This window comes from Lithobates pipiens, unplaced genomic scaffold, assembly GCF_037356315.1.
Source record: "Lithobates pipiens isolate NorthernLeopardFrog02 unplaced genomic scaffold, aLitPip1_a1.2 Scaffold_8, whole genome shotgun sequence".
Lineage (NCBI taxonomy): Eukaryota > Metazoa > Chordata > Amphibia > Anura > Ranidae > Lithobates > Lithobates pipiens.
In genome coordinates this window covers 251817501-252105858 of record NW_027507903.1, presented here as the reverse complement: position 1 = coordinate 252105858, position 288358 = coordinate 251817501, and the positions used below count along the sequence as shown (strand labels likewise).

Here is a 288358-nt window from a genome sequence, read left to right as displayed (position 1 = left end):
CAAGACCTACAGCTGTGTTCATAAGTTTACATACCCTGGCAGAATCTATGATTTCTTGGCCATTTTTCAGAGAATATGAATCATGCATGGTTAGTGTGTGGCTGAAGCCATTAATTGTCAATCAACTGCGTTTACTCTTTTTAAGTCAGAATTACAACAGAAACTACCCAAATGACCCTGATCAAAAGTTTACATACCCCAGTACTAAATACCGTGTTTTGCTCCCTTTAACATCAATGACAGCTTAAAGTCTTTTGTGGTATTTGTGGATGAGGCTTTCCTCTTGGCAAAAAGCCTCCAGTTCCTGTAAATTCTTGAGCTGTATAAACTGCACTTTTGCGATCTCCCCAGAGTGGCTCAATGATATTGAGTTCAGGAGACCGAGATGGCCACTCCAGAACCTTCACTTTATTCTGCTGTAGCCAATGACAGGTCAACTTGGCCTTGTGTTTTGGATCATTGTCATGTTAGAATGTCCAAGTACGTCCCATGCACAGCTTCCTGGCTGATGAATGCAAATGTTCCTCCAGTATTTTTTGATAACATACTGCATTCAACTTGCCAACAATTTTGACCAAATTTCCTGTGCCTTTGTAGCTCACACATCCCCAAAACCTCAGCGATCCACCTCCGTAACTTTCATCGTAGGCCTTGTTGACTCCTCTCCAAATGTAGGGTTTATGGTTGTGGCCAAAAAGCTAAATTTTGGTCTCATCACTCCAAATGCTTTGTGCCAGAAGGTTTGAGGCTTGTCGCTGTGCTGTTTGGTGTATTGTAAGAGGGATACTTTGTGGCATTTGCGTAGCAATGGCTTTCTTCTGGCGACTCGACCATGCAGCCCTTTCTTCAAGCGCCTCCTTATTGTGCATCTTGAAACAGCCCCTCCTCATTTTCAGAGAGTTCTGTATTTCACCTGAAGTTATTTGTGGGTTTTTCTTTGCATTACCCAACAATTTTCCTGGCAGTTGTGGCTGAAATTTTAGTTGGTCTACCTGACAGTGGTTTGGTTTCAACAGAACCCCTTAATTTTCCACTTCTTGATAAGAGTTTGAACACTGCTGATTGGCAGTCTCAAGTCCTTGGATATCTTTTTATATCCCTTTCCTGTTTTATACAATTCAAATACCTTTTCCTCCAGATCCTTTGATAATTCTTTTGCTTTGCCCATGACTCAGAATCCAGAACCATCAATGCAGCACCGGATGAAAGATGCAAGGGTCAGTCATGAGTCCAGAAATTCATTGACCTTTTATACACACACACACACACGACAATCAAGAGGCCAAAGAGTCCAAACCTGGAAGGAAGACCAAGAGTAGATGGAAGTGACTGTGACCAATGGGAGTGCTGACAGTGCAGCGCTGGAGGGGATCGCTTCCAAAGTAAATTTGTGGTAATACGTTGTGCATACTAGCATATTATCGCTAAAAGCTCCTAGAGACATTTCACATCAGCCCCTGCCCTCAAGCAGCTTACAATCTAAAAGTCCCTATCTCGCATTCCTAAGGTAAGGGCAAATGTATTCCAGGAAGTAAATGATACATGAATCATCTGTCCTTACTCAAGATGTCTGTGAGGAAAAATGCTAGGTGGGTGTTTTTCAACAAAATAAAAGCATGGAGACATGGTGGATTGGATTAAAAATGAATTAATTAGCGTTTTCAGTTTGTGGTGCTCCGATACAGTTCAGTTCTGCTTTAAAGTATAACTAAAAGGCAAACATTTTTTGTTATAGTTCTGGATAGAGAGGAGAGGGATTAGGACACGTCAGTTTTTATTGCTGTCTGTGCCCCCGTTAAGGAGATGCTCTCTCTCTATTTGTCCTGTTTACCATTAATATTGAAAGTGAAATTAAAGAAAATCACAAATTTTGGGTTGTCCCCAGAAAAGTAATAGAGGGGAAATCTTCCAATGAGGACACTAGTTCTGGTGATCTGGGGGTCCACAAGGAATTTCCTTAATTTGCAGGGATCTCCTCTCACTTCCTGTTTGGCTATGGAACAGGAAGTGAAGGGAAATCTCCGCAATGGGACACAGATAGCGAAAGAAAATCTGACAGGAGTATATAACCCTATAGTTCTACTTTAAGGTCTGGAAAATGATCCCTGGTATATCAGTTAAAAGAGGGAAACCTGCATCATTTCAGTTTGTAAAAAACAAGGTTCAGGGCTGGTTCACACTTGTGCGATGGCAGACATTGCATGTAATGCACAGTGCATGGCTGTTCACATTACATGCGATGTCAGCTTTACAGATAGTATGGCTGATATCGCACCGCATTCAGTGCAAACACGCACAGGACCCTTTTTTCAGTTCAGACCAGAATCGGATCACATGTGTGTTCACACATATGCGATCTGATTCATGTCCGGACTGTCAGTTCGCAGTGCGATATGCAAGCTGAAATGGGGGTGTCTTTAACATATAATGAGACCCCCCAGCAGTTCGCATATGGCAGTGTAGACTGCTGTGTGTGCCAGGTGCAATGCAGGAACCCGCAGTTGATTCGCAGGGTTCTCGCATCGCACAAGTGTGAACTGGCCCTAAGTCAACTTTACATCACCCACACAGATGCAGATCTTCTAGTCATTTCTTTACACACCATCAGTCTCAAAGAAAAAATAAAAATAAAAATCACCTACACCTGCATTTTTTGTGTGATTTTTGTCTAATTTGAAAACAACCCGTATTCTTAACAGACCAGCCTTTTTAATGATGGTAGACGATTGTGCAATAATTCATTAACCACTTGCCAACCGCTGCACACCGATATACGTCGGCACAATGGCAGCGGTGGGCAAATGGGTGTACCTGTAAGTATCCTTTAATTGCGGGGGTTATCGGACGCGCCGCATACAGCGTGACGATGCCCGCAGGACCGGCAGACTCAATGTCTGCTGGTCTCCCAGCGATCGTGTCATGGAGCCACAGAATGGGAAAGTGCCTATGTAAGCAAGGCATTTCCCCGTTCTGCCTTGTGACAGGACAGTAATCAGTGCATTTTTATAGTACTGATCGCTGTTTAAATGACAATTGTCAAGTGTCCCATGTAACCACCATAATGTCGCAGTCACGATAAAAAAGTTAAAAAAAATAAATAAAAATAATCGCAGATCGCCGCCATTACTACTAAAAATGCCATAAAACTATCCCCTATTTTGTAGACACTAACTCTTGCGCAAACCAATCAATATACGCTTATTGCAAAAAAAAATTACCAAAAATATGTAAAAGAAAACATATTGGCCTAAACTGAGGAAAATAATTGTTTTTATATATATATATTTTTTGGGGGGTATTTACTATAACAAAAAGTAAAAAAGTGTTTTTTTTTCAAAATTGTTGCTTTTTTTGTTTATAGCGCAAAAAATAAAAAGCGCAGAGGTGATCGAATACCACCTAAAGAACGCTCTATTTGTGGGAAAAAAGGAACGTTAATTTTGTTTGGGTACAATGACGCACAACCACGCAATTGTCAGTTAAAGCGGCGCAGTGCCGAAATCGCAAAAAGTGCTCTGGTCAGGAAGGGGGTAAAATCTCCTGGGGCTGAAGCGGTGAAAAAACAATTAAGTACAAAGCAAACATACGAGGACACCAAAGACTGAACCTTTTTACTTGTTCCATACATAACCCATATACATTGCTTTAGAAAAATGCGGTGCGAGAAACGCGGTGATCCATGCGAGTTACTCGCACCGCTTGAAAATTGCACTGCCCTTGGGATCTGCTGCGGGTGTCAATACAAAGTTAATGACACCCCAAACGCAGGTCGCAAACACAGTGCGTTTGCCTGCACTGGATCACATCGTACAAAAGGACCATGCAATCTGGTTGCGATGCAGCTCACAAAAAGCTGCATGCACTTCTTTGGTGAGATGCGCGTTGAGCCCATTCAAAGTGAATGGGCTCAAATTTCACCACGCTAAATCGCATGTAAATTGCACATGAATGCAGTGCGGTTCATAGTGTGAACAGAGCCCGAATGACAGCAATATTGGAGCCTACATTTCCCAGCATCAGAATTTGGTAGATCAGCCATCTGTTACACTGATGTAAAGTCAGGGCATGCTTCCACGATGTTTTGCACAAACATGTGGAAATGACTTGTAAGTAGAAAACTACAGCCTGGAATATGGAAAATAAACATCCTGTTGCTGAAGCAGAAGTTTGGCTACAAAGGGAAACACTTCACCTTCTCAAAATATGACCCCTTCATCCAGAACAGTAATCATTTCCTTCCTTTAGACGACACAACGAATGCTCATCTTCACAATCATGTATCACTAAAGAATCTGTACTGCAGAAATGTTAGCACACTGAGTGTAGGTTCACACTGACAGCGGGAATGAAATTGTGCAAGTTCAGCTGAATTCACACAATTTAATTCCCGCATGTCAGTCTCGACTTTGTGGGGCAATTTAGGAGGCATCTGTGCGGGTTTCTGCACAGATGTCTATGGAAATCGCACCCTGAAGTTGCAAAAAGTAGTACAGAAACTACTTTTGGGAATTGGTGCGCTGTCGCACCGATTCAGAAGGTGCCATTGCTGGCAATTGCCCCCGATTTGGCATGTCAAATCGCTCCAACATGAACCAGGGCTGAAGGTGACTTTTGTACATTAGTATTAGAGCTGGGCGATTTTCTCTCAAAAAAAAAAAAAAAAACTATTTCTTGTCTTGATGGATACCACGTCGGTCCTGAGGAGCTGTGGACAGGAAAGTTTAGGCGAGGCCGCGGCTTCGGCCTAGTCCGCGGCATCCGGCCTAGCGGACTAGGCCGAAGCCAAGGCCTCACCTAAAAACTCCTGCCCGCAGCACCTCAGGACCAGCGCGGTGTCAGCACTAGTCCCGGTGAAAAAAAAATTGATTTGCTGAAATTTTGAATCGATTTGGCCTCTCAACTAGGTTCAAGATTTAAATCGATTTTTTTCCCCAGCCCCAATTAGTATATATTCATCCAGTCCCACTCTTGGCCATTCAATGAGCCTGCTATCTGCATACCATATGTAATAAGCTTGAAGGCCTTTTCCACAATTTTTTTTTTTGTTTTTTTACACACACACACACACACACACACACACACACACACACACACACTAGTTCAGGTCTTTCCTGAACCCTCTCCAGCTTGGCACTGGCATGCAGAATATGGCACCCATATGCACAAGCCAGTTTGTACAAACATAGTAAGGCCAATTTAGACAGGAGCCAATTAACCTACCAGTATGTAGAGTACCTGGAGAACACCAACCTGAACACATGTAAACTCCATGCAGATATTGTCCTGTCCCATTACTGCAAAGCAGAAGCACTAACCACTAAGCCACTGTGCCACCACATTAGCTATAGCTGGCCTTATACACCGCAGTACAGTTAACAGTGTGGGGACAGGCTTCCTCAACACCAAGGGCAAAGATGCAGAACTGTATCCCCCTCTCTTGCTGCTAACACCTGATGTAAATGGGCATACCACCATATTATTAATACTATACAGAATTTAAAATAGTGCAGACAGTTTACACGGCGCATTACAACTTGATGGTAAACAGTACAACTACAATACACTTTAAAACAGTAGGAATCGGAGAGCCCTGCTCATTAGAGATTGCGATCTAAGGAGGGAGGGTGAATAGATACGAGAGGTAATAACTGTGTGGGGGGTGCTGATAGAGAAAATAAATGTACAATTGTTAGGTGGGGGCTAGATAGGCTTCTCTGAAGAGATTTGTTTTCAGGAATTGTCTAAAAGTGGACAAAGTAGGAGATAGTCGGACAGATTGGGGTAGATTATTTCAGAGGATGGGAGAGGCCTGTCCTGGAGGCAAGCATGGGATGAGATGACAAGGGAGCTAAAGAGCAGGAGGTCCTGGGAGGAACGAAGAGAACGATTTGGTTTGTATTTTAAGGCCAGGTTAGTGATGAAGCTGGGGGCCAAGTTATGCATGGCTTTGTAAGTTATTTTTAGTATCTTAAATTTTAATTTTGTTGGTTGAGTGGAAGCCCATGGAGGGATTGGCAAAAAGAGGTAGCAGATGCCGAGTGGTTTGTAAGGTGGATGAGCCTGGCAGCAGCGTTCACAATGGTCTGAAGGGGGGAAAGCCTATTTAAAGGTAAGCCAATGAGGGGGGAGTTGCAGTAATCAAGACGAATACCAGGGATTTGACTAGAAGCTTTGTAGTGTGAGGTTAGGAAGGGGCGTATCTTGGAGATGTTGTGGAGGTTGAGGCGGCAAGCTTTGGACAGCGACTGGATGTGGGGCTAAAAGGATAGTTGAGAGTCCAGGATTACACCTAGGACCTTGGCATGGGGGGGGGGGGGGGACAGATTGATGGTTGAGCTGTTGATTTTGACAGAGAAATTAGGAGAAGAGGAATGTGGGGGAGGAAATGTCATGAGCTCAGTTTTGGATAGTTTGCGGAAGTCATGTGACAGGCTGATATGTCTGTTAGTAAGTTGGTGATGCGTGAGGAGACTGAGCTGAGGGTTGGAGAGATAGATTTGGGTGTCATCAGCATAGAGATGATATTGAAAGCCATGGGAGGCAATCAACTGACCCAGGAAGGAAGTGTAGAGTGAGAAAAGGAGGAGAGGTCCAAGAACAGAATCTTGGGGGACCCCAACGGACAAAGGAAGAGGAAAGAAGATAGCAGAGTTGTAAGTGGCACTTAAGGTGCGTTGGGATAGGTAGGATGAGAACCAGTGAAGAGTACAGTCACAGACACCAAGGGAGTGAGGTTTTTTGAGGAGGCAGGGGGTGGTCCACTGTGTCAAAGGCAGCAATAAGGTCCAGGAGGAGTAGAACAGCATAGTGTTTGTTGGTTTTAACCATTAGTAGGTTGTTTGTGAGTCTAAAGCCCAGTAAACACGAGAGGACTTATGTCCGACAGACATCCGAAGGAGTTCTGCCGGAGTTCCGACAGAGTTCTGACTGACTTTTCGACTGAGCGGACTTGGCCACACACAATCACACCAAACTCCGACGGATTCGAACGGGATGACGTACGACTGGACTCGAATAAGGAAGTTCATAGCCAGTAGCCAATAGCTGTCCTAGCGTCGGTTTTAGTCCGTCGGAATATCATACACACGAGCGAATTTTTCGGAGGAACTGGGTCTGGCGGAGTTCCGTCTGAAAAATTTGAAGCATGTTCCATTTTCTAAAGTCCGTCAGACTTTTGCGAATCAAAAGTCCGTTGCAGCCCACACACGATCGAATAGTCTGACAGAATCATTCCGTCGGACTTTGGATGTTGAAAAGTCCGCTCGTGTGTACGGGGCTTAAGAAGAGCAGTTTCTGATGGGGGCGAAATCGAGACTGAAGGGGATCAAGAAGTTTGTTCTTAGTCAGATGCTCACTCAGTTGGTTGTAGACCAGTCGTGCAAGGAGTTTGAAGGAGTAGGGGAGTAAGGAGATGGGGCGAAAGTTGTGAAGTTTGGTGGGGTCCAGTGAGGACTTTTTAAGGATAGGGATGACTAGCACATCTTTTAGAGAGTTGGGAAAGATGTTAGAAGAAAGGGAGAGATTGAAGATGTGAGTTAGAGAGTGTAGAATAGAGTCAGAGGGTGATCGTAGCATTTGCAAGGGAGCAGGATCCAGGGGGCAGGTGGTTGGATGGGTGTTAGAAAATACTTCAGCAACCTCGTTAATACTAGCAGGGTTGAACGAGGGAAGTAACGATTGTGCCTGTGGACATGGGGTGTTGAGTGGAGGAGGTTTCTGCACGTTGGAGAGCTCCACCTGATTTGTGTCAATCTTATTTTTTTAAGTGATTGGTGATCTCCTGGGCAGTGACTGAGTTAATGGGTGGAGACAGTGGAGGACAGAGTAGAGAGTTAAAGGTAGAAAAGAGTTGAGGGGGACCACATGAGAATGGGTTAATGAGAGTGACAAAATAGATCTGCTTGGCAGTGAGGACAGGAATAGTATTTTAGGAGGGCATATTTATATTGGTTGAAGTCTTCCTGGGACTTAGTGTTACACCACAGGCACTCTAGAGGCTACGTTTTCTGAGACTTCTGGTGTGGTCTGTTTGTCAGGGTTGTAGTGGTCGGGGCCTGATTCTGCGTGCAGTGAGGGGGGCGAGTTTGTCTAGGGAGGATGGCAGTGAGCTGTTATAGATGAAAGTGGCTAGGTTGGGGCAGGACAGGGGTGAGATTTTGTCATAAAGATAATCGGCAGCAGAGTAGAGAAGGATTGAGGTGGTGAAGGTTTGTAGGGGTAACTTTTAGGCGATTTGAGAGAAAGGAGGTGGAAGACAAGGAAAGAGCAAAACTGGTGATGATCAAAGAGTGCTCTACATGCTCTAGTGTGCATGCTCCCCTTCCTCCATGCTGGGTGCCCATAGGTGTCATGGAGTGTGAACTGCGCATGCATGGCCATTTTTTTGCTTTGTGATCAGTACTAGTAGTACACATTCTATCCTGCAGTACAGACTAGGTGATCAGCGGTAGTAGATCGCATTCTATTATCCTGCAGTCCAGACTGGGTGATCATTGGTAGTAAATCGCATTCTATCCTGCAGTCCAAACTAATGAATCAGTAGTAGTACACTTTATATCCTATATTTATATAACAATCAGTAAAAGTAGATCACATTATATGCTGTAGTCCAGTGATCAGTAGTCATAGATGACACATTATATACTGTAGTCCGGTGATCAGTAGTAGTAGTAGTAGATCACACATTATATACTGTAGTCCAGTGATCAGTAGTAGTAGATCACATTATATACTGTAGTCCAGTGATCAGTAGTAGTAGATCACATTATATACTGTAGTCCAGTGATCAGTAGTAGTAGTAGATCACACATATACTGTAGTCCAGTGATCAGTAGTAGTAGATCACATTATATACTGTAGTCCAGTGATCAGTAGTAGATCACACATATACTGTAGTCCAGTGATCAGTAGTAGTAGATCACACATTATATACTGTAGTCCAGACTTAGTGATCAGTAGTAGATCACATTATACCCTGAGGTCAGAATATATGTAATCAGTGTTAGTAGTGTAGTCCAGTGATCAGTAGTAGTAGATCACATGATTATATACTGTAGTACTGTGATCAGTAGTAGTAGATCGCATTGTATACTGTAGCCCTGTGATCAGTAGTAGTATATCATATTGTATACTGTAGTCCAGTGATCAGTAGTAGTAGTAGTAGTAGATCACATGATTATATACTGTAGTACTGTGATCAGTAATAGTAAATCACATTGTATACTGTAGTCCTGTGATCAGTAGTAGTAGATCACATTGTAAACCGTAGTCCTGTGATCAGTAGTAGTAGATCGCATTGTAAACCGTAGTCCTGTGATCAGTAGTAGTAGATCGCATTGTAAACCGTAGTCCTGTGATCAGTAGTAGTAGATCGCATTGTATACTGTAGCCCTGTGATCAGTAGTAGTATATCATATTGTATACTGTAGTCCAGTGATCAGTAGTAGATCACATTATATACTGTAGTCCAGTGATCAGTAGTAGTAGTAGATCACATTATATACTGTAGTCCAGTGATCAGTAGTAGTAGTAGATCACATTATATACTGTAGTCCAGTGATCAGTAGTAGTAGTAGATCACATTATATACTGTAGTCCAGTGATCAGTAGTAGTAGATCACATTACATGCTATAGTCCAGTGATCAGTAGTAGTAGATCACACTGTGGTGTAGTGGTTATCACTCTCACCTAGGAGTACGAAGGGTCGCTGGTTCAAATCCCAACCACGACACTACCTACCTAGAGTTTGCATGTTCTCCCTGTGCCTGCGTGGGTTTCCTCTGGGTACTCCGGTTTCCTCCCACAATCCAAAGACTTGCAGGTAGGTTAATTGGCTTCTGTCCAAAATTGGCCCTAGTATATGAATGGGGACCTTGGATTGTGGGCTCCTTGAGGGTGGGGACTGATGTGAGTGTGCAATGTACAGGGATAGGGACAATTGTAGACACTCACTCAGGATGGACTAGATGTATGCTATAGTCCAGTGATCAGTAGCAGTAGATCACACTGTATACTATAGTCCAGTAATCAGTAGTAGTAGATCACACATTATATACTGTAGTCCAGTGATCAGTAGTAGATCACATTATATGCTATAGTCCAGTGATCAGTAGTAGTAGATCACACATTATATACTATAACCCAGTGATCAGTAGTACTAGATGACACATTATATACTGTAGTCCAGTGATCAGTAGTAGTAGATCACACTGTATACTATAGTCCAGTAATCAGTAGTAGTAGATCACACATTATATACTATAATCCAGTGATCAGTAGTACTAGATGACACATTATATACTGTAGTCCAGTGATGAGTAGTAGTAGATCACATTATACCCTGAGGTCAGACTATATGAAATGAGTGTTAGTAGTGTAGATTGTATTTCCCGTGCAGAGTACACAGTGGAGAAGTTAGAAGGTAGAAGCAGTGTGTCTCCAGCACAGCAGACTGCCGCCCCCCTTTCTTCCCATAGCGCTGCCCAGGAAGCCTCTCGCACATCCTTAGTCCAGACTGATGAGCAGAGAGTGGAAAATCCCCATCCCGGATCCCGCACACAGCACTCACCAGAACTCATGTTCCTTCTTCCATCAAAGTTGCCGTTTAATCCATTGTAGTGATCCGGGCTGTATACACGAGAGGAGCGGGCAGGATGAGTCCCAGCACTGTCCGTACAAGAAGCTGCCTGCCGGAGTCTCAAGACACTTCCCACTATGGGAAACGGGGAGGAATGGGGGCGTGCCCGAGGAGTGACGACACTGACGGCACATGCTAGCTATCTGTATCTGGGTGTTCTGCTGTTAGTAAAGTTTTATGACTGCACACAGAATCCCGAATTCATCACACACAGAGAATCACACACAGAGAATCACACAGAATCCCGACCGAATTCATCACACACAGAATCCCGAATTCATCACACAGAATCCCGAATTCATCACACACAGAATCCCAAATTCATCACACACAGGATCCCGAATTCATCACACACAGAGAATCCCGAATTCATCACACAGAATCCCGAATTCATCACACACAGAATCCCGAATTCATCACACACAGAGAATCCCGAATTCATCACACAGAATCCCGAATTCATCACACACAGAATCCCGAATTCATCACACACAGAATCCCGAATTCATCACACAGAATCCCGAATTCATCACACACAGAATCCCGAATTCATCACACAGAATCCCGAATTCATCACACAGAATCCCGAATTCATCACACACAGAATCCCGAATTCATCACAAAGAATCCTGAATTCATCACACAGAATCCCGACCGAATTCATCACACACAGAATCCCGAATTCATCACACAGAATCCCGAATTCATCACACACAGAATCCCGAATTCATCACACACAGGATCCCGAATTCATCACACACAGAATCCCGAATTCATCACACAGAATCCCGAATTCATCACACAAAGAATCCTGAATTCATCACACAGAATCCCGAATTCATCACACACAGAATCCCGAATTCATCACACAGAATCCCGAATTCATCACACACAGAATCCCGAATTCATCACACAGAATCCCGAATTCATCACACACAGAATCCTGAATTCATCACACAGAATCCCGAATTCATCACACACAGAATCCCGAATTCATCACACAGGATCCCGAATTCATCACACACAGAATCCCGAATTCATCACACAGAATCCCAAATTCATCACACACAGAATCCCGAATTCATCACACAGAATCCCGAATTCATCACACACAGAATCCTGAATTCATCACACAGAATCCCGAATTCATCACACACAGAATCCCAAATTCATCACACACAGGATCCCGAATTCATCACACACAGAATCCCGAATTCATCACACAGAATCCCGAATTCATCACACAAAGAATCCTGAATTCATCACACAGAATCCCGAATTCATCACACACAGAATCCCAAATTCATCACACACAGAATCCCAAATTCATCACACACAGAATCCCAAATTCATCACACACAGAATCCCAAATTCATCACACACAGGATCCCGAATTCATCACACAGGATCCCGAATTCATCACACACAGAATCCCGAATTCATCACACAGAATCCCAAATTCATCACACACAGAATCCCAAATTCATCACACACAGAATCCCAAATTCATCACACAGAATCCCAAATTCATCACACACAGGATCCCGAATTCATCACACAGAATCCCAAATTCATCACACAGGATCCCGAATTCATCACACACAGAATCCCGAATTCATCACACAGAATCCCAAATTCATCACACACAGAATCCCGAATTCATCACACACAGAATCCCGAATTCATCACACCGAATCCCGAATTCATCACACAGAATCCCAAATTCATCACACACAGAATCCCAAATTCATCACACACAGAATCCTGAATTCATCACACAGAATCCCGAATCCCGAATTCATCACACACAGAATCCCGAATTCATCACACAGAATCCTGAATTCATCACACAGAATCCAGAATCCTGAAATCATCACACAGAATCCCAAATTCATCACACACAGAATCCCAAATTCATCACACACAGAATCCCAAATTCATCACACACAGAATCCCAAATTCATCACACACAGAATCCTGAATTCATCACACAGAATCCTGAATTCATCACACAGAATCCCGAATTCATCACACACAGAATCCCGAATTCATCACACAGAATCCTGAATTCATCACACAGAATCCAGAATCCTGAAATCATCACACAGAATCCCGAATCCCGAATTCATCACACACAGAATCCCGAATTCATTACACAGAATCCTGAATTCATCACACACAGAATCCCGAATTCATCACACACAGAATCCCGAATTCATCACACAGAATCCCGAATTCATCACACACAGAATCCCGAATTCATCACAAAGAATCCTGAATTCATCACACAGAATCCCGACCGAATTCATCACACACAGAATCCCGAATTCATCACACAGAATCCCGAATTCATCACACACAGAATCCCAAATTCATCACACACAGGATCCCGAATTCATCACACACAGAGAATCCCGAATTCATCACACAGAATCCCGAATTCATCACACACAGAATCCCGAATTCATCACACACAGAGAATCCCGAATTCATCACACAGAATCCCGAATTCATCACACACAGAATCCCGAATTCATCACACACAGAATCCCGAATTCATCACACAGAATCCCGAATTCATCACACACAGAATCCCGAATTCATCACAAAGAATCCTGAATTCATCACACAGAATCCCGACCGAATTCATCACACACAGAATCCCGAATTCATCACACAGAATCCCGAATTCATCACACACAGAATCCCAAATTCATCACACACAGGATCCCGAATTCATCACACACAGAATCCCGAATTCATCACACAGAATCCCGAATTCATCACACAAAGAATCCTGAATTCATCACACAGAATCCCGAATTCATCACACACAGAATCCCGAATTCATCACACAGAATCCCGAATTCATCACACACAGAATCCCGAATTCATCACACAGAATCCCGAATTCATCACACACAGAATCCTGAATTCATCACACAGAATCCCGAATTCATCACACACAGAATCCCGAATTCATCACACAGGATCCCGAATTCATCACACACAGAATCCCGAATTCATCACACAGAATCCCAAATTCATCACACACAGAATCCCGAATTCATCACACAGAATCCCGAATTCATCACACACAGAATCCTGAATTCATCACACAGAATCCCGAATTCATCACACACAGAATCCCAAATTCATCACACACAGGATCCCGAATTCATCACACACAGAATCCCGAATTCATCACACAGAATCCCGAATTCATCACACAAAGAATCCTGAATTCATCACACAGAATCCCGAATTCATCACACACAGAATCCCAAATTCATCACACACAGAATCCCAAATTCATCACACACAGAATCCCAAATTCATCACACACAGAATCCCAAATTCATCACACACAGGATCCCGAATTCATCACACAGGATCCCGAATTCATCACACACAGAATCCCGAATTCATCACACAGAATCCCAAATTCATCACACACAGAATCCCAAATTCATCACACACAGAATCCCAAATTCATCACACAGAATCCCAAATTCATCACACACAGGATCCCGAATTCATCACACAGAATCCCAAATTCATCACACAGGATCCCGAATTCATCACACACAGAATCCCGAATTCATCACACAGAATCCCAAATTCATCACACACAGAATCCCGAATTCATCACACACAGAATCCCGAATTCATCACACCGAATCCCGAATTCATCACACAGAATCCCAAATTCATCACACACAGAATCCCAAATTCATCACACACAGAATCCTGAATTCATCACACAGAATCCTGAATTCATCACACAGAATCCCGAATCCCGAATTCATCACACACAGAATCCCGAATTCATCACACAGAATCCTGAATTCATCACACAGAATCCAGAATCCTGAAATCATCACACAGAATCCCAAATTCATCACACACAGAATCCCAAATTCATCACACACAGAATCCCAAATTCATCACACACAGAATCCCAAATTCATCACACACAGAATCCTGAATTCATCACACAGAATCCTGAATTCATCACACAGAATCCCGAATTCATCACACACAGAATCCCGAATTCATCACACAGAATCCTGAATTCATCACACAGAATCCAGAATCCTGAAATCATCACACAGAATCCCGAATCCCGAATTCATCACACACAGAATCCCGAATTCATTACACAGAATCCTGAATTCATCACACACAGAATCCCGAATTCATCACACACAGAATCCTGAATTCATCACACAGAATCCCGAATCCTGAATTCATCACACAGAATCCCAAACAGTGCCCATTAACACAACCTCACCAGTGCCCATTAATGCAACCTCCCCAGTGCCCATTAATGCAGCCTGATCAGTGTCTGCCCATCAATGTTGCTTGCCCCCCAGTACCTGGTCTGCAAAGCTTTTTCTACCTAGACCCCGGGTGCAGTACTTGTCCTGCAGGTGGTCCTTTTGGAGCTAGGATCCCGGGACCAGCTGAGCACCGCTGGTATATCTCCTCCTCTCCCTTCCTCCTGGACACCACAGGGCTGGAGAAAACTGGGGGGAGGGGGCGAGATGAGCCAGCAGGGACCAATCGCCTAATCTCCCGACTCCCGCTGTGGAGCTGTTTCGAAAAAAAGCTTCTCTGGGTCTCCCTTGTGTTCACTGGGGTCTGGGGGACAGAAAGCGAACTATTTCATCCCTTTTGGCTTTAGGCGGATTAATCCACAGCAGTGCTGCTCGGCCGGCTCCAGCGTACTCAGGGCTGGTGCAAGGATTTTTGACACCCTAGGCAAAACCTAATTTTGCCACCCCCCTTGGCTCCACCCACTTTGTCCTGCCTATGTAAACCTTTACCTTTTTAACGAAGCGCCCATCAAATGCAGCCTCACCAGTGCCCATCAGATCCGCCCATCAAATGTAGCCTCACCAGTGCCCATCAGATCCGCCCATCAAATGCAGCATCACCAGCGCCCATCAGATCCGCCCATCAAATGTAGCCTCACCAGTGCCCATCAGATCCGCCCATCAAATGCAGCATCACCAGCGCCGATCAATGCAGCCTACCAATGCCCATCAATGAATGTTTGATTGCTTCCATTCATTCGGGAGCTGGAACACAGACACAGTCCTCCGCTGCCGCTGCGACTCTGACACTATGTGCGAACAGAGGGCCGGCTGCTTGCTGATTTTGAGACTTAGTTACTTGCTGCAGAGAGAAGAGAGTAGGAACACCAGTGGCCGGGCGCTCTAGGCAGCATTGCACCATAGGCGGCTGCCTAGTTTGCCTAGTGGTAGCACCGGCCCTGAGTGTACTAATATAGCACAGACCAGCCTTCAACTGTGTAGTGCGCTGCTGCGGATGAATCCCCCCAAAGCCAATAGTAATGAAATAGCCCGCTTTCTCTCCCCCGGCCCCCACTGAACACAGGGGGCCCAGAGAAGTTTTTTTCTAAACAGCTACACAGCGGAAGATTAGCTTATTGATGGTCAGGGTTTGGGAGTGCACACCGCTCCACCTCCTCTGTCACTGAAACGGCCCACTGAGCCATACCCACTGGGAAACTCTTGGTAGTCTCAATGGTCAGTACATGCCTGCATCTTAGGCATCTCTTGATACATTATTGCAAAGGTCTAGAAAATGCTAAATTTCATAAAAAGTATACTAAAGTGAATTTTAGGGCAATAAGCTACCCACATTTTTGGTAAAATATAAAAGCTAAGGTTGCACCAAGTAAATAGATACCCAACATGGCAAACCTTAAATGTATGTATGCCCCTGAAATGGTGACAAACTTCAGTACCCTATATTCTCTATAGAGGGGGGGGGGGGGGGGTGGTATGTGCTTTAGTGTCATTTTTTTTTTTTTTTTGTAAAAACTCTTTTTTTTGCAAAAAAAAAATATTTTTTGCTTAACTTTATCATCACATGGGGACAAAAAGTCTTTTGGTCACAGGTTCTCTTTATTGCGACATCCAGTGTCTTTTAGACCTTGCATGTCTCCTCTGGGCTCCACTGAATGTATTGCAATACATCCCTTCCTGGCTATGCTAGCCGGGGACACCGAGAGCTTGACCCTGAAGTGACATCATGTCAGAAAACATGAATCAGATTGAGACAGAAGTACAGTTAAATCACACTTGTTTAATAATAAATGTAAATAGAACAAACGTAGTCAAAAACATAGCCAAAGTTCGGTAACCGGAAACGGATAGTCAGCCAAGTCAGGGAACAGTGTAGCGGAATAGCAAGCAAAAATCTGGAGCCAGAAGGGATGTCAGCCAAGCAAGTCTTTAACATGAACGCAGGAGATAGTCTCTGTGATGTTGACCAAGGCGAAGGCAGAGATCCTCTGGGCTGGATGGCTTAAGTAGGCAGGACTGACAAGCATTATATCATAAAAAGCTGAGTAACTATGGAGAGATAGGAGCTGGCAATTAGCCGACAGCTGAGCGGCCAGCTCAGAGAAGGAAGGGCTGAGCCCAGCCCTGACACATCATACACGCCTCTTTCCGGGTCACCAACACAAAGGGGACGTGTGTCCGCTGTTCTCCATCCCCTCCATCCGCCATGTTGGTCCCTGGCCTGCAGATTGGCAGTCGGAACCCGGAATACATGCCGGGGGTGTGCACATGGGGGGGGGGGGGGAGTACTGGGGGAGTGTGGAAGCAATCAGGTTTCAAGCAGCTGCCCGAATGTTTCCATCTGACAGGCAGGAGTCAACCTTTCAGTTTCACCCACAATCCCACTAGCTGCAGCCACTCCACTGGATTGTGTGTGAAACCCCCCGCTGTCAGGTTCATACGAGGTACAGACCTGGCAGCAAAAGGGTTAAAAAAAAAACAAAAGGAGAAAGAAAACCTCATACTGACAGGCACCCCTCTAGGAAGGGCGCCTGTAGGCACATGCCTAATGTGCCTAGTGGGAAATCTGCATAGAGGACTCTACTCACCACTGGGATTTATTGAACACTGATGTCAGTATTAAATCTAGTAAACACTAAGAAAATGGAGCAAATTATTTTCCACAAAGGTGCGTATTATGAAGTAACAGAAAATGACATTATTTTGTATGAAAATTCTCAAATGACAAAAGTAAACGTAGCTATGTACAAGCATACTAGCAGAGGAAGTGTTATAGTGTATGGGACCCTTCCAGCCACGTCCACCAAATCCATTTGATTATTTCCATACAATTACTGTACACATTGGACAAGAATTGAAACATCGTGCTAACTTCAGATAAAAAAATTCTAGCTTGCGCCTTCATTTTTTTTTTTCATATGAACTGTTACAATAAGCTGTCAAAAGCACTATATTAATGAACAGATAATCAACCAATTTTCATCTGAACAGTCCATATCGGCTCTTCTTACGGACATTTTCGACCGATTTTCTCATTGTGTGTATTGGCCATTAGGCCTAGTACTGTACACATTATTAGAAAATTATTTTCTATTTGGATTGATCTTTTGAGAGCTGATATGGACTGTTCAGACGAAAATTTCCAAAGGGACATATTGGACATTTTTTCTCGTTAGTTATAACTTATAACCACTTGATCTCCGCAAGATTTACCCCCCCACCCTTCATGACCAGGCCATTTTTTGCAATACAGCACTGCGTTATTTTAACTGACAATTGCGTGGTTGTGCAATACTGTACCCAAACAAAATGTATGTCCTTTTTTTCTCACAAATAGAGCTTTCTTTTGGTAGTATTTGATCACCTCTGCATTTTTTATTTTTCGTGCTATGAACAAAAGAAGACCGACAATTTTGGAAAACTCTGCTCTAAAACACATCCAATAAAAAAAATGTAAAAAGCTAATTTCTTCATCAATTTAGGCCAATATGTATTCTGCTACATATTTTTGGTAAAATATAAAAGCTAAGGTTGCACCAAGTAAATAGATACCCAACATGGCAAACCTTAAATGTATGTATGCCCCTGAAATGGTGACAAACTTCAGTACCCTATATTCTCTATAGAGGGGGGGGGGGGGGGGTGGTATGTGCTTTAGTGTCATTTTTTTTTTTTTTTTTGTAAAAACTCTTTTTTTTGCAAAAAAAAAATATTTTTTGCTTAACTTTATCATCACATGGGGACAAAAAGTCTTTTGGTCACAGGTTCTCTTTATTGCGACATCCAGTGTCTTTTAGACCTTGCATGTCTCCTCTGGGCTCCACTGAATGTATTGCAATACATCCCTTCCTGGCTATGCTAGCCGGGGACACCGAGAGCTTGACCCTGAAGTGACATCATGTCAGAAAACATGAATCAGATTGAGACAGAAGTACAGTTAAATCACACTTGTTTAATAATAAATGTAAATAGAACAAACGTAGTCAAAAACATAGCCAAAGTTCGGTAACCGGAAACGGATAGTCAGCCAAGTCAGGGAACAGTGTAGCGGAATAGCAAGCAAAAATCTGGAGCCAGAAGGGATGTCAGCCAAGCAAGTCTTTAACATGAACGCAGGAGATAGTCTCTGTGATGTTGACCAAGGCGAAGGCAGAGATCCTCTGGGCTGGATGGCTTAAGTAGGCAGGACTGACAAGCATTATATCATAAAAAGCTGAGTAACTATGGAGAGATAGGAGCTGGCAATTAGCCGACAGCTGAGCGGCCAGCTCAGAGAAGGAAGGGCTGAGCCCAGCCCTGACACATCATACACGCCTCTTTCCGGGTCACCAACACAAAGGGGACGTGTGTCCGCTGTTCTCCATCCCCTCCATCCGCCATGTTGGTCCCTGGCCTGCAGATTGGCAGTCGGAACCCGGAATACATGCCGGGGGTGTGCACATGGGGGGGGGGGGGAGTACTGGGGGAGTGTGGAAGCAATCAGGTTTCAAGCAGCTGCCCGAATGTTTCCATCTGACAGGCAGGAGTCAACCTTTCAGTTTCACCCACAATCCCACTAGCTGCAGCCACTCCACTGGATTGTGTGTGAAACCCCCCGCTGTCAGGTTCATACGAGGTACAGACCTGGCAGCAAAAGGGTTAAAAAAAAAACAAAAGGAGAAAGAAAACCTCATACTGACAGGCACCCCTCTAGGAAGGGCGCCTGTAGGCACATGCCTAATGTGCCTAGTGGGAAATCTGCATAGAGGACTCTACTCACCACTGGGATTTATTGAACACTGATGTCAGTATTAAATTTAGTAAACACTAAGAAAATGGAGCAAATTATTTTCCACAAAGGTGCGTATTATGAAGTAACAGAAAATGACATTATTTTGTATGAAAATTCTCAAATGACAAAAGTAAACGTAGCTATGTACAAGCATACTAGCAGAGGAAGTGTTATAGTGTATGGGACCCTTCCAGCCACGTCCACCAAATCCATTTGATTATTTCCATACAATTACTGTACACATTGGACAAGAATTGAAACATCGTGCTAACTTCAGATAAAAAAATTCTAGCTTGCGCCTTCATTTTTTTTTTTCATATGAACTGTTACAATAAGCTGTCAAAAGCACTATATTAATGAACAGATAATCAACCAATTTTCATCTGAACAGTCCATATCGGCTCTTCTTACGGACATTTTCGACCGATTTTCTCATTGTGTGTATTGGCCATTAGGCCTAGTACTGTACACATTATTAGAAAATTATTTTCTATTTGGATTGATCTTTTGAGAGCTGATATGGACTGTTCAGACGAAAATTTCCAAAGGGACATATTGGACATTTTTTCTCGTTAGTTATAACTTATAACCACTTGATCTCCGCAAGATTTACCCCCCCACCCTTCATGACCAGGCCATTTTTTGCAATACAGCACTGCGTTATTTTAACTGACAATTGCGTGGTTGTGCAATACTGTACCCAAACAAAATGTATGTCCTTTTTTTCTCACAAATAGAGCTTTCTTTTGGTAGTATTTGATCACCTCTGCATTTTTTATTTTTCGTGCTATGAACAAAAGAAGACCGACAATTTTGGAAAACTCTGCTCTAAAACACATCCAATAAAAAAAATGTAAAAAGCTAATTTCTTCATCAATTTAGGCCAATATGTATTCTGCTACATATTTTTGGTAAAAAACCAAAACAAAAAAAAAACCAATAACCATATATTGATTGGTTTGCACAAAAGTAATAGCGTCTGCAAACTATTGGATATTTATTTATTTATTTTATTTTTTTGCTAGTAATGGCAGCGATCAGCGACTTATAGTGGGACTGAGATATTGCGGTGGACAAATCAGACACCTAACTGACACTTTTTTTTTTTTTTTTACAATTGAAAATTTACTAACTGACACTTTTTATACTTTTGGACACCAGTGACATTATTACAGGGATCAGTGCTAAAAATACGCACTGTCACTGTACTAATGACACTGGCAGGGAAGGGGTTAAACATCAGGGGCAATCAAAAGGGGTGTAACTGTGTGCCTAGCTAATGTTTCAGTGTATGCTTTTACTAGTGAAAGGCATGGATTGGTGTTTGTGCTTTACAGAAACAAAGGATCCATGCCTTCTGTACTGACAGAACTCAGTTTGCCTTGTTTACATAGGTAGAGTTCCATGCTGTCAGTGTACGGAACAACCAGTGGGTGCCGGCGGACATTGAGTCCACAGGAGCCGCTAATCAGCTCCTACTAAGTAAAATCACAGTGGCAGTGAGCGCGATCCTGCGCATCGCGGTCGACCCTGTAGCAGTAAATCTGCTATGGGGTGGTCAGCAAGTGGGTAATTAGTACAGTATTTGTCCTTGAAAAATCAAAAGAGCAAGTCTGTCCAAGCAGACAGTCCAAAGTATTTAGTAAGAGGCATGGCGAATTTTTTTTTTCACATTTTTCTTTTTTTACATACTGTCACCAGTGCAGTACAGCGTCATCATATAACTGGTGTGGTGGTGATCAGGAACACTGACCTAACATTATGTAAAAAAAAAAAAATATTTTTTATTACTTTTTTTTTCCTTTTTCAATAATTTTTTAACACATTTTGACCAGACAAACACAGTGTTACTATACTGTACTGTAGTAACGCTATACTAATCTGGGGAAGTGATCAAAACTTTTTTTGTTTTTACACATTATGATTGCTTATACCAGTGAATTTCACTAGTATAAGCAACCATATTTTACTGAATGAAACTGTTTACAGCCAGGGAAAACCACAGCCCATCTGTACCATGTGATTAGCTGTGGCCGATCAGCAGGCCGTTACACTGATCAGTCATCGGCTGTGTCCGGTGGATCGCACGCTAGCAAGGCCCGTGGGGGACACGCAAAGATGTTTCTGGGAGGACCTCATATGGCGTTCACCCAGAACGACAAATGTCCCATGCTGCCATCATTTGACAATAGACTGGGCGTGAATTGGTAAAGTATTATTGAAGGCAACCCTTTTTTTGTTTTGGATGCAGTGGAGAGGGATTAGAAAACCTTCTGTCTGTGTCCCCTTTAGGCTACATGCACATCTGAGCATTCTGTGAATGCATGCAAAAGCACGATTTTTCACATGCATTCATGGAACACATACAAAAAAAACGCATATCACACCTGCAGTGCCATTCATTGTTAATGGTACTCAAAATGCAGCAAACAGGGCTGGTACTAGGGGTGGGGGCAGGAGGGGCAGCTGCCCTGGGCAGCGTGATTTGGTGTGGGAGGAGGGTGCAGTACAGAATGTGCTGCCGAATGTTACACAGAAGACAGAGAGTGGCTTTGTCCCTGCATCATAGCACTACACCCGCCCCCTGCCTGCACAGGACACTGTATTATTCTCTGAGAAACCGGAGAGTGGAGCAGGCAGGCATATCAGGTTGGGAAGGCATCAGTTGTCAGTGCTTTTCGGATTGATTCTAGATGCACAACTTTCCTGCTCCTCTCCTTGCCCAAACACTTGCCCGAACAGCAACTTCTCTCCCCCCTCTCCAGTCATCTCTATCTTTCCTGCTTTATCTTTCACAGTGTCCCATGTCAGTGACATGTCATGACATGTCTCATGACCCCACCTAGGCTCCTGTTTTTATCTGTCCTCTATGTAGTGCCCCCTTCTGTGCCCTTCCCCTCAGGTCTCCTCCTCTATGTAGTGCCCCCTCCTGTGCCCTTCCCCTCAGGTCTCCTCCTCTATGTAGTGCCCCCTCCTGCGCCCTTCCCCTCAGGTCTCCTCCTCTATGTAGTGCCCCCTCCTGTGCCCTTCCCCTCAGGTCTCCTCCTCTATGTAGAGCCCCCTCCTGTGCCCTTTCCCTCAGATCTCCTCCTCTATGTAGTGCCCCCCCCTGCCCTTCCCCTCAGGTCTCCTCCTCTATGTAGTGCCTCCTCCTGTGCCCTTCCCCTCGGGTCTCCCCTTCTATGTAGTGCCCCCCCTGTGCCCTTACCCTCAGGTCTCCTTCTCTATGTAGTGCCCCCTCCTGTGCCCTTGGCCAAACTGAGTGTTCTCTGTCTCTCAGGTGACAGGTAACTTTCAGGCTTTATATCACTGTTAATTGCTGCGGAGACAACTGTTCTTTTTAGTAAGGGTCCATTCACATGAGGTGCAAACATGTGTCTCTGATGCAAGGCTGACTGTTATCAGCACTAGGGGTACATAGGTGTTGTGCACATCCCCATGCCAGTACCCCAGTTATATCTACTGGGACATGAGGCTGCATGGACACAGCCTCTGTATCCTAACATGACATGCAGGTGCGGGTCCCAATAGAAGTGAATAGGACACTGGCACAGGGATATGCACACAATGCCCGTACATCCCTGTCCTCATAAAAAAAGAGCCCTGCACAGGACACACAAGTCTGCACCACATGTGAATGTGCCCTAAACAACTCATACATGGAGACTTATTGAGCTCCCCAACATCCCAGGTATAAGAAAACACGGATTTTACACAAGAGCTAATAAAGCTGGCCATAGGTGTATGGAAATTTGACTGGTCCGGCAATGACCGTATGGATACGTTCCAATCCATCTATGGCCATTCCTGCTAAAGGTGAAGTACATTTTTAATGATCAACTTCTCTTAAACCAGCAAAAATATTTTCTTTGATCTGCAGGGCTGACATAGATGTCTCAATGGAAAGGATTCCCTCATGCCCCCTGTGCTCCTTCATCCAGAGTGGGTACTGTAATAGAGGAGGTATGTTACTGGCTGGATCACCAGGTGCAAACATTGGGAAAAAAGCCTAGAAAAAAAAAAAAAGAAAACAAATGCAGCCACCACATCTAATGATTGGTAAGTTGCAATATATAAAATTCTTGGTTTTGGGCCACATCATGCTTTTATAAAAATCCTTTCACAAAAAAAAAACATATGATATTGATATTTTCTTCAATAACACATATCTGTATACTGTAGAATCCCCGTGAACTAAAAAAAATAAAAAATAACATAATATCAAGCATATCCGTTGAATGTAGTATAAATGAAAATGTTGCTGCTCCTCTATAGTGATAACATTTCACATTGTCTTTAGAATAAAGCTGACCATACACCAATAGAATTGTGTTCACTTAAGAAGTTTGTTCGATTTTCTAATTATCACTAGGGTAAAATGGACATTTGTTTTCAACCGCTGATCCAAGTAATTCAAAGGATCAGGATGGGAATTTTTTCTTGAATGAATTGATTTCTAACAGTGTATGTGGTTTTCATTTGGGAAAGTCCATTCATTTTAAAATTGAATGGTAAATGCAAACCACATTTTGAGGTAGGTTTGAGTGACATTCGTCAAATCATCAGATGTACTGAGAATTTTCATACAAAGTTTCATACGAATGTCCCTTCGAACATCCACTTAAAATGGAAGTAAACCCTTCCAAACAACTTTGACCTACAGGTAAGCCTAGATTAAGGCTTACCTGTAGGTCCAAGTAATATCTCCTAAACCTATATGGTTTAGGAGATATTTGCCCGAAAATGGGCACCGCTGTCTACGGCGCATGCGCCGTAGACAGCGGCGCGCAGGCGCACTAAATGCGGCAAGTCCAAGAATGGATTTGCCAAATTTGTCTACTCCCGTGCGCATGCGCGGGAGTGACGTCATCGCGGCTCCGGCGAATGGCAGCGTCGGAGCTCCGAGACGCGACTCCCGTGCGCATGCGCGGGAGTGACGTCATCGCGGCTTCTCCGCTGTCATTCGTCGGAGCTGCGAGAGACGCCACAACCAAGATGGATGCGGCGGACTACAGGTGACAGCGGCGACTTCGCTGGCTCCTGTGTCAGGTAAGTGACACATAATGAGCTACTATGCGATGCATAGTAGTCCATTATGCTTTACCTTTGCAGGGAAAAAAAGAGGAAGTAAACCCATCAGGGTTTACTTCCTCTTTAAAGTAATACTAAAGCTAAAACTTTTTTTTTTTTTACCTTAAAGCGGGAGTTCCGCCATTTTTTGTTCTTAAAAGTCAGCAGCTAAAAATACTGCTGACTTTTAAAATATGGACACTTACCCGCCCAGCGCGCCCGTGATGTCGGCACTCGAAGCCGATCTCCAGTATGGGAATCAGGAAGTGAAAAGCCGCAAGGCTTCACTTCCTGGTACCCTACTGCACCTGCGCGAATCACGCTGCGCAATAAGGATGGTCCCTGCTGTCTCTGGGATCCGTGTGTTTCCCAGCAGACAGCGGGGGCCCCGCAGGAAGCGGCGTAAATACCCGTAGAATCTGCGGCTATCTATGCCCAGAAGTGGGTGCAGATACCTGTATTATACAGGTATCTGCACCCCCCTCCCCCTGAAAGGTGGCAATTGTGGCACCGGATGGGGGGGGAGGGTTCCAATGAGCGGAAGTTCCACTTTAGGGTTGACCTCCGTTTTAACACACTCCTTGCATTAAAGTAGAACTATAGGCAAAACTTTTTTTTTTCATTTTGGATAGAGTAAGGGAGAGTTATAACTGTCAGATTTTTTTTTTTGTTGTCATCTGTGTTCCAATGCGGAGATTTTCCTTCACTTCCTGTCCCATAGCCGAACAGGAAGTGAGAGGAAATCCCTGAAAATAAAAGGGGACCTCCAAGTTCTCAGAACTAGTGTCCCCATTGGAAGATTTCCCCTCTGTTACTTTTCTGGGGACAACCCAAAATTTGGGATTTTCTTTTACTTTCACTTTCAATCATAATGGTAAACAGGGCAAAGAGAGAGTGAATCTCCCTAACAGTGGCACAGACAGCAATAAAAACTGACAAGTGTTCTATTCCATTACTACCCTATCCAAAACTGAAAAAAAAAGTTTTGCCTTTAGCTATACTTTAAGGTAAAATATGTTGACTGGACCTGGCCGCTCAGGATACAGTTGCAATAATGCATTTTCTATGTTAATTGACTTTTTTGTATTTGTTTAATTCATTTGTTTAATTATATCTATTTCATTTTGTTTCCTCTTTCACTTTTTGTTAGCCACAAAAATGTAAGCTTCAGAATAACGTTGTTTGAATAACATAATTTTACCGCAATTCTGTTTTCCTACCATATTCTTGGATCTTGACTATGCTATGGAATGTCTACAATATATCTTCCTAGTCTCCATTTGAATCATGGTTTTGTTACAGTGGCGGCAACGTTTGTATATGGTTATAACAAATTTTTGTGGGTTTTTAAAGATTTGCAAAAAGTTTTTTATGTTTACATTAATAAAATATTACTTGATATTAAAATTCTTTTGTTATTGTGCCTAAAAAGTCCATAGTCCCTTCTCCTCTCAAAGTCCTTCACTGAGTGGCTTACCTGGCACCACGCAGCTTCTATCCAAAATTCTGCAGAGCAGTGGTCTCAGTTGGCTTCAATGGAAAGTGTCTGCACCCTAACATGCTGACAGAAGAGCCATCAATTGAAGTGAATGGAGACCATGGCATATGAGCAGGTAGCACTCAGATTTGAGAGGTTTAGGGAAACGCCAAGGGATGTTCTGTCATGCAAATAACATCTAGCTACCTGCTCTTTGTAAAAATGCCAGACAACTCCTTCTGTTCTCCACCTTGAGTGGTAGCTATAAGATCAAAGTACGCAAGGTTTATATAAAAGAAATACAGAACAGACAGCCAGCACCATCCATCAGCAAAAAGTCATGCACGCTTTGTTGTACTAAAATTTTTTTGAATTTTTCAGCTAGTACTACAAACTTATAAAGTTATGATAGTAGACAAAAAAGTGCAAAATGGTGGAATGTACAAGTTGTGACAATCAAAAGAAGTAAAAAAACAGAACAAGTAGTACCATCGAGTAAATCAGTCCATTAATGGACCAATAAAACCAATAATTGATCGAAACCAACCAATAATTGATCGAAATTAGCTGATTAATCGATAAAAAAAAAAAAAACGCTTAATCGAACACGAACATTTTAACCAGTAACAGCCCTAGTATATATGGATGTTAACTAGGGACCTTAGATTGATGTGGCTGCACAATTTATATGTGTAAAGTGTTCCGTAAATTGACAGCAATATATATGTACCTGAAATAAATAAATAATCTCAGTAAATAATCTCAAGTATCTCAGTGTTGCCAGTTGATGCAACATTATTGATAATTTTGCTCCCTGGTTTATTTATTTAGTTATTTTTCATTTTTTATGGGTACTTATATAGCGCCGTCAATTGATGCATCGCTTTACATAGTATAGTACATTCACTTTAGCCTCTGCCCTTAAGGAGCTTACAATCTAAGGCAGGGGTGTCCAAACTTTTTTCAAAGAGGGCCGGATTTCATGAAGTGAACATGCATGAGGGCCGACCATTTTGCCTGACTTTTTTTGAACCGTTAAAATGAAATGCAAATTAAATTTTTAACCAAAGTTTATTGCAAACGGCATACTTTTCATTTCGTCACATGGATGACAAATCTACACAGGTGTTAAATCACGCTGCCTTTCATATATGACACCCCCAGATCCGTCCGCATATCGCAGTGCGATCTGCACACTCACACAGGAATCGGATCGCATGGTGTGAACACCCATGCGATCCGATTCTGCTGCGGACCAAAAAAAGGGTCCCGTGCGAGTTTGCTGCAGGAGCGATGCGAATTCAGCCATACTATCTGTATGGCTGAACTCGCATCGCTACGGAGATCGGATGTGATTTGCACTGCAGTGCGAATCACATCCGGATCTCCCCCCGCAGCAGTGTGAACCCAGCCTTATTCTCTCTCTCTCTCTCTCTTTAATTCTCTCTCTCTTTATTTCTCTCTCTCTTTATTTCTCTCTCTCTTTCTCTCTCTCTTTATTTCTCTCTCTAATTCTCTTTAATTCTCTTTATTCCTCTCTCTTTAATATTCTCCCTCTTTAATATTCTCCCTCTTTAATATTCTCTCTCTTTAATATTCTCTCTCTTTAATATTCTCCCTCTTTAATTCTCTTTATCGGTAATTATCTTTACCTTTTTTCTCCTCTGTTCTGGCTTTCAGGCAGCTGACAGCGCGCGGCGCCGCAAACAATCCGCGCCGCCAATCACAGGCACTGAGAGATCTGCAGCTGCTGCAGGGACAGCTCAGTGTCTGCTATTGGCGGCGTGTGCTGTCAGCTTCCCGGAGGCCTTGGACCGCCCCCAGCATCTGACCGTCAGTGGGAGGCGGGGATGAGAGGCGGGGCGAGAGGCACTAGCAGCCAATCACCGCCACCAATCCCCGCCGGAATCACAGGCTCCGGACCTGCCGCACACGCCTCAGCTTGTTAGAGAGGCGCTTGGGGTGTGCGGAGCCAGGCGGGCCATAATGCAGGAGAGGCTGGGGGCAATGTGGGGGCCATACAAAACCGGACCGCGGGCCGCAAATGGCCCGCGGGCCGGACTTTGGACATAACTGATCTAAGGTCTCTAGTTCACATTCATACACATACTAGGGCCGATTTAGACAGGAGCCAGTTAACCTATGGGAGTAGACTGGAGTACCTGGAAGAAATCCAGGCAGGCACAGGGACAACATGCACCAACATGATCTACATCAAATGGAAATTGGTTGGAATGAAAGTTATGCCTGTTTGATTGTTTGCCAGTTTGATAGTTTTAATTGAATTTTGCATCTTTGTCTACTATTATTTCTTTTTTTTCTCTTTCCCCTTTTCCTCCCATGGGAAGATTTCCCTCTCTATTCTTCTATTTCTATTCAGGTCCTGACTTTATTCCAGAAGTCAAGTAAAGCTGATGATATATTATAATAGCTTCCACTAGCTAGATAATGCTGTTTTCTACATTGCTACTTTATTATTTTCAGTGAGATTTATTATACCAAAAAAAAAATTCTAAGCCATTTCTTTCATATTCATTGTGGAATTCGACATTATGGATTTCTTTTACATTTAGTCTCACATTTGCTCTACATGATACATTTTATTATGAATTTTGATACGCTTGTTGCTTCACAAGATGCATTGTTTTGTATACTTTACATACAATGTTACTTTGTATTTCATTGAAAAATTGCAATAAAATGTCAGTTATTAAAAACAAATAAAAAATATTTTTACATAACATTACAAAGAGGAAGATATGTAATAAATGGTGTGATATCTAGTTCAGGGCTAAAAAATTTAAGTGCTGAGCTACTGGCCAGGCCTTAAAGTGATTCTAAAGGCAGAAGGTTTTTTCTTTATCTTAATGTATTCTATACAATAAGATAAATAGCCTTCTGTGTGCAGCAGCCTCCCTCCGCCCCCCCCTAATACTTACCTGAGCCTGATCTTCCTCCAGAGATGTGCACGAGTGCCTCAGCCATCTGGAACCCTCCCTGCTGAATGGCTGAGAGACAGCAGCGGCGCTATTAGCTCATGCTGTTGTCAATCAAAGTCAGTTAGCCAATCAGAATAGGGGAGGCAGGGTCGACCCATGGCTCCGTGTCTGAATGGACATACAGTGCTGCGGCTCAGCTCGGGTGCCCCTATAGCAAGCTGCATGTGGTAGGGGCACTTGGCAGGAGGGAGGGGCCAGGAGCACCGAAGAGAGCCCTGAGAAGAAAAAATCTGGGCTGCTTTGTGCAAAACCATTTCACAGAGTAGGTAAGTATAACATGTTTGTTATTTTCATATTTAAAAAAAATAGACTTTACAATCACTTTAAGCCCTTGTACACACAGTCAGACATTCCAACAACAAAATCCATTGGATTTTGGCTGAAATTTGTGTTGCATACACACGGTCGGACAAAGTTGTCAGAAAATCCGATCGTTCAGAACGTGGTGACGTTATTTCATTACGATGGGACTACGTTCAGGCTAATAGCCAATAGCTTTGGTCTAGGAATTTGATCTGAGCATGCGTGGCACTTTGTCCGATCGCTATTCTCTACAAACGATAGGACAAAGTACCATCGGACCATGTTGTCGGAAAATTTTATATCCCAGCTCTAAAACTTTGTCGGTCGGATATTCCGACGGAAACAGTCCAATGGAGCCCACACACGGTTGGATTATCCGACAACATGGTCCGATCTGACATTTTCCGCCGGAATGTCTGACCGTGTGTGCAAGGGCTAAGAGTTACTCGCCAACAGTTGCCCCACCCAACCCCTACCCTGCCCTGCCCCTAATCCCACCCCTAAACACGCCCTCGTAAACTATCTCATGAAATTACACTGTTAACTGTTTTATGCAGAAGTTACAAAAATAAATATTAACAACAAAAACTTTAACAATATTAACATGAAGCATATGCTTGACCTTTGGAATAGACATGTGGATACTGCAAGTTTGTGTATAACCTATGGTTGTTCATATGAGACTAAAACAACACTGATCAGATCCCATCACTAAATCAAAATATCTGTTCAGTCAGATAGCTAGCAACTTTTTCTAGAACTGTAGCATTAGCTTTGATAAAAAGATGGAATCACACTGAGATCTTTATCTGTCTTTAAAATAATAATAATCAAACCTCTCTACTAGTTTTTGGAAGAATCTCATTATCATAAGCTTCATTAACAGTGTATAGGAGGGGCTGGACCCCAGAACCTGGAGGAGAAGGTTGTGTTGGGATGCAATGTGCTTGCTTAATAGTCATGGCAGCAGAAATCTCCAGATTTTGTAGGTTTTATTTTAACCAGATCTCCAGGAAGAGTTCTGTATTATTCCCCCTTAGCACTTTCTGTAAATCCTATAAAATGCAAAATATTACATCTGCATCAATTATCAAGATCTTCTATTATTTGCTTACAAGCCACCAGTTCTCTCTTAGTGGCATGAGATTCTATAGCAAAAGGGAAAGTGTATCTTCAATGGTACTGATTCATCTGCAGTTGTTTGCTATTAGGCCGCGTACACACGCGCGGACTGTTCGCCCAACTTTGTCCGTCCAACAGTTTCGGCAAACAGTCCGCTCAAACTTAGCATGGACGGACATGCCCACACACGACGAACGAACAGTTTGCTGAAACCGTGCACGATGACGTGAACGGCACGTACGACGGGACGAAAAATACGACGTCCTATACACTGCATTATAGCTTTCGGCGTGAAAATCCTTTCTGAGCATGCGCGCAACTTTGTTTGACGAACAAGCCTACACACGGGCGGACTGTTCGCTCAAACAAGGTTTCAGCGGACAGTTTTTCGGAATTTCCGAAAAACCTTGTCCGTCCAACTGTCCGCTGAAACTGTCCGCTGAAAGCCCACACACGAGCGGACTGTCCGCCCAAACACTGTTCAGCAGACAAAGTTGGGCGAACAGTCCGCCCGTGTGTACGCGGCCTCAGTGTCCTGTGCAGATGTAGCTGTAGGTAACTGATCCAGGCTAGCTGGAGTGAAAACCAAGTGCAGGGTAGAGTCCCATTCTGGAAAGGCATGTTTGCAATATGGCTCCCAGCCACACAACAAAGGATTGTTCAAGCCAAGTGGACCTGCCCTCTGCCTGAGCTGAGCTGGCTGGCCAACTTCCCTGCCCAAGCAGAAAGGACCCACCCAAGCCGAGCTGAGCTGGCCTGTCCGAGCACCCAACCAAGCCAGGCCAGAACACTCACCCTCAGCTTATTTCCACTTGCCAAATGCGAGCAGGTGAATGGAAAATTTGAGGGCTAATCTAGTTAATCATTGAGCCCACAGACTGTCTTGGGGCTCATTAAACCAAGAGTTATCAATGTCAAAAAAGATGACATGTTAATTTATCAGCAATAGATAACAATAACATTGTTGCAATAGTGTGATGATCAGAGGGAGCTTCTTGATGCTTCTCTTGGTATAGGATGAATAAGCACTCATTCACGCATTGGGGAACATGAGCTACCTTTGAAGCCGGGGTAGAATTTTTTTGGGCCCCATTGACTTCCATGAGAGCGCAGTTCCATGGCTGGCCCAAGGCCATTTTTTTAAGGGCGGCCGCTGTCTGTAACAAACATTTATGGGCAGCTTGTATGTGGCCAAGCACTGGCTATATTGCTTTTGCCTTCATAGGACACCCTTTACTGAAGATTACATTGAGCTTTGTTTCCTCTAGTGCCCAGCACCTGGATTATGGCATAATTTCCTGACTGCAGAGAGAGAGAGAGAGAAGAGAGAGACCACTACTGAAAGCAGGGGATCATGGAACATTTAGTCTGGAAAGCCAGGATTCCAATGGATCTAATGCTTCTGCAAACTACAAGCACCAGCTGGCTAAAGCGAGAAAGAATTCTGGGTGAGCAAATAAATAAAGAGGGAGGGGCTTGCTCTCTTTGGACACAGATTTACAGCTACAGGAGCGAGAGGCCAGGCGCCGTGGCTATTTGGAGACACTTTCACCTGTGCCCACGGAGACATCACTGAACCCCTGGGTTGTCTACCAATTGGGCGATCTTCATCTGACTGCAGGTCCTTCAAGAGTCTGTTCTGGAACATCCTTTCCCCATGACAAAGGCGTATCTACCATGAGGCAAACAAGCGTTTGCCTTGGGCGGTATTTTACAGGGGGTGGCCCTTCCCCACCAGGCAGAAGGACACTAGCAAGAACTGCAGAGAACAGGGGAAGACTGGGCCACCGATCTGATACCCCAAAAGAGGCTGACGCAGGCTGCTTTTCTAAATGACAGTATTAATCCTGGCCGCCGAGACCCGCAGCTTGCTCCATCTGCACCACTGGCTCTACTGCCCACTAGTTGCTAGGGCCATGACGACTGGCAGCTAGCAACCAGTGACGTCATGTCCTTGCCCTAATGCAGAGAGAAGCTGAGGCCCTAGCATTGAAATTGGAGGAGGATTAAACTTCCTCCTCTGCTGCTCTGTGCCTAGTGCTTTAGCTCCACCCACCTCCTCCATCTTCTCTGGCAGCACAGCATGCTCAGAGGGAAGCAAAGGGAACTGCCAGTACTCTGTTGGGAGCAATTCTTAAAATTCTGAGGGGAGGCTGGGCGCCAGGGATGGATTGAACCGTGTGCCATTAGGGAGCTGGGCACTGCAGAGACCCCCACAAAGAGGTGGAGTTCATACTGGGATTTGTAGTCCTTCACTTTTGGGGGTGTGATGACCCAAAAGTGAAGAAATACAGGTCCTAGCATGAGCCCTTTAGAGCTGAGGATGTGACAACCACCCCCTCCCCCCCGAACTTGTGAAGGACTACAGGTCCCAGGATGAACCTGTGAGATCTAAGGGGTCACATCCTTAGATCTCGGGGGTTCATGCTGGGACTTGTAGTCCCTCAACTCTCATCCTCTCAGATTCAACAAGTTGCATTTACGTTTAAAATATTTATATATTTGTTTACTTAGAATAAAGTAAAAATGGTTGAATTTACACTTTTCATTATTTTATATAAATATCTCCTAAAATAATATATACAACATTTGTAATGGTACATAAAACAGCAAAATATACTGTATGCACTTATTATCCGCTTTTTATTTACAGAAAGGAAGAGCCTTGGTATCTCAAGGATTGGTGGCAGAAGACCATACTTAATTTTACATACAGAGACACTGCATGCAGATACCTTTACCCCACCCTTTCCTTCATCAAAAGGCCTTTTGCTGGGAAACACCTTGCTCATCCATCCTATCTACATTTGCTGGTCACCATTGCACAGCAACATCTTTGGGACCCTTCATAGCTAGCTGAAGATTTCGGACACTCTTAAGGCCCATACACACGATCAGACTTTTTGACAACAAACATGCAAATTAGCTGTTTTGGAGCAACATCCGACTGTGTGTACGCTCCATCGGACAAACTTTTTTGGTTTTCATCGGACTTTTGTTGGCTGTGCGAACGGACAAACTTTCTGGCAACAAAAGTCTGATGGAGCAAAGTCTGATCGTGTGTACAGAAAACCATAGGACTTTTGTACAAAGTACAAACGGGCATGCTCAGAACCAATGCAAAAGATCAGACAACAATACAGAAGTTGACCAAAGGTGGCGGTAAAGAGCAGAAAAACCACGTGGTTTGGTGAAAGTTGGCTGAAAAAGTCCTGCTGTGTGTATGCAATACAAGTTCAGGGCCGACGCCCTTTGTACAAAAATCCAAGGGAAAGTTTGTACAAAGTCTTATCGTGTGTATGAGGCTTTACTTCAAGGACTTCTTCACACAAAGGAATCAGCCTACAACACCTGTTTATAATTAAGGGGAACTCTCCCTCTGGTTTTATATATTGTGTGAAAGTATAAAAAACTGCGCCAACATACAAAAAATATTGTATACACCAACTTCCCAAAATAAAAAAATTTGTAATAAATTAATATATAATTAGTATACTTCAAAACATATAACAAAATAGTGACAGTCAATATGAATCCATAATTAATGAGTTCATGGAAAAAAGTCCATAGATGGTCGACCCTTGCGATCCTATATAAAAACACCAAGGTGGTTGCACACACTTGAAACTGCGCACACGTGCCCGTCACCTTATAGTGAGTGCGCTTACCAGATTAAAGCTTAATGAGAGCGTGGTAAGTATATCCTTAGTCGCCACAGGGTACTCCTCCTCTTAATGGATCAGCATACCATAGTCATGAGCAGTATTCATATGCACACATCCTATTCAATGGTCCCACAGATTGCTATCAATGGCTCAAAGGAAAAAGGGAACCGACATAGTGTAATACTGATAAAAAGTTTAATAAGAGCAAAAAAAGGTAGCACACTTACAAGAACATCGAGTCAATACAGCGTGTACGGTAAAGCATAGAAAAAGCCGGCCGGCATTCGGGAGCCCGTCCTCCCCTTCTGCTCCCGAATGCCGGCCGGCTTTTTCTATGCTTTACCGTACACGCTGTATTGACTCGATGTTCTTGTAAGTGTGCTACCTTTTTTTGCTCTTATTAAACTTTTTATCAGTTTATCGGTATTTCACTATTTGGAGTATTTTTCCGTTTTATGGTCAACTTCCTATCAATCTATTGGAATACCTTTGAACTGGCACTTGGTGCCACGTGGTTCGGTTCGATCTGTTAAAGTGTGATCTACCAGGACATCCGAGCATCAATAAAGCTGGGGAATCAGACACCCATGGTGGTCGGTTGGATTTGTCAAAGTGTGATTTACCAGGATATCTGGTAAGAAGCCATCTTATCCCTTTGGTGGTGGTGCACTATAGCTTTTTCCATAAGTTGGAGCAGTAACCAGAATTCTGAGGCTATTTGACACACGTGGTGTTCCTTTTTAGTTTTATTTATGGACTATAATTTATGATTATTTGCTGATCAATTTTGTTTCACGTTTTGCATTTCACTACAGAGTATTATTTTTACTAAGGTCACTTGTTCACACATATGATTCTTGTAACTTTTGCCTGTTTATGTAAATGTATATTATGTATATTTAATAGAACTTTTGTTGTCTATTAAGTTCAGTATACACAGTGTTTTCACGAACACATATTGGCCCCTGCACTAGGGGATATTATATTTGTCCACCAGTCTGTTTTTTAAGTTTTGTCCCCCAATTGGAGGGACTAGTCACCCTATTCTAAACTTTAGGGAGTGCGCGGTTCTCTTTGTCTTCTTCCTTATAGATTAATTCTATAATAATTTCTGTTTGTTTTTTGGCTAGCGCAATTTATTTTTTCCCTTTATATATTGTGTGTTTGCTATTTATTTTCGCCTGTGGCATCAGGGCATAGAGGGAGCTGTCTCTTTCCCTTCTTGTAGCCTTGGGTTAACCCAAGGCTCTGTCCTTGGGCCCTTCCTTTTCTCTCAATACCTCTGTCCAGCGCATCCCCTCTCCTTACATTAGATGTCAAGAGCCACCCCACCATCAGAAGTCGAGTCCCCTACTTTGCCCAACATCACAGTGCACCCCCTTTCCTTATATTGCTGCTGTGAAGAAACTGGATGCATTGCTCGAAAGCAGAAAGTAGGGATCTGTAGGAGGACCAGAGGAGGGCTGGAGTTCTCCTGCAAGGGCCACATGAAATGGCCTGGAGAGCCGAATTTGACCCGCAGGCCTTGTGTTTGACACCTGTGCATTAGGGTGTGCACCCAAAAATCTAAAACACACATGTGCCTTTCTCTGCAGCCTCAGCTGGACTGCACAGTGAATGAATAGGAAGTGCTCTGTGCTGAGCGGCTTCCCGTTCATTCACAAACAGAAGCATAATATACACAGCTTACTATGCTTCAGTTATAGTGTGTTCACTGTATTAATTTAGAAAAGGAAGGGGCCGGTAAATGACATATTGATTAGCCCCTTCCCCCACTCTTCAGCCTGAAACATCCCCTGCAGCAGACAGGGGAGAGTGAAGAAGAAAGGAGGGAAGCAAGCAGCACTGTGGTGGGGGCAGCTGCACAATACGAGTGGAAGCCCAAGCAATAGGGGCAATTGGCACCGCATAGAGTGAATAAGGTGTGCCCAGGCACATCCGGCACACCTCATGCACACACCTATGATTACTGAAATGCTGATTGCATGTCAGTAATGAACATCCATGGACATATGCAAAAATTATGGATTCTACAAACTGTAAATTTACTGACAGTTGGCAACCTTGGTAGGTGGTCAGAGAAGTAAGATTCCCACTAAACCGGGAGAGAGCAACACAAGGGACACTTCACACTTATTGTTAGTATATATAGTTACTTTTGCTTATTTTTTTGTAATTCCTAAACTTAGGTTTTAACATCAGGAAGAGCTGTCATCTACATTGATAAATGCTCTTGTTTCCCTAGAGCCAGTGCTCAGTACACCCAGCCGTGCACTCCTGTCCTGATCCCAGCACTGCCCTCATCACAGAGCACTCTCCCACTGTTCTCGGCCTGAACGCAGCGGCCGCGGGGAACTTTGGGAGATGTAGTCCTGTCCTCCTGTCGCCCTCAGAGGCACTGCCGGTGACGTCACGAGCTGCAGACTCCATTTCCCAGTGTGCCGCTGAGGGTGGCATGGCGGACAGCAATGACTGCGGAGTTTGATGAAGAAGTGGTGTTTGAGGTTGGTGACAATAGCTGGCTTCCTCCGCTGAGTTCCCCTATGAGCATGCTATGTGCCTGGCAGTGCCTGGGCAGTCGGCTGAGCTCGTGTCATGGTGACAGGCTGCTGGTGGCATTGTTCTCTGATCCCTGGATAGTGTGTGTGTCTGTGCTGCTCTGCTGTCATAGGGATTCCATGGGATCCTCCAGCAGATTCATTCATTAGTAGGTGTCAGTGCAGATCTGTGTATCACATGTGGATGTAGTTGCTACTAATATCTATGTGGATGTGTATACTGACCTGCTTGCATGGGAAGCCTGCATGGGATAGATTTTGCTTTTGTATTTCTGATAAACACAGTAATCAGGGGGGCTTACTAAGACTGAACAACCAATCAGCTTCTAGCTTTCATTTTAAAAGTTGAACAGAACAAGCTAAGGCTAGAAGCTGATTGGTTACTCCACACAGCTGCTCCATTCTTAGTAATTTCACCCTGAGTATGAGGCTGATTTACTTTAGAGCTGATAATCCTTAGACAATACAGTGGATGAATATTCTGTATCCGCACTAGCCTGCATGCTAAAATACTTGCACACTAATGTACAATGAATAGGGGCGGTGCCATGCGTTGTTACAATGCATCACAATGTTTTTTTTTTTTTGTTTTTTTTTACATTATTGAGATGTTCCAACATGACATTTCATCCTCCTATGCACTGTAGCGTGTTGCAACAACATGGGGGCACTTTCGGTTGCACTGCATAAAAATGCACACCTCCTCATGCGTTTGATGTGAACAGAGCAGAGAGATTTTTTTTTTCTCTGTGCCCTTGCATTAGGCGTGCTTGATCTATGCAGCTTAGTGGAGATGTCAATTACCCAGTCATGTGTAAAGCAATCTCTGTTTACCACCAAAAAATAGTTTAAAATTGTTAAAAAATAAATAATCGGGGGAAAAAAAAAATTACTCACCTCTAAATGCCTGTTGCTAGGGGGTCCCTCGTAGCCCGCCTTCTTCATTGTACGGGCTGGTGACATCACTTCCCCTCACGCCGCGCAGTCATCTGGGACCTGTCACGTGTCCCAGATGACTGTGCGGCGTATCACAGTGCCCTGCGCATGCACAGTGGGTGCGCGGCTGTGAAGCCACAGCCGGGTGCCCACACTAAGAATGACTGCGCCATGAGCGGGGAACGAGGAGGGGCTTCGTTCCCCCGCATCGCTGGACCCTGGGACAGGTAAGTGTGCGATTATTAAAAGACAGCAGCTGCAGTATTTGTAGCTGCTGACTTTAAATTTTATTTTTTTAATTTTTTTAGGGGGCACCCCACTTTAAGTCATATTTTTTCCATCTATTAAATCTTCTGCCCTTGTTGTTTTAACCTTGGATAGTAAAACATTTTTTTTTTATCTGCTGGTAAATAACTTATATAGCCCACTTCCTGTTTCTTGTCTGGTCATTAGCCTAGGCCAGTGATGGTGAACCTTGGCACTCCAGATGTTTTGGAACTACATTTCCCATGATGCTCCTGCACTCTTCAGTGTAGATGAGCATCATGGGAAATGTAGTTTCAAAATGTATGAGGTGCCAAGGTTCACCATCACTGGCCTAGACTTAAGACATCATGCACAGCTCTCACTCTGGTGAGAGTTTGCCAGGAAGGGGGGGTGTCATAATAGGGCCAATGAGAGCTGCAGAGCTGGAGGTGTGCCTCTGTGTAAATCCAGGAAGTAAACAGGCAGCAGCTTCAGGTGCCCACAGTTAAAATGGTTGGAGCCAGACTCAGTGGAGGGAGATTTCTGCAGCATATTTGGCAGGTACAAAATCACAATATATAAAAATTATTATGCAAAGTGGTTCGAGGAAAGCTTCAGAATGGCAAAGATGTTTGTTAGCACAAATTATGTGAGTAGACTGCAGTTCGTCTTTAACCACTTGCCAACCAGCTCATGTACATTTACTATGACAGGTTGGCTCTCCTGCACGAACCGACGTACCTGTACGTCCATCCGTGCAAGGAGGATAGCGGGCAGGAGCGTGCCCCCGGACTCAATGTCTGCCGGCGACCTGCAATTGCTGTGTACAGATGCATAACGCAGAACTACCTAATGTAAACAAGGCGATTCCCCATTCTGCCTAATGACATGTCAGAGATCTCCTGTTCCCAGTGATCGAGAGTAGTGATCTGTCATATAAGCCCCCCCCCCCTTACAGTTAGAACACACTTAACCCCTTGATCGCCCCCTAGTGTTAACCCCTTCCATGCCAGTGTCACTTTTACATTGATCAGTGCATTTTTATAGCACCGATTAATGTAATAATGTCACTGGTCCCCAAAAAGTGTCACTTGGGTTCAGATTTGTCCGCCGTAATGTCGCAGTCCTGCTAAAAATCGCAGATCGCGGCCATTACTAGTAAAAACAATGGAAAAAAAAGAAAAGTTCCTAAATCTATCTCGTAGTTTGTAGATGCAATAACTTTTGCACAAACCAATCAATATACGCCTATTACGCTTTTTTTTTATTTTTTTTTTTACCAAAAATATGTAGAATAATACGGTCTAAACTGATGAATACAATTAAATATATATCAACTTTTTAATTTTTTTTGGGGTCTTTATTATAGCAGAAAGTAAAAAAAATTTTTTTTTTTTTCAAAATTGTCAGCCTTTTTTTTGTTTATAGCGCAAAAAAATAAAACTCGCAGAGGTGATCAAATGCCACCAAAAGAAAGCTCAATTTTGTTTGGGTACATCATCGCAGGACCGCGCAATTGTCAGTTAAAGGTCGTATCGCGAAAAATGGCCTGGCCATTAAGGGGGCAAATTCGGGGCTGAAGTGGTTAAAGTGTTACTAACCCAGGAGCCTGCATTCACTATATGTGGCCTCCCACAGTACACAGAACATGGAAATGCAATTATTTTAGTAAATATAAACTGCTAAATATCTTTTCTCATCGGTGGTATATAGCAGTCTTGTGACTTCGATCAGTCTGGCCGAGCACTGAATAAAGTTTGTAGGAGTTTTCTTTCTCCTCTGACTGTCCTATAAGGCTGCATGACTCCTGACCCTCTGCCTGGACAGTGCTGATTGGCCTGTGCTGATTATATGTACCCTCCCAAGAAAAAATAAATAAAAATAAGATCTCTAGCAATACGTACCAAACTGAGCATGTGCAGCTTGCCCCCAAGGCTCTGTTCTATCAGCAGATGGATTGGGGACAGTGGAAGAAGTGGAGGATCAGAGAAGACAAGATAAAGCAGCCTTTTTTAGGTTCCACAGTGAGTATAACAAGCATGCTTTACTGCATATACAGACTGATTTTACTGTTGTGGGTTTACTAACATTTCAATTTATTTGTACATGACTGGATACTTAACCACTTCAATACAGGGCACTTATACACCCTTCCTGCCCAGACCAGTTTTCAACTTTCAGTGCTCTCGCACTTTGAATGCCAGTTACTCAGTCATGCAACACTGCACCCAAACAAAATTTTTGTAATTTTTGTTTTGCACAAATAGAGCTTTCTTTTGGTGGTATTTAATCACCACTGGGTTTTTATATTTTTGTTACATAAGTGAAAAAAGTGCGAAAATTTTAGGTTTCTATAATAACATTTTGCAAATAAGTCATTTTTATTCATAAATTTGGGCCAAAATGTATGCTGCTACATATCTGGTAAAAAATAACCCAAATAAGTGTATGTTATTTGGTCTGTGTGAAAGTTATAGAGTCTACACAAGCTATGGTGTAAATTATTGATAATTGATCACACCTGATGCACTGAAGGCCTATCTCATCTCTTGAGGCCCTGAAATTACAGGAAAGTACAAATACTTCCCAAATGACCTCTTTTTGGAAAGTACACAGTCCAAGGTAAGAGGCATGCTGAGTTTTTTTGAAGTTGTAATTTTTCCCACAATTCTTGGAAAAATAAAGAAATTATAATTTTTTTTAAATTTACTTTTTTACACAATTTTCATAACAAGTTATTTCTCACACACAGCATATGCATGTTTTCAATTACTCCCCCAAAATACATTCAGCTACTCCTCCCAAGTATGGCGATACCACATGTGTGGGACTTTTTGGCAGCCTGGCCACATAGAGAGGCCCAACATGCAGGGAGCACCATCAGGCGTTCTAGGAACATAAATTGCACCTACAATTTCGACTTACCACAGTTTTGAAGACCCTGGAGCACCAATACAATGGAATTACCCACAAAATGACCCAATTTTGGAAAGAAAATTCCCCAATGTATAGTCTATGGGACATAATGAGTCTTTTGAACAGTTAATTTTTTTACCACAAGTCTTTGGAAAACATGGAAAGAAATGAAAACGTATTATTATTATTTTTTTTTTTTTTTTTACAGAAAGTGGTCAATTTATAAGATATTTCTAAGACACAGCATGTGCATAGCAAAAATAACACCCCAAAATACATTCTGCTACTGCGATGCCACATGTTTGAGACTTTTACACAGCCTGCCACGTAGAGAGGTCCAACATTGAAGTAGTACCTTCAGGCGTTCTAGGACCATAAATTACAAATCTAATTTCATTCCTTCCTATCACACTTTTGAAGGTCCTGGAGCACCAGGACAGTGGAATTGCCCACAAAATGACCCCATTGTTGAACAAACGCCCGATGCATATTCTATGAGGCATAGGCTGCCCATAGGTACTCTGATGGGCTGGTGACAGGTACCCATGTAATCTGATGGGCTGGTGACAGGACCTCTTTATGGAGGGGGGTCCCCATCAGTGTGTTTGGTGTATACTGTAGGCAGTAACGAGCTGTTACTGCAATCTCCTCCTCATACACGATTCATGTGTGAGGAGGAGAAGGAGAGCTCGGAAAGGCCTAATTCATACCAGTGCATTTTTAGTGATTTTTGCAGATTTGCACTACAGTCCATATAAAATGGTTTCCTATGGAACACGTTCTGTGGTGCAAAATGCAAAGAGCACTAAAAATGCATAGGTGTGATTAAAGCGGAGGTCCACCCTAAAGTGGACCTTCCGCTCATCGGAACCCTTCCCCCCACCGGTGCCACAATCGGCACCTTTCAGGGGGGAGGGGGGTGCAGTTACCTGGATAATCCAGGTAACTGCACCCACTTCCGGGATAGCTCTCTGCGGAAAGGGGCGTAACGTACGCCCCTTTCCGCAAGTGCCCGCCCCTTCCCGCAAGTGCCCCGCTGCCTGCTGGGAAACACACAGATCCCAGAGGCAGCGGGGAGCGTCCTTATTGCGCAGCGCGATTCGCGCATGCGCAGTAGGGAACCGGGAAATGAACCTGAAAGGCTCCACTTCCTGATTCCCATACCCAAGATGGCGGGGGCAGCATCCGAGAGCCGAACGAGAGATCGGCTTCGGGTGCCGACATCGCAGGCGCGCTGGGCGGGTAAGTGTCACTATTTTAAAAGTCAGCAGTTGCAGTATTTGTAGCTGCTGGCTTTTAAAAAAATAAAATAAACGGCGGAACTCCCGGCGGACTCCCGCTTTAACCTCCCCTTCTTCCACTGTCCCCAATCTAGCTCCTGATGGAACAGAGCACTCTGCACATGCTCAGTTTGGTGCGTATTTCTAGAGGGTTTTTTTTTTTCCTTGGGAGAGTGTATATGATCAGCACAGGACCGATCAACACTGTCCAGACAGAGGGTCAGGGGTTCTGCAGCCTCATAGGACAGTCAGAGAATGAAAACTCCTCCTACACGTTTTAACCAATGCTCTGCTGGGCACTAATAGAAGTCACAAGACTGCTATATACCACCGATGAAAAAAGGTATTTAGCAGTTTATATTTACTAAAATAATTGCATTTCCATTTTCTGTGGGAGACCAGATATAGTGAATGCAGGGCCTGGGTTTGGTAACACTTTAACTGTTTTGCTATAATGATAAAAAGCTGTCCATTTTTTTTTTTTTTTTTTTTTAAAAGCTCTGTAAGTCTATAGAATGAAATAATTACTAGCAGACGATGTTTCATCTGTCTTGTGAATGTGTGTGTGTGTGTGTGTGTGTGTGTGTGTGTGTGTGTGTGTGTGTATATATATATATATATATATATATATATATATATAATTTTTTTTTTTTTTTTTTTTTTTTTTTTTTCTCACTCCGTAGTAACATGGCTAAGGGCCGGTTCACACTGCGAGCCGCGGCGAGGCGTCTCCGACTTCCTCGCCGCGACTTGCAGGGGGGGTCAGGGGCGACTTGCAGAGGACTTCTGCATAGAAGTCAATGCAAGTCGCCCCCGAAGTCGCCCCGAAGTAGTACAGGAACCTTTTTTCTGAGTCGGAGCGACTCGAGTCGCTCCTCTCAGAACGGTTCCATTGTACTCAATGGGGACGACTTGCGGGAGCGAGGCGAGGCGAGCCGTGTCGCCTCGCCTCGCGCCGCAGTGTGAACCGGCCCTTAATGAAAATAAGCATGTGACACAAAGCAGTGAGTAAATATTGCCTGCAGAGCTAGACGAGTAGGCCAGATTTCAGACAAGTAGAGATTTGAATGTGCATAGTAGTAGTAAAGTGTAAAGGTAGATATTTAGACAGCTGCTCAGAGGTCTGGGGAAGTCGGCATCAGCAAAGCATTCCATTTCCTCCTGGATTTTATAAACAGGATTCAGCACTATGAGCCGGGCAGATGATTGCTGCACCTTTCTGTAGTCAGGCCAAAGAACTCGGCACAGATTTCTTCATTTCTTGTTTCTGCTGTATCTTGACTTTATATGCAAGAAGTGTAATATCAATACACTGAGTTGTTTGAGGGGTGTAAAGGGGAAATCCACCTAGTAACATTTATGACAGGGAACTTTTGATCTTTTTATCCTGACAAGAAAAAATTTGCATTTATAACCTCTTGGCGCCAGCCGCATATTTGTGTGCATTAGTGCAAATTCACGTACGCTCCCGCCACAGTTAACGGAAAGCTCCTGAATGCTACTTTCCGATCATGTGTCCACCGTGATTGGCTGTCACATGGCCAATCACAGTGGTCATATGATCATAAACCCAGCCTCCCGGCATCCTAAACCCCTTAAAGCAGGCACCACTAAGTGGCAGTTTGCATCAAGCCCGAGCTATTGCTCTTTTTGGACCGCAGCGATCTTGCCATTTAGCTGCCACTTTTGTCCCCAGCCTCCACCGCTGTCATTAGCAGAGTGGACAGCGGGAAGTGGGATAATTCTAGGCTGGGGGTGGGACCAGCGCTGCATGGAGAGAGTCAGCTGCCTCTAACCAGGTGGTGATTGGCTGCTAGGAGGTGGTCCTAGCAACCAATCGCCAGCTTGCTAATGCCCCATGCCCCAGCCAGTGCTGCTGTGCCTCCGCCTTCAGTTCAGGATTGTCCCGCTACCTGCTCTCCACTTTGTGAAAGGGAGGAAAGGACATGGCTGTGAACTTGTGAAGGATGGGGGTGCGGCCGTGGGGGGGGGTCATGTAATGTGTGTGTGTGTGTGTGTGGGGGGGGGGGGGTCATGTACAGGGAAGGGATGTGGGGGGATGTGAAATGGGCAATGCTGTGGAGGTGATATTTGAAGGGGGGCCAGTGCTTTGGGAGTGATGTATGAAGGGGGACAGTGCTGTAGGGGGGAGTGTGAAGGGATCCAGTGCTCTAGGGGGATGTGGACAGTGCTGGGGAGGGATGTTAAGGGGGACAGTGCTCTGGGGGGATGTGGACAGTGCTGAGGAGGGATGTGAAGGGGGACAGTGCTCTGGGGGAGGGGATGTGAAGGGCGACAGTGCTCTAGGGGGATGTGGAAAGTGCTTGGGGGGGGGGAATGTGAAGGGGGACAGTGCTCTGGGGGGATGTGGACAGTGCTTGAGGGGGGGGGGGGAATGTGAAGGGGGACAGTGCTCGTGGGGGATGTGGACAGTGCTTGAGGGGGGGGGAATGTGAAGGGGGACAGTGCTCGAGGGGGATGTGGACAGTGCTTGAGGGGGGGGGAATGTGAAGGGGGACAGTGCTCGGGGGGGATGTGGACAGTGCTTGGGGGGAGGGGATGTGAAGTTGGACAGTGCTCGGGGGGGATGTGGACAGTGCTGGGGGGGAGAATGTGAAAGGGGACAGTGCTCGGGGGGGGGGGGGATGTGGACAGTGCTGGGGGGGGGATGTGGAGGGGGACAGTGCTCTGGGGGGAGATGTGGACAGTGCTTGAGGGGGGGGGGGAATGTGAAGGGGGACAGTGCTGGGGGGGGATGTGGACAGTGCTGGGGGGGAGAATGTGAAAGGGGACAGTGCTCGGGGGGGGGGGGGGATGTGGACAGTGCTGGGGGGGGGATGTGGAGGGGGACAGTGCTCTGGGGGGGGATGTGGACAGTGCTGCGGGGGGGATGTGAAGGGGGACAGTACTGGGGGGGGTGTGAAGGGGGACAGTGCTCTGGGGGGATTTGTCAAGGGGCAGTGCTCCCCCCTCTTTTTTCTGAAAGAAACTCCTGTAGTGGGTTTGCTTGGCCCCTCCCATAGTTGTGCTCTCTACCCAGTATATACAATACTGTCATGATGTCCCCACTACTTTTACAAGGTATTATTCGGGTGGTTTGTAAAGGTATTAGGTGCTCACAAAGCAGATTAATATCCCTTGTGATTTTAGAGGAATACATTTAAATGTAGAGTTTTGTGCCCATGGTTCAGCTTTAAATGAAGTTATTGTGTACATATTGCGGTATATTGTTGTGTAACAGGAAAGTGAGTGATTTTTCTGTTTTAGTTGATTCATAATGTGGTGTTTTTAGCCAGGTGACTTTCTTCTGTAGGAAATTCCAGTATGAAGAAGTACCTTTTTATATCCGCAGATGTGTCATGTAGATTCCTGGTGACACCTTCCGGCACAGGTAGATCATTCAGGTAATAAATTGCACTCCGACAACAAGACTCCAGCTGCTGAGTAAACTAAGGCTTAGACAAGTAAGGAGGCAGTCGGTAGATTTGTCCCGGAGCAGTGAAGATATGTTCAAGGAAATTGAAATGAGTCATGCCACTTCAAGTGACTATGACCTGTCTGACCTGCCGGGGTAAACCTGGTCACACGTAGGCAGATTATTTTCAGTATTTTGCCTGGTGGTTTGTTAGGTGGCACCCTAATGCCTCGTACACACATTCTGATTATCGGATGATAAAAATCGCTTTTGGATTGCTCTTTCAGTAATCTGATCATTAGTACACAGCTTTCGACAGCCAATCACGACAGTCCGTCCAACAAAATCCAAAGGGACAAACACGAAAACTTTGCTCGGACGACAGCCCATCGTACGACAATCGTTTAATCAGTAGAGTATGCGTCCGCTAAAAAGAGACAAACACCACGCATGATTGGAAACAAGAATATAAACAAGAACACATGGGTCACATGTATTTGACATCATTTCAAATATGTAGCTACTCGCAGCAGAAGGTTTTTCCAGAATTGTATGACAAAAATCTTTTCGTAGATCACATTTTGCACTGTTGTATTCAATATTAGTTTTATGCAACAAAATGTGAACGATACATCGTACGTGAACGTGTGTACGAGGCATAAGACCAGTACAGACAGTAGTGATGTAACTGTAGAGGAACCCTGGCATATACATGGGTTGGACAAAAATATGTAAACGCTACATGATTTGCAGGTGAGAAAGTGACGATATGTTTCACATTGAAAGTGGAACTGATGTAACACTGCAGAGTGCACGAGCATCATGGGAAATGTAGTTCCAAAACATCTGGGGTGCCAAGGTTCGCCATCACTGCCCTAGGGATATAAAATAGTGGTCATTCCTACTTTTTATGTCACACGGTATTTGCGCAGTGATTTTTCAAACGCGTTTAAAAAAACAACAACTTTTTCATGAATTTAAAAAGGAAAAAAAAAAAAAAACAGTAAAGTTGACCCATTTTATATGTATAATGTGATAGGTAATGTTATTCTGAGTAAATAGATAACACACATGTCATGTAAACATACTTTGTAATAGGAATGGTGAGTGACAGGACCTCCTTATGGAGAGACGAGGGGTCTGTAAGACCCCACATCTCTCCTCCAGGCTGGAAAGCATCAGATCAAAAAAAACAAAACATTTATGAAGCTTTTCTAGCCAAGATCTTTGCTTTGTTTACTTGTGCAGCCTGGACTTCTGAGGATCATAGAGATTGTCGAGGACCATCTGTCCCTCAGAAATCTCTATGCCTCTCTTCCGGTGCTGGGCGATTTTGTTCTCCGGGTCCCCGATCGCACAAGAGAGCCAGGAGATGCACCAGCGGGGGGGGGGTGGGATGTCCCCTTCTGTCACCGCTAAGAACAATCTAGCGCAGGGGTCTCAAACTGGCGGCCCTCCAGCTGTTGCAAAACTACAAGTACCATGAGGCATTGCAAGGCTGACAGTTACAAGCATGACTCCCACAGGCAGAGGCATGATGGGACTTGTAGTTTTGCAACAGCTGGAGGGCCGCCAGTTTGAGACCCCTGATCTAGCGGCTGAACAGCCACTATGATCATTCTTATTGTGCTCTGAATTGCCGGCTCTTAAAAAAAAAAACAAAAAAAAAAAAACATCTGGATGATGCCTGTAGCTGGAGGCATCATTCAGATATCTCCACTGAAAGCTGAGGACGTTGCAACGGCCTGTGGTATGGAAGTGGTTAAAACTGTAAACAAAATCAGTGGGACGCTCTTCAAATATCCCTCTGGCGACTGGCAGGGACCCCACTCAGCCTCCTGCTTAAATAGGGGTTCTGAGAATTTCTAGAATGTTCTGGGGGTCAGGTTACCTTAAATGATCTATCATAGAGGACCCCCCAGAACTTCCAGAACATTCCCAATAAGATGACCTTTTTTCACCTACCAAGAAACCCCTACCGGCTTGAAACTCCTACCGCAACCATCCCATGAGGGAACGGGGGGGGGCTTAAAACGGATTTCCCCCCCCCCCCCCCCTTTCCTCCCATTCTTCGGCTTTTGTTGTGTGATGAGAAACCTAGCTAACAGGTGGAAAGCCTTACTTTCATCATTGTATGTGCTGCTAGTAATATGGAGTAGTGTATGACTGATATTCATGTTTAAAAGATGAGAGAGTAGTGAAACACCCATAAATCATGGACTATCAATCAATGGAAGACTGTAATATTGTCAGATGAATCAAGCTTCACATTGTTCCCAACCACCAGACGTGTTGGCATGTGGCGAACACTGTCCCAAGCTTACAACCAGGACTGTCTTGTGCCAACAGTAAAGCATGGTGGAGGTGCAAGCATGGTTTAGGCAGCCATGTCTTGATATTCTACAGGCCCCGTCAACAACCTTGAAAGATAGAGTCACTGCCAGCGATTTTTGTACAAATGTTGGCCAACCTCAAGGTGGTGACATTGTTTCCTGAACACGACGTCATTTACCAAGACGATAATAGTGATTCACACAGCTGGCGTTGTCAAATCATGGTCATGCAGACAAAGTCTCGCACCTACCCTGAGTGCTACATTCGCCTCAATATCATAAAGCCACTTTGGTCAATTTTGGAGAAGTTTTGGGCTCCTTTTCCGCATTTCTGCAAGAACTGGAACTATTTTTTTGCATGAAGAGTAGTATCGGATTCCATTATCCACCATCCAAGACTTATATTTGTCAATTCCCAGGAGAATTCAGGCCGTCTTGTATGTATGGCAGTCCAACACTAGATTGGGTTAAAATTTTGTTTTTACCTGGTGATTCCATTTTTTTTATCTAACCCCTGTACATGTGCCTTGTGTAAAAGATTGCAGGTGCATAAATGGACATACAGTATGTATAGAAACATAAGAGTGACAGCAGAAAAAAAGTCTATTTTATGTGCCCATTTTTTCCTAAATAGAAATCATTGTAGAATGGTTCTTTTGTTGTTTTAATCTACTGTATATTCAGAATCTCAAAGGTGTTTTTTATATGTAAAGTATGCAAATTTATTAAAATGTAACTTGTGTACAGCTAAAACTGTGCAATGATGAAGTATTTGCACTTCCTTTTAGGCTGGGTTCACACCGGAGCGATGCGGGAACGCCGCAAATCCGCTGCGTTTTCCCGCATCGCATGCCTGCTGGGAGTGTCAGTGAAATGTTAATGACACCCCCAGATCAGTTTGCATATCGCAGTGTGATCTGCAAACTCGGACAGGAATCGGATCGCATGGTGTGAACACCCATGCGATCCGATTCTGCTGCGGACCAAAAAAAGGGTCCCGTGCGAGTTTGCGGCGGGTGCGATGCGAATTCAGCGATACTATCTGTATGGCTGAACTCGCATCGCACAGAGATCGGATGTGATTTGCATTGCAGTGCGGTGCGAATCACATCCGGTTCTCCGAGCCGCAGCGGTGTGAACCCAGCCTTAAAGTGATTGTAAATCCTTAAGCCAGCCATAGTTCGAATCTCAGCTGGTTCAGCAGGAAGCGGCCGAGATTTGAACCATGTATGGGCAAGTTGATTATACCCAAGTTGATTGAACAGCTTTGGTACATGAAAAAGCCTGTCAGATTTTTCATGCGATTATTGCCAACGGCCATTTCCGCTAGCAATAATTACTGTATTTTCTCCCGAGCACAATAGCTTTGTAGAAAGGAACCCCCCCCCCATCAACACTGACTGCGTTGATGGGGGAATCTAGTGATTTCTTTTCTGCAGCCATTGCAGGAAAGCGAATCGCTCCATCTATGGGTGGCTTTAGGGCCAGTTCACACCAGATGCACTCCAGTGTGTTTTTTGTTTTTCGTCATCAGAAATGCATGGACAGTAGGTTATATGGTTTGCAGTGGTATAGTTCACATAAGTGCAGTCTGTTACAGTGCAGTCAAAAATAATGAACATACTACATTTTTTACTGTACTGGAAAGCATCAAAAACCCACCAAAAACGCATTACAGCAAAGAAAAAAAAAAAAGTTAAAATGAGGGGAAAAACGCATCAAAAACACACATGCAGAGTGTGAGAGCTAAATATAAATAAATCTTTTATATTAAAGTAGTAATAAAGGTGAGACTTTTTGAATGTATATAATCATTTTAAATATACTGCACAATACTGGTAAACTTTTACTTTAAATGTAATAACAATGCCTTCTATTACTTCTAGCCTATCAGCCTCCACCTTCTCTGAGTTCAAATACTGATTTTCCCTGCACAGAACCCAGGTTCACACTGGAGCGTTTTGACATGCGATTTGACATGTCAAATCGGCATCAATGGCACTGTCCTAATCGGTGCGATGCCACATCTGCGACACTGCACCGATTTCAAAAAGTAGTTTCTGTACACTTTTTGCGATTTCAGGCCACGATTTTCATTGGCATCTGTGCAGAAACCCGCACAGATGTCTCTGAATCAGGACTGACATGCGGGAGTGAAATCGTGCGAGTTCAGCTGCTTCATTCCCGCAGCTCGGTGTGCACCTGGGCTTCAAGTGCTTTGTAAATGTTAACTTAAAAAAAGTCAACCATTACACCTGCTCTGTGTAATGGTTTTGCACAGAGCAGCCCATAGCTTCCTCTTCTGGCTCTTCCTGGCTTCATAGTGCTCCTATAACAATACACAAAGTATAGTATAGAATGCCCCTGTAGTGAGGTAAAAACCTTCTGCCTTTTAGAATCAATGCCTTCTCCTGTCCAGGACTACATGTCCCATGAGGCATTGCACCTCAAACATTCACAAGTACTGTATGTGTTTGCGCTGTGTATACTGACATGTATTGATGATATACTGAGCTAGCTGTATGTGTGCTGAACTGTATTGATCCTGATATGCAGGACAACTAATCTACATGTGTCAAACACAAAGCCCGCAGGCTGAATCCGGCACCCTAGGCCTTTTAATGTGGCCCCTTCACTCATGGCTTTTTTATAGCCAGCTTGTGGTGGAACTCTGTTTCACCACCTCAGGCTCTCACCCTCTGCTCCCCACATACCACTTTCACTTGTAAACGTAGAAGATTTCTGTGTTTTTACAAGGACAGCTTTCTTCTTGCTGTCTGCCCTGCCCTTATAGCAGGGACAAGGGAGATAGAGGTGCAGTGTGGAATAGGGCATTATGTGTTAAGCTGCACTGTGATCCCCATCTGTGCCCGGACGCACAGATGCCGACCATTGATCTCCCTACAAGGGAGAGAGGCAGAGCCACATATATTTATTGCTGGTAGGTACTAGAGCTGGGCAGCATAGGTGAGATATGAGGAAGATTTTGGGGAGGGGAAGAAGGCTGTGGAGGGAGATGTGTGAAGAGGTGGGGGAGAGTTGTCAGAGCTGAGGAGAGGTTGAAGTGAGATGTAGACAGCCTGTGAAAGAGACCTGAACCCTGCACACTGTGCAAAGCACATCCCTAAAGCTTGTGCTCTGTATGTAGCACACTCCTTAACCCTGCTCTCTGTGCATAGGGCACCCCTGCGCTCTGTGCATGTGGCAGACCTGAACTCTGCACTCTGTACGTAGAACACCCCTGAACTCTGGACATAACGTACTCCTGGTATTTATTGCCCACTGTTTGATGCGGTTCGGAGGTGGGCGGGATGGGGGTTTGGGTTGGCATTTATATAGTCTCTGCGATACAACCAGCCATTTGAGAGCAACCAAAAAGCTAATGCTGACTGCTGTGAAATTGAGTTTGACACCCCAGAACTAATTGATTATAAAAATAGCCGTCAACAATTTCCATTATCAGTTAGAATCGATTGTTTATTAGTTGTTTCAGCCCATTAAGGTAAAGAAATACCTTCAGCCTTTAAAACCACTTTAAGTCTTTTGTAGTTGCCAGGAAGTTGGACAGGAAATGTAAAGCTATCAGGGTGGACATAGACAGCAATTATTGCCTGGCAGAGGTTCCAACCCTCACTGTGTTTTTTTTTTTTTTTTATAAAAATATATATATATATTTATTCTAAGGTGCAGCACAGATATAGCAGCTGTGGCATGGATACACATTTCCAAAAACTGTTCCTGTCTTTCCTCTGTTGGGGGGATTTCCACTGTAATGTTCTTGTGTTATTTTTGTCCCAAAGAATGTCATTCACTAAAATGTATTCTAAAAACAGTTCAGGTTTAGAGTGCCAAGTGGCATACTATTTGGCAGTCTGAAACCTTTGTGACATCTGGTGCAGTGAAATATTTTAATAACATTTTAACACTTCATTAACTTAATCAGAAGTTCTAAGTAGCCAGCTCAAGGCAAGATGAAAGCAATAGATTATGCATTTTGATTTGTAATTCCGTGGTATATAGCGGACCCTAAAAATGCTTGGCACAGACAAGACATTCTTTTTTTTTTTTTTCATTTTTTTTTTTTTTTAATACGGAGGGGCCAACGATTAAATAATGTCTGCATTTTTACAGCAGATAGAAAAGTATGCATTTGTATGTGTTGGCCTAATCCAGGAAAGTTCAAGGATTGTTGGCTGGTAAAGGAATAATGTTTTCTTTATGCCTTTATTTCTATACTGTAATTTCACCAGGATGCGGGTTTTCTGCTGCATATTGAACTGTCACTTGCCAATCAACTTGTTTATTTCAGAATTCACCACTGTACCAGTATCTGCAAGATTTGGGACACACAGATTTTGAAATATGTCCAGCGGTGACGCCAGAGGAGCGTCTTTCCGAGAATGGGAGTCGAGGACAGGGCAACACAACTGCAGAGGTGTGCTTGATACCATTTTAATTTTCCATGTCTGGAGATGTTATGTAAGATTGCACAGTTCACATGTATGTTTTTTTTTTTTTTTGTGTGTGTGTTTATTATACACAGATACCTACTTTAAAACCAGGCAAACAACTAAATACAACGTTACAATATAGGGTATAGGATTTGCTTTCCATATGAGATTTATAGCGCTACCACACTGCCAGGTGGCAATTCTGGCTTTTCTCTACTGAGATCACCCCTCTGCCACAGCCTGTGATTGGACAATGATTGAGCCAGAGCAGACTGGCATCTTTCTGCTCTCTCCTGCTGTTAGCATGTTCCTTTTTCAAATGCATGTGTGCACAGCACACTTTATTGTCTTCTAGTGCCGCCCTTTCTGTCTTAGTACTGTACAGGACATTGCAATACACTAGTTGCATTTATCAATACACATTTATATAACTATTGATGGCCTATTTTTTTTTTTTTTTCTGCCTGCCTGGAGGCTTCAAGTTTTTATTTTAATGTAGGGCTGAAACAACTAATCTACATAATCGATTATGAAAATAGTTGTCAACTATTTTCATAATTGATTAGTTGGTCAGCCGATTAGTTGACCTGCATGCAGAATGCGTTATTTGTTTACAGATTAGGAAATCTAGTGCAACACTCATACAGCTCAGTACACCATTCATACATGTCAGTGAATGTGTGAGAAGCAATGCCTCATGGGACATGTAGTCCTGGGCAGGAGAAGGAAGTGATTGAACGTGATTCCAAAGGCAAACCCTTTTTCTTTTAACTTGTTATAAGGGCACTTTGAAGGCAGGCGTGTGTCTGTTCACGCACACAGTGTGGCTCAGCCCCTCTCCTGCTCTCTCCTCATTGGCTCACTGTCTGTGGTTGACAGTAGTGAGAGCCAATGGCTTCTGCTGCTTTCCCAATAGGGAGGGAGAGACCCGGGAGAGCAGACGCTCTCATGCACATCGTTAGATCGAGCTCCGATAAGTTTGGGTGGGGGCTGAAGGGGACTGCTGCACACAGGTTTTTTATCTTCATGCATAGAATGCATGAAGGTAAAAACCCCGGAGCCTTTAGGACCACTTTAACTGCATCATTGCCTGGCTATAGTAATATGACGTCCGCAGGAGGGATCTCCCATCCTGGGCGGGCATCATATGACGTCCTGGGCTTCCTGGCTGTCTAGGGGGCGTGCATGCCTGCTGCTTGCTCGGGACCCGCGATGTCCGCCGGGCACCCGCGATTGCCTGTGAACACAGAAGGACTGTGTGTGTGTGTGTGTGTGTGTGTGTGTAAACACACAGATCCATGTCCTGTCAGAGGGAAGAGACCGATGGTGTGTTCCCAATACAGATGAACACTGATCGGCCTCCTCCCCTTGTGAGTCCCTGCCCCTTACAGTTAGAATTACTCCCTAGGAAACATAATTAACCCCTCGATCACCGCCTAGTGTTAACCCCTTCTCTGCCAGTCACATTTACACAATAATCAGTTCATTTTTTATAGCACTGATCGCTGTATAAATGTGGTCTCAAAAATGTGTCAAGTGTCCGATATGTCCGTCGCAATGTCACAGTCACGAAAATAAACACAGATCGCCGCCATTACTAGTGAAAAAAAAGAACTACCCTAAATCTATCCTGTATTTTGTAGACGTTATAACTTTTGCGCAAACCAATTAATATACGCTTATTGCGATTGCTTATTTATTTATTTTTACCATAAATATGTAGAAGAACACATATCGGCCTAAACTGAAGAAAAACTTTTTAAAATTGGGATATTTATTATCGCAAAAAATATATAAATTGTTTTTTTTTTCTTTTCAAAATTGGCGCTCTTCTTTTGTTTATAGTGCAAAAAATAAAAACCGCAGAGGTGATCAAATACCACCAAAAGAAAGCTCCATTTGTGGGGGAGGAAAAAAAAAACTTTATTTGGGTACATTGTTGCATGACCACGCAATTGTCATTCAAGGTGCGACAGATCTGAAAACTAAAAATTTATCTGGGCAGTAAAGGGGTGAAATGCCCTGCATTGAAGCGGTTAAAGGGATTGTAAACCCTAGTTTTCGTTGTGTTGTTTTTTTGTTTTTTTTAAATAACAAACATATCGTATTTGCCTCCTCTGTGCAGTTCGTTTTGCACAGAGTGGCCCCAGTCTTCTTCTTCTGGAGTCCCTTAGCGGCGCTGGTGGCTCCTCCCTTCATCGAGTGCCCACGTTGGAGAAGGCTCTCCTATGGTGGAGTGCGGGGGCACTCACAAGTACTGCATCTGTGTCCATTCACACAGAATGCAGGACTCGTCCCTGCCCCCTGGCTCTGCGTCATTGGATTTGATTGACAGCAGTACACGCTGCTATCAATATATCCAATTGGGACATGAGACACCAGCTAGAGCTGGTGTGCTCATTCCCAGATGGAAGATATGACAGCGTTCAGGTAAGTAAAATGGGGGGGGCTGGGGGGGCTGCAGCACTACAGAAGGTTTTTCACCTTAATGCATAGAATGAAATTAAGGTGAAAAACCAGGAGGGTTTAAAACCCCTTTTAAGTACACATTCTTGGATAGATTTTTTTTTTTTTTTTTTTTTTTTCTTAACCAGAGTTTTTCACTTTAATTCACAACATTTTTTAAGCAAGGTAATTGAACTGTGACCATGGAGTTGTGAGCCTGTGTTTTGTTGGTGGGAAGGACTAATGTTTTCAGGGTTAGTGTTGTAAAATAATAGTACGGTAATATTTACCAGAAATTTTCCAAGGAAAATATATAATTGTGTTATGTTACATAATAAACACAATAAAGATTTTCCTCTTCTTTTTTTTTTTCCTGTCTTTAGCCAGGCATATACAAGAAAGTGCTTGGTTGTTTGCAAAGCTGGAACCCTTTTATTTCACAAAAGAAAAAAGATGAAAGGGTCCATTTGTTGGTAAGTTGAATATTTGCTATTACCTCTATTTTAGAACTTTAATTTTAGTTCTGTGTATTTTATTTTACATGGCTTGTTTTAACTTAAAGTGTACAGTGCCTTGCAAAAGTATTCACCCCCCCCCCCCCCTTGGCATTTTTCATGTTTTGTTGCCTCACAACCTGGAATTATCATGGATTATTTGAGGATTTGCATTATTTAATTTACAGAGCATGCCCACAACGCTGAAGAGGTTTTGTTTTTTATTTTTATTGTGAAACATACAACAAATAGGACAAAATAACAGAATGTCCATACTTTGTAGAGCCACCTTTTGTGGCTATCACAGCTCCAAGTCGCTTTGGATAAATCTCTGAGCTTGCCACCACTGGGATTTTTGCCCATTTCTCCTTGCAAAACTGCTCCGGCTCCTTCAATTTGGATGGTTTGCTCTTGTGACCAGCAATCTTTAAGTCTGACCACGGATTTTCTATTGGATTGAGGTCTGGGCTTTGACTAGGCCACTCCAACACATTTACACTTCACTTAAACCACTTAAGTGTTGCTTTAGCAGTGTGTTTGGGGTCATTGAGCTACTGGAAGGTGAACTTCCGTCCTAGCCTGAAATCACACACAGAGTGGTACAGGTTTTGCTTAGCACCATCCATCTTTCTCTCAACTCCGACCAGTTTCTCAGTCCCGACTGCTGAAAAACATCCCCACAGCATGATGCTGCCACCACCATGTTTCCCTGTGGGGATGGTGTTCTTTGGGTGATGTGATGTGTTGGGTTTGCGCCAGACATAGCGTTTTCTTTGGCCAAAAAGTTCAATTTTAGACCAGAGCACCTTCCTCCATACATTTTGGGAGTCTCCCACATGCCTTTTTGCAAACTCAAAACGTGCCATTTTGTTTTTTGTTGAAAGTAATGGCTTTCTTCTGGCCACTCTGCCATAAAGCCCAACTCTATGGAGCGTACGGCTTATTGTCCTCCTATGTGCAGATACTCCAGTCTGTGGAACTCTGCAACTCCTCCCGGGTTACCTTAGGTCACTGTGTTGCCTCTCTGATTAATGCCCTCCTTGCCCAGTCCGTGAGTTTTGGTGTGCGGCCATCTCTTGGCAGGTTTGCTGTTATGCCATGTTCTTTCCATTTGGTTATGATAGATTTGATGGTGCTCCTAAGGATCATCAAAGATTTGGATATTTTTTTTTTTTTATAACCTAACCCTGACTTGTACTTCTCAACAACATTGTTCCTTACGTGTTTGGAGAGTTCTTTGGTCTTCATGGCAGTGTTTGGTTAGTGGTGCCTCTTGCTTAGGTGTTGCAGCCTCTGGGGCCTTTCAAAAAGGTGTGTATATGTAATGACAGATCATGTGACACTTAGATTGCACACAGTTGGACATCATTTCACTAATTATGTGATTTGTGAAGGTAATTGGTTGCACCAGAGCTTTTTATTGGCTTCATAACAAAGGGGTGAATACATACGCACATGCCAATTATCATTTCTTTTTATTTCTGAAAAATAGTTTTAGGTCTATATTTCTAATTTTACTTCACCAACTTAGACTATTGTGTTCTGATCCATCACATATAATTCAGATTAAAAAAACATTGAACTAAAGGCTGTCATGTGAATACTTTTGCACGGCACTGTAACCAAAACAAGAAAGAATATATTCTGTATTGCAGTTTACTAGTCCTTAGATGTGGTGGCTGTACAGGACATTCTCTTGCTGTGTAAACTACTAATTGCATCATACCCTATGTAATGGAGATGGAAAAAAGTAGACATGTTTGAAGTCCAGCACAGTGGCTAAGTGGTTAGATCTTCTGCCTAGCAGCACTAGGGTTTGATTCCCAACCATGGCACTACCTGCGCGGTTGTGCGTCTTCCCCCTGTACCTGCGTGGGTTTCCTCCGGGTTCTCTGGTTTCCTCTCACACTCCAAAGACATACTAGTAGGTTAATTGGCTCCTGTCTAAATTGGCCATAGTATGTGTATGTATGAATGTGAGTTTAGGGACCTTATATTGTAAGCTTCTTGATGGCAGGGACTGTTGTGAATAGTTAATATATTTAAGGCGCTGCATAAATTGACGGCGCTCTAGAAGTACCTGTGTTAAATAAATACATGCATAAGCCAGGAAATTGTCATTTGCAGGATGACCAGATAAAAATTAAAAATAAGACAAATGCAGCCACTACATAAGAACTGCAATATATTACAGTTTTGTTTTTGAGTTTAGATTTTCTTTAAAAACATGCTGTGTACATTGTAGGTTACCATTCAAAGTCTTACTAATCATTAGATGTAGTGGCTGCATTGTTTGTTTTTCCTTTCTAAGTCTTTATTCCCCTCTGTTTTCACCTGGTGATCTGGCCAGTATCACACCTCCTGTATTATTATAGTGCCTCTACTCTGGATGAAGGAGCACAGGGGTACCTTTGGTCCGCAGCATTGTTAATCTGGAGGGGACGGAAGTGTTAGATGCACTAGCAGATTTAGATACACTAACAAATTTAAGCTGAACTCCAGCAGTTACAACAAACCATTTTTTTTTCCTTTTGAAATAAAGGTTTTACATAAATAAAAGCTAATGGTTGTAAGCACCCCCTGTCAGTAGTAAATGGTTTGTCTCTTCCCCCAACTGCTACATCTGCAAGAAAACTTTTTTTTTTTTTGAAAAATAAACTTACTAGATGAAACGCCAGTTAAAAACAAAGGAAAGAGAGCCTAAAAAAAGAAAACTAATACAGCCACCACATGTAAAAATTGGTAAGCTGAGATATATTAAATATTTGCTTTTGGGTTTAATATTGTTTTAATTCATGTTGCATCTACTGTTGTGGTAAGGCTTCCCTCTTTTTATAGTATGTGAAGCTTGCCCCGATAAAAAAAAACCTATGTCTTACATGTTCATGTTCATGTACTTGTACTTGTAAGTGTGAAAGACAGTCTTCAAAGACTGACATAGCTCATTTTACTCAAGAATAATCTCAGGTGTGACTCTGTTTATTTGACATGGAATTTTATAGATGGGCAACTCCTATCCTCATATTGATTAGTGGTTCCAAATGAATAACTACTGCAGTAGGGAACAGACACAAAAGATACACTCCACATCTTTCAAAATAACTCTTCTGCCTTATGATGCAATTGAAGGTTTATATACACATGATTACGTAGGTATCAATTAATATTACAATTGTATGTTTATAGTAACAAGGGGTGTAACATAGGCAGGTTAATTCTAATCACGACTCGAAAGAATGCAAACATGCACTGAAAATATTATTAGTGCCGTGTGTACAGTGCAATACAAACAAAGTAGAATACAATTATATACAGAACTTACAAATTTCCTTTACATGTTCATCCATTGTTTGTTAATCCCAGTCTGTGTGAATCAGCCTGTCTAACATCTCCGTTCAAGAAAGAATGCTTGTCTTAGACCCCTTTCACATTGTGCCACCCCTCCTAGTGGCCGAAAAAGGTTAAATCCACCGCCAAAATGCCCCCTGCAGCGGCGTTTTGCCGGCGGTATGACAGCACTGCCCCATTGATTTCAATAGGAAGGAACGGTGAGTTCACCGCTCCAAAGAAGCTGCTGGCAGGACTTTCTGACGCCCTGCCAGCTCAACGCTCCAGTGTGAAAGCCCTTGGGCTTTCACGCTGGAATGAATGGAGCAGCTGTTTTAGGGTGGATTGAAGGTGCTGTTTTTAATGCTATAGCGCCTGCAAAACTCCCCAATGTGAAAGGGGTCTTAGGAGCAGTAAACCATAACTACCACAGTCAGGACTAGGCACAGTGTCAACAGGCTTTGGTCTGCAAAGGCCATTGCTTTTAACATCAGGTGCATTTGATCTGCAGTTGTCCTCCTGAACATTCAGGTGGTGTATAACCCAAGTGGTTATAATTACCGGCTCCGATAAGCATGACAAAAAAATCCCCCCCCCCTTACATTTTATTTATTTAATTTTTTCTGATCACGTTTATTCCTATTACAAAGGATGTAAACATGATAGGAATAGGATATGACAGGTCCTCTTTATGGAGAGATCTGCATAACCGGGATGATGCCTGCACCTATAGACATCAACCCGATATTGTTCTTTTCAACCAGCCATTTCCCGCACCATAAGAACAATCAAGCAGCTGAACTGCCGCTATTGTTACGGTGCAGGGAATCACCTGCTGAAAAGAACAATACCGGGTTAATGTCTGTAGGTGCAGGCATCATCCCAGTATAAGCACTGAAACGGGAGGGTTTCCATGTATGCCCTCCCGGTGGGAAGTGGTTAAAAGCGCCTATAAATGCAGTTTTCCCGTAGTTAGACAAGACTACACGCGGTTACAAGCATTTGGCGTTTCAAGTGCCGGTAAACTTCAGTTCTCAGCGCAATTTTTCTGCTTTCAAAAAAATGCCTGTAACCTCAACCTCTTCTAAACTACTATAAACGACTAAGTGTACAAGTACACATAAGATAACATAGAGGAGAGTTCAGAGGCTGCTAAAACAAAAATGGCCAACTGCTTCTAAACTTCAGTTTATCAGCTGCAGTGTACATGAAGCCTTAGGAGAGAACTACAGATCAGTATTAGGCTGGGTTCACACCGCTGCGGGGGGAGAACCGGATGTGATTCGCACAGCAAATCACATCCGATCTCCGTAGCGCTGCGAGTTCAGCCATACAGATAGTATGGCTGAACTCACAGCGGTCCCGCAGCAAACTCGCACGGGACCCTTTTTTGGGTCCGCAACGGAATCGGATCGCATGGGGGTTCACACCATGCGATCCGATTCCTGTGCGAGTCGGCAGATCGCACTGCGATATGCCGACGGATCTGGGGGTGTCATTAACATAACATTGACACCCCCAGCCGTCCGCATAGGGCAGTGTGAACTGCCGGCGGGAGTAATGCGATGCGGGAAAACGCCGCGGATTCGCGGCGTTCCCGCATCGCAGCAATGTGAACCTGGCCTTAAAGGCAGAAAGTCCGCATAATAGCCACAAATCAGCATTTTCCTCAGAGGCCAGTTATGGCAGTTCTTATAGTTCTATGTGGATAGGAGTACTTTAACTGCTTTTTTATAATACAGATTTTGATCATACTATTAGAATTTAAAGCCCATCTTCAGGCAAAAAAACGTTTTCCCAAGCTGTGGGGTTTGTGCCTGCACTAAACGGGTTAAAAGCCACTCCAGGGGTCTTGAATTGTGGCCTGTTCCTGATGTCATCATGCAAAGAGCGGGCTCCATACACCAGGAACAGTCCACTGATGGACCAGGGGGGGGGGGATGCGTTGTTTTCCAGTGGATTGATAGATCGGGTGAGTACAGGCTTTCTTCTCATCCCTAGAAAAGAAAGCAGTTGACCGATGCAGTGCCAGCACAGCCCCACTGCATGGGACCACTATTTTTTTTTTTTTTTTTTTGTGTGTTTTTTGTTTTTTTTTTCTGCCAAGAGTTTGGACTTTAATATCTCAGTCTATCTTTAGTATACTTTAGCCTCCTTAGTTCCTCACACATCATTCAGACTGGGAAAGGAAGAGCTAGGACTGCAAACTAGTCAGTTTACACAGCAGAGGGTACAGGGAGTTAATTGATAGGAGAACAAAAAGCACAGTTTTGTTCACCAGCATGTTGGACTTTCTGAAGTTATCTGTATTGGTTTACCTGCAGTAGAAAAAAAAAGACAGTTCAGAGCCTGGTAATGCCATATGACAGGGATTGCTGGTCTATAATCAGTAGGCGAACAAAATAATAATAATTAAAAAAAAAAAAAAAAAAAAAAAAAAAAAAAATATATATATATATATATATATATTATACTAAAAAAAAAATATATATATATATTTTTTATGTATATGTGTGTTGTCTGTTTACCTTTACTTTGATATTAAGAAAAAGAGGAAATATCCCTGGATAATATTGAGGCTGGTTATATACACTGAAATCTGACAAACCTTCCTCCTGCCATGCACATTCAAATAAAGCTTGTACAAATTTATCACACCCAACAGTGTCCTGATATGACTGTTCATATGCCATGCAATGTCCATTTGTACAGTCTGATTGTATGTGTACTTCACTCTTGACCACAGTGCAGTTTCCATCAGTGCCAGTATTCCACTCACCACCCTCTTATCCTGCTTTTTGCTCTGTTATGGAAACGGCAGAAGAAGCTGCAACCTTTTATCTCTTTCTAAACCAAACTGATGAGCGTAGATGGGATCTTTTGTGAGAGTTGGTTAACTTGTAGCACTTTCTGATGAAGCCAGGTTATATTGTTAAGATATACTGATATGTACATTTTAACACGTCTTCCAAGCAGACACACAAGTTTGAATATTTTTTTTTTTTCCCTTCTGTGATTTATTTTTTTTTTATTTTTTTTTTCTCGCCATGTTGGATAGAGTATCAAGATTTAGCATTTTATTTTATGAATGCCACCATTCAAAAACCAAACTGCACCCTCACAGTTGGATGACTGCTTATCCTTGGCACAAGCTGTAATTGCTAAACTTCTGGCTGATGTTGGTGATGGTGGCTTAGGTTTGTGAGATGAAAATGACTGAGAGTACTGTTACTGGAACTGAGCATTCCTCTGCCCTAGAAAGCCTCTTGGCCTCCACTAGTACTGTTTTAATATGTGTAGGTAAACAGAAATTGCATTTTTGGCTCATGTAGATGTCTCTTTCTAGAAGCCCACCTACCTTTTGATACTGACCACTGAGAAGCCACAGTTAGTTCATGTCATTGCTTATATGCATAGTCTTATTTACCAAGTATATGTTTTATTATAACTTGGTTTTTATATTGTTTCAAATGAGTTAACTAAAGAATGAAATATTCCTAAATGTAAGTTTCATCCTGACTTTTATATACACCTGTAGGCCTCACTCACATGAGTGCTGAAGCTCATAGACAATTAGTGGGCCAGGTGATTATATGGTTTAAGCAGCTAGGTGCTGTATGCAGGTAGTCCATGTAAGACTATGGGGATGCAGCAGTAGTATTGACATATCACGTATTGAGCTGCTTGACCAAATTTTGACGGGGGGTGCGGTAAGTGGCCTTGAACGCAGATAGTGTGCATTTGAAGGTACCTACCTGCACAGCTGTCAGATAAGGATGGGCAAATGTATCCATGCAGCTGCTACATCCCCCTACACTTAAGCTGCCTGCATGCAGCACCTGGTGGCTCAAGTCACATAACTGATTCATGAACTACATACAGGCCTCAGCCCATTTTTTTCCATTAATCTTTACCCTTCATGTATGTTTAATGTCCAAGTAAATAGTTTACATTTCTCCATTTGTATGCCTCATTTAAAGAGTTCCATATTTAACAAAATATATTTGTAGAAGAGTAGCTATTGACTTGGCTATGTTTCTTGATTTTGCTAGTCAAACTCCCAATTTTTATGTGTTAAGCCCCTTACACACTATACAATTTTCTGCAGATTTTTGTCTTCAGAATTACCAAAGCCGTATTATATGGGGTCAAACCTTAAGAGTTTCAATTTGTATGCAATCAGGCAGACCCTTTCACTACATGGTTTTGGTAAATCTGAAGACAAAAATCTGCAGAAAATCTAATAGTGTGTATGGGGCCTTACAGTGTTATGAGAAAGATTAGGCCTTCTGTCAGATTTTTATTACTATTCTTGTCCACTCAGGGAAATTTTCCTTCTCTAACTGCCCTGGACATGGGTGTTCATTTACTATGTTAGACTCAGTTTTACCAAGTGTTTGAATTGTTCAGGGAAAGCTGTGAATCAAATACATCATCCAGCACTTACTGGCTCCTCCTGTCGACCTCCATGTTACTACTGCATATAGCAGTGACATGGAGCTCAGCAGGAGGACCAGGAGATTGACACTCCTGGAAGTGTCAGTTCCTGCAAAAGACTTCAGCCAGAGATTTTTTTTCTAATGGAGTGGCTTTCAGTGGGGCTGTTTCTTATAAAAAGAGTAAGAAGCTATTGTCAACAATAGCAAAATGTTTTTATTTCTGTATTTCCCTTTGTGCATTTATTTGTGTCCATGCGGAATTGTAGTGAAATGATTGCACCTGTGCCTCTGTTATTATGCTCACAATAAAGGGTTAAGAGCCATCTGTTTTTCTTTCCTCCACCCTGTTAGGATATTGGATTCCGACTCGATAGCCTGCGAGCAATCTTGTTGCAGGAAGTCCTGATACAGGAGGATGTGGAACTGATTGAGTTGCTTGACCCTGGGATCCTGTCTGCTGGTCAGACCCAGAATCAACAAAAAGGGCATCTTCCAACACTGCGCTCCCTAGCAACTCCTAATATTTGGTACAGTCAAGCAAGTGAAACCACTTATTTAAAAAGTTTATTTTTTAAATACCGTATGTGTGTGTGTATATGTATGTATGTGTGTGTATATGTGTGTATATATATAAAAACATTTATTAAACCATTCTCTACATATAAAACACCAAGATGAAACAGATTTAGGTCCTATACTTTGCTGTATTCCTATGAAAAATTATTTTCAAGTACCTCATTTTATACAGAGTGATAAAAGGTGCTCACAAAATTCACAGAACACTGTGAATGGATGACCTGGGGGGGCAGGGTGTGATGGGTAAACGGAAGGTGGAGAGGGGGCTGGTGCATCTGTACCATATTACATATTACACCCTAAATATAGGTGCAACGTGTAACTTGTTGCCAATGGTGAACTGTTCCTTTTTAAACCTGCTTCCATCCCTATGCTAAGCCTTATACTAACTACCCTGTGGAAGGAAGATGCATATACTTAACAATTCTGAGGGTTCTCTGATCCAGTCACTTGATCTCCCCAGTGGCCAGCTTCAGTGAAGTGGAGAGATTTCTCACTATGGCTGCAGCGATGACGTTACCCATAGGCTTACTATGGGCTGTTGTTCGCTGTCCCTCCTCTACACTGAAACTGACGCTGGGAGCCAATCTCATGACTTTACCGGAGCGCCCTGAGAATAGGCAAGTATAGACCTCTTTCCTTTTTACAGGGTAGTTAGTATAGGGCTTAGAATAGGGGTGAGTGGAAGCAGGTTTAAGTTTAGATTTGACTGATCTGACCTCTACTTTCAGTTTTGACATTTTATCACGTTGGCAATATGACCATCTGGTGTATTCCCAACTTTTATCATTAGATTACATATTAGAATTTTGTTTTGCAGAGTAGGTAGTTCTGATCTGAACACTAATGGACTATTTTCCATTCCTTGTACAGGGAGATGTCTGTATTGTTTGCTTTCCTCAGTGCATTGGCTGCACTGAAATCTTGGCACTTTTCTTCCTTATTCATCTGGGGGCCCAGCCTTCTCCTCTTTGCCATTTTTGCCGTCCTGAGAATGCTGAGAACATGGAGCGCAGCCAGGCTACAGGTCAAACTGAAAAAATACTGCGGCCAGTTGGAAATGACCGTAGCAAACAGCCGAGCCTTCACCAACCTTGTGAGAAAATCTCTGCGCCTGATCCAAGAAACTGAAGTTATTTCTCGGGGATTCACCCTGTAAGTGTTTTGCTTTTTTCATGTATTGTACAATGTTTTGCATTTCATGTATGGTCAGGTTGTTTAACCATATTTACTATACGTCAAGAGACCACCCAGCTTAAAAACCAGCAGGTATGTTTAATGAGCCTGGGAACTTTCCCTGCTTTTAAACATAATAGAAAAGACCCACAGAGGGTAGGTGCCACCATACTAGCCATCTTGGCCCAATGTCTGCCTTTCCCCTGCCATTCATTTTTAAGCCTTGCCAGTGGAGGACATGATATAGGCACATTGAGCTAGTAAAGCCATCATTTTTTGCTTCTGCTGTAGATTAAAGGCTAGATCCATCTCTTGCAACATGTTGCACTCAGATTTGGGGTGTAATATGTTGCTAAGAAACCCCCCCCCCCCCCCTCCATTTTTTTTTATTTTTTATTTAAAGCTGAACTTTGCCTTTAAGATTTGCTAGGACCTGAATTGCTTAATGTAAACTGTTTATCCTCCATCTTTGCAAGATTCTTGGATATGCTGTTTAACTGTTTGCTAATGCAAAAAGACAAGCATAACTTCTTCAAACAGCAATAAGCTGATACATATATATTATTTATATGCCATGCCTGCTTCATTTCATGGCCAACTTCCATGTTGGGCTTCAAGCAAACAACAAGATATATTGTCCTCGTAGGCAAATTCAGCAGATGTTGAAGGCAATGAATATTCTTACGTGAGCATTTTGAGGTCAACGAGTCTTCAGTTTACAACACCTGCTTTAGTGTGTCAGATTCCACGTAAAGCTGAATTTATAGTGTGAAATTAATCCCTCTTCTATAGGTTCAGTCCATATTTAAAAAAAAAGCAAGTCACAATAGGTCTTATGTGCTGCAGAAGCTTATCTGTCCTTAGATATGGTGACTACCATATCTTTTTCTGGCTTTTTTCCTTTATTTTCACCTGAAGATGCTGTCAGTAACACAGTTCCTTTTCTAGGATGCCAATGCTCACTCACTGTACTGCATCTGTGAAAAAGCAGTGTTTTTACCCTAGGCTTTTTTGATTGGATTTTGATCAGGGAGTCTGGTAAGGTAACACAATTGGTCTGGTAACGCAATTGGATTTTAATCGGGGAGTCTGGTAAGGATGCGACCGGCGGAATCCAGCTCTGGGCGCACAGTGAGAGAAACGGATGTTGTTCCTCCCACTGTGTGACATCAGCAACAGGAAGCAATGAGGATTTTGTCACTTCCTGTTTCTCTTCTTTGTTTACCTGGCTGTTAATAGCCAGTAAAAAAGCTGATCAGATCGATCTGTATCTGATCGGTTGCATTGAAAACCAGAGGAGAGATCTAGGGTCTAATACAGACATGCCAAGTCTCCAGCGAAGTACGGGAGTCTCCCGTATTTTGGCTGCGGCTCCCAGACACCCGCAAGTGCCGTGTGATATCCCGGCTGCAGGGCTGATGCACCCTGTCACACACTGCCAGAGGAGAGGCGGCATATGAAGGAACAAATGTGTTAAATTCTCTCCTGCTGCCGCTGAATGCCTACTTCTCCTTCTCCCTCCTGCAGGCATCCAGCGGTGGCAGGAGAGAAATTATCACATTGGTTCCTTCATATGCTGCCCCTCCTACCCACTGGAGGACCTTGCCCATGCTGCAGGGGATCTGTACGGGCACCTGTATGAATATCTATGCAACCAGGGCTGCCGTTGCTTTCCCCTGGGAGCAGTGCAGTGCAGTTTTTTTTTTCGCCTATGTGTAGCCTCCTGTGGCTGGCAGACCCGATTTGGTTTCTCCACAGGCTGACCGAGCTGGTGGGCAGGGGTTTGGCCATCGTCACGTACATGCACAAGTGGTTGCACGATAGAGGACTGGGAGGAAGAACATACATGGCGACAGCGGGAGGCTTCACCTCCATCAATATTGTGACTATTCTCTCCATCTGCAATACTTCAGCTCCCTAATGTGGTCAGTACACTTCATGCTGCTCACTGCTCCTCCCATACTGTGCCCACCCTATACTGCCAGTGCTCACTGCTCCCCCTAAATTACTTACTGCTCTCCCCCTACTCTCTACTGCCCACTGCCATTCTCATACACTGCTGCCCCCCCCACTGCCCCATATACTTCTCCCCCCACTCTATACTGCCCACTGCCATTCCCATTTACTGCCCCCCCCCCCCCCACTGTATACTGCCCACAGCCATCCCCATATACTGCTCACTGTTGCACGGAGCGTCACCTCCCTGAAATAAATTTGCCACCCCCCTTAAATTTTTTTTTTTTCAGGTTGGGATGTCTGCTATTATACCATTAATGCTCTCCATAAAGAGGACCTGTCACATCCCTTGTAATAGCAATAAAGTTGATCAAAAAAAGTTAAAGGTACAGTGTTAGAAAAAAATTAAATAAATGTTATTATAAAAGTTTCCCCATTCCTCCGTGCTCATGCACAAATGCTGCACACATATGTAAGCAGTGATTGCACCACACGTGTGATCTATGTACAAGCGTGAGAGCAAATACAATAAGTTTAGCACCAGAACTACCCTGTAACTCTAAACAGATAACTTGTAAGGCCCCTTTCACAATTTTGCCGCGACTTGAAGCAATGCCTGTGTAATGTTGAGGTCTATGGACATCAAGTCGCATCAATGGTGGATCAAAGTAGTGCAGGGATTACTTTGAAGTCGCACAGATATGAATGGTACTCATTAGAGCCACACGATAAATTGTTAAAAAACCGCAATCTCGATTCACACCCCCCCACGATCTCTTCCCTGAGAGTAGGCAACAAGTGGAGAGATTATCTGCTCACTCAGCTGTCAAAAGAAAGCATCCCGGCTATCTGCCAAGTTTAGAACTTGAAACAGTGTAACTAAGGCTTACTTCTTAGATCAAAGGGATAGAACTTCTTGTGTAAACAAATAATCTGGGCAGTCTGCCAAGCTTTTAGCCACCCCTAAATGCAGGAAGTTTACCACTTAAAATCTAAATCTTTTTCTGACACTTCTTTCTTAAGTTAAAATCAATATTTTTTGCTAGAAAATTACTTGGAACCCCCCCCCGAAAAAAAAAAAAAAAAAAAAAATATATATATATATATATATATATATATATATATATATATATATATAATATATATATATATATATATAAATATATAATATAAATTTTAGCAGAGACCCTAGGGAATAAAATGGCAATTGCTGCAATATTTTATGTCACACTGTATTTGCCCAGCAGTCTTTCAAATGCAATTTTTTAGGAAAAAATACACTTCAATAAAAAACAAAAAAAACAAACAGTAAAGTTAGCACAATTTTTTTTTTTTTATGTGAAAGATGATATTACGCTGTGAGAATCGTGATCTATCTTCTAAGCAAAAAAATCGTGATTCTCATTTTAGCAAGAATCGTGCAGCTCTAGTACTCATTGAAAATCATGGGGTATGACTTGTCATGCAAATTTGCAGTCCCAAGTCGCACACGTGTGGAAGGGGCCTAAAGGCTTTTAAAGAATTTAGGTACCATAATTTGGCGCTGTTCCATGGGTGGATGCAATTTAAAAGCATGACATCTTCTATTTACTTGGTGTAACATCATCTTTTTTTCCATTTTACCAAACATTGTGTATTGTATTGTGTTTTTGTGCATTAAAATTCATTTAAATTGTGCTTCCAAAAATTGCATTTAAAAAACCTGCTGTGCAAATATCATGTGACATAAAAATATGCAGGGCCCACCATTTTATTGTCTAGGACATGTGCTTAAAATTTTTTTTATGTTTTGGAGGTTCTTTTCCAAGTCGTTTTTCTAGCAACAAAAAAAATAGTATTTTACATGTAGGAGAGGAATGTCAGAATTGGCCTTGACTGGAAGTGGTTAAACACCTCCTCATCCTTGCCTCTTCTCCATTACATAGCAAGAAGGTAGTTTGTAGTTCACAGAAGACAGCTGGAAAACGAATAAGATTGTTTGTTTGAGATATCCGTTCAGTGTATAGGAAGTTGCAAGAAAGCTGGATTTCCAGCAGGTGGCCTGAAAAAACTGAAAACCAAAGCGGGCACCACAAGGACTGATGAGCTACATTATATTTTTATTCTTGGGTTTAGATCTCCTTAAAAGTTTTATTAATGTGCAGGCTTAACTTTTATAGTCACACCACAACCTATGTGTTGGAACTGTTACTGAAAATGTCACAAGACTTCCATAAATTTGGCGCAGGATATTTTAAAGGATTGATGCAGCCAGAAAGTGCTGTAAATTCTTTTTTGAATTTCCTACTTTGATTCTATATCCAGTCTTCATATCTGTATTGCAAAACTTGTAGTAGAGAAATATAAATGACTTAATAGTTACTTAAGACATGGAAGACATGAGCTTTCAGTGGCAGTTTAAGGGGCAGCAAATGTCAAATATTAGTGGGCCCATCACTTAGTATTTACTGTTAGCGCCATTGTAAGACAAACTACTAAAAGATAAGGCGCCTTTCACATGATTGGCCCGCTCGGGTCCACCTGTCCGTTTTTTCAGGCTGATCCGAGCAAGCTACCCATTGACTTCTATGGGCAGGCAGATGTCAACAGAGATGTGTCCGCTGACACCCGCTTGCCATCCGATCCGTCAAGATCCGCTCAAAACAGACGGATGGCGATACATTCGCCACCCGTCCATCAGATCGGATGAAAATGGACAAAGCCTGTCCATTTCCATCTGATCTCCCCATAGAGGACAGCAGAGCTCTGACAGGTCCCACCCTGCATAGTGAGCATAGACGGACCTGTCATCCGCCTGCTCAACGGGGATCAACACAGCGATCCCCTGCTGAGCAAAGCGGAGTCCGTCCAACGGATCTGCTCCATGTAAAAGGGATCTAAGGGACAATTGTAAATCTTTCATAGGTAAGCCTGCACAGTTATAATAATTTTAAAACAAAATATTCAGATTTAGAAATAAGCCAAGTCATGACTGGGTACTCTGATCCAGCATGGGAGTTGTGTACTGCTAGAGAAGTGTAATGTGTATCTTTCCCACTGCAGTCTTCTCCAAGTGCTTACAAGGAAGATCTTGCTAAAGGAAACCTTTACCAAGCACAAACGCAGTTTGTGTAAATGCCTCTCAGTAATAAACAACCTGAATACAAGTGAACTTATGGAAATAAATTGTTAGAATTGTTTGCATATGCATTTTATGGGGAAAAAAAAAATCAATACAAAGAGCATGGTCAGTGGCCTAGATGGAGTGTTGTACTAACCATTTTTTATCTAATTTTGCCACCATTCCATTGAAATCTTATTATAAGGGCACTTTCACAGGGATGATCCAATGAGGCCCACGTGTCAGTTTTTCAGGCAGACCTGATCTAAAGGTCCATGCATTCCTGTAGATCGGCGGGTGTAAATGGACTTGTGTCTGTTAAGCTTATCACCTGCCTATCTCTAGGTCCGATCAGGCCCACAAAAAAAATGGAGGAGCCATTCAGTTTGAGTGCATCAGATTGGAGGTAGCTTTGTGTAAACGGACAATGGAGTCTGTTTACTCCTCTGTATAACCTGAGCAGACACGGACCTGTCATCTGCTCCGATATCCCCTGCTGATTGGAATGGAAGGCGTCCTAAGTCTCCTTTTAAAGCAAAACTCAAGGTCAACAGCAAAATGCAACTTTTAAATGTGTATATATATTTACTGTTTTACCTACCAAAGAATTTGTAATTCTTTTTTTAACAAATTTCCACACTTCACACCCGGACAGGCAACACGTTTAGTCCCTAATTCAGCAATTCCTCCTCCTGCTTCAGTATTGTGGCTTCCTATTTTTCCACCCTCCTCTTTGAATTATTATTATTATACAGGATTTATATAGCGCCAACAATTTGCTCAGCGCTTAACAAAATAAAGGCAGACATTACAGTTACATTACAATTTGGTACAAGAGGAATCAGAGGGCCCTGCTCATTAGAACTTGGATAGTGGAATAGCATCATCACATCTGTCTAGTGTGCATAAACTGATTTAGGAAGTAGTAATGCTAATCCAGGGAGTAGCAGAGTAATGTTCATAAATAGCAGGGGTGTTTTATATCTGAATGGCTGGACAAACTTACAAATCCTTTGACAGGTAAAACAGTAGACATAAGTTTTCCAATCAGGTATTTATCAGTTTGCCTGGGGTTACACTTTAATATTTTTTTAAATCCCACATGAAGATACAGTATGTGCAAAAATAACCCAATAAGTCAAATGATCTGTGTATCATGTAGTATGTGTTAACTGTTTAGTGAAACATACAAAAGAATAAAAATGTTGTCTCCTCGTTAAACTGACCACAAACATGAGCTTAGTACACTCTACGTGCAGTACATAGTTAAGCTAAAGTTAATTTATTATTATCATTATCACTCCATTATCACTCCATCTCATCCCTCCCACTCCATGTTCACCCTGCACCTCACCTAGAGAAATGAAGAGCATAGTAACTTGTTTCTTCCCTTTGTATTTTACTATGTGCTAGATAGACTATAAAGGGGCTAAAAGCAGGCATTCTGGAATATGTACTATAGCATGGTCAACACGAGGTTTAAAAGCACAGAGACCTCTGTTTGTGAAGAGACTGTATGGTCAGTTAGGGATTATTTCTGTAATCTTACTCTATGATGCCCATACAATGTTTATAGAATGTATGTAGAGAAATCATTGAATACCATTTATGGACAGAATTTACTATGACAGTATATAACGCTTTGGTTTCCTTTAACCTGCCTCAACTCAACCTCAGTGGTTTTTCTAATAACGTTCCTGCAAACCCAATGACCTGTTCTGCTAACACCGTTAGTGAGTTCTAAGATATGTGCAAGATATATATTAGTATGTTGTGATGCATTTCTGGTAAAGTCAAGCTACTCTAGATAAGTGGTTTGTCAAAGGATAAATATAAGCATTCGACCTTTTATTCAGACACTGTCTACAGATAAAGGGAAAATACTATTGTAGAAAACCACAAGAAATATTAGCATTTTTGTCTTTTCACTTATTTGTATAATGAAATTACAGATGCAGTGGTGTTCTGTGGAAGAAATGATTACACCCTTGGGATCAAAGGCTGGTATTGCCCCTTTTAGCAGAAGTTACTTTTTGGAGATTGGTGGTCAGTTTTACAAATAATCTGTAACATTGACTTGGTGACATTTTTGACCACCTCTCCAAGCAAAATTCTGCAAAACGTTTGTGGGTTTCCCTATATGAACTGCTCTTTTTAAAATGGGAATTTTGAATCTGGGATTTGACTAGTCCAGACCTTGAGCCTCCATTGTCTTTCTTTTTGAGCTATTTCTAGTGTGTTGGATAATTATGTTGAAATACCCATTTGTGGTTCAAGCTGCCTGACAGAAAAACCACATGGCAACCCCGAACTAAAACATTTCCACCACCATGCTTCGTAGTTGTTACAAGGTTTCTCTGAAATACTGGGGGTGTATTTACTAAAGCTGGAGAGTGCAAAATCAGGCTCACTTCTGCATAGCAACCAGTCAACTTCCAGGTTTTATTGCCAAAGTGTAATTGAACAAGATGAGGTTAGAAGCTAGTTTCTATGCAGAAGTGAGCCTGATTTTGCACTCTTGCTTTAGTAAATAAACCCCACTGTCTTCATTTTGCGACAAACACGTCTACAGTAACTGAGACCAAACAACTCATTCCTGCTTCAGCCCCAGAAAGGTTTAACCCCCCCCCCCCCCCTTAATGACCAGGCCATTTTTTGTGCTACGGCACTGCGTCACTTTAACAATTGCCCGGTCGTGCGATGCTGTACCCAAATAAAATTGATAGATTGATATCCCCCCCCCCCCCACAAATAGACCTTTCTTTTAGTGGTATTTAATCACATCTGCGACTTTTTTATTTTTTTGTGCTATAAACAATATGTATTCTTCTACATATTTTTGGTAAAAAAAAAAACTCCCAATAAGCAGATATTGATTGATTTGCGCAAAAGTTATAGCGTCTACAAACTATGGGATAGATTTATGGACTTTTACTTTTTTTTTTGTTTTGTTTTTACTGGGAATAATCAGCGTTTTTTTTTGTTTTGTTTTGTTTTTTTGCGGGACTGCAACATTGCGGTGGACAAATCTGAGATTAAGTGACACTTTTTGGGGACCAGGGACACCAATACAGTGATCAGTGCTAAATAAAATGCACTGTTACTGTATAAATGACACTAGCAGGGATGGACTGACAGGAACAATGCAGAGATCAGTGTTCCTGCTTACAAGGAACAGAAGATCTCTGTGTACTTCCGTGTCAGAACGGGCATCTACCTTGTTTGCATAGGCAGATTCCCATTCTGCCTCTCTGTGGAGTGGTCGCGGGTGGCTGGCGGACATCGGGTCCGCCGGACCCACTGACTGGCTCCCCCTCCATGCAGTGGGTCACAGTATGTATTCTCTAAAATGACGTACGGGTACGTTGTTTCGCGCAATAGAGCCACCCTGCCACAGTATGTATGCGGTGGGTGGATTTTACGTGGTCAAATTGAGAACAAGGTTACATTTTTGCCTACATGTTGGTAAAATATTCAATTAAAAACTGTAATCTTGATCTAATGTTCTTTTTTTGACAGTGAAAGACTTTCTCTTTTTTGTTTTTATAGTGCAAATATTTTTTCCTGATTTGTAGATGCATACGCTTTGACTCCAACTGTTATAAGAGTTGCAGCTCTTCAGTTGAATTTGCAAGGCCAACCAATCCTAGACAAATTGTTGTTATTGTTGTTTAGGACTTGTGTAGCAGCATCAGTTTGCAAATCACTTTACGATGTGAGGGTAGACAATACAGTTACAATACAATCCAATTTAATACAGGAAGAATCAAATGGTCCAGCTCATTAGAGCCTACAGTCTGAAAATTAACAGTCTTGTAAAAATGTATGTCAAATTTGATTTTTGTTTTCTTTACAGTGGAATAATTATTTTCAAATCATTCAGCAATCATTTTAAATCCCTTGCCAGACTCCTAGTCAACTCCAATTTTATTTGAGGGCCTTAAGCCTCGTAAACACTACTAGTTTTTGGTTAAATAAAAACAACCTCACAGATCAGGTCAAAGACTCTGTACTAACTGTACTAACACTCCGATGTTGGTACAACGATCCCCCCGGAACACTCCGGGCAGTGCTGTCAGCCATTGGCTGAGAGTAGAGTGCTGATAGGGGGCTGGTCAGCAGACTGTTTTTGGCCAAACAGCCAGCTTCAAATGGATTAGCTGGCATACACATGGGCAGAATGTTTGGCGACATCGCCTGGTTCAATAGAAACCGCCCGATGACGCCCAACATTCAGCCCCATGCGTACTAGGCTTTAGGGAGCTTTAGTGAACTTGGCATGATGATACCACACACGTCAATAGCAAAGACAACACCAGATTGTAGATGACTCAGGTATAGATAAGATGCATACTCCTTAGGAGGTTCTAGACATTGGCACCTAATCTGGAAGACCCAATTCTTATTTCAAGGATATGAAGTGGTGGTAAATGTAGAGGTGTACCAACTTTTTCTATATGACAGATTTGCATTTTTATTAATGTAGATCATATAAATTTATACACAATGTCAATGTTATGTGTTGTGTGATCAAGTGTATCACCTTTTATCTGTTGCCGTTATTTAAATCTATATTGAATGTTTGTGTGTGTGTGTGTGTCACAACTCCTTGGCTATGTGTGCTGCTTCTCCCTCTCAAAGTCTGAGCTCTGCTCTAAATGGATTGCCAATACCAAATCCAAGTTCAGATTTTTAGACTGCTGCAAAGCTGCATTAACTTGTGTGTTCTATATTTGCCTGGAGTTCAGTTTTAAGTTAAGACTTTCTTTCCCACCTCAACATTATTGATCGTTCGGTATGCACATAAAGTACAATTTCATGATTTTGGCGTGAACATTTACAGTATGCGTTATTGAAATATTCACTCCTATAGTGGACATTTGGTATTGTATCTGCATGGCTACTGTCATCCAATGAAAATCTTTGGTGTTCATGAAGCTTGCAGTAAAGTGAAGGTATACAGCTGGTTTCCATATTACTTCACTCATTCTTTTAACATGTTTTATAGATTTCAAACACCATGCTAAAAACGGGGCTCCGTGCTGTATCCTTGGACCATACTGTATTTTCTTTTATTGGGGAATTTCTTGCACTTTACTGGATTAGTAACAAGCTGTAAAGGATGCAGTAAACTTGATGCAAAATGTTTAATCGCATGGCATTTCCCCCACACGATAAGGAGCTAAATATTTCATATAAAGCAGTTGGCACATGCAGTTGCTTCTTTGATCACGCTAGCGCTGTGAATTGGAAGCATATAGTACTTTCTCAATGTACTCCAATAGCAGAGGATTGACACAAGCCAATGAATATTGTTACTGAAAAAAATGGAAAGTGGCAGACTTCTAACAATGAGTACAAAGCAACACAGATCAAGGGATTATGATAAGGATACATAATAGGGAACAGTAAATTATTAGACCTGGCGTTAAGACTGGAACTGATTTTTGTCAGTCTACATGTATTAATCTCCTGATATATGTGAGCATCTCTGCAAATTGCACAAGTGTTCTCTGCATGATTTGTATGCAGGTAGATAACTGCAAGCAGCAGTTTTCCCCCCCCCCCCCAAAGATATTATATATATATATATATATATATATATATATATATATATATATATATATATATATATATATATATATATATATATATATATATATATATATATATATATATATATAAAATTTATTTTTCTCCTTCCTCCTTCCTTTTTTTTTTTTTTTTGGTATGTGCCATTTTTGACATTTTCCTCTTTTGTTTTTGCATGCTCTAATTAGGCCACTCAGTGTCATTTGTGATCCTTTAATGAGATATTGATCTTCCCTGCTTTGAATTCTGGCATTTTAATTATTACAACTCTGTGTTTATACACATCCGCATACTGTTACGTGCTTGGATTATATCTATTGCCTACTGAAACTACACAGTTGTTCACTGTATTATTTCATCAAGGTCATAGACTGCTAATAGCTCTTAAGGGTTTTTAATGCATGACCGCATAACTTCAGACATTGGAGGGAGCAATCAAAATAAATGGCATTACAGCCACGGAAGAAAAGACCTCTTGGCAGGTGTAAAGAAAAGTCTACTGCCAATGCAATACTCCCAACGCACACGTTCCTGCACAAACGGCTGTATCTTAGATTGGGTGCTGAAATGACCAACAGCTAGAGTTTTTAAAGGCTTTTTTTGGAAAGCAAAAAAGAGTTCAGACGCTGAGTTTAGAGGCATTTCAAGTGCTAAACGTTTACAGGCATTTTTGGCTATTTTGGGGGAAAAAAATATAATTTTTTTTTTTTCAAACGCGGCAAAATGGACGTTTTAAACGCGGGTTACTATCTAAGTTAAATCTTTCAGGAGAGATTGGAAAAAACGTCCCGTGTACATTGGCCTAAGTGTATATTTCCACATGCTAACTAAAGCACAACAGTTTTCTGGTATCTCATTGTATGATTTACTATACATTTCACTTTTATATTGTGCATGTGTTGTTTTAATGTCTGTATATATGAAGTATAAAATATGATAACCGTATGCCAATATTTAAACTAATAGCAGAACAAATGCATTTCTTACATACCTGTTTGTATGATAACAGCATTTTTTAAATACTAGTAAAATTGTCCAGCTTTGTAAAACTGAATTGACATTACATAGAAATATAGAACATCAGATGTATTTGCCATTAGTACAGTGAATAGTAGTATGTTGAAAACATTATATATGTGGTGTAAGTGGTTTGGGACATCTGTACAGATGTATCACATTTTACTTTTCAAGTTTGCTTGACAGGGTCAGTGCTGCTTGCCCATATGATAAGGTTGGACAACATAGTAGCCAGCATCTCCTTGGGTTGCGTAAAGCTGTCTACAGGACCCTCAGGACCAACTTCCGAGTTTCCCGACTGGCAACACTGTACATGCTTAAGAAATATCCTTTCCAATAATGGATGTTAAGAGTGATTGGATTGATTGCTAACATATCTTGTAAAGTGGACTTTAGGTGTTTCAATAGGACAATATATGTACATTGGAAAATAATGCCAGAATACTGTGCCTTATGCCACGAACACTCTGGCAAACATATCTGCTAATATGTTCACACCCAAAAAAGTATTGATCTTATGGGTGAACTTTAAGTTAGTTTACTAACTTAAAGTTTACTGTTAGTGATCGCACAAGAGACCAAGTCTATATGAATAAAGTACAATACCAGCTCTAGCAGTCATTTCCTGGAATGCTGACATGCTCTCTTTTAAGTTAAAAAAAGAATAACATTTACCTCCCCTTCTCCCCAGGATTCTCCATAATAACATTTCCATCCCCTTCTCCCCCGGATTCTCCATAATAACATGTCCCTCCCCTTCTCGCCAGGATTCTCCATAATAACATTTCTATCCCCTTCTCCCCCGGATTCTCCATAATAACATGTCCCTCCCCTTCTCGCCAGGATTCTCCATAATAACATTTCTATCCCCTTCTCCCCCGGATTCTCCATAATAACATTTCCATCCCCTTCTCGCCAGGATTCTCCATAATAACATTTCCCTCCCCTTCTCCCCAGGATTCTCTATAATAACATTTCCATCCCCTTCTCCCCCGGATTCTCCATAATAACATGTCCCTCCCCTTCTCCCCCGGATTCTCCATAATAACATATCCCTCCCCTTCTCCCCAGGATTCTACATAATAACATTTCCCTCCCCTTCTCCCCAGGATTCTTCATAATAACATGTCCCTCCCCTTCTCCCCCGGATTCTCCATAATAACATTTCCCTCCCCTTCTCCCTAGGATTCTCTATAATAACATTTCCATCCCCTTCTCCCCCGGATTCTCCATAAAATGTCCCTCCCCTTCTCCCCAGGATTCTACATAATAACATTTCCATCCCCTTCTTCCCCAGATTCTCCATAATATTTCCATCCCCTTCTCCCCCGGATTCTCCATAACATGTCCCTCCCCTTCTCCCCAGGATTCTACATAATAACATTTCCATCCCCTTCTCCATATAACATTTCCATCCCCTTCTCCCCAGATTCTCCATAATATTTCCATCCCCTTCTCCCCCGGATTCTCCATAACATGTCCCTCCCCTTCTCCCCAGGATTCTCCATATAACATTTCCATCCCCTTCTCCCCAGATTCTCCATAATATTTCCATCCCCTTCTCCCCCGGATTCTCCATAACATGTCCCTCCCCTTCTCCCCAGGATTCTACATAATAACATTTCCATCCCTTTCTCCCCCGGATTCTCCATAATAACATTTCCATCCCCTTCTCCCCAGGATTTTCCATAAAGTCCCATGGGAAGTTGGCCTTTGCATTTAGGAATGGCCACCAGAAAAACTCCAGACTATAAACTTGATTTACTAAAGACAAATATACCATTTGCTTTGCTTAGTAAATGAGGTGAAGCTCTGCTGACTTTATGTGCAAGTCAAAATGCTGTTTTTTTTTTCCATGCTCCAGATTGGGTATTTTTTGAAAATTCATCACATTCACAAGTCTATTTGCATTTACATCTCATTTTTGAGTTCACCAAAAAATCGCAAAACCACTGGACAGAGCAGGTAAGTATACCATGTTTGTTATTTTTTAAAACAAAGAATAGTTGCTTTAATATCACTTTTTAAAGTAAGAATAATTACAAAAGAGACTTTTCTCACTTCTGCTGTGTATACAGGATACGATATAAAGGGAAAACGCATAAATGGCAAGAAAAACAAACCCTTCCCTCTTGTATCAAAAAAAGATTTACTAGTACTACGAAGCTGCTGCAGAAAAAAGGCCAACACATTTACTGGTATTCAGAAATTGTTCAACGTTGTTCCAAGAATTTGCTAGAGTATTGTTGTTAATATTTAATTTTCTAATTGTCATATCTCTTATACGATATCTTTTAGGTATATTATCATTTTGAAATCTGAATCTGAGCCAAAGAAAGCATTTCTGGCAATTTCAGGGATGCTTGCAAATACTTGATTAACATTATGTTTTCTGAGTAGGCACATAAAGATTGAAAACAAATGACGCCTAGCATGGGTTTCCAAATGTACTGAATGTATTTAATGTTTTAAAAGTGTTTGCAATTTTTTTTCATGCTTTTTGGGCCTTCTGCCAGCTCTTAGCCCTTGTACACACGGTCGGAGATTCCGACGGAATGTGTCCGATCGGACCGTTTTGTCGGATATTCCGACTGTGTGGTCTACATCTTACTGTTTCCGTTGGAGTATCCGACGGACCAAGTTTTCCAACTTGCTGGTAAAATTTTCCGACAAAATGCTCCGATCGGACATACTCCGATCATGTGTAGAGAATTCCGATTGGACAAAGTGCCACGCATGCTCAGATCAAATTCCTACACCAAAGCTATTGGCTACTAGCCTGAACGTAGTCCCGTCGTAACGAAATAACGTCATCACGTCGGATTTTCCGACAACTTTGTCCGACCGTGTGTATGCAACAGTTTCGGACAAAATCCAACGGATTTGGTTGTCAGAATCTCCGACCATGTGTACAAGGACTTATATCTGGAAGTTGCTCAAGTCCTGATGCAGGTTGGTAAACTCTAGTCTTGATGTCCTTTTTAAAATAATTTCTGGTAACACTTTTGCTTTTGTTTTTCATCACACACTGTACAAATGTCTTATCTATGTTAAAAGCAGACAATCTGTTAAGAAAATTGTGTATGATCCTCAACCTGTGCATGTGTGGCATTTTCAAACTAGTTCTTAGTTTTCTTAACTGTAATCAAACTTATCCCTTAAATTCTGAGATAGACAACGTGACTAACTACATCTGCGTCGTTCCTTCGAAAGACCTGGGCATGGGTTTAAGCGAAGAGCAGGTGTCTGAGGAGGAGGCCCACAATCTCACAGATGGCTTTAGCCTCCCTGTTTTGAAGGTAGGCATCGTAACTGCTGTATATTAAAGCCCATTTGAAGTCACAGATATTTAATTGGATAATGATACTAACTGCCTCTGTTTTCATAGTTGAATCTCTATTTTCTTGTTGCAGAAGTTGTATAACTATGCTGCCCGAAAGTCACCAAAGTTTGACCTACTAAACTCCATGAGCTAAGAGACCAGGTCTGCTAAACCCCACTCTCTCTTTTCCTCCACACTGCAAGGGTGTGTGAGGACACTTTTGGTGAGGGGTGTGACCCCTATTTATCTATTTTGGCATAGAGAACTGGGGTGGGAGGGCAGGAAGCACATTTCCACTGAGAGAAAGGAAATGTTTGGGACCTTAAAGCAATAGCCTGTTGACAACCATATGCAGCGATATAAGACTTTAAAAAAGGCTTGAGACTTCAGCTGAGCTTTAAAATAGTTGTAAAACTCAGACATGAATTATGAACAAAGCATATTCCTCTATAGTGTGTACTTGTCTCAATAAAGAGAACTAAAGCCCCATACACACTAGCAGTTTTTCTGCTGAGTTTTTTCTTCAGATTTACCAAAACCATGTAATGCAAGGGTCTGCCTGATTGCATACAAATTGAGACCCCTAAGGTTTCATTATGAGGACCTCGTTTATATGGCTTTGGTAAAGCTGAAGGAAAAACTCATCAGAAAAACTGATAGTGTGTATGGGGCTTAAGTGTCACTTTCGCCTGCTGCTTAGTTCCTCTGCTGTCAGCAGGAATCTCTTCTGTGGTTTTCCTGAAACCAAAAAAAAAAGGTGTCAGGAGAGAGACCTCCAGCTGATTTACTGCCTCAGTTCTGTTCCTGTTTGCTGTGTGAAGTCAAAGTAGTGTATCTTACCTCCAATCGGCTCTTAGAGCTCTCCTCATTAAGCGCTACAGAGTGTAAATTCAGCTCTCTAACCCCTTTTTTCTGAACTCTCAGACAAGCTTTAAAATTCACCACTTTAGGATCTAGAGACAAAAGGGCTACAAATAGACAACTTGTGCAGGAGGATTGTTTCATCTCTGTGTATCACCTGAGGCCAGTCACTTCACTGGGTATATGTAAGGGTTTACAATCACTTTATAAACATACTTGCCTTTTGGCATTCTAAATGTATGGTAGTGCAGCATTCTCTTTCCAGAGTTTCATGCATAGTAGATGTTAGTATACCTTCACCCAACTATAGTTGCATAGTATAGTAAAGGGTTATTAAAAAATAAATAAAAAAAGAAAGATAAATTACCAACACCCCCTCCCTACTTATATCTGCAGAGCCAAGCACCATTCACCCTTATTGGTCAGAGCTGTCACATGGCCATGCTGACAATGACTGCCAACCTTTGCCAACATTATACTACATATCTGCCAGGGACTGTGTGCAGAGTTTAACCCTTTTGTTGACAGCTAAGATTAACCTTGGTTGCAGTGGGGGAGTTTTGCACACATCTTGAGCTGCTGAAGCAGCCAGGAGTTTGTATACCTTGCACAAGCCAACTGTTGGCTTTCTGGTGAAAGCGATCTGCATTTCAGTTGTGCGTTTTTTTTACCTGTTTATCCTATAATTCAGCTTTATTAAATTACATCAACTATGCTATTTTGAATTATTAACATGTCTTCCTTTTTTTGCATTAAGTAAGATACCAATAATGGTGTCTGCTGTGATACAGTATATTGTATATGACCATAAAAGTATAATTGTATTTCCTTTGTTGGCAGACAACTATTGTATTCACTGAAGATATTGTGATAGATATTGCATTAAAAGACATCCTGCAGCCTAACTTAAATAGACTGGTAGTTTTGTGTAATGTATTTTCTTTAAAGTGAGAGTAAGCTCCCATGCATAATTTGTACCTATAGATAAGCCTATATTAATGTTTACCTTTAGGTACTGTATCTGCTAAACGTGCACCATTTAGGAGGTTTTTTAATGTACATGCTGCCGGTTACGTCACCCGCGCATGTGCTCTGAAGGAACGGTCACCCATGCCTTCAGAGTCCTGTGCCATAAATGGCAGCTCCCGCGCCCATGCGCAGGAGTGACGTCACCATGCCTTCCCCCTTCTCACACAACCGGAGTCCTTGCACCTGAAAGGGTGAAGATGGAAGCCTTGTCAGCGGTGACAGCTCACCGCTGGAAGGGCTTTGTTCTTTCTTGCACATTATGGAGTTACCTTTTTTTTTAGGTTCCAGAAAAAAAAACGCACAGTGGTTTACTACCGCTTTAAAAAAGAACCCGAGTTTGAAAAAGTAAGCAGAAGCTACAAGCTACAAAAGTAAGGCAGCAGCTACAAGTACTATAGCTTGTGACTTGTTAAAAAACACCTCCTGACCAGTCGAAGCAGTACATCGCTATCGCCCTACAATCCGAAGTCTTCACCACCCTCATTGTTTCTATGCCTCCATCTTGGATTCGAGAGCCAGCTGTCACGTTCCTATCAGTCAAACCTGTGAGAATTTTTTTTAAAAACCACAAACATGTCATACTTACCTGCTCAGATCCTCCTCTTCTCGGATCCCCTGCCAGCACTCCTGGCCCCTTCCTCCTGCCTTACAGCTTGCAATGCGGGCACCCGAGCAGGCTTGCTCCTTAGTAAGGATGAGCTCCGGTGTGTTCGCACAGCCCACGTGCAGAGCCCGCCAGGAATTTGGCACTGTGCTGCGCTAATCACAGGCAGTGAGACATTGTCCCGATGCTCGGCTGCAGAGATCGGGAAATGTCCAACACGCCAGAGATCATCCTTACTCCTCAGTTGCTGCTCTGTGTGTCCATTCACACATGGAGCGTGGCTCAGCCCCATCCTATTATTCTCTCACTGGCTGTAATTAACTGGCTCATGCTGCTGCCAATGAGGAGGAAGAGACCTGGGAGTGGCGCTGCTCTCGTGCAAATCGCTGGATCGAGATGAGGCTCAGGTAGGTATTTCAGGGGGGCTGCTGCACATACAGATTTATTTTAATTTTTTTACCTTTATGAACAGAATGCGTTAAAGTTAAAAACCTTGAGTCTTTACAACCACTTTAAGACCCCTTTCACACTGGGGCCGATCGTGCTTTGGTGGTAAAGCACTGCTCGTTTTAGCGGCGCTTTACCCCTGCTTAAGCCACTCTTTTGGCCCGCTGGCGGGGTGCTTTTAACCCCAAAAAAGTGGTTAAAAACTCCCATGTTGCAGCGTTTTTCAGGCGCTTCGGAAGTGCTGTCTGTTTGTTGCAATGGGCAGGAGCGTTTTGGGAGCACTGTATACAGCGCTCCCAAACCGCCCCAAAGATGCTGCTTGCGGGACTTTTTCTAATGTCCCGCAAGCACATCACCCCAGTGTGAAAACACTCTTTGCAATGAATGGGAGGCAGTTTTCAGGTGCTAAAATGACTGAAAACTGCCTCCGTGTGAAAGGGGTCTTCTTAAACAGACAGATTACCTGAATATATATATGTGTATGTATATAATTTTTTTTTTTATTTCAGGATTTAATGAAAACATAATTTCACCACATCTTTTGTTTAGTGTAATGATTGTCTGTTCCTTAAATATTCTGAAATTGTGCTGTGATGAATTTTCAGAAGTGGATTCATTTTTGTTTTGGCAGGTTCTGTTTCAGCTCTGGATAGGACAAAGTTCAGAGTTCTTTCGACGCCTAGCCCTACTGCTGTCTCCTGAAAATGCATACCAAGGCCCAATCACCAACCCAGAGCTGCTTCCACACTACATTTGGTGTGATGTGGTTCAGGATCTACCTCACACGCAGTCTACCTGCTTGACCGAACTGAAACGTAGCTATGAGTTTTATCGTTACTTTGAAACGCAACATCAGTCCAGCGCAGAGCGCACAAACAGGAGAAAAAGGGAGACCGGGGAGCTAAACAGTCTTCATGGGGCTGTACGCAGTCTGCAACTACATCTGAAAGCATTACTCAATGAGTAAGTGTATATGAAAGTAAAAGCATGTTTTGTATAGGGTATTTGTGTTCGCTCATCCATGTCTTTAGGGACCTTGCTTTGTGCACTAGTCCAGATCATTTGGTGGATAGGGGATTATGGTGCGGGGTTGTTTTTCAGGGGTTCGGGATTGGCCCCTTAGTTGCAGTGAAGGGAACTCCTAAGGGGTCAGCATACCAAGACATTTTGGACAATTTCATACTCCCAACTTTGTGGGAACAGTTTGGGGATGGCCCCTTGCTGTTCCAACATGACTGCGCACCAGCAAGGTCCATAAAGACATGGATGAGGGAGTTTGGGGTGGAGGAATTTGACTGGCCTGCACAGAGTCCTGACAGCCGATAGAACACCTTTGAGATGAATTAGAGCGGAGACTACAAGCCAGGCCTTCTTATCCAACATCAGTGCCTCACAAATGCACTTCTGGAAGAATGGTCAAACATTCCCATAGGCACACTCCTAAACCTTGTGGACAGCCTTCCCAGAAGAGATATATATATATATATATATATATATATATATATATATATATATATTTATATTCCAATGGGCAGGGTGTTTTGGGAGTGCTGTATACAGTGCTCCCAACCCACCCCAAAGATGCTGCTTGCAGGACTTTTCATAACGTCCCGCAAGCGCACTGACCGAATGCGACAAGTTGCACTGGAATGAATAGGAGGCGGTTTTCAGCGCCTGAAAACCTCCCCAGTGTGAAAGGGGTCTTGGTGTCAGTGCAAAGGTTTGTTGTCTTTTTGTTTCTGCATGTAATTCCAGACTAGCTCAATGATATTGAGATCTGTGCTTTGTGGAATCGTGCCGTCTTTTCTATGATTCTGTGTTCTTTAAGTACTTTGATTATTACCTGACAGCCACAGCTGCGGCCAGCTAACGCCACATACCCTGTGCCAGTAAACAAAAGGATGAAACAATGAAAGTCCTTAATGTAAACCTTTACTGAGGAAAACATGAGAGCTGCCATTGCTAATTGCTTACTCATTCTCATTTTGAATATGCTGGTTATTAGCTATTGCACTTAACCACTGGCTTCAGTAATGCGTGTTCCTGACCTGCAACAAGCATGCCAGTCAGTAAAGTCAGCCATCCTTACCAGCATAGTTGTAACACAATGTATGGATGCTATAGGGTCAGCTCAACTACCAGACAATTAGCATTTGCAGAATTGGATGCAGCAATTTTTTTTTTTTTTTTTTTTTTTTTTTTTCAGGATAGGTTTCCTCTAAGTATGCAAAAGGAAAAGAGGGCATCTGTGTCAGGATAGAAATCAAAATCACAACAAAATGTAGCAAAGACAATGAGTAATGTTCTCTACATACATTGACCTGTTTCTACTGTGCCTAGCCATTAAATGGCTGGTCTGCATCTGTTTAAGGCATGGGTAAGCTGATTATGGCAATAGTTGTGATTTGGGAACGACTAATATATACTATATATAATATATAAATAGTGTCAGTAAGACTCTTGGAGATTACAAAACACACACGAAACTGCATAATTGTAGAGTGGCATAGAATAACATGAACAAAAAATTACTATAAACATACTGGGGGTGTTTTGTATCTTTCTTGTCCAGAGTGATCATACTCGAGGATGAACTAGAAAAGCTTGCATCTTCTAAGGAAACCCAAAGTATGACAACTGAAGCTTCATGCATCCTGGAAGAAAAACTAAGGCTGATACAGCCCCATGTGCAGGCCAGTAATACATGCTGGGAGGAGGCATTGTGTCAGGTGGAAAGGATGGTTCGGAGACCCCCAGCTATAAAAGGTATAATACACCTTTGTTGTATTGGTTTCATTATTTTCTTTGACAATTGCTACCTATTAAATTACACACATGGAATTTTCAGCCACATGCTGACCATGTGTTTGACTTAAAATAGTGGAAATAGAATTTAATTGTCAGTCTCATTACATCAGTTATTCATTTTATAGAGGACCTTAACCACTTTCAGACCGGACCAATTTGCTGGTCAAAGACCAGACCACTTTTTGCGATTCGGCACTGCGTCGCTTTAACTGACAATTACGCGGTCGTGCGACGTGGCTCCCAAACAAAATTGACGTCCTTTTTTTCCCACAAATAGAGCTTTCTTTAGGTGGTATTTGATCACCCCTGCGGTTTTTATTTTTTGCGCTATAAACAAAAATAGAGCGACAATTTTGAAAATAACGCATTATTTTTTACTTTTTGTTATAATAAATATCCCCCAAAAATATATAAAAAAAATTTTTTCCCTCAGTTTAGGCCGATACGTATTCTTCTACATATTTTTGGTAAAAAAAATCGCAATAAGCGATTATTGATTGGTTTGCGCAAAAGTTATAGCGTTTACAAAATAGGGATAGTTTTATAGCATTTTTATTAATAATTTTTTATTATTTTTTTTTTTTACTAGTAATGGCGGCGATCAGCGATTTTTATTGTGACTGCGACATTGTGGGGGACCCATCGGACATTTTTGACACATTTTTGGGACGATTGTCATTTATACAGTAATCACTGCTATACAAATGCAGTGATTCCTGTGTAAATGACACTGGCAGTGAAGGGGTTAACCAGTGGGTGGCAGTGTAGGGGTTAAGTGTTCCTAGGGGTGTGTTACTAACTGTGGGGGGGTTGGGCTTTCATTTAGTGAACACTGATCTCTGCTCCAGTCACATGGAGCAGAGATCAGCGTCACTAGTTGCTAGGGAGAATGAAGAAATGCTGTTTACAAAGGCATTTCTTCATTTGGCCGCTCCGTGAGACGATCGCGGGGATGCCCGCGGCGATCGGGTCCCGCGACCGGACTCACGGGGGTCCCGACCAGCGCGGGAGCGCGCCGCCGGCGGCGCGCTCCCGATGGCAGGGCAGCAAATTTAAAGGGACGTACATGTACGCCCATTTGCCTTCCCGTGCCATTCTGTCGACGTACATCGTCGTGCGCTGGTCGGCAAGTGGTTAACCATGAAAAAATATTTTTTTTTTTTATGCCTGCCCAGTGCCACATAAATTATTGTTTGATTCTTCTGCATTGCATTCATAGCCTGTGAAGTCGGATAAAATAATGAGAATAACATTTTCATCCAGACTTATCGATTGTTGTTACTATACAGGATTTATATAGCGCCGACAGTTTCTGTAGAGCTTTACAGCATGAGAGCAGACAGTACAGTTGTAATATAATTCATGGAGGAAGCAGAGGGCCCTGCCTGTTAGCGCTTACAATCTAAAAATTGTAAATAAATGCCCATTATTTTATATTTTTTAAATGGCACAGGGAAAAGTGTGCATCTGTGTGTGTGATGCAAAGTGCATTTTTCACCTATAGTTTTTAATACAGTTTTCTGGTTCAGCGGTTTTATTCCTTAAGCCTCGTACACACGATAAGAATATCAGACAAATGATCATCCGTTTGTTTTGTTTGTTTGTTTGTTTTTTTGCATGCTAGTCTCATATGGACATCCAATAGGTTGCTAAAGTTACAAAAATTCTCGTACAACAGAATACAACTTTCAAAGTGATGTATTGTAATGTATTCTTTCATTTCCGAAATGCGCATGCGTGGTCTTGGTCACACAATTTTTTTTTCTTGTACCAAATACCATACTAATTTAAACAAAAATCATGCCTTCTGTTATGGTAAGAGAAAAATCTTTGTGCTTATATTTTTGCATAACCTGTCGTGATCGGCTTTTGAAAGCTGTGTGCTAATGATCAGATTAATAGAAGATCGCTCCTGAAAGCAGTATATTTTATCTGATTTTGTTATTGTGTGTACTAGGCTTAACTTTAGCTTCTGCCACACATGTCAGATCATTGATATATTTATCATTGTGTCTTAGAAACTGCAAACAACTCTTGTGAAAATTCACATTGCCTTATGGTGCCCAATGTGCCTCCCCCCTTACGTATTGAAGACCGAGATCCGGTGCCAGAAGAACAGGTAATCCAGGAACTAGTCTATTCTCTTACTATCAACCGCCATGTTTTGCTGCTTTCGTTTTTATTAGACATAATGCTCTGGATCCCCACTAACTGAAATTGCTGCTAAAATGTCTCAGTATTCTGCTAACGTATCGCTGTTTTCTTTTTTTCAGGAATTAGAAGCCTATGTGGAAAACATTGCTGTAGACAATGAACTTAGCAGGGAGGACATCTACCTATTTACACCAGAAGAAAGGGAAAGACAGAAGCGAGAAAGAGAGGAGTCTAAGAGAGTTCTTCAAGAGCTAAAGGCTGTTTTAGGCTTAAAGGCATCAGAAGAAGAAAGACAAAAATGGAAGCAACTGCTTTTTAGTGATCATGGTGTGTATTCTAGACCCCCTTCTTAAATCCAGCTTCCAAAGTGTTGACAATACCTCATACACAAGTGTACATTATAGTCTCCATCCAGTTGAATATTTTTATTTTTTTATATATAAGTTTTGGACATTCTGTGGAAGGGTTAGATCTTCAAGCTTTTATTGCGTTCTGTGTCCCTACTGGTGGTGGACTTTCCTTCACCGAGACAGGAAGTGGAGAGAATCTCTCCAGAGAAAACGCATACAGAAACATAATATTTTTTAATGCAGTGGGAATTGCACAGGACCCTTTTCATTTGTACAGCTGTCTGTGCCCCAGCTTGAGAAGTTTTATTAATTTTGTGGAGAAGGAAGTAAGATGAGAATTCAAAGTGATTGTAAAGTTGTTATTTAACATGTTATACTTACCTGCTCTATGCGATGGTTTTGCACAGAACAGCCCCAATTCTCTTCCTCTGGGGTCACCTGCTGGCGCTCTGGGCTCCTCCTCTTTCCTGCGTGCCACCATAGGAAGACACGCTCCCTATGGTGACCCAATATGCTGTCTTGATAGACCCACACAGTGCTGCTCAACCCCCCCCGCGCTTTCTCGTCATTGGATTTGCACTCGCTGAGTCCATTGAGGAGGGAGAAAGAGAGCAGCGCCATTATCGACATCAGGCTAAGATAAGTATTTGGGGGGGAAGCTGAGACTAGAAAGTTTTGTGCCTTAATGCAGAGAATGCATTAAGGTAAAAAAAACCTTCAGCCTTCACCACTTTAGAGGCACAGTTCTACGCTATTCTTCTTAGATATTTAAATTTAGTTTATAGTTTTGGCTGGAGTTGTGCTCTTAATGACACATCATCAGTTATTTTACTGAAAAAGCATCATCCATAAAGTGGGCTGAGGGCCTTGCACTGCCTGAACTGTGGACCAGGCCATTAGAATGTTTTTTTCTCCTTTGTTGAGGGACACGGGATACATAGACTACTGAGTTACACTGTCGCCTACAAGAGGATTGGCATATAAAAAACAGTGAACTGTCTATGAAAACCCCTCCCAGCATTCTAGAATAGCCCCATACTCATCCTGCAGGGCCAGCGTATGGCCTCCAAGCTATTGCTGAGTGGGCCATGTAGGCTTTCGTTTTTATCTCTGTTTTATGATGGTTTACAGTGGAAAGGGTTAATTCTGAGAAATTGAGCACTGATATAATCTCTTAGGTGGTGTGTCACAAGCACGCTCTGATTCAGTGTGAGGTAACACATCCCTGGCGCATGCTCCTTATCACAAGCAAATTTGGGTACCCTCCTCAGAAGGTCTTTACAGTGGCTAGGTCACCTTTTATCTGTTGAAGTCTCTCGTGATACAAGCTGCCTGTTTATCAGTAATCGAGGACCTGCCTATTTACTTGAGCTTAATTGTCCCGTCTTTACAAGGCAACATGTTGGACCCCAGGCCCACAGGGAGCAATTTCATTGTAATGGGTCCTTCTTCAGCTCACGGTCCACTAACGGCTCCAGTACTGTCTGCAGTGCACCCGCACAAGGACCTTACGCGAACAGCCTGGTGAAAGGTTGTCTTCTGCTTGAATCCTCAGTTGGCCTTCGCTCCATCAGACGTGGTCCCCTCCTCATTTCTATCACAGCAGGATTTCACCAAAGTTGTGCTGGACCCCAGCAAAAAAACAAAACTAACCCAAAGTGCCCAGTTCAGCTGCATGCCTTAGGCTACTTTAACACTGGGGCTGCCCAAGCATTAAAGCAGCGCTTTTTGGCTGCTAGCAGGACGCTTTTAACCCCCGCTAGCAGCCCACCTGTCGGAAGCGCCGCCCATTCATTTTTAATGGGCAGGGGATTTTGGGAGTGCTGTATACAGTGCTTCCAATCCGCACCAAAGATGCTGCTTGCAGGACTTTTTATAACGTACTCGGGCTTTTACATTCAGGCAGCATGGGAGACAGTTTTCAGGCGCATTACAGGCGATATTTTTAGCTCTAAAACGCCTGAAAACTGCCTCACTGGGAAAGGGGTCTTAGACTTCCAAATCCCCTAACTCAGACCAATCTTCTGGAATGAAGGAGTGCCTCCAATTTCCAAAGTGGAGGATATATGTTAGCCTTTGCAAAAACTTTGACAGGCAACACCTCAGACGTCTGGGTACAGAAGGTGGTTTCCAGAGCCTACAAGCTAGAGTTTTGCTCTTTCCTTCCCGATACAACTTGGTTATTCGAGATTAGTAGATCTTCATATAGCCCTTGCAAAGCCTTCTGGATCAGGGGGCTATTGTCCCAGTTTCTCCAACCTTTTCACAGTTCCCAAACCAAAAGAGGACATCCGCCACAATTGGTATCTCAAGGACAAAGATGTCTTCAATCGGGTGGAAAATATTCTGAATGCAATCTACCAATCACCTCTGGACGAAAGACGCATACTTGTATGTCCCTGGTATGACAATGTGACCTGGACAATCCAGAAACCTTAAAGTTTGAAAGTCTTTTCCCGGACACAACTCAAGTCAAAGTTTTTTTTTTTTGTTTTTTTTTTGTGTTTTTTTTCCTCAAGATAAATAACTTTTTAGCCCAGGAGTTTCTGGCTCTTTGGTTCTGCTTGAGACTCCGGGGGTTGATAGTTGCCTCATGGTTGCAGTCCTGTTTTACCTAATTCCAGAATGCTTACATTCAGCATCCTGTCATCATGGGAGCTGTTCAGACTTCTGGCATGCTCTGTGAGTTCTTTAGATCTTTGGGACCTTCATTCTCTAGTCTCTTGTTTATGATCCTTTTTCACAGTTGCTGGCTTCAATTGCATGACTGAAGGAGGAACTGAGGTATCTTTTTGCAAGTTCTAGATCAATAGTTGGCCCTTAGTAGTACCATCAAGGGCCAGAAATTTGCTCTTATGAACTTGTTCCAGAGACGGATAGCCTCCCATTGTTTGATTAGGACTTTTGTTTTTCTTTTTAGTGAGCTCTCACTGTACTTCACTCATGACTCATTGATATCTGAACTTGGTTCTCTCAGAACTTGGGTTCAAATAAGTGTTTTTTTTTTATATTTGGGATATTCTCTTTCCACTCTTAGGAGGTTGCTTTCCACATCGTCATCACAACTGCACGGCATGTGTCTAGATATTGCCTTTGTCCTGGAAAGAACAATTTTTGGCCTTGGCATAAAAACAAGGTGGTGTTGAGGTCTAGAACTTCCTTCCTAAAGTGATTTTTGCTTTTCACGACAGCCATATCCTCAACCAAACTTGTGGTCTTTAGGATTGGGTTCCATTCTTCTCTGTCAATGTGCACTCTACTAGGTCTGTTGGGTGCTTCTTGGCCTTTTCGGGATCAAGTAACTTTACCAAATTTGTAAGGTTTTCACCCGGTTTGCTGTAAAAAAACATACAAACGCTGAGTTCATCGAGGAACATAAGTCCAATCCCGCTGTGTCTATTATCCTACTTTTAGTATTGCATTTCTTCAAAACTGAAACCTGCTAGAAGTGGGGGGGGGGTCCCTGTTGTGTGTTTTTTTTTTTTTTTTTTTTACAGTGTCTGAATCCCCCTGTAAGCAGCAGTATAACTCAGTTGTGTACGAATCCTGTGTTTCTCAGTAAACTCCATGAAATAGGTTTTATATTAAGTGCAAAAATCCACTTTTACTTTGATGTAATTGCTCAACCAAATAGATTTTGATAAAGCAATCGATTTGCTCAGTCATGTATGTAATGGCAAGTGAAGATTGCAGTTTTTTTTTTTTTGTTTTTTTTTTTTTGTTTTTTTTTTAAATGGCAGTCATTACACATTTGAAGAGCAAAATAATGTTTGATATAAAATGTGTTAATACCTTAGTGTTGAGTGCATTAGTGCTCATTTTCACTGGATGTTAGGAACTACACTGACATTTTTTTTTTTTTTATGAACAGAAACCACTCCATTAATAATCTTGACTATTTCCTTACACTTTCCACCAGTAGTTACACTTTTCATACAGAAACTAGAATTGCCAGATACTGAAGACCAACGGGCTCTTTAAATACACCATCTCCTTATGGGCCAAATTATGCCACTTGGGTATCACCAGAAATACATATGTGCTGCACGAACAAGAAACACTTGGAACTAGGAAAGAAAATTGATCTGTAATGCAGCAAACCTGACACTCTCTAAAGCTAACCTTTTTAAGGCCCATATCCCCCAATACAGATATTGAAATTTTGTTTATTTTAAATCACTTGCTATGGACACCCATCAGTTAAGAGTAGATTTATTGTATGGGTACCCTATCACTTATGAGGGTAGTTGGCTCTGTAGGTACAACCCAACATCCCTACAGCATCTTTCTTACACAGTGCTGGCAGAAATATGAATGGAAAATTCCACTAGGATGTTTTATCACATGAGGTTTTCTCAACTTTGACCCAAGCCCCCAACACCTTTCCCCCAACATGAGTGTTTTGCTGTAAATTGTTGGTTGAGCCACTCTTCTATATCTTTTGGCAGCTTGATTCTTGAAACTTCCTTGGACACACTAATTAAATAATAATGCCCAAGTCCTGAAAATATTGGAATCCCAAATTTGGTGTCGCAATACTTATGACACCTATTGGTGTCCGGCTATGAGAAGAGACACATTTTGTTATAGTCTTATGTGGTTGGCAACAGCAATTACACTAAAGCTCACCCAACAAAAGATATAATAGGCTATGAACTTAATAGAATAGTTTTGAGTAAAGTTGGCCTTTAATTCCTTTTGTCCCAGCATACCATCCTTTTTATTATCCCTTTACACAGCCAACGGCTTATGCACAACCCTTTCATGTTTCTGATTCCCAAAACTGACATTGTGGTACCTAAGGAGGCATATCAGCAGCCACTTGGCGCATGGAATCATAGTCATCACAACTTAGATTAAGTTAATATTTAGCATTTCTAATACTAAGACATAAATTAAATTCTGTAATCTAATTTAAGCAATATTTTTATATTATTTTTAAGCTGCTGTGAAACCTTTGACAAATGAGCAGACTTTGAATCTTTCCATGTCAACTGAAGAACCAGAATATGCCGCCCAGTATGATGGCAAGACACAGACATTTTATGAAGATGTAACACAATTTAATGGGACTGAACCTGTTCACAAAGAAGCCACCACTCATGAGACACTAGACTTGCCTGTTAATGACCACATAAATGAGATGGACTCATTTCGTCTGCTTGAAAAGCCTGTATTAGTCAGTAGTAAGGAGAATGTAGAGCCTCGTCCTGAACCTAGGACCGTGCTGCCTGCCTCCATTAAAGAGAGGCTGACTCGAATCCATCAGTCCTCAGATTTACACTTTGCTTCTGGGGTAGCAGCACAAGTGGCTGCACGATCACTAACCTTCACTTTTTTTCAAGAGCAGACTTTTGGGGACGAGTATGATGATGATGATGATGATAATGGCACTGAGTGCGGGGATACTCAAGTTCAAGATGAAAGAAGTGGCGATGACAGATGTTCGGAACACGAAGAATAACCCACTTGGTTCTAGGCATGATAGGCCTTTCAATTCCTGTCTGAGAGAAAGCTAGAATGATAAACATCCTCTGTGCCTGGAGAGCCTGCAGCGTCTCAGTAAGCCTACCACAGGTTGCTTTATCATGTTATCAACAGTTTAGTGTTTTTACAGTTACTACTCTTCAGTCTGGCCTCTAAACTTGTGGAGTTTGTTCCTCTAGTTCACTGGCAGCTGTCTACAGTATGTAATAATTGTACAAACCAATGCAACTGCCTAATATTTATTTGGTTATTTTCTTATTTAATGTTATTTATTCAATTTTTTTTCTTTTTGTTCCAGAACAATAATACTGTGTCCTCCTCTTCTGCTGTCTTGCTTTCTAGACAATATGATGGTTTGTTTTAGAAATCCAGACAAATGTTAGTCATTGCCACCTTGGTTCTATCTTTCCAGTATGTACTGGCTAATGATGTTGTTCCTTTGTGACTATATTTCTTAAAATGTTCTAATTACCTGAGCTTAGAATGTCTTTTTTTAAATAAAAAGTAAAATTGTAATGTTTGCTGGATTATTTATTTTTGTCTTGCACATATATATGATTCCTGCCTGTTAGTTATAGACTTCCCATTCCTTTACCTTACTAATTACTTTTAGTATAACTGCAGAATACAACCATACTGATACAGAGCATAAAACCAGACTTCATCATCCATTCCTGCTATGTGTGTCATGGGTAATCAGAACTTTATTATAAAGTGACGTTTCCATTTGAGAAAAGCATTGACCACGCTGTGGGTTAGAATTGGGTTTAGAGGCATGTACGCTCCTCAACCACTTTATTAGGTGCACCTTACTAGTACAGGGTTGGACCCCCTTTTGCTTTCAGAACTGCCTTCATGCTTCATGGAATAGATTCAACAAGGTGTTGGAAACATTCCTAAGAAATGTTGGTCCACATTGACATGATAGCATCACACAGTTGCTGCATATTTGTCGGCTGCACATCCATGATGCAAATCTCACATTCCACCACATCCCAAAGGTGCTCTTTTGGATTGAGATCTGGTGACTGTGGAGGCCATTGGAGTACAGTGAACTCATTGTCATGTTCAAGAAACCAGTGGTGAGATGATTTAAGCTTTGTGACATGGTGCATTATCCTGCTGGAAGTAGCCTTTAGAACTGCCCCCCCCCCCCCAAATCACTATGCTTACCTAGATCTCGGAGGCCTGCTGCATTCTTTACACCCCTCTTCTGGCTTCTTGATCTGATTGTCCACACCTGTGCAGTTTGGCTCTATATGTTTTTATATGGGATTGGTAGATGGGCGCCATTTCGCCTACTAGTCCCATAGAAGTCTATGGAACCACAGTACGCATGGACATTGGATCAAGATGCTGACAGAGGGATATAAATAATGCAGCTGGTTTGGGAATAGGCTCCAGGTACAGCGCCATGAAAAAGTATTCATACCCAGGAAATTTTCCACAATATGTCATGTTGCAACCAAAAAAGCAAATGTGTTTTTTTGTTTTTTTTTTGTAACAGACTAACATGAAGTGGTACATAATTGTGAAGTGGAAGGAAAATGATAAATGGTTTTAAGTTTTTTTTTTTTTTTTTTTTTTTTTTTTTTTTACAAATATCTGGTGTGCATTTGTATTCAGCCCCCTTTACTCTGATACCCCTAACTAAAATTTATTGGAACCAATTGTCTTCAGAAGTCACCTAATTAGTAAATAGAGTCCACCTGCATGTAATTTAATCTCAGTATAAATACAGCTGTTCTGTGAAGCTCTCAGAGGTTTGTTAGAGAACCTTGTATACCATGGAATATACCAGACAAAACAGGGGTAAAGTTGTGGAGAAGTTTAAAACGGGGTTAAGTTGGGGCGTGGCCAAGAGTGGCATGTAAGCAGACGTGCCTTACAGCTCTCCCTTACCAGATCCTGTATTGATCCTGTTCCCAGCCTGAGAATCTGCCCAATTTAGGCCACAAACCTATTCCTCCTACATCCGGAGTACCCTCGACATAGGTGTGTGCCCGCATGAGCTGCATGCTGACCCGCAAACAGAAGGGGGGCAGAGTGATGCCTATAGCTCAACAGGGCGCAGCAGCAACTTCATCACAGTGCCAGCATGGAAACAAGGAGAAGGAAGTGAATTAGCCTCCTAAAACTCCCAAAGCCCCTGGGAAAGACCCCCGTGGGACATGTTATATTATGCCCAAAAGCTCTCTGAGGCAGCTGAAAACCTCCCGGAGGAGGGCCTGGTTAACACCCCTGCTCTCTTCCGTACTGACAGGGAAGGAGAGTAGTCCACACAGGGCCCTTCTGATCAGCTTGTCAGTGATGTGGAAGAGGGGGAGGATGAGACTGATCAACCCATGCTGACTGAAATACTGAGAGCTGTGCACAAGTACACAGCCTTTGTGGACACTCAAGGAACATTTGGGGGCATGAAAGAAGAAATAGGGATGATCTGCCATGATCTACAAAAAATGAGAGAGTCGCGGCAGAGGGCCACATCAGCAATGTGGAAGATAAGCTGGCGCCACTTATGTGACAACCAAGCCACTGCCAGAATTGCCAGAGCTAATGAACTTAAAAATGATGATATTAAAAACCGCCTTAGGCGTAATAACGTCCAGATTGTGGGGCTCCCGAGAATACGGATGGTAGGGACACCACGTAATTCGTTGAAAATTGGCTGCCAGAGGTGTTTGGGAAGGATGCATTTACCACCCTATACTCTGTTGAATGGGCACACAAGTTTCCACCTCAGCCCCTCCCATCAGGTCACCCACCATGCACTCTCCTGGCCAGGTGCCTCAATTTTATAGATAAGGAGATTCTGCTGCATTTAGCCAGGAAATGCTACAATATCCAATTCATTGGTGCCCACATCTCCTAGCCTAATTATTTGGCCAAGCTGCAACGCAGCAGGAGTTAATTCTCAGAGGTCAAGAAACGGCTTCAAAGTCTTCAGGCAATTGGTGGGGGATACTATATCTTGTATGCAATTTTCGTGTGTGGGATGAGTGTATCATTCCACTCACACTACCTACTTAAGGGGTGTGAGTGTTCTGATACACCGGTCAGTTGATTTTCAGCTATTTTGAAAAACGGATTCAGAGGGGAGATATGTGCAGATTTTACCAAGTCAAATGTATTCTTGCAGTAGTCTATGTACCTCCTCCCTTTAATACAGCGGTGCTTAGGGCTCTCCTGACCTACCAGCTGGACAACCCTGAAATTCCATTGAACCTAGTGGGGGACCCTAATTGTGTTTTAGACCCTGTCTTGAAACCACATCTCCCCCACCAATGGTGGGCCTTAGGCCTCCCCGCACTATGCTCCAAACGTTTATAGAGGAGGTGGGGTGGATAGACCCGTGGCGCTGCCAAAACTTACAGCAGAAACAATTTTCTTCTTTCTCTAAATTGCAGTCTTCCCTGTCCAGGATTGATTTGTGTCTGTGTACCCCAGCTGCCTCAAGACCTGGTCAGAAGCATCTCAGATCATCCCCCCCCCCTCCCCCCCAATAGTACACCTGAATGTCAGGCCATCCTCGACCCTACCGAGGGCACAGTGGAAACTAAATGCCTTTTGGTTGAACCTCATTACTTCCCATGATAGGATTGCAGCCAAGATCTCTGCATATTGGCAGACCCATAATGAATACCCTGATCCACTTGGTACCTTGGAGGTCTTAAAAGTATTTTTGAAAGGCATATTTATAGCTGAGTTCATTGCAGATTCATCAGATGCCAAAAGGGATGCCTGGATGGTGGCTCAGGCTGTAGTGGATAGATTAGCTACTTCCACTGCAGACAGAAAACGCTTTGTCAACAAACTAGCCTTTTTATGAGGCGGGGGAGCAGACTGGCAGGCTCCTTGCAAAGATAGTACATGCTCACCCGGCTTCCCCGTTTATTGGGGCATTATGCACCTGGACGGGAAGGATGGTAAATTCTCCAACTGATATTATGCAGGAACTGGGGAAGTTTTTCTCAGATTTGTATAGATCTAGGCAGGCATAATTGCCGGTTGAACTGCAGAAATTTCTGCATGGGGTTGATCTACCATGCCTGTCAGATTCCTAGTGGCGGCTCCTAAATTCCCCCATAACCATAGAGGAGGAGTTCCTCACTGTTAACTCCACAGGATGATGGGCTCCCGATTGAGGTGTATAAACAATACGGGGAAGTGATATTACCACAGCTACTTAAGGTATTTAATGCAGCTAGAGAACATTGGAGTCTACCAGTCTCGAGGACCAAGGCCAACATTGTCCTGTTGCTTAAGCCCCGCAAAGACATGCTGGACGCTGGTTCCTATAGACATATTTCCCCTCTTACAGGTGGATATTAGGATCCTAGCCAAAGTTCTGGCACTAAGGGCATTCCATATTATTGGAGAGGCTTTGGAAAAGTCCTGGAGGCGAGCATGGGAGGAGGTGACAACAGAGCTAGAGAGCAAGAGGTCTTGAGAGGGAGGAAGAGAAACGAGTAGGTTGGTATTTAGAGACTGGGCTAGTGATGTAGCTGGGGGCGACATTGGATGGCTTTGTGCATGTAGTTGTTAGTATTTTTAAAATTAATTCTTTGGCTGAGTGGAAGCCAGTGGAGGGATTGACAGGAATGGCAGACACAGAGTGATTGGTAAGGTGGATGAGTCTGGCAGCAGCATTCATGCTGGATTGAAGAGGTGATAGACTATGTAGAGCCTGTAAGCCAATGAGAAGGGAGTTGCAGTAGTCAACGCGAGAGATGACCAGCAAGTGAATTAAGAGCTTTGTTGTGTCATTGGTTAGAAAGGGATGTATTTTGGAGATGTTGAGGTGGCAGGATTTGGACAGTGATTGGATGTGTTGCTTGATAGAGAGTTCAGAGTCCAGGGGGGACCCCAACAGAGAAAGGAAGAGGAGAGGAGGAAGTAGAGTTGCAAGAAACATTAAAGGTGCAGTTTGGATAAGTAGGAAGAGAACCAGCGAAGAGTACAGTCACGGAGACCAAAGGCGTGGAGTTTTTTGAGGAGTAAGGGGTGGTCAACCATATCAAAGGCAGCAGAGAGGTCTAGGAGTACAGAATAGTGTCGATTGGTTTTGGCCGTTAGTAAATACTTTTGTTCGTTTTAGAAGAGCAGTTTCTGTGGAGTGTTGAGGATGAAATCCAGACTGAAGGGGATCAAGAAGGCTATTATCAGTGAGGTGGACGCTCAGTTGGTTGTAGACCAGACATTCAAGAGTTTGGATAAGAAGGCGAGTAAGGAGATGCATGGGACCAGTGAGGGCTTCTTAAGTATGGGTCTGACAAGTGCATGTTTTAGAGAGTTGGGGAAAGATGCAAGAAGAGAGGGAGAGATTGAATATGTGGGTTAGAGAGTGTAGCATAGAGCCAGAGGGTGAACATAGCATTTGTAAGGGAACAGGATCCAGAGGGCAGGTGGTAAGGTGAACAATACCAAGTAGTTTAGCAACCTTGTCTATAGTGGTGGGGTTGAGAGAGGGAAGTAATGATTGTGCCTGTGAGCATGAAGTGTAAAGCGTGGAGGGTATCGGAACAGTAGAGATCTCCGCGCGAATTGTATCAATCTTCTGTTTGAAGTGATTGGCGATCTCCTGGGCAGAGAGTGAGTTGGCAAGTGGAGGATGAAGTATATCCGGTCTAACCCCTCAATTCAGGGCTTCACATATGGTAAGATCCATGAAAAACTCATGCTCTATGCCAGTGATGGTGAACCTTGGCACCCCAGATGTTTTGAAACTACATTTCCCATGATGCTCCTCAACTCTGAAATGTAGTTGAGCATCATGGGAAATGTAGTTCCAAAACATCTAGGGTGCCAACGTTTGCAATCACTGCTCTATGCCGACGACACTATGTTGTTTCTGGGGGATACTTTGGGTTCGCTGCGGGAAGCCATGTCGGTTATTACTAGAGTTCGGAGTATTCTCCGGCTTAGTGATTAAATGGAGTAAATCCTCCATTATGCTGTTAGACTCCCCTTCAGGCAGCCAGGGACCCACCCTGTATAATATTCCAATGGCCTCCTCCCTCAAATATTGGGGGGTGTATGTTTCCCCTCTGCCCCGTGATTATGTCTCTCTCAATCTATCGCCCCTGTTGGGTCGAATTACAGATAAAACCAAAGTATGCTCAGAATTAAAGCTGTCGCTGGTGGGTAGGGTAAACCTCCTAAAAAATATTTTTATGCCACAACTACTTTACATCCTACATAACACTCCAATGGTAGTCCCACTAACAAACCTCTGAGGGTTAAGTTGGAGCAACTACAAAAACCTAAGGAGGCGGGTCGTTTGGCTCTGCCTAACCTGTGACTCTATTACTTGACAACCCAGTTGCAACATATCACCAGGGCTTTGCCCCTGGAGGCCGCCAGTGGGGAGGGGATTAACGAACCAATTATGGCTCTTCTGCATCATGTCACAGGAGTACACAATGTGACCACGGGACTGGAAGCCCTGGTCTATACTAAATCTAATAAACCCTTTCCCACATACAATGTCTTGATGCAGAAAATCTGGACGAAACCTAGACAATTACAGGAAGTAGAGGGCTTTACTGGCTACAGTCCCATATGGGACAACGGATACTATAAGGAACTACAATCTGCCATGTCAAGCACGATGGCAATTATATGGAGTCACACGATTAACACACATCTTTTCCAATAGTAAATTGCGTTCCTTTATGAATTTGCCGAACAAATTTAACATTTCTCAGGCAATATATTTTCCCTATATGCAGTTACATCATGCAGTTAGATCACCGTTCGGAAGAAATATTGTGGATGCAGTCCCCGACACCCATCTTTCACTATATGACTGACGTCTCTCAATATAAGGGATTCATATCTCAACATTATGCTATGCTTTTGTCTATGTATTTAAAAGGTTTCCCCTCGAAGGCAGCTGCCAATTGGGAGAGGTATGTGGGCACATTTGTATTGAGGGTGTATCTCACCTCTGCAAGGCTTTATAGAGTGAGGGTTAGGGAGAGCTCTGAGTGTACTCTGTGCTCCAGGGCCTATGGAGACCTTATTCACATTCTGTGGCGTTGCATCGGTACTGAACGGGAGTTGTTACTACCATAAACAAGGTATTTCAGGACAAAATTAAAATGGACCCTGTCTATTATGTGTCTTAGATGCCCTCGCTATTGAGGATGTCCCCAAGCAGGCAATGGGTAGAGCTCTTTTCCAGGCACGGAAGCTTATTCTCAGGCACTGGAAAGTGTTGGAGCCTGCTGTCCTACAAGGATGGATTGCTCAAATGGGGGGCACACCTTGAGGTTGGAGAAATACATAATCCAGCATAGGGCTCATCCTGGAAAATTTGATGCTTAATGGTCTCCTTGGCTAGATACTCTTGGTCTTGCCCCTGTCGACCTAGTTCTTGACAGACTACTCCTGTAACATGGGAATTGCTTTCAATTAGGTTATAAATGTGTTGGGTTTTGGGGGAGAATACTACATCTATTTGAAGATGCTTTGAGAGGGTTGGGGGGGCAGAATCAGAATTTACTAATTATCTCAATAGTGGTTGGTACTCTTTTGTCTGATTGCGAATGACTATGTTGTGACTTGAAACGACAATGTTGAAGTGTATGTTATTGTTTATTTCATTCATCCTTTTGAGAGAAAAAAAAAAGCAGAGATAAGTTATAAAAAAATATCCCAAGCTTTAAACCTCTCACGGAGCACTGTTCAATCATCATTCAAAAATGCAAAGTGTATGGCACAACTGCATCCCTACCAAGACATGGCCGTCCACCTAAACTGACAGGCCAGGCAAGGAGAGCATTAATCAGAGAAGTAGCCAAGAGGCCCATAAGAGGTAGCTCTGCAGGAGCTGCAGAGTTCCACAGTTTAGGTGGGAGAATCTGTCCACAGGACAACTATTAGTCATGCACTCCACAAATCTGGCCTTTATGGAAGAATTGCAGGAAGAAAGTCATATGAAGTCCCGTTTGCAGTTTGCAAAAAGCCATGTGAGGGACACAGCAAACGTGGAAGAAGGTGCTCTGGTCAGCTGAGACCAAAATTTTACTTTTTGACCTAAAAGCAAAACGTTCTGTGTGTCGGAAAACTAACACTGCACATCATCCTGAACACACCATGCTCACCACGAAACATGGTGGGGGCAGCATCATGTTGTGGGGGTGCTTTTCTTCAGCAGGGACAGGTAAGCTGGTCAGAGTTGATGGGAAGATGAATGAGGCCAAACACAGGGCAATCTTAGAAGAAAATGTGTTAGAGTCTGCAAAAGACTTGAGCCTGGGGTAGAGGTTCACCTTCCAGTGGGACAATGACCCTAAACATACAGCCAGAGCTACAATGGAATGATTTAGATCAAAGCATATTCATGTGTTAGAATGGCCCAGTCAAAATCCAGACCTAAATCCAATTGAGAATCTGTGGCAAGGCTTGAAAATTGCTATTCACACACGCTCTCCATCCAGTCTGACAGAGCTTGAGTTATTTTGCAAAGGAGAATGGGCAAACATTTCGCTTTCTAGATGTGCAAAGCTGGTAGAGACATACCCAAAAAGACTTGCAGCTGTAATTGCAGTGGTTCTACAAAGTATTGACTCTGGGGGCTGAATATAAATGCACACCACACTTTTCACATATTTATTTGTAGAAAAAAAATTGAAAACCGTTTATTATTTTCCTTTTACCGTATATACTTGAGTATAAGCCGAGTTTTTTCAGCACATTTTATATGCTAAAAAAAAAACCCTCGGCTTATACTCTACTCAGGGCGGGGATACCAGGCATTAGGCTGCTTGTCCTGGGGCTGCATTGCACTGTGGCTGGAGCACTCCCCTCTCTCCCTCTCTTACACAGCGGGAGACTGCTGTGTCTCGGCACTGACTCTGACATTTTCGGCCGCGATGTGACAAAAGTCCCTCTCTTTCCCTCCCTTACACAGCGGGAAACCGCTGTGTCTCAGAGCTAACGCTGACATTTTTGGCCACACTGTGACAAAGGTCCTGCCCTTATCCTGGACCAGCTTGTGTGATAGACAGAACACTGCATCTATCACACGACGTGGTCTAGGAGAAGGGCGGGACTTTTGTCACAGAGCGGCCGAACATTTCAGACTGACTCCGAGACACAGCGGGAGATCCCCGCTGTGCAATACAGGTACTGACACACAGTCACTACTAGTGAGGCTGCAATGATGGGCACGATGAGGCGGCAATGATGGGCGTGAGACTACAATGATGGGCATGGTGAGGCTGCGGTGATGGGGACAGTGAGGCTACGATGATAGGCATGGTAAGTCTGCAATGATGGGCATGGTGAGGCTGCGGTGATGGGCACAATGAGGCTACAATGATGGGCATCGTGAGGCTACAATGATGGGCACGGCAAGGCTGAAATGTTGGGCATGGTGAGGCTGCGGTGATGGGCACAGTGAGGCTACAATGATGGGCACAGTAAGGCTGCAATGATGGGCAGTCAGGCTGCATTGAAGGGCACAGTGACGCCAACAGCCTCTGTGTTGTCCGTGCCACACCGCATCCTAAATTTACCAGTAGCTGCTGCATTTCCCGCCCTAGTCTTATACTCGAGTCGATATACTATACTACTATGATAATACATTTACATTTTTGGTTGGAACATGACAAAATGTGGAAAATTTCAAGGGATATGAATGAATATTCTTTTATGTGATGTGGCTCCTCTTCGTCAGTGAGTAGCAACTGCAGGGGAGAGGAGGAAGCACCGACAAGGGCTGCACCAACAAGGGCTGGGCCAAGGGAGCCAATGGGTGACATCACTGCTCCCAGAATTCCCAGCCATTGTCAAGTGCTCCTTCCTCTGCTGCATCTCACTGACACAAGGCATATACATGACTCAACTGGAGCAGGCAGAAAATAGATGTGTACAATTTTTTTATTTATTTTTTACACAGGTTGGCATAGGTAGTAGGAGGGAGGAGCGGACATTTTTAAACATAGTGTTAAGTAGCAATTTCATTTTTAAAGATAACTTGTCCATGGCTCTGGAAGTCACTGTAGATACTTCATCTGAGCCATTATGCAGTCTTATTTAGAGTTCAGATGTTCCAGTGAACAAACGTTCAATTCTTTATTTGTTCTTCACTGAACGTAAAATGATAAGAGGCATGCAAAGAGCTCAGGATAGATTAGGATTAGAGGAACTGAATTTATTCTCTCTTGAGAAGAGATTAAGGTGAATATGATCAATATGTACAAATACATAAGGGGCCCCTATAGTGAACTTGGTGTTGAGTTATTCACTTTAAAGTGTTTGTAACCTTAAAAAAAATGCATATTACACAGCACAGTACACCTTTTGATTTTATTACAACACTCAGTCTGTTTGGGTATGAGTCTATTGGCATGGCACATCTTAAAGCGGGAGTCCGCCGGGAGTTCCACCGTTTTTTTTTTTTTAAAAGCCAGCAGCTACAAATACAGCAGCTGCTGACCTTTAAAATAAGGACACTTACCCGCCCAGCGCGCCCGCGATGTCGGCACCCAAAGCCGATCTCTCGATCGTCTCTCGGGTGCTGCCGCCACCATCTTGGGTATGGGAATCAGGAAGTGGAGCCTTTCGGCTTCATTTCCCAGTTCCCTACTGCGCATGCGCGAGTCACGCTGCGCAATAAGGATGGACCCTCTGCCTCTGGGATCTGTGTGTTTCCCAGCAGGCAGCGGGGGACTTTCGGAAAGGGGCGTAGATCTACGCCCCTTTCCGCAGAGAGCTATCCCGGAAGTGGGTGCAGATACCTGTACTGTACGGGTACCTGCACCCCCCTCCCCCCTGAAAGGTGCCAATTGTGGCGCCAGAGGGGGGGAGGATTCCAATGAGCGGAAGGTCCACTTTAGGGTGGACCTCCGCTTTAAATTGTCAATATTTGCCCACTCTTTTTTGCAAAATCACTCCAAATCTGTCAGATTGTGAGGGCATCTCCTGTGCACAGCCCTCTTCAGATCACCCCACAGATTTTCAATCGGATTCAGGTCTGGGCTCTAGCTGGGCCATTCCAAAACTTTAATACTCTTCTGGTGATGCCATTCCTTTGTTGATTTGGATGTATACTTTGGGTTGTTGTCATGCTGAAAGATGAAGTTCCTCTTCATGTTCAGCTTTCTAGCAGAAGCCTGAAGGTTTTGTGCCAATATTGACTGATATTTGGAACTGTTCATAATTCCCTCTACCTTGACTAATGCCCCTGTTGCAGAAGAAAAACAGCCCCAAAGCATGATGCTGCCACCACCATGCTTTACTGTGGGTATGGTATTCTTTTGGTGATGTGCTAAACATATGTTTTGGAATTATGGCCAAAAAGTTCAATCTTTGGTTTCATTAGACCATAGCACATTTTCCCACATGCCTTTGGGAGACCGCAGATGTGTTTTTTCTAAACTCAGACATGCTTAGATGTTTTTCTTCGTCAGAAAAGGCTTCCGTGTTGCCACTCTACCCAATAATCCAGACATATGAAGTATATGGGAGATTGTTGTCACATGTACCACACAGCCAGTACTTGCCAGATACAGCTCCTTCAGGCCCCATTCACACCTATGCAAATTAGATGCAGCTTACACTGCATCTAATTCACAGGACATTTGAAAATTCATTAATTTGAATGAATCTGGTTCACATATGTGCATTGCATTCGCGCACTGTGCATTGCCCAAAAAAGTGTGCGTTTTCTGGACATTGTGGTGCGAATTACAAGCACATTATCTTCTATGGGAATGCATCTGATTTGCAGATGCATTCCATTCTGAACACGAATTCTCCCCCTCTCCCCCCTCTCCCTGCTCACTGATCCACAGCTACAACGGAGAGGAAAATCGTTTTTTCTCTTCGCAGAGAAAACGGAGTTGGAATTCGTACCACACATGTGTGAACCCAGCCTTAATGTTGCTGTAGGCCCCTTGGCAGCCTCCCTGACCAGCTTTCTTCTCATCTTTTGATCGATTTTGGAGGGGCGTCCAGTTCTGGAGGGATTTTGGAGGGATGTCTCTGTTGTGCTGTATTTTCTCCACTTGATCATGACTGTCTTCACTGTATTCCATGGTATATCTAATGCTTTGGAAAAAAAAAAATTGTACCCTTCTCCTGACTGATCCCTTTTAACAATGAGATCCCTCTGATGCTGTGGAAGCTCTCTGCGGACCATGGCTTTTGCGACTAAGAAAATGTTAGGAAAAACCTACTAGAACAGCTGATCTTTATTTGGGATTAATCAGAGGTAATTTAAATGATGGCAGGTGTGTACTGACTCCTATTTAACATGAGTTTGAATTGCTTGCTTAACCAGTTCCCGACGCACGCCGATGTACATCGGCAGAATGGCACGGGCAGGCATATTGGCGTACAGGTACATCCATTTTTAAATGCCACCCTGCCATCGCGTGCCGGTCGGGACCCCCGTGAGTCCGGTTGTGGGTCCCGCGAACTCGATCGCCGTGGGGATACCCGTGATCGTCTTACGGGGCGGCCGTTGTAAACAGCATCTCCCCGTTCTGCCTAGTAACAAGTGACTCTGATCTCTGCTCCATGTGATTGGAGCAGAGATCAGTGTTCACTAACACAAAGCCCAGCCCCCCACAGTTAGTAACACACCCCTAGGAACACTTAACCCCTACACTGCCACCCCCTGATTAACCCCTTCACTGCCAGTGTCCTTTACACAGGAATCAATGCATTTGTATAGCATTGATTGCTGTATAAATGACAATGGTCCCAAAAATGTGTCAAAAATGTCCGATGTGTCAGCCACAATGTCGCAGTCACAATAAAAATCGCTGATCGCCGACATTACTAGTAAAAAAAAATTATTAATAAAAATGCCATAAAACTATCCCCTATTTTGTAAACACTATAACTTTTGCGCAAACCAATCAATAATCGCTTATTGTGATTTTTTTTTTACCAAAAATATGTAGAAGAATATGTATCGGCCTAAACTGAGGGAAAAAAAATGTTGTTTGGGAGCCATGTCGCATGACCGCGCAATTGTCAGTTAAAGTGACGCAGTGCCGAATCGCAAAAAGTGGTCTGGTCTTAAGCCAGCAAAATGGTCCGGTCTGAAAGTGGTTAATTCTGAACACAGCTACATCCTCAGTTAGAGGGTGTGCACACTTATGCAACCACATTATTTTATTTTTTTATTTTTACTCCCCCCCCCCCCCCAAAAAAAAAAGATTTCAGTTTGTTTCTCAATTGCGTTGTACAGTTTATAGGTCACATTAAAGGTGGAAAAACTTCTGAAATTATTTAGCTTTGTCTCATTTTTTTACATCACAGAAACCTGACATTTTTAACAGGGGTGTGTAGAATTTTTATATACACTGTAACTAGAAAATAACATTTATAAATAACGTTGATCCTGGGAAAATCTGATTGTCCCTCTGGGAATTGGGAAGGATTTTTTTCCCCTGCTGTCGCAAATTGGATCATGTTTTACTGGGGGTTTTTGCCTTCCTCTGGATCAACTGAGGGTATAGGATTGTGTATATGGGATTGTATGATTTTTTTATTTTTTTATTGGTTGAACTAGATGGACTTGTGTCTTTTTTTCAACCTAACTATTTAAGTGTTCTAAGTGAAATTCTGGCTAGTTAATCCTTTAATAATCCAATTTGGTTTAGACACCACCACCCTTCTCAAAACATGTGAAAGATCCAACGTGAAACATCTAATTCGCAATAGCGGAAGATTTTGACCAGCTCTCTATGGAGCTGGTTCACGTATCTCCGCTGCGGCTCCAGTGCAAATTTGCACAGGAGTCCTGTGTATCTTTTGGTCTGTTGCAGGTCCGAATTCAGCAAAAAAATTGGTCTGAAATGGTGTACTAGGATGCACCCTACTCCATGCAGCGATGGTGTGAACCCAGCCTTAAACTAATATAATTACCAACAAACCTCGGTGCTAGGTGAAAATTGCAAAGTTTGGCAGCTTTGTATCCCCAAAATATATATAAACCAGTACTAATGAACAAAACACACACCAGGTAGCACAGAACATCATTTCATTCAACCATTAAAAAGGAAAAAATATTGTGCTTACCAGCAGCTCACTTATGTACCAGCATACCACAATATCATGACAGGTACAGCAAAAAATGTTAGCAGAAGCATTCTACTTCTTGTTATTGATGTGAGGGTAGTGCTATGGCATCGATACAGTGCCATACAATATATGATCTGCAAACAGAACCTGCTTGTGGGATTGTTCTGGTGATTTGGGGACACCCTCACAAGCAGGTTCTGTTCACAGATCGTTCAGTGTACTGAACTGTATCCATACCATAAAATTCCCCTAAGACCTGCCAGAAGGGGCAGAGAGCTCCTGAAAAAATAGATACTATACTGAAGTCCCGTCATGATAGTGCCTGTACGCAAGTGGGCTGTTTGTAAGTGCAATACTTATTTTGTTTTTAAATGAAATGATGTTTTCTCTATCTGGTCTGTACCAAGGTTTGTGTTTTTCTTTTTAAGCATTTGGACAGATTTATTCCTGCATATTAGCAAGAGGGTTATGCCAGCTCAAAGCTCCTTGCAAGGTTATGTATTTTCCGAAGACCGGTATGGTTTGTTTACAGTGAGCCTAGCACTTAATGTTTCTGTCTCTGTAGATTGTGCTATGCAGGGGGTAAGTGTGCTGCTTTATTTTAATTACTGGGATGCATTTCACAGAAAGAAAATAGTTATCCTAAACTGCTGTATATAATTTCAATTGTTTTTTAATTGTTTTTTTTTTGTTTGTTTTTTACCTCCTGTGGAAGAAAACTGAAGCACCCAGAATATACACTTACAATGGCGCTAACCACAAAACCACTGCGCCATTTGAACCATTTTCTTCAGAATGATGTATCATTTTCCACATCATATTTCATATATAGCTTACAACAATTTTCACCAGAGAAATGATAGGTTGTAAGACTGAATAATTACTTTTATTGAAGCTTTAAATCTTAAAACATACATCATGCTGGGGCTTTATTCCCGTTTCTCTGAAACCGTTCGGAAGGTTATTTTATCCTCACATGCTGCAGGGGTTCACATGATCTCACTATATAAATGAGGCATTTCCTGGTCTTTTTATGTCTTAACAATAGTACTAGTGTTTAGGGCCATGTTTATTGGGAACCCTAGAGAATAAACCAATAGCTATACATTTAACATATAGCAGTCTCTTCAGCAGTGCTAAAAGCTGTTTTGTAGACGTAAATTCTTTTCTTCAAGTGCACTGTTCCTATTGTGTTAATTGCACATAATGGTTTCTCTTTCAAAGACTTGATGCTGGCTTCAGTTTATCAAATGATATATGGTAAATTTGCAACTGTGCTAATAAAACTGTATAATGTTTAAAGCAATATTAAAACACAAAACAACATTTTAATATGTTGCAGCTTGGTGGCTGTGATTACTTTTACATATATTTTTTTCTGTGTTGATCCTGCAAGTGATTCTATTGTTTTTCCAACTTCCTTTAAAAGACCAATCTGCCCAGCAAAAGTGGTCTTTAGAGAACTGAGAAAACCATTTAACACTGGTAGGGGTGCTTATAATGTTCCACTTTTATTAATTTATGTAAAACCTTTATCCCGAAAAGGAAAAAAATGCAGCTTTAACTATTTTAACAGTGTTATATGGAGTGCGGCTTTAATTTGACAGTCAAGTCCAAATCTGCTAGTGCAGCTTATACCGCGTACACACGTCGGGACTTTCCGGCAGACTAGGTCTAGGAATCAGTCCGTCGGACAATCCGATCTTGTATGGGCTAATCCGATCGTTTTTCAAATAAAAAATCAGACGGATCAAGAAATAGAACATGTTTCAAATCTGTCCGACGGACTCAATCCCTATCGGGAAAACCGTTCATCTGTATGCTGGTCCGATGGACCAAATACGACGCAAGGGAAGCTATTGGCTACTGGCTATTGAACTTCCTTTTTTAGTCCCGTCTTACGTCATCATGTTCAAAACAAACAGACTTTCGAACTGACCTAGTCTGTTCATGTGTGTGCAAGTCCGTCTGTTCGGAAGGTCCGTCGGAACTCCACTGCAAGTCCGTCGGGAAGACCGTCGGACCTAGTCTGCTGGAAAGTCCAGTCGTTTGTAAGCAGCATCACAAGAACTTCTATCCAGATTGACAGTACTGCTGCCCCTGGGTTTCCTATCTCAACTTAATACAGCTGTACACAATTTTATATGTTGTGGTAAGAAACTTAAGTAACGTCAAGGCATTGTGTTTAACCCTAAGAGTTGGTGAGGAGTGGCCCTACCAAATATGACAAAGTATTTACATGACTTTTCCTTGATTAGACTTATAGATTGATATCATGGTCTGGAGTGAAAAGATCAAACATCATTGCCTTGGGCACTACCCCCTTGTGAACCTCCCCATGAATCTGTACCCTTTCTAGTAGATGCAACTCTTAAGATTTGATACACCTATGCAAAAAAAGGGCCTTGACTTAGTCCTTTTAAGTCCACTTTTTGGTAATAATGAATTTGTTTTTGCTCTATCATGCTCCCATTTTTTCTCCAGGAAAAGGGAAGATGGGGCCCTTTTGTGCCACTTGATTTCTGGGGGTAAAACCCATCTTTACCAAGGATTATCCTAGCCAGTCATAGCCCTTCTAGGGCCTGGTTTGAATACTTGCAGTTGAAACATTATCTAGAGACCCTGCCCTCCCTAGTCAAACTCAATAAGCCCCACGCATACTTTGAATCCTTTCTCTTGTAAACTAATAGGCCTGATCACTCTGTATCTAATATACCAACTTTTAGTGAGAGAATAATTTCACCAAACTCTGGGTTTTAAATCAAAATGGGAGAAGGAATTGAAAGTCTCTGCTGACGTGTTGGACTGAGATTTTTATGCTCACATACCAGACCTCTGTATCCTCTAGTGCGCAGAAGCGCAATTATAAAATCATGTGTAGCTTGTACCGATGCCCTATGGTCTTACATAATATTGAATGTTCTATGTCCAATACATGCTGGAGGTGCCTCCAAGCCTTGGGTACTATGATGCGTATTTGGAGTGCATGCCCTCTGATCTGTAATTTCTGGGATAAAATACTGGTAATCTACTTCAAACCAGTTGGTGACTCCTATACTTGTTCTGTCTCTCTGTTCTGGTCCCTCTCCCTTTCTCTCTGACCCCCCTTCCACTTGTCCACCCTTGTAGTCCTCTTTTTTCAACAACCCCTTCCCCTCTATTTCTCCACCTATTCAGTCCTTTTTCTTTCACAGTTAGATTTTGCCGGCTAATCTATGTAGGACGAGGTGGGTTGTGGGCCTCTCCGGAAATGACTAGTTCTTAATAGTGTAAGCTCTGCCCGCCTGGGGCCCGGCCCATCGCCCATCTCCCTCCTCTTCCCTTTCTTTATAAAATAATAAAAAATTTGTGCATCTCACTGTACTGCATGGTCATGCGATGATTACAGCTCACCTGGGTGGGTTCATATTGCCTATTGGTGTCAGAGATCATAGAGGGGAATTTAGCCCCCTGTCCGGGAATGCTTTCAGGTTATGTTTAAGCCAAAGTCTGGGATGGTCTCTATATCTCCCACCCAGGTGTTATTAGGATGTTTATGTTTTGGAACTATGTTTGTTATATCACTGTTGTCCATGCGCCTGTTTTTTCTTCTTGCATTCAATAAAGGAATTACAAAAAGAAAAAAACAGTCGGTGACAAAATTCCTAATACTCCCTTGATGATTTTATTAACCATTTTACCTGGGTCATACAAAAAAATTAAACAGGGCTTACTCCGACATTTCTTAACCTCTGCACATACTATAATCGCCAGATGTTGGTGTAAACCGTATACCTCATCTATGATGGACTGGGCTTGTGAACTGGATTCACATGGAAAGACTGGTCTCTTGGGACACTGGTAAGCATGTTCTTTTAAGAACAAAAGATGGACTATATGGGAACACAGTTAATTGTGTATTAATACTTATCATTAATGGATCTATATATGCTTTCAACTGAGAGTATTGCAGCCATTTATTATTATATTCATGTCCCATTTCCGGAAACCTTGGCATTCTCCCATCTATCAGGATTTGTATTATTCGCTCATGCTCCTCCATATTCCATTTAAGTGCTGGTCTAAATTCGGGGTTGGCAAATAATGGCGTCATAGGGCCACTCATTGAGGAGAGATTTCCTTTTTTTATTATATCATCCCAAATTTTTAATGTTGTTTTTACAAAAATGGGTAACTCCTTTTCTTCTGGTCTTAAATTAGATTTTATCCATGGTTGATGTTTTATTCTAGCCCCTATTATATCTTCTTCTAACTTTACCCATTGTTTATTTTTTGCATTATGCTGCCAATCTATAATTCTCATTATTGACGCTGCTTGGAGGTATTTGGAGAAGTCAGGCATTGCCAGTCCTCCATTTTTTTTTGTTCTTATTAATACTTCTCTTCCTATTCTAGGAACCTTATGCGACCATATAAAACTTTCTGCAGCTTCTCTTAAATCCTTCATAATCTTTCCTGATGGTATAATAGGGACAGTTTGAAAAATATATAGCATAATTGGTAGTATCACCATCTTTAGAATATTTATTTTCCCTAACCAGGAATAAGTTATTTTATCATATTTTCCTAAAAGTTTTTTTACCTTATAAGTTGCTTTATTATAGTTCATGTCCTGTAGAAGTTTTAAGTCTATATATTCCAAGATACTTAATCGCGTCTTGTTTCCATTTAAATGGGAAATCATTTAGTATTATCTTTTGCATTCCTTCTTCCAATGAGATGTTCATTACTTCAGATTTATCATAATTACCGTATATACTCGAGTATAAGCCGAGATTTTCAGCCTCTTTTTTGAGGCTGAAAGTGCCCCCCTCGGCTTATACTCGAGTCATCGCTGTCTGCCTGCTCGATCAGCGTGTCGAGCAGACAGACAGCGGCCATTCTATAATTCAAAAGCCGCGCCTCCGGCTCCGCCTTCGCCTGTGATAGGCGGAACACTGAATTTCCCAGCAGCCTGTGTTCCGCCTATCACGGACATCGTCTCATCCTCGTACTACACACACACACACACACACACACACACACAGGGATGGATGGATGGATGGACACACACACAGGGATGGATGGATGGATGGACACACACACAGGGATGGATGGATGGATGGACACACACACACACAGGGATGGATGGATGGATGGACACACACACAGGGATGGATGGATGGATGGACACACACACACACAGGGATGGATGGATGGATGGACACACACACACACAGGGATGGATGGACACACACACACACAGGGATGGATGGATGGATGGACACACACACAGGGATGGACAGGCATATCTCACCCTCGGCTTATACACGAGTCAATAGGTTTCCCAGTTTTTTGGGGGTAAATTGGGGGCCTCGGCTTATACTCGGGTCGGCCTATACTCGAGTATATACGGTAACTTTAAAGTTGCTCCATTGCCCAAATCTTTCCAGTTCTTTTATTACATTTGGTATTGTAATTATAGGGTTAGTTATATATAATATAAGATCATCTGCATATGCAGCCGTCTTATATTCTTTACCTTTAACCTCTATCCCTTTGATATCCGTATTTCCCCTTATAGCTTCCATAAGATGTTCCATTATCATAACGTACAGAAGTGGGGATAGGGGACACCCCTGTCTAGTCCCATTTGATACCTTTATATAATCTGCCAACATCCCATTTGTCCTAACTTTTGCTCTTGAATTTTTATATAATACAGTGATCCTATCTAGCATTTTAGGTCCCATTCCTATTTGCCTCAATACTTCCTCCAAGAATTGCCATCCCACCCTATCAAAAGGCATTTCTCTGAGCTTATTCCATCAGTGTACATGTCTTGATAATGTTATCCCTTGTTTCTCTACCCTTCATAAAACCCGTTTGGTCCAAATTTATATGATCTGATATAATTTCTGTTATTCGTCTCGCTATTACCTTAGAGTATATTCTTATATCTATGTTTGTCAAAGATATAGGTCTATAGTTTTTACAAATTGATTGATCCTTTTCAGGCTTTAATATTAATACGATATGGGCCTCCGTGCTCTGTACTGCAAATGGCTGTGTTTGAGAGATAGAGTTATATGTTTTCTTAAGAATAGGCGTGATTAAACTCTTAAATGTCTGGAGGTTCTCGAGCTCTCCCGAGGTTCCCCGAAATCTTTCCGTGATTTCCAGATCTCTGCCGTCCTCTGCCCGACTCCTCTGTGACACTTCCGAGACTTCCGAAGGGAGGATCACATCTGTCGGCTCCGTCTCTCAAGCCTTAGACACGGACCGGCGCTCGGATCCACTCCCTCCCCCAGCCTCTCTCAGCTTCAGATCTGGCGGTACAGGGACCGGCACTCCACGGGGTCCTCCAATCCACCGGACGTACGGCTCCAAAGAACGGCGTTTCACAGGCTTTCCACCTCCTCACAGTGATCACGCCAGGCACTCCATCCACTTAGCCACAGGTGAGGGGGTGAAAGGGATATCCCTTATGCAGCTTGGAAATTTGCTGTGTTAGCAATCCCTGAGTGAGTCCTTCCAGGGAGATTTCATATGTGGCTCAGAGTCTCCATAACGTAGCTTAACTTCTGTGCAGATATTAATATATAGGCTCCATAATCTCTTTATGCCACAGCACAGGCACCAGCAGCAGCAGCTTCCTACACCAGCGTGTCAGCATGCCGACCTCATGGAGCTCACCTAGTCAGCAGCTCCTCCCCCCTCTCTCAGGTGTCAGGCTGTTCGGAATTTTGGTCGGAAAAAGCTCTGATGGTTTTCCAGCCTCCTTGTATTTTTGAATAAACTTATGGAGGGCACATATCGTCAAGATATACTGAAAGATACTCCAATCCTTTGTCATTAATGTTCAGAGATAATAGTTGTATGAATATTCTGTTTTCCATTTTTTGGAACAAACTACTGTGGGTTATTGTGTTGTGTCTGAGCTTCCTTGTTACTTTAAAGTAACCTTGCTAGATAAATGCAAAGCAAAACCGTTATTGTCATTTGTGCGTGCTATTCACGTAATATGTTACTATGATCTTCTTCATACCACAATGCTTTTCTTTTCCTTTTGTCCACTTTATCTAATGTATATGATACAGTTGTGCTCAAAAGTTTGCATACCCTGACAGTGTGGCATGACTGCCTAATTCTCATTTAAACAGTGACAGCGCAGAAAGCTGAAAAATGGCTTGCACAGCAAGGGGGGGGGGGGGGGGGGGTATTGATGTGGTTAAAGATCAAGATCTGAAAATATAAATTTATTGAGTTTAGAAACACTTCTCTGTTCTTTGTAATGTATTGAAAGATTTGGGTAAAAAAAGAAAACAAACACGTCAAAGATGTATTAGAAGTGATAGGAATGAGATTAGCATCAAAAGGGTTAACTGAGAACACCTACTAATTGCCTAGCAAGACACATCCAATGAGATGAAATTAACCAATTTTATTGGGCGTGCGCTATTATCAATGAGAAAACCGCAGTTACCCTAGCGCCAGTTGCAGTTTACATATGCGGGTATTTATTATCGATATTTGCGCTTCAATGTGCTCCGGTTCACACGTTCAATTAATGACTTTTTTGGCTCACCAATTAATGTATGAACTGGTGCAGTGCCTTCTCCTTAGTAAATTACCCCTCGTGTAGTAAAAGTGATCCTGCTACAGGTGTCTAGCGTAGCCTAGAAGAATCCACCCGGGGTAGACATCTCATGTGACCCTTGCTTGGCGCACAGTAATGAAGAAAGCATGGACGATGTGATGACCACATTGTCACTCACAAGCTGCTGCCTCCACTACATACAATTCAGGGTTAATTGATGATACCAAGGCTCCGTCAAAGACTGGAGTCTTGATGAGAAGATGGATTAGCAATGGAGCAGAGAGTCCGGTAAATAATGCAACCTCTTCCTGTACCCCCTAAACTTAACAAGTATTTAACCCTTGCAGTGGAGGGGAGGGGTTTCTTATTGGTTTTGCCTGGATTAGGACTTTAAATCTCTCTCTCCTCCCTCCTATATCATCTTTCTCTCTCTTCTGTAGTAAAATATATCTCGGCACATCTGAAGGCTTACTTGGTGTTAGTAAAATGCCTTATGTGTAGTTTACCACTGTTCCTGTTTACAGAGTAGAACAATGATTTTGAGTCATTCCATGCCAGGGCTTAGAAGCACTCTTTATTGTAAATAGGAAGCTGGCCAGCGCTGCCTGGGATTTTTGTAGGCCTACTTACAGACAGGCCCAGACATATTGACCCAGCACAGCATCTTTAACTCTTTTCTTTTCTAATCCAGTCATTCTATGAAAAGAGAAGAAACGCAGTGGCTGGCATACATGAATGGAAGGAAATATTTATGCCGGGGTTGTATGAGGTGAGCTCATTTAGTAAAACTAATTAATAGCCTCAGACTGTCTCCTTGCACTATTTTTTATAGACAATGCTATGCAACAAACTTTGTGGAAAACAATACATAAAAAGTGTCCTCTCTTTTTAATGCATTCTTGGTTTATTTTATGCACAACAGACAAGTACGTATTTTATTGATATCAAGCGTAACGTTTCTTTGTTAGATCTATTGCATGATTTCATTACATCCCCATTACTGAGAAAGGTTGACTTACCTGAAAGGACAAGAGACTCAGAAAAGTTACAGGACCCTCCTAAATCACAGAGCCTAAAGGATTTCCTGAAAATGAAAGAAAGGAGAAGTAGTGTAATTATTAGTACCCGTTCCCCATTCACTGTGCTTCTTGTGGGAGATAGCTTTGTGCCAGTTTCTTGTAATGTGTTGGTTCTTGCACCTGCATTAATGTTGGTTAGTGTGGAAGTTTCTGACCACTTAGGTCTATGCAGAAGAGAAGAGGGCCATCAATAGAGCGTTTGGAGGCAAAGGTTCTCCATCTAGCCTCATAGTTGCCATCGTTCTACAGGGAGAAGCCACCAACCAGGTCACAGAAGACAGGATGAGGTCAGTTTGTAAAACAGATAGTGAAGAAATTAATTGGCCGAAACTACCACTTGCTGTATAACCAGTTAGTGAACCAGGAAGGCATTTTAAACATTTAATACAAAAGGACATAAAAAAAGAGACTCCACAAGGTAACTGCTATTAATTTTGTTAGCGTATTTTGTGCACCTCTCAGATTTTTTTTCACATTGCTACTTGGCCTAATTTGCTTGATTTCTAGGCCTAACACAGCAAACACCTTGTGGTGTTAATTAATACCAGCTACAGTATAATCATTAATATCTGCAAGAAACGCTGCAACTAATGAAAGATTACCGTATATACTCGAGTATAAGCCGAGATTTTCAGCCTCTTTTTTGAGGCTGAAAGTGCCCCCTCGGCTTATACTCGAGTCACCGCTGTCTGACTGCTCGATCAGCGTATCGAGCAGACAGACGGCGGACATTAAAATTCAAAAGCCGCGCCTCCTTCTCCGCCTCCGCCTGTGATAGGCGGAACACTGAATTTCCCAGCAGTCAGTGTTCCGCCTATCACGGACATCCGCTCATTCTCATACTACGGACGAGTATGAGAGGATGTCCGTGATAGGCGGAACACAGGCTGCTGGGAAATTGAGTGTTCCGCCTATCACAGGCGGAGGCGGAATTTTGAATTGTAGAATGGCCGCCGAGAAGAGCGGCGATCCATCGGCACGGCACGGGACGGAGGAGGCACGGGACGGAGGAGGCACGGCACGGGACGGAGGAGGCACGGCACGGGACGGAGGAGGCACGGGACGGAGGAGGCACGGCACGGGACGGAGGAGGCTCGGGACGACGGCGGCTCGGGACGGAGGCTTGGGACACAGGTAGGCTGGACACACACACAAGGCTGCACGGACACACACACACACACACACACACACACACACACACACACACACACACACGGATGGATGGATGGATGGATACACACACACACACACACACACACAGGGATGGATGGATGGATGAATACACACACACACACACACACACACACACACACACAGGGATGGATGGATGGATGGATACACACACAGGGATGGATGGACGGACACACACACAGGGATGGATGGATGGATGGACACACACACAGGGATGGATGGACGGACACACACACAGGGATGGACGGACACACAGGGATGGACAGCCATGTCTCACCCTCGGCTTATACACGAGTCAATAAGTTTTCCAGTTTTTTGGGGGTAAATTGGGGGCCTCGGCTTATATTCGGGTCGGCCTATACTCGAGTATATACGGTACTCACGGTAATGTCCCAAATGTAAAAGCTTTTCAATGCTTCCAAAAAATCTATATTTCTCACTATTAGTTTAAGTATTGTTCCATGTCATTAAATGTATCTCTTCCAAAGAACATCCAAACTGTAAAGTTAATTGCTTGCATTTCACTTGTACCATTCCATTACATTCTACAACCCCAATTCCAAAAAAAGTTGGGATGCTGTGTAAAATCTTCATAAAAAACAGAATGCAATGATTTTAAAATGTCATAAACCCATCTTTTATTCACAATAGAAAGCATATCAAATGTTTAACCCCTTCCCACTACCGCCTCCCAGCCAGGGCCAGACTGAGAATAAAAACCAGCCCTGGAAAAATTTCATACCAGACCCATAGCATTATTATACCAGCCCAACAGCATAATGTCATTATTTTCCTGTTCATAAAAGAGAAAAACATGCATTTTAAAGCACATTTGAAGAGCGTATATGTATATATATATATATATATATATATATATATATATATATATATATATAGATAGATAGATATAGATAAGAAAGCACATAGGGCTAGTGATATATCTATATAGATATATCAGCAAATTCCAGTTAAAAGTGGTAAAAGTGGAGTAATCATCAAGGGGGACACCTGGGAATGGGGGGGGGGGGGAAACCAGAGACCACCTTCCGCAGAAAGAATACACTAAGGTAAGGGGGGGTGGGTTACTGATATAAGGGGGAAACTTCAGTGCCCCCTTACATTATTGTATTCACTTCCCCCTTACATCAGTGACCCACCCTTAGACCGGCCTGGCGGCGCTGTCACTGGCCTCCTCTCACGTGCACCTTGCAGGGCTCGGTCAGTCGGCTCCAGCTTGGTGGCTCTGGTTTTCTTATAGTCTCTTCTCCACAGTCCACATACATCTGCCCTCACTGGCCATCAATGGAGCCTCACTGTGCCCATCATTAAAGCTTTACTGTGCCCATCATTGCAGCCTCACTGTGTGCATCATTGCAGACTTACTGTGCCCACCATTGCAGCCTCATTTTTCCCATCAATGTAGCCTCACTACACTACCATCTCCCGCTGTGTCACGGAGCTCAGTCTGAAATGTTCGGCCGTGCTATGACAAATGTCCCGCTCTCTTTCTAGACAAGCTCATGTGAAAGACAGAACACTGCGTCTATCACACGAGCTGGTTTAGGAGGTAGGAGGGACATTTCCGAACATTTCCCACTGAGCTCCATGAGACAGCTGTCTCCCGCTGTGTGTGTGACATGTAAACAAGAGGAGAGGGAGGAGGAGGAGGGAGGAAAGGGAGCTGCAGCCACAACTCAGCTCAAAGCAGCCCCAGGGCAGGCAGCCTACCGGGAAATGTCCCGGTATCCTGGTAGGCCAGTCCGGCCCTGCTCCCAGCCCTTTAAGAGCTTCTAAATGCCCAGAGGCGGAGCCAAGCATTTCGGTTCATGTGACAGCTGTGATTGGCTGTCACAGCAGTGACATAATCAGAAAGCTCCCAATCGCAAGTATGCATCAGTAGCTTTCTGGTCCCCATCAGTGACTGTGCTGGGAGCGCACAGGGCATGCGCTCTCAGCACAGAAAAGTGTTTACATAGGGCTGCATATATGGGACCTCTCTGTGTTAAAGCTCACCCGCCAAGAGGCCACATATATGCGTACCATCAGCGGAAAGAGGTTAAACTGAGAAAATGGACCGTTTTAAAGAAATAAATAAGGTCATTTTGAAATTGATGGTAGCAATATATCTCAAAAAAGTTGGGACGGGGCTATATTTACCACAGTGTGGCATCTCCTCTTCTTTTAACCACTTGACCACTGGGCGCTTAAACACCCTTAATAACCAGACCAATTTTCTGCTTTCGGTGCTCTCACATTTTGAATGACAATTACTCAGTCATGCAACACTGGACCTATATGACATTTTTGTCCTTTTTTTCACACAAATAGAGCTTTCTTTTGGTGGTATTTAATCACCGCTGGATTTTTTATTTTTTGTGCTATAAAAGAAAAACTACAGAAAATTCTGTAAAAAAATGAATTTTTCTTCGTTTCTGTTATAAAATTTAGCAGATTAGTAATTTTTTCTTCATAAATTTTGGCCAAAATTTATACCACTACATATCTTTGGGAAAAATAAGTACAAATTGGTGGATATTATTTGGTCTTTGTGAAAGTTATAGAGTCCACAAGCTATGGTGCCAATATCTGAAAATTGATCACACCTGAAGTACTGACGGCCTATTTCATTTCTTGAGACCCTAACATGCCAGAAAAGTACAAATACCCCCAAATGACCCCTTTTTGGAAAGAAGACATTCCAAGGTATTTAGTAAGAGGCATGATGAGTTTTTTGAAGTTGTCATTTTTTCCCACAATTCTTTGCAAAATCAAGATTTTTTTTACTTTTTTTTTTTTTTCACAAAATTGTCATATTATCAGTTTATTTCTCACACAGCATATGCATACCACAAATTACACCCCAAAACACATTCTGCTATTACTCCCGAGTACGGTGATACCACATGTGTGAGACTTTTACATAGTGTGGCCACATACAGAGGCCCAACATGCATGGAGCGCCATACATGTAAAAATCATCATTTATTTGCTAGAAAATTACATCGAATCCCAAAACATTATATATGCTTTTTTAGCAAACACCCTGGAGAATACAATGGTGGTCGTTGCAATTTTTTATCTCGCACGGTATTTGCGCAGCAATTTTTCGAATGCTTTTTTTTGGAAAAAAAACTGTTTTGTGCTTAAAAAAAAAAAAAAAAACACAGTAAAGTTAGCCCAATTTTTGCATAATGTGAAAGATAAAGTTACACCGAGTAAATCGATACCTAACATGTCACTCTTCAAAATTGCACAGGCTTGTGGAATGGCGCCAAACGTCGCTACTTAAAAATCCCCATAGGCGACGATTTAATTATTTTTTTACTGGTTATATGTTTTGAGTTACAGAGGAGGTCTAGGGCTAGAATTATTGCTCTCGCTCCAACGTTCGCAGCGATACTTCACATGTGTGGTTTGAACACCGTTTTCATATGTGGGCGGGACTTACGTATGCGTTCGCTTCTGCATGCGAGCACATGGGGACAGGGGCGCTTTAAAAAAAAAATAATGTATTGTTCATTTTACTTTATTTATTTTAGTTTAACATTTTTTTCCCCAAAAATAAATTTTTTGATCACTTTTATTCCTATTACAAGGAATGTAAACATCCCTTGTAATAGGAATATGGCATGACAGGTCCTCTTTACAGTGAGATATGGGGTCAATAAGACCCCGCATCTCATCTCTAAGCTGGGAAGCCTGAAAAAAAAAAAAAAAAGATTCTGGATTTGATCGTATTGGCGAGTCGGTAGAAGCACCGGAGGGCCGCGGGAGGGGGGGGGGGGGTGTCTATGGCTGGGTATTGCAGGGTATCACCGACTATGGCTGGGTATGGCTGGGTATCTCAGAGTATGGCTGGGTATCTCAGAGTATGGCGTTGCAGAGTATTGCGTTGCAGAGCATTGCAGGATATTGGAGGGTGTTGCAGAGCATTGCAGAGTGTTGCACGGTATTGGCGGGTGTTGCAGAGCATTGCAGAGTGTTGCAGGGTATTGGTGGGTGTTGCAGAGCATTGCAGAGTGTTGCACGGTATTGGCGGGTGTTGCAGAGCATTGCAGAGTGTTGCAGGGTATTGGTGGGTGTTGCAGAGCATTGCAGAGTGTTGCAGGGTATTGGCGGGTGTTGCAGAGCGTTGCAGGGTATTGCAGAGTGTTGCAGAGTATTGCAGAGTATTGCAGGGTATTGCAGAGTATTGCAGAGTATTGCAGAGTATTGCAGAGTAATGCAGAGTAATGCAGAGTAATGCAGAGTATTGCAGAGTAATGCAGAGTATTGCAGAGTATTGCAGAGTAATGCAGGGTATTGCAGAGTAATGAGTATTGCAGAGTATTGCAGGGTATTGCAGAGTAATGCAGGGTATTGCAGGGTATTGCAGAGTAATGGCAGGGTATTGCAGAGTATTTGCAGGGAATTGAGGGGTTAATTTTCGGTGAGCAGCGATGTGGGCACTGCAGATGCAGCCCACATCGCTGCTGACACCGATCTCTTCCCCCTCCGCTGTTCCGATCGGTATAGAGAGGGGGAGGGAGGAACCGGCGTCATAACATGATGCTGGTTTGTTTACAAGTGATCACTCCGTCATTTGACGGAGCGATCACGTGGTAAACGGCCGCTATGAGGACCCGGCGGACACGGATGCTCTCGAGTGCACGCCCCAGGGGGCGCGCGAGAGCGGAATTCTGGGAGGACGTCATATGACGGCCTCCCAGAGTTAAGATACCGCCCTGTAGCCGTCATTCGGCTATAGGGCGGTTATTAAGTGGTTAACAACACTCTGTAAACATCTGAGAAATGGGGAGACCAGTTGCTGGAGTTTTGGGAGAGGAATGTTGTCAAGCTCTTGTCTGATATAAGATTCTTACTGCTCAATAGCCTTGGGTCATCTTTGTTGAGGTTAAACTGAGAAAATGGACCGTTTTAAAGAAATAAATAAGGTCATTTTGAAATTGATGGTAGCAATATATCTCAAAAAAGTTGGGACGGGGCTATATTTACCACAGTGTGGCATCTCCTCTTCTTTTAACAACACTCTGTAAACATCTGAGAAATGGGGAGACCAGTTGCTGGAGTTTTGGGAGAGGAATGTTGTCAAACTCTTTTCTGATATAGGATTCCTACTGCTCAATAGCCTTGGGTCATCTTTCTTTGTTGTATTTTTCGTTTTAAGATGAAAGAAGAGAATAAAAAGCAGGCAGCTGTAAATACTGTAGCTGCTGACTTTTAAAAATATGGGACTTACCAGTTTGTGGTTTCCAGCACTGTCTTCCAGCAGCCGATTCTTCTCACCAATGTGGGTCCATGGTGCCATTGTCTTGGATTTGGGAGCTGGCTGGTACTTCCAGGTGAATCACTGCTGATTCCCTACTGCGCATGTGTCCCAGGAGGCTGCTGCAGGGGGAATATTGTGGAATGGGGGAGAGTTGGGTGTCAGGAAAAGTGATGTCATCCTCGCCTCATTGAGGATTGCAGAACAGGTAGAAGATACCAACGAAAAATGGTACTTGTTCCCCTCCTCCCAAAAAAACCTGCATGTCCGATAAAGACTGGGGAGAGGGAGAGAATCCGGATTCAACCCCCTGAACATGCCATCGAATTAAACCAGGGCAGATTTTCTCACCCTGAAACTGCAAATAAAGTATATTAATAACAACTATGTTTGCTTTTTAACGTGAAATGTGTAATCTACAGAGATAAGGGATATTATTAAGATAATAGGCATTCAGCAGGCAGTGGCGCAACTAGAACCTTCAGGGCCCCGATGCAAGAATCCATGAAGGGCCCCCCTGAACCCCAGCCAGGGCCCTTCCCTCCGAGTCCGGCGGTGGAACTCCAGGGCGTGGTCACAGGTATGACCTTTGTGAGCCCTGTAGTTCCACCACTGGCATCAGTAGTTTTTTTTTATTATTTTTTTTTAATTTTTAGGTGCCCCATTGGGAGACTGTCCCTAGGCAGGATGGGGTCCCCGTCCCCAGAAGAGATGAGGTCCTTTTCTCCAGGGCAGATGAAGTTACTGCCCCCAGGTGAGAAGGGGTCCCTGTCCCCAGGGGAGGTGGGGGTCCCTGTCCCCACGTGAGAAGGGGTCCCTGTTCCCAGGGGGAGATGGAGGGGGTATGTAATGGTGTGTGGGGTCCTCTGACTCACCATGATCAAGCTGTAGGCCGCGCACTCATCCATGTTGTCCTGGGCTCCATCCAGTGTGCTGGACGGGTGATCAGCATATCTCCCAGAAAGACCTTTCATCATCTGTGTATGACGGGGAGGAGGGGGGGGGGCTGGCAGACAAGCCTGCAGTGTCCTCCGGGGAGCTCTCATAGGGCTGCACTGCATCTGTGTGCTTAAAGTTTGTTTACCAGGGAGAAGTATGCAGTGCAGTTTGGGCCGGACTCGGGGTGGGCGGGACTCTGGCTGGGGAGAACAGACATCGGACTGAGCGGCAATGCATGGAGCAGGAGAGGGGTACTCTGAGGAGCCGGCTGAGGACACAGGTCATGCGAGGAATGCACAACTAAAGAGCAGCCATATGTTGAGGGGGTTGCATGGGCCCCCTGCATCACAGGGCCCGGTTGCGGTCGCAACTGCTGCACCCCCTATAGTTACGCCCCTGTCAGCAGGTTCTGAAAACAGCTCCCTGACCAAATAATCTTGAGGGATGAATCAATCAGTGGGTCCATAGAAAAATGCAATTTTAGTTGAGTTTGACACCACCCTAAACCATTGCTATTGGTCCTGTAGTATGATGGGGAATATCAGAGACGACAAAAGAAGGTTGGAGAGGTAGCAGGAGGTGGAGCCAAGCTTGACTTGTACAGGAAAGTCAAGTTTTAATAACATTCAGTTGTGTATACATTTCACTCTATTTATTGGTTTATATAGAGTGTTTTATATAAAGGTAACTTTAGGGTAACTTTTGCTTATGCAATTTTTCTTCATATAGTATGCTCATTTTGAATTGGCAAAGTTTGAGGCAGGTTTGCATTATCGTCACTTTATGTGTCACTTCTATATGTAGCAATTGTCACTTCCACTAATTTACTAAAGCGACTTGTCACGAGAAAACAAAACAGAAGTTATCTTGTGGCTTATGATTCAGTAAGTAATGATGGCATATTGCACAAGGTTCTGAGGAAATCAGTGACCATATTGTTCAAGCTAATCAAAAGTGATGCTATAAATATTCATGTTGTGTAATATTGTTCTCCTTGTATGATTTGACAGGATCTGGAGCATGAAAGTCATGTTTTATGATCTTCAAACATTGCTTAAGGCTGCATTCACACCTGAGCATTTTCAGCTATAAAAAGTTTGTAAAACGCCCGAAAAAACGCATGAAAAACGCCCAAGCAAAATCTCATTAGTTTCAATGGTTCAATATCATTACTTGTCACTCGCACCGGGAAGTTGCTGCGTTAGTGAACCTCCTGCACAGTTTCCGTCTATATTCCTTGGAACTGTTTTTTACCTTAGCGTTTTTTAGCAACATTACTATCACATGTCTTTTTTTTGCGATTTATGGACTGACTTTACCTTTACCTATATTTCTTTTTATTATTTGGTTTCTATTAGCACCTAAATTTAAGACTTTTCTTAATATGGTTGTAAAAACAATATACGCATATTAATATTGTACTATATACACTCTTCATATTATATATTTTTTTTTTTTTGCAATTTATCACTAAGATCTTCTCACTGGTTATTCAGAAAAAAAACAATTTTTTACCAATAACAATATTTGGTTATATCACTATATTTAAAGAGGAAGTAAACCCTGATGGGTTTACTTCCTCTTTTTTTCCCTGCAAAGGTAAAGCATAATGGACTACTATGCATCGCATAGTAGCTCATTATGTGTCACTTACCTGACACAGGAGCCAACGAAGTCGCCGCTGTCCCCTGTAGTCCGCCACATCCATGTTGCTTGTGGCGTCTCGCAGCTCCGACGAATCACAGCGGCGCAACCGCAATGACGTCACTCCCGCGCATGCGCACGGGAGTCGCGCCTCGCAGCTCCGCCGCTGTCATACGGTGAAGCCGCGATGACGTCACTCCCACGCATGCGCACGGGAGTCGACAAATTTGGCAAATCCATTCTTGGATTTGCCGCATTTAGTGCGCATGCGCGCCGCTGTCTACGGCGCATGCGCCGTAGACAGCGGTGCCCATTTTCGGGCAAATATCTCCTAAACCATATAGGTTTAGGAGATATTGCTTGGACCTACAGGTAAGCCTTAATCTAGGCTTACCTATAGGTCCAAGTTGTTTGGAAGGGTTTACTTCCTCTTTAAGGGTATAGCGCCCCATTTACTTCCTTTTTCACTTATTTATTTTCACTTATTAGTAATAACATTTGGTTATATTACTATATTTAAAGGTATAGCGCCTCATCTAAGGCCCCTTTCACACTACTGCGACTTCAAAGTTGCGCAATTTTGATGTGATTTTTGCTGCAATTTCAGGGAATGCCTGTGTAACTTGCATCAAAGTCAGATCAAAGTAGTGCAAGGACTACTTTGAAGTTTGCACGACTTGAAGTCATACTAATTTGAATGGTTGTCATTGGAAATCATGGGGAATGACTTCTCATGCTACGTTGCAGTCCCAAATCGTAGGACAAGTCATACAAGTGTGAAAGGGGCCTAAATTAAAATGCTTTTTATGTATTGATGGGCTGAGTGAAATGAGGTGAAGATGCAAAAGCAGAACCTCGAATAGGTATATAAAAGGAGGATAAACACTTTGTGCCTACAGGGTTCTATTGCTTTTTACGGTGCTGTCAGTCTAACACTGTGAACACACTTAAAGAGGGAATGAGCATAGTGTTTCCCTGATCAGTGTTTTGGTGTTTCTTTATTGTCCAAACAGAAGGTGGAGGCATTTCAGATCAAGCAAGTATTGCCTAATTGTAATGAAGAAACATGAAGTTACTGACCTGGCTGTACTGTCTGATAAGGTTGCCAGAATCACAAGAGTGACTGAACAGAATTACAACTAATTTGGCAGGTAAGACATTTCACAAATACAGTAGCTCACAAAAGTGAGTACACCCCTCACATTTTTGTAAATATTTTATTACCGTATATACTTGAGTATAAGCCAAGTTTTTCACACATTTTTGTGTGCTAAAAATACCCCCCTCGGCTTATACTCGAGTCCTCCCGGCGCTGTCCCCATCTACAGCCTTATTATCTCCTGGCGCTGTGATATATTCAGTCTAGTCGGTGCAGCCGTGCAGTGCCCCACCTCGTCCTCTTCCATGATAGGCTGAACACTGACTGACTGCTGGGAAACCGAGTCAGTGTCCATCATGTTTGAGGACGAGGAGGTCGGGCTTTGGTACACTGCATGGCCGCCGACTAGACTGAATATATCACAGCGCCGGGAGAGAATAAGGCTGCAGAATGGGCACTGCGCTGGGATCAGGTACACGAGGCAGGGAGATGGGCGTAGTGAGGCTGAGGCACAGCTTCCATAATAGCATAACCTGGATATTTTAATGTATATCTATGGATTCCAAACAAGTACGAGTGAAAGCTGAAGGCCATTTATTATCTAATATGGAATTTTTATATGATGTGGCATTATACTATGTGCAGATGGACACAGTGGGGCTGAGGCATGCAGATGGGCAGAGTGAGGCTGAGGCATGCAGATGGGCACAGTGAGGCTGAGGCATACAGATGGGCACAGTGAGGCTGAGGCATGCAGATGGGCACAGTGAAGCTGCAAATGGACACAGTGAGGCTGCAGATGTGCATTGTTGACCTTATTTTCCACTTACAGTAGCTGCTTCATTCTCACCCTAGGTTTATACTTGAGTCAATATATTTTCCCATTTTTTTGTGGTAAAAGTAGGTGCCTCGGCTTATACTCCTGTATATACGGTATATCTTTTTTTGTTACAGCACTGAAGAAATGACACTTTGCTACAATGTAAAGTAGTGAGTGTACAGCTTATTAGTGTAAATTTGCTGTCTCCTCAAAATAACTCAACACACAGCCATTAATGTCTAAACCGCTGGCAGCAATGGTGAGTACACCCCTAAGTGAAAATGTCCAAACTGGGCCCAAAGTGTCAATATTTTGTGTGACCACCATTATTTTCCAGCACTGCCTTAACCTTCTTGGGCATTGAGTTCACCAGAGCTTCACAGGTTGCCACTGGAGTCCTCTTCCAGTCATCCATGATGACATCACAGAGCTGGTGGATGTTAGAAACCTTGTGCTCGTCCACCTTCCGTTTGAGGATACTCAATAGGGTTTAGGTCTGGAGACATGCTTGGCCAATCCATCACCTTTACTCTCAGCTTCTTTAGCAAGGCAGTTTTCTTGGAGGTGTGTTTGGGGTTGTTATCATGTTGGAAAACTGCCCTGTCTCCGAAGAGAGGGGATCATGCTCTGCTTCAGTATGTCACAGTGCATGTTGACATTCATGGTTTCCTCAATGACCTGTAGCTCCCCAGTGCCGACAGCACTCATGCAGCCCCAGACCAAGACACTCCCACCACCATGCTTGACTGTAGGCAAGACACACTTCTCTTTGTACTCCTTATCTGGTTGCCGCCACACATGCTTGAAACCATCTGAACCAAATAAGTTTATCTTGGTCTCATCAGACTGCAGGACATGGTTCCAGTAATCCATGTCCTTAGTCTGCTTGTCTTCAGCAAACTGTTTGCGGGCTTTCTTGTGCATCATCTTTTGAAGAGGCTTCCTTCTGGGATGACAGCCATGCAGACCAATTTGATGGAGTGTGCAGAGTATGGTCTGAGCACTGACAGGCTGACCCCCCACCCCTTCAACCTCTGCAGCAATGCTGGCAGTACTCATACGTCTATTTCCCAAAGACAAACTCTGTATATGACACTGAGCACATGTACTCAACTTATTTGGTCGACCATGGTGAGGCCTGTTCTGAGTGGAACCTGTCCTGTTAAACCACTGTATGGTCTTGGCCACCTTGCTGCAGCTCAGTTTCAGGGTCTTGGCAATCTTCTCATAACCTAGGCCATCTTTATGTAGAGCAACAATTTTTTTTTTTATATCCTTAGATAGTTCTTTGCCATAAGGTACCATGTTGAACTTCCAGTGACCAGTATGAGAGAGTAAGAGCGATAACACCAAATTTAACACACCTGCTCCCCATTCACACCTGAGACCTTGTAACACTAATGAGTCACATGACACTGGGGAGGGAAAATGGATAATTGGGCCCAATTTGGACATTTTCCCTTAGGGGTGTACTCAATTTTGTTTCCAGTGGTTTAGACATTAATGGCTGCATGTTGAGTTATTTTGAGGGGACAGCAAATTTACACTGTTATACAAGCTGTACACTCACTACTTTACATTGTAGCAAAGTGTAATTCCTTCAGTGTTGTCACATGAAAAGATATAATAAAATATTTACAAAAATGTGAGGGGTGTACTCACTTATGTGAGATACTGTATGTCTTTCAAATGCCTATCAACAACGTTGTCATGAATTAATTAATTCATAACAGCTGTGTTTCCTATGCTGTGATTGGCCCACAGCTATAACATGGTACACGGGCTAATTACAGCACCCTGTACCATGTGATTAGCTGTAGAGAATCACAGATCACTAGTGAACAGAGCTGTTATGAATGTAACCAAAACTTGGCTGTTACAATGATCTTCAATGTAACAGCAAACAAAGTATATAAAAAGAATTCCCTGGCCACCCCTCAAAATAGTACAGCGTTACTATGGTGACATTGAACTAAAAATATTTAAGGAAAAGAAAAGTAATCAAGGACACCAGTCAGAGTCCTTGATTACCTCCACATCAGCCATATGACAATGCTATATTGCACTGGTGACAGTATGTAGAAAAAAAGAATTGTGGGAAAAAAATAATTTAATACAATTTATTTTATTTTACAAACAATTGAGACAAAAAATTACAACTTCAAAAAACTTGCAATGCCTCTTACTAAATGCCTACAGGAGTCAATTGGGGGGGGGGGGGGGGGGATTTATACTGTCCTGGCATTTTAAGGCCTCAAAAATGGAATAGGCCGTCAGTACATCAGAACTGATCAATTTTTTAATATATATACCATAGTTTGCAAACGCTAAAACTTTTACTTAAACCAATCTATATATACTTTTTTTTAACCAAAGACATGTAATAGAATACATTTTTGCCTAAATTGATGATGAAATTGGATTTTATGTGATATTTTTTATAACAGAAAAAAGAAAATATTTTTTTTTTTTTCAAAATTTTCAGTCTTTTTTTGTTTATATCCCAAAAAATAAAACCCAGTGGTGATCAAATACCACCAAAAGAAAGCTCTATTTGTGTGAAAAAGAAACAATAAAAATGTAATTTGAGTAAAGTATTGCATGACCACGCAATTGCCAGTTAAAGTAACGCAGTGCTGAATAGCAAAAAAAAGCCTGGTCATGAAGGGGGTAAAATCTCCAGGAGCTCGAGTAGTTATATACTCTTTATTTATTTTCTCACTTACAAATCATCATGTATATATTACACTTACATTCATTATTTTAATACCAATACTCATGTACCCCTCCCCAAAAAAAACAAAGAAAGAAAAAAAAAAAAAAAAAAAAAAAAGGGTGAGCCCAGCCCCCAATCCCCCGCATCACTCCCCTCCTACCTCTCCTTCCCTACTCAGCCATGTGTGTTGCTCTTTTTCCAAAAATGCTCCCCATTGTTGCCATTTGCTTACATGTTTTTGGCCTAAGTCCCCCAGTCTTTGCATGGATTCCTCCATTACCCTTATATGTTCTACTTTCCGGGTCCACTCTGCTACTGTCGGTACCTGCACGGACTTCCAATGACACGGAATCAGGGATTTGGCCACATTCAGTAAGACTGGAGTCATTGTGCCTCTGTATTGCCCGATCCCTTTCTTTGTATCATGGAACAGGCATTCCCATGGAGAATTTCCCACCATTTCCCCTGTCACTAAAAATATCAGTTCTCTTATTTGTTCCCAAAAAGGGGTTATTTTGGGGCAATCCCACCATATGTGCTTAAAAGAGCCCAGTCCCCCACATTCCCTCCAGCATAACTTCTGGTTCTCCTCACTGAACCTCTGTATTCTCTGTGGCGTCCAATGCCACCTCGCTATTAATTTAAAGGACATTTCGATCGTCTGCATATCTTTTGCCAGGGAGTAAGTCATTTTGATTATTTTGCTCCTCTGCTCCTGACTTCTCAAGGGCCCTATTTCTTCCTCCCATTTCCTTAAGTAGTCTGGAAGCTCCACGTCTCCTTCTTGCTTTAATATTTTATATATTTTGGAAATCCTTTTCTGTAGACATTGTGGTTCTTTAAATAATTTTTCTAGTGGGTAAAGTTGTGTCTTTCCTCTTAATGGTTGTGGTAAACCTTGTATAAAGTGCACCATTTGCGTGTATCTCCAGTAGTCAAGTGGCTTACACCCCCATTCTTGTGAAATTTCCCTAAAAGTGCTTATCCTATTCCCTTTCATTACTTCTAAAAGTGTTATGTCTTCCCTTTTTGCCCACCTACTAAAATATAAGCGTTCTTCTTTCCCTGGGGGAAAATAGTTTGTGTCCAAAAGTGACATTAAAGGTGAGTTGAAGTGCCACTTGTGTCTTTTATTTATTTTATCCCAAATTTTTAACGTGTGCCTAGTTAAAGTGCAAGTGCTCGTCCCTAAATCCCTATATTGAGGGGGGATCCATCTCATTTTAGCTAACTCTGTGTTGCTTAGTGTAACTTCCAAATCTACCCAGCTCTTCCCTTGTTTGTTATGACACCAGTCCGCTACCCTTGAAGTTATTATCGCCTCATAGTATTTAGTGAGATCTGGTAGAGCTACCCCTCCCCTCTCTTTCTCCTTCACTAAGACACTATAGGCTATTCTCGGCCTCTTTCGAGCCCATATAAACGACAAGATCATTGATTTGACCTTTCCCAGGTAGCTTACGGGCAAGGGGATAGGGATCATTTGGAGCGTATACATTACTAATGGTAGTATAAATATCTTTATTGTATTTATCCTCCCCATCCACGTGAGAGCTTTATATCTCATTTTATTTAACTTATCCTTAATTTTATTCAATAGAGGTAGATAGTTCGCCCCATAGAGGTTACCCATTTGTGACGTCAACTTTATGCCCAGGTAGGACAACTCTCCTTTGCACCATTTAAATGGTAGCTGGGAGCTTAGCGCTGTCTGTTCGGCCTGCGTTAAGTTTATGTTTAAAATTTCCGATTTAGTCGCATTTATTTTAAAGTTTGAAAAGTGGCCAAACTGTTCGAACTCTTTAAGGAGGGGTGGGATTGTTGTAATTGGATTAACCATGTACACCAGTACATCATCCGCAAATGCAGAGATTTTATATTCCTTCCCACCAACCCGAAGGCCCCGTATGTCATGGTTCCTCCTTATTGCGACCAGCAGTGGTTCCAAAGCGATCACAAACATGATCGGTGAAAGGGGGCATCCCTGCCTCGTCCCATTAAACAATTGTAGGGGGCGAGACAGGGATCCGTTTACTCTGATTCTCGCTGTTGGTTGCCAATATAGGGATTTAATCCATCTCAGCATCTTTTCTCCTAGTCCTAGATATTCTAATACCCTATCCGTAAACTCCCACTCCACTCTGTCGAAGGCCTTTTCGGCATCTACTGACAGCAGTACTGTGGGAGTCTTTCTCCTGGTAGCTTCCTGAATTAATGCTATGGACTTTATAGAGTTATCTCTCCCTTCTCGCCCCTGGACAAACCCCACCTGATCCGGATGGATCCAATCCGGGAGGAGGGTTTTTAGTCTTTCTGCTAGTATTTTCGAAAAGATCTTTATGTCCGTGTTTAATAGGGAGATCGGTCGGTAACTCTCTACGGCTGCTGGGTCCTTACCTTCTTTCAAAATCAAGGTTATGTGTGCACACAGGGCTTCCTCCCGAAACCTCTCTCCTACTCCCACTGCATTGAAGTAGTCGCAGAGTTTTGGGATTAGGAACTTCTGGAACTTCTTATAATAGAAAATCGAGTATCCGTCGGGACCTGGGCTCCCCCCGAGTGCTGTATTGTTAATTATTCTACTCACTTCCTCCGGTGTTATCGGAGATTCTAATAACTCCATCTCCTCCTTTACTCCTCTGGGGAAGTCCATGTCCCGAAGATACTCCTCTATTTTTCCTTTCCTCCTCTCCTTATCTCCCCCTTTCCCTCTTATGTTATACAACTCACTATAGTACCTGTGGAAATTTTCTGCCATTTTTGGAGTGGAGTATTGAATCTCTCCTCTTTTATCTTTAATCATTGCAATATGGGTCCTATTCTTATGATCCTTGACTCTTTTTGCTATCCATTTTCCCGACCAATTCCCCCATTGATATCTCTCTCTGTTTATTTTATGGAATACCGATTCCCTTTCTTGTTCTAGAATTTTTTCCAGTTCTCTTTTTTTTTCCCTTAACTCCTGTCTCTCCCTTAGTCCCTTTGGTCTAGTTTCCTGTTCTAATTTGTTAATCTCCCTGTAAAGGTAAGTTTTTTGTTGTTCCCTTTCCTTTTTCTTCCATGCTCCAATCCCGATCAAGACCCCTCTAATGACTACTTTGTGTGTTTCCCACAGGGTAGCTCTCGTTATACCTGCTGTGTCGTTTAGTTCATAGAAACTAATCAGTTCCTGTTCTATCTTGGCTGAGACTTCCGGGTCCTGTAATAGAGAATTATTTAATTTCCATGTCCTCCCTGATCCACTCTCTCCCTGTACTTCCAACTGGACTACTACTGGGGCATGGTCCGAAAGGGTGATTGATTTAATTTCTGCTTTTTTCAAATTTGGGACTAATTGGTGATCGAGTAGGATATAATCTAATCTTGCGAAGGAGTTATGTGGAGCTGAATAGTGAGTGTAATCTCTATCTTTTGGGTGGGAAATTCTCCATGCGTCTATAATCTGTGCGTTGGCTAAGGTTCTTTTTAAAGATCTATATCTCCCCTCTGCCACCCTACTACCACCCCCCGAGTTGTCCATTTTAGGGTTTAGAGTCCAGTTCAGGTCCCCTGCGATGATTAATTTACCCACTTTGAAACCCTCCAGCGTCTCAAGAACAGTCCTTAAGAATCTGTCTGGGTTTCTGTTGGGTGCATATACATTCACTATAGTACATTTCAAATCAAGCAATTTGCCCCTAAGAAACAGGTATCTACCTTCCGGGTCAGCCAATCGCTCCTCTATTTCAAATCTGGTTGTTCTATCGAACCCCGTAGCTACGCCTCTTGAGTGGGCTGAAGGTGTGTCCCCGTAAAACCATAATGGGAATTGAAATGATGACAGCTTTACAGGGGATCCGTTAGTGATAAATGTCTCTTGGAGGCAGACCACATTCCCCCCTAATAATTGGAGTTCTTTATCTATCTTGAATCTTTTTTCTTTTATATTTAGTCCCCTTACGTTATATGATATTACATTAATTGCAACCATCGCATACTTGCAGTATAAGTCGGAGTCTCACATAGGCTGATCCGGGGGCGCAGCCCCTTTGAAACACCGGGGGGTAAACCATTGGGGGAAAAAAAAAAAAAAAAATTGGGGGGACTCTAGCCCCAAACCCACTAATCCCTCCCTCCCCCTCTCCCCTCCCTCCTCCCCTCTCTTCCCTCCCCTACTCCGCAACAATGCCCCTGAAAAGGGTGGTCGGAGTTCCCCCCACATTTTGTTGTTCATATGGGTTAGATACCTTGCTAGAAGGGACCCTCTTCTCCCCATATATACCCAGGGGCTCCCACCAGAGACTCCCCGGAACCCTCCTCCCTCCCACCCTCCCCCTGCCCTCCCAACCCAACCATCCTCTCACTTCCCCCTTCACGCCCTCTTTGAGTCTTTACTTTGCTCTTGGCTCGACTCCTCTCGTTCCTGTCCATCTAGGGATCCTTGGGGTCAGTACTGTTTTTTCTTCCACCCCCCACCCCGGTAGCCGGGGAGGGGGGATGTCCAGCCTTTCGCAGAACCCCTGTAGATCTTCGGGGAATCGTAGGACTGCGGAGCGGCCGTCTTTTTTCCCAATTAAACACGCGGGGAATCCCCACTGGTAGGATACACCCAAGGTCATCATCTGTTGTGTGAGGGGCTTCAACAGCCTCCTTCTCACTAATGTTTCTACAGCCAGGTCCGGGAAGACCTGCAGTTCTACCCCCTCGAAGATCAATCCTGCCGCTGTTCTCAGTTTCTCCATAATGAGGCCTCTCTCTTCTACGTAGTGGAACCTCACTATTACGTCTCTGGGTTGCTCTTCCCTAAGCCCTGTCCGTCTTGCTATCCTATGAGCTCTGTCTATCCTAAGGGTGTCCCCGGGGTCTCTTCCTAATAAAGGGTTGAATACCTGCTTTATTATACTGCCCAAATCCTTGCTGCTATATTTCTCTGGGAGGCCCTTGATGCGCACCTTCTTCCTTCTCCCCCGGTTGTCCTGGTCCTCCAGTTTATATTGGAGGCTCCTATTCGCTAACTGAAGGGATGTAATTTGTTCTGTTATCTCATCTAATCTTTGGTCCTGGTTGTCTAATCTCCCCTCTATCTCTTCCACCCTCCCAAGTACTAATCCTATATCTGACCTCACTCCTGCTATTTCCATTTTTAGTGAGTCCTCCATTTTTGTGAACATTTCCGTTAGCATCTCCCTGGTTGGGGGGCCTTCACTCTCCTGGGGTGTAACTGGCGCAATACCTCCTCCCCTTGTGCCCTCCACCTCCTGTCCTATTTCCTCCCTCACATTACCTTCCTTTGGGGGCCCCCTATTAGCTCCATTTTCCATTCCCCCTTTTCCCTCCTCTAATATCCTTTGCTTATTTGGGCCGGATCTCCGTGTTGCTACAAATTTTGGGCTACAGGGGCCTTCCTCTGTTATACTGGAGTTGCTTGCCATGTAACGCTGGATTCCCCCTGGGCTAGAGGCCAGTGGGGTTTTTTTTCCTGTTTTTACCTTCCCTTTCATCTTCCCCTATAACTAAGCTCCCCTTGTTTTTAATCCTTTTTTGGCTACCCGCTAGCAAGTAGAGAGAGAGCGCGGGGCGACTCCCCGAGCCACAACCCTTCTCCCTGGCTCCAGGAGTTAACCCTCTCTCCTCTCCCTTCCCCCCCTACCCGGGAACTTTTACTTAATAATAATGCAGTACCACCCCTGCCAAGATGCAAAGCCCAGACAGAAATCTACAGGTACGCAAGCTGTAATCATGCTATAAGTCCCATCAATATTAATGCAATCTTTATACAGTCTCTTTATCAGGTTTTGTCCTAAAAACTTCTTCTTCTTTTACTTCCTGGCCAGCGCCTACTCCTTGTGGTTAAGGCTCTTCAATATTGACTCAAGGTTGGACGCAGCTTAATTGGTAAAATGTCCCTTCCTCAGCGAACGGTAACCTTGGTTCTTGAAATCTTCTCTGTGTTGCATACAAAAAAGAAAACAATGTCCCATTCCGTGGAGAGGATATGGGGGGTACCAATATAAGTACTCAAAACTTGCATATTCTCTCCCTTGCCCAGCTGCCCTCCTTGCCCAGGGGGCCACCCCGGAGAGGCCTTAACACATAGCCATGGGCTGTATACAGTCTGTTACTTCCGTAGATGCTAGTCGTCCCCCAATCTTCTCAGTGAAGTGAGAACACAACCACAAAAAAAAAAAAAAAAGAGAAGGATGGGGGGGGGGGGGGGAGGAAAACAGAGAAAAAACCAGCGGGAACAGAGCAGAAGTTTTGTGTTCTGTGGGAGCTCTTTACTTATCTCCACCGGGTTTCCAGTAACTTCCCTTCTCTCTCCCTTCCCCCCTTCTGTGGCTACTTGCGGTAGGGTTTTTTTTTAAATATCCTACTGATTTTCAACATGAAAACTGGGTTGTGGATCCCAGTATGAGCCTACCTTTCCGCATTTTCTTCAATACATGAGGCCCCCCCCCCCCAGTGTTTTATTTATGTTTGAAACGTTTAAAATATAAAGTTCACTTCCGGATGGGTTGCCTAGTCTCCGACAAATTCTACGCCACTTGACGCAGGGGAAGGGGCTGGGACAAAATGTCTTTATCCTTACTGCTCTCTTAGTAAACTTCTCGGCCCCCTCCTCCTGCCTGCACGGGGTTCAGGGAGATAATAGGGGGGAGACCTACAGGAACTGAGGTAGAGAGCCAGAACGCCAGCAGCAAAACTATACCCAGCCTTAGCAGTTTTCAGAGCGTATCTCCTTATAACACAGTTCTCACACGGCTCAGTGTACAGCTCTGTCCTGCCTAATCACATTCCACCATTAGCTCCTACTTAGTGTTTGTTTTACTGTACCGCACTCCAGTGACCGTGGCCGAGGGTTTCCTCCGCTGTGCTGTGCTCCGATGGACCGGTGAGCTCTCTAGTGTAGGCTGACGGCTGTACGCCCGTGATTCGAGGCTCCCGCCGAGACTGGCGTCTCCTGCTTGTCTCCTGTGTGGATTCCCCCGGCAGGGTTCACTTGCAGCTTCCGGTCTGCGGCTGGTCACGAGTATCCAACATCCGTGTCAAGGGGCGCATGAAGCCGTTCCCAAGCCGCGTCAGGCTGCGGGGGAGCGGCGTGGCGGACAGAGGCAAGCCGGCTCTCTTCAGGCTGCCGACATGCCTGAACGAATCACCGCTCTGCTTCTCGCCGTGCGTTGGAGGGGGACGGAGAACGCCGTGGGAGTTCCAGGTGGAGAGGGGGAGCTCGAGTAGTTAAATGCCCATGTGAATGAGCCCTTAGTTAACCAGGTGCCTCCACTGGAAGATTCCCTTACCTCCAATTCCGGTGACAACAGTCATCAGCAGAAATAGAGGGGGTGAATATCTCTAGCAGTTGCACAAAACATTAGTAAAAACGTGTCAGAGTTTCTAATCCTTCTCAACTGTCTAAAAAAAAATAAAAAAATAAAAAAAAGGTTTGGCTGTACATGCATTTTAGGCACAGTTATTGTTACATCTAAATATTAGTAAGTGACATATCTTGTCAGTACTGGGAATATACAGTGTGCATTGTACAGCAAGTTTAGGTGCATAATGAAATTATTTTGGACTTCCCCTCCAATACACGCAGTGCCTGAATAATACTGCATAGTCAACATTGACAAGGTTTTTATTCTGCATCATGGGTAGCTGGATGTTGAGGTTTTAGTGACTAAGCAGGAAGAAAATGTCATATAGGGTGGCATGATGAGTGGTCACAGTTCCAGTACATGGGTTATTTTATACATATTTTAGAATAAGCTTTACATTCAGAAACACCTGTCATCATAAAGAACAGAGCTGTCGTCTTCATACACCGGTACATAGGCTATGGGTGTGATTGTACATCATGTCCTGGTTTAATCAATATTATCTGGGAGAGGCAATTTCCAGAACTGTATTATCTCATTATGTCTACATTGCATTGATTGAAGAAATGTTCAAATGTCTGTCATATCTGTAAGCAAAGAAATCAAAAAACATTTCATAATTTTTGTATATGTTCACTCTGCCCAATGCTGCAACATGATGAAGAAAAGGAGAGAACAATAGGTATACTTGCGTGCTGCTTTGTTCAAAACAATAAGGTGATATATCTATAATCAAAAATATGTGTATCTGGTGCTATTGGATCGCTCACAACAAAACACACTCTCATATAAAATTGTGACAGAAAAATAAACAAAACAGTTCATCGATGTCCTTTGATGTGATGTGAAGCATAAAAATCACCAACTCCAGAAAAAACATGAATCTGCTGTAAAGTTGCCTATGTTCCCAGAGAAGACGCCAGAAGGGCCCTCCCCTACGCAGTGCAACGCTTAAGTGAGGGGCCTTTAGACGTCACGGCGTGTTCAAGACACGAGGAATTGCTTGTGTCTTAAACATGCCCAGGAATATTATTCTAAGCTACAGGGGCATGGTTACATGCTGTTTATAGTCTGATGCACAGCACTTGATCCCTTGGGCTCACTGGAAACTCAGAGTTTTCCAACAAGCCTTCCTGATGCAGTGGAAGAGAGTTTGTCTAGCCCAGCCAATCAGGATCACCAGCCTGGGCGCCTGAATCTCTGGTAGTAGATTAAACTAGAAACGCTAAATAGCATCATCCATTAAAAGTATTCATATAGAGCAGCCGGGAAGGATCCTTCACATCAAAGGACATTAATGAAAAGTTTTATTTATTTTTCTGTCTCTTTATTTATATATTTTCCTGTCACAATCTTTTATTTTTGATATGGGCTTTTTTATGGATGATTTAAAGAGACAGTAACATTATTGAACAGCTTTACACTTTCAGTTATATAGGAGCGTGGCACCACCAGTAATTATACTGAAGAAACAGAACTGGGTCTGTGCAGGGATGTTGAATTTGAGCGACTTTGAAGCCGCGGCAGTGTGAACAAGAGCTTATCGTCAAATGCAATGTTTTAATAGATATTCTAAATCAGTAAATAATGTTGTATAGATGGCTAGGTTTAAAAACGTTTTCCCTTTCTGCACACAGACACTGGTCAAAGAAGTAATTGTTATTGCCATTTTTATTCAGGCTAAAAGCCTAAGGCCTCTTTCACACCAACGTGCCGTTCAGGCCCGCCTGTCAGTTTTTCAGGCGGACCTGAACGGGTGCTCCATAGAGCTCTATGGAGCGTCGGATGTCAGCGGTGACATGTCCGCTGACATCCGACCCGCTCCGATCCGAAAAAGTGTGACGGAGGAAAAAGCTATTTTTCCATCCGTCTGCGGATCGGATCGGATGATGACGGGCACTGCGGTCCGTCGTCATCCGATCTCCCATAGGGGAGAGCGGCGCTGTGACAGGTCCGTCCCTGCACAGTGTGCAGAGACAGACCTGTCATCTCCCTGCTCAGCGGGGATCGGCGGAGTGATCCCCGCTGAGCAAACGGACATCCACGGGGCGGATCAGAACTGATCCGCCCCGTGTGAAAGGACCCTTACTATAAAAGCCAAAGAGTGCAATGATGTGGTTATTTGACTAGACACAGTTGTAGATGAACAATACACCAAATCTAGCACAGGTCAGGGCAGGTAAAAGTAATTATTTGTAATCAGGTCAGGTATGCACCAGTAGTAAGTAATGAAAAAAGAACCCAGCCTAAGACAAGTTAGAAACTCACTGAATAAAGTTTAAGGTAGAACTAAAGTAAAACTTTAGACCCCTTTCACTGTGCCTTTACAGTAAAGCACTTTTTGGCTGCTAGCTGGGCATTTTAAACCCCAAACAATGGGTTAAAAACTCCCGCGTCGCGGCAATTCAGAAGCGTTATTCAAACGCTTCGGAAGCGTTGCCCCTTTATTGCATTGGGCGTTTTGGGAGCGCTGTATCCCAAACCGTCCCAAAGATGCTGCTTGCAGGACTTTTTCTAATGTCATGCAAGCACACCGCTCCAGTGTGAAAGCACCCATTGCAGAGAAAGGGAGGCAGTTTTCAGGCGCTTTACAGGTGCTATTTCTAGTGCTAAAATACTTGAAAACTGCCTCAGTGTGAAAGGGGTCTTATTCATCTTGGATAGAGTAATGGAGGGTTATAACCAATCATCTGTGTCCTATTGGGAAGATTTCCCTTCACTACCTGTCCCATACCCAAAAGGGAAGTGAGAGGAAATCCCTCCAAATGAAGGGAATCCCTGGTTGTCATTAAAACTAGAGTCCCCATTGGAAGATTTCCCTTCTATTACTGTTCTGGTGACAACCAAAAATGTGTGATTTTTCTCATACTTTCACTCTCAGTGAAACCAGTAAATGGGACAAATAGAGAGGATGAGTCTCCCTAATGGGGACACAGACAGCAATAAAAACTGACAGGTATTCTAATTCTTTTCTACTCCAGCCTTTCTCAACCTTTTCAATACAGAGGAACCCTTGAAATAGTTCTCTGGTCTCAGGGAACCCCTGCTAAAAATTTGAAATCTACAACTCATGATACATTAATGTGATGGTCGGTGAGAGGAATGGTCCTTACACTTGTGGTCATTGGGAAGAATTACCTCCTTACAGATAGCTAAAAAGATCAATGGTGTGAGTAGGAACTTATCTGAGAGGCAGAAATGGCCCAATGCTGAAGGAACCCCTAGAAACCTCTGGAGGAACCCTGGTTGAGAATCATTGCTCTACTCTATTGAAAGCTAAAAAAAAAAAAAACTTTGCCTTTAGTTGTACTTTAAATAGGCACACTGACATGAACTACGATGGGATCACAGACACTATCAAAACATACTGATGCAAATAAACACAGAGAAAGGGCAGGGTAAAAAAAGAAGAGAGTGTGTAACAAACAATGTGAACTATTCCGAGTTCTAGTATTTGTATATGATTAAGGTGTCCTTTTATGAAGCAGTGAAATCTATTCACTGCTTCATTCTCCGGCATTCACATAGGAGATCTTTCTCCTCTGTGTGCCACTTTATGAAGCGGAGTAGATCGCTTCACACTTGGAGGAGTGAAGCGATCTACAAACGCTTCTAACACTGGAGAACGGCCCCTAATACTGGAATCTCGTGAGACTTTACGAGATTACAGTACTAGAAATTCACTCATACACAGAGATGTCAATATATTAAGCAGTGATAAATTATCACAGCTCAATACACTGACACGCGGTGTGATTAATGTTAGTGAAATAAAGCGTCCCCCTACATAATATATACATGTATACACACACAGACATTATATATACATGTATATACACACACATTATATATATATATACATATACACATTATATATATATGTATATATATGTATACACATACATATGACAGGGGGACATGGTTACAGTGTTGGGGGGTCTGAACGAGGCATAAGGAAGTTAATTATCTTCCTCTTTCCTCCTCAGATCCCCCCGATTCCCTCTTCACTACCCCGGTTCTCCACCTCTGAGTTGGTGAATCGGGGCGTGTGAATTCTGACACAGATCACAAGTGAAGCGCTGAGATCACAGCTTCATATAGTGACCGTTACTGTGTCAGTCTATGAGGATTCTCCATGTGCGGAGATAATCGGCGGGAGAACAAGTTCAAACACATCTCCCCCCGATTATCTCTGGTTTATATACTGTTTATGGGCTGTGATCAGCGGCGATCCTCTGGATCTCCACTGATCATTGCTTCATAAACGGACACCTAAAGACAGTGTGAACAAGGTCTGAACTGTGCTACACATCTCACACAGCACAAGACATGAAATTAAAGTTGAAAGTGAACAAAGCATTGTTTGTTTTCTATTGAGTGGGCCTTATTAGAGAGATTTTATGTCACAAAAAATCTGCCTTTCAGGAAGCAACCTATCGCCTCGTCACCTCCTGTTAAGTGCCTCTGAAAAACTATCCATCGCAAATTGCTTTTCACAGAGGCAGCAATAATAGGCACATGTCTATCGATCATAATGAAAACCAGTCAGGGTGATTTAATGAAGCAGTTGCAACACTTTTGTGGTGGTATGGCCATATTCTAAAGTCTATCTATCAGAGCTGCAACAGATTCATGTACACCTTACACAACATGTACATGGATCTGCCGCAAGTTCAATGTGTCCTCCTTCATCAGTGCTTGGCGAATGTTGACGGTAGTAAAAATTGGACTGGCGGGAGTGCAGAAATCCTGATGGGTAAATTTAGTGTGCGATTAATAGTAAAACAACTTGTTCCAGATGCCGATTTAAACAGTCCAGGTTATAGTGTCTGCAGCATTCCGCGATGAAGGGTGATCCACTGAACACCCAAAACACATTCAGGAAAATTCAAAAAGAGTGTATGACACTCTTTAGGACACTGATGTGCCTACACACGACACATTTTGGAGAAGGCGAAAAAATTCATGTACCTGTTTTAAACTGTTCATACCGACACTCTCTCCTCATTGTAACTATACTTCCTCCTGCAGCTGTCACACAGACAGCACATTGGTGGCAGAGTTTTGTAGCTGGGTGGGCAGAGACTGATGGGGATTCACAGACACTAGTTTCCCAGATGGGTAGATCGTTAGCCAATAGACAGCCTGCTATTCTTAGAGAATACACCCACTGCCTACTGTCAATCACAAGGAGAGAGTGGACCTGATAGAGAACTATTGCCTTAGATTCCTCATCAGGTTCTGCAAAATGTCAGCATCCGTGGTTGCTAGGAGGCCGTCGGCTGTAAAGCTGACAACTTGCTTAACAACCAGTGACAGAGGAGGAGAGGAGGTAGTGGCCAATATACTGCCTGTTGTGCAGTGTCAGTGCCGGGACAATCTCATCTAGAGCCCAGGGCAAACATACCAAACTGCGACCCCCCCTCTCCAAGAGCATTATGTGTCAGCAAAATCCCTCCCCCTCCCAAAAAGTGCTAACCTGCATGCTTACCCCGTAAGTATAAACTTTCCCTCCACCCAGTACAAATCTGTCCCCCTCCCCACGCTGAAATCTCCCCTCCCAGCACAAATTTTTGCCCCCCCTCCCCCAAATTCTCCCAACACAAAATCCCCCTCCCAAAAAACAAATCATACCTCCTAGCACAAATCCTCTATAACTCAAATTTTCACCCCAAGTACACATCTTCTCCCCCCACTCCAAATCCCCCCCCAGCACCAATTACCCCCCAATCATCCCTACTAGCCCAAATCCCCCCCCCCCCCAGTAAGAAATTCCGCCTCTTAGCACAATTCTCCCTCCACCATATCACCTCTTCTAGCACAAATCGTCTTCCCTACCAACTCAAATACCCCTAAATCCCCACTCCTAGCACCCCACCCCAAAATTGCCCTCCTAAAACAATTCTTACCCCCTGCCACCCCCAAATTCTCCCTCCCAATACAAATCCCTCCTCCCATCTCCTTGTGGTGCCCCCCCCCACACCAAAGTGCCTAGGGCAGCCGCTCTTCCTGCCCACCACTTGTCTCGGCCCTGCACAGTGTACAGGGGTAGACGCTCTGTAACACTAGGACTTTATTGAATTTCCCAAATTGGCTTTTACTGGATGTGAATTATAATATAAAATAGACTGTTCTGAACCTTCACAAGGAGGGAGAGGGGGAATTAAAAAAAAAGTATTTTAGACATGTTCTGCCTCAACTTGTGCCATTGCTCATAGCATAGCAACCAATCAGCTTCTATCTTTATTTTTTTCCACACAGTTTATAAAAAAAAAATGTAAAAACCGATTGGCTGCACTCTGTTAAGACACGGTTGTTTTAGACTCCTCTATTCATTTTCCCCAGTATGTCCAGAGCTTTCCTTTTTCCTCCCATATTTATTTGAGACAGAGATCAACCTATGGCTATTATAACTGATTAATAAGGAAATGCATACTTATTCCAAATCAGAGACTAACTTATGTACATCTTTACTTATCCACGATGGATTACATTTCAGAGGTAGTTTGACAACTCCTAAGAGCTGCACTAATGCCTAACAGTGTGCATTGCATGTGGTTTTGGCATGGCCCCATTTAGCGCAACAGCAGAGATCATAGGGTGGAAGTCTCCCCAACAGACTGTGGGCCTCAATACATACCCCGACAGAGGATTAAACCCTTCCTCTGCTTTATCGATGTTTTTGCTGAAGACACTGTTTATGTACTATATGTAGGAGTAAACTGAAATTGAATGAAAATCTGACTTTTATAAGGATGAGAGTCTCGTCTTGGGTGAGTAGGGTATTCCTCTGTAGAGCAACACTAAAGCAATGGTTAAAGTAGAACTAAAGGCAAAACTTTTTTTTCCCCTTTGGGATAGAGTAAGGTGGCATTATATCCCCTTTCAGGTTTGTTTTTGCCATCTGTGTCCCATTGGGGAGATTTATCTTAATTTCCTGTCCCATAGCCAAAACAGGAAGTCAAAGGAAATCTCTCCAATGTGAGGGAATCTCTGGGTGTCACAAGTATTAGTGTCCACATAGCAAGATCTCCCCTCAAATACAGTTCTGGGGGCAACCCAAAATTAGTTTTTATTTTAAACTTCTGGTGATAGTTGTAAACAGGACAAATAGAGAGGGGGAATCTCCGTAACGGGGCAAGAGAGCAATAAAAATTGACATGTGTTCTAATCCCTCTCCGCTCTATTCAAAACTAAAGAAAAAGTTTTGCCTTTAGTTATACTTTCTTTTCTAGACAAATTTACTGAGCACACATCACTTCAGCAATTCACAATTTTACACAGAAGACACTTTTGTGGAGAAAGACATAATTACCCAAACTTGAAGTCGCTGGGTAAATGGTTTCCTGTCTGATATTCATTCCTAGTTTTCACTATTTGTTTCTGAAGATCTTTTATGGATCTGCTATAGCCATTTAAAATATAGTTGGCAAACATCAGCTTCCCACAAATATACATCTAAAACAGAAAAAAAATGCAATTATAATATAAAACAAAGTCAGGCTAATTGCTGCTGAGTCATTCATAGGAAGCTTTGTATTTTTATGAATTAGTACTAGGCTCCCTCTAATTGGCTGAGGTGGAAAGGCAGATGGATGGTGTTGCAAGCTCCACCTCAGCCAATCAGAAGAAGCCTTGCATTCATTCATCAAAACACAAAGCTTCATTCGTAAAATATAACGTTTCCTGTGAATGGCTGAGTAGTAGCTCAGCCCATCTCGATTTTGTTCCAGAAGTGGGACTGGAAGTCTCCATCTCACTTGACAGATCATATTGCTGTATACTGTACATAGCTAATGCTACATACACTTTATACTGCACTGATGGCAAACACATTTCTTTTCAAATAATTTTTATTATTTTCCAATAAAAAGGGAGGTAAACAAAACATAGTAGGATTAACACATAAGCACAATTGTCTTCCACACATAGAAAGAGTAATGCCGCGTACACACGATCAAACAATCCGGTGGAAAAGTCCGGCAAACTCAAGTCCGCCAAACAATCCCCCCGTGTGTAGCCTCCGGCATACTTTTTTGACCCGAAAGTACTGCGGACTTAGAATGCCGTGTTGCACACCAATCTGCCCGCCGTACTCGCATTTCGGCAGACAATCCGGCCGTGTGTGTGCCAGTCCGCCGTACTTTTGAAATGAGCGGACTTTTCCCGCCCGGAGAAAAGTCCGCTCATTTAGAGCGGGTCTCCAGGTAGGCGGGGCCCGCGAAGGAGACGTCGCTGGCCCTGCCGCCTGGTATGGACTTAAAGGGGAACCCCAAACGCTGAAAAAAATCGGCGTGGGGTCCCCCAAAGTCCACAACAGACCCTTGTCCAAGCACGCTACCCGGCCGGCCAGGAAAGGGGGGCGAGCGAGCGCGCCCCCCTCCTGAGCCGTACCAGGCCGCGTGCCCTCTACATGGGGGGGTGCCTTGGGGAAGGGGGGCCGCGCGCCCCCCCACCCCAAAGCACCTTGTCCCCATGTTGATGAGGACAAGGGCCTCTTCCTGACAACCCTGGCCGTTGGTTGTCAGGGTCTGCGGGCGGGGGGCTTATCGGAATCCGGGAGCCCTCTTTAATAAGGGGGCCCCCGGATACCGGCCCCCCACCCTATGTGAATGAGTATGGGGTACAATGTACCCCTACCCATTCACCTGTAAAATAAAGTAGCGTTGGGGGTTCCCCTTTAAGTCCATACCAGGCGGCGGGGCCAGCGACGTCTCCTTCGAGGGCCCCGCCTACCTGGAGACGCGCTCGAAATGAGCGGACTTTCCTCCGCGTGTGTGGGCGAGGCCGTTCATTTCGAAAGTACGGCGGATAGTACGGCGGACTTAGTATGCCGTATTAGTCCGCTGAAAAAGTGCCGTGTGTGGGCAAGTAGCCCGTTCGGAAATTCCGACGGACAGTCTGGCGGACGTCCGCCAGACTATGTACGTCGGACAGACGGCTACGTGTGTACGCGGCTTTAGAAATGTAGAACACATCATATAAAAGGAAGGGAGGAAATGCAAATGCAAATCAAATTTCACAACTTAGGTTGTAGGCAGTGACATACAAATCAGCTTATGTGACCTCAAATGTGAGCCAGGCACAAGAGGAACTGCGGTCTGCTCACATAATCTTTAATTAAGATATCTTTGCCACTCTGAAGATTCCCTCCAACCACTTTGCATATTATTTTATATATTCTGTACTTGCCAAATATGCTGCAGAAATCTCCCTCCACTGAGTCTGACTGCATCCATTTTAACAGTGGGCAGCTGAAGATGCTGCCTGTTCAATTCCTGGATATACACAGACACACACAGGCATGCCCCCAGCTCTGCAACTCTGATTGGCCCTCTTATGACTCCCCCCTCCCTTACTGGCAAACTCTCACAAGAGTTAGAGAGAGAGCTATGCATGATGTCATAAGCCTAGGCTTTTTACCAAGAAACAGGAAGTGGGCTGTATAAGATATTTACTTGCAGAAAAAAAAATGTTTTACTATCCAAAGTTAAAACAGTGAGGGCAGAAGATTTAATAGATGGAAAGTTGAAAAAATGACTCAACGTCTACTTTAAGGAAAATAGGAAATAGCTTGTCTGAACCAGCTTGGCCCAAACAAACTATTTAAAGTGATACAAAGCTAGTCAGGTTTTAACGTAATTTTCATTTTTTAACCACTTCCTGCCTGGTCAATAACAGATTGACGTCCAGGAAGTGGTTCTGTTATCCTCCCTGGGCGTCATAAGACGTCCAGCAGGATAACATGCCGGCGCGCATGGCGGCAAGTGTGGCGTGTCAGTCTGACATGCCGCATCTCCGATCGTGATAAGAAGCCTCTGTCAGAGGCTTCTTACCACTTGATCAGCTGTGATCAATCACAGCTGATCATCGTGTGAACCAGAAAGTGCCGGTAAACGGCATTCCTTAGTTTGCGTTGACAGGGAGAGCTGATCAGAGCTGATCGGCGGCTCTCCCTGTTAGAGGACGGGGTCTGTGCTGATAATCAGCACATTGATTATCAGCACAGCCCCATCAGATGTGCCAAAAAGGTACCCAATCAGTGCCCTCTTAGGATTGCCTACCAGTGCCCAATAAAGTGACAATCAGTGCCATATAGTGCCCACCACAGTGCCAGTCAGTGCCCATCACTTTGACAATCAGTGCCCTACAGTAACACCTGTCAAAACGTCATCAGTACCTCATCAACAGTGCTGCCCATCAGTGCCACCTGTCAGTGCCAATTAGTACAGCCTATCAGTGCCTCCGCATCAGTGCCCATCAGTGCTAACTCATCAGTGCCGCCTCATCTGTGCCCATCAGTGAAGGAGAAAACTAAATTTTAGAACCGAAACGGAAAAAAAACATTTTTTTTTCACAAATTTTGGTCTTTTTTTAGTTGGTTTAGCAAAAAATAAAAACCGCAGAGGTGATCAAATACCACCAAAAGAAAGCTCTATTTGTGGGATAAAATGATAAAAATTTAGTTTGGGTACAGCGCTGTATGACCGCGCAATTGTCATTCGAACTGCGACAGCGCTGAAAGCTGAAAATTGTCCTGGGCTGGAAGGAGCGAAAGTGCCTGGTATTGAAGTGGTTAATGAAAGGCTTTAAAGTCATCTATAATTAAACTTTAGAAGTTCAACTACTTTGTGAAATGTGCTGAATTAATATGGTTATGTAGGGCATGCCACCTCATCAACTTATCTCTTTAATTCACAGTTCACATTTTTTTGAGTGCCAAGAGCATATCTATTTCTATGCTTTTGGCGCTCCGACACTGGACCCTCTGGTCTCAGCTCGTGAGGTTGCAGAGTCGCGGGCAGCCCCTATGTCCACCCCTCCTTCTGTCCAATCACAGAGTGCTTTGTATTAGGTGAACTCATTCAGAGCATACAAAGGGCAATGTGTGAGAATACAGTGGGGTTGATTTACTAAAACTGGAGAGTGAAAAATCTGGTGCAGCTCTGCATTGAAACCAATCAGCTTCCAGTTTTTTCTCAAAGCTTAATTGAACAAGCCTGAAGTTACAAGCTGGTTGGCTACCATGCACCAGCATTTGCACTCTCCAGCCTTAGTTAATTAACCTCAGTGTCTCTCCTGTCTGAGCTCCGGGAGCGCAGTGATAGCTGTACTCCTGGAGCTCTGTAAAACTGTCACTGAGATAACTCCATTTAAACTTAACTCATAATATGCCAGCACTTTGGAGTTCCCCTTTCAAGCTTAAGTTTAGTTTATTTTTTAAATCAGCACAAGGCACAGTACTTACATTGAGTGGGAAGTGTCCCTTGTGCTGGTAGTCAGTAAGTCTGCAGTTGCCCCAGTGATCATTTTCCAGTGCTACGGGGGTTAATACAGGTTGCTTGATCTGTCATAAGCACTTGTCAAGAGTGCTGCCTTTGCCTGCCTTTTCCACCCACCTAGGGTTGCCACCTTTTCTTCTAGCCAAACTGAAAACTTTGGTGGCCTGGGACACTTTTGAGTGTCCCAAGGAGAATAGTAATGCGGTGCGCATAGCGTGCCACAGCGAACAGTGGGTGTGGCCAAATTGCTCTTGCTGACATCATCGCCCTGATGCCGAACCTGCCCCAGGACAGCTGCCCACAGCTCCCGGACAGCAACAAATATGTGTGTGACTTGGTTACTAGGGAGCCACAGCCTGGTCTGAATAATGTGTCTGAGTTTCAGTCCACCTGGAATCCAGACACATGACTCAAATCCCGGACTGTTTGGGGGAATCCTGGACAGGTGGCAACCCTACACCCACCTCCTCCATTTAAAAACGTTGTAGTTTAGCTTCCATCAATGAAAAACATTCTATGAATGGCTGATGAGTGCATTAATGAAATGTTGGCCTCCTCCATTCAAAGAGTGCTTTTCAAATTTCTTTTAGGCCACATGCACACTAGGGACGTATACCCTGGACATATAGGGCCCCAAATGTAAAACATTGTTTAGCTCCATCCAGCATATTTCTGCCTGCTTCAGGCAGCAGGACTGGACACTGAAGCTGTGCCTCCCGGGCATAATTAAACACTGGGATTGGAGGAACACAGGCTAAATGCCTAGTGTGCATGTAGCCTTACAAGTATCATGAACCATATGCATGTAATTTTCTGTAAAAGCAGGCCTCTGAAAAATAAATGTTCAGTAAAGGTTTATGTTGTCTGCTCTAATAGGACTAGGACAGCACAATGAACTAGAATAAGCCAGCACAGCTAAATCCCCCTCATCTGTGTACAGTAAACAATGTTGTCAAGTATGTTTTTTTTTATTTATTTTTTCAAAGCAATGCCAAACATGACATCATTTACTGAAGAAAGTATTTCTATGGATGTGTGCGTAAGTATGCGCAGATTGCTGACAATTGCAGGCAATCACCGTTCAACCTATATTTTTTCAGTCCCAGTGTTGTCTTTTTAGATAAAAAAAATCACTGGCAATAACATGAACAAAAGGAAATAAAGTACAGCATGTCCTTGCTTGATGTGACATAAGAGGGTCACACTTCTAGAATGGTATTAGTGAAGGCTCATACTGCCACCCAGTGGACAGTATAATAGAATCTTTTGTAACACTGAAATGTGAAGGCTACCACTGCTGATGCTTGTGAAAACACAACTTACCTGCTTGTTATGCTGGCCCAGACTTTAATATCTTCTTTTTTTTCGGTTTCTCAAGTTACATTTGGCATTGTATAGGAGCTTTCTCTTGTTTTGAATTAGTATGTTTGAGTTTGAAACTTTGGATCTGCTGCAGAAGCTTGTTAGTAAGTATGTATGCCACAAATATAGCATTTAGAGGAGGATCACAAGGTGACAGGATTGTCTTTTGAGCCTTTGTTTATGGCAAAGAAAGAATCTAATTCTAGATTACATAGGGTAAGGCAATTCTAGTTAACCGTTACCAAAATGCACACTATGCTGTCCCATATGGGTACAGAAGCATAGTGTGCTAAACCTACCTTCCAGACAGGGCTTCCTTTCAGCTCATGTAGGCCAAGACTGCTTTAAGAAGAAGCCTTCTTAAAGTGGTTGTAAAGGCTGAAGGTTTTTTACAAGAAGGTAAAACAATCTTCTGTGTGCAGCTTCCCCACAGCCCCCTTAAAGTGATTGTAAATCTTAGTTATTTTTTTTTATTTTTTTTAATAACAAACATATACTTACCTCCACTGTGCAGTTTGTTTTGCACAGTGTGGCCCTGATCATCATCTTCTGGGGTCCCCCGGCGGCGCTCGCGGCTCCCCCTCGCATCGGTAAATCCCCTGGGAGAAGTGCTCTCCCTGGAGGTTACCTTGCGTGACGGACATATTTTTAATGCAAAGAGATTTATTGTCTCTTAAACAGAACTGTGGGAGAGAGTGTTAGGTCCAGGACATCCATAGGTAGATGCAAAGATAATTAGCTGACTCATAGACTTCTATAGGTAGACAGCTATACAGATGAAGGCCTCCAGCCGCACAACACTTCTGTATAGGTAGGACCGCTGTCTCCTATGGCAACAATCTTGTAGCTGTAATTAACAGTAATGATATTCAACTATCTGCAACACGAACAGATCTCTTTACCCCACACTCACTCACTGTGGTCCTTCTCTCAACAAGCTCCCAGTCTCTCTTGCTAGACTTCAGGTCCACTAGACACTGGATCCCTTGAGCTCTTTCACTGTAGCACTCAGTATCTTCCTCAAGCGTCACCCCCGCTTCCCTGCTGGGTCCCTGGCTTGGCACTCACAGATACTCTTCAAGCTTCATCCCTGCTGACACATTAGGTCCCTGGCCTGGCACTTGCAGAAGTTTTCACACTTCTTCACCATCCCCGGCTGGCGAGAAGTCTGCTCTGGTACTGGCCTCAGCTCACTCACTGTGATCTCCGGTAGCAGGGTGGATGGTGACAGCTTCCCCTCTACCTCCGACCACAACTGGTTCCCGGTCAGCAGAACCGTTACTTCTGGTTGGACTACAAGCCCGCAGTCCCAACCCTACGCTGCTCTCCTGCTTCTGGATAGGCCCTCAGACAGCCTAGCAGCCAGATGTACCTGGATAGGCCTTTGGTTTCTAGCCTAGCAGCCCTGAGGCAATACAACACATTTCCTCCCAGACAGCCGTCCAGGTGGCACAGAACCCTGATCACCTGGCTCTGCAAAAATAAATAGGATCTACCAGCAGGCCAAGGGACCCAAGAAAATCCCTGCCCATTGGCTGAGACACTCCATTCATTTCTAATCTGTCCTTGCAATGCCCTTGTCTTGTCTAATGTCACCAATTACCTGGCCACCTAGCGACAGAAGAGAGAAGTGCAGCAATTCCAGACTTATTGCAAAATCAATTGACCTCCTAACAATTGGCGAAGGCAACTATCACTTGGCAAATAAATATAATAGCAACCCTGCCTAAACATCAGGATGCTACACTCATATGGAACAGCATATTGTGCTTTTTGGTAAAGGAGAATTTACCCTTTAAGTTTGTTTTTATTTTTGAGTTTTGCAATTTGGTCTCTTTTAATGTCAAGTTAGTTGACTTAGGTGGCATTTGGGAAAGTTGGAGCACCAAGAATCATTGTGGTCAGGGGATCAGAAAAAAATCCGTTCTAAAATATGTATCTTGAATAGACAAATAACGAGTAAAATGGCTCCCCTAAGGATGAAAAATTCACCAAATATCAAAAAGCTGATGAGTATGGAGAACTTTCCACTTTAACCACTTCCCACCCGGCCAATGTATATATACGGCCGGGTGGGAGCCGCCTGCTCCTGATAGGACGTTCAGGAACGTCCTTCAGGAGTAGCGGGATCGCGCGCGCGTGCGCCCGCGCAGCGGCGCGATCCCGATGTGCTCGTGTCACCCGGACACGGCACATCTCAGATCGGCAGGAGGGCTCTGTGATTGGCCCTCCTGATCACATGACGGCCGTGTCCAATCACGGCCGTCATGTGATGTAAACAAACAGCCGGTTGCTAGGCAATCGGCTCTCCTCTCCTCACACGGAAGTCATCGCAGAGGAGAGGAGAGCGGATCGCTGCAGCCGGCTGATGATCAGTGAGTATGGGCTGCTTTTCACAGCTTTTTACTCACTGATCATCAGTGTAGTGTCAACACACAACACACCACACAGTACAAACACAGTCCCCACATATGTCCCCAAAACACACATGTCCCAAAACATACATGTCCCCAAATAATAAAAACACATGTCCCTAATAATAAAAACATGTCCCCCACATATGTCCCACTAAAATCACATGTCCCAATGATTATCTGCACACATATGTACGTGATCACCTGCACACATATGTACATGATCATTTGCGTACATACGTCCGTGATCACACAAACCAATTATTATACACTTAACGGAATTTTTTTTACCAAAAACATGTAGCAGAATACATTTTGGCTTAAATTTATGACAAAATTTGATTTTATTGGATTTCTTTTCAAATAGAAAAAAGAAAATATTGTTTTTTTCCCAAATTTCCGCTTTTTTTGCGCTTATATCGCAAAAAAAAAAACGGAGTCGTGAATAAATACCACCAAAATAAAGCTCTATTTGTGCGAACAAAATGATAACAATTTCATTCGGGTACAGTTTAGCATGACCGCGCAATTGTCACTGAAAGCGCTAGAGCGCTGAAAGCTGAAAATTGGGCTGGGAAGGAAGGGGGTGAAAGTGCCCTGTATTGAAGTGGTTAATAACTTTTGAGTCACTGCCTTGAAACAAGTATGCAGATTGCTCACTTCAATCAGACTTAGTTTGGTGCATTCCAATTCCGGCTTTGTGACCCAGGGGGTATCAAAGCTGTAGACAGCTAGGCAGTTTCAGAAGGAGGTCAGCAATGGCATTCTATACATTTCTCCCAGTGCATATGAACTTTAAGTCTTTACCTGCATGTTTTTAGACCATAACTTTCCTATGTAAGGTATTCTTCCAATTACATAACCCTCAGCCCTCTATCCCGATGTTCTGAGAAATTGTGTAAAATGTATCCTTAGATCATACCAGGAACATTCCAGGTGCTGCGTTGTGCCGCTGAACAAGTAAAGGATCCTTGTGAACAGTGCACAGATTGCAATGGTTAATGTCGTACTTCAAAAGTCGGAAAGAGTCTAGTCGGCTCTGTAATACAGGATGACAAGTATTAACTGTGTCAATTAAAAGAAATGTTTGGATATGGAACATCTGGTCTATTGGTCTACTGAAGTATTTGAAGAGTTTGTTAGTTTAGGAAGCTTGCACCAAATATATTTTGATACAATTAAAATTTAACAGAAAAGTATGATGTGTCAAAATGTAATATAGCATCTATATTCAGATACAGTCTTAAAAATATCATCTACCAATAGGAGTTTATAGAAGCACATGAGGCCTTTTTTTTCTTTTTCTATATTAAAGTATAACTAAAAGCAAAACCTTTTTTAATAATAAACATTGGATAGAGTGGAGAGGGATCACCTCTCTGCGTCCCTGTTAGGGACATTCACCTCCTCTATTTGCCATGCTTACTGTTATCACCAAAGTAAAGAAAAAACAAAATGCCAAACTTTGGTTTGTCCCCAGAACAGTATTAGAAGGGAAGTCTTCCCATAGAGAAGTTCTAGTTCTTGTGACCCTGGTGACAACCAGAGATTCTCTAAGTTTGGAAGGATGAAGGATTTCCTCTCACTTCCTGTTTTTGCTATGGGACAGGAAGTGAAATGAAATCTCCCTAATGGTTCACAGGTGGCAAAAAACAAAAACAAAAACCTGACAGGGTTTATAACCCTCCATTACTCTATTAAAAAAAACAAAAACGTTTTGCCTTTAGTTTCACTTTAAACTACCAATGTAATACAGATATGTTTACTAGAACTTAACATCAGACAAATGACTATTATACTGATTATTCAAACAAATCATCTTAGAAAAAAATGTATTATAATGTTTTAAATGTATCACACCTACAAGTTCAGATTGGTCCAACTGCTAAACTCCATACCTTATAATGTACAAAATATAGTGTATAAACAAAGAACACAGCTGCCAGTACAAGCAGATAAAAGAAGGTTCTGTAAAGGACTGTTGCACTTAAAGAGGATTTGCAGGTGTGGATATTTTTACATAGTTATGTTGGTCCAGTTTGAACCAATGTAACTATATACAGTACCTTATAGCAGCTGGAAATCACTGTAGTAGGCATTTTCTAAATAAATGCAAGGCATTCTCTGATTGGACAATGTGGAGTGTGACACCACATTACATTTTGCTTGTACAATCTCTGTACAATCTTTTAAAATTTTACCAAAACCATGTACTATTATAGTTAACCTACACCATCCATTTACTTTGTATCCAGTTGCACAGCCCCTTACACTGGATAGCTAGTAGATTTAAACATGATTGTACAACCAGATTGTATAGCGTATGATGAGGTTTAGGCTGGTCATAGACAGTCGTATGTTCATGCACAATCCACTATTTAATAATGGCATCTGTGCCAGCTTCTCCCCTGATCAAGTCGGATGAGTACTATTGTCTGAGCCAATGGAGGAGGAACCGTGCACAGATGATAATACAAGTAATTGAAACAGATTCTAAACAAAAAAATGGAATGCACCAAAACGTGTGTAAAAACGTGCTACAAAAATACACTAAACATGCTACAAAAATGCACTAAAAAGTGCATGGTTATTCAGCAGCAGTGGCAACCTAGGCTAATGTATGTGAACCCCTTAATAATCAAGAGATCCTATTTGGGTAAGTTGGGTATTTGGCATGCCCCATAGGATGTTGTTTCCAGGCTGATATCATATTGGCATTGCTAAAGAAGAGATTGAGTTTGTGGCTGGGCAATAGTCTTGACTGGACTACTTAGGCTGCTCCCTACTAACCCCTCAGCATAAGCAAACAGAAGAATGTTTTAACATATTTATTTCATGACTATATATTCCTATAATAAAGACAGATATCCATTTCTGGGAAACAGACTGGTAGCACTACAGTGTCTCTATACATACCTGCATGCATGGCATACTTCTGTATTTGTTCTTTTTTTCATACAATTGATCAAGCACATCTGGTCTGTGCTGTTCCTCTGAATCCAGAGAGGACACAACACATATAACAATGATTTGCTCTGAAGGCAAGAATTTATTGTTAACAAGCTGGTCAAACTCCAGGTCTGTGACATAGGGGATCTGGTGGTTACTACACCTACATATCCCACCTTCCTCACCCAACAAGACTTTCTGTAAGACTACAGGGCAGGTGTAGTGTGATGTCTGCCATAGCTTTTCAGATTCTTGTTCAAGAATACCTACAGGAATTGATAATGCTGTTTCAGGCCTACGACAGGGAAAGAAAAAAAAGTACAAAAGAGACATTTAACTGGAGTACATAGAGGAAAGAAGTAATGTGCCAAACATACAATAAATACAAGACAACTGATAATTTTACATGTTGACATCTACATCATTGACTTATATTTTGCCACACAGTAGATAAAACAAATTCAAATACTGTAGCTGCACACATGAATACTAATGTGCTAGTAGAATACATTTCCACTGGGTCAGGCTAAAGCCATCCAAAATGTAAAATGTTAGAGGGAGAGAGATATGAGAAATGGTTAGCATAGGCGTGTGCAGCCTATTACATTAGGATGTGCACCCCAAAGCTCAAACACATGTGTGGGTGTGAGTATTTAATATATCTCTATCTTATCTCCCCACCCGCATAGTGAAAGAGAAGAGAGGGAGCACACAGAGCGGCAGGGCAACTGTCAGAAATCATGGGCCTGATACAGTCTACCTGACAAAGTTCCCTCCACCTGACAGAGCTAGGGCCTAAGCCTGACAGGGAAGCAGTGTTCTATGAAGTGAGTGCAGGGTGTATAGTGAGGCGTGCAGGGTTCTGTGGGGTGGAGGCAGGGTGCACAGTGAGGGGTGCAGGGTTCTGTGGTGGGGGGGCAGGGTGCACAGTGAGGGGTGCAGGGTTCTGTGGGGTGGGCGCAGGGTGCACAGTGAGGGGTGCAGTGTTTTGTGGGTGGGGGCAGGGTGGGTGCAGGGTGCATAGTGAGGGGTGCAGAGTTCTGTGGGGTGGGTGCAGGGTGCATAGCGAGGATTGCAGTGTTCTGTGGGGTGGGTGCAGGGTGCATAATGAGGCATGCAGGGTTCTGTGGGGTGGGTGCATAGTGATAGGTGCAGGTTTCTGTGGGATGGGGGCAGGGTGAAAAGTGATAGGTGCAGGGTTCTGTGGGGTGGGGGCAGGGTGAACAGTGAGGGGTGCAGGGTTTTGTGGGGTGGGGGCAGGGTGGGTGCAGGGTTCTGTGGGGTGGGTGCAGGGTGCATAATGATAGGTGCAGGTTTCTGTGGGTTGTGGGCAGGGTGAAAAGTGATAGGTGCAGGGTTCTGTGGGGTGGGGGCAGGGTGCACAGTTAGGGGTGCAGAGTTTTGTGGGGTGGGGGCAGGGTGGGTGCAGGGTTCTGTGGGGTGGGTTCAGGGTGCATAGTGAGGGGTGCAGGGTTCTGTGGGGTGGGGACAGGGTGCACAGTGAGGGGTGCAGGGTTCTGTAGGGTGGGGGCAGGGTGCATATTGAGGCATGCAGAGTTCTATGTGGTGGGTGCATAGTTATAGGTGCAGGGTTCTGTGGCGTGGGGGCAGAGTGAAAAGTGATAGGTGCAGGGTTCTGTGGGGTGGGGACAGGGTGTACAGTGAGGGGTTCATGGTTCTGTGGGGTGGGAGAAGGGTCCACAGTGAGGGGTGCAGGGTCTCTGGGGTGGGGGCAGGGTGCATAGTGAGGGGTGCAGGGTTCTGTGGGGTGGGGGCAGGGTGCACAGTGAGGGGTGCAGGGTTCTGTTGGGTGGGGACAGGGTACATAGGGAGGGGTGCATGGTTCTGTGGTGTGGGGGCAGAGTGCATAGTGAGGGGTGCAGGGTGCTGTAGAGTAGGTCAGTATAGGATGAGGGGTGCAGGGCAGATGGAAGGCACAGGGTCAGGAAAGGAGCAGAGAACAGTGTCAGAGGGGACCCCAGACAGCCTGGCAGGGTTAGAGGGTTAGCTGGTCCCCATGATTTGGACAGCCAGCAGTGTAGCCAATCTCTTCCTGCAGCACATCCACTTGAGGGTGGGGGGGGGTGAGTCATCATCGCAAGGGAGGGACCACATAATAATAAATGTAGATAACATTTTTTATATCTGAACCCAGGGGGTGATATAAGTAATTTGCATACTTACAGTGGTGTGAAAAAGTGTTTGCCCCCTTCCTCATTTCCTATTCCTTTGCATGTTTGTCACACTTAAGTGTTTCGGAACATCAAACCAATTTAAACAATAGTCAAGGACAACACAAGTAAACACAAAATGCAATTTGTAAATGAAGGTGTTTATTATTAAAGGTGAAAAAAAATCCAAACCATCATGGCCCTGTGTGAAAAAGTGATTGCCCCCTAAACCTAATAACTGGTTGGGCCCCCCTTAGCAGCAACAACTGCAACCAAGCGTTTGCGATAACGTGCAATGAGGCTTTTACCGCGTCCTGGAGGAATTTTGGCCCACTCATCTTTGCAGAATTGTCCTAATTCAGTTACATTAGAGGGTTTTCGAGCATGAACGGCCTTTTTAAGGTCATACCACAACATCTCAATAGGATTCAGGTCAGGACTTTGGCTAGGCCACTCCAAAGTCTTCATTTTGTTTTTCTTCAGCCATTCGGTGGTGGACTTGCTGGTGTGTTTAGGATCATTGTCCTGCTGCAGAACCCAAGTTCGTTTCAGCTTGAGTACACGAACAGATGGTCGGACATTCTCCTTCAGGATCTCTTGGTAGACAGCAGAATTCATAGTTCCTTTTATCACGGCAAGTCTTCCAGGTCCTGAAGCAGCAAAACAGCCCCAGACCATCACACTACCACCACCATATTTTACTGTTGGTATAATGTTCTTTTTATGAAATGCAGTGTTCCTTCTACGCCAGATATACTTGGACACACACCTTCCAAAGAGTTCCACTTTTGTCTCATCGGTCCACAGAATGTTGTCCCAAAAGTCTTGGGGATCATCAAGATGTGTTGTGGAGAAATTGAGACGAGCTTTGATGTTCTTTTTGCTCAGCAGTGGTTTTCTCCTTGGAACTCTGCCATGCAGGCCATTTTTGCCCAGTCTTTTCCTGATGGTGGAGGCATGAACGCTGACCTTAACTGAGGCAAGTGAGGCCTGCAGTTCCTTGGACGTTGTTGTGGGGTCTTTTGTGACCTCTTGGATGAGTCGTCGCTGCGCTCTTGGGGTAATTTTGGGCGGCCGGCCACTCCTGGGAAGGTTCACCACTGTTCCATGTCTTCGCCATTTGTGGATAATGGCTCTCACTGTGGTTCGCTGGATTCCCAAAGCTTTGGAAATGGCTTTATAACCCTTTCCAGACTGATAGATCTCAATTACTTTCTTTCTCAATTGTTCCTGAATTTCTTTGGGTCTCGGCATGATGTGTAGCTTTTAAGGATCTTCTGGTGGACCTTACTGTGTCAAGCAGCTCCTATTTAAGTGATGCCTTGATTGTGAACAGGTGTGGCAATAATCAGGCCTGGGTGTGGCTAGAGAAATTGAACTCAGGTGTGGACAACCACAGTTATAGTATGTTTTAACAAGGGGGGCAATCACTTTTTCACACAGGGCCATGATGGTTTGAATTTTTTTTCACCTTTAATAATAAACACCTTCATTTACAAATTGCATTTTGTGTTTACTTGTGTTGTCCTTGACTATTGTTTAAATTGGTTTGATGTTCCGAAACACTTAAGTGTGACAAACATGCAAAGGAACAGGAAATGAGGAAGGGGGCAAACACTTTTTCACACCACTGTACTTTGGGGCAGCTTGGAACAATGTAATATGTATATATGATACTTGATAGGCCTCTGCGGAAGCTGTAGATTACTGTAGTAGCTACTACAGTGATGGGTGTAGTCTTCCAAGTGTTATGCCAAACAGCTACCCTTCATATTAACCACAGGGCCTAATTTGCTGGGCAAGGCCACCATTGAAAGGATTCCCTAATAAATGCAAAGCTTTCTTTAATTGGATGAGGTGGAGAGGAGGGGCGTCATGATCTAAGCCGCGTTTAATCAGAATATGCTTTGCATTCATTGCAAAAAATGCAAGACGTTCCCTGAATGGTGGCCATGCTGAGCAAACAACTCGTTGTGGGTACTATGCAGAAGGGCAGACACTCTGCACAGCACCTAGAATACAGTAGCCATCACTGTAGGCTACAACTTCCACAGAGGGCAGTCAGGTATTACATATGCAAACTTACATTGTGCCAAACTAGCACTGTGTAAGTATGCCAAATATATCATCCTTGGAGTTCAGTTTTAAGAACCATCTCACATACAAGGTAGAATCTACTAAAACTGGAGCAGACAAGATCTGAAGCACATGTGCATATTAAAAAAATCAGCTTCTAACTTTAGCTTGGTCAGTTAAGTTGCTCCAAATCCTGGCTGCTCCAGTCTTAGGCTGGCCATAGACAGTTCAAATGTGGACCGATTCAGCAGGAACTGGCCCAGATTCTAACTGTGTGTGGGCAGGCTGAATGTACTAAGTTGATTGATTCATCAACTAGGGCACCAGCAGCCTGCCGGATTCACTTGCAATTTTCGCTAAGGACTGCTAAAGCCCCTAGCAGTAATCGCTGTCTTCTCCCGACAGCAATTCATTGACATTAAATGATTGTAGGTTCCATACAATTACACTTCTTTCTCTGAGGTTGATTTACTAAAACTGGAGAGTGAAAAATTTGGTGCAACTGTGCATTGTAGCCAATCAGTTTCTAACTTCAGCATGTTCAACTAAGCTTTGCCAATAAAAACCAGAGCTGCACCAGATTTTGCACTCCAGTTTTAGTAAATGTTCCCCACTGTGGTTTACAGTACACTAAAACTTTGGTCCCATACAGTATATCCACAGAACATTATTCCAATGAAGATATAGAACTTCTTTTTTGTTGTGTTGAGGATGGGTGGGGTTATGTGTTGGAAATGGTATGTGTGTTTTTCTCTTTTATTTTATAATGTAAAAAAACTTAATAAAAACTATTTGATTGAAAAAAAGAACGTCCAGGTGGTTTTTATCTATTTTGCCACATACAGCATTTTTTTGGTTGCAAGACAAGTGATAACCTCCTCTGATAATTTTGATTTTCTTATAGTAGCCTCATATACATACGTAAAGGGCCTGAAGCTGCACATTATAGTTATAGTCCAGTAGGATTGTAAGTTGTGAATGCTACTAAGGTATGTAAGTTGGGACGCTACTACAGGTATGTGCAGGTATGCTATATAATACTGTCTGTATTTATTTTTATGACATAGATGAAAAAACAGAACACATTTTTGGAGCATTCATGTAAAAGTTCAAAATTCCTAATGGTTCCAAATAAGCATTCTTTAGCTTGAAATAGCTGTGATGTAATACTTACTATTACTTACACTGACTTACTAACAATATTTAATCCGGATACACTTTTACTAAAGATTGGATCAGCAGAAGTGTGCTCCTTTTTGCTGCTTGACAATGAAGAAGGCCTGAAGTAACAACAAAAAAATACTAATGCATCAACTGCAGTATATTCAAGCAGCGAATATTGACCATATATTACATTTTGTATATATACTGTACTGTCGGTATGTATATAAAGTATATCTAAAGGCAAAACTTTTTTCTCTAGTTTTTGGGTAGAGTGGAGAGGGATCAGAACACCTGTTTTTATTGTTGTCTGCACACCCTGTTAAAGTGGTTATAAAGGTTTTTTACCTTCATGCATGAAGGTGAAAACCCTTCAGTATGCAGTCCCCCTCCCAGCCCCCTCTAATACTTACCCGAGTCTGATCTCAAAGCCAGCGATGTGCATGAGAGCGGCTGCTGCCCCAGGTCTCTGCCTCCTCATTGGCTGAGTGACAGCAGCGGAAGCCATCAGCCCCCACTGCTGTCAATCACTGCCAGTGAGAAAGGAGTGGGGGAGAGGCTGAGCCCTGCTCTCTGTGTGTTTTATGGACACACAGAGCAGGTCTTGGGAACAAGCAAGCACGAGTGCTCCCAGAGCAAGTGGCTTGGGGCACTGGGTGGGAGGAGCATATATAGCGCCAGCGGGGGCCCCCAGAAGAGGAGGCAAAACCATTGCACAGACCAGGTAATGTTGGCCATGCACTATACGAAAAATTGGCCGAACCTATTTTTCAAAATACGAACATTTTGCTGTGAGCGCAAACGATAGTGCCATCGTGTAATGGCCGATAAGTTGTTCAGTGAACATAAATTGTTGCATTTTTTTTTTTTACATATACTTAGTGCAGACAGTTCAGATGGCAAACACATTAACCTTTCAATTTATCGTTCATTTGGCAGAAAATTTCCAATCGAATTCAAAAACGTCCCAACGAATATCGATTTTGTGCCCATTAACTGTCCAAAAAACTAACAAACTGTCTAAATGACTGAATTTTGTCTGATTTTTTCGTATAGTGTATGGCCAGCATAAGTATAACGTGTTTTAAAGAAAAAAAAATGTGAGTCTTTAGTAACCTTTAAGGAGGCTCTCTCCATTTGTCCTGGTGACCATTATCACTGAAAGTGAAAAAAAAATGCCAAAATTTGGGTTGTTGGCAGAACAGGAATAGAAGGGAATTTTTCCAAGGGAGACACTAGTTTTGGTGACCATGGGGACTACCAGGGATTCCTTCACTTTGGAAGGAATTCCAGGCACTTCCTGTTGTGGCTATGGGACAAGAAGTTAAGAAAAATCTCTCCAATGGGACACAGATGGCAAAAAAACTGGACAGGTTTGCCTTTAGTTCTTCTTTAACATACCCATGTATTACATATATGTTTATTAGAACCTAACATCAGACAAATAACTACTGTGATGATTCAAACCGCTTAGGAAATACTGTATTATAATGTTTTAAATGTATTACAGGTACACACTCAGGCCCAACTGATAGACTCCCTGAGGGGAATTTGTAAAAAATTTGAGCAGTCAGAATTTGGAAAGTTGTGCATGGCAGCCAAGCATTCTCTAGTTTCCATTTTCAAAGCTTATCCGAACAAGCTGAAGTTAGAAGTTGATTGGTTACTATGCACAGCTGCTTCAGACTCTGCTCCAGTTTTGGTAAATTCATCCTATGTCTCATAATATAGTAAATAAATATACAAACTTTTTTACCTGGGGGAAGCAGAGCTTAGGGATGTATCCCAGCGTGTAAAATGAGCACGGACAGGTGCTGACAGAAAGCGTCCGTATGGCTGAGAACCTTCTTTGATTGGTATATTCCTAGTTTCTGTTTCTATGACAGGCTGAGTCTTCGGCACGGGTGTAGTTATTGGGAAAGGAGTAGCAGATTGGACTTTCCTTTTGCGTGATGTTTTTGGAGGTGCGTCAGACATCCTCTGTATGTGAGGTGAATCAAGTCCTACAAAATCAGACTGATGTCATGAACTAAACCTCTGAAAATTGAAAAACTCATAATGGTCTCGTTTGTAATACTTTTAATCTGATATCATAAAGAACATCTGACATCACCTGGGCTGATCTTGGGTGGTCCACTGTATATAAAATACATCTGCATACCATAAAAGCATTTAAACCTGTAAGTTAATATATCTTGATGGAGCATTTTGCCACGTACACATGGTCGGACTTTCCAACGGGAAATGTTCGATGTGAGCTTGTTGTCCGACCATGTGTTGTGCTCCATCGAACATTTGCTGTCGGAATTTCCGGCCACAAATGTTTGAGAGCAGGTTGTCAAATTTTCATCCAACTTCACTTTATTGTCCGAAAATTCTGATTGTGTGTACACAAGTTCGTCGCACAAAAGTTCACGCATGCTCGGAATCAAGCAGAAGGAGACGCACTGGCTATTGAACTTCCGTTTTCGCGGCTTGTCGTACATTTTGTACATCACTGCGTTCTCACGTTCGGAATTTTGGACCAACATTTGTGTGACCGTGTGTATGCAAGACAAGTCTGAGCCAACATCCTTCAGGAAAAAATCGACAGTTTTGTTGTCAGAAAGGCCGATCGTGTGTACGGGGCATTACACTTTATTCCATTTTCCAGCCATACTACCATGCACTTTAATTATACTGTATATTATCAGTCATATGCGGGTTACATGGCTGACTGGCTCTACAGTATTCAGGAAAATGCTTTGTCTTAAATTAAACTTTTGCATTCCTCTAATATGTAAACATAGAAGTACCTTCATAATCTGTTTCATCAACTTTCCTGCATTCCGTCCTTTCCCAGATGTGCAGCCTAAACAAACTCAAATTTGGACTTTTTGCCTACACTGTGTACGAATACCAGTGATTTATTTATAAGCTATTTAGTTAACATACTGTATAGTGTTGATTTCTTAAAACATTGGCAAAGTAAAGAGCTGTTAGAAATGAATACTTTAAGGCTGGGTTCACACTATTACAAATTGGATGTGGGGTTCCCTGCATTCAATTTGCATAGCAGGAGATTGTGACCGGTCTCTATGGAGCCGGTTCACTCATCTCCGCAGTGGCTCCAGTGCAAATTGTCCAGCAGCCCTGTATTCTTTTGGTCCGTTTCAGGTCCGGAATTCAGACCAAAAATTCAGGCTGAAATTGGGCCTGAAACGGTGAATGGAGACGCACTGGACTCCTGCTGTGAGCCGAAGCATGCTGTGGTGTGAACCCAGCCTAAAGTCAAATGAGGAGAAGAGGAAAACATATAGGGGTTGGTTTACTAATGGCAAATAGACCTTGCACTTTGCAAAGTTGCTCCAGAGCTTAGTAAATAAGCAAAAGCTCTGCTGACTTCCATCATCCAATCATGTGCAAGCAAAAATGCTTTTTTTATTTTCCTTCCTTATTCTTTGCAAAGTGAAGCTTTACCTTATTTACTAAGCTTTGGAGCAACTGCCCTTGCAGAGTGCAACTGCACTTTGCAAAGTGCACAGTCTATTTGTCTTTAGTAACTCAACCCCATGACTTCACAATCTCCACCTCGGGGGAAATCCCTATCTGTGTACATTGATAAAAATAGAAGACTTCCTGTGAATGGTAGAGAAGCATTCAGCTGATTTGATTTTGTTCGATTTTTGTTTTGTTCTGCATAGCTCCCAACTGTCCCTGATTTCGAGGGACTATCCCTGATTTGCAGCAATGTCCCTCTGTCCCTCATTCCTCCTCATTTGTCCCTCATTTTGGTCTGATCTATAAAGTTGTATATAAAATTCACTCTTTTACCATCAAAAAGTGTTTCCCAGTGTAAAATCTTTCATCTGATTTCTAAATTGCTGCATTTGTAAATTCCAAAAGCCAATATAAAGGAATAATAGTGGTAAAAAAAAGTACTTGTAGGTTTAATCAATCTTGTTTTTTTGTTGTACAATTCTCCTTTAAGGGGGTGTGGCAATGGGTGTATCCTAGCCTGCATACTTTTGCTGATAGGTGTCCCTAATTTCCATCTCAAAAAGTTGGGAGGTATGGTTCTGCCTTTTCTTTTGCTGTGCAAGGATGATCGATGACTTACCCCTGAACTTGCAGCAGTTAACTGTTAACACAGACACCCTGGAATAGGGCAAATAGGGCAGGGACAGGCTTTTAATTGGCATATTGCTACTGTTATGCAACAGAGCTAGGAATTTATGACAACAACAAAATTAATACTTTTCCTCTTTTGTGAAAATACAACTGGTGAAATGCAATCGTGAGCCACCACCAGAACTGAACTGTATTAATATAATATTAAATGTGACGTGTTTCCCTCATTCTAGTTATCAGGAAAATGTCTGTCACAGAACAGAAGAAGTCATCTCTGGTAAAATGTATTTATTTATTGAAAAAGTATGTTTCCATTTCATGGGACAATAGATGGGACTCACCAGAAGCCAATCTATAATGCTCCATCCAATCCTCAGCAATATTTCTGATCTTTCGTTGTAGTCTCCGGAGCTCAGTCGCTGCATTTACATCATTTGAAGGGCTGATGTGGTCCTCAGGAATTTCAAGTGTTTTTACCAGCTCAGATAAAATTGTCTGCAAAATAAAAATGGATACATGCATATTGTGATATAAGATATGCAAATCTTAACCACTAAATTCACATCAACCTTTCCAATGTACCTTATATAAATTTTGCTTAGATTTTAGACATAAAGAATGGGAGCACCCATACATTATTTGTTTCCATTTTGTTATACTGTATCTAATCATTGCAAGAACTGACACCCATAAGAATTTTTATGCTACTACTGCAGTTATGACAACAGCTGGTCTGCATCAATGAAATCCAATTCTAAAGTGCGTGTGCTACATTTATATGTTAAGAACATTATATTATATGGTTCACTGGGGCAGGAACTGATATAATTACATGCTCATTTCAAAACAAGTTGGTTAAGTTAAATAAGCAGTGATAGGTATTATAATTTGTCATACGCTGATATTGCCTTCAAAGACCATTCTGATGCCCTACAAGGCCTGTATTTTGTGCACTGTGTTTCTTTGTTATGACAGATATATGGGCTACTCTGTCTCTTGTTACAGCTTTCAGTCTATTTATGCTCTATTATGCTCTATTTAGAGCAGTGGTGTCCAAACTGCAGCCTGCAGTCCCGAAGCAGCCCTCTGCTTGCCTTTATCTGTCACTAGCGCACTATTCCTCCCACTGATACAAATGACTATTTCTCCCATTGATACGTGGCACTATTCTTCCCACTGACACCAACGATGAGGCACCATTCCATCCACTGACACGAAAGATGGGAAATTCCTCTTGACCACCAAGCCTGAAGCTTCATTTACTTGCTGTTGGGGCATTTTCTACTCCCACTGGCCACATTCTGCCCCCCTGAAAGTCTAAGGTTGGGTTCACACTAGAGATAGCAGCAGCTCACAGCAGGGGTCTGGTGCGTCTCCATTAACTGATTCATGTCCGATTTCAGCCCGAATTTTGTGCTGAATTCAGACCCGAAATGGACCAAAAGATGCATGGGGCTCCTGTGCAATTTGCACCGGAGCCACTGCAGAGATGTGTGAACTGGCTCCATAGACAGCAGGTCACAATCTCCTGTTATGCCAATTGGATGCAGGGAAACCTGCATCCAATTTGCAACACTGTGAACCCAGAGTAAAGGATGGTACACTTGCCCTTTGTTTAAAACGTTTGGAGAGACGTAATTTAAGGTATAGGTGTTAGTGAAACATCTGTTATTGTCATCTATAATAAAGATAAACCTGTTTATAATATAGTATACTGTTGCAGATTTGCTAGAGAAAGGATTCTGACTATAAACACAAGGATTCTAGGAATGTAAAATTATAGCACAACTAACATAAAAAAACTACCTGCTCCTCTGCTGCATGATTCCAGGTAGCAGCTCATGAGAAAAAATTGCTCTCATACTACCACTTTGTCTTTTAATGACAATAAAGGAGATGAAAAATACAAATGGATTACAAATGTGATTACAAATATTACAAATACAAATGTGAGCAAATGTTGAGCTTTCATGAGTAGCTTGTATTATGTGGTTTAATGATTTCATTTAATAGAATAGAATTCAGAACACTAGCTGTAGTTTATAATGTATGAGACATCGGCACACAGTCAGTAATATTATCCTCGGTGAATACAGACATGCTGCATAGTAGAGGGTTATTGAAGTGATGTGACCTGACTGCCCTTTTCAGGGAAAGTTGAAACTTCAAAATCATACTTTTTTAGTATTACAGACATTTATTGGTGGTTTAAATATTGTAAATAGTAAATGAAATATTCCCTATTTTCCCTATGTAGGTGACTCAAAGATATAGCAGAAGGATGCATTTATTTTACATTTAAAATGTTATTTTAAAAGAAAGTTTATTTTTATATCAACTAATATATCTAAATCTGCTAGTCCATCTAACACTTCCCTCCTCCCACATTAACAATGATGTTGTCCAAAGGTGCCCCTTTGGTCTTTCATCCAAAGTGGAGGCACTCTATACAGGGGATGTGTTACTGACCAGATCACCTGGTGAAAACATACAGCGTTTTACTAAACCCAAGGAATTAAAGCGGGAAGCTTAATGCCGCATACACACGATCAAACAATACGGTGGAAAAGTCCGGCGGACTCACTCCGGCGGACGTTTTTTACCCAAAAGTCCGGCAGACTAAGAAAGTAGTTTTGCACCAAAATATGACAATACGGCCGTGTGTGTGCTAGTCCGCCATACTTTTGAAATTAACTGACTTTTCCCGCACGGAGAAAAGTCCGTTCATTTTGAGTGCGGCTCCAGGTAGCCGGGACTAGCGAAGGAAGCGTCGCTGGCCCCCGTCACCTGGTATGGAGTTAAAGGGGAAGGCCTACGCCGAAAAAAACGGCATGGGGGTCCCCCTCTAGGTCCATATCCTGCGGCCCCCCCACCCCAAAGCACCTTGTCCCCATGTTGATGAGGGACAAGGGTCTGCGGGCGGGGGGCTTATCGGAATTCGGGAGCCCTCTTTAATAAGCATCCTCTGGGACTGTGACATCATAATGGGCGGGGACATCATCCGGCGATGTCCCTATATAAGTCGCTGCACGCCACGTGCCTGTCATTGTGGCCAGAGACAGCGACGAGGCAACAGCTCAAGAAGAGAAGAAGAGAAGAACAGAAGGTGGCGATGATGAAGAAGATAGCGGCGACAGCGGCGATAGAAGACCAGGCCACTGCTTGTAAAAGAGTTAGAAGAAGGCGCGGGGGCCCGGCAAGAAGAACCGAAGAGGGGGACATGTCGGAGTTTACGGCGGTTTGTTTGCCAGACTAAGTCCGCCGGATAGTCTGATCGTGTGTACACGGCATAAGGCTGGGTTCACACATGTGTGGTCCGAATTCCAGCTCCATTTTTTCTGCAAAGAGGAGAAAAAAGATGTTCAGTGGTTCCTCCCTGTTGTAGCTGCGGATCAGTGAACAAGGAGAGGGGGAGGTGTAGTGAAGAGGAGGAGAGAATTTGTGTTCAGAGCAGAATACATCTTTGAATCAGATGCATTCCCATAGAAGATATTGTGCTTGTAATTCGCACCGCAATGCCCAGAAAATGCACACATGTTTTGAGCAATGCGCAGTGCGAATGCAATGCACAAATGTAAACAAGATTCATTCAAATTAATGTATTTTAAAATGTCCTGCAAGTTGGATGTGGTATAATCCACATCTAATTTGCATAGGTGTGAACAGGGCCTCCAAGCTGTGTTTTGACCGTAGAAGAGTATGTCATTTAAAGCAGAATTAGCTTGTAAGACAACAGCTGTGGGTATGGTTTAACATCACAATTTATGAGACAGTGGGGTGGTCTCAGAGCAGGAGAGGACACATCAGCACAGCCCCTTTATATTTGTTTGGCTTGATACAGAGTGGTGCGCTCATAGCACCTATCAAATATGAGTACCCTAATATAGGGAATATTGTCATTTTAAATAAAACTTTTAAAACGGTAATGCACGATCCAGTTTCCTCTGTTTTTCATATGAATATTGCTGCAAGCAACCATCCAAAGATCTAAATACTGACCATAAACCCAGCATGTTTTGACCAAGCTTAGGTACAAGGTCACATGCTGTAAGGTGAGAGCATATACCAAAAGGGGAGCACAAGAGTGGACACAAGCACTTTACTGTTATATCATCTGTTTTATCATCTGCAATGAGCACCAGAAGAATGGAGTAGTTATGAACAGACTTTATGCTGCGATTTTATGGATACAGATTAATGCATGAATTAGTTTGGTACAAGAGCACTTTAAACACGGTTCACTTTCTTTCTATGTTGATTATTTTATATTGATGCACTTTTATATAGATTGATGTAAATTACAGGTTGTCACTGCAATTATCGCAGTATCACAATTATCGCGCAGGGTTGCAAATTTCTCTATTGCATATGAATGCTACATGTGTATATAGAGGTGTGTATGCTATGCAGGTTGTCATTGGGAGGATCGCATAGGATCGCAACTTATAATCGCATAAGATTGCGTTATTAGATTCACTAGATTTTTTTTTATATAGGATTAGACTATCTCACCACCACTATTTAACTGCAACCAGTCATATTATGATTTAATATGGTTACCGCGTGATTATATTTGGATAGCGCAGCATTATATTGGTATAAAACAGCTGTGGGTAGCTAGCTAGCTAGCATCATACCACCAATTTACATGGCGTTATTCTGTAGTCATTCTTATATTCAGCCCCGGATTAATTACATTATGAATGTAGAGCTGAATTATTCACTGTTTGTGTTTTTTTTTTGTTTTTTTGTATGCAGCAGTTATTTTAGTACAAATTCTCTTCCTGGGTCCCAGTATAGTAACTATTTTCTTATCTGATCCCTCAGGTTAAAAAGTTTAGGAAACCCTGCTTTTGAGTAAAGCTCTGTGTATTTTCAGTGAGTGCCTTCAGAGTATTATCGTTGTATTTCCCTAAAGTCATTTTTAATGTGACATCCACATTTTTACATGATTACTCGTTTGTTAATGTACTAAACAGAGAGATTTGTGGATTGGTCAATAGAGGGAGTTCTCAGAATAGATACTGTGAACGTTTGAGCTAAGATATCAGCCACATGGAAATTAACATTTTATAAAGTCCTAATAACCTGTTTTGCTTACGTAAACACATTTACTTACAGTTTTCTTCGTACTTCTCTTTAAATCCTTCTCCTTGGCCTTCTTTCTGTTCCCCTTGGCCATTTCTTTGGCAGTTCTTGATGAAAAGTTTTCATTTGTTATAAGTTGACCCTAAAATAATATAGGAAGAATTGGAGAAAACTATACACAATAGGAAGCTGTGCCCATAATAGGGGAATAACAGGAGGAAGCTATACCCAGAAGGAAGCTATGTCCATAATAGAGGAAGAACAGGAGGAAGCTATACAGAGGAAAACTAAGGCCACAGGCACACTTTGTGTCAAAAATGCCACTTTTCAGGGTGTTTGACTCCTTTTTTCCGACTGTAAAATACCCTTCACGTTAGCCTATGTGTCCTTGCACACATAGGTGTTTATATCCGTTTAGAGGCAGAAAAAAAAAAAAAAAAAACTTTACTTGCCAATGTCATACAGTAAAGGAGTGTTCTGGCAGAAAAAAAAATGCAGAATGTTCATAAATGCATGTAAACACATCTAAATGCGCTAGGTGCTTTAGTTTGAGTGTTCATTCATTTTAATGGCCAGAGTAAATTAATATTCTGGCCAATGAAATGTATAAACACCCAAAAGCCTGAACACACATAAACACATTTGAAAATGCGACTTTAAAGGTATTGGACAGAATCATGGAAATACTAGGTAAAAGAACAACACCGTTACCTAATCTGGTGTTGGGCTGTCTTTGGCATCCAAGACAGCCAGAATTCTCCTAAGAATTGACAAATATAAGTCTTGGATGGTGGATAATGGAATCTGATACCACTTTTCATGCTAAAATTGTTCCAGTTCTCGCAGAGATGCCGGAGGTGGAAAAGAGCCCGAAACCTCTATGATATTAAGGTTCGGCAACTGTGGGAATTACTTTGTCTGCATGCTCATCAAATCACGAATTGACAACACTAGCTGTATGAATCAGATCATTATTGCCTTGGTAAATGGTGCTGTCTTCGGGAAACCATGTCTCCAGTAAAATTTGTAGTGGCAGCGGAAGCAAAAGAATAAGAGAAAAGGGAGGATAGCCTGTTTTAAGGCCCTCCTTTCCCGCATGGATTGGTGGTGGTTGGAGTTTCAAGCCCCCTATTGATTGATTTCAGTGGGGGAGCTTGTGATAGGTCAAAAAGTTCAGCTGATTGAGGATGTTCTGAAAGTTCTGGGGGGTCCTCTAGCATAGGTCATTTAAGGTCACCTGACCCCCCCCCCATAAAATTCCAGAAACTACCATGACCCCTATTTAAGTGTTACTAAAGCCACAACGGTAAAATCTATCTGTATATGCAGCATAGCATTTACTTTTTTCCAGAGATATCCAGGTCACATGATATTGACATCACACATGTGGGCGTGTATACAGGCTGAAGTGGAAATCTCCTCCTACCTGAACTCTCAGCACTGGAGAAACTGCGCAGTTTATCACTGACCGTGGTATACAGATCAGCCAAAAAGGTATATAGTGGCAATATTTTAATGTAAAAAAGATTTATAAGCTGTGGGCACTGTGGGGGGCGGATTAACTATTTTCATATTACTGGATTTAGTAACAATTTAATCAGGAGACTGAAGAAGGGGGGGGGGGGTTGCCAGCTATCAGTGGACCTTTTTTGTCCTATCACAACCCCCCCCCTAAAATCAATCAATAGGGGCTTGAAGCTCCTACTGCCACCAACCCATGAGGGAAAGGGAGGACTTAAAACAGACTATCCCCCTTTTTCTCACATTATTTTGCTTCTGCTGCCACTAAAAATGTTGATGCAGACATTGTTTCCCTAAGCCAGCACCAGAGGGATATTTGAAGAGCTCCCCACTGACTTATTTGATTTTGTTTACAGTTTTAAAGTATTTATTGACTATAAGAGTTATGGTGAGTTAATTGTTTATACAGTATTTGTGAAAACCAGGTCATGACCATTATTAGTCCAGTTTGGTGTGTCTAGTGTTTTCTGTATGTTTAGAGTTTATGCCGCCTACTGTCCCATGTTACATCACTTCCACTTTCAACATGGAACATGTCATCACTTTCTCACCTTCAAATCACATAGGGGGTTATTTACTAAAGGAAAATCCACTTTGCACTGCAAGTGCACTGAAAGTGCACTTGGAAGTTCGGTCACTGTAGATCCGAGGGGGACATGCAAGGAAAATAAAAAACAGCATTTTATCTTGCACATGACTGGATAATAACATCAGAAGAGCTTCCAAGTGCACCTGCAGTGCAAAGTGGATTTGGCATTCGTAAATAACCCCCATAGTGTTTCCATATTTTTGTCCTTTCCCTGTAGGTGAGTTTTTAAAGCTGCTTTTCTTCTGCCAGGAGAAAAGGCATTCAGAAGAGCTGGGCAAACGCCCAGTATGTATTAGGCCTAAAAATGTTGGTCTTTGGAAGAGCTTACCAGATCTTCAGCCTGTGGAGGAGGGATGTCCTGAAGTGGTGAGAGAGATAAACGTACAAATTCATGCTGCCATTTGTAACTCAAACTAATGGCAAACTGCCCAGAAATTCTAATAGAGAGATATTCATTGACCTAGAGAAAAAAAGGGAAAGTTTTAAGGAACTCCAGAGAACCTGACACAGATCATTTCATTTTAAAGGTTCAGAAACCAAAATCCTACCCTCTAATGTCATGTCATATCATGTAAAAGGCCTCACCAAAACAAATCCTAAACAATGAGGAGACTGTGTTAGAAAGTGTTTGTGTATTTTAAGGTGTATGTTGCTTTACCTGCTGAGTTACATGAGAACTAGTTTAATAGAAGCTGCTATTGGTTTCATGAATCTTGTCTCTTTAATTGACAATACATATATGAGTGAGTGAGTGACTTGTATAGCACTACCTATGCGAAATGAATCGCCTCAGGGCGCTTTCTTGCCACCAGAGTCCATCTGCAGCTTTTGCGTGGACCTTTACCCAGTAAGGTCCTGACACACTTACAAACACATACAACATTGACATACACATACACATATTAAGGCCAATTTTTTTTTAGACAAGGTCTAATTAACCTACCAGCAAGTCTTTGGAGTGTGGGAGGAAATCGGAGTACCCGGAGGAAACCCACGCTGGCACAGGGAGAACATGCAAACTCCAGGCAGATGGTGTCATGGTCAGGATTTGAACCAGCGACCCTATTGCTGCTAGGTGAAAGTGCTAACCACTACACCACTGTGCTGCCCCGTGCTGCCCTAAATTATGTATCATTATAGCAAAAATGTACCTGTAATGTAATAGGGTCAGGTAATTTTCCTTTCTTTGGCCAGTCCCATTCTTTTATAGTCTCGCCTTCTTTGTCACTCATTACTCCACCAGTCTGATTATAGTGCAGTATGTAACAATTGCTACGTAAACAAAAAATGTAATATAATTAATTGAAATAAAATTAATTAAAAAACTGTTGTATGTAAAAAATACATTGTGCTTTTTTTCACATTAATTAAAATAGCAATTTACTTTATATGTTTTATATTAAAAGGCTAACTTTAGATTTTAATATCATGCCTACAGTGAACAAAATATGTAGGCAAATTACTGACCTCATTCTGAAAATACTGGTTGCCTCTATTTGTAATACATTCTACTAGCAGCAAGTTGGTTAGAGTGAAGATATAGTACCTGATCTGCATACCTATCCAAGATTAGTTACCTACAATGTACCAAAGATAATGGATCAGCATTAGAGGCAGGCAGCTAGGATTTTCAGGCGAAGAGGTCAGTAATGGCAAACAAACTATTTCTTTCAGTACAGGTTTCTTAGTCTTAATGAGGCCACACTAACTCCCTATTTTTGCAAACTCTGCCTAATTCTTAAAAAGCATCTATTTTGAAGCATGGCAATCAGTGTTGTGCTTGAATCGGAGCTCAGGTTATATTAGACAATGTACAAATCAATCATAATAGGTGGAGGTATCTAATAAACAGATATACCATGATAAAAAAGAGGCATCTCACAACCAACCAGATATTTAAATGAACTTTGAGTTTATATTAGAAAATGGCAAAAAAAAAAAATCTAATTGATTAATAATTTATATCATAATTATGAAAGAGTATCAACTTTACGGGACTAAACTTGGTCTCCGGACACTTTAGTCAGATCTGGTGTGTTTTTTTTTTGGATACTTGTCGTATACAAGGATTGTTGCATCCTGAGTCCATTGGGAAAGTTACACCAAAAGTTGAGACATACAAATTTGGGCCACATTAGTCCTCTGGGACCAATCTAATTATTTTCAGCTTTTTCAGCAGGAGTATTTACTGTGTTAGTCACAGGTGTCGGATTTGTTTATTTTTCAAATGTTGTCTTAATTGATGTTATTACCATATCAAAATTTCAATAAAAAGAGTTAAAAAATAAATCTGATTGAACGATTTGGGCAACACCCCACTCTTCCTTTCTACCAGTTTGTAGGAATCAATCCCACTATGTCAGAATGGTAATTACACTTTTATGGTCTGTATATTCTGGTCTATATTCTCATCTAAAATAGCTTTAAAAATAAGAAATATGATTATATGATTTACTAGAGAGGATATACTTTAAAAGTAGTACTAACCTGTCAGGAAAAAAAACGCTGCCATGTCCAAATGGAGTGAATGTACCCAGAATATCTTTATCTGGAGAGAAGATGTTAGTATAAAGTCCTCCATACGAAAGGCCTGAGTGGCTTTGACAAACAGCCAGTTGCCCAGTTGGATAAATGGACAGTAAGTTAAGAGAATGTTTTTCATCATCATACTTAGACTTATGAATTACATATATACTGTAAAATATATGGAGGAAAAGACAATCTACAAATGGTGATCTTGTTCTTCTGTCCCCACACAAACCACCTAGGCCAACTGTCTTATGCTGCCCTAGCCCTACCTAAATTAATTTGCAATCTGTACTAAAAAGTGGCTTTAACACTAGCAATGTCAGAGGCTCAATTTTAACACAAGAATAAGAAATATTTATTTTAGCTATTTTAAGTTTTCCTATTCTGGCATGTAAGCTTTGTGAATACTGTAGAACCTCAGGTGTCTAAAAGCACACCAAGGTTGAAGGTGATAGTTTGCTCACTCTGTATCAGTGCACATAGAACAGACAACAAAGCTGCCATTTTAGTCTGTTGGCAATTCAGTTCCAGGTGTGCAGATCCAGAGGGTTGAAGTGTAGGGACAGCAACAATGAGGACCCAGTCAGATTGCAACAGCAGGCAGAGAGGTAGTCTGAAGGCTTTTATTGTACATGACAATCTTTTACTATTGGCACAATGAAGTATGGGTAATTTTGTGTTGCTCTTGCCAACCCTGCCACCCTAGGCAATGGTCTATATTGGCTATGCAAAAATATGGCCCTATAGGCATTAATAATGATATGTTGGGAATTATGCCAATCCTAGAAGGCTTTTTAGAATTGCAGCAGCTCTTGAAAAAAAAATTCCAGCTAGACTGGTTTGGGCATCCTATACAGATGACTCCTGGAAGGTTTCCCAGCAGCTTATTAGGCTTGTCCAAATAGAAAGATGGCCTGGGGTTGACCTGTATTAGGCCTCCCAGCTGACCTGAAGATATTTTGCACTTTGTGGAATCCTGCTCTAGGTATTCCTGGCAAAGTAGTCAATAATCTGGCAAGGAAAGGCACACAAACATGGATTTGAGCCAGCTGCACACCTTGTAACTATATTAGAAAAAGGAAAAAAAGGAAAACCCCATGGGGTTTTCTAGCAGCAACAAAAGGACGATCACTTTTTTGTAAGAATCAATCAAATAGTTTTATTATCAAGATCACTTGTCAGATGACATTACAATACAAAGGATTTAAAATATGAGCTCTGGTGTACATTAATGCGGAAAAATGGATACGGACTGATGTAATGATACTTGGGCCATTATCTACAGAGGCTTAATATAAACACCAATTTCTTTTTGGGATTTACATTACCAGGTGCTGAGGCCTTTGGGCCATCCCTCTTCTGCGGTGGCCCACAAAGACTGTCACCCCTTGCAAGTCTGTGACTCCTTTGGGGGTTGGTCCCCCCCCCCCCCCCGGGTGGACTAAGGTGCAGTGGGGCCCGGAATTACCTGCAGGGAAGAAGTCTGGGTCTTTTTAACCTCTAGAGATCCACGCTATAGCTGAATGGCCCCCTGAACAGCGTGCGCGGCGCTCTCTGTGATCAGCGAGTCTATGAGGCTCGCTAGATCACAGACCGGAGTAAGGGGTCGATCCCCACCACTTACCACGTGATCAGCTGTCAGCCAATGACAGCTGATCACGTGATGTCAACACAGCTGGTAATCGGCTATTTTTGCTCCTCGTGCTGATAGGTGACACTGATGGGCACTGATACAGGGCACTGATGTTCAGCAGCACTGTCCAGACGCTGTGCGAGGAGAGAAAAAAAGACGATTACCGGCGGCAGTGACATCAGTCCCGCTCACTGCAAAGTGCCCCAGCCCCTCAGTGCCCACCTGTGCCCCCTACAAGTGCCGCCTACCAGTACCCACCAGCGCCACCTGTCAGTGCCCACCAGTGCCACCTGTCAGTGCCCACAGTACCACCTATCAGTACCCATCAGTGCCACCTATCAGTGCCAACTATCAGTGCCCATCAGTGCCATCTATCAGTGATACCTATCAGTGCCCATCTGTGCCACCCATCCACACACATCCATGCGCACACACATACATGCGCACACACACACACACATGCATACATACGCATGCACACACACCCACACACATAAATGCACACCCACACACAAATGCATGCACACCCACATACGCACACACACACACGCATGCATGCACACACACATACACACACACACGCATGCACACACACACACACACACATGCATGCACACACACACATATAAACACACATACAGTAGTCTTATTAAAAAAAAAAAAAGGCAGTCCTTTACCTTGGCTCTTCCGGCCGGGTATTGCACTATAGGGGGAGACAAAAAGCACACCCTGTGCTTTCACTGTCTTAGGCTAATGTGAGGAAGCTCCCTGCACAGTGCCGATTACAGCTCGGAATTGGCTGATGATCGGGAGCTCCTCTCAGCCGCCCCTCCAATCGAAGAGTACAGGGGCCCTACAGCAAGAGGCAGGGTCGCCATGGCAATCTCTGCGACCCCTATAATTCCGCCAATGTTCACAGTACTATCATTTAAAGTAGCATTCAATTGTATTCAATTACCTTAATATAATAAATGTTTGGGGTTTAAAAAAATATGAAACTTCATGAAATGGGCGATGAGCTGAAGCGTTTCAAGGCCCCTGACTTAAGCCCCATACACACTATTAGATTTTCTGCAAATTTTTGTCTTCAGATTTACCAAAACCATATAATATGAGGTCAAACCTTAAGAGTTTAAATTTGTATGCAATCAGGCAGGCCCTTGCACTACATGGTTTTCGTAAATCTGAAGACAAAGATCTGCAGAAAATCTAATAGTGTGTATGGGGTTTAATGCCGCGTACACACGATGGAAAATTCCGACAACAAAATCTATGGGATTTTTTCAGACGGATGTTGGCTCAAACTTGTCTTGCATACGCACGGTCACACAATGTTGTCGAAAATTACAAATGCCAAGAACGTGGTGACGTACGACGAGCCGAGAAAATTGTAGTTCAATAGCCAGTGCGGCTCTTCTGCTTGATTCCGAGCACGAGTAGAACTTTGTGCGTCGGAATTGTGTACACACGATCGGAATTTCTGATAACGGATTTTGTTGTCGGAAAATTTGAGATCCAAATTTTGTGTGTCGGAAATTCCGATGGAAAATATCTGATGGAGCTTACACACGGTCAGAATTTCTGACAAAGAGCTCCCATCGAAGATTTTCCGTCTGAAAATCTGACCGTGTGTACGCGGCATTAGAGTCAAGGACTATCTGTTACAGTCTTGTAGATGGTAAGTCCGATTTTTTTTCTTTTTCTTAGAGGATACTAAACCATTGAGGATCCATCTATTAAAGCATAATGGAGTTTTTGCAGAGATGGATTGTCCCGCCTGATCTCTGGGATATGTGGTTTTCCATTCATCAGTACAAATGCAGGTTTACTATTCTTTTTTTGTTTCAATATCAGATCCTTTTTAGTACCACCATAGTGTTGAAGAATAACCGGCTTGTTGAAACCATTGTCATTTAAACTTGATAATTGTTTGTTTCTGTAATAAAAAAAATGTAATTAAAGAATTTAAAAAATATATTTTTGCTTAAATATAAATACTATACACTACTAGGTCATTGACTAGAAAAGTATTGAAGCCAAATCATTAGTGTGAAAGTAACTAGCATTTTTAGAAGGAGAAACAATCCTACAGCCATTATTTGCCGTAATGTATGTTATTTTTAAGCGCTATTAAAAAAAAAAGGCAAACATTTATTATATTGCAACTTACCAATTCTTAGATGTGTTGGCTAAATTAGTTTGTGTTTTTAGGTTGTTTTTCAACAGAACAAGCTGTTCTGCAGATGTAGCAGTTACAAGATCAAGGTAAACTATTTACTACTGACAGGGGTGCTTACAATGACCAGCTTTTATTTATTTATGTAAAACCTTTAGGCTTTTATAAATGCTGCTGTCCAAAGGTGCCCCTGTGCTCCTTCATCCAGAGTGGGGGCATTCTAATACAGGAGGTGTGTTACTGGCCAGATCATCAGGTGAAAACAGAGGGGAAAAAAACCTAAAGAAAACTAATGCAGCCACTACATCTTATGATTGGTAAGCTACAATATATTACATTTTTTGATTTGGGTTTAATACCACTTTAATTTACCAAACTAAAAAAATGTTAAAGAAACATACAGTGAGAAACTAAACTCATGGAAATAAAACAGAAAGTTTCAAAGCTGTGTTTTGACCATGGAAAGGTAAGTATTTGAGGCAAAATTAGCCTCATGCCACCAGTTTACATGGCATTATTCTGCAGTGGTTCTCATATGCAGCCTCCACCTTAACACATTTCTGAATACAGAGCTGAATTATTCACTTTTTTGGGTTTGTCTTTTTTTTATTGTGCAGCCATGTTATTTTAGCACAAATTCTATTTCTCAAATAAAGAAAACAAATGCAGCCACCACATCTAGTACTTGGTAAGCTGCAATATACTATATGTTTGGTTTTTGGGTGTAATACCACTGTAAGCAATGAGAGCCAATAATAGCTGAAAATACCTGTCACATGGCCGACAATACCTATTGGAAAGGCAAAAAATACATGTATTTTTGCTGAGTTAATTGAGACTATTATGTGAAAGAGCTACCAACTTCATTCACAAATATATGCCAAAGTACCTATACCTATCCTGAAATTAAAGTGGTTGTAAACCTCCAGGGTTGAAAGTTTGGGGGGGACATGTGCCCCAGGCGTGGTATTGAGGGGGGCACTGCAGCTGGTACCAATCCTCAAACCTCAGACATGAAATATGAACAAAGCATATCCCTCTATAGTGTGAACTTGTCACAATTAAGAGCATTACGTGTAATTTCTGTCTCCAGCTTTGTTCCTCTGCTATCTGCATGAAACATTTCTGACAGTTTTCCTGACACCAAGAGAAAGAGGTGACAGGGGAGGGGGCTCCAGCAGATTAGCAGCCTCAGCTCTGTGTCCTGTGTGCTGTATAAAAGGGGGGGGGGGGTCTCTTCCCTCAAATCAGCTCTCAGAGCTCGCCTCACTGAGCTGTGCAGAGTGTAATTTCAGCTCTCTGCCCCTTTTTTTCTGACAGCTTTGACAAGCTTTAAAAATTCAGCACTTTGAATGGATGTAGAGAAAAGACGACTGGAAATAAACTGGTACAACTTATGTAGGAGAATTTGTTTCATCTCTGCGTATCACCTGATGATAGTCACTTCACTTGTTATATGGAATGTTTACCAACCACTTTAAGCTAAATGTCATTGCTCACTGCATGTTGCGCTATATTAGGCTACTTTCACACTGATCCCCTGCAAAAATGTTTTTTGCCACAAATTTTACTGCATTTGCGGTGCAGTTTTTAAATGACATGTGACTCAAAAACTGCACCAAAAACGCACTGCTGGTTTTGCTGCATTTTCCCATTGCTTTCAATGGGAAAGTGTGTTTTTGATGATTTTTTTTTTTTAATCTCCCCAAACATGCTCCAGGCAGGATTTTATTCACAGCAATGGAACATATTCATTGATTTTAAAGGAAATTATTTTTCCTAAGCTTTTCATCTGCCTTTTTTTTATTTTATTTTTTTATGCAATAGCGCTTGAAAAACTCCTCAGTGTGAAAGCAGCCTTATCTGTCATGTTATGGAGATACCAACATTGTATCTGGTAGATTTCTGCTACAGGATTGCAGGATTGAAATAAAGTAAACTGTGTAAAATATATATTTCTCAACAAAGCCACATTATTTTAAATACAGTATGTTCTAATAATCTCCAGGAACATTCACATATTCATACAGAAATGTATTACAAATATTTGTAACAAACTGTTAGAGAATAGGATATCATTTCTATTATATGGCCCTTTAATTTTTACATTGTGAGGTGTCTTATTTCTGCTGCACTAAACTGGTTCTACATAGACTGTATGGATTAAAGAAGTCATAACCGTGTTGAGTCCATACATTTGGATCTGTGCAAGCTGCAGTCTCTCTAGTGCCCAGGAAAATAAACCTCTCCATTCCATTTCTTCAGATTTAGAGTCCTTTGTTTCGAAAATCCACCCTTAACAAAACAGATATATTTCAGACACCAGTTTAAAATTGACAAATCATGCAAATTAAAGAGTTAAACTTTGGCCACAATTCAAATAAATACCAATGAGAAATAGCCTGTAACTGTAGTCTGCATTGCACTTGTAATGGTAAGAAGTCCAAAAAGGGACAGATTAGCCCACCATACACAGCCTAATATGTGTAAGTGATGCAACTCAAGTTTTCTGTCAGATCTCATTTGTACTGTTAGGCCTTATGCACAAGAGCATAAAAAATGCTGGTTTTACAGGCATACAGCATATTCTTTTATGCCTCTTAACGCAGTTCTGTGTTAAAGCGGTTGTAAACCCCTTTTGGCAATTTTTACCTACAGGTAAGCCTATAATAAGGCTTACCTGTCGTTAAAATGAAGGAATTAATATCACATGTACCGTTTAGGACAGTGATGGCGAACCTTGGCACCCCAGATGTTTTGGAACTACATTTCCCATGATGCTCATACACTCTGCAGTGTAGTTGAGCGTCATGGGAAATGTAGTTCCAAAACATCTGGGGTGCCAAGGTTCACCATCACTGATATAGGAGATATTCACCCTGCATGCAGCTAGTGACTTCACTGGCACACTCTAGAGTGACATCATCGCGTCAGGTAGAACATGTCAGCCCCCTCAGCGGTGACTTTACAACACTGGAGATCTCGTTCCAAGGTGAGTATTTTATAATGTGCTAGTGTGTGATGCAAACTAGCACATTATGTCATTGCTACAGCAGCACTTTGCCGGCGGTATAGCCGCGCTGCCCATTCATTTAAATGGGCAGGAGCGGTGGAGGAGCGTTATACACACCGCTCCAAAGATGCGGCTAGCAGGACTTTTTTTATCGTCCTGCCAGTGCACCACTCCAGTGTGAAAGCCCTCGGGGCAAGAAGCGGTAAAAGTGCCCAGTAGGCAAGTGGTTAATCTGGCTTAAGCCATTTATAAGGGCACACTGCAAGAAAAGTGGTGTATGTTCTTTATTCAATTCCTCAAAATGTTTTCTTTTTTCAAACCATCATATTTCTTTACCTTTATCTTCACACACTCTTGATGACATAGAGAAACTGATGGTGACTGGTACATGTGATGCAAAGTTCTGAGGAGCTTAAAGAAAAAAAATACATTAAACATAAACTGCACTAAAAAAAATTTGAATTTTCTGGCATAGACAAAGGCACGGTAGAATTAATTAAGCAACTTTTTACTCCATGGCAAAAATCGATGGGTTTAAACAGATCTTTTGTATTGCTGAATTATAATTTCATGGTTCATAATGTAGCACTACTCCCATATGAGCCGAAAGAATATTGCCCAGATGTTTTGCCCCACAGCCCCGCATATAAGCTCAGTTACACATTTCTTCAATGACCAGTCTAGGGATGTTGTTTTCTTCGTTTTCTTTTTTTTTGGGAGAACTTAGATAGGGTTGAGGGAATTCAGTGGGATACTCCAAAAACAAGAACTATGTACAACTTGGGGACTATGTATTCGTTCTGAAAAAAGCTGTATTAAAGTGCATGCTTGCAATAAACAATGGGCTTAGCTTTGAGGTGGTACCCTGTTTCCCCTAAAATAAGACCTAGTCTGATTGTCGGTGATAGCTGCAATAAAAGCCCTACCCCCCAAATAAGCCCTAGTTAAAGTCCTTGTAGGTCTTCTTTTCAGGGTAGGGCTTATTTTTGAGGAAACAGAGTAGGGCTTATTTGGGTGGTAGGGCTTATATTGCAGCCAACACCGACAATCACGCTAGGTCTTATTTTAGGGTAAACAGGGTAGTAGTAGTAGGTAAAGTCCCTTAGTCTTAATCACCCACCTGAGGCCTCACAGACAGCAAGCACATGGCAGCATTGCCCTGGAGGGCATCAAGCCCTTCAGTCTGGACTGATCCTCTCCAGGAAAAGACCCAGAGCTTGGTGTGCTAAGAGATTATATACAGTTATACAGCATGCCATCGGGCCTTGCTCCCTGAGATTGGCCAGGGCTGTATAAATATGTATACTGTCATCTGCATATCTCCACACCTATGTTCCAGAAAGTTCTCACAGCATTCCTGGACAGCAGAGGGAGTCAACAGACCGGCAACATTGAGCAGACCTAACTAATCAAATGCAGCTGCACTGGATACAGAGAGCAACTAAATTTACCTAACATAGCAATTGCAGCCACACTAAACAGAGTGTGACAAGCTAAATTTACCTATCAAAAACACAGTGAGCCAACACTAAATTGATCTATCCAAGCATAGCACCTATCTAAGAGGGTGCTACAACAACAATGGGTTCAACTATGTACCCGATTAGCCCATACTATATCCTTTGCATTGTGATGCTTTCAATGAGCATGTACCTGCTTTAATGTACAGTATAATTGCTATTCTACAACACATCAAACTGTTTCAATATATATGTGTCTCTGGCTTTAATACTTTGAGTGACTAACACAGAAAAAGTATGCAACTCAGGATTCCTAATCTTCTCTGACTTTCCTGATGTGAATACTAGTCTTAGGAAAGGAACCTAAACCATTGAAGCCAAAGTCAGACTGGGCAACTAGTATTTTCAGTAACAGCAAATAAAAAAAGGTTTACCACACTTTGCAACTTTCTGAGATGAGTAAAGCCCCATACACACTATCAGTTTTTCTGCTGAGTTTTTCCTTCAGATTTACCAAAACCATGTAGTACAAGGGCCTGTCTGATTGCATACAAATTGAAACTCCTAAGGTTTGACCTCATATTATATGATTTTGGTAAATCTGAAGGAAAAACTCAGCAGAAAAACTGATAGTGTGTATGGGGCTTAAGAGGGAAACCTTTTAGTATAATGTATATGGACAAAAGATAAATCCCTGCGATTCACCAGGTACATAGACCATGAAGCGTTGAGATGCATACAATTATTGTTTTAACCCACAAGTGTTTTTTTCGCTGGTATTTTTTCTTTTTTTGCTGGGTTTTCAGACTTATGAATACAATCATTTAGTTATTGGATTTACGACTTACTGCATTGTAACATTCTGGTAACTAAATAGTGTAATTCCAAGGTCTAAACATCAGACCAAAAAAGGGACAAATGAGAAGGAAAGAGGAATGTAGGGATCTGGTTCCAAAAGAGAGACATTGGGGTTGATTTACTAAAAACAGAGTGCAAAATCGGATTCAGCTGTACATGGTAGCCAATCAGCTTCTATGTTCAACTTGTTCAATTAAAGTGTTACTAAATCCAAGACCTTGCATTCACTATATCTGACCTTCCACAGTACACATAACATAGAAATGCAATTATTTTAGTAAATATATACTGCTAAATACCTTTTCTCATCAGCAGTAGGCTTGTGCAATTCGTTTCGTAACAAATCAAAATTCGGCCGAATTTTGCATCTTTCAGACATTCGGATGCATCCGAATAAAAAAATAACGAATTACAACGAATACGAAAGAAATTATAGCGGATATAACGAATGAATTCGACATGATTCGGTAATTCTTTAAAGAGCTAATGAAACAAAAGGTCAGCTTAAAGTAAATCTTATAGTCCAATCAGCTGATTCATTTTGTGCCAGAGGTTGAATTACTGGCCAAGTGCATTCCTGAGAACTGAGTTAGAAGGGTGTTGTATTGTATTTGAGCCGAGGAGAAGAGATGTTGTCATTGTGTGTGTTAAAAGATTAAATAAACAAAGACTTTCCAAACTACTAATCATTATCAGGAATGTATATACATACATAAATATTGAATTTCAACGAATACGGACGAAATTAAAATGCTTATAACGAATGAATTCGACAGGAGTCGAGATTCAGTATAACGAATATCGACACTCTACGAATAATAACGAATTATCCGAAAACGTATTAACGTAACACAAGGAATATAACAGAACGAAATTATGTATTTTACAAATGACAACAAACCGAAACTAAACTAAATTTTCCATTGTGCACAAGTCTAATCAGCAGTATATAGCAGTCTTTTGACTTCTATCAGTGTCTAGTTAAAGCTGGTAGGAGGAGTTTTCATTCTCCTCTGACTGTCCTTCGAGGGTGCATGACCTTCTGTCTGGGCAGTGTTGATTGACCCTGTCCTGATCACATACACCCTCTCCGAAAAAAAAAAAAACAATCTAGCAATACACACCAAACTAAGCATGTGCCAAGTGCCTCCTAGGGCTCTTTTCTATCAGCAGATGTATTGAGGACAGTAAAAGAAGGAGAGGATCGGAGAAGACAGGATAAAACAACCTTTTTACAATGCGGAGGATTAACCCCTTAGGTTCCACGATGAGTATAACCAGCATGCTGTACTGCATATGCAGACTGATTTTACTGTTGCTGGTTTAGTAACACTTTAAGATTTCACAATAAGAAACCTGGAAGCTACACCAGATTTTGTACTCTCCAGTTTTAGTAAATCAACCCCAGTCCAACCAAATCATGGACAGTTGGAAGCTATGAGTTTACATTAATGCTCTGTTTCTTTAAACAACATTTTTAAATAAAGAGTATTTAAACCAAATAAATAAAATGCTCATCATAAAAAAGCAATCATAACTAATGAATGTTTGCTTTGTGATTACAAACTCACATCTGTTTCCTGTAGGCTTGGACTGTGCAAATTCTTGGCCTGCTTTCTCCTTGCCGTGCTCCAGAAGGGTGGCATTAGCCTTATTTTTTATGTGCTTTATATTGTCTACAGTCTCAGGGGGTACTGTGCTGGCTCCAGGTGCTTTGTAGTCACTCTCCTCAGGGGCCATACTTGTGTCTGTTGTCATCTTCTTGGAGGACTGACAATGTTTCTTTGTGTATACCGCACCCTCGATGAGCTCCTGCCAGCTATAGTTAAGCACATTCACTACACCCTGAGGAAAAATGATCTCATACTGAGAGAAAAATTGCAGTAGTTTCCCAAGCTCATATAACAGTGTTGGAGCAACATATTTATAATCATCAAAGGGGTTCATGAAGTGTTCATCATCGGTGATGACATGGCTGAGTTTTTGGTTACTGTTCTCCACAACGTTCTTTTGTAAAGTAGAGCTGCCGATTTCAGGCAATACCGCATATTTTTCTTTGTGCATTTTTTCATCCTTGGGAAGTGCATTTTGCTTCCTCTCAGCTTGAGTGGGACCTCCTTTTTTATTCCTGTTCAGGCTGAACATAAATCAACAAACCAATGGGTAACTACAGTACAAACTGATTTAAAAAAAAAAACACTGCGAGATCCATTTGAAGCAAGAGGAATTGCCATGTGTGCTGCAGATAAAGCTGTATTAAACAGTATTGGCATGAGACTTTCTTTTATTTTCACCAGGTGATCCTGCCAGTAAGTCTGTTGTTTTTCAACAGAACAAGCTGCCCTGCAGAGGTAGCAGTTGGTGGGTTAAGGCAAACTATTTAGTAATGACAGGGGTAATTCATAGAATGGGTGAAGGTCCTATACGTATAACCTAGCGCTAGACTATGTATTAACAACAATCTTTCCTCATCTTTTAATTTACACAGGGGCACTCATCAAAGATGCCCATTATCCCCATTGCTGTTCGCCCTGCCGGTAGAACCTTTAGCCATTTTGATCTGCAGCACACTGGAGGTTGTGGGGTTCCGTAGAGGCCCGCTGGAAGACAAGATATCCCTTTATGCAGATGATGCACTCATTTACTTGTGAGACACAGCAGCCTCTTTGTGAAAAGTAATGGGGATTATCAACGACCTTGGCAGGTTCTCGTGCTTTACTATAAACTCGTCCAAATCAATATTGATGTCCATAGATCCCCTGACAGCAACTTTACCCATGGGAGCAAACCAAATAACCATAGCAAGCAGCTTTAAATACCTGGGGGTGAAAGTCACCCCAGATCCAGCTGACTACTTGCAGCTGAACCTGAGCCCACTCTTAGACAGACAGAAAGTGAAATGCACTAGCTGGTGTAAGCTTCCTCTGTCGGTAGTAGGCAGAGTGAACCTAATTAAAATGGTATGGGCACCTCAACTTCTGTATATTTTTCACAACTCCCCTATGTGGATCTCAAATAAATGCTTCAAACACACTGATTCCTTAATGTGAGACCTATATGGAAAAAAGAAAGCTAGAATTAGTCTAACCACCTTACAATACAGGAAAGACCGAGGAGGACTGACAGTACCACACACCAAAATGTACTTTTTGGCCACACAAATTCAAGAACTAGCAGGGTGGGGGCAGAATGCAGGAGAGGACCCTGTAGCTAAATTGGTAACTATGTCTTACCCCACATTAAAGGCTGCTTCCCATATGGAGATGGGTCTACCAAGTGTCCCATCCCCGGCCCCAACCGGTGACCTCATTAGGAAAATATTGAAGGAATTCCTAAAAGCCTTGACTATTAGGGGCCCACTGCCCTTTACACCCTTATGGAACATTCCCAGGTATCCAGAACTACTACAATTGCAGGGATTCTCTCCCTGGAGACAGCAGGGGATATGGTTCTTCCTTCAACTTTATGAGGTGACCATTCTAAAAATATATGAACAGCTATGCTTAGAATTCCAGCTCACCTCAAGAGGCTTTTATAAATATCTTCAACTTAGACATGCCCTGCGGGCACAGCAGCAATCACACTCTTTAGTTGTATCATCCTCTTCCTTGCTGATAGAAGTCCTCTGGGCAGACACCCAGATGAGACTGATATCTAAGATATATGTGGAATTGCTGTTTTCCGTTCAGGATCACGCTTCTTTTAAATGCAAAACTAAGTCGGTGGAAGATATTGGAGATATAGATGGGGATCAGTGGGACATGGCTTTGGAATCAATACCTGCTACCTCAGTCTCAGCTTCTCACAAATTCTCGAAACTGTTTATTCTACATAGAGCCTACAGAACACCCATAGAACTCCATGGTTGCAGCAGAAGAGACTCTCCTTTCTGTCCAAAATGTAAAGTGCACCAGGGGGACTTTATAAACTTACTCACCGATATTGGGCAGAAATATCCCAAAGTATCTCTAGACTAGCTCAGATAGCGGTACAACTGAACCCCCTGGTGTACTTACTAGGGGCAATTGACAAGGAGATGTACCCGAGGGGAATGTACCACAGGATAACCAGGCTGTTATACCTGGTTACAAAACTTATAGCTAGATATTGGATGGCATCTACAGTCCCCACAGGGAAACCTATGTTAACTCACTTCTTCTCGGGGAGCGACTAGCCTATAGCCACAGGAAAGCTGTGAAAAAATTTGAGCTCAATGGACAACCATGGCTGGATGATCCCAATCTTGCACCACTACAGTTGCTGATGGACAAACTTTTGCATTATGCCCCGCCATTGATCTGGGGGGGGGGGGGGAGAGATGAGAGAGAGAGGAGAAAGGAGGCAGGAGAAACAAGTTAGGTTATGTGCAAGGATAAAGAACTAGAATCCGCATGATCCGTTAGTTGAAGAAAGGTCATAAGCCCCATACACACTATCAGATTTTCTGCTGATTTTTGTTTTCAGATTTAACAAAACCATGTAGTGCATGGGCCTGCCTGATTGTATACAAATTGAAACTCCTAAGGTTTGACCTCATATTATATGGTTTTGGTAAATCTAAAGACAAAAATCAGCAGAAAATCTGATAGTGTGCATGGAGCAGAACACTGTTTTAATTAATTGGACTGAAAGTGCTAGTTGATGTTTTAGTTGAAAAATCATAATATCTGAATTGCCTTCTCTTATTGCTTATGTACTATGGATACTCGATGCAATTTGTATAACATGTATATTCTTATACTCACTGGATGCAATCATTGTATGCCTTGAAAGAGTCATTTCTTCAATAAAAAAAGTTTTGATTAAAAAAAAAAAAATGACAGGGGTGTTTAACCACCAGGTCATTTTTTTGCGAAACAGCACTATATTACTTTAACTGAGAAAATATAAAGAGAGATATGAGCGCACAAGCTCATGGTGTAAATAACGTTTGTTTATAGAAATTGAAAGAAATAAAATCGATACACTTACAAGTTTAGGTGAAACATGAGCGGTTACATTGTTTTTTTTATTTAATCCAAGAGACAAGACCCACAGGGTCAACATAATGAAGATACAGAAGCAAAACGTATTACATGGACATATGTGGTGCTACACCTCATAACAGTTTGTACTATTACAGGAGAGGAGAGATTCATGATGGAGATTCAATTGATTTCCAGAGTGTATAGTAGGTCAAATCTTCTTGATATAAAATTCTACTAGGCATATTGTGCACTCCCTTACCCTATGAGAGCATGTTTGTATGTGTGGTGAGACAATATAGTGCTATTCCGTGAGCCTCGTCCCTTACAGTTTTCATTTTATCTGAAGTACTAAGAGTAGAAAGAAATAGCATAGACAGTAGGTGGGGGGAAAGGAAATCTAAAGTTAGGAGAAGAGTAAAAAAAAAAGGGGGTTCCACAGAGTAGCTAGGTTATAGCATGACCCAGTAAGTTTGTCGCAAAGTAGAGATGCGTCTGTGTCGTTTCCCTGTAGATAAGAGGATGCCGTTTAATATTAGTGGGTAGCGATGCGTAGCACCACGGTGCCCTATGTAGGGGAGTGACACTTTGGGCTTGCTCCAATTGAGGCCATAGCTTGGTCTCCTGGTGTCGGCACCAGTCTATTAGCCTACTTAGATGTGTTGCATGGTTAGTAAGTCCTGCTGAGACGTGGTCCTTTGCGGGCACAAATTAATTCTATGAACATTGATTGTCTTTGTTTAAAGTTACATGCGGGATACAAAAATGTAGGGAGAATACTCATTTTAAGTATGTTACAGCGGCCGAGCCATGAGTGGAGGCCAGTGTGCCAAGTGTTAAGAAGGTTCCTAACCGTTTTCAGGAGAGGAGGGAAGTTAAGATTGAAAAGTTTTGAGAACCTCGGGGGATGAACGTGCCTAAATATTTCTGAGCATTTTCCGTCCATCTTAATTTAAAGCTCGCTTTAAGGTGTAGAACATGGGTCTTCAAACTACGGCCCTCCAGTTGTTCAGGAACTACAATTCCCATCATGCCTAGTCATGTCTGTGAATGTCAGAGCTGCACAATGCCTCATGGGATGTGTAGTTTTGCAACAGCTGGAGGGCCGTAGTTTGAGGATCCCTGGTGTAGAAGATGTTGTTGTGATATACCAACCCCCATCTCTTGTGGTTTGGTACGTTTGGGAGGAAGATGATTGATTCGTAAGTGAAAACATCATATCGTCTCCATATGCTGATACTTTTTGTTGTGAGTGTCCCACTTTAATACCAGAGATATCTGGATTAAACCGCACATGACACAGAAAAGGTCCCATGGATAAGGAAAAAAGGAGAGGTGATAGCAATAGCGGGCATCCCTGTCTAGTTCCGTTAGCAATCGTAAAGGGGTTGGAGAGCACTCCATTGGCCCTGATCCTGGCTGACGGGCAAGTGTAAATGGAAGAAATCCAGTTGAGCATATTGTTCCCCAAATCTGAATGTCGTAGGACCACGAACATAAAGGGCCAGTACCCGATCAAAGGCCTTTTCCGCATCTGTCCCAATAAACACACAGATTGAGGATTTTAGTCATATTGTCTCTGGCTTCTCTAGGTGGTACAAAGACTACTTGGTTCAGATGGATCAGGTAAGGTAAGTGGTGCTGTAGTCTGGTTGCTCTGATTTTAGTAAATCATTTAAGGTCGGTATTCAATAGAGATACAGGCTGTTCCCACACACTTTCTTTGGGATCACTGAAATTTGGGCTTGAAGAATAGAATGTTTTACCCCTTGCCTAGGTCATTGAATAGTTTAACTAAGCAGTTTCCGAGAGAGGAGCAAGGATTTGTAGTATTGAAACGTGAGGCCGTCTGGCCCTGGTGTTTTCCCTGGTTTAGTGTGTCCTATGGCTAGTTGGAGTTCAAATAATATAATGAGATCTTCCAGTAATTTACTCATATCAGCCGGTAGTGGAGGCATCTGAGAGGAAGATATGTATTCTGCCATTTGCATTTGGGGCGGGGTAGTTGTTCGCAGGTTGTAAAGAGATTCATAGCAAGATTTTAATTCCCGTGTGATTTGCTGAGGTTGGGTGGTTTCGAGGCCTGCCAGGGATATAATGTGTGGTATGTAAGATGCTAGTTTCTGTGTGTGAAGGGACTGAGCCGACAGTCTACCACATTTATTGCCCGACTTGTATGATTTTTTGCAACAGACTTGGAGTGCTGCCCTGGCTTTAAAGTGGACCCAGGAAGATCCCGATGAAGTGTCCTCTGTGGGGATCAGAGGGATGTTGAAGTCCCCCAATGATTAGCTGGCCTTCTGCAAATTTCAGGAGTTTTTCAAGGTGATTAAGGAAGAGGCCTTGATGACTATTGGGCAGAGAGGTTCGCTAGTGTCACCTTGACACTGCGGTTCATGCCATTTAAAAATAGGTGGTGACCTGCAGGGTCTGTCTGTATGTCAAGGTGCGTCCAGGGTATCCGTTCTGACAATAGGATGGGTACACCCCGAGCCTTAGCTGCTGAGTATGTAGAATGATATGTCCTGGCGAAAAATTTGTTCCTGAGTATGGGCAGTTTGTCATTTCTAAAGTGTGTTTCCTGTATTAAGGTGATGTCTGCTTTAAGGCGGTGCATGTCATTTAGGAGCATCGTCTATTTTCAGGGACGTTGAGTCCTTTTGCATTGAGTGAAATTATTCTAAGTTCATCCATGTTCGTGGAATCTAACAGGGAGAGCAACTGGAAGAGAAGGAGGGGGGAAGGGAGGGACAGGGATAGGATATAGGAGCGGTGATAGTCAAGAACAGGAGAGAAAGATAAGAAAGTATGAGTGCAGAAGGGTAGTATAGAGGGTTAGGTATACCAAGAAAATAGGAGGCTGCTACTAGAGCAAACAGCCGCAGTCTAAACAGTATCAGTAGCAAATCCTCACTAAGACACTCTCCAGTAAGCAACTGGGAGTTGAGAGCAGTCCTATGTGGAGGAGCTGTTAGACAGAGAAGGGAAGGGAGCCCCCAACCCATCCTGCCCCTCCCAGCAATGGAAATTATTCTACGTAACTTAACGGTATGCAGATACCAGTTGTAACGAAACGTGTGATAACAACAGGCATGCACTGAACATAAATTTGACATAAGGTTATGCTTGGATGGCAATCTGAATCTGAGTCCCCACCGAGTGTATATAGGGCCATCTCTGCCATGACCCTCAAGCCTCCCCGGTAGTAGCACGAACCCCAAACAGTAGTCCTAGAGTTGCCACCTTTTCTTCAAGCCAAACCTGAATACTTTAGTGGCTGCATTTTTTGGGAGGTATAGGCTATAAGACTGTAAAAGACCTGGGACACTTTTGGTGACCTGAAAGAGAGTATTAATGTGGCCCATAGCTCGCAGCAGCAAACAGTGCATGTGGCTGAATTGTGAGTGTTCTGCATAGAATACAGGGGTCAGATATGTCCCGGGGAGAGGGCTAGTGCTATCAGGGGGGTGGGGAGAGTTAGATATGTGCTGGGGGGGGCAGTGGTGGCCGGTGCTTACAATTTTTTTGGGGGGTGGGGGCGCAAACAAACTGAAAAATTCTGGGAAAAAAACATCAATTGCAGCCTCATTGTGCCCCAAAAAATGCAGCCACTGTACCCCATAAAATGCAGTCATTGTGCCCATCAAATGCAGCCACTGTGTCCATAAAATTCAGCTGCTGTACCCATCATATTCAGCCTCTATGTCCATCATATGCAACCTATGTCCATCATATGCAACCTATGCCCATCATATGCAGCCTGTGCCTATCATATGCAGCCTCTGTGCCAATCATACAGCCTCTGTGCCAATCATACAGCCTCTGTGCCCATCATATGCAGCCTGTGCCCATCTTACAGCCACTGTGCCCATCATATGCATTTGGCACATATGTGAAAAGCAAATCAATCAGCGCAAAAAATACTAACATCAAACAGCAGCTGAATACTGAGGGTCAAAATATCAAATCCCAAAATATAAATATAGTAAAAAGGCAGTGCAGCGCATAAGCAAACAGAAAACGTAATAAATCTAAAAAAATGATAAGAGAGTCCATAAAATTGATATTCAGAAAAAACACCATCAAGTGTCCAAAACAGTGATTCTATGGATGATAAACAAGGTGATCGTGTAACAGCCTCCACCAGCAGGATTCACTAGCCGCTCACTCGGTCACATTCATTTCGTCTCTTACTTCATGGATGTCTTATGCATTTTGACGTGCTGGAATGGGTCGCTGCTTTGTTCTTTGCCTTTTTGCTGATAGCTTACCGGTGGCATGTGGTTGGTTTAACCGGGAAGTGCAGGGTGAAGCCAGGAGCTCTCACAAAGTGCTGCTTCACTCAGCCATATCCAGGCCAAAATTGCACATATGTTGTTTTTGAGATGTATTTTTCAAAACATTGACATTGATTATATTTTTATATTTTTTTTTGAATTTTGCTTTTGAAGCTTTATTTCCAGTATTATTTTACTAATGAATAAATAGAATAGAATAGATAAGGATAGATTTATATATATATATATATATATATATATATATATATATATATATATATATATACCGTATATACTCGAGTATAAGCCGAGATTTTCAGCCTCTTTTTTGAGGCTGAAAGTGCCCCCCTGGGCTTATACTCGAGTCATCGCTGTCTGCCCGCTCGATCAGCGTGTCGAGCAGACAGACAGCGGCCATTCTATAATTCAAAAGCCGCGCCTCCGGCTCCGCCTTCGCCTGTGATAGGCGGAACACTGAATTTCCCAGCAGCCTGTGTTCCGCCTATCACGGACATCGTATCATCCTCGTACTACGGACGAGGATGATACGATGTACGTGATAGGCGGAACACAGGCTGCTGGGAAATTCAGTGTTCCGCCTATCACAGGCGAAGGCGGCGGCGCAGCTTTTGAATTTTACAATGGCCGCCGAGGCGCCGACGAAGAGGGCACGGGACGGAGGCAAGGCAAGGCACGGCACGGGACGGGACGGGACGGGACGGAGGCAAGGCACGGCGGCGAGGCACGGAGGCAAGGAGGCAAGGCACGGGACGGAGGCTCGGGACAAAGGCTCGGGACACAGGTAGGCTGGACACACACACACACACACACACACACACACACACACACACACACACACACGGATGGATACACACACACACAGGGATGGATGGATGGATGGAGACACACACACACAGGGATGGATGGATGGATGGATGGAGACACACACACACAGGGATGGATGGATGGATGGACACACACACACACAGGGATGGATGGACGGACACACAGGGATGGACGGACACACAGGGATGGACGGACACACAGGGATGGACGGACACACACACAGGGATGGACAGGCATGTCTTACCCTCGGCTTATACACGAGTCAATAAGTTTGCCAGTTTTTTTGGGGGTAAATTGGGGGCCTCGGCTTATATTCGGGTCGGCCTATACTCGAGTATATACGGTATATATATACATATATATATATATATATATATATATATATATATATATATATTCATATCCTCTAGGGGTTATACATAAATTTCCCGTAAAAAAGAGTAATCTGCTGAAAAGCAATTCAGTTAAAAGCAATCCAGTAAAAAGGAATTTACCAAAAAGAAAATGGTTGAACAAATTGCACAATAATGCAAGATATATGAATATGTAAATATATTTTAATCCAATTTTTATTGAACTTATATATATTCTTCTATATACAAAGTTTTTTGCACCATGAGCCCATGCTCTCGTATCTCTCTTTATATTTTAACAGCTGTCAGTCTCCCGCTGATCACAGAGCTGCAAGAAGAGTGGTGTCAGGAGAATTCCTTGGACAGTGTGTTTTTGTTTTTGGACTCCACATACCTTTTAGCACAAATTCTGTGTCTTTTTTTACATTTCTTATTACTTTAACTGACAAGTGCACAGTCCTGCAACCCTGTACCCAAAAGAAATGTACCGTATATACTCGAGTATAAGCCGAGATTTTCAGCCTCTTTTTTGAGGCTGAAAGTGCCCCCCTCGGCTTATACTCGAGTCATCGCTGTCTGCCCGCTCGATCAGCGTGTCGAGCAGACAGACAGCGGCCATTCTATTCAAAAGCCGCGCCTCCGGCTCCGCCTTCGCCTGTGATAGGCGGAACACTGAATTTCCCAGCAGCCTGTGTTCCGCCTATCACGGACGTCGTATCATCCTCGTACTACGGACGAGGATGATACGACGTCTGTGATAGGCGGAACACAGGCTGCTGGGAAATTCAGTGTTCCGCCTATCACAGGCGAAGGCGGCGGCGCAGCTTTTGAACTTTACAATGGCCGCCGACGAAGAGGGCACGGGACGGCACGGGACGGGACGGGACGGGGGCAAGGCAAGGCAAGGCACGACACGGGACGGATGCAAGGAGGCAAGGCAAGGCACGGCACGGGACGGAGGCAAGGAGGCAAGGCACGGGACGGAGGCTCGGGACAAAGGTAGGCTGGACACACACACACACACACACACACACACACACACACACACACACACACACACACACACACACATGGATGGAGACACACACAGGGATGGATGGATGGATGGATGGAGACACACACACACAGGGATGGATGGATGGATGGATGGATGGAGACACACACACACAGGGATGGATGGATGGATGGATGGAGACACACACACACAGGGATGGATGGATGGATGGACACACACACACACAGGGATGGATGGACGGACACACAGGGATGGACGGACACACAGGGATGGACGGACACACAGGGATGGACGGACACACAGGGATGGACGGACACACACACAGGGATGGACAGGCATGTCTCACCCTCGGCTTATACACGAGTCAATAAGTTTGCCAGTTTTTTTGGGGGTAAATTGGGGGCCTCGGCTTATATTCGGGTCGGCCTATACTCGAGTATATACGGTATGTCATTTTTTTTTCTCTCACATATAAAGATCTCTTTAAACACCTCTTTTTATTTTTTGCGCGTTAAACAAAAAAAAAATTGACAATTTTGAAATAAAAAATATATATATTTTTTACTTTCTGCTATAAAACCTATCCAGTAAAAAAAAATTAAAAATTTAATTTCTTCATAAATTTGGGACATTATGTATTCTGCTACACATTTTTGGTAAAAAATCCCAATAAGCGTATATTGCTTGGTTTGCACAAAAGTTATAGTGACTACAAACTATGGGATATATACTGGAATTTTATTTCTTTTTTATACTAGTAATGTCGGCGATCAGCGACTTATAGTGGGACTGTGATATTGCGGCGGCCAGTCTGACACTAATTAATACTTTTGACACTTTGTGGGAACCAGTGATCAATGCTGGCTGGGAAGAGGTTAAACATCTAGGGCGATCAAAGGGTTAAATGTGTGCCTAACCAGCGTTTTTGTGTACTATGTGTGTTGTTTTTACAAAGGGATCTGATGGATTATCTTTCCTGCATTGCAAAAATCCATCACATGCCTGCTGACAGGACATATTCTGTTCTGTATCTCCCCTCTCCGATCAGCCGTTGGATATCATTTGGCCAATACCTGCTGATCTGCTTGTGCTGTGTGAGTCTAATCACAGCGCAGCTGTGGCGCCAGTGGCTCACGCACGTGCCCCCTTTACCCCGGAAATGCCGGATCATGTACTAGGCTCTGCTGCTGTATAACTAAGTTATGCGATCAGCGAGTGGTTAAAATGGTCAGCTTTTATTTATATAAAGTCTTTATCCCAAATAGAAAAAAATATTTGCTTGTCACTGCTGTAACCTCTCCTATTCTCAAACTACACCTCCTCCCTTGGTCAGCTATACCATTTCTTTGCTGATGATACCCAAATCTATGTTTCTACCCGTCAGCTCACTCCATCAGTCTCCTCACGCATCACTAATTTACTAACAGACATATCAGTGTGGATGTCACACTATTTCCTCAAACTCAACTCAACTGTCCAAAACTGAGCTCATACAGTAATATTTCCTGCCCCATGTGCCCCTTCCCCTGACTTCTCTGTTAAGATCAATGACGCAACCATCAACCCGCCCCCGCATGCCAGGGTACTAGGTGTAATCCTGGATTCCGAACTATCCTTTTGACTCCACATCCAATCACTGTTCAAATCTTGCTGCCTCAGCCTCCGCAACATCTCCAAAATGTGCCCCTTCCTAACCAATAGACAAACAAAGATTTGGGGGGCACACCCTAAAAGATGCATTAAAGATAGTGCAGCCATAAAACCATGTAAACAGAACAAATATTATATTGTATTGGATTCTGACAAAATCCCTTTGGACAGGAGCACTTCATTGACTCTTATTAGTGTCCACCAGTGTTATAGGAGGAGTCCTTTAGTTCTCCCATATAGAGGAGTTTATTTTCCCATGGTTCAGAGAAGCAGGATCTTCCATTCTATGGATAGCGTAGGACCCACTGATAATGGGGTACTTTTAATGCAGTAAGTGGGCTTAAGCACCATATAGTGTGACCAAATCCCCACATTTTTAAAAATGTTCAGGTGTTTTAAATAGCCTTGTAGGAGTTTAATGTAATTTTTGCATGAGTGCGCCGTAGTATTGTTTATTCATTCCCAACCAATGACACCACCACAAAGCACCTAATTCCCTGCCTGGTTATCTCTCGCCTCGACTACTGCTAATCCCTTTTCATTGGCTTACCTTAACATAGGCTATTCCTTCTTCAGTCCATCATGAATGCTGCTACCAGACTCATCCACCTTACCAACCATTCAGTGTCTGCCCCCTCCTTGCCAACCTCTCCATTGGCTTCCGCTCACCCAACAAATTATATTCAAAGTACTAATGACAACTTACAAAGCCACTCACAACTCAGCCCCCAGCTACATCACTTGCCTACTGTCAAAATACCAACCAAATCGTTCTCTTTGTTTCTCCACCCATGCTCACCTCCAAGACATCTCTTGAGCCTCCCCATCCTCTGGAACTCCCTATCCCAATCTGTCTGACTGTCTCTTACTCTGTCCACTTTTGGGTGATCCCTTAAAACTCTTCTATTCAGAGAAACCTATCCCACCTCCACCTAATAACCGTACTTATGTTCTCCATCAGCCTATCCCCTACAATTATTATCTTTTGTATCCCTTGACCCCCCCTTTTAGATTATAAGCTTTAACAAGCAGGGCCCACTAATTTCTCCTCTGTTGAATTGTATTGTAACTGTACTATCTATCCTCATGTTGTAAAGCACTGCGCAAACCAATGGCACTATATAAATCCTGTATAGTATTATCAATATAATATTATTACATTTATTAGTGTATACAAATCTGCTAGTGCATCTAACACTACACTCCCCCCAGACTGGCAATGCTGCTGTCCATAGGAGTTTCTATTGCTCCTTCGTCCACTCTAAGACCCCTTTCAAACCAAGGACGTTTTGCAGGCACTATAGCATTAAAAATAGTGCCTGCAATCCGCCCCTCAAATGGCGGTTCCATTGTCTCCAGTGTGAAAGCCCTCGGGCTTTCACACTGGAGCGGTGCACTGGTGGGACGTCAGGAAAAGTGCTGCCAGCAGCTTCTTTGGAGCGGTGTGTTTACCGCTCCTCCACCACTGCTCTCCATTAAAATCAATGGGGCAGCGCGGCTATACTGCTGGCAAAACGCTGCTATTGCGGTGCATTGCGGGTGGTTTTAAACCTATCTTGACCGATAGTGGGGGTTAAAAGTGCCCCGCTATCGGCCAAAATGCACCGCAAATCCGACAGTAAAACGCCGCTAAAAATAGCAGCGTTTTACCGCCAACGTTATGGTTTTCACAGTATGAAAGGGGTCTTAAGAAAAGAAGTCTGTTGTTGGTCAGATCACCAAGTGACAATAGAGGGGGGGGGGGGGGGGGGAGGAAAACCAATGCAGCCACCACATATAAGGATTGGTAAATTGCAATATATAAAATTTTTGTTTTTTTGGTTTAATACCGCTTTAATCACATGCCGACAGGTGCACGCCGATATACGGCGGCAGAATGGCATGGACAGGCAAATGGGTGTACAGGTATGTCCCTTTAAATTTGCTGCCGTGCGGCATGTGCTGGTCGGGACCTCCGTGAGTTTGATCGCGGGTCCCCTGGACTCGATCGCCACAGGGAAGAAGAACGGGGAGATGCTAATGTAAACAAGCATCTCCCCATTCTGCCTAGTGACAGTGTCACTGATCTCTGCTCCTTGTGATTGGAGCAGAGATCAGTGACGTGCCATACACAGCCACGCCTCCCCACAGTTAGAAACACTCCCCAGGGCTCACTTAACCCCTACACTGCCACCTAGAGGTAAACCCCTTCACAGCCAGTGTCATTTACACAGGAATCAGTGCATTTGTATAGCACTGATTGCTGTATAAATGACAATGGTCCCAAAAATGTGTCAAAAATGTCTGATGTGTCCGCCATAATGTCGCAGTCATGACAAAAATCGCTGATCGCTACCATTACTAGTAAAAAAATATATATATATATTAATAAAAATGCCATAAAACTATCCCCTATTTTGTAAACGCTATAACTTTTGCGCAAACCAATCAATAATCGCTTATTGCAATTTATTTTACCAAAAATATGTAGAAGAATACCTATCGGCCTAAACTGAGGAAAACAACTTTTTTTATATATATATTTGGGGGATATTTATTATAGCAAAATGTAAAAGAATAACAAGTTTTTTTCAAAATTGTTGCTTTTTTTTGTTTATAGCGCAAAAAATAAAAACGTCAGGGGGTGATCAAATACTACCAAAAGAAAGCTCTATTTGTGGGAAAAAAAAGACGTCAATTTCTTTTGGGAGCCAAGTCGCATGACCGCGCAATTGTCCGTTAAATCGATGCAGTGCCGAATCGCAAAAAGTGCTCTGGTCTTTGGCCTGCAAAATGGTCCAGGGCTTAAGTGGTTAATATTCAGACTGCCAACCTAAAGTGGCAGTATCTCACATACTTCCAGCTGCCATGGTTCTTAGGTCAGAAAATCCAGTAAATAACAAACAAGGAGCTGTTTCAATGCATGGGCTGATTTTCAAAAGACAAAGATTAGATACAAATTTGACAAACTGGTCATTTCAAATAGTCAAGGTGCAATGCTTTGCTTAGAAGTGACCACGTAGGGTTACTTTAAAAATGTAAGGTCAGGATTTACTGAGTTTGGCTGAGAACTCCAAGTAGTTTCTTACCTGTTAATGAAGTTGGCTAGACGAGGATTAATGTTTAAGTATTTCATATCAGAAGGTAATTCTTCAGGGATCTTCTTACTTCGCTTAACTGTCCTGGTTTTTAGCTAATACAAAGAAAAGGATATTTCTTCTACAATATAGAAAAGCATTGGAAAAACTGCAGGTGCCTACAGTGGCCATCTAGACCCAGCTTTAAGTCAGAAATATAGGGATTGATTTATTAAAGACAAATAGCTGTTTATTTTACAAGGGAAATTGCACTGCAAAGGAATTTTCCCCAGAGCTTAGTGAATACGATGAAATTTCACTTTTCAATGAATACCCAATTAGGTACAAGAAAAAAATATTTTTTTTTGCTTGCCTGTGATTGGATTGTGGAAGTCATCAGAACTTCATTCAGTAAACTCTGTTCACTTACAAAGTGCAACTTCCCTTGCCAAGTGAATGGTCTATTTGCCCTTAGTAAATCAACCCCATAACATCAGAAAGTACATTGTACTATCCCTTCAGGAAGAGGTTATTATAATGGTTTGCCCTTAACCCCTTCCTGCTCACCATGCACTCATACGCAGTCTCACGGAAGTGGGTCTTTAACCACGAGGCCGCATATCTGCATATCGCTCTTTGTGCTGGGAGCGTGCTGCACAGTATTTACCTAACACAGAGACTGGGCGATCACCGAGAGCCCCAGATTTCATACTAATGATTGGGACCCGGTTTACTTTCCCTTCTGCATGGAGGGAAACATGTAAACAAACACAAGTGTGTAAATAAAAAAAAAGTAAAGAAAACAGAATGCTATATCAAGGTTTGATCTAGGTTAGTGCCAAGGTCAGTATATTTTGGGTATGATTTAAAAAAAAAAAAAATTTTATATTTGGATCAGTTAGTGTCGGTGTGTTTTACATAGGATAGAAAAAAGCAAAATGTGCACTATTGTTTCTGGGTCCTACTACAGGTGCAAACTAACATACACATATGGGGCATCACTACGATCACCAGGAACAGGGACATTTATTTTGGGTTGTTCTTTGGTGGTTAGTTATGGTAATAGCAAGAAATATACAGCTAAATTTTTACTATTTTGGGCCAGTTTACCCTGTATAATAAAAAAAAAATAATCAGGAGATATCTATTACCATTTAACACCAAATAAAAGCTAAAATTGTCCTGAAAAAAACAAGGTATAATTTACCTGGGTACACAAAGTCGATGATAACATCTACAATTTTACTAACGCATGTCAAAGTTGCAAAAATGTGTTCAGGCATTAACATTTGTTTTACCCTCACTAAGGGGTTAATGAGCCATATACACTTTGATAACAATTATCAGGTTCTGATATGAGGATTAGCAATGACCAATTTGACAGTTGGCAAAAATGAACATCCTTCTTGCTGACAGCACAGCTAATAATCTCCACTTCAGTTACTATTTCTATATCGCATTAGGAGGTTTTTTTTTGCTTGTTCAAAGTAAAGCATAAGAGCTACCTCCTACTGGCCATACACGTGGAAAATTGATAGAACAGTTAAATACATATAATGGTGCTTTTGATCTACCACAAGGAGATGGAATCAAAATTGCTGGAAAAATCGAATTGCTTCAGCAAAACGGCCATAGTTTTTTCATGCTTGATTTGGTCTGTGAACAAATTGTATTAAAGCTGTCAATTTATTGCTCTGTTTTCCATTCACAATCAACCACATTTTGGATGTCAATCAAACTTGTGGGTAGTAGATTGCTTAGTTTCTGGCAATTACATGTGATCATATATGGTATTCCTTGTGAATGGAAAGTGGTTGAAATGTAATAAAAATTGTCCCAAGCTTGGCTCCACACATGACCATGTTCAAGGAATTCACCTATGCTCAACCAACTTTTAATGTGACCTACCACCAACAGTTTCTACTGACACCATCAAATGATGTACAGTGTTGGTGCAGTGGTAGGTTAACTTGATCCATTTGGTTGTATTTTTCCATTGAAAACTTGTTAGAATTGCCTTAGAATTGTTATGCGTGAGGCCAGCAATATAGCTGAACTTCAGGCAAACAGCAAACTAACACAGACCGAATAAATATAGGACAGACGCTTTACCTGCCAAAGGACTTCTCTTAATGTCTATTCAGTCCTGAGATTTCCTGGGTCCTGTCTAGCCAGGGAGTGGACTTGGTCTTTCTCTGAAACCAAGTCAGTCCATGTTCTTACATGGCATTTAAAGTATAAATGTTGTGGTGAATTAATCAACACAGAGTTGCATTAATCTGTGCCATTTTTATCTGCCTGGAATTCAGCTTTAACATTAGCCCATAACACTTAACCTGCACCATAACATTTACCTATCACTTCATTACCTATCCATTGACCCTAACTTCATCTACTTTTAAAACAGAAAATTCAATAGTCGTAAACAAATTCATACCCAAAACTATAACATTTTCTTGTCAAATGTATTTTATTATCATCAGACTAATGTACTGTAATACAACTGACCAAGGTTGTGAAACTTACCTGGTCATAGAAGTACACTGGTCCTGTTTGCACCATCATGACATTACTTCTTTTCTGGTATATAAAAGGAAAGTTACAAAAATACATTATTTTATTACTGCCACTACTTACATACTTTTTGCTGAAACTGTCTGAGAATGCTACTGATATTCTACATTATAGCCAATACCCCAAGTTACAGCTAAAATCCAAACACAAGTGTAGCCATCCTGCCCTAAGCAGGAGAGACTATCTAAATAAAGTGTAAAGCTGGAAACCTGAGACATGAATTATTGTCATGTACCTAGTAGATGAGCCCGATATGCAGAGGCCTCTCTTACGCCCCTGACTCGCGGCCCCTGATAGAGTGAGGCACAGGAGTACAGGGTAGCACGAGCACCTGGCAGGATCAATAGCTGGGAAGTAGTTCTGGAGTTCCGGATGATGCTGTGGTTGGAAGTCAGCAGACTGGAGACAGCAGACTTGGCTGAAAACTGGAACAGGCTTATGTCAGGAAGCCACACACAGGATACAGAGAGGAGGTTCCAGGGACTTGAACACAGGAAGGTCAGACAGTACTGGGACAGATGCAGGAGACAGGAGCAGAATCACTGGACAAGCCGGGTCAGTAACCGGCAGGCACGAATGAACCAGAGGATAAGGCAGGTGTAGACAGGGCAGGGTCAGATGTAGGCGGATAGCAAAGGTAGTCACAGGGCAAGATGGGTAATCACAGGAACAGATCAGACAAGCAAGTAACTCACAGAGAATGTCGTAGATCAGACAGCAAAGCTTCAGTGTAACAGCTGAGTCTAAATAGCCCGTCTGGCTCCTGTGAGCGCACGTGCATGTTCGCACATGTGCATAAGCACCCACAATCGCACACCAGCTTGTGTAGAACTACTGTTCCCAGCAAGCCCTTCCTGACAATTATGAACAAAGTATTTCCCACTATTGTGTATACTCACCTCAATTGAAAGCATTTAGTGTAAATTGTGTCTGCTATCAACATGAGTCACTTCTGACAAGTTTTCCTGACCCCAGGAGAAAAAAGGTGACAGGGGAGGGACCTTCAGCAGATTGACAGTCTCAGCTCTGTTCCTATGTGCTGTGTGAAGGGGGGGGGGGTGTCTCTTTCCTACAATCAGCTCTCAGAGCTCTCCTCACTTCTCACTCGCCGTCACCTTTTTTTATGAACTCTCAGACAAGCTTATAAATTCAACATGTTGAACAAATATAAAGAAGAAAAGAAAGCAGATAAACAGATACAACTTATGTAGGAGGATTTGTTTTACTTCTGTGTTTTACCTGAGGATAGCTCCTTCACTAGGTATATGAAAAGGTTTACAATCACTTTCCTTGCTGGGAGGTAAACAGTCCAGGCTGATTTGTAGTCTGTACTCATTTGATCCTCCCTAGGCTCGGTATTGCTGTTTTTTGTACCTGCTGACAGTAAGTGTCACTGGTACTGTAGCTCTGGCAATAAAGTGAGAGGCCACAGTAATGTTGGATTATGAATATTTATGCTCCCTCTGGCCAGCCACTAGGATGCCTATTACCAGTGGCACATTAAGGGGAAGACATAAATATCTGGGGCTGAACTTGTAAGAGTCTCTTTACCCCAGGCTTTGGCCTGGGGATGTGTGCGATCAAGTTATCTGACCTCCTAGACCTGCAGCCTAGGATGAATCTACCGTGCTTGCTATTGGAAGCTAGGACTTGGCACAAACTGGCCAACCACTAAGAAGGAGAAAGCTGAACCAAGACTGAAAGCCAGGAATGGAGAATCTGCTAGTGGAAGGAGAAAAATGGACGCTGGATCATCACAGGGGCCTGGTGACTCTCCTGGAATGAAGCACTGAAAAATCTGTAAGCCATCTTGGGTGTGCTATTTACAGTGTTGCCAGTGTCAGCTTGAAAGACCTTTACACTGTACAAGCTGGAAGTGGATCTGGAGTCTGTAAGCATTGCTTTGGGTATCTGCAGCCCATACCGTTCTCTTCCTGTAAATTGCCAGTAGGATAAAACCCTTAAAATGACTAGTACCCAATGTTTCTTGATTCCTCATTACTAGCCAAGGACTCAGCCCTCGGGTAAATATTAACCCACCTTACCTGGGGATCAGGGGGTACTAAATAAAGATGACAGCCCTGATGTCTAAATCTTTAAAAACAAGGCAGAAATGCCAGCCCCCATGTTTGTATGCTGACAGGTCCCCCAAAATGGCAGTCAAAACGATTTCTTTTCGGTTTTAGATAAGGAGTGGGAAAGGGTTGGAACCTCTATTAAATTATCATTGCTCTCTGTGTCCCCACAGGGGGACAGTTGTCAGGGGGGCACAAAATGAGGATAAGGCCAAGCTGATAGCTGTCACCAGAACAGGGGGAAGAAATAAAGAAAAAAACAGAGTGGGGTCCACTCCAAAATTCATACCATTCCCTTATCGGAGCACGCAGCCTGGCAGGCCAGGAAAGGGGGGGGGGAGAATGAGCCCCTGTTTTCTGAAGCATACCAGGCCACATGCTCTCAACATGGGGGGGGGGTGGGTTCTTTGGTTCTGCCCCCCCCCACCCACACCAAAGTACCTTGTCCCCACGTTGACGGGGACAAGGGTCTCTTCCCCAAATCCTTGGGCTGGGGTTGTGGGGGTCTGTGGGCAAGGGGCTTATCAGAATATAGAAGCCCCCTTTAACAAGGGGGCCCCAAGATACCACCCTCTCCCCCATGTGAATGAGTATGGGGTACCCCTACCCATTCACCCTAAAAAGTGTAAAAAAAATAAAAATAAAAACAGTGGACAGGTTTTTGACAATTCCTTTATTAAAAAAAGATCAGACGCGCGTTTGACAGTTCTTACATAGGTAAGGGGCAGAGCCACCTGCCAACGTCACCTGGTTGTCCTGCCCCCTTGTGACATATCACCGACCCAGCATGCAACACCCTACAAATTCAGGTGTTCACCGAACGGGCGAACAGGCGTTGTTTGAGCTGAATATTTGCTCGGCCTGAACCGTTCTTCCAACTCTATTGGTTTTATGCAGATACTACTGCAATTGGTGGAGCTATGCAGGTATCATAAAATGTAGACCTATGCAATTAGTTTCGTAACAAATCTAAATGTGGCCTAATTTTGCATCGTACACTTGGATGCATCCGAATGTCCAAAGAAAAAAATTACTAATTTCAATGAATACAAAATAAATTTTAACAAAAATAATGAATGAATTCAATATGATTCGTTCATTGGTTAAAGGTCTAATGAAACAAAAGGTCAACTCAGAGTAAATCTTACAGTCCAATTAGCTAATTCTTTTTGTGCTGGAGGTTGGATTAGTGGCAAAGTGCATTCCTGAGAACGGAGTGAGAAGGATGTTGTATTGTATTTGAGCAGAGGAGAAAAGATATTGTCATTGTGTGTGTTAAAAGATTCAATAAATAAACAACTTTCCAAACTACGAATCGTTATCATGAATATATATACAGTGCCTTGAGAAAGTATTCACAACCCTTGAAATGTTCCACATTTTGTCATGTTACAACCAAAAACTTAAATGTATTTTATTAGGATTTTATGTGATACACCAAAACAAAGTGGCAAATAAATGTGAAGTGGAAAGAAAATTGTTTTCAAACTTTTTTACAAATAAATATGTGAAAAGTGTGGCGTGCATTTGTATTCAGCCCCCCTGAGTCAATACATTGTAGAACAACCTTTTGCTGCAATTACAGCTGCAAGTTTTCTTGGGTATGTCTCTACCAGCTTTGCACATCTAGAGAGTGACATTTTTGCCCATTCTTCTTTGCAAAATAGCTCAAACTCTGTCAGATTAAATGGAGAGCATCTGGGAACAGCAATTTTCAAGTCTTGCCACAGATTCTTGCTTGGATTTAGGTCTGGACTTTGATTGGTCCATTCTAATACATGAATATGCTTTGATCTAAACCATTCCATTGTAGCTCTGGCTGTATGTTTAGGATCATTGTCCTGCTGTAAGGTGAACCTCCACCCGGCCTCAAGTCTTTTGCAGACTCTAAGCCCCCGTACACACTGTCGGACATTCCGACAGAAAATGTCCGATCGGACCATGTTGTTGGATAATCCGACCGTGTGTGGGCTCCATCAGACTTTTTCCGTCGGAATGTCCGACCAACAAAATTTGAGAGCTGGATATAAAATTTTCCAACAACATGATCCGATCGTTTGATCCGAACATGATCCGAAGCTATTGGCTACTAGCCTGAACGTGGTCCCGTCGTTATGTACGATTGTCATCACGTTCTGAACGATCGGATTTTCCGACAACTTTGTCTGACCGTGTGTATGCAACACTGGTTTCAGACAAAAACCGTCGGAAAAAACGAACAGGTTTTCTTCTTAAGACCTGTACACACGGTTGGACTTTCCGACGGAAAATGTGCGATTGGAACGCGTTGTCAGAAAATCCGATCGTGTGTGGGAAATTCTGACGGAAAAAGTCCAATAGAGCCCACACACGATCGGATTTTCTGACAACGCGTTCAAACAAAGTTTGAAAGCTGGATCTAAAATTTTCCGACAACAAAATCTGATAATTTAAATTCCGGTCGTGTGTAGACAATTCCGACTGACAAAGTGCCATGCATGCTCAGAATAAATTACAAGACGAAAGCTATTGGCTACTTGCCCGTTTATAGTCCCGTCGTATGTGTTGTACGTCACCGCGTTCGGAACGATCGGATTTTGCGACAACTTTGTGCGATCGTGTGTATGCAAGACAAGTTTGGGCCAAAATCTTGTCGTCGGAAAGTCTGACTGTGTGTACAGGGCATAAGACTGCCCTGTACTTGGCTCCATCCATCTTCCCATCAACTGTGACAAGCTTCCCTGTCCCTGCTGAAGAAAAGCATTCCCACAACATGTTGCTGCCACCACCATGTTTAATGGTGGGGGTGGTGTGTTCAGGGTGATGTGCAGTGTTAGTTTTTCGCCACACATGGCGTTTTGCTTTTAGGCCAAAAAATTCCATTTTGGTCTCATCTGACCAGAGCACCTTCTTCAACAAAGCTTGGGATATTTTTTTTAATAACCTAACCCCGCTTTAAACTTCTCCACAACTTTATCTCTGACCTGTCCGGCATGTTCCTTGGCCTTTTGATGCTATTTGTTCAATAAGGTTCTCTAACAAACCTCTGATTGCTTCACAGAACAGCTGTATTTATACTGAGATTAAAGTGGTTGTAAACCCTTACAACACACTTTGACCTACAGGTAAGCCTAGATTAAGGCTTACCTGTAGGTCCAAGAAATATCTCCTAAACCTACACGGTTTCGAAGATATTTGCCGAAAGACAGGCACCGCCGTCAACGGCGATATGCCGCGTGTGGCGGCTCCTGTGCGCATGCACGGGAGTGACGTCATCTCGGCTTCGCCAAATGACAGCGGCAGAGCAGCGAGACCCACCGAGAAGATGGATGCGCCGGACTACAGGGGACAGCGGTGACTTCGCTGGCTCCTGTGTCAGGTAAGTGACACATAATGGACTACTATGCAAATCCTGGTTGAGAATGGCTGCATTAGAGTATACTTGGTAAACTGTAGACAGCAATGTGTAGTAAACATGTTCATGCTATTTTACTGCTATAGTATCTCATACCCCACTTTTTTTTTTTTGTTTAATAAATGTTTATTGGAGATAAACAACAAACATGTTCATACCCCACTTTTAAGTACACAATGGGGTTTATTTACTAAAGCTGGAAAGTGCAAAATCAGGCTCACTTCTGCAAAGAACCAATGACCTTCCAGGTTTTATTACCAAAGCTTAATTGAAGAAGCTGTGGTTAGAAGCTCATTGGTTTCTATGCAGAAGTGAGCCTGATTTCGCACTTTCCAGCTTTAGTAAATAAACACCATTGTGTACTTAAAAGTGGGATATGCCTGTATTTAGAAAAAGCTATTGCTACAACACATACAGTACGTTGTATATCAGTAGTTCATGTGCCACCTGGTGTATATGATTAAACTCTTAAACCCCCACAATGCAGCAAATAGGGTATATGTAAATGCCGGAACAGAACCTTTTCAAGGTCATTTGCAGGCATCATTGATAAAATCAAAAAAAATGAAAACCGATTATTACATTTCTACTATATTACATTTGACACTGTCAACTTACTAACTACCTTGATGTGTTGCAGTAGCACTAACACAGCTAATCAAACTGCAAACCTATAACTAACACAATGTGAATTCTATCAAGTTGTACAAACAAGAGAAATAAAAAGTTGAGCGTGAGAACTAAAGAGTGAAAGAACACATTATAGTAAGGCGCATTTTACTTTCTCTTGAAAAAATATTAATACTACAAAATCACAAAAAAAATAGAACTTACATTGTGAAGGTGAGTTTGTTAGAAGTTGAAGAGGTATGCGTGTTGACTGGAGAAAGCAGTCGTCTTTCTTTCAGTGTTGTGCACTGTGGAGTTTGAAGGCTGGTTGCCTAGTTACCAGATGCATTCTTTCTGCTGTGGATTTGGTTTCTGCATTACATGCAAGGGATTGTTATCTAGAGCAGTGTTTCTTTTTTTCCAGTCGTGGGAACCTTTTAAAAGTGTGAAAAATCTCAAGGCATCCCAGACTGTAATGTAAAAAAAAGTGTAATTGTTAATTATCAACGGGAAACCTGAGGTAGTGGAAACAAATGCAAAAATGAATATCGATCTTCCTCCTAAAAAAATGCTAACAGTGCAAACAAAATCCCTTCCAAAAATATGTGCAGAGATGAATATTAATCTTCCTCCTTAAAAAGTACTAATAGTGCAAAGTCCCAAAATGAGGTGCAAGGATGAATATCAATCTTCCTCCTTAACCACTTCAACCCCGGAAAATGTGGCTGCCGAATGACCAGGCCATTTTTGCGATTTGGCACTGCTTCGCTTTAAAAAGGCAATTGCGCAGCTGTGGTGCGCTGAATCCAAACAAAATTTACGTCTTTTTTTCCTACAAATAGAGCTTTCTTTTGGTGGTATTTGATCATCTCTGCGGTTTTTATTTTTTGTGCTATAAACAAAAAAAGAGCGACAATTTTGAAAAAAACAAACACAATATTTTGTACTTTTTGCTATAATAAATATCCCTATTTTTTTTTTTAAAAAAGCACATTTTTTCTCAGTTTAGGCTAATATGTATTCTTCTACATATTTTTGGTGATAAAAATTGCAATAAACGTATATTGATTGGTTTGCGCAAAAGTTATAGAGTCTACAAAATAGGGGATAGTTTTATAGCATTTTTTTTTTATATACTTGTAATGGCGGTGATCTGTGATTTTTATCGGAACTGCGACATTATGGCGGACACATCGGACACTTTTGACAAATTTTTGGGACCATTGGCATTTATACAGCTATCAGTGCTATAAAAATGCATTGATCAATGATTACTGTAAAAATGTCACTGTCAGGGAAGGAGTTAACACTAGGGGGCGATCAAGGGGTTAATTGTGTTCCCTGTGTGTGTTTCTAACTGTGGGGGGAAGGGACTGACCTAGAGGAAATGACAGAATGTGATTCCTAGCTACTAGGAACTCACAATCTGTCTCTCCTCACACACATCCCTGTTGTGCCTCTCTTGCATACGATCGCTCATGGCCGGCGGTCATTATGACCATTGGCCACAAGCATCGGCACCCCTGCAGTACAGCGGGTGCATGCGCGTGCCTGCTATCCCCCTTAAAGGAGCTGACGTATAGCTACGACGGCTCACGGGATCACGCCGACCTGCCACAGTATGATGGCGGCTGGTCGGAAAGCGGTTAATAAATGCATGTGCCGTGTCCCCAAGTGCAAAAATAATCCACGTTGTCACCAACAGTCCACCATCTCTGCAATGCACTCACCATATAAATAAAATATATAAGCAAATACAAATCCAATTCATATGTCGCCCAATGTTCATCAGACTCCAATAGCTCAGGTGCCGGTGATCCTTTCTCTGCATATAAAGCTCATACCATGAAGCCCACACAGAAAAAGTATAAAGTGTAGTATTTTATAGTATATAGTGTAGTATTAAAATAAGACCAATAGTACATAAAATAAGCAATCCACACGGAAAGTATAAGCAATCCACCTGGAAAGTATATCAGAATGCAATGAACTCACTTCAGGGGCCACAATCCGATTCAGTGGCGTGACGTCAGCGCGTAAGGCCCCCCCAATGCGTTTCGTCCACCTACCTATTACCTTACTTTGTGCAAGCTGCTTTTTTTGCCTTTTTGGAGTGCTCACTCTAACTATTACACCCCCAGCACATATCTGCCCCTCCCCCAACTAACACAAGCCCTCTACCCTCCCAAAGCACCCCCCAGGACATATGTGATCCCCCATCCCCTCGCTAGCACTAGTCCTCTCCTCTCCAAAAAGCACCCCCCAGCACATATTGGACTCCTCCCACCCCCCTTCTAGCATAAGCCCTCTCCCCTCTCATAGCGCCCCCCTCAGCATATATCTGACCCCTACCCTGCAGGCACCATCACTCTCATCTACCAAAGTAGCCCCCCCAGCAGATATCTGACTCCCCCCCGCAAGCACTTGCCCTTACCCTACTTTGTGCGAGCAGTTTTTTTGAAAAAGCTCTGTTTGAAAGTCTCTCTCTCTCATATTATTACACCCTCCAGCACATATCTGTCCCTCCTGCTAGCACTAGCCCTCTCCCCTCCCAAAGCACCCCCATTGCATATTCAGCCCCCCCCCCGCCTGCTAGTCCTAGCTCTTCCCCCTCCTAATGCACCCCCATTGCATATCCAGCCCCCCCCCCGCCTGCTAGTCCTAGCTCTCCCCTTCCCAAAACACCACCCAGCACATATCTGCCCCCACCCCCTTGCTATAGCACAAGCCCTCTCCCCTTCCAAAGCACCCCCTAGCACTTAAATTCTTACCCCCTATAAATTCTTACCCCCCCCCCCCCCCATTGGAGGGGAAGAGTTTGGACTTGGAAGGGGATTTGGGTGGCAGGATTTGAGATGGAACTGGGAAAAGGACTTGTGTAGGAGGGGCTTGGGGGAAAGAGGATCAGTGTTCAAGTGGACAAGGGTTGAGTATTTGTTCCAGGATGGGGAGCATGTTGTGTTGGGAGGAGGGATTTGAGGGGATAGGATTTGTACTGCAAAAGGGATTTATGCTTGGGGGGATTTGGGGTGAGGTATTTGAGCTGGGATGAGAAATTGCTCTGGGAAGGGGGATTTTTTGGGGAGAGGGTTTGTACTAGAAGTGGAATTTGAGAGATTAGATGGGGGAAATTTGTACTGGAATGGAGGCATGTGATGGGAGGGAGGATTTAGTGAGCACAGGAGGATTTATTCTGAAAGGTGTTTGGGGGGAGGAGGATTTGTATTAGGAGGGGGAACTGTGGAGGGTAGGGATGAGTGCTGGGATGGGAAAGAAGGGGGAATTATGCTAGGACTGGTGTTTTTGGGGATGGTGGAGAAGGAGTTGTGCTGAGGAAGGGGGAACATTTGTTTTTATTTTGGGGGGGGGGGGGTGTTCTGGGAGGGGGAGAAATTATTCTTTCTGGTGGGGGGAAGGGGAGCATAAAGATTAGATTTTATTTTTCCGGAGAGGTAGTGGTTAATTTTGCTGAAAGGGTAAAGTGTGGAAGAGTATTGCTTGTGGGGGGAATTTTGAACTCTCTTTACCCCTACACTGTATGTTACACACCCCTGACTCCTGCACTCTTTTTGTATTGTACTCATGATCCCTACTATGCATTACACACTCCTGTCCCCTGTGTGCTGTACATAAGCTACTGCAATACATATATATACATTGCGGTTTGCAAGTGGTTTACCGGAATTAGATATCAGCCATAACTCTGGTACAGTTTTTTCAGTCGATAGCTGGCTTTCTCTTGAAAGCATTACAAGCGGCTCATGAGCTGCTGGAGCCCTTTCTGAAGCGGCGGGAGGGGATGCCCCCCTCCCATCGCTTTCCGGTATCTCTCAATCTTACCATTTCCGCCAGCTCGCCTGAGAAAATATCTGAAGGTGCCACCTGCTGGTCACAGAGGTAATCAAAGAGTAGATCGGCATTTATCGGCTCTATGGACTGGAGCGAAATCCCTCACTTCTGGTCTAGGGTGGAAGTAAATATTTTTTTTTAAAGCAAAAGATAAAAAACTTTTTTTTATTCTAATGCTTTTAAAGGTAAAGGAAAGATCTGGGGTCTTTTTGACCCTAGATCTCTTCATAAAGAGGACCTGTCATGCTTACTTCTATTACAAAGGATATGTACATTCCTTGTAATTGAAACAAAAGTGATCAAAAAAAAAAAATTAAAAGGAACAGTGTAAAAATAAAAAATAAAATAATTAAAAAAAAATTTTTTTTAATCTCCCCATCCCTCCTTGCTCGCACACAGAAGTGAACACATACGTAAGTTGTGCACGCATATGTAAACAGTGTTTGCACCACACGTGTGATGTATTGCCGTGAACGCTACAGAAAGAGCAATAATTCTAGACCTCCTCTGTAAGGGTCCTTTCACACGGGGCGGATCAGTGCTGATCCGCCCCGTGGATATCCGTTTGCTCAGCGGGTATCACTCCGTCGATCCCCGCTGAGCAGGGAGATGACAGGTCCGTCTCTGCACACTGCGCAGGGACAGACCTGTCACAGTGCCGCCCTCCCATATGGGAGATCGGATGACGACGGGCCGCAGTGTCCGTCGTCACCCGATCCGATCCGCAGACGGATGGAAAAATTGCTTTTTCCTCCGTCACACTTTTTCGGATCAGAGCGGGTCGGATGTCAGCGGACATGTCACCGCTGACATCCGACGCTCCATAAAGGTCTATGGAGCATCCATTCAGGTCCGCCTGAAAAACTGACAGGTGGGCCTGAACGGATCGTCAGTGTGAAAGGGGCCTAACTCTAAACAGTAACGGCATTTAAAATGTTGCTTCTGGAGATTTTTAAGCACTGTAGTTTGTCGCCATTCTGCGAGCATGCTCAATTTTGAAGTGTGACATGTTAGGTATCTATTTACTCGGCATAACATCATCTTTCACATTATACAAAAAAATTGAGCTAACTTTAGTGTTTTTTTATTCATGAAACGCGGTTGAAATATTGCTGGGCAAATACCGTGTGACATAGAAAGTTGCAACGACCGCCATTTGATCTCCTAGGTTCTTTGCTAAAAAAAACAAACATATATAATGCTTGGGAGTTCTGACTAATTTTCTAGCAAAAAAAATGTTTTTTTTATTTTTTTTACATGTAGGAGAGGAGTGCCAGAATAGGCCTGGTATGGAAGTGGTTAATAACTTTGGTAAAGCCAGTAAAGGAACTTGAACCCCAAACTTAGTGTAGACATATTTCATAGTCCTATGAACCTCAGTGTTAGGTCCTCATATCCTATATACAGAAGATGGGTTCGTGTGTACAATACAATCTAAGAGTGCTTGTGTAAACAGCTCTATACCTCTCCTCATTCCACAAGAGAATGGAGTCTAGAGCATGCTGGTCAGTGCAGCCAGCTGAGTCCTCCGCCGTCCGTCCCAGCATGCACCTGTGCGCCCCTCCCACCACACTGAAGTCCCGGAGACTGGCTGCCTTCCTCTCTCTGGTAAGATGGCGGGCGTCGAGGTGCAACGAGAGAGCCCAGGTGTAGAGGAGGAGGAGGAGGGCGAGCGCCATGTGAACGGGGAGCTGGACGAGGACGAGCTGACGGCGGTGGGAGACAGTGCTGCGGGGAAGAAGAAGAGGAAGAAAAAGAAGAAGACCAAAGCGGGTGAGAGGAGGGGGCGCCATGTGTACAGAGCGCTAAGGGCCCCAGTCCCCGTGTGTGCTCAGTGCAGGAGAGTGTGGGAGATCCCCTAGCCTAGTGGGTGATGTGCAGCCCCAGCCATGTGTCTGGCAGGCTACCTCATACATTATTTATGACTTTACCCTCACCCCACACACCTACTTCCCCCATTCTGAATCCTTTACCATATTCCAACAATAATAAATGCATGTTGTCTGCATGTAGCTCATCACAGGAGGCCTAGTCCTGTCAGCAGTGGAAATTGTTCATGCCGTCTCCTCCCAGGGACGGATGATGCCTCATGATGATGCAAAACACATGTGCAGAACAAGATGGCAGCATGGGACCAAGTGAGAGCAGTGGGTTGTTACAGGATGCTGTTGGACTTGCTGGGGGTGTGAGAATGTTTATGGAGCATAACCCAGCAAACTAGGTAAGATGGGGAATGGCGCTAACGCACCATAGCCGAAAGACGGCTATAGCTAGGGTTGCCACCTCATCCTTTTAAACCCAAACATGTACTAATTACTCAGGTTCTGAGGCTAAGTTAAAGGGATTGTAAAGTGAATTATTATTTTATTTTTTTTAAATAACAAACATGTTATCCTTACCTCCACTGTGCAGCTCGTTTTGCAGAGAGTGGCCCCGAACCTGCTCTTCTGGGGTCCCTCGGCGGCTGTCTCGGCTTCCTCCCGCAGGTGCTTCTCACATTCATGCAAGCTCCCTCGCATGGTGAGAAGCATCTGCGGGCCCGCTCCCGTGATACAGCCGCTCGCTGTATCACGCGGCCCCGGCGCTCCGTGTCAGTGGATGTGATTGACAGCAGCGCGAGCCAATGGCTGCGCTGCTTTCCATCCATCCACTCCAGCCAATCAGCGGGCAGGCTGAACGGTGGAAAGGACGTAGGGGGACGAGCGCGGGACTTTCAAGGGGTGAGGTAAGTAAAACGGGGGGGCTGGGGGCGCAGGCAGTGTGAGATGTTTTTTTCACCTTAATGCATAGAATGCATTAAGGTGAAAAAACATTTACCTTTACAACCCCTTTAATGCTGATAAGACACTACGTGAGTTTAATTACCACATTAATCAGCCACAGAACCTGTGTAATATGTGATCGGGTTTAAGGCCCGGTTCACACTATACTACACTACAGTAGTATGACATTCATCATACTTTGCTCAGTCCTACATCCATCCGACTTTCATGAACAGGATACTACTTTGATCCGACTTTTCAGATGGTACAACTTGTCCTTTGACCAATCAAGACTAACACAATGGTAGGGTCTACAGCAGGGGTCAGGAAATAACACAATGTCGCATGCCAAAGTCGGATGGTTAGGACAAGGATCCGACTTTGATCCTACTTCAGTGATAGTCAGTGGGCTGAAGTAGGATCAAAGTAGTACAGGGAGCGTTTTCAAAGTGGGACTGACTTGTCGGACCAGTTAAGACAGCTCTCATAGGCAAACATTGATTTTCACACGTAATGCGACATGAGCTCCCAATGTCGGCACGTTTGTTGTACCAGTGTGAGCCCGGCCTAAGGCTCCATGCACACTGAAGCTCAAAAAAGCTATTTCTGGACGCCAGATTGCTGGCAGAAAACGCTGGTTGAAAAACCTGCTTTTAACAGCGTTTTATACTAGCGTTAATGAGCGTTTTACAGCGTTAGCGTTAATGGGCGTTTTTTATAAAAATACACAGAGGACACTCCAAAAATCCCACAATGCATTGAAAAATAGAATGCCGAACACTAATGAACGAGCGTTAATGAGTGTTTGTCGTTTTTTGCCGCTGAAAACGGCACTTTGAACGCGAATTTCTGGCGTTCAGAAAAAAGCCCATAAACTCCACTGCTCATTAAAGCTGAAAAACGTCCATGTGTGCATGGACACATAGGCTAACATAGAGTGGAGTTTATGGGCTTTTACAAAAAACGCCCAAACTCCAATAAACTGCAGTTTATCAGCTTCAGTGTGCATGGAGCCTTAAGGGATGAGGTGGCAACCCTAGCTCCAGCGCCATCTCACATTGCCAGGAGGGCATCCTCCCATGATCGCATCTGCTGCGGCATGCTGTAATCGATGTGTCCTTGGGACACTGCTGATCACAGATCAGTGTAAAAAGCCAATCACAGCAGCTCTTTACCATGTGATCAGCTGTGTCCAATCACAGTGTAAACAGGATTTGCCAGTAATCAGCATTCTGATAAGCAGCAAATCCACACAGGGGACATCTGCACTGATATTCAGGGCACCGATTATCAGTGCTACTAGCCATTGGTGGCACATATCAGAGCAGTCTCATCAGCGTACATCAATGAAGGAGAAAAATGACTTGTTTATGAAATTTTTTAACAAAATCGAAGAAAAACTTTTTTGTTCCGTCACCTTTTTTGGTCTTTTTCCGTTTGTTTAGCAAGAATTAAAAACCCCAGATTAGTTAAGGACCAGGAGAGGTTGGCTCTCCTGGGCGAATCTCTATCATTGTACGTCGGCCGCTTTAAGACCACTGGGGGGGTGCGCGTGATGCCGATGCGTGTGCCCGCGATGTCCGCCCGCCATCTCCGATCATTCCTGAGACAGAACGGTGATCACCATTCTGTCAGGGGAAGATGGGCAGATCTGTTCCTAGTGATTAGGAACAGCGATCTGTCTGCTCTTCCAGTCACTACACTGTACCCACAGTTAGAAACGCTGCCATAGGGCACACTTAACCCCTTGATCACACCCTAGTGTTAACACCTTCCCTGCCAGTGACATTTATACAGTAATCGGTGGATATTTTTAGCACAGATTGCTGTATAAACGTCATTGGTCAACAACCAAAACAACCCGCAGAGGTGATCAAATAGCACCAAAAGAAAGCACTATTTGTGGGAAAAGAAAGGATGCCAATTTTGTTTGGGTACAGCGTTGTGCACAACCACGCAATTGTCAGTTAAAGCAATGCAATGCTGTATCCTAAAAAATGGTCTGGTCATTAAGGGGGCAAATCCTTTCGGTCCTCAAGTGGTTACATACCACCAAAAGAACACTGTCTAAAAAAAAAAAGTTTGGGTGCAGTGTTGTATGACTGCACGATTGTCATTCAAAGTGTGACTGTGCTAAAAGCTGTAAATTGGCCTGGGGGGGCGGGGGGGGGGGGGGGGTTCGGTGGTGGTGGTGAAGGTGCCCTGTATACAAGTGGTTAAAGCTGACCTCCATGAAAAGTGTAAACCCCACCCACCCTTTCACTGCCTGATCACTGCATTAAAGTGGTTCTCAGGGATGATGTTTTATTTTTTATTTTTATTTTTTTTCCTTTTATGCGTTTTAATTTAAGGTAAAAAACCTTCTGTTTGCAACTGCTCCCCAGCGCCTCCTAATACTCACCTGAGCCCCATCTCGAAACAGCGATGTGCATGAGAGCAGCGGCTCTCTCCTTTCTCATTGGTTCAGACAACCTCTCATGCTGCTGTCAGTCCCAGCAAGTGAGGAGGGAGCTGGGGGTTCAGGGCTTGGGAACTAGAATGTACAAGTGGCTTGCTATGGGGGCACTCTGGGGAAGATTGCAAAGTGGCAGCAGGGGACCCAAGAAGAGAAGGTATGGAGCTGCTCAGTAAAAAACCATTGCAGAGGAAGGGACTCCATTAACCTAGGGCAGAAACCATGGAAGCTGTAAGGACTTGTGGGTCCGGAGTCAGATTTTTGCATCTGGTCTTTGGCCTTTGGTAGTATGCAGCAGCAGATAGTTAGTTGTTGCCACATTGTAGCCTCCATAACATAAAGAAGGGGTCTGTTCAGTGAGGAGGTAAAGTGGAACTACACTACATCTGAATGCCAGAAATGCTATTTAAGTAATTGTTATTATTCAAAGCAAACTCATCCATGCATTATTTTGATGAGAAATCACTTTGAAATCCCCCTGCTAGCATTCTTTTTTTTTTTTTCCTTTAACAAAAGTCCCTCCTAGCATTCCTGGCTGTGGCCATCTTGAGTAAGGGCAGATTAATTTAGCATTTACTTCCTGGCATACATCTGCCCTTAGCTCTGGCATGCAAGCAGGAAGGTGTGTTTAGCTGGTGAAAACCCATCCTGAAGACTCCTGGGATGTATGACATCCTTTGCCTAGGCATGTAAACCCGGAAGCAACTGAAGAAATGTAAAAAACTGTTTAAAACAAGTAAATTTGACATACTTTCCTATCCATTTACTAATGCTTGCAGCATAAGGATTAAAAATAGTCAACATTGATTGAGAGGGTGAAGTTCCGCTTCAAGGCTGGGTCGTTGGATACATTATTTGATGGTACTCTGGAGCTTTAGTTTTAATCGCCTCTGACACTTCCTGGGAATGCTAGAGCAACTGCAGTGCTATATCTTCCCAGCCTGACAGCAGACAAAATCCTGGCAGTGGTCCAGAAAGTCGGCATGAGAAAATTGTCATTGTAGTTCATGCAAGGCTTGCTGTCGGGAAGTTGAGTAATAAAAGGGGAAAAAAAGCTCATTGAGCATCTCGCCTTCATCCCATGCGTCCATGATACGGATGCTAACCTCCCACACTCTGTCCAAAACAAAAACCCTTTTTAACGTATTTCAGCTTTAAAACAATGATTGAATTTTGGGACCTGCTATTGCTGACATGCTGAAGGGGAATCTCACTTGAGAAAGAGTTTTTTTCCTATGAAATGCTATGATTCCTGTCGCCACCTGATCCCGAGTGTCCGTATTCCAGCTGAAGGTTTTATTCTGGTATCTATGCTGGTGTATTGATTGTTTTGTTGTTTGCTGTACTTTTAGCCTGGATCTCCTCCCTATTCAAATGAAAAAAAAAAAAATATATATATATTATTATTATTATTATTTTTTTTTTTTCTAATAATTTGCTTGTAGCTGGAAGTTTTTTCTTTTGTCTGGATAGAGGAACTGGGGAGATCTTGTGCATGCGCTTTAATGTACTGTTATGTCTTTATACGATGCTTCCATTCATAAACATATGAAATTTAAAACGTTAGTTGTTTGGAATACTGCTTATTTATTTTTGGTTTTCCGTTACCTTTCATATACCATATGGAGTGTGTTTTAATATAAATGTGATCCATTAGTAGTATATACAGTGCGTAAAAATATCACAGAATTTAATTAAAAGAACCTTATACCAACAGTTGAGCATGGTGATGGTTCGGGGCTGCTTTGCCATAATTGATGGAACTACGAATTCTGCGCTCTACCAGAAAATCCTAAAGTTGAATGTCTGGTGATCAGTTTTTGACCTCAAGTGCACTTGGGTTATGCAGCAGGACAATGATCTGAAACACACCAGCAAATCCACCTCTGAATGGCTCAAAAAATCTAAATTAAAGTTCTGGAGTGGCCTAGTCAAAGTCCAGACTTAAACCCAACTGAGATGCTGTGGCATGACCTTAAACAGGCCGTTTATGCTGGAAAACCCTCCAGTGTTGCTAAGTTAAAGTGATTGATTGTTAACCTTTGTGGGTTTTTTTTTCCTTAAATAAAAACATCATACTTGCCTCCACTGTGCAACTCGTTTTTCACGGCGCGGCCCCTAATCCTCCTTTTCTGGGGTCCCCTGGCGGCTCGGTTCCTCGCATTGATTAACCCCCTGGGAGAAGTGTTCTCCCTGAGGGTTACCCTGCGGGCGCACTCACGAGCCCATTATTTGCGTCCATAGACACAGAATGCCAGACTCGGCCCCGGGCCCGCGTCATTAGATTTGATTGATAGCAGTGTAAGCCAATGGTTGCGCTGCTATCAATATATCGAATCAAGAACCCTGGGCAGAGAGGAAGAGCGCGTCTCTGCCGCGGGAATTACAAGGCTCTTGATGCATCAAGGTGAAAAAACACAAGGGTTTACAACTCCTTAACTCTTAAACAATTCTAAAAAAAAGTGGGCCAAAATTCCTCCACAGCGATGTGAACGACTCATTGGCAGTTATTGCAAACATTTGATTGCAGTTGTTGCCACCAAGAGCCAACCAGTTATTTGGTTAAGTGGGCAATTACTTTTTCACATGGGGCCAGGCACGGTTGGCCAGTTTTGGTCGCTTACTAAATTAAATCATTTTAAAACTGCATTTTTTATTTACTCGGGTTATCTTTGTGTAAAATTAGTTTGATCTGAATCATTTAAATGTGACAAATATAAAAAAATAAATCAGGAAGGGGCAAATTTTACACAGCACTGTAGGTTTGTTTTTAATAGTAATTATCGGGGGGTGAGGTTGATCTCAGAGTTACTATTCATGCTCCTGTGAAAGCTGTCTAAAGCCCTTGCCCCACTTGCTGCTTATAGGGTTAATTGATGTGAACAGCTGCCCATCTTCATGTACTTGGATGTTTTGCTGAGCTTATTGCAAAGCATCTAATTAGCGTCCTATGCTTAGCTGATACTCAAAGGCACCAAGCTCATGAATACTGCCAAGTATAGATAGGAATCAGACAGCCCTTTAAAAGCCTGTTTACACCAGCCCTTAAAGTTACTAAAACCACAACATCAAAATCAGTCTGTATATGCAGTAAAGCATGCTTGTTATACTCACTGTGGAGCCTAAGGGGTAACTCCTCCTCATTGTGTAAAAAAGCAGTTTGATCCTATGTTTTCTGATCCTCCCCTTCTTTTACCGTCCCCAATCCATCTCTTGATAGAACAGAGCATTTGAGGGCACTCTGCACATGCTCCGTTTTTTTGGTGTGTAGTCCTAGAGAGCTTCTTTTTTTTTTTTTTTGGAAGGGTGCATGTAATCAGCACAGGGCCAATCGGCACTGTCCAGACAGAGGATTAGGGGTCCGGCATTCTCATACCACAATCAGGGAAGGATGAAAACTCCTCCTACAACTAGTGGGTTGAATGAGAAAATGACCAAATTCCCCTATTTACGCTTTGGAGGTGGATGGCAGAACCCTCCCACTGAGCTATTGTATTCTGATTGCGGGGACACTTTCCTATGGTCAGACTACACTGACCAGCAGTGCTGATTGAGCGCAAGAATCAGACAAGGCTTTTGTACAGAAGTTGATCGGTAGATTGGCTTCTGTACAACCACCCTGCCCATACATGGATTAAAGCTCGGCCAGTCCCCGCTGAACCGGCTGAATTTCGATCCATGTATGGGCCAACTTTAGACTTAAGGAGCGTGGGAAGCTGAGAATTTTCAAATGCTCCTGATTGGCTAATGGTTTCACTGGAAAATAGACACAAATATAACTGGGAAATGTACAGCTTCACTGGCTGTATTGTAGCAGTCTTCATCTTTGATCCTTCACAATCTGGGTAACATTAGTTTACAGTAAAATTCAAGCAATAACCATTTCCTCTTGTGAATATCCTTCAATACTTCTGTTCTTTATTTTAGGACAAGAACCCGATAAAGGAGGAGAAGCGGAAGCAGCCCAGATTATAAATGATGTGACAAAACAATTGGAGAAACAAGCACTTGAAAATAAAGATGAAGAGGAGGAAGGTTTGTCCATCTTGTATTATCCGAATGTCTGATTGTTGGAGGGGATAGCAATGTACCAGTCTGACACCCTAGTGGTTTCTATTTTTGTACCAAATCGATGTGCAATCCTTCAATGCATTTGCAGCAGTACATTTTAGCAAACCACAAAGTACCAGTTCTCAAGAATTTAAATAATGCTTTTTAGTCCCCATGCCTGTAACAAAACTGTGTATCCAGTGCAATTAAAACTATAGATCCTGACTGGCATTTATCTGTCTTTGACTGTCTAGTGACACCTGTTAAAAAAAAAAAAAAAAAAAAACTTGTCCCCCTTTTCGCCTAAATTTATACTACATCCAAGTATGTTCTAACTCTCTTCTTCTGTGTTAAGATGGTGATGGTAAAGGAGATGGAGCAGCAGGGAAGAAGAAGAAAAAGAAGAAGAAGAAAGGGGGTAAGCTTGTCTTAAAGTGGATCTAAAAGCAATTCCCAGAATATCTTAACTACATTATTTTTTTAGATTTCATTAAAATAATACCTTTTTTGTTTTCTGTCTTGAAGGTCCTTGTTTAGGAGCTTCTTCTTTCTATGGGATGACAAATGTCTCCCTTTTGTGTCACCCTGCTGCACATACTCCTGGTGAAGGCTAAAATTGGTTGTGCCGACACACATTGGTCTAGCTTTGTCACCATCAGGAGCCTGGTTTAAAGCAGCAATGTGCAATATCCTAGAATGCATTGTGTAGTCAGAAAGTTGTTGAAAGAGGCTGGAGGAGATTAACAGCATTGATATGCTCTGTCTGACCTTTTCTACAAATGTGGTCTAACTTTCTGATTATCTGCTCTTTATAATTTAGGGTGGAAGAAAGTCACAGCTAAAGTCTTTTTTTACACACGTCTTGCCAGATTAACGGGACCTGGTGCTATAAATGTTGGGCATTATCCTCAAAGCCAGTAGTAGGGGCTCCTGATCATGTGGCACTGATTGACTGCACAGTGCTAGTGTCATCAGGAGCCCATCCTACTGGCTTACAAAGTTTAAAATGACAACGTCAAAACCAGACAAGAAAGCAGCTGCAGACGCCCACAAAATTGCACATCCACCACACACTCGTCCAGTCCGATGGTTGAATCAAAGAGGCACTAGTGCAAGTGACTGCAGATGAAGTATAATGTGGTTTAACCACAGTTGGCCAGTCTATGGCTTCAACAGTAGTACAGGGCCAGACGTATTATGGAGTATGAGGGATGGATGGCTGAGTCTGTTGCGGTCAATCAGTGGTGCATTTGCATAGTATAGCCTTAGGTACAGGTAAAGGCTGAATGGAGTCTGCACACTGATATACTGAAGGGAAGCCAAATGGCTAACCTGGCTGTGCAAAGCTGGACTGTAAGCAGGTAGACGGGTGTGGATAGGAACGGTGTGCATGCAGTATCTTGTTAGGAGGCTGGCTACATGTGGTTGAGTTGGTGTTCTATGGACAGTATACAGAAAGTAAGTCAGTGCGATCTCGCCACTCCCCAGCCATGCTGAAAGCTCCTAATGCCCCGTGGACAGAATCCACATGGAGGTAGTCCACCAGAGCACTCTTCGTTTTGTCCTGCTCCATATGTGCAGTGTCAGTCCACAGGTAGATAATGTGGGTGTGGGAGTTTTCAGGGTCTGGTCTAGGAATAGACATCACAAGGGTAATGATGCCATGCTCACATTTTTTGTTTGAACACAAGCTTTTTCAGAGCCAAATATATATCAATATACAGTATGTGAGACAGATGGAGTTTTCTTTTGGTGGTATTGGGTTTTTAATTGTTTGCTAAATGAAAGGAAAAAAGTCCAAACATTAAAAAAAAAAACCCTCTTAATTTTGGTTATAAAATTTTCCAAATAAGTAATTTTTCTTCACTAATGTGCATTGACAAAGCGTCACAGATGAGACACTGATGATCAGTGTAAATGTCCCCTGTTACCTGAAAGCCAGTTATTCACTTTGCTTTCCTCAGTTAGTAACAGCGCTGAGGAAAGGAAATGCTAATACCTGCCATTTGTTTACATGTCAAACGAATTAAAAATTACTGCACTGTCCTATATATGATGTGACTATAATTAGTAAAAATGTAAATGAATATAGAAAAGCATCTGCTTCTTCCTGCGAGATGCACACATCAACAATTTTCAATATCAAGTCGTGCTAATTTCCATAAAGTGTATCCGTGCAGTGAATTAAAACATTTCAACCTTTCTGGAATAAAAATCCTAAATCTATTCAAACTACACAATATAAACAGTCCATTCTTTTGATAGTAGATCTCCTTTGTGAAATTGGCACACAATACACCCGGGAATTGTGATGAAAGATCTGCTTTCCACCTTCGCACACAAAAACTGCTGCTTACCGACTCCAATTGATCTCTTATTACAGGAGATCAAATGCGCTTCTGGCTTAATACCCAGCCCGGACCTTTTATGTATACAGCCAAGATCTCAGCGTCTTCCTAGGTGTTAAACCCTTTACAAAAAAGCTTCCATAGCATAAAATCTTTGGGTTACTTTAATGAATAAAAAAGAATATTGCATGTACATTTGCAAAAATAAATCCATGCAGTTTAAAATACAGAGACGGCTTGCTCTTGATTGCAGCCCGTGGTTCTGGGACTTGCATGTATCGCTGTGATGCCAGCACGTCGCTCCTCCCTCCACGTTTTGTCACACCTGACGTCATCCTGGGGCCGTTACATGTTTGTTTACATGTGATCAGCTGTGATTGATCACATGGTGAAGGGCCAACATCATTGGCTCTTTACCCTGTTCAGTTATGTGCTGTATCCAGGGAACACAGTTCACAACTGGTCTGCGTGCCAAGAATGGGAGGGCGTCAAAATAGCGCTCCTGCCCAGCTGTCATTGTACAATAGGCCAGGCAGGAACCGGTTAAAGGATAAAAAGGGGGGGGGAGAGAGACCATGAGGATAATTTGAAATGCATGGCAGGCCTTCCCATACCATACCTGTGCCTCCAGCCTGCTCATTGGGCAATAAATCTGCATTATCAACATCCCTGGTCATTAGACAGGGCTATCTGATGTAGTGAACTTTTGTGTGCACTGTGGTAGAGGTTGTGTAAGTTACAAGAGTGGCTTTACAGTACTCCTTTGGCAAGTAAAGCCATATACACGTTCCCTATAGTTCCAGCTTAAACAGAATAATTATCCCTTCGGTTTAATGGCTTGTTTTTAAAGAATTGTAAAATCATCATTTTTCATGCTTTTATATTTTTCGGTTAAAAAAAAAGTTTTAGAAAAAAAGCATTACAACCACATAAATGCATTTTTGTGCACATCTGTTTTTCTGCTTTATCTTGTTGATTTTCTTTCCAGCTTCTAAAAGATTTGACAGGATAAGTGTTGGCATGATGGGAATGAAGTGGGAGAATGGAAAAATATAAACAATAGAAAAGAGGTTTTGCTACCTATTTTAGGAAACTTTTTCTGAGCATCCTTCTAGTAAGAAAAAAAAAAAAAAGTAGCCAAATTTTAAAGGGTTAGTTCACCATCACCAAAAAAACTGCCTTTGTGGATGAGGGATGTCTGTAGATTAACTCTGACCAAAATTGAATTATGCCCTTGCTATAGGTGTAGGCCATTTGCTTGCCTCATGACGCATGGCTTGAAAACTCCCAGGACGTTGCTAGTATGTTGCTAAGCAAGGCCTAGTTATTACTGTTAACCATCACAGGAGTGGGCTTTTTTCGCTGATTCAATCCTCCTGACATCTGCTTTCTCTCTTCTGGTGCAGTGGCTCTGAGCTCAGCATTTGAAAGGTCACTCCTGTGATGGGGGAAGGAGAACGGTAGAAGCTGGGCCTCTTCTAGGCCCCTTTCGCACTGCCGCAACTTGAATGGTTTTACTGTGATGTTGATGCAATTTTGCCGTGATTATGACATGATTTCAGGCTATGTCTGGGGACCTCAACTCACATCAAAGTAGTACAGGGACTACTTTTGAAGTAGGTGCGACTTGAAGCTGTACAGATATGAATGGCTATCATTGGGAATCATGGGGTACAACTTGTCATGCGATTGTCAAGTCGCAGGTGTGAAAGGGGCCTTAGTGTCCTTCGGGCCTGGGCACAGTGTATTTTACATAAGTAATGATGACACAATAAAATCCTTTATTTTAAAAGTAAGCCATTATCGGCAGTTTTACTGCCCATGGAGAAAGGAGCTATGAGCACAAAGTGTTCAGGATCCTGGGGTTCTTGTTTAATTGCATGTTTTGATAAATTAGTTCTGATTATTATCTTGATTTTCTTGCAGCCAAATCGCAAACAGATCCACCTTCTATTCCTATTTGTGAGCTGTTTTCAAGTGGTGTTTTCCCAAAAGGACAGGAGTGTGAATATCCAGCAACCCAAGATGGGTATGTATATCATAACCTGAAAGGTTCTGAACTTTTATACGTTGTGCTTTAATGGTTATTTAAAAAAAAAAAAAAGCAGCTGTCCAGTCATATAGATGACTGTTCCTGCAAGTTAATATCTGGCTTTCTATGTATTTTTGAAGTTTTGCACTTTGCTAGTGAGGGATGGAATACCATTTAGACAGAACACTTTTTATTAAACCAATTTTAGGATATGGCAGACATTCTCCAGTGGGTTGCAAAACAAGATATGCTTACTGTGATGGTATATTGAGCTTTAAAACTGTACTCCAATCAAAATTTTCATTTTAGATAGAGAGGAAAAAGATTGGTACCTCTGTTGGATTTTGCCATTTTTGTTCATACCCTTTCCTATTTCCTTAAGTGGTAGGGCCAATAAAATCCTGACACAAATTTTACCTTTTTCCTCATTCAAAAAAATAAAAAATAGCTGCAGTTAGGCTTTATGTGGTCTGTCATCCAACCATTTCTGCTTTGCTATAATTGCCGATGAAAAGCTACCATTTTATGTCATTTTCTAGGTTTAAGTATGCATTCATGAATATATTTGAATATTTCTCAGACGGTCTGCCGCTTGGAGGACAACCAGTGAAGAGAAGAAAGCGCTGGACCAGGCCAGTGAGGAAATGTGGCTTGATTTTAGACAGGCTGCTGAAGCTCATAGACAAGTGAGGAAGTATGTTATGAGCTGGATAAAGCCAGGAATGACCATGATTGAAATCTGGTAAGCTTTTAGTTTGGCATGTTCTGGATCCACATAAAATAGGCAGATTGAAAACGTTGGTGAAAGGATCTCTTGGCATATAAATTATAGATGTCAGAGAAATCTATATTATTATTATTATTATTATTATTATTATTATTATTATTATTATTATATATTTTTTTTTTTTTTAAACTCCAATTTTTGTAGGTATTCTATACACACTGAGCAACTGTATACCACATGCTAAAACATATCCTTGTAAAACCAATCTTGCTTGTTGTAATGCTGTAACTGGAAAAGCTGATTAGTAGAAATGTTGCTAATGCATTTTTTTTTTTTTTTTTCAGTGAAAAACTGGAGGACTGCTCTCGCAAGCTTATTAAGGAAAATGGACTGTATGCTGGGCTTGCTTTTCCTACAGGCTGTTCCTTGAATAACTGTGCAGCTCACTACACTCCCAATGCTGGGGATCCCACAGTGTTGCAGTATGATGATGTTTGCAAAATAGATTTTGGAACACATATCAATGGTAAGGTGCTCTGATTCATATTTATATAGGCACAGTAATTAAGAAGCCCATAGTGAGTAAAAATGTTACATTTCTTTTTTGGCTTTTCTCATGTCAGGCCGTATAATTGACTGTGCTTTCACAGTCACATTCAATTCAAAGTATGACAAGTTGCTGGAAGCCGTCAAAGATGCTACAAACACTGGAGTACGGGTATGTTTCATAAATGCCTTGAATTTTTAATCTCCAGGATGTGTAATCAGTTTCTGATTTCTTTGATTTGCCACCTTCAGTGTTCCGGTATTGATGTTCGCCTTTGCGATGTTGGTGAAGCAATCCAGGAAGTTATGGAATCGTATGAGGTTGAAATTGATGGCAAAACGTATCAAGGTATGCTTGACATTCATTTATCGCTGACGTAAATTAGGTTGCAATATGCCTTTTAAAGCCTGCTTATTTTTACCTCTAAATTTTTATTACATTTTCAGCATAAGTACAGTGGATAACAAGTAGTTCTAATAGCATAACATAGGCAATAGTAGGGGAATTCTGTTAAAATAAGTATGGCCAAAAAAGACATATTTCTTTGTGGGTCACAGGTCTGCACCTAAGTTTGCTCTTTTGTGACCCAGAGCCAGCTGGCAGTGGGCTGTCGGGGCAGAGCTGCTTCAGGCTCTGGAAAGATCCCAATTGTTTTGCAGGGATCCACCCAGCTGCCTGATTGGTTAACTGTCTGTGTGCTGGTGGGAGCTGAAGCCAACTGTGTCCACCTCCTCTCCTGTTTGGTGCTGCAGGAGTAAGGCAGAGAGCAGTGACTGACAAACACTGCTCTTCACTTCGAGCAGACTGAAACTTGAGCCATCAGCTGTCATGTGATCACTAAGTTCTCGTTCTTGGAGCCAACGTGAAACCGCTGAAGCCTCACACCAATGCTGTATATGTGTTTTGTTTTCTTGAAACTCTAAACTTCACCTTTTTAAGATCACGTGCATCTTGTGAGTCCCAGTTTTGTCCAGTGGGTACAAGTTTGTGTCATACAATAAGTGAGACTGCAGCTATATTTGAATACAAGATAAGTGCAAACTAGAAAAAATGGTGCACTGTCCCTTTTTAAATCATTGACCACTGGGCACTTTAACCCCCTTCCTAATCAGACCAATTTTAAGCTTTCGGTGCTCTCACACTTTGTATGATAGTTACTCAGTCATGCAACACTGTACCTATATGAAATGTTTGTCCTTTTTTCACACATATAGAGCTTTCTTTTGATGGCATTTAATCACCGCTGGTTTTTTTTATTTTTTTGCGCTATAAATCAAAAAAGACTGAAAATTCGGTAAAAAAAAAAAGTTTGTTAAAATTTATGGCAGAGTATTGGCACAGAGTAGCGCTGTGGGCACTACACATCCAGCCCACATCGCTGCTGCCGTCTCTCCCCTCGCACCCTACCAATCGGTACAGAGGGCAGGGAGGAAACAACGTCATGACATGACGCCGGTTTGTTTATAAATGATCGCTCCGTCACTTGGCGGAGCGATCACATGGTAAACGGCCACTACCGGCGGTCACGGATGTCTGCGGGAGAGCAAGATTATGGGAGGATGTCCATGGACACCCTCCCAAAAAAACACGACCACACTGTAGCCGTCTTTAGGCTATGGCCCGGTTGGGAAGTGGTTAAAGTACTAAATGTGCTTAAATGTCCAACTGGCAATATTCAGTTAGTAAAATCATAAAATGCTTTATTGATCCATGAGTTTCTGCAAGATGGCAGTTTGTTTAATGTGTTATTGCATAAGAAGTACTTATGATGTTACTAATTGAATCTTAAAGTGGTTGTAAACTCTGTTACACCACTTGGACCTACAGGTAAGCCTATATGGCTTACCTGTAGGTACTGTAAATATCTCCTAAACCTGCACCGTTTATTCACTATATGCACAGCTGCCGAATTCATTGGCGCATAAGCACTGAGGAAATGGCCGCTGGTGACGTTTCTTGAATGGCCGTGCCGGGACCGGCGGCTTCACGCTCGTGTGGGAGTGACATAATCGCGGCTCTGGCCAATCGGTGTTGGAGCACGCGAACCCGGAAGTAACTCCAGTGGAAGATGCTGGTCGTGGGAGCGGAGTGCAGGGCATCGTTCTAAGGTAAGTATTTCATAATGAGCTAGTGTGCGACGCATACTAGCTCATTTTGCCTGTCCTTTTTTTTTTTTTTTTAATGTTAGGTTTACAGCCTCTTTGTCAGTTGGTTTATAATATATAAGCACCTTTAGCACTTTGATACTTTGATTTAAAAGGACAGTGCATCATTTGTTTTTCAGGTGTGTATCTACAGAAAATAGTAACCAGAAAAAAAAAAAAGTTTGCAAGGAGTAGAATTAGAGGAATGTAGGCTGTCAGATGAAATTGTATGGGTGTATGGGTTCAATTGTATTGAACCATTATGAATTTTTGTGGGAGTCTAGTGAGTTTATTATTAAGGAACAGGTCAGTACACTGTTTAACTTCTGAAGATTGTACTACTGGCAGCAAAACAAACTAAAGCTTTGAAGAAAAAATCCATACAAAGGCCAGTTTAAATTGGGATTTAATGTGGAAGGGAGGTGTGTTTTTTTTTTTTTTTTTTTTTTAAGTGAAGGAGCGCAAACCAGGGGTCTCTTGAAGGAGAAAGTGAAAAGGGCATACATTATTGAATTCCAGGCATGTTATATTTTTTAAATCGTTATATTGTTCCAGCTTGAACCAATGTAACTATGTATATACACCATACCTTGCCGATGCTCCTAAAAGCTGGAAGTCGCTGAAGTAGGCACCCCCACTTGTTCACTTGCTTTCAGGGTCCTGTGCTGAGCGGATAGGCCTTATTTATTATTATACAGGTTTTATATAGCGGCAACAGTTTGCGCGTCGCTTTACAACATGAGGGCAGACATTAGTTACATTACAATTTGGTACAAGAGGAATCAGAAGGCCCTGCTCGTTAGAGCTTACAATCTAAAAATTATGAATACAGGAGGCTGGCTGCTCAGAATGGGATGTGTATATAGAAAATACTTTGCATTTTCTCAATGACTTGTGGCGGGGCAGTGACTTGTTCAATCAGAACAATACTTTAAAGAAAAAAGCATTCTTTAAATGGTGCCTGTGCTGAACGGCTGACCTCCTGTATTCAGAATGCATTGGGCCTCATGGGACCTGGAAACAAGTGGAGCTCACTGGAGTAGAGTTGTCTACTTCAGTGATATTCAGCTTCCAGGGGATAGGCCAGGTATGGCATATGCATAGTTACATTGGTCCAAGCTTTAAACTTCTTATTGAATACTCTGTTGGATTATAACTTTTTATGTAATGAAAACAGGCTTTATACCTAATCTACAGCCATAAGCATTTGATGTACTTTTTTGGAATATATGGTTGCTTTTGGATATGGATACCGGATCATTCTCTCCAGAACTAATACCTTTTGATTGTTTTGAATAGCGCTATTTGTGGGCAGACATGGAAAAGTTTTAGATTTGCCCTATTTTCTTGAAGTGGGTACAAAATCTTTTCAGACTTCTGAAAGTAAAAAGTGTGCTACAGTGGATATAAAAAGTCTACACACCCCTGTAATGTAAATGTAAGGTTTCTGTCATGTAGAAAAATAAGACAAAGATAAATAATTTCAGAACTTTTTCCACCTTTTTAATGTGACCTGTAAACTGTACAACTCAATTGAAAAACAAACTGAAATCTTTTAGGGGGGGAGTAAAAAAAAACAATAATTTGCACACCCTCTTATAACTGGGGATGTTCAGAATTAAGCAATCACATCCAAACTCATGGTAAATAGTAGTCGGTGCACCCCTAATGAGAGTGCAATAACTGGAAAACTCATGGATCACAGGCCTGATTAAAAGGAGAAGTCCAGCCTGAGCTTGTTTAGCTGGGCTTCTCCTATGGGTCACAGGAGTGCAATTTTTGTTTTGCACTCCTGTGACCCATTTTTAGCAGAGAGCCGGCTGAAGTCCGCTGTCTGGTGTCACAGAAATCAATCCAGGCACCGTGTCATCATGACAAAGTCTGGATCCACCAGGTGCCTGGACTGATACCAGTCTCAGACTCTCGGCGAGCCGCTGAGAGCCTGAGACTGCTTCTCCCCACCCCTCCACAGCTCAGCGCTCCAGTTAGCACGGGGGGGGGGGGGGGGCAGAACAGAGAGCTACTGATTTGACAATCATCAGCTCTCTGCTTGGGGAGCTGTGAGAACCGAGCCATCAGCCGTGTTCGTTCGCTCGGTTCTCAGTGCAGAGGCGATGGGGGACAGATGCAGCATCGGACTGATGCTGCATCCACCTAGGTAAAAAAAATAAAATAAAAAAACAGCCTTTTTACACAATGCAGAGGATTAACTCTCTAGATTCCGCAGTGAGTATAACAAGCATACAGACTCATTTTACTGTTGTGGGTTTAGTAACACTGACTCTATTGAAGGCTTTGAAGCTCATTAAATTGGTTACAAGCTTTATAAAAAGGCAGAAACCTATGCATAAAGTATAAAAAAAAAAAATGGACATAAACCATATACAGTGGCTACAAAGTCTTCACACCCCTGTTAAAATGTCAGGTTTTTGTGATGTAAAAAAAGACAAAAGATTAATCATTTCGGAACGTTTTCCACCCATAAACTGGACAAATGAAAAAACTAAAATATGGTTGTTTAAGTGTGCACACCCTTAAACTAATACTTTCTTAAAGCACCTTTTGATTACTTTTTGTTACAGTACTCAGTCTTTTTGGGTATGAGTCCATCAGCATGGCACATCTTGACTTGGCAATATTTGCCCACTCTTTGCAAAAAAACACTCCAAATCTGTCAGATTGTGAGGGCATCTCCTGTGCACAGCCCTCTTCAGACAACCCTGCAGATTTTCAATCGGATTCGGTCTGGGCCATTCCAAAACTTGAATGTTCTTCTGGTGAAGCCATTCCTTTGTTGATTTGGATTTATACTTTGGGTTGTTTTGTCATGCTGAAAGATGAAGTTTCTCTTCAAGTTCAGCTTTCTAGCAGAAGACTGAAGGTTTTGTTCCAATATTGACTGGTATTTGGAACTGTCCATAATTCCATCTACCTTGACTAGGGCCCCTGTTCCAGCTAAAGAAAAATAGCTCCAAAGCATGATGCTGCCACCACCATGCTTCACGGTGGGTATGGTGTTATTTTAGAGATGAGCAGTGTTTGTACCAAACATATATCTTTTGGAATTATGGCTAAAAAGTTCAACCTTGGTTTCATCAGACCATGAGACATTTTCCTGCATGATTTTGGAAGATGTGTTTTTGCAAAACGTTGCCGGGCTTGGATGTTTTTCTACATAAGAAAAAAATTCCATCTTGCCAGTCTACCCTATAGCCCAGACATATGACAAATACAGTAGATTGTTACATGTACCACAAAGCCAGTACTTGCCAGATATTCCTGCAGCTCCTTTAATGTTACTGTAGGCCTCTTGGTAGCCTCCTGGACCAGTTTTCTCATCTTTGCATTAATTTTGGGAGGACGTCACTTTTTTTGTAATGTCACTGTTGTCATATTTTCTCCACTTGATCATGACTGTGTTCCACGGTGTAGCTAATGCTTTGGAAATTCGTTTGTACCCTTCTTCTGACTGATACCGTTTTAAGAGATCCCTCTGGTGCTTTGGAAGCTTCTCTATTCCTCCCCTCCTTCCACTGACTCCTAATAATTTATTGATAACACAGTCTATGGAGTCAGGCTGCACATAATCAGTTTGGTGTGTATTGCGAGCAAAGTTTATATATTTCTTAGGAGGATGCATGTGATCAACACAGGGCCAATCGGCACTGTACAGATAGAGGGTCAGGGGCCTTGCAGTTTCATAGTTCAGTCAGAAAACTCCTCCTACAAGCTTTAACCAGTGCTTGTGTGGACACTGAAAAAAGTCACAAGACTGCTATATACTGCTGAGAAAGTATGTAGCAGTTATTATATTTACTTAAATAATTTAATTTCCATGTTCTGTGTACTGTGGGAGACCAGATATTGTGACAGCAGGGCCCTGGGTTTAGTAACACTCTAACCACTTGCACACAGGGCACTTGCACCCCCTTCCTGCCCAGGCCATTTTTCAGCTTTCAGCGCTGTTGCACTTTGACAATTGCGTGGTCATGCTACACTGTACCCAGATCACATTTTTATCATTTTCTTCACACAAATAGAACTTTATTTTGGCAGCATTTAATCACTGTCCTTTTTTTCTTGTTTTTTTTTTTTTTTCTTTTTTTTCCTAAAAAAAAAAAAAAAAAAAGTTTTTTACTTGGTTACAAAATCTGCTACAAAAACTAATATTTTTTTTTCTTCTTCACTGATGTGCACTGGTGGGTGGCATTGATGGACAGCAGTGATAGGTGGCACTGATAGCCAGCACTGACTGGCATCGCTAATGGACACTGTTGGTGCTATATTGTAATCCGGGCACTGATTAGTGCCCTGATTACATGCCTAGATGTTCCCCTGCATGGAGATGCCGCTGATCGGCTCTCCTCGCCACACACTGTCGGTGTGAAGCAAGGAGGAGCGATTACCGGCATCTCTGCGGCTCTTTAGAGAGATTGTGTTGCTAGGACATGGCACGGCCACAATCGCTGTGCTGCGCGGCCGTCCTGGGACACCGTCAAATGACGGCGTCGTTAGACGGTGGGTGGGCGGCAACTGATTAAAGAACCTATTATCAAAACTGAATATAAAAATAAAAAATAATCACGTTGGCATCTCCTCCTAGCCACTAGTAGTGTGCAGGATGGTTTCCAGTCACTGTTCTCTCTGAAATAGTCTTAAAACAAAACCAGGGTGCGCATTCCTATGCAGCAAAAGGCCACTGGGATAAAAGCTAACTGATTATATTAAAACGTATCCATCAAATAGCTGTTCATGTATTTGACTAATATGGAATGGGAATTCCCTCATTTTTGTATCAATAAATCTCTTGGCATATCCAGTTCATATAGTCTGGTCTGGAAGTGTTTGTCTCTGAAACTGCTCTAGGGCTATTGTTTAGTATCAGAGGCATAATCCGAGGGAGCACCACAATGTGCCCCATCCATGTACTAGAAAGGGCTCTATTCTCACAGGTAGCGAATACTGAAGTGCTCAATTGCCTAGAGCCCAACACATCAACTGTTCCAACCTCTGCCCAAACTGCACTATTGCTTGCTTCCCTCCCGTGAATAAGATCAGAGCTGCTTTACCTTAGAGCAGGGGTCTCAAACTGGCGGCCCTCCAGCTGTTGCGAAACTACAATTCCCATCATGCTTCTGCCTATGGGAGTCATGTTTGTAACTGCCAGCCTTGCAATGCCTCATGGGACTTGTAGTTTAGCAACAGCTGGAGGGCCGCCTGTTTGAGACCCCTGCCTTAGAGGAATATTCGCCCCTCAAAGAAACAATGTGTCTATCGGGTCTAACCAAAACTTAGTGACATAAAAAAAGGAAAAAAAACAAACACATGTTTTCACTGTCTATTGGAGAGCTTCGTCAGGGATGCATAATGTCACAATGTGTTCTTTCTTCTGTTTGACATTTTAATTGATATATCTGTTCCTTTTTTAAATGTAGCGAGCAGTGGTCCTGAGACCAGCCAAGTTTTAACCAATAAAAAAATGAATAATTTGAAGCCTCCATATATAGAATTTTATAACCATGGTTGATTCAGAGGAAGCCCAAAACCCTTATTTAGCATAGTTAGCGTAGAAATAACATGATGCATGTATATCGGCCTCATCTGGTGATGAAAGAAGGAATTTTGAGGATGGTATGCACATCTGCTTCTTGGTTAATTCCTCATGGAGACAAACAATACATCTGAAAAAAATCAAAACTTTTCTTGGGTGCATAGTTTTAGTCTTCACCCCAGGCCTTTGTTTTCTGATCCATCCCTTCCCCTTTGCCGGGGATATATTGGGAGGAGAGGAGAAAGAAGCCTATGCTCTGTCTAGGTTCACCCACTCATGTGTAGAAGGTTCTAATGGTGGGGCCTATATATTGTATATGACATGGGAGGAGGAGCAGATAAGAAATTCCTTGACAGTGTAGTTATGATTCTTCAGCACCTCTGAATCCGTTGTGTTTTTTTTTTGTTTTTGTTTTTTTACGTTGAATCACCGGTATTGTCGACTGACTGAAACTAAGGTTGAGTGTCTGTCTCTCACTTTTTTTTCCCATTCAGTCTTTTTAAAACTATCAACTCACTATTTGTTTTTGTTGTGTGTGTTTTTTTTTTTTTTTTTCGGTTCAAACCTGCGAGTTGAACAGAAAAAACTGTCGGCTCCGGTCGAAGCCGCTGTACTAACCATGCAGGGTTAGTTCAGCGATCTCCCCCTGTTGAGCTGTTGTGTCCTGACAGGGGCACTGCCCCCGCCAGAACACTCCAATCAGCATTCTCTGCCATTGGCGGAGAGTGCTATTTGGGAGTCAGTCGAATGCTGGTTTTCCAGTATGCACATCCGACAGAAACCAACTAAACAGACATACCCATGGGCTGAATGTTGGTGTGTTTGTTTTTTTTGGGGTTTTTATACTGGCCGTTGCCCCCTGACATTTGGCCCATGTGTACCTGGCTTTAGTTCCATTTTCATAGCTCTTACTGTAAAGAAACCTTTCTGTATCCTGTGTTCTTCCAGATGCAAAGTTTGCCACTTTGTCCTTTGTGATGACCTTAAAGTGTTTGTAAACTCTCCCCCACAACTTTGTTCCATGTAAATCAGCATAAAAAACCCTAATGAACACTGCAGTTAGTATTGCTGTAATCCTTTTTGTTCTTTAGGATGACGTGACTGAGCATGTCCAGATCTCCCCTGGTTTACGGCACCCTGTGTGTACTTGTCTTATCAGGACTTCCTAAGGCACATCACTGAAATCCCAGCAGGCTGAGAGCTTCCTCCTACACCCCATGTGACATCACATGCAGTGTAAAGCAGGGCATGGGACAACATTACTGCAGTCTTATCAGCTGAAGCTGATAAGACTGAAACAGGCAAACCCTAGATAATCGACACAAGTAAATACTATGAAATAAAACAAGTCCGCTATGAACAGGGAAGCAGGGTTGCCATGGAAACATTGGATTGAGAAGGAGGCTTGGTTAACAGTACAGGAAGTGCTCAATGTAAGGGCAGAAAGGCACTCCACTGTGGACTCAGAAAACAATACTTAAGATGGTGCTGCCTAACCCCCTGGAAACAAGCTTTTTAAAGTTTCTTTAAACAGTAAGTAATATGTGATTTGGGCTGGATTACAGTGGCTATAGTTTAATAGCTTACTATAATGGACTAAAGGAAAAGAAGCATCAGTGGGAGAGTTTACTTCCTCTTTAAAGTGAACCTCTTTGCATCAAGTTCACCATATAGACCGTTTTATGTATTTATACAAGTGATCTGCATCCCTCCTAAATGGCTGTTTTTAATACAAGAAATGATTTTGTTTGATTTATTAACTGCAGCTTGACATTGCTGCTGTTAAGTTATCTATGAAGACACCCGGAGATCAGATTCTCAGTTGAGTGTATGATGCATGCATGTGTTTATCTCCTGCATAACTTCACATTTTATTAATATTAAACCTCATTTGTCATATGGTTGTCCAATCAAATGGTGCACTTGGGGGGATCATTTTTGCTGCACTGTAACGCATTATGGGCATGGGATTTGTATACCCTTGTACAATACTTTTTTTTTTTTTTTTTTTTTTTTTTAAATTTCCCCTCTCTTAAAGTTGGGATAGAGTGTGTATTGGTTCTGTTTAACTTTTTGTAATGTGACTTTTCTTTTAAGTGAAACCGATTCGAAATCTGAATGGTCATTCTATTGGCCCTTATAGAATACATGGTGGAAAAACTGTGCCCATTGTGAAAGGTGGTGAAGCAACACGAATGGAGGTACATGTTGCAGTTGATGGAATTTTTTATTTCTGCTCATTTATAGTATGTTGAAATGGAAATGACAAAAACTCTTATTTCAGGAGGGTGAAGTGTATGCAATAGAGACCTTCGGGAGCACCGGGAAGGGAGTGGTTCATGATGACATGGAATGTTCTCACTACATGAAAAACTTTGATGTTGGGCATGTGCCAATTAGGTAGGAGACTCTTCTGAATTTTTATGTTCAAATTGGTACTGCTGTACAGCAGTATTTTAATGTTTTGTATTTTCTTTACGTCTTTTGTAGTCTTCCAAATCTGTGTTACCGGTGTTTGTGTATTAAATGCAATGAACAAATCTTTTACCTTATGTGGGGAAAGGCTAACGTGCTTGCACTCGAGGATGCATGCTTGCTGTTAACAGTAAACACCATTACTCGAGCGTGTGCCCTTGCTGAGACCACATGTTTAGAAGGATGTGTTGCTTTTTCCCCACTGCTAATAAATATATAAATATATATATATATATATATATATATATATATATATATATATATATATATATATATATATATATATTCTCTATAGCAGTTTAGGCAAAAAGGGGGAAGAGTTTTTCCCAACATTTAAAAGTTCACATAGACCCCTCACCCCCCAGAGTCACAACCTTCTCTGGTGCTTACATCCAAATGCTGGCATTGCCTATGCAGTGAGCCTTCACACTTGTAAGGTAAGTCCCTGGTGACTTTTCAAAGATATGTGGAGGCAGCACTGAAAAGATGGGGACAAAGGGGTTCCCAGTGAGGTGAGTTTCTCTTTTATGTAGAAGGTAAATTATTCCAGGCGCTTCCACAGGCTATGAGTTTAGTCTGGGAGACAATTTGGATATAGGATAAGTGCTTCGTAAAGTATTACAAAAAGGAAAGGTGTAGAATTATTTGACCGAACTGGGTTATGTTAAAGGCCAAGTTCACCTTTTTTCAAGCAGAATTTCACTTTTCATAATAGAAGCCTTTTCTAACATCTCTTCTGCCCAATGTGCTCATTTCCTACTTGCCAAGACCATGGCAGCTTTAAATCTTCACACTTTTTTTCAAAAGTTCAATAGATGCATTGTAATCACTGTCTTCCTGTACCATTATGTGACCAACTTGGGAAACTTCATATCTCATAATGCACTGCCTTACTGCAGCACAGAATAGGGCGTGTTTTACTTCTCTGGAACATGCCTTCCTTATTGCTGGTTTTAGAAAGCACTTCAACACTGGGCTGAACTAAGGTAGTGGAGAGGTGGAAGGGAGCAGTCTCCTGGAGGAAGAGGGCAAGAGCACAGTTTGAGAAAGTTATTCAGCGGCTGACCTCATCACAACCATCTACTAATGGCTCTGACATCCTGCAGGATGGATACCAGGAAGACATGTAGATTTATATAGAAGGGAGCAATGCCTGTTCCAGAATTTGGGGACAGTGTGGGTTTTTTTTTTTTTTTTTTGTGTATGTGCGCAACAAAGGTACCTTAATGATATATTGGAACATAGGGAAGCTGTACTTTAGAGAGAAAAGTGAGCTTGGCCTTTAACCCCTTTTGCACCGGTGCCTCCCGGCCCTTTAAGATGTTTCAGATGCTGGGGGTGAGGTTTATGATCATCTGACTGCCATGATTGGCTGTGACAGCTGTTACATGATCAGAATGCTCTCATCTGTGTGCTTGTCGGTAACGCACAGCGCACCCACTCGGCACAGCTGCATTTACCCCAATTCACGCAAATATGTGACCACTCGGCACAAAGGCCCACCTGCCAAGAGGCTGCATATTTGAATGAGGCCGGCGCCAACGGGTTAAGAACATAAGTTGATCTTTATTATCCTGCTATAGTGGTGAGCTTCATTCCAGCTGTTCAGTGTTTTACTTTTTTTTTTATTGTTTTTTTTTTCCCTTTCAGACTTCCAAGAGCTAAACACTTGTTAAATGTCATCAATGAAAACTTTGGCACTCTTGCTTTTTGTCGCCGGTGGCTGGATCGCCTTGGGGAGAGTAAATACCTGATGGCACTAAAGAACCTGTGTGATTTGGGTATCGTGGACCCCTACCCACCCCTCTGTGATATCAAAGGCTCCTATACAGCACAGTTTGAACATACCATTCTATTGCGCCCAACCTGCAAGGAAGTTGTGAGCCGAGGAGATGACTATTAAAGCTGATGTTGAATTTGGTGCTGCCTGTTTCTAAATACTTCTGTGGAAGTATATTGTAAGCGTTATTTGGAGAAGTGATTTCCTAATGTCCGCACCTCAAATTGGAATAAATGTGGATTAAAGACATGGCTTTACTAACATTTGGCAAGGCTAACTTTCAGAGCGTTTAAAAACCTGAGTATTTCTTCAGCTAATTGGTTCAGGGAAATGTTAACTATGCTAAATTTTATGTTTAAGATATTTTGCATTTGAAATATTTATATTCAGATATATTGGCACAAGTTTCTTGAACTTGTCTCTGCAGATACTAGCATTGCATTTTAACTCCCTGGAAGCTTTTCCTTGTTCTTCTTCTCTTTTTTTTTTTTTTTTTTTTTAAAAGCAAAAAGAAAAAAAATAATAAATTTCAATTTTTGAATTCGAAATCCTCCATTTACAAAGGAGTCGAGTTCTCCTTTGCTGATTTGCTGTGTGTAGGTTGACCAGGCTCTCATCTAGGTTTAATGCAGGCATTTGCAGTGTGACTCCAGAATCTATACAATGTAAATAATTGTGACTAATTGGTTTTCAACATTCTTTGTTCTAGTGACATGTGCAACACCATATTTTCAGATCACATGGGTGTAACAAATGTACCAGTTTATTTGCAACATTTATCACATCATACAATCCTGCACCTTTCATTTGCCTCAGATGTTTTTAAAGGAAAAGTATAAGTTAGACTTACTTATTTAGGCTGTTCTTTTAGATTTTAAATATAATTTGTTCCTGAAAATATTATTTGAACGACTATTTTAGGGGTTTGTTTATACATGTTTTCACGTAACTTTCCCACTTCAATTAGGAAAAAAAATTTAATTTGGAAAATGTGTCAATCCCATTGTGTTCCTAAATTTCAGGACTAAAAGAACTGACTCACTATAATGATGTACTGACTGAATTTGTCGAAGTTTTAAAAGGTGGAGTATCAGGGATAAGATGTTATGTGACTTGCATATTGTATATGCACTTATTATAGACTTTGCATAATTATACCTTCTTATGAGGATGGCTGACAAAAAAACCTGCTACTTTGGCCAATCACCCCTAGGCTCTATGTTGGAAAATCAATATCTTTCTCCATACCTTGGTGTATGTTTGTAAGGGGCAGTTTATGATCAGGAAAAGCTGTATTCAGTCATCCAATTTTATACTATTTTCAGGAGCTATTGTTTAGTACAGCCTTGATAAACCAGGGTGCCTTGGCAAAATGCCTAAAAATTACCCAAAAATTGTATACAAGCCTGCCTTTTAGTTGCACAATGCCACAGGTATTCATTGTGCACCATTACAGCTTTCTAGCTGTTGACACCCTAACATCTAATGATATCAGTTGATAAGGATATCTGGCACCTGCATAGCATCCTTGTTTGATGCTCTCTGTCAGCACTGGGATCACATTAGCTGAATGTGGGGGAAGAGAAACACTGGAATACTAGTCAGTACTAGTGTGCACAGGTGTATTTGCTTTGGAAGAATAAACCACCTCTAAAGAGTGTCCTATGTGTGTGGATTTTGCTGCGGTATGTGAACCTATTTGTTTCATATTTTAGAATGGTGTGCTGTGAGATTAAAGTTTCACACAAGGTATGCACTGACTGGGGGGGGAGGGTTGAGGAACACTGGTTTAGCATGTTTGCTACATCACACTGGGCACATAAGCATTTTCAGAAATGTTTATTTTCACACAGCTGTAAGCTTGGTTATTTAAAATTGACCTAACTATGCAATGCCAGCAGACTGTAAGGGAGCCCTAGGATTATGAGGCAACTAGCATGTGTGTATGTGTATATATATATATATATATATATATATATATATGTGTGTGTGTGTATTTTGCTTTAAAATGGTATACCAACCTGCTAATACCTTACTCTGTACCCTTACTCTAAAAATCCATTAGTTGGCTTTGCACCAGTTACATGCTTAAAGTGGAGTCATGTCCTACCCCGCCCCTCCCTCCAATACCACATTTGGCCCCCTTCAGGGGGAGCGGATACCTTTCAAAACCAGGTATCCTCTCCCACCTCCGGGGAAAGATTGCCACGATCTATGCAATGTCTGGCTATCTGCCTGTTTTTTTTTTTTTTTTTTTTTTTTTGCATGCAGACTCTGCTGATCAACACATAACCCACGTACTTGAGGATGTGCAGATATGTCCTAGGGCAGGGACAATTAGTGGCCCTCCAGCTGTTGCAAAACTACAAGTCCCATCATGCCTCTGGGTGTCATGCTTGTGGCTGTCAGTCTTGCTATGCCTCATGGGACTTGTAGTTGTGCAACAGCTGGAGGTCCACTAATTGCATATCTCTGTCCTAGGAGGTTGAAGTGGTTAAAATCTCCTCCAGATGTATCAGTTTACAGGGATGAGACAGACCATTTAACACTGGCAGGCTTGACAATGATCAGCTTTTATTTATATAAAACCTTTATCCAAGAGGGGGGGAAAAAAAAAAAAAAATAAGTTTGCAGCAACTAAAAATGCATTGAGCTGGAGTCTAGTTACTGAAAATGCTGTGGTCTGCGGTGTTCCTTCATCCATAATGGAGGGGGGGTGCGCACTAATACAAAAGGTGTTACTGGCCAGTTCACCAGGTGACAACAGCGTGAGAAAAGCATAAAAAACAAAACAAATGCAGCCACCACATCTAATGATTGTAAGCTGCTGTATATCACATTTTTGGTTTAGGGTTTAATACCGCTTTAGAAAATAGCTTGACATGCTATTGGAAACCCCCTATTCTGCCAGGCAGGCCCTGCTAAGCAACCTGCTATAGCTGTCATGTGAGTTTGTCAGGCTCTAGGAGCATGGACTAAGTGCATATCTGACTAACCCCAAAATTTACCTTACCGATTATTCGTCTAGCACACCACTGTGCTCAGCAGTCTGTGGATGCTATTCGTCTCACTTCCAGAAGGAGTCTTCTGTCTGTTAATTACAGAGAACACTGGCCTTAATGTTGGTCCTATTGCTTATGCCTTTTGATGAGCAATGTCTCTGGGGTTTCCCTGGACAAAGATGTCAATTAAGAAAAAGTACTATTTTTTTTTTTTTTTCCCCCCAGCAGAAGAAATCTAAGTTTCAAACTGAGAACTCCTCATGCCTCTAAAGCGAAGAGTTTCTTTTGTATTAACATGCCTACAAATCTTGTCCTTAGTTTAATTGCAGATTTTTAGACTTTTGAGTCTAGACCAATTCTCCTCACAAGGAAAGTAGGTCTCCTGACACTGATCAAAAACTTTTGAGATGCCTGGGTAAGGCTGACCCCAGACAGTTCGAGTCTTGGCCAGTTGAATGGCCATTTTGAACGATGTCTGGACAGGCTGAATGTACCAAATTGATCAACTTGTGTACAACCAGTCTGCTGGCTTTTACATGCAATTATCAGTAGCGGCTAGTATAGCCACTAGCAATGTTCACTGTCTTCTCCCACTGGGTGAATACAATGGCTTGGTGGGAGGAATTCCCATCAACATTGTGTTGCTAGGGGATTGGGCAAATTTATTTCCTGAAACCCATGGTTACAGGAAAGAAATTTGCTTTGTGTATGGCCTGTATATTGATGTCCAGGGGTTTACAGGCTAGAATGTCACTCGTTGCCAATGCCCTGCTTTCATGTCCTTCAACCTGCCTGTGTCCCTGCCCAGGAGAACAGATCTGGATGCTGCCCTGGGCAAGGTCAAGGAATCATTGACATGGTTCCAGAAGAGGAAGCTCAAACCTGCTTATGTTCCCCAAAAACAAATGGATCATTTGCACTATCTTTGAGCAGAACGCAATATCTTAATTTGCATTCAAACATTTTGCATGGAATCCACTAGGTCTGGTACTGCTGCCATTCATGCATTTTGCTGTAGGTGCACACTACTACCTGTTTGTATTTCCATTTGGTCTGTTCTCTACATTCTAAGTGTTAAATAAGGTATAAGAACCCAGACAACCTCCTCTTGAGGGAACAGGCAGCACAGACTTTACAAGGGGTTCAGTTAGATCCGCTGGAACTGACTTAACACTGAGTATCTGGGTCTCCAAGTTTTTCTTCATCAGGATGAAATGTCAGACCCTAGCTCTGACTTTAGGCTACATCCACACCTGAACTTTTCATTTTCAGGCAGTATGTCATGTAACTTTTACCACACATTTGTACAGATCACCAATGTAAAAGCAGAAAAATGCCCAAATTGAGCTATTAAAAAAAAAAAGCTCGAACTTTTTTGATCTTCAGGCATCATGGAGTGGAGATGGGAACCATCTCCATAGAGAATTCATATTTCCCCCCCCCCTCCAGCATTTTGGCGCTTCAGGCTACAAAACGCTGAAGCTGTCCACTTCAGCATGAAAGATCTGAGCTTGACTGCCTTAAGACCCCTTTCACACTGGGGCGTTTTTCATGCGCTTTAGCGTTAAAAAAAAGCGCCTGAAAGAAGCTGCAACTGCAATCCCAATGTAAAAGCCCGAGTGCTTTCAGACTGAGGCGCTGCGTTGGTAGAGCGTCAAAAAAAAGTCCTGCAAGCAGCTTCTTTGCAGCGCTTTTGGAGCGGTGAATACAACGCTCCTAAAACGCCTCTTCCCATTGAAATCAATGGGAAGCGCTTGTAAAACGCCTGAAAAACGCTATTGGCAGCAGCGTTTTGTGGGCGCTTTTAACCCTTTATTTGGCCACTAGCAGGGGTTAAAAGCGCCCCAATAACGCTCGAAAAACGCTGGTAAAGCGCTGCTAGTTTAAGCAGCGCTTTACGAGCGTTTTTTGGGCGCTGACATTTCACATTGGGACTGCAGATGAGGCTTCTTTCAAGCGCTTTACAGGCGCTTTTTTTAACGCTAAAGCGCTTGAAAAACGCCCCAGTGTGAAAGGGGTCTAATTGATAGTTTCCCCCCCCCCCCCTTTTTTCTTTTTTTTTTTGAGTTGTGTTTGTGGATACAGAGTAATACAATTAAATAGTGTTGCACTCTCTTCAATAATCGAACCACTAAAAAAGTGCAAAGTGCCAAATAAAATCATAAAAATTTGTCTCGGAAGACCTAAAATATGTATTGTGCTTCCAGTTAGATGTTCCCACTACAACAAAAAGTGCCCAGTGCTAAAATATATATTCTAATTTTTCAAATATTTTCCAACTTCTCATAGGAAATGATTGTAAACACTTAGATATTCAAAGTGAAAGTGCACTGTGGGGGGGGGGGGGGGTAATATATATATATATATATATATATATATATATATATATATATATATATATAAAAATCTGATACAGGTCTGTACAAGTAATTATATATAAATTACTTTTTACCTGTACAGACCTGTATCAGATTAATAGTACTGGTATTATAATCAGTAAATCACTGTGCCTAATAAATGATCAATATGGATTATGTCACTTTTCACCATTAGTTTATTTATTTATTTTAATTTAGTTTGATTGCACAATTGGTGTTTTTGTTATGTTTTTATTTAATTCATATAATTTTTTTTGCAATTTTTATATAATTTTTTTTTTTTTGTCCCCCCACTATGTACTTTGAATATCTAAGCGTTTACAATCACTTCCTATGAGAAGTTGGAAAATATTTGAATATATATTTTAGCACTTGCCACTTTTTGTTGTAGTGGGAACATCTAAGTAAGCACAATACATATTTTAGGTCTTCCTAGCCAAATTTTTATAATTTTATTTGGCACTTTGTCAGTAGTTTGATTATTGAAGATAGCGCAACACTATTTAGTCTTAGGTTGGCTGGCCTGTGTTGGGTGTTTTTCAGCTGTTTTCTTTATTTTGCGCTTGAGTATTTTTGTTTCTTTTTTCACAGTGGATACAGAGAACAGGGAGTGTGGTATTTAAGTCCGACTTTGCAGGTGTGTACAGGGATAAAAGAATGTAATTTTCAAACTGATAAATGACAACTTTGTGCAGAGGGATGTGATTATGGTCGCAGTTCCAACGGGATCTAGCATGTTATAAAATTTAGTGTTGGATAGTACTCAGTTTATTTTGATGTTGAGGGTCAGATAATTTGTGGTGGTATCTAGGGACCTGTGTATGATGGTTCATTAGGTGGGTTGTGGGAAGAAGCTGGAACTGTGAAGAGTTTTATCGAGTTTCCTATATATTGAGGTGTGCTGTTTGTCACCTTGAGTGCAGGATCTAGGCAGTTCATATGGGATTGTGGAATAGGCTATTTTTAATTTGATTGAAAAGTGAACTGTATTAAAAGTGGTTGTACAACCACTTTTACCTACAGGTAAGCAAACATTAAAGTTTACTTCCTCTTTCATTCCCTGCAAAGGTAAAGCATAATGGACTACTATGCATCGCATAGTAGTCCATTATGTGCCACTTACCTGACACAGGAGCCAGCGAAGTCACCGCTGTCCCCTGTAGTTCCGAGTGTCCATCTTCTTGGTGGGGTCTCGCTGCTGTCATTCGGCGATGACGTCACTCCCGCACATGCGAGCCGCCACTCGCGGCATATCGCGCTGCATGCACCATAGACAGCGGTCCCTGTCTTTCGGCAAATATCTCCTAAACCGTGTAGGTTTAGGAGATATTTCTTGGACCTACAGGTAAGCCTTAATCTAGGCTTACCTGTAGGTCAAAGTTGGTTGTAAGGGTTTACAACCACTTTAAGGCTTACCTGTAGGTGCTTTTTACTAAAAAGACAAGCGCCAATGACTACGGCGCAGGTGCCCTTTGTTAGGAGTCATGGTGGGAGTGACATCACGTGACTCCGGCCAATCACAGAGCCAGAGTTCGTGGCAAAGATGGAAGCTCATGGGTAAAACGGCAACAGTGCGGGCTTCTGTCAGGTAAGTTACATAAAATTATACTTTACCTTTTGCAGGTAAATAAAGAGCAGCCCCACCAGGGTTTTACTTCCTCTTTAAACTTTTTTTTTTTTTCCTTAAAGTGGCATAATAAAGCCATGCACTGAAAGATAACTCACATTTTGCTTGTGCAATAAACCACAGTCCTGCCATTGAAAGGCTGATGTTTTAACTAATCACATGCACAGCACCAGGATAACTGCAGATCAGAGACTAAGATGACAGCTTCCTAAAGGATAGGGTTTAGTTTCACCAACATTTTGGTGAACCTGTGTTTCAATACTTAGAATAGCCCCTCAGATCTTTAGGATTTATGGCAGTTTTTGACCATCGTGTTTACTACCTTTTGGTTGTTTCATACTTCTGCATCAGCAATTACATTCAGTTTGGCTATAAATATTTAAAGTGGTTGTAAACCTCAGAAACGAAATATGAACAAAGCATGTCCTTCTATAGCAGGGATACGTTATTAGCAGACCTCCAACTGTTGCAAAACTACAAGTCCCATCATGCCTCTGGGTGTCATGTCTGTAAGAGTCTTGCTATGCCTCATGGGACTTGTAGTTCTGCAACAGCTGGAGGTCCGCTAGATGCATATGCCTGTTCTATAGTGTGTACTTGTCTCCATTAAGTGTACAGAGTTTAATTTCTGTCTGCTGCTTCTTCTTCCCTCTATCAGCATCAATCACTTCTGATTGATGAGAGAGAGAGAGAGAGAGAGAGAGAGAGACACGAGTGTCATAAATAAAAGTTTTATAAATTCTGGATTTTGAACAGCTATAAAGACTGAAGATAGACAAGTACAACATATGTAGGATTTGGTTCAGCTCTGGATTGCTTCACTGGGTATATTTAAGGGGGTACAACCATTTTAGTCCAACTGAACCTTAAAATGAAACTAAAGTTCTGCTGTCACTCACTGCGAGCAGGCAGGCTTTTTATTGCAGAAGAGACATTCACTGTCTGAAATGAAATACACCTACCTGCCTAATCATAGCAATGGCTGCTATGCAAGTTGAGCTTACAGTGGCCAGCCCAATCCTGTGTGATGGGATGACTTGCTACGTATGTGCAGGCGTGACATACCTCGAAGGCCAATTAAGATGCCTGAAAACTGGTACACTGGAGAAGATGCCAGTGTTGTGTTGAATACTGTCCGCCCTGTACTGCGCAGTACGGAGGAGAAGGAGATGCTGAAAGGCTCCAGAGATGAACGGTGCCTGCGCACCGAGTCCAGGTTCAAGCTTGATGCACCTGGAATGTACTTGATTAAGCCTCATTCTGCCGCAAAATGTAAAAAGTCAGAACAATGTTCATGTTCCAGGTTGACACACTATCAGTACTGAAGTTGCTGAGCTCTGTTGTAAGTTTGCCTGTGTATTTCTCCTCCTCCCCCCTGCATTCGTCATGACAATACCTGTCTTGAACAAGTACCTGGTGCAGAGACCAGCGCTGTCGATCAAGATTAATGAAATATTAATCTTTTGGTTTATGTGTGACCAGACAGCAGTAGGGAAGATGTGCTGTCCACCACACTACCTCAGGACCACTTAATGAAAAGCAAGACAATGTGCATCATGCACTTTGCCACTTGGGTGACAGAAAAAAAAAAAACCTTTGGTGAGACTTCTTTATTACAGTGATAGAAATGGTCAGCCTAATTGAGTCTCTGGTGATTAATGGCAAACTTGCCTAAAAATAATTGCGCTGTAACAAAAAGGTTGTTTGGAATTGATTTTTACATAAGATTTACATTGTATTAAAAATAAACGTCAAGCAATTTAGTTCAGTCTGAACAAACCTAGAAGCTCTGCTTTAAATAGATGCCAATAAATGAAGCAATCCACACATTCATTTAATTCCTTAAATTGGCGATACATGTATCAAAATTTAGCTCAGCAGGGACCTGCCAAATTTCGAACAACGTATGGGGACTGCCGACGTCTGCATAACGAGTGTAATAAATAAATGCCGGTTTATCAGCACTATGGGCTAAAGCAGACAGCAGTGATCAGTGAATTATGATTGGGGGGGGGGGGGGGGGCGCGCGCGCAAGTCTCCCTGCTTACAAAAACACATTCGCTTAGCAGGAGTGATTCCTTCGTCCATTTCAAACACGAAAGGGGGGAAATTGGGTCAGTTTTTGTTTTGATGCGACCCAAAACAAAAAACACTCATTTATGGGCTGCTTTTGGTACTCCAGTACACCGGTACCAGAAACCTCAACCTTACTATTGGATTTACAAGAAAGGGAATGCAGCAGAAAGAATAGGACTCCATAGTAAATACAAAGCTGATAATCCTGACATGGAAATTTTGTGAGACACCACAGACCAAACTTTGCATTTTTTATGGACTGACCTTTTTCCCTTTTTGTAACCAGTGTCTGTATACAAACAAGTCAAAATAACCAGGTAGAACTGTAAAAAGTAAAAAAAACAAGCAAGAGAACAGTTACTGTAAAAATACAATGCATGATGTATTAAAATGAAAAAAAAAAAAATTAATAATAATCTAAAACCATAAAATGACATCAAGAAATCACAAAGTCAAAAATCAGCCTGAGGTCAGAACTATACAATTTTACATGGGAACAGCAAAAATATAGTTTGATAAAAAAATGTTTTAAAGTTATACATTGCCAATATACAAAATGTTACCATCATTTTATTCTATTTTGAGTGCTTAATTCCATAAAAATGTATAAACATATTGTACACAAAAATTGAGAAACATTGTCACATTCTTACAAGCATTTGGGATGACATGTCTGCTACAGCTTGCCCCTAGGGCAGCAAGGTATAAAAGATCATTTGTTTCATCAGCCAGGAAAGTGTTGTTCATTTGCTTCCTTTTGGCTTTAAGTTGTTGGGTAGCAAAACCCACAGACTGATCAAATGATGCTTCCAGATTTATTCAGGGTACATGCCAAATGACATTCAAAGGACAAGACCCTCCAACAATGAATAGGGCAAAAAATGCTATTGTTCAAAGTGCAACCCCTCCAATTGATCAAGCAACACAGTGGAACCCAACAACCAGAAAAAAAAAAAAGCATGTCTGAAACCTCTGCACCTGCATCCAACTGTTTACTACCCGTAATTGCACTATGGGTATTTATTCTTTTGAGAACTCATTTTCTCCCAAAAAGCACCTCTGAAGGATCTTAGAAGTATCTCTAACAAATTTCAAATGCAAGCTGAATGCACCTAAAACATTTTTGCAGTTGCCAATCTACACTAGGCCTAATGTGTAGACAATTGAAAGGAAAACCTGTACTAAAATACAGAGGCTGTCATTGCAAAGACAACCAAGGTGTCAGCAATAGAGGCATTTGTATTTTTCACAGTACAGGCTTCCTTTACTGACAGTCCAGATTATTTTCTATGAAAAGCATATAGCACATTGTCCGTGCAATAATGGTTATGTTTCTCACGTACCATTTACATGTTCTGGATTTTAAAATGTATCTTTTTTTGTACTCACAGTAAAATGTTTTTATTGGCGTTCATTGAGGGACACGGGACGTAAATAAACCTTTGGGTCATACTGCCACCTACAGGATTGGACAGTGGCAAACAAACTGTAAGCTAGCCAGGATAACCCTTCCTATTACCAGCATGCTGCAGTTTCCGAGCAAAGCAGTACCAAGAGCATGAGACCACAAGTTTGGGTTTGAGCCCCCTAGAAATGGGGAACAATCTGGGATAAACAGGGAATCAAGTTTTTCTGAAAAGCTGTGTCTGAAAGACCGACTCACACCCCAAACCACATACGGCCTATGGAGAGAAATTTTGGTGAAAGAAGAAGAATTATGTTCTGGTTGAGGTGAAGTACAGAAACCACCAGAGGTAGGAAGAAAGTCCTGAACTTCAATGTCCTTATGTAAAAAACCAAAAAGCATTCCAAGGTAAGACCATTAGTTAGGATACTTGCCTTGCACAGGCTGCTACAATGACTACCACCTTGTAAGGGGGGGGGGGGCACGAGCAATGTCCCCAATGGGCTCAAATGGCGTTTTTTTTTCCACAGTGGCCAACCCGATTCTGTGTACCACATGGCTAACTGCGAGCAAGAGCAGCAACGGGGAGATGCTTCCTCAATGGTGAATTGCAGGAAAGAGAGCAGAGCATCTAACACACCCACTCAACAGAAAGTGTGCATTTTAAAGAGGCCCAGTGACCAATCTAAACAAGGTAGCTCCTGGTGATTCAGCCTGACCAGCTTACTCAATAAATGAGTCTTCAGAGACAGGACAAGCAGAGGCAACGCCAGTGGCTCTGGACTTTGAAAAGTCTCTGCTGCTAACTTTATACAATGTTTGAAAACCACCTTACACTGAATCCAGTGCTTGAAGGCAACTTCCAGACTATCCCTGCAATCTTCAGTCCAGCAGGGTCCAGATGCAGCACTCCAAGAGGCAGGCTGAGGATTGGCTGTGCCAAATAACTGCAACGGAAGAGAACAGCTCTAGTAGCAATGTAGAGAAGAGTGTTGATTAAAGAAAAAAAATGTTGCTAGTAAAAATAGGTTAGTCTTTTTCACAACAGAATTGACGAAGACATTCCTATTAAGAACAACAGCAAAAGACTGAGGCATTCTGGTAGTAGGATGAGCTATCCTGGGCTGCCCTAAAGTTTTGTTTGTTTGCCAGTGTCCAATCTTCCTGTCAACAGCATTATAACCTTAATGTGAATTACTGGTTGTGTTACTCAATGGGTGAGAAACACTTGTTTCCTTTGACAGGTGAGAACATGTATACGATCTTCTGCTTACAAGACAAGACCTATGGATTTCCTCAATAGACCTGGAGTCAACATTTGATGTCAGGAGCATGGTAGTTTCTCTGCTGATTTCTGCCAAAGATAGTCACTTTTGTGAGCCTGCATTGACAGGCTTTTTATTTAAAATTTACAGCAATGTTAAAATATCTTCAGCGGCCAATACTAAAGTCTGTGCTGGTTGGGTTGAAAAGAATGTGTACTGTACACAAGCAGACACACCAATGGCTCCAGGAACTGAGATTAGAAGCTGCCATTAAGGTTTCAATTTCCTATGGGAGTCTCTCAGCAAGGTGTGGATAGTGGACTACTAGACGGAGTGCCATGGCCTGAAAGCTTGTTAGACAAGTGTCCATTCTCCTGAGTGACCCGTTGTGTGTAGAACAGGATGTAAGCTTGTGCCTTGCAGACTTCTTCCACTGTGCATGTGTGCAGCTTAGAGTCATTGCAGTGCACCCAAAATCCTAAAAGAAAGATAAAAGGTAAAACTTAATAAAAACGGTTAACATTGGAGGAGTTATGATTTTTATCATCTAAGTGTCTGGAATGTGTCAAAACATGATTTAATGATCAAAACAAAATTGATAAACAAATACAAATCTTTTACAATAATCTGCAGCAGTATTGGAGAAATCTAGATGTGGATTTTTTTCAATGTATATTTGAAAAATGAAAATGCTAAATTAGTTGTGTAAAGGAAACCTCAATGTTATGGCTACAGATATGTACTTTATGTACTACTAGCAGGTTTTTCAGTGTGTACACAGTTGAGCATCACACTCAAATTCTCAAAAGGATAGACGAGACATCATAGATGAGAAAAAGGGAGGGAAACATCATAGATGAGATTAAAAGGGAGGCACAGAAAGGCAATGTATTCTGTGGTCATGAGAGTTACCAGTGCCCACTAATAGTAAGTAAAGTGCTATATATTCTGACTACATGCTACATCTTCATTTAGTGCGAAGCAAAAACTGTCTCCTATGAGAACATTTTTACAAATCATGATGTGTGCAAGCACTTCTACCACACAGCCTCAGCTATATCACATCCAATACTGCACTAAGGGTAGGTGCAGCAGAGGGCAACTGGAAAGAGAAGAATCCAACACACCTAAAAGTGTCATATTCTTCACATTTCCCCCCCTGCCTGTAACTGTAATAGTGTGTTCAAATAAAGAAAAAAAAAGAATTTTGACTTACCTGTAAACTCCAGGCTGAACGTCATAGACTCTGGGTTTTAGGGTTGTACCTTTTGTTGATTGGACACTTGCAAAGCTTTTGAGGATATGCCCCCTGGATGCCTCCCCTATAACCCTACCCAACTGCATGAGTCCTCAGTTTTGTAGCAAGCAATGCAGTGTAACCCAGGAATAGAAGAGGGTGGCTTGTGTGCTGTACTATACTCCCAAATATCTAATTTACAGATCAAATTTCCTCTTATCTCAACTGTACAGGACACAGGCTAAGTATTCATAGACCATGAGATGTCCCTAAGCAATAAATGTGAAGGAAGGGAAACAACTAGGCAAACAGAACTGTGCCAAAAGGCCAAACAGACCCAATCTCAGAGTGCAACTGCAAGTACATTGCAGCCAAAGCTACATTTGCAGAAGATTGTTCATTTACCTGGTAGAAATCAGAAAAGAAATGAAAGAGGAGCAGGTGGCTGTCTTGCAGATCCTGGCCTACAGAGGTTTGGAGCTGGAAAACTGAGAAAACACTCAACAACCTGGGGGAGTGGGTGCATAAAAATGCAGGAGTAGTTTTTCTTCCTTAATAAGAGTGTAAGCTCTGAAGAGTTGTTTTATTCATTTAGGGATGGTGGACTTTGCAAGGTCCTGAGGGTAAGCCAAAAAGAAGTCCATCTTCCGGACAGAAACGAATGCTTTGGAGTAGACTCTAATGGCTAAGGCTACATCCAGGCAATGAAGAGCCATTTCCATAGAGTCTTTGAAATCGGGCATAATATGGAAGGACAATCTTCAGTCTCTATTGAGGTGGAAGACTGAAGCCACCTTAGGAAGAAAAGAGGGTCTTGGGTGTAAGTCTACCTTGTCTTTGTAAAGAAGAGGAATGGCTCAAGCCATGTCTGACAGGAAGGCTCATCTGATGGGTTCAAAGGATGGTTTCTCCAGGGCAGAGAGAGCCAAATTGTGGTCTGATCCAAGATACACTTTGGATATATGTTTTGAAGGAGAGCGAGGTCAGAGTCTGTTGAAAGAGAATGGACAAGACCAAAAGCTGTGTTTTCAGAGCATTAAGGCCAAGTTCTGGCCAAGTCCCGATTGCAGAAAAGGTCAGAATATGAGTAAAAGGGTAATTACTAGGATTAAGGTGCATATGTTCATAACAGGCTAAGAAGGATTTCCAGTAAGGATGTACCAATACCGTTTTGTTTTGGCAAGTGCAACTCCCAAGTAGGTGGAGGGCACTTGGTGTGAAGATTTATATTGGAAGGCTCACCTAGCAGTGGAATTTTTAAGTAATACACGGCTGGACTTTTCAGATTAAATGCTTTGGAGAATATACAGTATATGGTAAAGGAAATTTGAAGTGAATTAACTTTTGTATGTATATACCGTCTCTATGCATATATACATATTTTTTTGCACAGACATGTATTTAGTATAATGCTATTGATTTATGTAGACTTAAGGCTCTCATATGTCCGGGATTGGCTGTTAATATGATGCTATTGATATATAGACTCCAGGCCACATAACAAAACTGAAAAAAGTGAAGGGGGTCTGAATACTTTACAAATGCACTGTATATGCAATTAACAGGGAATGTCTTTTTAGATATAACAAGTCTCATTTTATGCAAAGGGCCATGGCAAGACAGAGGATATAATAGTGTGACAACGTCAAGGCTTTTGTGCACAGCAGAAGGGACACTGGCAAGCATACTGCGTGAAGCTGCATTCTCAGGTGTACAGGAGTCAAAGTGAGAAATCTGCAGTCTCCAACATCGCCTCTGGGTTCTCTTCAGTCTCCTCTATATTCATCTCTTGTAGGCTGGACATATAGGGATCTGACTCAGGTAGAGATGGCAGAACTGCCTCCATTTTGGAGCCCTGGACAGCGATGCCCAAATTGTGATATAGTTGCAAAATAAAATATGCCTTAGTTGAATAGGCTGCTTGTCGCGTGCCTGAAATAAAACTACAATTGGTAATTACAGAGACCACTATTAGAATCGGTGTAAGGAAAGAACTGTCACTCTGAGGTTGAGTGTTGCGTGGGCCTTCGGCACAGCAAACGTTCATTTGAGTGAGGGTGAGGTGAGGGTATTCCCCTGTGGGGTGATCAAGGAGTAGGGTGCAGAATATATAGAGTAACTACTTGAGAAGTACAGCATATGCAGTAACATGGGTGCAGACTGTCCTGTAGCAAAGTTCCCATGGCAAAGGGGCAGGAGCAAGTGCTCAAGTATATTATATGGGCTCTAGGCAAAGTGGCAGTAATCTGTGCGACCTGTGGTGTGATGTAACACCTGGTCACCCACAGGAGGCTAATCGCCAAGTGGTTGTGTTTTGGCTCAAAGTTTGAAAAGTTTACACTGTAAAGTGACTACATTGCAAACATAACCCTGGATTTTACAGTATTGGATAGATACAGGGTGACCCTGGCATACTGGACATGGTGCTGGTCCTTTTATTGGGTCCAGGCTTCACCCAACAGAGTGGGCGTACCCCCGAACGGGTCTGTGTTCCATGAGAATGGATCATAGCCCTACCCTTGTATAGCACTCTCTGGCCATGCTGAGGCGACGGCCCTGCAGGAATCAGGATTACAGGCCCCACTGTGTGTGGTTTTATCAAGGTTGAACCGATTCAGGCACACTGCTTCTATTGCTGTATGAGAAGACAGTGAAGAGATGACAGAAGAGCTGACTTAAGAATCTGAAGATAAAGTAAATAAGCCAAGAGTGATTTCTCCATAAAGGGAGAAGGCCCATCACCTTTGGACACTTGCAAAAAACTGAAAACTCTTGGTGTGTGGAAGGGTTATAAGGGAAGCTGATCCTCAAAAGCTTTGCCAGTGTCCAATCACCTGAAGTTTGGAAAGATAACTCAGGGTCTATAAATACGGAACCTGTGTCCTCTACTGTACTATTAAGATAATGCGTTTGGTCTGATGACAAGCTATAATTACAATTAACTGCAACTGTAAGCATTCTAATAAAAACGTGTGTGCTTTTTGATTTACTTAGAAAGCTTTACAAGCTTTTACAATCATATTGACCACATCAACTACCTCCTTCCGGGTTGTAGCAGAAAGCTGTATAATGTCCAGAACCAAATCCCTTTCCATGGTGCATAACCACAGCAGACAGGTCATAGATGAAGTTATCCGATTTCAGGGCTGCAGTAGATTCTCTACAACAATACGGCTTCATGTTTAGCATTTGATCAAACTGCACATGTACTCCAATTTTCTCACGATGATTGCGACCCGACCACCTGAGAACGAAAACCATTAAAAAGTTATGTTTTGGAGTGAATCGTACTGCTTCCTGATAAGGTTAGCATGCACTTGAAAATATAAACTGGGCTTGACAGTTTGAGTGTATTTTAGTATTAATGGTTATAAGTGTTCAAGTTAATTTTAAGTGTTAGGTTGAATTTTATGGTTGAGGTCAAGGGTTATTAGCTCAGATTATTAAGTGTACCTGACCTGGCTTGAAACATTTCCAAGATAACAATAAGGCTGCATGCACACGGACGTTTTAAAAAAACGGGCTGTAAAGCTAGTACAGACGCCAGGAAAAAAACAGCGTTAAAAACAATGAAACATTTTTTTGCGTGAGGCCCCCCCTAGACGATACAAGACATTTCGGTCTGGTAAGGATCTTAAGGGGAACCCCCCACACCGAAAAAACGGCATGGAGGTCCCCCCAAAATCCATACCAGACCCTTATCCAAGCACGCAGCCTGGCCGGTCATGAAAGTGGGTGGGGACCTGCGACTGCCCCCCCCCCCCCCTCCTGAACCGTACCAGCCCACATGCCCTCAATATGGGGGGCAAGTGCTTTGGGGAAGGAGGGGCACCCTGCGGCCCCCTCACCCCAAAGCACCTTGTCCCCATGTTGATGAGGACAAGGGCCTCTTCCCCAACAACCCTGGCCATTGGTTGTCGGGGTCTGTGGGCGGGGGGCTTATCGGACTCTGGGAGAAGAGGCCGGAGAAGTCCGAAGAGACCCCCAAAGCCGGAAGAAGACCCCCGGAGCTGCCTAATAAATTACTTTAAAAACCTGTGTAGCGTGTTTTTTTTTTATTATTGACACTTTTCCCCCCAGGGGAATGGGTAGGGGTACCCCTTACTCATTCACATAGGGTGGGGTTCCCATGATCTGGGGGTCCCCCTTATTAAAAGGGGGCTCCCAGATTCCGATAAGCACCCCGGCAGCCATAAGCCAGGGGACAGGGTGCTTGGGGGGGGGGGGCGAAGGGCGGCCTGGTATGGTGGTGGGGGGGGGGGCTCGCTGAAAAAAACGCTGAAAAAAGCGGCTGTAAAAACGTCCGTGTGCATGAGGCCTAAAGCTAAAAAGTGCAAACATGTTGTGGTAAGTACCCCCATCAATCTTCAAATCAAACCTTGTGGAGCACCTTGGATCCTAGACCTAGGGCTTTAACTGAGGCTTAGCACCAGGAGGGGATGATACTTGACAACTTAGGCAAGAGCTGAAATTCCATGTTCACTCTAGGCCTAGGACTAGAGAGATCCATAGGATACAGTGTTTGATTCCAAGACTAATACAGGTTCTGTTACCTTAGAAATGTTTTAGGACATGTTAGATAGGTGTTCATGTTTAGGGATAGGTCACAAGAACAGGGTTAGAGGTGGTTTAGTAATCTCGTTTTGATACTGAAAGCCCCAAAACACCTAAACACCCAGAGCAGAAAACCAAAATAACAAAATAGAAAACGGTTGCTGGCTATACTAGCAGCAGGCAACCTGGGCACTCCAGCTCTGTTATAACTACAAATCCCATGAGGCACTGCAAGACTGTCAGCCACAGGCATGATGGGATTTGTATTTCATCACAGCTGGAGTGCCAAGGTTGGACTATCCCTGGGCTATACATTTAAAACTGAAAAATCAGTTTAAATGTCCCCTTAAATTCAATCTCCACCCAAAGCAACGTTTCCTGTTTTTGGTAAAACAAAAAAAGGAGGTGATCAAACCCCCAGGTTTGTTGTAACTCTGAATTTGTACAGCCTCAAGCGGCATAGATGTCTCCATATATTCCTATAGAATGCCTTACGGGGCAATACGAAAAACCCATATCTGAATTAATAGGGAAATTCCAGGCAAAGCAAAATATTCAGCAATGAACATTGAAACTTTAGTCAGTCATTCACTTGTGTCCGTGACTGTTTTGGAATGTTGTATTTGAAAGAAATTATGTCCCACATTTTTTTAGCCTGCGGCTGGAAATTAAAAATGAGACAGCATACCGTTTTTCTGCAGTCTGCACAAAAAATAGCCATTGCACACAATACAATTTCTTTCAATAAACCCTCCATGTCAACAATTAGAAAACTTGGCTTCAAATGTAAAGCTCTCTTTTAAATTTGCATAACTTTAAGGATCACCCATCTTTGCAAGGCAGATCCATATAGGTTTCTCCCAGATATCAGAAAACTGGGCGCACGCAAAAGCTCTGACTGTCCGGGAATCCTTTGGAGCATGCATATACTATTACCTGAATCTCTTGAGATGGAGTCGTAAGACTTGAGGTAGCTGACACACCATCAGCTGTTTCTGAGCTTCTGTAAGGATGACCGGTTTGGATGAGAACTTCCTGCGCTTGGCTGCACATATCAAGAAAGAAATGGGTAGTGGATTTGTAAACACAAAGAAAAACTATCTTATACATTTCTAAGCCAAGTTTATAGCCTTGCCTTTTGTAACATCTACTCCTTCAGTTATCTTTATAACACTTGAACATTTGAAGAGGAAGTAAACCCTGTACGTTTTTTCATATAATGATCCTGTAATGTATTAGTAAGCCATACACATTTAAATATGACAAAAACAAGGTTTTAAAATACCTTATTTTCCTTTTTTTAAATTTTGTTTCTTCCTGGTATTGGCCGCGCCATCTTAACTAATGCTTGATGAATCTTTTGTGGGCGTCATTTCCGCCCTTTACTTTGTTTTTCTATCCAAGTCTAAACCAAGCCTCTATCTCGATTGCCGTTAATACGACAACCAAGCTAAGCCATTAGTCACAGCAAATCACACTCTATGCTGCTCTGGTTCCCTCCCCGTGTGACGTCTTATCAGTCACAAGGGGGAGAAGCAGGAATGAGATATTCAGAGCAGCATCACGAGACTTTCCTCTGTGCCGTTCTGAGAGGAAGCTTGTCAATCCTAATGTCACGGCATACAGGGGAGATAGCTAGTGTGCCGTTAATGAAAACGCCTACTGCGCAATTGCACCTGATGTCACTTTTGATTGCATGGTGAACACAGCAACTTTCACAGGCAGCGATGAGCTGCCTGTGCTATGTAGATTACTAAGAGATAAAGTTGTTTTGGAGGGTTTACAACCACTTCGAGAACAAACAGATTGAACCTCTAAAAGCCAAAACGGTTATGTTTTGGTAAAAATAGGGAATGGTTAAAGACACAGAGCATGAAGTCACCACAGTGCATCAAGCACAATCCTCCCAAAGCAAATGTGACAATACTGACTTCCCCAAGGGGACCTCCCAAGTGGCAAAGGCCATACCTGCTGAAAGAATGCCAAGACAAGTTATGGTATTGTATTGGGAGATAGTAGTGGAAAGGTGTGTCAAATCAAAAAGTGTAATTTCCTGTTGTCCCAGGGCTGAATGTATGCTTTAGTTTTACATGAAAAATGGCAAGTCAGAGCACACACGCTAGCTTTTAAAACCTCCCCCAGAGATGCATAACAAGTCTGCATCTAAATTCAAAATGTGTCTACCTGCTACACTATTATTATAGGAGTTTCACTCCAGTCATTGGACTGGCTCCATGTACATCGTTTCATAGAAGCAGCAAGTGTCACTTCCTTTGTTTAGTAATGGCTGCAGTGCAGGTGCAACCATGAGTTCCCTATTGGGTTGAATACTTAAAAAAAAAAAAAAAAAAAAAAAAAAAGATAAATACACTTAAAGTGGTTGTAAACCTCAGACATACTATATGAACAAAGCATATCCCTCTATAGTGTGTACTTGTCTTCATTAGGAGCACCAAGGGTGATTGCTGTCTGCTACCTTCTTCCTCTGCTATAAGCATGAATCACTTCCGACAAGTTTTCTGGACACCAAGAGAAAAATGGTGACGGGAGGATGCAGCCTGTAAGACCCCTTTCACACCAGGGCGTTTTTCAGGCGCTATAGCGTTAGAAATAGCACCTGCAATCCGCCCTAAAACTGCTGCACCATTGTCTGTAGTGTGAAAGCCCAGAGGGCTTTCATACTACAGCGGTGAGCTGGCAAGACGTCAGGGAAAAGTCCTGCCAGCAGCTTCTTTAGAGTGGTGAAAGAGCGGTGTGTTTACCGCTCCTCCACCGCTGCTCCCCATTGAAATCAATGGGGCGGCGCTGTAATACCGCCGGCAAAACATCACTATTGCGGCATATTGCATGCGATTTTAACCCTTTTTCGGCCGCTAGTGGGGGGTAAAAGTGCCCCGCAAGCGGCCGAAATCCGACGGTAAAACGCTGCTAAAAATAGCGTTTTACCGCTGACGCTATGGGCGGCGTGGTTTGAAAGGGGTCTAATTGTCAGGTATGACTTATGTAGGAGGATTGGTTTCATCTCTGCATCACCTGAGGCCAGCGACTGGGTTTAATGTGGAGGGTTTACAGCCATTTTAAAGGTATGTTAAATAATCACATATGAATGTGCAGATAAATAGGTTATCATTTTTACAAGTTCATTTTATAAAGAGAAAATACCAACTGTATGCTCCCAACATCAGTTTTCATAACAGTATATGAATGTATTTGGTTGGTGAAGGATGCAAGTGATACTATGTTATTTTACAAAGAGAATTATATGGCACGCATGTGCCAAGTTTATATTTTACTGGACCTCCCCTGTAAAAGGAAGATTTGCTGCAGTAATAATATAACAAAAGCTGTAAATTAAAAAAGCTACATACATATGCCAAGATCTCCCCCATGGAAGACACTGATGCCATTGGCATAACCCAAAAAAGTGGATAAAAAAAAAAACAAAAAAAAAAAAAACACATATACAGTGGGGAAATGTATAATTTGATCCCCTGCAGATTAGGCAAGAATATAAAATTTGTAGGACTAAGTAATAATTCTTATAAGATAGACAAGCAGCGCCTATATTAGTAACACATTTATAGTAGTTTAGTATAGGAGTAGTTATTTTCTGCACTTAGATTGCCGCTGCTCGCCTGTCTTGTATCGTTCCCAGAGTTTCTTCTACTCTTCAGCCTGCTGCCTTCCCTGTGTCAGCTATACCCCCTGTGGATATTACACAGGCTATGGACTTCCTTTTAGCCACTTAAGCCCCAAACCATTTTGCTGGCCAAAGACCAGAGTACTTTTTGCGATTCAAGGCGATCTACATTGTTGTCCTACAGAAAAATGTGGACCACCACATACAGTGTGAATAAGAACTTATTATACTTATCCCTTCGGGGTCCCTTTTCCACAGTCATTTTGATAATGATGCACCTAAACCATGTATCCAGTGATTTTCTTTATAAAATTCTCACAGTATTGTGTATGTATGGAAGGAGCTGCATTGAATGGCATGGTAGATTTTAAAAAAAAACAAACAAAAAAAACCCCCATATAGTGAATATAACCAACACCGTAGTTTAGGCAAGTTTGACTGGTTAGGGAAATGACCACAAGGAGGATGGCCCTGACCAGTAAATTCACTGAAAAACTTTTTTTACATATAATTTTACCATTTTAGAGAACAGAGACACCTACACTGTGCATGCCGCTGCATTACCACTAAGCTATTAGAACAGGACAAACATAATGTTGGATAGTACAGAATACCCTTGAGAATACATACTGCATCTACTCACTGTTGCACTGATCACAGGCGTAGATCTTCCCCTCTAAAGCCTCAGTCTCTGTGAACTTAGCCAGCATCTCGGTCAGCAGGCAAGGTCGCTGAGAGGCACTCTCTTTTCCATTGCAATGATATCTCTCAGGAAACTCCAAGGATAAGTCCCAAAATGGCTCTACTGTATTGGACTTGTTGTCACAGGCAAGACAGGTGACCTAAACAAAAATGTGATTATCCTTCAGATTTAGAAATATAATCAATGACAAAGCACCATAAACAAAAAAAAAAAACAAAAAAAAAGTAAAAACTACACCAAAAAGTGTCAGCAAATTGTCAATGCATGCATCATAATCAGTAATAGTCTATGAAGAAAACTGTTCTTTTGACCAAGTATATGATAGACAACCCAGTGTGCTCTCCTCTAGCCTTGACAAGTGATAAAGAGGTTTGAGGTAGGAAAAAAACAAAAAAACAAATACACATACTCGCCTCTATGGCTGTCAGCTTTAGAGTTGATGCAAACCCGCTCTTATACCCAGTGAACAGCCTCAGATGACACACAGACATTAAACAAATCTCCCTACATATGGTTTACTTGTAAATCTGCAGTCTTTCCCTTTCTACATTCTTTAGAAGATTCAGATTGTGTTAGAAATCTTTTCCATTTCACCAGCGGGAGGGGAGTCTGGACATACCCTGTGTGTGAGCTAATTGGAGGAAAGGCACACCACCCCCTCCACATAGGCAGAGAAACAAAGGAACATGCAGAGCTGCAGTCTGAATAGACAAGCTCTCTGCTAATCTCTAAGTTCCCTCCTGTGACACAAATTTCCAGCTGCTTTTATCTCATGTGTCGGAGAGCTTGTCAGAAGTTATGCTGATAACAGAAGAAGGGAGCAGCAGAAAGACATGGCACTCAGAGCTTTAGAGAGGGATAGGTAAATACTACAGATACAGTTGTGCTCATAAGTTTACATACCCTGGCAGAATTTATGATTTCTTGGCCATTTTTCAGAGAATATGAATAACACAAAAAACATTTCTTTCACTCATGGTTAGTGTTTGACTGAAGCCACTTATTATCAAACTGCGTTTACTCTTTTTAAATCATAATAACAGAAACTACCCAAATTACCCTGATCAAAAGTTTACATGATTTTGGCTTGATATCATGCACACAAGCTGACACAAAGGGCTTTGAATGGCTATTAAAAAGGTAACCATCCTCGCCTGTGATTAGTTTGCTTGTAATTTGTGTGTGTGTATAAAAGGTCAATGAGTTTCTGGACTGCAGACAGACCCTTGCATCTTTCATCCAATGCTGCACTGATGTTTCTGGATTCTGAGTCATGGGGAAAGCAAAATAATTGTCAAAGGATCTGCAGGAAAAAAGGTAGTTGAACTGTAAAAGACAGGAAAGGGATATAAAAAGATATCCAAGGAATTTAGAATGCCAATCAGCAGTGTTCAACCTATAATCAAGAAGTGGAAAATGAGGAGTTCTGTTGGAACCAAACCACAGTCAGGTAGACCAACTAAAGTTTCAGCCACAAATGCCAGGAAAATTGTTTGTGATGCAAAGAAAAACCCACAAATAACTTCAGGTGAAACACAGGACTCTCTGAAAACTTGTGTGGCTGTTTCAAGATGCACAATAAGGAGACACTTGAAAAAAGATGGGCTGCATGGTCGAGTCACCAGAAGAAAGCCATGCCTATGCAAATGCCACAAAGTATCCCGCCTACAATACACCAAACAGCACAGCGACAAGCCTCAAACCTTCTGGCACAAAGTCATTTGGAGCGATGAGACCAAAATTGAGTTTTTTGGCCACAACGATAAACGCTACATTTGGAGAGGAGTCAACAAGGCCTATGATGAAAAGGTACGGCGGTGGATCGCTGATGTTTTGGGGATGTGTGAGCTACAAAGGCACAGGAAATTTGGTCAAAAAATTGTTGGCAAGATGAATGCAGTATGTTATCAAAATATACTGGAGGAACATTTGCATTCATGATCCAGGAAGCTGTGCATGGGACGTACTTGGACATTCCAACATGACAATGATCCAACACACAAGGCCAAGTCAACCTGTCATTGGCTACAGCAGAATAAAGTGAAGGTTCTGGAGTGGATCTCAGTCTCCTGACCTCAATTTCATTAAGCCACTCTGGGGAGATCTCAAACATGCAGTTCATACAAGACAGCCCAAGAATTTCCAGGAACTGGAGGCTTTTTGCCAAGAGAAATGGGCAGCTTTACCATCTGAGAAGATAAAGAGCCTCATCCACAAATACCACAAAAGACTTCAAGCTGTCATTGATGTTAAAGGGGGCAATACACGGTATTAAGAACTGGGGTATGTAAACTTTTGATTAGGGTAATTTGGGTAGTTATGATAAAAAAAAAAAAAAAAAAAAAGTGTAAACACAGTTCATTGATAATAAATGGCTTCAGTCAAACACTAACCATGAGTGAAAAAAGTTTTTGCTATTCATATTCTCTGAAAAATGGCTAAGAAAGCATAAATTCTGCCAGGGTATGTAAACTTATGAGTACAACTGTATATGTGCCCAGGTCAGTTCTCAGTCTGCTCAGAGAGGAGAGCAATGACTGTCAGTCACCACCCTCCACTCTGTTCCCACAGTGCTCACTGAAACTATGAGGCAGGAGTGGGGACGGATGTAGATGGCTTTGGCTAACAGGCACGTGCCGAGAGGAGGGGCAGGCCAATCAGCCAGCTAGGTGGATTCCGACAAACTGGTTGGGATCTCTCCAAAGCCTGGAGCAGTTCCACCACGCCAGCTGACAGAGGGCTGTAGCCTGCTATCAGCTGATTCTGGGTCACAGGAGAGAAAGTGCACTCCTTTGACTCAGAGAAGTATGGCCAATAAAGCTTTGGCTATAATTGGAATAAGAGCTGCGCGATTCTGGCTAAAATGAGAATCACAATTTTTTTTGCTTAGAATAAAGATCACGATTCCCGCGGCATAACATCTTTCACATTATACAAAAAAAATTGGGCTGACTTTACTGTTTATATTGTTTTATTCATTAAAAAGTGAATTTTTTCCCCAAAAATGCGTTCGAAAGACAATTACAGTGTCGCCTCTTGGAATACAGTGCAAACCAAGCACTAACATCTAATAACGTACACTATTTTAGCATTTCCCTCACCAATATGTGGGAACGGTAATTATTACAGGCATCTGCAGAAAAAAAAACTGCATTACAAATTTAAAGCGGTATTAAACCCAAAATCAAATGTAAAATATAATAAATATCATTTTTAAATGGAGAAGTAGGGCCAAAGCTCTTTTGACCCTACTTCTCCTGTGGGTCACAGGAGTGCACATAGGTCTGCACTCCTGTGACTCAGATTCATCTGACAAGATAAAGTCTGCTGTCGCTCAGCTGGTCGAGACTCTGGGGGGATCCCACCTTTACTGTTGGAATCCAGCAGCTGGACCAGCCTTTCAGAGCGTGGCTGAGAGCTTGAGCCAGCCGCGTTTGCCCCTCAACAGGCCACGGCCCGTATCCCTTTTTCTTCTTTAGTTGTCTCTTTATGGCTGATGTATATGTACCCATGGTGGTGGAAGGAGAGGGGAAAAGGGGTAATCAGACATGGAGGGGGAGCATGATGAGATGTAAATGGGGTTTGTATTCAAGAGAAATAAAAAAAAAAAAGGGGGGGGGGGTAGAGTGACAAAACAATAAAACAAATGAAAGTGTAATTAAGGGATTCCAGGGAAAGCCTATATAAAGGTGATTTTTTTTATCATCTCCAGGAGTCCTATCCCCTTTCAGGTCCCCAGGGTCAGCCAGGCTTTGGATGGCTACTGAGGGTGTGGTGTGTTTGTGAGCTCCAATGTCGGGCTCAGGTTACACTGAACATGACATGACATTCAGGAATTCCTGAGTGGATCTGTAGTGCGTTTACCATGCCCATGTCTTTTTATATTTTGGTCAGCCTATCCCGAGCAGAGAAGTTTTTCTGTCTGATTCAAACATGATCCGGTCTACTTGAATAACATGCAAAGGAATGTGCACAGTGGCTCTTTCTCCCTATCCTAGGCAGAGATCACCCCCAAAGCAGCTACTTCTCCAGGCTGCCTCCAATAATGCAAATAAAGTTGCAGAACTGATCCAGTAAGAGTTTAACACACAAATGCTATTTATCACGTCACTGGCAAATTAAAATAACCATCTGGATCCACAAAAAAATAGAATGTGATTTCAGAGATTTTGATAACTCAGAAGAAATGTGTTATATACTGTATTTTTATGGACTGCTCATAACATGCTGGATATGGTCATTTTAACATGCGACTGTGTTGATCCTGTTGCTGCTATAACCCTGACTGGAGTGCCCTGTGTGTCCCAGTTTGAAGACACAAGCAGATGGCAAATGACATACAATGCAAAAATCAACTTCTAGGTATCTGGCAACCCAAGATTCCAGTAAAACCAAGTTCAAAACTCAAATCAGACCCCATAAGTCATTAGAAATATTCAAACAGAACAGATTCTAAACAGAAACGGACAAGCTGACCACAGAATAGGAACTCCTTAAAGCAATATAACCCAAAAGCACACATTATATTGCAGCATACCAATTCTTAGATGTTGTGATGGCTGTATTTCTTTTTTAGGCTTTTTATTTTCACCTGATCTGGCCGATAAGTCTCTTTTGCAAAGGAACAAGCTCTCCTGCAGATGTATCAGTTACAGGGATGAGACAAACCAACACTGACAGGGATTCTTACAATGTTCAGCTTTTTATAGGAAGAAAGAAAAGCTAGACAGCCGCACTCTGATGCAATCTCCTTTTTTCCCCACGTAATAAAAAAACAAACATACTGCACGGATGGTGAACAACAAATACTAGCCAATGTGTTTCACACCCAAACTGGTGCTTACTCCTAGATGATCAGCTTTTATGTCAAACCTTTAGTGCCCGTTCACACTACCGTGACTTGTCAGGCGACTTAGCCGCCTGACAAGTCGCGCTCCGTTCTGTACTATGGAACCGTTCTAATAGGAGCGACTCAAGTCGCTCCAACTTAGAAAAAGGTTCCTGTACTATTTTTGGGGCAACTTCAGGCGACTTGCATTGACTTCTATACAGAAGTCATTTTGCAAGTCGGCGCTGAAGTCGTGTGCAGGTCGCGTCTGAGACGCGCTGCAAGTCGCAACGCCCCTGTGTGAACGGGCACTTAACCCAAAAGGAAAAAAAATTGCTGCTGTAGCTGCTTATAAAGTGCTAGCTGTAGTTTGACTTCAGTTTGTTAGTGTATTTAAATCTGCTAGTACACTCCCCTCCCCACGATTAACAATGCTGCTGTCCAAAGGTGCCCCTGTGATCCTTCATTCAGAGTAGGGACACTGTAGAAGGCGTGTTACTGGCCAGAATACCAGGGAAAAACAGAGGTGAAAAGTCAAAAAAAAATTAATGTAGCCACCGCATCTAATGATTGGTAAGCTGTGATATTACATTTTTGGTTTAATATCTCTTTAATCATTCTGAATTCTTAAAGGGGCTGTAAAGTCCAAAGGCTTTTTTATCTTAATGCATTAAGATTAAAAAACAAAAAATAAACTGTGTGCAACAGCCCCCTTCGCTCCCCCCAATACTTACCTGAGCCCCCTCTCTGTCCAGCAATGTCCACGAATGTCTGCAGCCCGAGACTCTCCAGCCTGATTGGCTGAGCCACTGGCTCCCGCTGCTGTCAAAGTCGGCTAGTCAATAGGGGGAGAGGGTTCGGGGCTGGGCAGGAGCTCCGTGTCTGAATGAACACAGGGAACCGACTCGGCTCAGGTACCTCCATAGAAAGCTGCTTGCTGTGGGGGCACTCGACAGAAAGGAGGGGCCAGGACCCCAAAAGAGCGACTACAGAAAAGGATGAATCTGGGTGCTCTGTGCAAAACCACTACACAGAGCAGGAAAGTATAACTTTTTTTTCCCAATAAAAATCACAAACACCACAATACTTTGCAAACACTAAGTGGGCTGGCTGCAAGCACCCGGAGGGGACAGTGGACAAAGATGGCAGAACAGGACCAGGTGTGCAGCTCCAGATCCATACCAACAGAACACTGCTGGATCTCTGGGCAGCCGAGTAGGTTTTCTTTGCATAGCCCAGCGAAAAAGGAAAGGGAGGAAATTTCCTATTTTGAAAAGGTTTACTTCTTTAACATAAATAAATAAATACACACCCTCGGGCAGTCATATTTGCTCATTAGAGGCTCTGGGACTACAAAACAGTTGTGCTTTACTGCTGCACTTCATAATGGAAGTCTACAAGTTTGGTCTTGTTCTCACTATATCCTTCTGCAAAGATCAACAAAGGCTCAACGAAAGGCAAATAAATAGTAAAATCAACTGTTCTATCTGTGCCCTGTTTACAACATAATGCTGCACAAAGGTTCATTGCAGTGCCCAAAAATGCTAAATCTCTGCATTTTTATGTGCCTCACTGCATCTCAACACGTTGCAGGGTATAGAGTTCAATGAAATATCATTTTGTGACAATTCAATAGTAAAAAAAAGAAAAGAGGTGCAATGCAGGGATTGCCAACCGCCAGTAAATAGATTTTTTTTTACAACTGCCAGTAAATATCAGGGGCTGATAATTTCATGCTGTGTTGACTTTAAGTGTAAAATCAAGCAAATGACTATTATACATATTGTCAGTGTTTCCATATAATGTTTATACTGTTCAAATATTCACTGTGTTAGTTTTCAATAGGAGTTCTGTAATTTCTCAGGTCGTCAGTAAAAAATGTGCCCCAACAGTAAATTTTCCATGTTTTGTCAGTAAAAAATGCTGCGGGAGGCTGGCAACCCATGTACCCTTCACAATTCAGAACATATGCAGACAGGTGTGAACAAGAAGACTCATTGAGACCAATGCACTCCGCAGCAGCTTGACATACTTTGATATAACTGGTGGCTTTGCAGATATTTACTCACTTCTCACCACAGATGGTATAAAGGGGTAGGCAACCTTAAAAAGGTGGAGATATACCTGAACAACATAGGAGAAGTCAAAGATCACCGGGCACAGTGCCCCCTCAAGCATTGCATGGCAATCATGAGTTTAAATCAAGTGGTGAGAAGGCAACGTACCGCCTCCTCACCACCTATTAACACACACTCCGACTGCTTTTCAGAGGAGGAGCGGCACCTTAGGGCTTGTTCACGTGTAAAGTTGGGGGTGGTAAAAACAGCAGAATATAATAGTAGAAGTCTATGGCTAAGCGCAGCAAACCCGCAGGAAAACTGTAGGTACACTGCACTGCACCCATGGTGTGGGTAAAGCGCAGCACATCAGTGTGAAAACAGCCCTATACTATTAGACCCCTTTCACATCAAGGCGTTTTGCAGGCTCTATAGCGTTAGAAATAGCGCCTGCAATCCACCCTAAAAAAAGCACACTACATCGGTGCGCTGGCAGGACGTCAGGGAAAAGTCCTGCCATCAGCTTCTTTGGAGCGGTGTGTTTACCGCTCCTCCACCGTTGCTCTCCATTGAAATCAATGGGGGCAGCGATGTAATATCGCCGGCAAAATGCAGCTATTGCGGTGTATTGCTGGCGGTTTTAACCCTTTCTCGGCCGCTAGCGGGGGTAAAAGCGCCCCCGCTACCGGCCGAAATGCGCCGCAAATCCAGCAGTAAAACGCCGCTAAAAAAGTAGCGGCGTTTTACCGCCGACGCTATGGGCGGTGTGGTGTGAAAGGGGTCTTATGCCTGGTGTATTACGTCACACTTACCTGAAGATCTTTTCCTTCCTGCCGTTGGCCCCACTCTGGAGACCGCTACCTGCCATAAAAGGTGGAGTGCAGTTGGTATCACTCTGCTTGGGACAGGAGCCAGCACTAGAGGAGGCATTGGCTTATGCTGCTCTTGCTCCCTACTACAGCTCCAACTTTACAAGTAATCCCTTTTGTATTGCTTTGGAATGGCAGTTAAGCAAACCCAGACTGCGATCAACAGGTTGCTGACCCTCCAGTATAAAGCCTTGACTACTTTTGGGAAAACCATGAAGCATATATACAGTTATGACACAACATGTAACTAAGGGGTAGGAGAAAAAAAAAAAAAAAAAAAAAAAAAAGACACTACCACACCAAAATGAGTGTACTACAAATTTATTGAGCTCAAGATAAACAGCATAAATACCCTACTGTTTCTCACAAAGTCCTAACAACCACCTGAGTCCCCCCTATTAACCCCTCCCAGACTGGAACCATGGACCACCCTTAAAAAAGGAAAGCATGTAGGCCACACGCAAAGCTAAGCCCACCCTCCCCTAAACAAAAACCTCCCCCACACCAAGGGACCAACTAGAGTTACTAGTCAATTGACTATCATGTGCAAGGCTCCTTCATACATCTCGTTACCAGCACAGAAGCTGGACACTTGATTCATACATTTTTGAGATACCATTGCAGCTTTGTGGGCTTGTGTCTTCATGTATGTAGCCCCATTTGGGCGTGTATGCATCTCTGTCCCACTTAGTGCTGGTGCCTCATTCACCCACTGTGGCTTTAAGGTGGAGCGCCGCACTCAGTGCAACCAGTGTTTACCCTCTGTACTTTGGTGGGGTGATTCGGGGGTCGCTTGGTGGGGGGGGGGGGAGGTTTTTGTTTAGGGGAGGGTGGGCTCAAGGACATTAGGACATTATGAGAAACATTGAGCTCAATAAATTTGTAGTACACTCATTTTGGTGTGTAGTGTCTTTTTGTTTTTTATTTTTCCTATCCCTTAGCAAGAGGGTGGGGGAGGAGACAGATAAGCAAAAGTTCCACTTTTAAGTGGAACTCCGCTTTAACCACTTCAGCCCTGGAAGGATTTACCCTTTTTTGACCAGAGCACTTTTTGCGATACGGCACTGCGTCGCTTTAACTGATAATTGTGCAGTCGTGCACTGTTGCACCTAAACAAAATTGATGTCCTTTTTTCCCCACAAATAGAGATTTCTTTTGGTGGTATTTGAACACCTCTGTGGTTTTTATATTTTTGTGCTATAAACAAAATAAAGTGACAATTTTGAAAAAAAAGGAATATTTTTTACTATTATAAACATCCTTGAAAAATATATATAAAAATTTCTCTCAGTTTAGGCCGATAAGTATTCTTCTACATATTAAAAAATAAATAAATAAAATAAAAATCGCAATAAGTGTATATTGATGATTGGTTTGTGCAACAGTTATAGCGTCTACAAAATAAGGGATAGAGTTATGGCATTTTTATTATTATTATTTTATTAGTAATAGTGCCGATCTGCGATTTTTATCATGACTACGACATTATGGCAGACACTTGACACTATTTTGGGACCATTGTCATTTATACAGGGATCAGTACTATAAAAATGCACTGATTATTGTGCAAATGACATTGGAAGGGAAGGGGTTAAACACTAGGGGGCCATCAAGGGGTTAAGCGTGTCCTAGGGAGTGACACTAACTAACTGTGGAGGGGGGGGGGGGGTTGCCTCACTAGAACATAACAGATGACTGCTCCCGATGACAGGGAGCAGTAGATCTCTGTCATGTTGCTAGGCAGAACAGGGAACCGCCTTGTTTACAAAGGCATCTCCCCATTCTGCCGCTCCGTGACAAGATTGCGGGCCCCCAGTGGACATAGAGTCTGCGGGACCCGCGGGCACGGTGTACGCAGCCGGCGTACGCCCACAATGCCGAAATTTAAAGGGGAAGTACCTGTCCACCCATTTGCCCAGCCATGGCATTGTGCCGACGTAGGTTGTTGTGCGTTTTCACAACCAAGCCAAATCAATTCTTACCTTTCAATCATAGGCGTACCGACTCAGCAATAATAAAGTAATTGATATGTTTTTGGGAAAGATTTCATTATATTCATATTCATTTTGAAATAAATGTAACTTATGGATTTAACAAAATTAATGTTTCTAGTACAAAGTATTAGCACAGGGATTTAAAAATTAACCTAATACAGGTTTATTCAACGTTAAACAAAATAAATGAGAATAAAAAGAAAAAACACAAAAAGCTTATGCATGAACGGTCAAGTGATTGTAAATGCAATTTTTTAAAATACCAAAACACCAAAACAGAATTATGTTCATCGGCGGCCCCAAACACCTCCATCTAAGGACCCCGCCGGCGCTTCTGGTTCCTCCTCTCTGGAGAGTGCCCCCATAGGAAGCCGCATCCTATGGGGGCACATATGTGGGCTCGCTCCAAAGCCTCGCTATCTGCTTCCCGGTCCCTCATCACTAGTTATGATTGGCAGCAGCAAAAGCCAATGGCTTCATGCTGGGCTATGGGGATGGGGGGGGGTACTACTACTACTGCCCCCCTAAACATTCTTTACCTTAATTCAAGGAGTGCACTAAGGTGAAAAAAAAACCTAGTTAGACTTACCGGTAACGGTATTTCTACGAGTCTTTCAGGACAGCACCTGGAGAGAGCGCAGCTCCACCCACTTTCCCAGGAAACACTGCAGATCACTTTAAAAGACCGGACACTTCCACCATGGCCTCAGTTGTTCATAGAGTACCTCCGCCATGCTGAAATTAAATAAGCAGAAAACATAGCAATAACACCACATTTATCAAACACAATATAGGGTGGGTCATCGGCGCTGTCCTGAAAGACTCGTAGAAATACCGTTACCGGTAAGTCTAACTAGGGTTTTTCTCCCTTCGTCTTTCAGGACAGCACCTGGAGATGATAAGAGAGTACTTACTCTAGGGAGGGACCACCGCCTGCAGAACCTTTCTGCCAAACGCCTGGTCTGAAGCTGAGAGCAGGTCCAACCTGTAGTGGCGTGTGAAGGTGGTGAAGCTTGTCCACGTAGCCGCTTTACAGATTCGATTCGGAGAGGCTCCTGCTCTTTCCGCCCAGGAAGTTGCTACTGCCCGAGTAGAATGAGCGACAACCCCTGCGGGGGGTTCAACCCCGGATGCACTATAGGTCTCCCTAATAGCCATTTCGTAGCCACCCAGCTATAGTATTTTTGGACGCACTATAGCCCTTCCGTGGTCCTGAGAACGCTAGGAAAAGGGAGTTTGACTTCCTAAACTCACTTGTGATCTCTAGATAGTGTAATAGACACCTTCTAACATCTAGGGTATGGAAAGATTTCTCTGTAGCGTTTGCAGGTGAAGGACAAAAAGGTGGGTAGAACTATTTTTTGCGTCCTATGGAAGGCTGTTGAGACCTTTGGAAGGAAGCCCGGGTCAGTTTTAAGAACAACCCGGTCCGGGAATATGCAACAGAAAGGCTCCACTATTGATAAGGCCTGTAGTTCGCTTACTCTTCTAGCAGATGTAATGGCCACTAAAAGGACCAACTTAAGCGACCACAACCTAAGAGTCGCTGCTGCTGGGGGTTCAAAAGGTTCCTTTGTCAATGCCCGTAGAACCAAGGACAGGTCCCACTTAGGGAAGAACTTAAATGGCACAGGTCTAGCTCTGACCAGAGCTTTAAAAAATCTAACAATAAGCTGTTCCTGAGATAATCGTCTCTCAAGGAAAACCGATAAAGCAGCCACCTGTGTCTTCAGGGTACTGGCTGCCAACCCTAGTTCCATGCCCTCATGGATAAATTCAAGAACTGAAAAAATCTCCTGGGGAGGAAATTCCTTTGATAGGCACCAGGAGTTAAACCGTTTCCATGTTTTAAAATAAATTGCCCTAGTAGTATCTTTTCTACTTCCTAGGAGGGTTGTGACTAACTTATCAGATAACCCTTTTCTCTTCAAAATTTGCTCCTCAGTAACCACCCGGTCAAATTGAGTTGCCCGATGTTCGGATGCTGAAGAGGTCCCTGGGTTAGGAGATCCTTTCGAAGCGGAAGAACCCAGTGGGGTCCCACCGTCATCCTCTGTATGGTAGCAAACCATGACCTTTTGGGCCAGAAGGGGGCCACTAGGATTAGACTCGTGGATTCCCCCTGCAATTTCTTTAGAACCAGAGGGATCAATTGAAAGGGGGGAAAAGCGTAGCACAGGTGGAAATCCCACGGGTGTGCTAGGGCATCGAGTCCGCTTGCCTGATCTTGTCTGTTTAAAGAGAAGAAGGCCCTCACCTTGTTGTTGCTTCGTGACGCAAATAGGTCTATCTGAGGTAGGCCCCATCTCACAGTCAGCTCTTGAAAAACTTCGTGGTTCAGACTCCATTCTGATTCCCGAACTTTTTCCCTGCTCAGAAAATCTGCTACCACATTCAGGTCCCCTTTGAGGTGCACTGCTGATATGGACCTCAGGTTGCCCTCTGCCCATGACAGAATCTGGCTGGCCAAGGATAGCAGCACCTTGCTCCTTGTGCCCCCCTGCCTTGTTATATAGGATACAGCTGTGGCGTTGTCGGAAAGGATCTGGACATGGAGTCCCTGAACCACTCTCTTGAAGGCCCATAGCCCGAGCAGAATGGCCCTGAGTTCCCTCCAGTTGGAGGACCTCCTGGACTCCCTGACTGTCCAGCTCCCCTGGGCCATCTGCCCTTCTAGGTGGGCACCCCACCCCCAGGAGCTTGCATCTGTAGTCAGCCTCAGGTCTACCGGAAAACACCAAAGTAGACCTTTGTCCAGATTTGAGTGATCCTTCCACCACCAGAGCTTTCTCTGGACCTGAGGGGGAATCTTGAATTGTTTCTCCAGGGAGTCCCCGTAGGACCAATTTGTCAGAATTGCCTGTTGGAGCTCCCTTGCATGCAAGCGTGCCCACTGTACCGCGGGAATGGATGATGTGAGGAGGCCCAATACAGACATGGCTGCCCTGAGAGAGATAGGCAGGTTTGTCTGGGTCCTCTTCACAGCACTCTTGACCTTTTCCATCTTCTCTACTGGTAGAAAAATCCTTTCCTGCCTGGAGTCGATGGTGTACCCCAGGAATTTTATCGACTGGGATGCAATCATGCTTGATTTTTCCCTGTTTATTAGCCATCCGAGGCCCTCTAAGTGTCTTACTGTTCTCCCCAGGTCTCTCTCCAATAGCTGTTTTGTATTGGCAAAGATTAGAAGGTCGTCCAAGTATGGAACGATTGATATACCTTCTACCCTGAGGGGGGCTAGAGCCTCTGCTACGATCTTGGTAAATATCCTTGGGGATGAGGACAGACCGAACGGGAGAGCTCTGAACTGGAGATGTATCACCGAGCCTCCCGTCCTGAGTGCAAACCTCAGATACTTCTGTGAAGCTATGGCTATGGGCACATGGAGATATGCATCTCTTAAGTCTATGGACGCCATAAAACAGTTTGGCATCAAAAGACTCTTTACCGAGAAGATTGTGTCCATCCTGAATCTTTTGTATTTGATTGATTTGTTTAAAACCTTCAGATTCAGGATCAGTCTGAATTTGCCCGATGGTTTTTTTACAAGAAAAATGTGTGAGTAACAGCCCAATCCCCTCTCCTCGGGGGGAACATCCATGATCACTTTTTGCTGCATCAGTTCCCCCAGAATAGAGATCATGGCTACGGACTTCTCTGGATCCTGAGGAGCCTGGGTTACGTAAAACCGTGCGGGAGGGGAGTGATCGAATTCCAGTCTGTAACCCCTTTCTATTATACTGAGGATAAACAGACTGTCCGTCACTGACTTCCACTGTGGAAGGAAGGCCTGTAACCTCCCTCCCACAGCTGGAAGACTGTCACTGGTTTTTTGGGTTCGGGGTAGGGGGACGGAATAACACTCCCGACATGCCCCTTCCCCTCTGAGGCTTCCAGGGCCTCCTATATCCTGTCTCTTTGGTCTCAGAGGTTTTTCGAAAAGCACGAAAATTCTTTGTGCTCTGGGGAATCACCTTCTTTTTAGGAGGAAAACCCTTCTTTTTGTCAGCCGTTCTATCCAGAATGGCTTCGAGGTCAGGGCCGAATACCAAGTCTCCCTCGAACGGAAGACCACATAACTTGGCTTTTGAAGCAGTATCTCCTGCCCATGTCTTAACCCATAAGGCCCTACGGGCTGAGATTATAAGGGCTGAGGACCTGGCTGACATTTTAATTGACTCTGCCGAGGCATCCGCCATATACCCTACTGCCTTTAAGAGAACAGGCAAAGTATCGAGCAGGTCCTTTCTAGGTGTTCCTGCCTCAATATGATCTTTTAGCTGTTCTAGCCAGTGCTCTAAATTTCTGGCTACTACAGTTGAAGCCATTGCTGGCTTGAGGTTTGCTAATGTTGAGTCCCAGGCCTTCCTTAGCAGGGAATCAGCTCTTTTGTCCATGGGATCCTTGAGGATACCCATGTCCTCGAACGCAAGATCCGTATTCCTTGAGACCTGGGAAAAGGCTGCGTCGAGCTTAGGTTTCTTGTTCCACACCTGTGAGCTATCCTCCTCAAAGGGGAACCTGCGTTTGAGAGACCTAGAAAAGAAAGGAGGCCTCTCAGGGTCTCTCCATTCCTTCTTGACAGTTTCGGATAGAAATTTATGCACAGGGAAAACTCTGCGTTTCACCTCGCCCAAACCCTGAAACATCTTGTCATGTAGTGACAGTTGGGCCTTATCCTCTGTGATATTTAGAGTCGTGTGGATATTTTTCAGTAAGTCATCCACCTCCTCCAAGGATAACTTATACCGGGATGAAGAAGCGGAAGCCTCCTTTGCTTCCTCTGCCTCCTCCTCTGAAACAGAGGACATAGCTTGTTCCTCCTCCTCCGAGTCACTGCCCCCCCTAAGTGCAGGTGCTGATGAGTGAGAACGGGGCGCTGAGCTACCGCCCGCAGCTGGGCGTCTGTCTAAATAAGACCGGAAAGATTCAAAAGTGTCTGATAATTCTTTCCTGAAAGAACTTAGTAGCTCTCCCTGCTGAGACGCAGGGGTACTGGAGGCTGCTTCTTCGTTGACTAAGTCGCTTATGCAGGACCTGCATAGCACCTTAGTCCAAGAATCTTTTAGAACATTTCTACATGATGGGCACCTCCTCTTGCTAGGAGGGGACACATGCTTGGTCTTTTCTTTTGCTTTCTGAAATATACCAAGAAAAAAGATGCCAAACCTGAGTTACAAAACACAAAGTAGACACAGGAAGATATGCTGCCAAATAGAACAGATTTTAACTGATTTCACATTCTATTTGCTCTTCAGCCAGTGAATCCCCCCACAGACTCACTAAACAAACATTGAAAGCATTATTCCTACATAACATTTCTAGGAAAACAATGCTGCAGGCTTCCCCAAGTCAGGAAGGGAGAAAAAACAAACAAGCTCTAACAGTAATGACAGAGACCGCTGCCTCTGCTTACCTGAGCCTGGCTGACAATTGTGGCTCCTGCTCCTGCCACCGCCGATTGATCCTCCTCCATCGTCAGTGAGGATCGAATGGCGTCTGGGCGCTTTATCTGTTTGAATTCCGCGCCTCCCGGAAGTGATGTCAGCCGAGGAGACCGGCCCCCTTTCCCTGTGTTCCAGCGGCCGGAACCGGAAGCCGCGTCGCGCCGCCGAAAGTTCCGCCCCCGGCCGGAAATGACGCACTCGCCATCCGGACCCGGAAGGCATGAGCCTGACGAACGGCGCGAGATATGAATCTCGGCCGCGTACCAAACCCAGCCGCCGGTCTAAGGAAGGAGGAACCTCCACAGCCTGACCCCCCGGGTATGAAGGAGAGCGGGCACCGAAGCGACCCCCGCGCGTGAAGGGAGGAAGCTTGGCCAGGTCTGTACCAACCGCGCAACAATGGCATGCCTCAAACCCTCCCCACCTGGAGAGAGCGCAGCACCCCTTGGTTACCTGCAGCGCTTCCACCATGGCCGGAGGAAACACTACAACTGAGGCCATGGTGGAAGTGTCCGGTCTTTTAAAGTGATCTGCAGTGTTTCCTGGGAAAGTGGGTGGAGCTGCGCTCTCTCCAGGTGCTGTCCTGAAAGACGAAGGGAGAAAAATGTTTAGACTTTATAGCTACTTTAAAGGCTTTGCAGAGGGTTAATACTGGTAAATAGAACACTTGCCCCAAGCACACTGTGTTTATCCAGCTCCTCAGGCATTTTTCCTGGCCAGAATATTAATTTATACTGGCCACTGGAATGAACTCTTAAGCTGGATTCACAACTATGCATTTTTAGTGCTTTTCGCACTACAGTCCACTTAACATTTTCCTATGGAACACATTCTGTAGTGCAAATCTGCAAAATGCACAAAAAATGCATAGGTATGAATCCAGCCTTAAGGGCTAAACAAGCCTTGCATTTAGGCACTCTTGAGTGTTTTTACACGTTTAAGTGCATCAAGTAGGGCTGAAACAAACAACTGACATAATCGATTATGAAAATAGTTGTCAACTATTTTCACAATTGATTAGTTGCCCAGCCAATTTGTTGGCATGCATACAGAATAGAGCTGCACAATTAATCATAAAAAAAAAAAAAATCATGCTCTCGATTCACCCCCTCTGATCTTTCCTACAGAGGTTGCCGATTCTTTCATATAAACAAGTGGAGAAAGGATCTGCTCACTCAGCTGTCAAACAAAACATCAGGGCAGTCTGCCAAGTTTTTTTTTATTTTTTTAACTTGCAACATTGTAACCAAGCTTCCTTCTTAGATCAAAGGGATAGAACTTCTGTATAAATAATCAGGGCAGACTGTCAAGTTTTCAACAAGGTGTAAATGCAGTAAGTTTAACCACTTAAAGTCTAAAATCTTTTTCTGATACTTAAAGCGGAGGTCCACCCTAAAGTGGACCTTCCGCTCATTGGATTCCTCCCCCCCTCCGGCGCCACAATTGGCACCTTTGAGGGGGGTGCAGGTACCTGTACAGCACAGGTATCTGCACCCACTTCTGGGATAGCTCTCTGCGGAAAGGGGCGTAGATTACGCCCCTTTCCGAAAGTCCCCCGCTGCCTGCTGGGAAACACACAGATCCCAGAGGCAGCGGGTCCATCCTTATTGCGCAGCGCGACTCGCGCATGCGCAGTAGGGAACCAGGAAATGAAGCCGAAAGGCTCCACTTCCCGATTCCCATACCCAAGATGGCGGCGGCAGCACCCGAGAGACGATTGAGAGATCGGCTCCGGGTGCCGACATCGCAGGCGCGCTGGACAGGTAAGTGTCACTATTTTAAAAGTCAGCAGCTGCAGTATTTGTAGCTGCTGGCTTTAAAAAAAAAAAAAAAAAAAAAAAAAAAAAAAAAAAAAAAAAACGCGGACTCCCGCTTTAAGTTAACCACTTGCCTACTGGGCACTTAAACCCCCCTCCTGCCCAGACCAATTTTCAGCTTTCGGTGCTCTCACACTTTGAGAATGACAATTACTCAGTCATGCAACACTGTACCCAAATGAATTTCTTGTCCTTTTTTCCCCACAAATAGAGCTTTCTTTTGGTGGTATTTCATCACCTCTGGGTTTTTTATTTTTTGCGCTATAAATGAAAAAAAAAGACCGAAAATTTTGAGAAAAAAAAAAAAAAAAAAAAAAACCCCCCACAAATTTTTCTTTGTTTCTGTGATAAAATTTTGCAAATTATACATTTTTCTTCATACATTTTGGCCACAATTTATACTGCTACATATCTTTGGTAAAAATAACCCAAATTAGTGGATATTATTTGGTCTTTGTGAAAGTTAGAGAGTCTACAAGCTGTGGTGCAAATCATACAAAATTCATCACATCTGATGTACTGGTGGTCTATCTCATTTCTTGCGACCCGAACAAGCCAGGAAAGTACAAATACCCCCCAAATGACCCCTTTTTGGAAAGTAGACATTCCATGGTGGTTATTAAGATGCATGGTGAGGTTTTTGGTGTTGTCATTTTTTCCCACAATTCTTTGCAAAATGAAGATTTTTTTTGTTTTTTATTTTTTTCCCCCACAAAATTTTCATTGCAATAGGTTATTTCTCTCACATGACATGTGTATACCACAAATAATTCCCCAAAATACATTCTGCTACTCCTCCCGAGTACTACAATACCACATGTGTGGGACTTTTTCACAGCCTGGCCACTTAGAGAAGCCCAACATGCAGGGAGCACCATCACGTGTTCTAGGAGCATAAATTACACATCTAACTTGTTGACTACCTATTACACTTTTGAAGGCCCTGGAGCACCAGGACAATGACACGTGACACTAATGACAGGTGAGTGTGTGTGTGTGTAAAATAGGGAATAAAATGGCAATTGCTGCAATATTTTATGTCACGGTGTTTATTCCCAGCGGTCTTTCAAATGCAATTTTTGGGGAAAAAATTCTCTTCAATGAATAATAATAATAAAAAAAAACGAAACAGTAAAGCTAGCCCAATTTTTTTTGTTTTAATGTGAACGATTATGTTACGCCACGAGAATCGTGATCTATCTTCTAAGCAAAAAAAAATCGTGATTCTCATTTTAGCCAGAATCATGCAGCTCTAATAGAGAATGCATTATTTGTTTACATATCAGAAAACACAGCGCAACACACATACAGTACAGCGTCCATACATGTCAGTAAGAACTTGTGAATGTGTGAGAAGCAATGCTTCATGGGACATAGAGCCCTGGACAAGAGACAGAAGTTAGTGATTCTAAAACCTTGCCATACCTTATAATTGTATTATACTTTGCAGCTTGTTATAGGGGAACTCTGAAGGCAGATGGAGCCAGAAGAGGAGAATCAGGGCTGCCCTGTGCAAAACCATTGCACAGAGCAGGAAAGTATGACACATTTGTTATTTTAATGCCCAGTGCGCATGAGCCCTTATTGTTTTTTGTGCCGATCAAAGGATGCAAAGTGTAAGTAAGCCAACTTATCAGTCAGGTAAATATGAAATTTGCATATTAATACTTCGTAATCTTACATTTAACCACCAAGCAGCTGCAGGATTTCACATACCAACAGGCCCTATTCAATCTTCCATCCCTCCAAGAACCTTCTTTTTCTATATATTAGTGTTCCACTTCATAGAGTTTCTATACTGCACAGAACAATTTCATATTGAAGACACCACTGTCTTTGCCCAAGTTTCAATCACAGAATGCATTCATAAATTAAAAACCAGGTCTTTACAAAACCACTAAAGAGGCCCTTGGACAATGGTACATTTAGCTTGCCCATTAATGGTTCGACTCTCGGCTGGTTCAGCAGGAACAAAAAACTGTGTATGGCCGCCCCAAGGATGAAGTCACTTGTTGAAAAGGCTACTACTGATGAAGCATTTGGGAATCAATGTAGAGACACACACCATTACAATTACCTAAAAATAAAGCTGGCCAGACTGTTTGAATCTCGGTCGGTTCAGCAGGAACCAGCCAAGATTCAAACCATGTATGGGCAGGCTGAATGTACCCAAGTTGAACGATTGATCAACTTGGGTACAACCAGCCTGTCAGATTTTTACATGCGATTATTGCCAGTGGCTATTATAGCGGCTAGCAGTAATCACTGTGTTTCCCTGGCAGGGACGGCTTCCCCCGCCTAGAGGACACGACTCCCTGGGAGGGATTGGAAAGCGTGTCAGATGCAGAAAATCTTTTGCAGCCTTAGAAAGTGAAGAGAAGCCACAGAGAGCAAAGATAACCCATAGAGATTGAAAGTGGTTGTAACCCTTGCTACTACAAACACCATCTGTCAAGTCAAATCAAGCTTGAGCGGACTGTGATCTTTGTTCAAAAATAAAATTCCTTTAATGAACTGTGCAACCCTTGGTTGCAGGAAACAAACATCGCTCCGTCTATGGCTAACCTAATGAGAACATTTTCACACCATTGTACTGAATTATGCATGTACTTTAGTAAATAAACACCAGTTTGGTGAAAAATTGGACTGGGAGCATCAGACAATGCAGTCTTTTGAAAGACTTTCCCATCCATAGGCCTACTGTGACCAACAAATGCTGCTCTGGAACTTGCTCAAACCAGCAAAGTCTGCTTGCAAGGTGTTAAATGTTCATTTAAAAAGGGGTGCCCAGTGTGCTACAATGTAGCAAAATCAAGCATGAAGCATTTTTGTGATGCCATTCAGAATAAATATGACACTGAATCACAGCAACAATGTAAAGAAATGCCATTCTGAATACCAATCCAATCTCAACCATTTTTAAACATGCAGCAGCTCAGTTTCACCTCCTTAGAAAATACAAGCTGGCTGGCACTACAGTGTTGCTTATGAATGTAATCTATGCTGCGTGAAAACAGCTGACCTACAATACTTTCAGACTGAAGCACACTGCTCTTATCTGACTTGCATAACACCAGCTGCTGCTCCCGCAGCAGATTACCAAGAAATGGACTGAAGGAAAATGGACACCTCCGATGATAACACATTAAATGGAAAAGAGAGGGGACCCAGCACCCTGTCAGTCAAGATGACACTGGTAGAAACAGGTGTGTGCACATGAAATCACCATCTTTAACCACTTCAGCCCCGGAAGGATTTACCCCCTTAAAAGAGAAAGCAAACTCCGATTGGTTTTACTTCCTCTTTTTTCCCCTGCAAAGTAAAAGAATAATGGGCCAGTATGCCTCACATACTAGTCCATTATGTGGCACTTAACTGCAAACGAAGCCTGCGCCGTCCCAACAGATGGCCGCATCCATCTTCGCCCCTCTTCCTTCTGGAGCTGCGGACTCCATCTCTGTGACTGGCCGGAGCCACGTGACATCACTCTTCCAGCTCTGCGACTCCCACCTAAGCCACCAGTCACGGCACTCGCTCGGGAAGAAACGGCATGGAGGGCAGCACGTGCCGATGACAACATTGGCACACTATACAAGGTAAAGCTCTCCTACACGGCGCACATTTAGGAGATATTTACAGTACCTATGGGTAAGCCTAGAAAAAGGCTTACCTATTAGATACAAGTTCTAAAAAGGGGTTTACAACCACTTTTAACCACTTCAATACAGGACATGTATATCCCCTTCCTGCCCAGACCAATTTTTAGCTTTCAGCACTCTCACACTTTGAATGCCAAGTACCAAGTCATGCAACACTGTACTCAAACAAAATTTTTATAATTTTTTTCACACAAAAATAGAGCTCTTTTGGTGGTATTAAATCATCACTGGGTTTTTTTTATTTTTTGCGACATAAGAAAAAAAAAAAAAAAAAAAAGGGAGCAAAAATGTTGAAACAAAAAAAAAAAGGATTTAGCAAATAAGTAATTTTTGTTCATAAATTTGGGCCAAAATGTATACCGCTACATCTCTTTGGTAAAAACCCAAATTAGTGGATATTATGCGGTCTGTGTGAAAGTTATAGAGTCTACAAGCTGTGGTCTCTCATTTCTTGAGGCTCTGAAATGTCAAGAAAGTACAAATACCCCCCAAATGACCCCTTTTTGAAAAGTAGACAGGTCAGAGGTATTTAGTAAGAGGCATGGCGAGTTTGTAATTTTTTTCCCACAATTCTTAGTAAAATTAAGAATTTTCTTTCCTCCCCCAACCCCCCCCCCCCAAAATTCATTCATTTAGTGCATCCTTTGTGTCCTTTCCATGGACTAAACATTCCTCTCAGCAAATAGCTTGGGGTTTCTACTTTCCAAACTGGGGGGAGGGGGTGCTATCTTGACATTGCATTGACAGACTTTCATTGAGGTTCGTTCAGGGGCTTAAGCCTACTACACAAGGGCCACCATCAGACACCATCAGCTAGTTTGCATTGACATTGAGAGCATGTGTACCGCAGCCGGTCTGATAGAAGCCCACCAAATGTGCATGCCTGAAAGGTCTGCTGATTGCCTCCCAATCAGCGCTCTCAGCCAATCGCCAATGACGGGAGTTGTTCTGGCAGGGGGGCCACCCCCGGTACACAGCAGGGCAGAACGTTGTATTAACATCATAGTGTTATTACAGAGGCTCCTCCCGAGTGGTCAGGATTTTATTTTTTTGTTCAGCCGTTCTGGGCTGTGTACAAGGCTTTAAAGAAAATAAAAATCACCAAAAACTTCAGTATAGGAGCAGAAGTGTGCAGTAGGCCTAAAAGATAGCTAAGAACACTTTTCCCACAATTACACCATTCAGAAAAGGTTCTGGCTGACTATAGCCACTTCCCGACCGGCGCATGACGATGCACGGGCAGGCAATTTGGCATACAGGTACGTCCATTTGAAATTGCCGCCATGCCATCGTGTGCACGCAGCAGACGTGCTGGTCGGGACCCCCGTGAGTCCAGTCGCGAGTCCTGTGGACTCGATGGAGTCCGTGGGGATACCCGCGATCGTCTCACGGGGAGGCTGAATGGGGAGATGCGGAAGTAAACAGCATCTCCCCGTTCTGCCTAGCAACAAGTGACACTGATCTCTGCTCCCTGTGATTGGAGCAGAGATCAGTGTTCACTAACACACAGCCACGCCCCCCACAGTTAGTAACACGGCCCTAGGATACACTTAACCCCTACACTGCCACCCCTGGTTAACCCATTCACTGCCAGTGTCATTTACACAGAAATCAGTGCATTTGTATAGCACTGATTGCTGTATAATTGACAATGGTCCCAAAAATGTGTCAAAAATATCCAATGTGTCTGCCATAATGTTGCAGTCACAATAAAAATCACTGATTGCCGCCGTTACTAGTAAAAAAAAAATAATAATAAAAATTTTTTTTTTATACAAATGCCATAAAACTATCCCCTATTTCGTAAACGCTATAAATTTTGTGCAAACCAATGAATCGCTTATTGCGATTTATTTTTTTACCAATATACGTATGGGCCTAAACTGAGGGAAAAAAAAGGTTTTATACATTTTTGGGAGATATTATAGTAAAAAATAATGCGTTTTTTTAAATTTACGCTCTTTTTGCGCAAAAAATAAAAACCACAGGGGTGATCAAATACCACCAAAAGAAAGCTCTATTTGTGGAGGAAAAAAAAAAAAAAAAGGACGTCAATTTTGTTTGGGAGCCACGTCACATGACCGCGCAATTGCCAGTTAAAGTGACGCAGTGCCGAATTGCAAAAAGCGGTCTGGTCTTAAGCCAGCAAAATGGTCCGGTCTGAAAGTGGATAGTAGGAGCCAATGGTTCCCACTGCTCTCAATATGTCCTGCGAGAAAACGAAGAGAGACCAGTGCTGCTATAGATGAGAACAGCGCTAGAACAAGAGAGGGCTCAGGTAAGTGGTGGGAAAAAGGTGGAAAGAAAATAGATAGTGGGACATTTTTTACTTTCAAGAATAATGCACTTTTTTTGCAGAACACAGGTTGCAGTCAGAACACAAAGGCACTGAGAGGGAGATCACCGCACCAACATAAATTGTGTTGATAGTGATTTTTTTATTTGTTTTTGTACTATAAAAGGGCTAATGTTTGGTTTTTAACCCCAGTATGAAAGGTGATACATAAAGCATGCTGTTGATACTAAATGTCTTGGGCAGACCATACATGGGTCGAATTTCGAAAGAATTTTCTTGCAAAAATCTTATCCAAGAATTTTCGTTTGTATTTTGCACCATTAACACCGACACTGTCCCCCCCATACCCTCCCCCCTTAAAAAAAAAAGAAAGCATTGTAAAAAATAAATTATAAACATTCATGAACTTCTGAACAGAAAATAAAAAGCTAAAGAAAAAATATTAACTCTTAACTTTACAAAAAATAAGTACATAAAAAAAAAGGCCACCTGCTGGATGTCACATATGTGTTAGGCGGTTGTATGTAAAGGGGTTCAAATGGTATTCAACACAGAAGCAAACATTTATGAAATTGCAGCTTACAAATTTGTAGATGTAGCTGCTGCATTTTCTTTTTAGGCTTTCTTTCTTTTATTTTCACCTGGTGATTCGGGCAGGAAGTCTTCAGGATTCCCACAGTGGCAATTACAGAGATGAGACAAACCATTTAGGCCCCATTCACACTTGTGCGTCTTTTCCTGCGACTCTGGACATCAGAGTTGCATTACAGGTCATGCCCCATGATTCACAATCATTCTGTGACAGTTCCAGTCACACCGACTTCAAAAGTAGTCCCTGTGTGAAAAGGGCCTTAAAGTGGTTGTAAACCCTTACAAACCACTTTGACCTACAGGTAAGCCTAGATTAAGGCTTACCTGTAGGTCCAAGAAATATCTCCTAAACCTATATGGTTTAGGAGATATTTGCCCGAAAACGGGCACCGCTGTCTATGGTGCATGCACCATAGACAGCAGCGCGCAGGCGCACTGAGCACGCCATTCTCAGCGACGGAGTTGCCGCACGTGTCGGCTCCCGTGCGCATGCGCAGGAGTGATGTCATCGCGGCTTCGCCGAATGACAGCGGCGGAGCTGCGAGACCCCACCAACAAGATGGATGCGGCGGACTAAAGGGGACAGTGGCGACTTCGCTGGCTCCTGTGTCAGGTAAGTGACACATAATGGACTACTATGCGATGCATAGTAGTCCATTATGCTTTGCCTTTGCAGGGAATGAAAGAGGAAGTAAACCCATACCAAACTGCTTGCTTTGGGAGAATTCAACAGGAGGGAGGCACAAGGGAAGAGGAGGATCAGGGCTGCTCTGTGCAAAACCACTGCACAAAGCAGGTAAGTATAACATTTTGTTAACAAAAAAAGAGGCTTTAGTTATCACTTTAATATGGGTGTAACATAAAAAATGGTGAGAAGGATGGACTATTCTTCTAAATGTACATTCCTGATCTGCATATCTGGCTCAGGTCAGCGACTCAAAGCTTTGATAGCAGACTTCTATTGTGTTACATTGGAGATTTAAAGAGGAAGTAAACCCTGATGAGTTTACTTCCTCTTTCATTCCCTGCAAAGGCAAAGCATAATGGACTACTATGCATCGCATAGTAGCCCATTATGTGTCACTTACCTGACACAGGAGCCAGCGAAGTCGCCGCTGTCCCCTGTAGTCCGCCGCATCCATCTTGTTGGTGGGGTCTCGCAGCTCCGCCGCTGTCATTTGGCGAAGCCGTCACTCCCACGCATGCGCACGGGAGCCGACACGCGCGGCAGCTCCGTCGCTGAGAATGCCGCGCTCAGTGCGCCCGTTTTCGGCCAAATATCTCCTAAACCATATAGGTTTAGGAGATATTGCTTGGACCTACAACCACTTTAAGGCTCCATGCACACTGGCTTAAAATTGTTGCTTCTACAAGAGTTTTGTGTTCTGCCTGTAGAAGCTACTCAATGTTATCCTATGTGTCCATGCACATTAGGATGATTTACAGGCATATTTTGAGCTCAGCATTTAGAAGCAGGAGAAAAAAACCTTTCTGATTTACTTTGGGCAGCTTTCTGGCAGAAAACACGCAAAACTGATCTAAACATTGTACAAAAAACACTATAAGCATTTTTTTTTTCTGCCAAGGGTACTGCCATTTTTCTTAAGCCCATTGTGGATGGAGCCTAAGGATTCTTTTTAAAACTAGTTGCACAATTGAAGGGTATATCCAGCTAGGGCATGTTCTAAACATAGAAAACGTGTGTGTGCTGGGCATAGTAAAAAACCATAGGTAATCAAACCATTTTCTAACAAACAGATTTCCAAACTTTTTTTTTTCCCCTGTTGGACCATTGGGCAATGTTTCTGGACTTTGACGATTAATTCTTAGCTGTTGTGTAACCTTCAGTGCTCATGCACACGGACGTTTTAAAAAACTGGCTGCAAAGCTAGCTCCGATGCCTGGAAAAATTGTTGTTAAAAACGTGATTTTTACCGCGTTTTGCATTGGCGTTTTTGCGCGTTTTTGTGCGTTTTTTAGCGTTAGCGTTAAGTAGCGTTTTTTAAGAAACACATCTCTTGGCTATAGCACTCAGAAAACAAAGAAAATATGTTGCGCGTTTTTGCGCGTTTTACCACGATTCGCGTTTTTACAGCTCTAGCTCCACGCCACGGAACGCACTGGTCCTGGGTTTTTTTTACAGCTTAAAAACGCCTATGCCATTTGCAGCTCAAAAACGCCTAGGTGGGCATGAAGCCATAGACTAACATGGACAGCCGTTTTTAAGCTGCAAAAAAAGCTCAAAAAAGTGGCTGTAAAAACGTCCGTGTGCATGAGGCCTCATAAGGTGATTCCTGTACTGTTTTGAGATGTGAGAGCTGTTCATAATCTTTCACTGTCAGATACTGTGCTTAAAGAGGTTGTAAACTATATTTAAAAAACAAACAAAAAAAAAAACCTGTAAGAGAAAGGCATGATGAGCTAGTATGCATTGCATACTAGTTCATTTTGAAATACTTACCTTAGACCGAAGCCTTCCAGTGGTGCCCGCACACCGCTGAAGCGGTTGACGTTTTTTCCAGGGTTTCTTTCGGGTTTGCGGGCTCTGGCACTGAGTGGCCAAAGCCACGATGACGTCATGCACACGGGAGCCACCATTCATGGCACAGGGCTTGGAAGGAACGGCACGTGTGGCCGTTCCTTCAGTGCGCATGCGCCAGTGATGTCGCTGGCTGCCTATACAGTAAATATCTTTTATTTATTTTATTTACACTACCTATAGGTAAGCCTTATTAAATATAAGTTTAACCACTTGCCCTCTCACTCTGGACAACGCCCAAGGACCAGAGCAGTTTTTATATTTCTGCTATGAACCTGTTTATGCAGCAATAACTTTGCCATTGTTTTGAAGCGGCGTTCCACCCAAAAGTTGAACTTTCCGATCATTTGTCTCAACCCCCCCCCCCCCCCCCACATTTGACCCCTTTTTTTGGGAGGGGGGGAGGGGTTGACAGGTACCCTATCCTCACTTCCGGGAGACCAGGCCACGGCGAATTACATCGGCAGCTCGGCTCCCTCCTCTCTTCTCCCACCAGTAGGAGAGCACAGCAATGCCTAGCACATATGCAGTAGGGACCCAGATTGAAGCCGTAATGCTTCACTACCTGGTTTCCTTACCGGAAATGGTGGTGGCGGCACCCGACAGCTGATGGAAACATCAGCTGCTGTGCCTACATCGCTGCACTTCAGGACAGTTAAGTGTCCTATTATTAAAAGTCAGCAGCTGCAGTATTTGTAGCTGCTGGCTTTTAATTTTTGCAGGGGTGGGTGGACCTCCGCTTTTACAACTGTATTAAAGGAGAAGTATGGCTAAAGTTTTTTTTGGCTTTTCTTCTCCATCTATGGATCACAGCATTTCGTTCTGCACTCCTGTGACTAAAGCCCGCTGTTAGCTGACATGACTCAGCTGGTCAAGGCTCTGGATCGATCTCGGCTTTATAGTACAGCTCCACCCAGGTGCCTGGACCAGCATCTGTCTCAGCCTATAAGTGAGGAGCTGGTAGACTGAGCCAGCTGCTCCCGTCCCCTCCACAGCCTGGCACACCACTTTTTTTTTA

At 42.7% G+C, this 288358-nt stretch overlaps 6 protein-coding genes across 8 annotated transcripts in view; 2 read left to right on the top strand and 4 right to left on the bottom strand.

Moving 5' to 3' along the window:
• The window catches only part of FGD6 (FYVE, RhoGEF and PH domain containing 6), a 138479-nt gene extending 127747 nt beyond the window's left edge, over window positions 1-10732 (bottom strand). The window contains exon 1 of the mRNA XM_077470307.1: window positions 10569-10732. Coding sequence (XP_077326433.1) covers window positions 10569-10578 — 10 coding nt within the window. The 5' untranslated portion in view covers window positions 10579-10732. The remainder of the gene's footprint in view (window positions 1-10568) is intronic.
• A 26028-nt stretch (window positions 10733-36760) lies between these two features.
• VEZT (vezatin, adherens junctions transmembrane protein) lies at window positions 36761-94216 on the top strand. Of its 3 annotated transcripts, none has more exons than XM_077470266.1 (12): window positions 36761-36885; window positions 52375-52500; window positions 55349-55434; window positions 63573-63748; window positions 64671-64952; window positions 76813-76962; window positions 79790-79937; window positions 83533-83864; window positions 85474-85667; window positions 87728-87828; window positions 87983-88190; window positions 93157-94216. In XM_077470266.1, the coding sequence occupies exons 2-12, from the start codon at window positions 52428-52430 to the stop codon at window positions 93675-93677; spliced, it is 2271 nt and encodes a 756-aa protein (XP_077326392.1). In that variant the 5' UTR covers window positions 36761-36885; window positions 52375-52427; the 3' UTR covers window positions 93678-94216. The 3 variants fall into 3 exon arrangements, with proteins under 3 accessions (XP_077326392.1, XP_077326391.1, XP_077326390.1); XM_077470265.1 differs by having other exon boundaries at window positions 55345-55434; window positions 76825-76962; XM_077470264.1 differs by having other exon boundaries at window positions 55345-55434.
• A 43457-nt stretch (window positions 94217-137673) lies between these two features.
• LOC143961094 (uncharacterized) lies at window positions 137674-214028 on the bottom strand. The gene is made up of 19 exons (XM_077470259.1): window positions 213950-214028; window positions 208862-209106; window positions 202511-202564; window positions 199997-200100; window positions 185395-185960; window positions 181842-181916; window positions 180688-180787; window positions 178031-178252; window positions 174642-174785; window positions 173306-173426; window positions 172483-172614; window positions 170076-170186; window positions 165298-165451; window positions 162603-162849; window positions 160870-160965; window positions 155406-155733; window positions 153412-153528; window positions 144747-144889; window positions 137674-138018 (listed from the first exon to the last, which is right to left on the bottom strand). The coding sequence occupies exons 3-19, from the start codon at window positions 202547-202549 to the stop codon at window positions 137976-137978; spliced, it is 2742 nt and encodes a 913-aa protein (XP_077326385.1). The 5' UTR covers window positions 202550-202564; window positions 208862-209106; window positions 213950-214028; the 3' UTR covers window positions 137674-137975.
• Window positions 214029-214063: 35 nt separating this feature from the next.
• METAP2 (methionyl aminopeptidase 2) lies at window positions 214064-241016 on the top strand. Its single transcript, XM_077470260.1, has 11 exons — window positions 214064-214258; window positions 221630-221737; window positions 222108-222170; window positions 226027-226129; window positions 226713-226874; window positions 227204-227385; window positions 227483-227577; window positions 227658-227754; window positions 237199-237302; window positions 237386-237501; window positions 239227-241016. Exons 1-11 carry the CDS (start codon window positions 214099-214101, stop codon window positions 239477-239479), a joined length of 1443 nt encoding a protein of 480 aa, XP_077326386.1. The 5' UTR covers window positions 214064-214098; the 3' UTR covers window positions 239480-241016.
• A 6942-nt stretch (window positions 241017-247958) lies between these two features.
• On the bottom strand, window positions 247959-261381 carry USP44 (ubiquitin specific peptidase 44). The gene is made up of 4 exons (XM_077470258.1): window positions 261184-261381; window positions 257837-257945; window positions 255385-255590; window positions 247959-251587 (listed from the first exon to the last, which is right to left on the bottom strand). The coding sequence occupies exons 1-4, from the start codon at window positions 261248-261250 to the stop codon at window positions 251409-251411; spliced, it is 561 nt and encodes a 186-aa protein (XP_077326384.1). The 5' UTR covers window positions 261251-261381; the 3' UTR covers window positions 247959-251408.
• A 10190-nt stretch (window positions 261382-271571) lies between these two features.
• Window positions 271572-274806, bottom strand: LOC143961088 (uncharacterized). Its single transcript, XM_077470246.1, has 2 exons — window positions 271906-274806; window positions 271572-271726 (listed from the first exon to the last, which is right to left on the bottom strand). The coding sequence occupies exon 1, from the start codon at window positions 274102-274104 to the stop codon at window positions 272278-272280; it is 1827 nt and encodes a 608-aa protein (XP_077326372.1). The 5' UTR covers window positions 274105-274806; the 3' UTR covers window positions 271572-271726; window positions 271906-272277.
• Window positions 274807-288358: the final 13552 nt, after the last annotated feature.

Excerpts from the sequence above, each read along its gene's own strand:
- VEZT (XM_077470264.1), top strand. The coding sequence starts at position 36,850 with ATGACTGCGGAGTTTGATGAAGAAGTGGTGTTTGAG. Across the intron at positions 52,501-55,344 it reads AGGGCAACACAACTGCAGAG|CCAGGCATATACAAGAAAGT; the intron begins GTGTGCTTGATA and ends TCCTGTCTTTAG. Across the intron at positions 64,953-76,812 it reads ATTTCTCGGGGATTCACCCT|TTTGCTTGACAGGGTCAGTG; the intron begins GTAAGTGTTTTG and ends TTACTTTTCAAG.
- LOC143961094 (XM_077470259.1), bottom strand. The coding sequence starts at position 202,549 with ATGATGGTGCAAACAGGACCAGTGTACTTCTATGACCAG. Across the intron at positions 200,101-202,510 it reads CAGTGTACTTCTATGACCAG|CTAAAAACCAGGACAGTTAA; the intron begins GTAAGTTTCACA and ends TCTTTGTATTAG. Across the intron at positions 155,734-160,869 it reads AATATTGTTAGTAAGTCAGT|GCCTGAAACAGCATTATCAA; the intron begins GTAAGTAATAGT and ends TCCCTGTCGTAG.
- METAP2 (XM_077470260.1), top strand. The coding sequence starts at position 214,099 with ATGGCGGGCGTCGAGGTGCAACGAGAGAGCCCAGGTGTAGAGGAGGAG. Across the intron at positions 221,738-222,107 it reads TAAAGATGAAGAGGAGGAAG|ATGGTGATGGTAAAGGAGAT; the intron begins GTTTGTCCATCT and ends TTCTGTGTTAAG. Across the intron at positions 226,875-227,203 it reads ATGACCATGATTGAAATCTG|TGAAAAACTGGAGGACTGCT; the intron begins GTAAGCTTTTAG and ends TTTTTTTTTCAG.
- USP44 (XM_077470258.1), bottom strand. The coding sequence starts at position 261,250 with ATGCTGGCTAAGTTCACAGAGACTGAGGCTTTAGAGGGGAAGATCTAC. Across the intron at positions 257,946-261,183 it reads CGCCTGTGATCAGTGCAACA|CCAAGCGCAGGAAGTTCTCA; the intron begins GTGAGTAGATGC and ends TGATATGTGCAG. Across the intron at positions 255,591-257,836 it reads CTCCATCTCAAGAGATTCAG|GTGGTCGGGTCGCAATCATC; the intron begins GTAATAGTATAT and ends TTTCGTTCTCAG.
- LOC143961088 (XM_077470246.1), bottom strand. The coding sequence starts at position 274,104 with ATGGCTAATAAACAGGGAAAAATCAAGCATGATTGCATCCCAGTCGAT.